At 42.0% G+C, this 288,358-nt stretch overlaps 3 protein-coding genes and 1 long non-coding RNA gene across 6 annotated transcripts in view; 3 read left to right on the top strand and 1 right to left on the bottom strand.

The window, feature by feature from the left end:
• Positions 1-85,531: 85,531 nt before the first annotated feature.
• Positions 85,532-209,104, top strand: HYCC1 (hyccin PI4KA lipid kinase complex subunit 1). 3 transcript variants are annotated; one of them, XM_063452381.1, is made up of 12 exons: positions 85,532-85,847; positions 140,315-140,397; positions 147,077-147,178; positions 154,859-155,038; positions 172,056-172,136; positions 173,254-173,369; positions 175,185-175,280; positions 189,673-189,789; positions 192,339-192,426; positions 201,406-201,565; positions 206,875-207,086; positions 207,945-208,049. In XM_063452381.1, the coding sequence occupies exons 2-12, from the start codon at positions 140,347-140,349 to the stop codon at positions 207,957-207,959; spliced, it is 1,218 nt and encodes a 405-aa protein (XP_063308451.1). In that variant the 5' UTR covers positions 85,532-85,847; positions 140,315-140,346; the 3' UTR covers positions 207,960-208,049. The 3 variants fall into 3 exon arrangements, with proteins under 3 accessions (XP_063308451.1, XP_063308450.1, XP_063308449.1); XM_063452380.1 differs by having other exon boundaries at positions 206,875-207,163; positions 207,945-208,028; XM_063452379.1 differs by lacking the exon at positions 206,875-207,086 and having other exon boundaries at positions 85,536-85,847; positions 207,945-209,104.
• Positions 209,105-229,920: 20,816 nt separating this feature from the next.
• Positions 229,921-257,864, top strand: LOC134608083 (solute carrier family 40 member 1-like). Its single transcript, XM_063450717.1, has 9 exons — positions 229,921-230,228; positions 230,893-231,001; positions 232,864-232,931; positions 233,598-233,757; positions 236,147-236,262; positions 237,651-237,777; positions 249,315-249,569; positions 250,572-251,285; positions 257,439-257,864. Exons 2-9 carry the CDS (start codon positions 230,902-230,904, stop codon positions 257,708-257,710), a joined length of 1,812 nt encoding a protein of 603 aa, XP_063306787.1. The 5' UTR covers positions 229,921-230,228; positions 230,893-230,901; the 3' UTR covers positions 257,711-257,864.
• Positions 257,865-271,136: 13,272 nt separating this feature from the next.
• On the bottom strand, positions 271,137-274,791 carry LOC134608084 (uncharacterized). Its single transcript, XR_010090713.1, has 4 exons — positions 274,596-274,791; positions 273,527-273,564; positions 272,185-272,261; positions 271,137-271,646 (listed from the first exon to the last, which is right to left on the bottom strand). It is a non-coding gene; the product is annotated as an uncharacterized LOC134608084 (long non-coding RNA).
• A 6,499-nt stretch (positions 274,792-281,290) lies between these two features.
• Positions 281,291-288,358, top strand: part of TOMM7 (translocase of outer mitochondrial membrane 7) — a 29,590-nt gene continuing 22,522 nt past the window's right edge. The window contains exon 1 of the mRNA XM_063450718.1: positions 281,291-281,460. Coding sequence (XP_063306788.1) covers positions 281,358-281,460 — 103 coding nt within the window. The 5' untranslated portion in view covers positions 281,291-281,357. The remainder of the gene's footprint in view (positions 281,461-288,358) is intronic.

Consider the following 288,358-nt stretch of genomic DNA (forward strand, 5'->3'; position numbering starts at 1 on the left):
CACCGGACTGGGGGACAGGCGCATAGGAGGCTTGGAACGCCTGGCCCTCCTACCGCCATCCGACAGAACCAACGAAGTCCCTGAAGCTGCAGCAGGCGCCGGGCGGTCGTCCACCCCGGCTATCACCTCCTCCAACGCACCGGATCCATGAGATTCAAGGTACGCCTGTAATAAGGCTACCACATCATCCTTAGACACAGCTGAAGCCATTCTCCCGATGCCAGATGAGGAAAAAGGTAGGTAAATAGAAATGCAAGCAAATTGAAGGAAAATGAATAATCAGAATTCCTCTTTTTTTTTTTTTTTATACAGTCCCAGGGGAAACTAGCAACACTACACCTCTGCCTGGGAACTGGTGAGTACCCTCCCCCTTTTCCCCATCTTAATGTCCCCCATGAGCCACAATGTATCCCCTTATGACCCAACCCCTTATCCCTGCCAGCAGTCATGTCCTCCCTTCCTTAAGATTTCCAGGGAGGTACTGGACTACCGTCTCACGTCAAAGGTTTCCTTTGCGTGTGTGTATGATTGTACATGCTTATGGTGTCAAATGCATGTACACTGGTCTGTACTCCCTGAAGTTGCTGATGTGCCCTTTTCTCATAGTGGCCATTTATATCGCTACCAAGACACATCAAAAAATATTTTTGGGGTTTTGGTTTACATTTATATTGATGTGATAACAGGAGACGGAACTGTTAAATTGAGAACATCCCTTGCACTCGGGGCCAGATTAAGAGCCCATAGGGCCTGGTGCTGACAATTATGATGTGCCTAATAATAGAATCGTATCGACAGAAAACACTAAAACAGTTATACCTCCCAAGCATCATGTATCTGGTGGAGGTGGTGCTGGAGGGAAACTCACAGGATATAGCTATCAGAAAACACATACCCTATGCTAATCTCTCTCTTTCATCTTTCAAGTGAATCCATAACCCTTAACGGAAGTGGGTGGTGAAGCAGGATTTCGGGTGGGCCACTGACGCGAATCATGTAACCAGAACCGCCCAAAGGGGCAAAAATCTGCCTGAGGAATTAGGTCAACGTGGTGTGAATGCATGTCAGGCTGCCTGTCAATCATGCAGGATGACCAACTATGGGCATACTATGCAGACAGCACCCTGAGCTTGGCATTAATGCATCTAATGATGCGCTCGCTACACGCTTTCTAAGGACTGTCCCCAAGCACTCACCTGTCCCCTCCTCTCCTAACCTTCTTACTAGCAGGCAGAAGCTGGGACAGAGAAAAGGTGTATGTAGTGAGTGTAAAAGAAAGGCACATGCCACCATGTTAGAGAGACTGAAGCAGCAAGAGCATTTGCATAGTGTGCAAAGTCAACTTTACTGTAACTAATTTCATTGTGCGCCAGTCCACACAAGTTTTGTTTCCCTACATCCACATGTGAAGAGTACACAATCCATCTACATTCACACACAGTACCCAGGCTGTCTACATTCACACACTGTGTATAGTCCACTAAATTCACACACAGTACACAATATACCTACATTCACACAGCACACAATCCATCTACATTCACAGATATGGGCACACCAGACACAGACAAAAAAGGAGCGTGAGGAAAAATAGCATTAAATATAGAAATCCTAACCTCTGTTTTTAAATCTAACCTAAAACTGGGCGCCTCATCTTAGCACCCTGTCTATCATGGTTATAAATTTAATAAAAGGTTTAACACAAGTAATGGGTGCTATTTAATGTTTTTATTAATGGTGTAATGGTTCTTGCTTTAGTGAATTATGCTGAAAATCTATGTATTAAGTATAAACTGTTTCACATAATATCAGCTGAAAGTCTTGTGAATTAGATAAGTTGTCAATCAAAATTAGTAAAGGACAGATTTACATAGAGCATCTTATTAAGGAAAATAAACCCAAGACATTTGATGTGCCAATTTACCTTATAAGGTTACAACTAAACTGTGATGTCATCATGCATCATAATAGGCTGGGAGTATGTAACAAGTGCTTGAACAATCTGAAGCCAGTCAGTGGGTAACTGGGACTATATGATAAACAGGAACTCATCAGAACAAACCAAAACCTTCTGGATAATCTGCTACATGTACCTAAACAAGATCTGAAGAGGATGGTAACATATGGGGTAATTGTAAATAAGCAAGATTCATATAAAATAAATTAAATTCAGATCCAGGGACAGATTTGTAACCGATCGCCTTATCCTCGGTGCGCGTCACTTCCGGGTGCGCCTGATGATGACGTCCGGCGGCCTGACGCACGCCGACGCTTAACCTCACTTCCGGCGTCCTCTCTCTTCCCGCCGTTGGGACCGGAAGAGACGGCGGGCTCCGAGATCTTCCCGCCACGCCGCCATCTTGTCCATCAACGATGAAGGCATCCACCGACCTCCGGCTCCCTCCTACTCTCGCCGGTGAAGACCTGGCGGTGCCGATCCGCTCACCCCGCTGGCGACATTTTCGTCTGGACACCGGACTGGGGGACAGGCGCATAGGAGGCTTGGAACGCCTGGCCCTCCTACCGCCATCCGACAGAACCAACGAAGTCCCTGAAGCTGCAGCAGGCGCCGGGCGGTCGTCCACCCCGGCTATCACCTCCTCCAACGCACCGGATCCATGAGATTCAAGGTACGCCTGTAATAAGGCTACCACATCATCCTTAGACACAGCTGAAGCCATTCTCCCGATGCCAGATGAGGAAAAAGGTAGGTAAATAGAAATGCAAGCAAATTGAAGGAAAATGAATAATCAGAATTCCTCTTTTTTTTTTTTTTTATACAGTCCCAGGGGAAACTAGCAACACTACACCTCTGCCTGGGAACTGGTGAGTACCCTCCCCCTTTTCCCCATCTTAATGTCCCCCATGAGCCACAATGTATCCCCTTATGACCCAACCCCTTATCCCTGCCAGCAGTCATGTCCTCCCTTCCTTAAGATTTCCAGGGAGGTACTGGACTACCGTCTCACGTCAAAGGTTTCCTTTGCGTGTGTGTATGATTGTACATGCTTATGGTGTCAAATGCATGTACACTGGTCTGTACTCCCTGAAGTTGCTGATGTGCCCTTTTCTCATAGTGGCCATTTATATCGCTACCAAGACACATCAAAAAATATTTTTGGGGTTTTGGTTTACATTTATATTGATGTGATAACAGGAGACGGAACTGTTAAATTGAGAACATCCCTTGCACTCGGGGCCAGATTAAGAGCCCATAGGGCCTGGTGCTGACAATTATGATGTGCCTAATAATAGAATCGTATCGACAGAAAACACTAAAACAGTTATACCTCCCAAGCATCATGTATCTGGTGGAGGTGGTGCTGGAGGGAAACTCACAGGATATAGCTATCAGAAAACACATACCCTATGCTAATCTCTCTCTTTCATCTTTCAAGTGAATCCATAACCCTTAACGGAAGTGGGTGGTGAAGCAGGATTTCGGGTGGGCCACTGACGCGAATCATGTAACCAGAACCGCCCAAAGGGGCAAAAATCTGCCTGAGGAATTAGGTCAACGTGGTGTGAATGCATGTCAGGCTGCCTGTCAATCATGCAGGATGACCAACTATGGGCATACTATGCAGACAGCACCCTGAGCTTGGCATTAATGCATCTAATGATGCGCTCGCTACACGCTTTCTAAGGACTGTCCCCAAGCACTCACCTGTCCCCTCCTCTCCTAACCTTCTTACTAGCAGGCAGAAGCTGGGACAGAGAAAAGGTGTATGTAGTGAGTGTAAAAGAAAGGCACATGCCACCATGTTAGAGAGACTGAAGCAGCAAGAGCATTTGCATAGTGTGCAAAGTCAACTTTACTGTAACTAATTTCATTGTGCGCCAGTCCACACAAGTTTTGTTTCCCTACATCCACATGTGAAGAGTACACAATCCATCTACATTCACACACAGTACACAGGCTGTCTACATTCACACACTGTGTATAGTCCATCTAAATTCACACACAGTACACAATATACCTACATTCACACAGCACACAATCCATCTACATTCACAGATATGGGCACACCAGACACAGACAAAAAAGGAGTGTGAGGAAAAATAGCATTAAATATAGAAATCCTAACCTCTGTTTTTAAATCTAACCTAAAACTGGGCGCCTCATCTTAGCACCCTGTCTATCATGGTTATAAATTTAATAAAAGGTTTAACACAAGTAATGGGTGCTATTTAATGTTTTTTTTAATGGTGTAATGGTTCTTGCTTTAGTGAATTATGCTGAAAATCTATGTATTAAGTATAAACTGTTTCACATAATATCAGCTGAAAGTCTTGTGAATTAGATAAGTTGGATTGTTAAAGCTATGTGTCTTTGAATATGTATAGCAGTGCACCCAAACCATTTAAAATAGAGTAATTTTAATTAAATTGTCACTGAAAAATAAAAATTACATCATAAAATGAAAAAAAAAAAACAATATAACAAATATTGTACAGACTTATTTTGATATACAATCTGTAGCATTAGACATCCATTAAGGATAAATAAACCCAAGACATTTGATGTGCCTATTTACCTTATAAGGTTACAACTAAACTGTGATGTCATCATGCATCATAATAGGCTGGGAGTATGTAACAAGTGCTTGAACAATCTGCTACATGTACTTAAACAAGATCTGAAGAGGATGGTAACATATGGGGTAATTGTAAATAAGCAAGATTCATATAAAATAAATGTAATTCAGATCCAGGGACAGATTTGCAACCGATCGCCTTAATATGCGGTCAGGAAGGATTTTATTACTTGGACATATTATCCATGGTATGTCCAAGTCTTTTCGCCTTCCTCTGGATCTCTAATTCACTAAATATTGAATTGTAGCAAATTACAGTCTGACCGGGTTAGTCACTAAACACCAAATTTAGGTATATTTGTACTCAAAATAAAATGTTATAAATAGTTTAAAACTTAAAATTGATATGCATGCCCAAATGGGGTGCCGCGGGGGGCTAACAAGTACAGTAACAATGAAAATCCAGCGCACTCCCCCATCTGCCAAACACCCACTCCGGTGCCGACCGACTTTGGCAGTTTTATTAAAAACACTTAATCTAGGCAAAAAAATCATGTTCGGGTGAGTGCAGCCAACCCCTTCTTTGGCTATATTTAGGAATCTAGCCAGCTCCTTGGTTCTGCACCCCTCCCTGTCACAGGTGCCTCATCTCAGGATCCTATTTAGCCTTGTACTGCAGAGAACTCAAGATGGAAGTATTTCTCCAAGTAAGTAGCTCATTTGGCTGTTAGAGTAGGACCTGCCAAAGATGGGGTACATTGACGTTTGTGGCATGCTTATGCAATGTATGATCATATAATGTAACTAAACCTACATTATTTTTTTCCTAGATTAGGTATTTTTAATAAAACTGACAAAGTCGGTCGGCACCAGAGTGGCTGTTTGGTAGATGGGGGAGTGCGCTGGATTTCATTGTTAAAATGTCTGTCTGTCTCTTACAGCTATTGTTCCTTAAACATTTATTTTAAACACCTAAAAAAGAGAAAATAAAATGTAATTAATAATTGACACTAAATATATATTCTCCTCGTTTCTTCTGTATGTAAGTAGTCACAAATACAGTGCCAATTGTAGGAGAGAAGCATATTATAATTTCTAATAGATAAAACAACTAATAATAAGTCCATTCTGACCACATCTCATCACATTGTAAACCCCAGTTTTGCACTATACCGTGTTTCTCCGAAAATAAGACCGGGTCTTATATTAATTTTAGTCACACAAAACACACTAGGGCTTATTTTCAGGGTAGGGCTTATTTATTTATGGTACCGGTATGTACATTGAACACCCCCTTTAATTAATCCACCCCCCTTTAATTAATCCACCCCCTCTAATTAATCCACCCCCCCTTTAATAAATCCACCCCCTCTAATTAATCCACCCCCCTTTAATTAATCCACCCCCCCTCTTTAATAAATCCACCCCCTCTAATTAATCCACCCCCTTTAATTAATCCACACCCCCCTCTAATTAATCCACCACCCCTTTAATGAATCCACCCTCCTTTAATGAATCCACCCCCCCTTTAATTAATTCACCCACCCTCTAATTAATCCACCCCCTCTAATTAATCCACCACCCCTTTAATTAATCCACCACCCCTTTAATTAATCCACCACCCCTTTAATTAATCCACCCTCCCTTTAATTAATCCACCCCCTTTAATTAATCCACCCCCTCTTTAATAAATCCACCCCTCTAATTAATCCACCCCATCTAATTAATCCACACAACCCCTCTAATCCACACCCCCCTCTAATTAATCCACACCCCCTCTAATTAATCCACCCCTCTAATTAATCCACACCCCCCTCTAATTAATCCACACCCCCCTCTAATTAATCCACACCCCCTCTAATTAATCCACCCCCCCTTTAATTAATCCACCCCCCCTTTAATTAATCCACCCCCTCTAATTAATCCACCCCCCTTTAATAAATCCACCCCCTCTAATTAATCCACCCCCCTTTAATTAATCCACCCCCCCTCTTTAATAAATCCACCCCTCTAATTAATCCACCCCATCTAATTAATCCACACACCCCCTCTAATCCACACCCCCTATAATTAATCCACCCCCCCTCTAATTAATCCACACACCCCCTCTAATTAATCCACACACCCCCTCTAATTAATCCACACACCCCCTCTAATTAATCCACACCCCCCTCTAATTAATCCACCCCCCTTTAATTAATCCACTACCCCTTTAATTAATCCACCCTCCCTTTAATTAATTCACCCCCCTTTAATTAATTCACCCCCCTTTAATTAATTCACCCCCCCTTTAAGTAATTCACCCCCCTTTAATTAATTCACCCCCCCCCCCCTTTAATTAATTAAGTCCCAGACATAAAATACCGGTATCTACTCACAGTTCAAAGAGTCCGACCACTGGGTGCCTCACCGCCCGGAATGGATCCTTCCGCTGAAGATCCGTGAAGGCAGACTGACGGCGCCGCGCACGTCGTCATCACGCTGCGCACGTCGTCATCACGCTGCGCGATGCCGCGGCCCGCAACGCTCCTCCCCCTCCTCATAGAAGAAGGAAGTCCCGCCAAAGGTAAAATGCCTAGGTCTTATTTTCTGGGAAGGGCTTATATTGCAGCCCACCCCGAAAATTCGGCTAGGGCTTATTTTCGGGGTAGGTCCTATTTTCGGGGAAACACGGTATAATTTTCCTGATCAAACATTGCAGCATTTACTCATGGCTTAGCTCCTCCCCTCACAGCAGGAAGAACAGGAAACAGAACTCTGTAATAGATCCACAATCTTCCCATCATGCAGTCTTTTTTTCCGGTCCTTCACAACAGTTTGGAAGGAGTCTGCTTAAGCAGCCCTATATTTTTTTTGTTTGTCCCGAGGTCATTATTTTTGTAGCCCTGCCAGGGTTCAGCCTCCAATCCCTGAAGACCCAGCAACAGCACATCTTTATAAGTTGCTAGCATGGGTGCCCTTCTTAGTGACCGTGAGTCTGACCTGACTCTCTCCTTTAGGGGATGAGAGCGGTCCATTGCATATATAAGACCCAACCTCTAAGCCCTGAAGACCCAGTAACAGCACATCTCTATGAGTCAACAGACTGGGCACCCTCTTTAATGATTGGGGGTCTGACCTGACTCTCTCCCTCCGAGAGAGTCAGCATACAGCATATCTCTGAGTCGCCAGCTGGGTACCCTCGTTAGTGAACAGGGTTCTGACCTAACTCTCTTCCTGAGGGGATGACAGTGGTCCACTGCATACATGAGGTCAAACCAGGGTTCAGCCTCTTATCATTGAAGACTCAGGAAACAGCACTTCCATAAAGTTATGCCTCTTTTATGTATTCCACCATGTCCAGGGTTTGTTTAAACCTTCCCCCACTGGTAATGACAAATGGGATATGTTCTACAGATGCAAGCCTGTAGTTTAATCTTTTTACGCTGTCAGTTGGTCAAATCCCCATTTGCTGCTGAAATTCAGGCCTACAACTGTTCCTCTGTTTCCATGGCTGTTTAGTATGTCTCACCACCTCAGGTAAATATACATTAGTAATTTAGAATAAAGACTAAATTACATTGGGCTTCCTTATAATAAATAGGTCACATTAAGGAGGTTTGTGTGGTGAGCATTTAGGTAAGTTTATACATGCAATGATGCATTTTACAAAAAGAGTGCTGATAATGCACTGATGCATTTTACAAAAAGAGTGCTGATAATGCAATGATGCATTTTACAAAAGAGTGCTTGTGTCGAACAGAACCTCGCCACGGGCTCCTGCTCGCCAGCCTCCTGCCTCAGGACTATGGGCCCTGCAATATACCTTGCCCAATGCACTTTAAAAGGCTCCGTCCATGTTATTTATGTACTTTTGTACTCCAGAAAGAGAGACCGACCATTATCCCTGATTCCCTGGAACTGTTTTGGGCATAGGACCATGTGCACGATTGATCAAACTGTGATCGGGGCTATCAGGTGATATTACTTTTGTGGGGTTTCCATGTGTTTTGGGGGTACTTTTGTTATTGTAAAATATTTGTTTTCTGTGCCTGGAGATAATTGAGTTTAGTACAGTTCCTGACTCAATTATCTCTCAGGCACAGGGGAGGGATTATCCTGTTTTGTGTGGGAGTGTCCTGGACCTGAGAGCCAATGTAATTACAGTGTGGACTTTGTCACAGTCCCCTCTCAGGTCCAGTGGGTAATGCTCCTGGAATATGTTATGGAAAACCCCTTGCATGGGTACTTACATAAAAGACCATTAAACAGTTCTCCTTCACCCTCAACATAGAGACTCGTCTCATGCTTGGAGGGAACAGCTTTATTTACTCAGGGGATTGCTATAATCACTATACTCCCTTGGATTATAATCACTAGCTCTTGTAAGAGCTATCCTGCTACACTCTCTGGAGTAGGAGAGGTTTACCCACTGGAAGCTGGATCTCGGTCTTGGTTCCAGGGTGGGTATAGGACAGTGAGACCCCAACCAAGCTGTGGTTATGGTGTCTGGTGAAGTGCTTGGAAGTACTCAGGAATACTAGGAAGCATTGATTGGCCGAAGCACCCAGTTGCTGATAATGGATGTCCTGGCTGCATAAAGTCTGCCTGAATACCATAGTCATGGAGAACAAGAAGAAGCCAATACCACGGTAATAGAAAGGTTCCCTGGGTGACTGAGCCAAATGTACCTGTACACCCAGTGCATATCAAGGGTGAGTGATTTGCATAGTGATAATATATACTGACCAGCAAGCGCTCCACTCATTTACTGCTGTTGGAGTCTAGTTATCAGGTCACACAGTATTAGATCTTGTACATTTCTGGTGTGGTGTAAGGAAAGAACCAAACAAAGTGTTGTAGCAGCTTATTATATGCATTTTTCTATTATTCATTATTTGCTTGTAAGTGCCCTTTTTATCACAGATAGGTCCTATAACCTGGTCTCCATATTTTATTTGAATATTCAAATTCAGGCAAAAACGGGCAGGTTGTGACTCATTATTTTGCCCACATTTTGACATCAGACTTTAATTCGCTACAAATCAGAATTTAATGAATAAACCTGTTCATGGAGATTTTTTTTTCCTTGTGTATAAAAGGTTTTTTTTTTTTCATTATAAATAAATAAATAAAATTAAGAAAATATTTATTGTCTCATGTTCTCCCATTGCAAAACAACTCCATTGCCCATTCACTACATATTTCAAACACCAGAGCCACTACAGCATGGTTATGTACTAGGAATCCCAATGGTTTGGCTAGCTGGTCGCTGTTCCATGGCAGTACTACACCGGACAGAATTCTGGAAGCTGTACACCTGAGCTAAGTCCGGCAAAACAGGACTTAGCTGATTGGCTGAGAACGATCAGCTGTCGAGACCTAAGGGAAGTTCCTAAGCAGACACATCAAGCTCTCTGTTGAGTGTAGTGGAAGAGGGGAGTGGTGCACAGCAAACCCCAGTAAGAAGTCAAACCAGTCTAAAATGTTACTTCCTGTCACGCCAAGGCTGCATAATTCATTGTTGCACAACAGAATATTGCCATTTAATGTAATTTGTGTAGTGCAAATATAAATTGTCCACTTGGTAAAGCTCAGGTGACAGAAGGGGTAATGTAAATTGTATAGGAATGTGAAAGGGGGCAGATGGTTTACAACATGGATTGATCCTTTGATTAATCAAAGGCTCTGCAAGGTGTGAAATGCTACACTTGAGATGCCTGGATGTCTAGTTCCAATGTAAACTACCTGACTTCAACCATAATAATTAAGCCTCATTTGTATTATATTTAGAATGGGACAAGCACAATCTTCTAATCAAGCCTAAACATGATTTGCGTAACTTAACTATATGACAAGGGATTGTGATGTCCGTTATATTGGGTCACAAGTAAGGAGTATGACATATCTATGGAATGTAAAAATGGTAACACATTCATAGATGCAATTATTATTTGTGACTTTGTTTTTGAGAAACTAATGCATCAATGTCTGGTTCGATGAAAGTGGTTGCAATTCTCAGTGAGTTTTCAAGGTGTTTGTCCGAAATTTTACTTCTAATTCTACTGTTCGTGTACTTCATCCTTGAAAATAATTGCTAACAAATGTATGTGCTGCCAAAAAGAGATGTTATGGATAAGGCGTGATTGTGAAACGAGTGATACTTTTCTTTGGGAAGATAGGCCTTATAAAAGTCCAGCAGAGAGACATGATCAAATTTTTCTTTGAGTTGAATGTCTGACTGCAACTCAATGCATTCCATTTTAAAATTCGGAGGCAATGCAGTTATGTTGACTAAAAATGGAGTCGAAAATATAGCAAAATATTGATGATGATTTTTTCTGAAATCGAAAAGCAAGGATGCATACCTCTCACTGTTCACAGGATTGTGTTTAGCAAACGTATTTATATATATATATAAAATTATTTTCCAGAACTTGAGCTTGCCATACTTTAAGTTTCATTTCAAACGCTGTTATGGTTTGAAACATTGCAGTAATAAGTTGATTTTCACCTTGAAGACGCAAGTTTAACTCATTTAAATGAGCGGTCAAATACATCAAAAATGCGAAATCTATGAGCCATTTTTCATCTTCGAGTTCTGGCACAATCATAAAATCTTTTTTAGCATTTTACCCCGACTTCAGAAAAATATATGATGTCCCCATAATCCACATCCATACTTTTAAGGAACTCTGGAATTGGCGATGATTCAATCCCTTGGCCCTTATGAAATTCACTATTTTGATGACATTTACATTACGTTATCCATTTTTAATGTAGTGATACTTCATCAAATGTGAGTTGCCCTTGGCAATCGCTTCATCTTCTATCAATTTTGTAAGTCCCTAACTTTTACCAACCATCGCTGGGGGGCCATTAGTAGATATACCGGATATGTTGACAAGGGTTACCGAAAATCGGTTTAATGTCATTTTTACCGCTTCGTACAAATCAAGAGATTTAGTTGTGTCTTTTAATGGCACCAAAGAAGCCATTTCTTCAGTGACATTATATTCGTTTTCAATATCTCTAATAAAAATGGCAAGTTGAGCTGTATCTGTAGCATCAGTACTTTCATCTTTCGCCAAAGCATAAAATTTGAACTCTGCAGCTTCAGTCTTTCAAATCTCTTTCAATAGATTTTCCTATTTCTTCAATTCGTCTGGCTATAGTCTGGTGAGACAAACTGATTTTTGAAAAATCTTTTTTTTTTTTATCAGGGCAAATAATATCTGCCACGCTTTTCATACATTGCTTAACAAACTCACCATCTGTAAATGTTTTTGATTGTTTGGCAATTAGATTTGCTACCACATAACTAGCATTTATAATAGATTAATTTTGAGTTGTAACTTTAAAAAAAACAAAAAAACTTGTTGGGATGCCAGACTTTTTAGCAATGTCGCTAATTTGTCTTTACGACACATCCCTCGATAAGCTTCAAATTTGTCAGGATGTTTTTCAGTATAATGCCACTTAAAATTGTATTCTTTGAAAACGGACACATTTTCCCTACAAATTAAAAATAGTGCCTTAGTATTTGTCTTGACAAAAAAGTATTCATCCGTCCATTTTTCGTTGAATACTCTTCGTTCATCTGCGATTTTTCTTTTTTTGTTTTCTTTTTTGGGTGTGGTTTTCTGTTGAAACGAGGTTGAAGCCATGCTGGAATCAATGTATTAAGAAATAAAGATTTTTGTTTTTTCAGAAAAGCCTTAAGCAAGCCCGTCATAAATTGTTAGGTAGGCAAATAAACAAAGCAAAGTTTAATAATAATAAAAAAAAAAAAACTTACATGGCTACTTGATAATAACAATAAACGCCTGTAATCACAGAACACGTTAGGTAGGTTCAACTATTACATATAACGGCAAGTTGCCACAAGCTGACATGTGCAGCAGGCTGCGGTGTTAGCACTGCACTGCCCTGCCCTCTACCGACGCACTACCCCCTTCCCTACACAGCATTCCATTGTTTCTACCTGTCCTATGCAGTCTGCACTCGAGCACCGCGCAGTCACAAATGCAAAATAATAATTATTGATGGGACCCAGTGGCAGAATTAATGTAGAGAGGGCCTTGGTTCAAGAATTTTCTTTGGGCCCCTTTAGCGCAAGCATGGCCAAAAGGCAGATCCCCATTTGTTATACAAATCCCACAATGCTTTTCCAGCTGGGGATCTACCATGTAGCCATCCTTGCAGAACTGTATTTATGAGCAGAGTTTGTGTTTGAGTGTAAGCATGTTCTAAGTGTTTTAATGTAGGTATGAATTTGTGTGAGGTGTTGGCATTTAAATGTAGTTTTATGTTTGAATGTACTGTTGCTATTTGAAAGCAGTGGTGTACTTGTATATAGTGTTTTTGTTGTAGATTGGATTAGTGTTGTTAGGGTTTGTGTTTTAAAATGTTTGTATGTAGAGCTGGCGTTTGCTGTGATTTATGCTCATACACTGCCCTGCACATGCACACTGAAACACACTCTGGTAACACATACTCAAATCTACACAAAGAGATCATAATTTACAATACATATTTTATCCACCCCCCTGCTACCATACCTTTTTGGTGCAGGAGGGTGGATTCCCTGGGTTTGCTGTGGCATCTGGCTTAGTCTGATAGGAGTCTCGTGTTTGCTCCTTGCTTGTCTCTCCCACGCGGCTTCTTCGTACGCTAGTAGGAAGTGACTTGTAATCACTTCCTCCCGGCACGGTAGCATCATTGAAAGCAGGGACCCAGTCTCACTATTTCAGAGCCACGGTGTCTGACCGGGTCCCTGAATCAACTTGCGGATAGTTCCACGGCTGGTGGGCCGCATTGCCCGTAGTTCCGGGCCGCATGCGGGAACATGCCCCAGAGTTAGAAAAACTGAAGCAGCAGGAGCATTTGCATAGTGTGCAAAGTCAACTTTACCGTAACTAATTTCATTGTCAGCTAGTCCATACAAGTTTTTTTCCCTACATCCACATTTGAAGAGTAGTAAAGAGTTGCGATGGGCCTATTCCATGGGCATGGGCCTGGAGCTGCAGCTCCATCAGCCCCTATGTTAATCCGGCCCTGCTTCCACTGGATGTTTGCGGTTATTTATTAAAAGGAAGTACTATAGTTGTCATCCATCATTGCTTTTATCTGAGCAATAACTGATTGTCCTGTTCAATTACACTATGTGCACAGGCAATGATAGCCAAGAATTATGTATGATGTATATGTGCATGGGAGGAGTGCACGGGAGGATGTGCTTATGCAGCTCTTAAAATAAATTTATTCAGCACACAGTATACAATCATCAATGATTTAGTAATATCTGTAAAATCATGGCAATGCAATGTAGTTGTGTTTTTGTTTTTTTACATTATTTGCTTTTATTGCACACAGTAGTTTTTTTTAAATTAATTATTTTATTTTTAATTAAATAAAAACTTTATAATAGGATTTTCTTAGCTTAACCTTAAACCACAGGGCAGCCATATTTAGATCTTTGCTCAGTTAGAAGCAGTTCTAATCCAACCAAAGACTACAGATATCAAAAAGCCAATGCTCATTCACAAATATAGATGACATTAAAGTGGTAGGCATCTCAAAAATATGTTCTGAGTGGGATCAGCCATTAAATTACATATATTCTTAGCAGGTGTGTGTTGCTTCTGACTAGAGAGGAGTTAAAGATGGCTGCCCCCACAGAGTGTTTTTTTTTTTTTTTTTAAATGCATGCCATTCAGAGAGCGCCAGCCAATGAGTGATCACTGGATTGGCTCCAGCTTCTACAACTACAGCATGTCTTCTTGGAGCAGAGGTAGCCTTTGAGCCCGGCTGGAACACAAGTAAGAGGGCAAACCGAAATAAAGCAGTATTGTAGCGGAGCCCTAGTCATAGCTGGGACTTCAGGAACAAGAAAACACCAAGTGCCAAAATATCACTCAAATTAAGTTTTGTCTGGTCAGCCACGAGGTGATGCCCCAAAACAGTTCCAGATAAAACAAGGCAACGACCGGTCATCATTCAGGGTTCTCACACGAACACTGATTACTGCTCCCCCTGTTCGGTAGTTTATGCCTCCCAAACGCCGTTCTCCTACCTGTTCGGGAAGTTGCATGGGAAGCGGTACCAGTTTCCTGGGCGTTCACAGGGTCGCGTAACCAAAATTAGTTCCACGCCATCGACGACCGTGTACCGCTGCCCTTGTTCGGGAGACAAAATGGCCGCCAATTGTTTGAACACGTGCGTTCGGTTATACAAACGGCGGCCACACAGGGATAGCACTTGAACTAATAACCAATATGTGGTTAACAGCCAGGGTTGGTTGGTGATTATGAAGGTGCGAACAAGGGGCCACACAGCGAGGAGGTTTGACAAACGAACGGGGCATACGGACAGCCGAACAAAAGTTTATTGGAGCTCTCCATTCTGCTACAAGTATGTCCCAGGCCAGCAGGCTGTAGTGGTAATGATGTTTGGACTAACCCTCTATAAAAATATTTATAGAAACAAATGGAGGACTGCACACTTAGAGCCATTGCATCAATGCCACATCACTAGGCTGTAGTGGTTATTGTTTTTGTGGTATACATTTTAGTTATAATGAAAAACTGACAAGCTTACCACATTTATTATTCTCAAGTGCTCCTATTGATTGGTCGAAAAAAAGGTTACAAAATAACACAAAAACCAAATATTAACACATATCATACGCATTCCAATATTAGGTACAGGTAATACATTCCTTGTCAATAAATCTATACATTTTATGGAAAACAGAATACTGCACATGAAATCTATTATCCAAGAAAAACATTATTTCTGAGGACATCCTTTATTGTTCTCTCAGAGGATTTCAAGCACAGTGTTATTTGAAAAAATTTTATTGCAGCATTTTTATAGGTGCATACAATAACGGTGTTATGAAACCCCCATAAAAGGAGCTTGTAAATATAGGTGTTAGCTTACTAAGACGGTCACATAGTGATATACTGAACAGAAAAAAGTAAATAGATACACATAGTACAAACAAAAGCAGTCAGCAAAATAAAATAAAACATAAATGTTATGTTTAAACATATTATAAGCATGCTGTGTGTACGTACGTGTATATAAAATAATAGGTGTATATAAAATACATTTTAGAAATAAAGATCAAATTATGCACAAATTTGTGCAGAATTTGTGCAAAGTGAGAACCATTATATCTGCACCCAAGGACAAAAAGGACAAGGTGAGGCCTGATAGAAAGCAGTTGTTGTTGGGGGATTCTATCTTAAGAGGTGTGGAGTTGAACAATAGTAGCCTTGTGAGATGTCTTCCTGGAGCTACTGCTCAGAGACAGGAGACATATTTGTAGTATTGTTAAGCAATCAAAGCAGGAGGGGGAATTGGATGTACTTGTCCATCTTGGGACAAATGATTTGGCTTGTAATGAGGTTTCTGAGGTAAAGGAAGTGTTTTGTGTTCTTGCCAATGATATACGGCAGGTTGCTTCCACACTGTCATTCTCTGAAGTTCTGGCTGTGCATAACACTCAGAACGACAGGCGGATACATATTAGGAACTTGTGGCTTGGTGAATGGTGTCGGGAGCAAGGATTTGGCTATGTTTCCTATGGTAGCTGTATTTGGAATAGAAATGAACTGTACAAGAAAGATGGTTTGCATCTTTCTCATCAGCAAGCAGTTCAGAGATTTTGCTAGGATGTATTTAAACTCGGAGGGGGGGGGGGCAAAAGGGTGATAAAACATAAATCCAACTGCCCCCCCAAAACAAGGACAGAAAGTAACTGTAACGAGTGTGTTAAAAAATGATAAGCTTAGAGTCATGTCTACAGATGCTCGCAGTTTAGGGAATAAGATCCATGAACTTGTGGCAATAATGGCAACTGAAAATGTAGATATAGTCAGTGGTGTATCCTGGTTTTGTGCTGCCCTAGGCAGGACAAAACTCAGACGCCCCCCCCCGCGCGCCACCCCCACCCAACCTTTACCCCGCCCCGCATTCTAAATACACACACACACATTCACTGACAGATACGCATACACTCGCTAACAGAAACACACACTCGCTAATAGAAACACACACACACACAGACACACTCACACTCAGTAACAGACAAACACACTCACTAACACACACACTAACAGACACACACTCACTAGCAGACACAAACTAGCAGACACACACACTCACTAACATACACACACACTCACAGGCAAACACACACACTAACAGACACACACAGTCAGACACACACACACACACACACTAACAGACACACACTCACAGGCAAACACACTAACAGAAACACACACTAACAGACACACACTAACAGACACACTCACACTCAGTAACAGACAAACACACTCACTAACAGACACACACTAACAGACACACACTCACTCACTAGCAGACACAAACTACCAGACACACACACTCACTAACATACACACACACTCACAGGCAAACACACACACTAACAGACACACACAGTCAGACACACACACACACACTCACTAACAGACACACACACTCACAGGCAAACACACTAACAGACACACACACTAACAGACACACACACTAACATACACACACACTAAAAGACACACACACTAACAGACACAGACACACACACTAACAGACACACACACACTCACTAACAGACATACACACACACACACTCACTAACAGACACACACTCACACTAACAGACACACACACTCACTAACAGACACACACTCACACTCATTAACAGACACACACACACTCACACTAACAGACACACACACACTCACTAACAGACACACACACACACACACACACACACACACACTCACTAACAGACACACACTCACTAACAGACACACACTAACAGACACACAGACACACACTCCCACTCACTAACAGACACACACTCACACTCACTAACAGACACACACACACACTCACACTCACACAAACAGACACACACACACTCACTAACAGACACACACTCACACTCACTAACAGACACACACACACTCACACTCACACTAACAGACACACACACACTCACACTCACACTAACACACACTCACTAACAGACACACACACACTCACACTAACAGACACTCACACTCACTAACAGACACACACACTCACACTCACTCACATTAACACTTTTTTTTTTACTTTAACCCCCCCAGCCTCCTTACCTTTTGGAATGCTGGGGGGGGTTCCCTCTCTCCCTGGTGATCCAGTGGCTGCTGGGTGGCGCTGGCGGGCGGCTGGCGAGGGAGCACTTCCTCTGAGCTGTCTGCTCAGCTCCCTCGCGCGCCGCACAGTGAGGCTGGGAGGCGGAGCCGGAATATGACGTCATATTCCGGCTCCCAGCCTCACTCTGCGGCGCGCGAGGGAGCTGAGCAGACAGCTCAGAGGAAGTGCTCCCTCGCCAGCCGCCCGCCAGCGCCGCCCGACCGCCCAGCATGTCTTGTTAGCCGCGAGGCTAACAAGACATTTGCCTTGGGCATTTGGGGCGGCTTTTTTTGCCGCCCCCTGGAAAATGCCGCACAAGGCAAATGCCTTGTTTGCCTCGCGGCTAATACGCCCCTGGATATAGTGGCTGTAACTGAGACATGGTATAATGAGAAAAATGACTGGGACACAGCAATACCTGGGTACTCTTTATTTAGAAAAGACAGAGAAGGCAAAAAAGGGGGATTGGTAGTCCTGTATGTGAAGGATAGCATAAAATCTAGCCTACTAGAAGTTAGTGAGGCGAACATAGAGTCTGTTTGGGTTACGTTAGAATTTGGTAATCACACAGTAACTCGTTGTAACGGATCGCCTGGCACCCCGACTGGGTACCTTTGTTGAAGGATGCTCCTAGCGTTTCCTGAGGACTCCAAGCACTCTGGCAGACACCACAAACACTGAATCTGAGAAGCATATAAATCCTCTCAAGCCTCTAAATGCTGTAAACAGTTGAATAGGAACCATACGAATAGGTTTGCACTCCTAGCAGTCAAACTGAAACAGCATACAATAAATCCTCCCCCAATAATGAGACGACACTTCACTTTGAGGGTTAGGTTGCCGCTGGGGAGAGGGGGTAACAAACTCCTCTCCCTTACACACTTCCAGCCGCTGGGGAGCAGGGCTGGCCATCTGTACTCCCTGTAGCTTGGGCGCAGTGACCACGGTCCCATCTGCGCTGGTGTGGGGCTTACTGTCTCCCCTTGGTGGGCTAGGCTGCCGCTGGGGAGGGGGATCGAGACTCTCCCCTCCCGGTAAAATATTCTGCCGCTGGGGAGCAGGGCTGACCCTCCATACTCCCTGTAGCTTGGGCGCAGAGACCACGGTCCCATCTACGCTGGTGAGGGGCTTAGTGTCTCCCCTTGGTGGGTTATGCTTCTGCTGGAGAGAGGGGGTAACCAGCTCCTCTCCCTGAACTGCAGATTGCAGCTGGGGAGAGGGGGTAACAAGCTCCTCTCTCTGAACCGCAGACTGCTGCTGGGGAGAGGGGGTAACAAGCTCCTCTCCCTGACGCTTTCTCTCTTTCGCCAGCTGGAATTCTCGGCCCAGCTTTGTGTTTCGCTCGGCCATGACCTGGTTCCAGATCACCCGGCGTGTCTCCATGGGTACATCATCCCCATACTGGGACACTCGCTGCCTTACTTCGGCCAGCCAATTATCTCCAAAACCTTCCATACTTGTCTGCTGGTGAAGAGGGGCACCAACTGTCTCCCCTTTCCATATATTGTCCTGCTGCTGGGGAGGAAGGATGGCACCTTCAGCTCCCTGTAACACACACTGCCGCTGGGGAGCAAGGACGGCACCTTCAGCTCCCTGTAACCCACACTGCCGCTGGGGAGCAAGGACGGCACCTTCAGCTCCCTGTAACACACACTGCCGCTGGGGAGCAAGGACAGCACCTTCAGCTCCCTGTAACACACACTGCAGCTGGGGAGAAAGGACGACACCTTTAGCTCCCTGGAATCCACTCTGCCGCTGGGGAGGAAGGACGGCACCTTCAGCTCCCTGGGATACACACTGCCGCTGGGGAGGAAGGACAGCACCTTCAGCTCCCTGGGATACACACTGCCGCTGTGGAGGAAGGACGACCCCTTCAGCTCCCTGGGGTACAAACTGCCGCTGGGGTGGAAGGACAACACCTTCAGCTCCCTGAGATACATACTGCCGCTGGGGAGAAAGGACGACACCTTTAGCTCCCTGGGATACACTCTGCCGCTGGTGAGGAAGGACGACACCTTCAGCTCCCTTTTTGTTCAAATCTAGGCGCTGCAGGAACTCTGCCGTTACTTTCCTCACGAACTGCACGTATTTCTCCTCGGGGTTGGGTCCAAAGTAAGCCAGCCGCATGGCAACCTCTCTGTCCAACAGCTCCTGAGTGTAGCCAGGCACCATGCTTGCTCTGCCGACATTGGTTCCTTTGAAGATAGGGGCGCTGTACGGGTACTAGCGTTACCCTCACTTTGTAAATCCACGAACGGTGTCTCTGAGCTGCTTTACCTCGCACTAGGACGCCATCCCACCGCTTGCCACCAATGTAATGGATCGCCTGGCACCCCGACTGGGTACCTCCGTTAAAGGATGCACCTAGCATTTCCTGAGGACCCCAAGCACTCTGGCAGACACCACAATCACCGAATCTGAGAAGCATATAAAACCTCTCAGCCTCTGAATGCTGTAGACAGTTGAATAGGAACCATACGAATAGGTTTGTACGCCTAGCAGTCAAACTGAAACAGCATGCAATAAATCCTCCCCCAAGAATGAGACGACACTTCACTTTGAGGGTTAAAACAGGAACTCAAGATTTATTCACACACTGTCTTATAAAGGATTCTCCCATGCAAGGGAGGGATTTACAATACACCAATCACACAATTGTTACATCCCACAGATTCCCTCCCCTTAGCCTGAGAGGTAATCCAATTATACATACAGTTTAAAACATACTTTTTACCCAACTTTCATAACTCTAAAACCATACATCCACATTTACATATTCACAATCAATCCATTCAGGGGAACAACATATTAAAAAATGGCATGAATCAGACCAGGGGTTCAAAAGTTAGTAAAGTATCTTTTTAAACCCCCTGCCAGCATGGCTTTCCGGCCCAGACCGGTTTCAGAGTCTTCTATCCTGGAGATAATTGAGAAGTAATTCAATTATCTCCCAGGACAGAGACAAGACTCCATTATGCACATGGTGAGCACAAAGCATTAAAATACTATAAAAAAAAAACCACATTTTCAGATCCTATTCACACAGTTCAATTGCCATGGAGCTGAAGTCTTTAACTACACGAATGGGCTCCATGGCATAGCTATCTGGGTTAACACATTCACATAAAGTCGGGTCCATAGTCCAAAGGCAAGAGGCGGGCAAGCAGCCCCCTCCAAGGACACGTGGCGAGGTCGGTTTCGCCACATTTGTCCTTCATCCAGGTGCAGTAACTATTTATTGTGGGTGGGCTGTACTGCTGTTTGTGCTTCATGGGTAGGTTGCTGGACTAACCAAGTCACTGACTGGCAGGAGGTCAGATACCCTGTTAGTCTAGATGGTAAAGGGGAGAAATGTGGTGAAACCGACCTTGCCACGTGTCCTTGGAGGGGGCTGCTTGTGCCAGGAGCACACATATTCTAAACTCCCTACTGGGATTGTCTCTAAAACAACTCGTAGAGGAACCAACTCGTAAGGAGGCCATACTAGATTTAGTGTTAACAAATGGAGATTTGGTATCATATATTACTATAGGTGAAAGTTTAGGATCCAGTGATCATCAGTCAGTGTGGTTTAATATAAGAACAGTGACTGAGTCACACCACACAAAAACAAAAGTTTTAGACTTTAGAAAATTAGAAAATGCGTAAAGGTGTCCTTGTCAGACTGGAGCAGTTTAAATTGAGTCCAGGAAAAATGGGATTATTTAAAAGTTGCACTGCTGAAGGCAACAGAAAATTGCATTAGGCTTGTCAGTAAAAGCAAAAAAATTAAGAAATCACTGTGGTACTCCGCAGATGTGGCCAAAATAGTAAAAAACTAAAGGTTAGCATTTAGTAATTATAAAAAAACCAGAGTGAGGAAGACAGACAGATCTATAAGATTAGGCAGAAAGAGGCTAAGCAAGGTATAAGAGCCTCCAAAGCACACACAGAAGACAAAATAACACAGTCAGTAAAAAAGGGGGATAAAACATTTTTTGGGGGGGCGGGGCCTGCAGCCAAAATGGCCGGACGCACATTCTGAGGGCTCCTGCACCAGCAGGCGTTAAAACAACCCTCATGGCTACCCAGCCTAAGCCACCTATACAGGACGCCCCAAAAAGGTACCAGGACCACACGGGGAACAAAATGATGCCCGTCCTGCGTCGAAAAACGACACCAGCGTCTGAATCGGCCACACGGCCTATACCAGAATGGAGCCTGAGGCCTGGGGGAAGCGGCCGATCTCCCGGCACAGAACCTCCTCACAAGCGGCAACTAAACACGGCCCTACCACCCCCCCCTCTGGACCGGCGGGGGATATCCCGGTCCTCGCTGGGGGCGACTACCCCCCAAAAAACGGCTGACCAAGCGACAAAGCCCAGAGCAAAGATGGCGGCTCAGAAGCAGCCCACAACGAAGCGAGCACTCACCGAACCCCCCAAGCATACACTCGAGTTCTACACATGCCTCAGAGCCAGCATATGGCTACAACTACGCACCCGGAGACTGCTCTTCAAACAGGCGATGCAGGCAATAGCGGAATGGATCCGCCCGGCAATCCGCCGCCGCATTGGAGAAAATCTCCCTCGAGTCTCCAGAATAAGCTGCAAACCAGCACGGCGGGACACAAAGCAAGGCAACCTGGACACCAAACACCGAAGCGGGATCCACCAGCACGCCCGATTCACCCGCCCTCAAATGACCCCGGCAGCTTATACCCAGGGTGAGGTGCCCCAGCACAGAACAACCCACGCTACAGGCCGCGACGCTGACCGGAAAACGGGGAAGGCAGATGCGGTAGGGGACCACAGGCGGAGAGCTACAGAAGGGGGTATCCTATACCCCACTAGGCTGCCCCACCCAGAGATACCCGTGGCGGGGGTCGGCTGAACACACAGTGAAGACCCGACTCAGTCCTCTCCCCAGTGACTCTCCAGTAAGTGCCATGACTTTCGATGCCTCCTTGAGGGACGGACTGATGCCTCATCATTAAGCATTTACAGATCCCGCAGACTCTCTCCTGTCTTAATCGACTGTGACTCTTCTGATTTGAGCATGGAGCCTGGTCTCCACAGGAGTAAAATACTTGCCTATAACAATGGGGGAAAACATGAGGACTCTCATCCGTTTAAGCTTGTGGTCAGACTTGTTTGCATGGCCTGTTTATTTAGTTAATTTAGTGTGTTAACATTATACCATAAGAGTGCAGCGTTAAGCTTTATGATGTAAATAACGTATGATGTGGCAAACTACTATTAACTGTTAGGGACCGATTGTTAATGTCTAAGCCTGCATCCACTCTCTTTTCCAATGTAATAGTATACGTTTTACCTGGTTAGCTATAGCTGAAGGTAATCTATGTTCAAGAGCAAAGTTCTGAGAGAGCGTATGTAAAAAGCTATCGCGACTGTTGTACTCACCCCATAATCTGCCTAACCTGCACTAAAACTTGTGTTTCACATTGATCCGTGACCCCATTAAGCGACTCTTCAAACGGAATTAACCACAATAGTTTACTCGTATAATTATCATAACGCTGGATACAGCATCTTACTCACTTATCCCACGAGCAGCAAGTTAAGCGTTGCCAAGTTAGCTTATTTTAGTTAATTTTATGTTATGAATATGTTTAAGTAGTGCCAATTGATATCGGATATGGCATAACTCAACTTTATAAAAAAAAAAATGTGCAAGTTTAATCCTGTACCTCTATGTCTAAATGTCATATAATGCGCTGGAGGACTGCCTTTGGGGTACCTTTCAAGCGAATGTATAAAGCTTATGCACTACAAAAATAAAGAATTAAAAAAAACAAAAACAAAAAAAAAAAACATATTTTGGATACATAAATGAGAAAAGGAAAGTAAAACAAGGATTAAAACCAAAAGAAGGAAGGTATGTAGAAGAGGATAAAGGTCTAGCTGATTGCCTCAATGAATACTTTTGTTCAGTATTTACAGATGAAAATGAAGTCAAATGAGTAATTTGTTACATGTGAGTTTACAGGGGAAGAGGTTCTATTTCAACTGTCAAAAGTAAGGACAAATAAGTCGATGGGGCCTGATGCTATATACCCAAAGTTATTAAAATAACTTTACTAGCAAAACCATTAACAGATTTATTTAACCAATCATTGTTAACAGGAGTAGTCACAGAAGATTGGAAATTAGCGAATGTTGTACCCATTCACAAGAAAGGTAGTAGGGAGGAATCGGGCAACTATAGGCCAGCAAGCCTTACTTCAGTAGTGGGGAAAGTGATGGAAACCATTTTAAAGGATAGGATTGTTGAACATCTAAAATCACATGGATTTCAAGATCAGAGACAACATGGGTTTACTTAAAGGAGATCATGCCAAACTAATCTTTTTGATTGGGTAACTAAAAGAATAGATCAGGGTGGTGCAGACATTGCTTACCTAGATTTCAGTAAGACTTTTGACACTGTTCCACATAGAAGGCTCGTCAATAAACTGCAATCTTTAAGTTTGGATTCCAATATTGTTGAATGGGTTAGGCAGAGGCTAAATGACAGGCAACAGATGGTTGTTGTCAACAGAGTATATGTGAAGCAAGGTCTAGTTACCAGTGGGGTACCTCAGGGATCTGTACTTGGACCCATTCTCCTTAATATTTTTATTAGTGATATTGCAGCAAAGGGATTTAGGAGTAATTATTTCAGATGACTTAAAGGTAGGAAGACAATGTAAAAGAGCAGCTGGAAATGCTAGCAGAACGCTTGGTTGTATAGGGAGAGGCATTAGCAATAGAAAGAGAGAAGTGCTCATGCCATTGGAAATAACACTGGTGAGACCTCACTTGGAGTATTGTACTCAGTACTTTTGCCGCCCTAGGCAAAAGTAAAGTTTGCCGCCCCCCTCCCCCCCCCCCGTGACATCACAATGCCCCACCCATATGACCTGCCATGTTAACTAACGCTAGTGCTGCAGTGCCGCCGTGTTTACATTAAAAGGCCTGCAGAGACAGACTATAGACACCAGAACCACTACATTAAGCTGCAGTGGTTCTGGGGACTATAGTGTTTCTTTAATGTGAGGTAAATTAAAGATTAGTGCCACGAATAATATCCTAGGTTGCCTACTTACAAGCAGATGAGGATGATGATGGGCTCTAGCTGCAGTCTGGCTCCACTGGTCTGGTGTAGAACAGGATCTCTGGTGGCTGTTTGTAACTGTGGTCACAAAAATCAATGTTCTGGGAGAACGGGAAGCAGCTCCATTTTTTTGGGGCCCTTTACACAGCTCAAGGTCTGGGTCCCAGGGTCCACCTTCATGTTCCACCAATGAGTTTGTTCACAGGGGGTGGAGTGTGTAGGGGATGTCCTGATATGTGTGTAAGGAATGCATTGTGTGAATCTGTGTTTGTATGTGTAAGGGCTGCAAGGTGTGTTTCTGTGTATGTAAGGGATGAAGTGTGTGAGTCTGTAAGGGGTGCTTTGAGTGTGTGTAAGGGGTGCATTGAGTGTGTGTAAGGAATGCATTGTGTGTTTCTGTGTGTGTAAGGGATGCATTGTGTGTAAGGGTTGCATTGCGTGTGTGTGTGTGTGTAATGCATTGTGTGTGTAATGTATTGTGTGTTTTTCTGTGTGCAAGGGGTTCATTGTCTTTGTGTGTAAGGGGTGCATTGTGTGTGATTGTGTGTGTGTGTGTGTGTGTGTGTGATGGATGTCAATCTCTCCCCCCTCCCTTGTCACTCTCTTCTCCCCCCCCCTCCCTTGTTACTCTCATTCCCCCTCCCTCCCCTGTCACAACCCCTCCCTGTCAATTTCTCTCTCCCCGTCAATTCCCCTCCCTGTCAATGTCTTCCCCCCTCCCTGTTAGTTTCCCCCCCAGTTAGTTTCTTCCCCCCACCTCCCTGTTAGTTTCTTCCCCCCTCCCTGTTAGTTTCCCCCCCCCCGTTAGTTTCTTTCCCCCCTCCCTGTTAGTTTCTTCCCCCTCTCCCTGTTAGTTTCTTCCCCCTCTCCCTGTTTGTTTCTTCCCCCTCTCCCTGTTTGTTTCTTCCCCCTCTCCCTGTTTGTTTCTTTCCCCCACCTCCCTGTTAGTTTCTTTCCCCCTCCCTCCCTCCCTGTTTCTTTCTTCCCCCTCCCTCCCTCCCTCCCTGTTTCTTTCTTCCCCCTCCCTCCCTCCCTCCCTGTTTCTTTCTTCCCCCTCCTTCCCCTACCTGTGTTGTAGCGTGGCCGAGCTCTGTATGGTCCGCGGGTACAGGGAGCTTTTGTTTCCTGTACCCGGCCGGACTAAAAGGAAGTGAACACTCAGTGTGCACTTCCTGTTAGTCCGGCTGGGTACCGGAGACAGATGCTCCCTGTACCCGCTGACTATACAGGGCTCGGCCACGCTACAGTGAGGGAGTGACAGGAGGGAGCGCTGAGCGCTTCCTTTCTGTCAGCCCCTCTCCTCATGCTGCGCCCGGGCGGTGCGCCCTCATGGACGCACCAGCCCGGGCAAAGCTGCAGCCGCCTGACGCTCTCTGCAGCCGCCTGAGGCTCTATAGGCTGCCCCCCCCATCCCTCAGTTACCTGATCTGTATGCTGCACCCCCCCATCCCTCACTTACCTGATCTATAGGCCTTCTCTCCCCCCCCATCCCTTACTTACCTGATCTATAGGCTGTCTCTCCCACCCCATCCCTTACTTACCTGATCTATAGGCTGTCTCTTCCCTCCCCACTCCCTCACTTACCTGATCTATAGGCTGCCCCTTCACTGATCTACTGGCCGGCGCCGGTATTGCACTGTATTTTCACTCACAGGAAAACTAGCACAACAAGCTGAAAAATCCAGGGGGGTGGCCCCCTCACCCCCTCCTGTGGACGCCCATGAACTATACCCACCCAGTACATGTCTCTGTATAATGCCCCCACTAGCTCTCTGCCTATCTTTTTAGCCCTCTCTTAGCTCTCTCTCTCATGATCTCTTCAGTAATGCTGCTATAATAAATTTAGCTTTCTATTAACCCCTTAAGGATGGAGCCAATTGTACAAGTTGTGATAAAAATAAAAATGTAAACAAAACCTGGAATTTGCGCTAAATGTGGTTCGAAAATATTTCACCTCTTTCATATTAAGTGCGCCCACACTTAGTATATATAATTTTGTTCAGGAGAAACAAGGCTTTCATTTCATATACCATATATACTCGAGTATAAGCCGAGTTTTTTAGCACAGTTTTTGTGCTAAAAAAACCCAACTCGGCTTATACTCGAGTCAATTGTCTGTATTATGGCAATTTGCATTGCCATAATACAGACTGGGGCTGGCAGAGCTGTAACTTACCTCTCCTGCAGCTCCTGTCAGCTCCCTCCTCCTCCGCGCCGTCCGTTCAGCACCTCGGTCAGCTCCCAGTGTAAATCTCGCGAGAACCGCAGCTCTTGCGAGACTTACACTGTGAGCTGACAGAGGGAGCTGCACGGACGGCGCGGAGGAGGAGAGAGCTGACAGGAGCTGCAGGACAGGTAAGTTACAGCTCTGCCAGCCCCCCCTTCCCCCCACTGAACTGCCAATGCTGGACCACCAGGGAAGGAGCCCCCCTCCCTGCCTCCCTGCCATGTACGCTGACCGGAAAACGGGGAAGGCAGATGCGGTAGGGGACCACAGGCGGAGAGCTACAGAAGGGGGTATCCTATACCCCACTAGGCTGCCCCACCCAGAGATACCCGTGGCGGGGGTCGGCTGAACACACAGTGAAGACCCGACTCAGTCCTCTCCCCAGTGACTCTCCAGTAAGTGCCATGACTTTCGATGCCTCCTTGAGGGACGGACTGATGCCTCATCATTAAGCATTTACAGATCCCGCAGACTCTCTCCTGTCTTAATCGACTGTGACTCTTCTGATTTGAGCATGGAGCCTGGTCTCCACAGGAGTAAAATACTTGCCTATAACAATGGGGGAAAACATGAGGACTCTCATCCGTTTAAGCTTGTGGTCAGACTTGTTTGCATGGCCTGTTTATTTAGTTAATTTAGTGTGTTAACATTATACCATAAGAGTGCAGCGTTAAGCTTTATGATGTAAATAACGTATGATGTGGCAAACTACTATTAACTGTTAGGGACCGATTGTTAATGTCTAAGCCTGCATCCACTCTCTTTTCCAATGTAATAGTATACGTTTTACCTGGTTAGCTATAGCTGAAGGTAATCTATGTTCAAGAGCAAAGTTCTGAGAGAGCGTATGTAAAAAGCTATCGCGACTGTTGTACTCACCCCATAATCTGCCTAACCTGCACTAAAACTTGTGTTTCACATTGATCCGTGACCCCATTAAGCGACTCTTCAAACGGAATTAACCACAATAGTTTACTCGTATAATTATCATAACGCTGGATACAGCATCTTACTCACTTATCCCACGAGCAGCAAGTTAAGCGTTGCCAAGTTAGCTTATTTTAGTTAATTTTATGTTATGAATATGTTTAAGTAGTGCCAATTGATATCGGATATGGCATAACTCAACTTTATAAAAAAAAAATGTGCAAGTTTAATCCTGTACCTCTATGTCTAAATGTCATATAATGCGCTGGAGGACTGCCTTTGGGGTACCTTTCAAGCGAATGTATAAAGCTTATGCACTACAAAAATAAAGAATTAAAAAAAAAAAAAACAAAAAAAAAAAACATATTTTGGATACATAAATGAGAAAAGGAAAGTAAAACAAGGATTAAAACCAAAAGAAGGAAGGTATGTAGAAGAGGATAAAGGTCTAGCTGATTGCCTCAATGAATACTTTTGTTCAGTATTTACAGATGAAAATGAAGTCAAATGAGTAATTTGTTACATGTGAGTTTACAGGGGAAGAGGTTCTATTTCAACTGTCAAAAGTAAGGACAAATAAGTCGATGGGGCCTGATGCTATATACCCAAAGTTATTAAAATAACTTTACTAGCAAAACCATTAACAGATTTATTTAACCAATCATTGTTAACAGGAGTAGTCACAGAAGATTGGAAATTAGCGAATGTTGTACCCATTCACAAGAAAGGTAGTAGGGAGGAATCGGGCAACTATAGGCCAGCAAGCCTTACTTCAGTAGTGGGGAAAGTGATGGAAACCATTTTAAAGGATAGGATTGTTGAACATCTAAAATCACATGGATTTCAAGATCAGAGACAACATGGGTTTACTTAAAGGAGATCATGCCAAACTAATCTTTTTGATTGGGTAACTAAAAGAATAGATCAGGGTGGTGCAGACATTGCTTACCTAGATTTCAGTAAGACTTTTGACACTGTTCCACATAGAAGGCTCGTCAATAAACTGCAATCTTTAAGTTTGGATTCCAATATTGTTGAATGGGTTAGGCAGAGGCTAAATGACAGGCAACAGATGGTTGTTGTCAACAGAGTATATGTGAAGCAAGGTCTAGTTACCAGTGGGGTACCTCAGGGATCTGTACTTGGACCCATTCTCCTTAATATTTTTATTAGTGATATTGCAGCAAAGGGATTTAGGAGTAATTATTTCAGATGACTTAAAGGTAGGAAGACAATGTAAAAGAGCAGCTGGAAATGCTAGCAGAACGCTTGGTTGTATAGGGAGAGGCATTAGCAATAGAAAGAGAGAAGTGCTCATGCCATTGGAAATAACACTGGTGAGACCTCACTTGGAGTATTGTACTCAGTACTTTTGCCGCCCTAGGCAAAAGTAAAGTTTGCCGCCCCCCTCCCCCCCCCCCCCGTGACATCACAATGCCCCACCCATATGACCTGCCATGTTAACTAACGCTAGTGCTGCAGTGCCGCCGTGTTTACATTAAAAGGCCTGCAGAGACAGACTATAGACACCAGAACCACTACATTAAGCTGCAGTGGTTCTGGGGACTATAGTGTTTCTTTAATGTGAGGTAAATTAAAGATTAGTGCCACGAATAATATCCTAGGTTGCCTACTTACAAGCAGATGAGGATGATGATGGGCTCTAGCTGCAGTCTGGCTCCACTGGTCTGGTGTAGAACAGGATCTCTGGTGGCTGTTTGTAACTGTGGTCACAAAAATCAATGTTCTGGGAGAACGGGAAGCAGCTCCATTTTTTTGGGGCCCTTTACACAGCTCAAGGTCTGGGTCCCAGGGTCCACCTTCATGTTCCACCAATGAGTTTGTTCACAGGGGGTGGAGTGTGTAGGGGATGTCCTGATATGTGTGTAAGGAATGCATTGTGTGAATCTGTGTTTGTATGTGTAAGGGCTGCAAGGTGTGTTTCTGTGTATGTAAGGGATGAAGTGTGTGAGTCTGTAAGGGGTGCTTTGAGTGTGTGTAAGGGGTGCATTGAGTGTGTGTAAGGAATGCATTGTGTGTTTCTGTGTGTGTAAGGGATGCATTGTGTGTAAGGGTTGCATTGCGTGTGTGTGTGTGTGTAATGCATTGTGTGTGTAATGTATTGTGTGTTTTTCTGTGTGCAAGGGGTTCATTGTCTTTGTGTGTAAGGGGTGCATTGTGTGTGATTGTGTGTGTGTGTGTGTGTGTGATGGATGTCAATCTCTCCCCCCTCCCTTGTCACTCTCTTCTCCCCCCCCTCCCTTGTTACTCTCATTCCCCCTCCCTCCCCTGTCACAACCCCTCCCTGTCAATTTCTCTCTCCCCGTCAATTCCCCTCCCTGTCAATGTCTTCCCCCCTCCCTGTTAGTTTCCCCCCCAGTTAGTTTCTTCCCCCCACCTCCCTGTTAGTTTCTTCCCCCCTCCCTGTTAGTTTCCCCCCCCCGTTAGTTTCTTTCCCCCCTCCCTGTTAGTTTCTTCCCCCTCTCCCTGTTAGTTTCTTCCCCCTCTCCCTGTTTGTTTCTTCCCCCTCTCCCTGTTTGTTTCTTCCCCCTCTCCCTGTTTGTTTCTTTCCCCCACCTCCCTGTTAGTTTCTTTCCCCCTCCCTCCCTCCCTGTTTCTTTCTTCCCCCTCCCTCCCTCCCTCCCTGTTTCTTTCTTCCCCCTCCCTCCCTCCCTGTTTCTTTCTTCCCCCTCCTTCCCCTACCTGTGTTGTAGCGTGGCCGAGCTCTGTATGGTCCGCGGGTACAGGGAGCTTTTGTTTCCTGTACCCGGCCGGACTAAAAGGAAGTGAACACTCAGTGTGCACTTCCTGTTAGTCCGGCTGGGTACCGGAGACAGATGCTCCCTGTACCCGCTGACTATACAGTGCTCGGCCACGCTACAGTGAGGGAGTGACAGGAGGGAGCGCTGAGCGCTTCCTTTCTGTCAGCCCCTCTCCTCATGCTGCGCCCGGGCGGTGCGCCCTCATGGACGCACCAGCCCGGGCAAAGCTGCAGCCGCCTGACGCTCTCTGCAGCCGCCTGAGGCTCTATAGGCTGCCCCCCCCATCCCTCAGTTACCTGATCTGTATGCTGCACCCCCCCATCCCTCACTTACCTGATCTATAGGCCTTCTCTCCCCCCCCATCCCTTACTTACCTGATCTATAGGCTGTCTCTCCCACCCCATCCCTTACTTACCTGATCTATAGGCTGTCTCTTCCCTCCCCACTCCCTCACTTACCTGATCTATAGGCTGCCCCTTCACTGATCTACTGGCCGGCGCCGGTATTGCACTGTATTTTCACTCACAGGAAAACTAGCACAACAAGCTGAAAAATCCAGGGGGGTGGCCCCCTCACCCCCTCCTGTGGACGCCCATGAACTATACCCACCCAGTACATTTCTCTGTATAATGCCCCAACTAGCTCTCTGCCTATCTTTTTAGCCCTCTCTTAGCTCTCTCTCTCATGATCTCTTCAGTAATGCTGCTATAATAAATTTAGCTTTCTATTAACCCCTTAAGGATGGAGCCAATTGTACAAGTTGTGATAAAAATAAAAATGTAAACAAAACCTGGAATTTGCGCTAAATGTGGTTCGAAAATATTTCACCTCTTTCATATTAAGTGCGCCCACACTTAGTATATATAATTTTGTTCAGGAGAAACAAGGCTTTCATTTCATATACCATATATACTCGAGTATAAGCCGAGTTTTTTAGCACAGTTTTTGTGCTAAAAAAACCCAACTCGGCTTATACTCGAGTCAATTGTCTGTATTATGGCAATTTGCATTGCCATAATACAGACTGGGGCTGGCAGAGCTGTAACTTACCTCTCCTGCAGCTCCTGTCAGCTCCCTCCTCCTCCGCGCCGTCCGTTCAGCACCTCGGTCAGCTCCCAGTGTAAATCTCGCGAGAACCGCAGCTCTTGCGAGACTTACACTGTGAGCTGACAGAGGGAGCTGCACGGACGGCGCGGAGGAGGAGAGAGCTGACAGGAGCTGCAGGACAGGTAAGTTACAGCTCTGCCAGCCCCCCACTGAACTGCCAATGCTGGACCACCAGGGAAGGAGCCCCCCTCCCTGCCTCCCTGCCATGTATCAAGCAGGGAGGGGGGACGACAAAAAAATAATTAGTAATAATAAAAAAATAATAATAATTAAATAATAAATAATAATACAAAAATAATAATAATTACATTAAATAAAAAAAATAAAATAATAATAATAATAAAAAAAATTAAAATAAAAAATTGCCCACCCCCCACCAAGGCTCTGCAACACACACACACACACACCTCATACACACACGCTGCACTCATACACTCACGCTGCATTCATATACACACGCTGCACTCATACACACACGCTGCACTCATACACACACGCTGCACTCATACACTCACGCTGCATTCATATACACACGCTGCATTCATACACACACGCTGCACTCATACACACACGCTGCACTCATACACACACGCTGCACTCATACACACACGCTGCATTCATACACACACGCTGCACTCATACACTCACGCTGCACTCATACACTCACGCTGCACTCATACACTCACGCTGCATTCATACACACACACTGCATTCATTATACACACACTGTAAATAAATATTCAATTAATATATTTTTTTTAGGATCTAATTTTATTTAGAAATTTACAAGTAGCTGCTGCATTTCTCACCCTAGTCTTATACTCGAGTCAATAAGTTTTCCCAGTTGTGGGGGGTAAAATTAGGGGCCTCGGCTTATATTCGGGTCGGCTTATACTCGAGTATATACGGTATATAGATTTGCATATATTCTTTTTGCTTACCACCCTTCACTGCACTAAAATCTTGGTAAGGCGCTGCCCCAAATGCCTCAAAAAAAGTTTAGATAATTAAATGTTTATGTTTGTCTGGAAAGCAATCTATACCCAAAACTGCTTTCTTATGGTATGTTTATATGCTAACTATACATCCCTTGCTTCAAATAAATGCCATGGTAATATTTTTTTTCCAATCAAAAACTGCTTGGTAGAGAAAGGGTTAAGGAGATCTGGCTATTTCTACAACTAAATGTAGAAAATGGAAAATAGAAGTAGTTTTGTAAGAATCTAAGAATTGCATTCGACCATCTGTTGATTTTAGACTTTATATACTTAGATTTTGCTATCCTACTTTTTCAAATGGCAGACAGGTCTGCAAATAAATTATATCCTATCCACTGGTGTGCGGAACATGTGATTGACAAATCTAGGCTTTGAGTAATGAATATTTAAACATGAGGGGAAAAAAATGACTTATTGTGTCTAAAACTAATGACTAGACCTGCATAATATGTTCTGATTCACAATGATTGGCAGGTATGTTTTCTGCCTTGCCACTTTGGTTGATTGCAGATGCTTTCATGCATGATGGTAAAAGCTGGAGGATAACTCTGCAGTAGTTTACATTTAGTGGACAAGAAATATGACAAGGAAATTCTCTATATAAATTATGGTCTATTGTTGCCGCAGTATGTGTCTGTTAGTCCACCCATTGTACAGCTCTACAGAATTTGTTGGCGCTATATAAATAATAAAATAATAATAATACAGTGCTTAGTGTGTCTCTAATTTTTTCTTTAACCCCTTAAGGACACATGACATGTCTGACACGTCATGATTCCCTTTTATTTTTTATCCCAGAAGTTTGGTCCTTAAGGGGTTAAAGACATTTGAACATTAGATGCAGATAATCATATTACTAATATCTATCTGTTTAGCTATCATAATAGTTAATTTTTTAATAATACATCTACAGTTTGTTAAAAAATATTCTTAGGTGGGTAAAATAAATGTTTACAATTTGAAAATCATTTTGGTCAACTTAAAAAACACTGAATTCGTGAAAAGGTAAAACAATGCCACAGAGTAACAGCCTTCAGAGGATGAAAACTAACTACGTAAAGGTGGTTAAATTGTTTCATAGAAATGTTATCTTGGTAAGGCCCTAATACGAAATGCATTAGTCCTTTTTAGTGCTTTAAAAATGTCAGCTTAAATAGTTCATACAATAACTGCTGTAGTTGGCAGCGACATTATCTGTTTTTTTATTGCTTATTAAATTGAATTGTTTTGCGCAATTTAGAATGTTTTTGTAATTCTGTCATAGTTCGTTATTCATTATAGGTGACTCAACAATTTTGATCCTTGGTATCCGCTCTTCATAGGTTCAAAAAAAATAATATATGGATGCTGTAGGGCAGGGGTAGGCAACCTTCGGCACTCTAGATTGTGTGCACTACATCTCCCCTGATGCTTTGCCAGGATTATGTTAGGAAGAGCATGATGGGAGATGCAGTCTGCAACATCTGGAGTGCAAAGATTGCCTACCCGTGTTATAGGGCATGTGTCACCAGAAATCCCTTCCTTTTTATTCTTTTTAATGTCTCAGTGCATATTAGAAAGTGTTTTGGTTTTTTTTTACAGTACATGAAATAAGGACAAAGCAGTAATTTCATTTTTAGTTTCTTGTTCTGGGACAACAAACAGCTTAAAGTGGCCCTGTCATATATGTTATTCTTTTAGTTTTCCTTTCCTTATTTCCTCAATGATTATACTCCCTTCCTTGTCAAATTATTTTATTTATATTTATTATCTTTTCCTTCCTTGCACTGGATCTCAATACCTGTGTGCACCCATTTTGCCTCAAGTCCTTTAAGAAATCAGTGAAAACACACCTTTTTAGTAAAGCTTACCATCTTATTCTTCCTTCTCCTATTACAATTGTCCTTCTCATTTTTCCTGAATCCAAAGCCTGAATCCTTTCACTGCTCACTTGCTCCACACATCACTTTTACCCGCTATTTTGACACAGGCATCTTATCCATCAAACCCTCCTTCTCTCTGACATGCGGTTTTTATTTGTGTCTTTACTCCTCCTTCATAGATTGTAAGCTTGTTAGAGCAAGCCCTTCTTCATCTTGTCTCTTTTTTTTTGTTTGTCAATTACTTGTGGTCAACTTAACTTATTTGTGTATAACTAATTAACAAGTGACAGATCTGCTTTAAATTAAAGGGTCACTGTAACCCTTTTTTCACCGTAGCTTTTTTAAACTTATAAGGTCCCACCAAGTATGTCAATAGAATAATTAAAGGAACACTATAGTGTTAAAAATGCAGTTTAGGTCCGTATCCCCCTTACAAATTGTTAAAACTCACCTGTTTTTTTGTTTTGTTCTTTATTTTGTTTTTGCTAAATATTGAAAATCATGTCTACATTGCCACAAAAGCGCATGAAGTATATCAACAGGGGTATTAGCATGGCATAGTTTAGAACTGCACATTTTTCAATATGTTACTCAGGTGTAATATGTCAGTTACCAGAAAACAAAAATGGTAAGTATATTATACTATGTAAACTGATGGCATAGTGAAGCAAATTAATAAAATATGCTGTAGGAACATGCTTGGTCTATTTATGCTTATGTAGAATGCTGACATGCTAGGAATAGAGCTTTAATACCACTGGGTTTTGAGAGGTTAGAGTAAAGAGACAAAACAAGAATATGCATTGGGAAGAATAACATGGATTGTGACTAAACAGTGAGTAGAATAGCATAAATCCCTGCAATGCTGGATAATCAGTTGCCTAGGATGTATTAGGGAGACATCAGCCAGGGTTTAATCGACACGACAAGCAGGCCAGAACAGACACCGGTCCAAAGGAGGATGCGGGGGGGATACAAGGCTGCAATATCGTCGCTTTGAGCCATGCAATCTCAGCCGGGGGATCTGCCACCTACCCCAGCCAGTAGGCAGCGCTCCTCTGGAGTTTGAAGTATCGGATGTAGAAGAAGCCTTTCAAAGCTGTTCTTGGGATCAGCCGTGTCCACTTCACATAAGGGTCACTTTGCTGTGGTTCTAGTATGCTGCCAGCTTTAGTAAGGTTAAATGATTTTATAGCTCAGATTTGCTGGAGCTGTCAGCAAACATGTCCGGCCATCTTGAGAGCCAGGCCCTGCCCCCCTAAAACTCATCTTTATTCCAATGCCGCACTAGTCTGCCAGCGCTGGCCGCCCCCCTCCCCGAATCTGCCTCCTTGGCTGGCATTAGCAGAATTGACAATCTCAGCCAATCCAATGCTTGCCCATAAAAAATTGAACCAATGCATCTCTATTGGGAAAGTTCAGCATCTCCATGCAGAGTCTGCCGGCACTTGCTCTGCCCCCAATCCACCTCTTTGGCTGAGATCATCAGAATTGATGATCTCAGCCAATCCAATGCTTTCTTATAACATTTTCAGATATCCTGCAGGCAGGTGTTTCTAGGAATTGTGACTAGTTTGTTTTAATGAAAATTCCAAAACTAGAAGAACATTGTAGAAATATAGTGATATTAGATATAAAGCCTCTACAGTCAATACAGTAACCTGGTAAAAAGCCATGCATTTATACGTCGAAGAGCAAAGGCTATTACCGCTTTCACACATGATATGTGCACAAGTCAAATGATAAAGATCTGACCAGAGCCACAGAGGGAAAGTGTGTATTGTATACTTGGTGTGAATTGGTGCTCAGAAAATCCCTACAACAAACACATTTCAACCCCTGGCAATCCTTGCTCAAAGGCAGGCCACATCCACAGATGTGCAAAACTGCTTTTTACGTTAGTGCAAAGTAGTTCTACAAGTTGAGGCCAAATGACCAGTAACACTAATTCAATGACATATTATTCCCCATTGTGGCTTGCTAGTAATTCCCAAGAGAATTCCACATCTGGTTTTGAAATAGTTTCTCGCAATCCAATCGTATTACTAAACTACTAGCCCATTTAATATTTTAAAGTGTTATGGCAGAGGTGATGCAGTGCATCGCAAGTCTGGCCTTTTAGTAAACGTAACATGCCTAAAGCTATTTTAAGATTTCCCTGATTCTAGCAAAATGAATATGTTTACAAAAGAAATGTAGAAAGCACAAAGAACAAAGTAAAATCTTTAGTCTCCAACATGAAAGAAAAATGTTGGGTCTAGAGTTCACTTAAAAGTATCATAAATATGAAAACATAATTGATTGGCAACTCCTTTGAATAGTTTAATTATTAACGTGTAATGGGTGTATAACGCACAACTTTATTGCCTGACTTCAAACAGATAAAATGTTCTCCTATTCTTGAATCACGTAAATTTAAACTTTGCACAAAACTTTAATTCTTACAGGTTTAATGTTGACAGAAACATTGCACGAGTCAATAAATCGTAAATTACTCCATGCTGTCACAATGTTTTAAAGTGGTTCAAGATCTTCAATATGTTTTAATTATACATATTTATTTTTTATTTTTTTTATTTATAAAATATTTTACCAGGATGGATACATTGAGATTTCTTTCGTTTTCAAGTATGTCCTGGGTCCACAAAACATTGCATTGTTACAATAGGATGCAATATTACAAAAATACAATATACAAACTATAAATATATATATACACACACACACATATATAAATTTAATACATAACAGGTAATAAATATAATCAACCATGACAGGTGCATTCTGTGCTAAGGTATATTGCCATAGATCTCTTAAAAGATTTTAGATTGAATGAAGATTTGACTGTGTCCCTGAGGTTATTCCATAATTGTGGTGCTCTGTAGGAAAAAAGGAGGATCGAGCCACTTTATTTTTGTATTGCGGTATGCTAAATATCGTGCTAGTACTGGATCGGAGGTTTTAGGAGGTGGGAACAGCCGGGGAGAGCATTCTACTCAGGTAGGGTGGGAGCTTCCCAGAAATGCTCTTATGCACGAGGCTGGGAAGATGAAGAGTGTGTCGGGATTCCAGCGACAGCCAGTTTAGCTCTTTTAACATGTCACAATAGTGGGCCATGTAATTACATTCTAGTACAAAGCGGCAGAACGAATTGTATAACGTATTAAGTTTATTAGGGTGGGTTTGCACTACATTCCCATAATCAATGACCGGCATTAGCATTTGTTGCACTGTTTCCTTACTGTAGGGCTTAGGCAGGATTTGTTTCTGTACAGGGCACCTAGTTTTGGGTAAAGTTTTGAAGATATATTTTTAATGTTAAGGCCAAAGGATAGATTGGGGTCTAGCAACATACCTAGATATTTAAAAGAGCAGACGGCTGTCAGTGTGCCATTTGAATTTGTTCTGATACACAGTTGTCGATTTTGTAGTTTACATAATTTAGGTACAATTCCAAAGAACATTGTAACGGTTTTGTCAGTGTTTACAAAGAGGTTGTTATCCGCTGTCCACTTTTCTACCTCTGTGAATTGGTTTTGGAGCACAGCCTCAAGCTGCGGTAGCTTGGGTTTACTAGCCTAGATTACAGTGTCGTCTGCATACATGTGTACAGCTGAGGATTTGCAGACGTTAGGCAGATCATTTATAAATAATGTGAACAGCAGGGGGCCGAGTACGGAGCCTTGGGGGACACCACACGTGGCCGGAAGAGGAAGGGAAGTGCTATCAGAAATGGCCACATATTACAATCGGTCTGAAACATACGAACAAAACCAGGTTAGCAGACGATCACCAATGCCTGAGTTTTTAAGTTTTTGCAAAAGAATGCCATGGTCTACTGTGTCAAAGGCCTTGGCAAAATCAAGGAAAATAGCTCCAGTTAAGTCTCCTTGTTCCATGCCAATTTGAATGTTATTGCAAACATTTAAGAGGGCAGTCGAAGTTGAGTGATTTGGTCATATGATGCTTTTCATCATATGTGTCATGCTTAATCCATGATATTTCAAAAAATAATATTATAATATTTCAACCATTTCATTGTCACTAGTTGTTATGGTAGTAATAGTCATAGGCTTTTATATATCATGTTCCATAACTGCCATGGAAATAAGGTAAGCGGTAGAGTGTTGGATGTGTGCCAGAAATAATAGTATAATAAATTAGATAACTGGTTATTTGTTATATTTACAGATTTATTTTGACCATACAACATATTGAATTTAATGGTTTCATGTCTGGTATATTGCAAACATTTAAAGTGGTAACTATCCCGTGTTAGGGAGTTATGTAAAAAAAAATAAGATACATATACATTTGAGATACATATATTTGGGGGGAAATTGGAAAATGTGGAATTCATAAAAGAAAAATGAAAAGTATGATTGGTGTGATTAAAAAGCATGTGGAATAAAGAAAACCGAATTACAAATGCAAAAATATGCTTTTATTATTTTTACAATAAAGAGAAGAGGAAGAATTATGGGTTGATTAACCCTGCTATTCCCAGTTCATTGAGGCAGAAAGTAAAAATATTAACAAAAGAAAAGGATAAAACCAAACACAAGGAACTACCTTGAACGAAAAGCTGCCTCCCTACAGGCACACTCCAAAAGCCTGTGAAGACAAAATATACACACAAAAAAGGTGGAAATAAATCACACCTAATGGGGGCGCTAATCGCAAGGAATAAAAAGTACCCTTGTAAAAAATAGTGAAGCAATAAAACTCTATATACAATAGAGTAATCTCTTAGAAAAAATTAGCTTTATTCTGCATCACAGTGCAGTAAAACCATATAAAAAACATAAAAACAAGATATAATAATCTCTAATGCACAAATAATACACAGTGAACAGTCCTATTATGAGACCTGGGAAAAACAAGCCCTGCATAAACCACTATATAACCAGAGTGAAGTGTAAGATAGACTAATCAGCTCCTGGTCGCGACCTCCAGGGCTGAAAATACTTGCAACTCGGTCAGTGGTAATGATGTTAAGGTCTCTGGACGTCGGCTGGATGATAGATGTGGCTCAACGCGTTTCGTCCCGCTGTATTCGGGACTTCCTCAGGAGCTGTGGATGGCCTCTGTTCTTTCCGGGGTCTCTTCTTATCTTCTGAAATTCGCGCGCAAATTAGCCCTATACGCATGCGCAAAACGGACATCAGCTTCCGTCTGAAATGTTGCCGGAACACAACATAGATGTGTCCGCCCCCAGTATCTGTCGGGAATGGCCGATGCGCATGCGTGGCTAAAATTGTGCGTCTGAAAACTTTATTAGCATCCGAAGTAGAGACACATTATAACATTAGGCTCCATTCAAAGCCGTTATATGTGTCAAAACTGTTCGTTACAATTGATGCTCACAATTACTATATGCAGCCTACAGTTTGCCACAAATAAAAGTTATATATGTAGAAAAATATTGGAAATGATTGTATTTAATAGATAGAAAAATGATCAATTAAATGTGGTGTGTACCAGTAAATTTGTGGCAAACCTTACAATCTAAAATCAGAGGTTCTAGGGGCAAAATCTTACAATCTAAGGTCAAAGAAAAAAACCTTCTCACTAGCAGGGTGTATATCATATGTTAAACTTCCATAACCATCTAGATATAATGATCAACATAGATACAAAATATATACATGCTTTCCAATAGACATATTGTGATGCAAAATGATACCTAATTTTTAAAAAATATTATTATTGAAACACAATAAGAAAAACACATGCCTAAGTAATCTATAGCACTAAAGCGTAATAAATAGAACACAGAAAAACATACCCATGTGTGATATCTAGCATCGGGGACATTGCACATACATCAAAATAGATATGCTAAAAAAACTACGGAAAAAATACATTTCAACCCATATTACATAAAAGCTAAAATATCTAGGTCTGTATTCAGACCTCGTGGAGTGGAAGATTTCATCTTATATATCCATTCTGTTTCTTTTTTGGCTAATGCTTTCGTAGTATCGCCCCCACGCCAGTGTGGAACCACTTTGTCGATACCTATACATACAAAATTATTAAAGACAAAAACAGGACATTGATTACAGTGTCGAGGAACATTATGTTTGTCACTTTTTTTATTTATACCATAAAAGTGTTCTCTTAATCTCTCGTGAAGTTTACGTATAGTGCGGCCTATATACTGCATACCGCATACGCATTCCAGCAAATATACTATATTTTTACTACTACACGTTATAAAGTGCTTAATTTCAAAAAGTTCTCCTGTAACAGAACTTTTAAAGTTGGTGGTGGATCTTTTTTGATATTTACAGGTGCTACAATTACCACATTTGAAAAAACCATTAGGTTTATTTGGTAGAAAATCTTTTTTTGAACCTTCAATTTTTAGGTCCATTTTTGGGAGGACACTTGGAGCTAGAATTGTCTTAAGACTATCGGTTTTTTTATACACAATCCTCGGTTTTTTTGGCAATATTTTTTGTAGATATGTATCATGCAATAAAATCGGCCAATGTTTCTTAAAAACTTTCTCGACTTTATTTGCCTTGTTGCTATATTTTGTTATAAAGGCTAAATTATATGAACTAGTATCTAGATTAACCTTCGTCTGTTTTTTCTGAAGGATTTCTTCCCTTTTAGTGCCCTCTACTTCTTGCAAACTTTTAACAAGTAACCTTTCTGGATAATTTCTATCTATGAATCTTTTGTTCAAAACTTTGACCTGACTGTTGAAGTCCACCTTATTTGTACAGTTTTTAAATAGCCTCATCTGCTGACTTTTAGGGATGTTTTTTAGCCATACAGGATTATGGCAACTAGAAAACTCTATATGGCTGTTGCAGTCTGTGGGCTTAAAAAAGGTTTTGCTACATATCAAGTTTTTTTCAATAAAGAGGGTTAGATCCAGAAAATTAATCTGGCTCTCTCCTATTTCCTGTGTGAAAGTTAGACCATAGTTGTTAGAGTTCACATAATTCATAAATACATCAAATCCAGACTTATCACCCTTCCAGATAATTAGAACATCGTCTATATACCGTTTCCATAGCACCAGGTTTGCCCCAAAAGGATTATTAGTCCATATACATTGTTGTTCCCAAGCGGCTACGAAGATATTAGCGTAGCTAGGGGCAAACCTGGTGCCCATGGCGGTACCGCATATTTGAAGGTAATGCGTTCCCTCAAACCAGAACGAGTTCTTATACAAAATAAAATGAATACACTTTAAAATAAATTCCATCTGTTTTTTGGACATATTGGGATCTCTATCAAGAGTTTCTCTTATAGCTATAAGCCCTTTTTTGTGGTCTATTACCGTATAGAGTGAGGCGACGTCTATGGTAACCCATAGATAGTCGTCTTTCCACTCTTTGCCCTCAAGTTCCCTAATTATTTGGGTAGAATCCTTAACATAAGAAGTAGCTGATATGACGTATTTTTGCAGAAAAAGGTCTACATACTCTGAGATATTACTAGTGAGGGAACCTATACCGCTGATTATGGGCCTTCCTGGTGGATTACTACGATCTTTGTGGATTTTTGGTAATTGGTAAAAAACAGCCAACTTAGGAAAATCAACATAAAGATATTCAAACTCTAGTTTTGTGATGATCTTTTGTTCTAAGGCCTCCAGTAGAATGCTATAAAGTTGTGTTCCGGCAACATTTCAGACGGAAGCTGATGTCCGTTTTGCGCATGCGTATAGGGCTAATTTGCGCGCGAATTTCAGAAGATAAGAAGAGACCCCGGAAAGAACAGAGGCCATCCACAGCTCCTGAGGAAGTCCCGAATACAGCGGGACGAAACGCGTTGAGCCACATCTATCATCCAGCCGACGTCCAGAGACCTTAACATCATTACCACTGACCGAGTTGCAAGTATTTTCAGCCCTGGAGGTCGCGACCAGGAGCTGATTAGTCTATCTTACACTTCACTCTGGTTATATAGTGGTTTATGCAGGGCTTGTTTTTCCCAGGTCTCATAATAGGACTGTTCACTGTGTATTATTTGTGCATTAGAGATTATTATATCTTGTTTTTATGTTTTTTATATGGTTTTACTGCACTGTGATGCAGAATAAAGCTAATTTTTTCTAAGAGATTACTCTATTGTATATAGAGTTTTATTGCTTCACTATTTTTTACAAGGGTACTTTTTATTCCTTGCGATTAGCGCCCCCATTAGGTGTGATTTATTTCCACCTTTTTTGTGTGTATATTTTGTCTTCACAGGCTTTTGGAGTGTGCCTGTAGGGAGGCAGCTTTTCGTTCAAGGTAGTTCCTTGTGTTTGGTTTTATCCTTTTCTTTTGTTGGTATTTCTGCTATTTGTCAGCAACACTCTTTTAGAACCAGACCTAGGAACTTTATTGTCCACTTTATATATTTTTTTCCCCCCCTAATATATCTAATTATGGCTTACTGCAGACTTATGACCACGTCTATGCGCGAAGCCAGAAATAAAAAAGCTGAAACTATTTTTTTGGGGAAAAATGATAACCCACGGTATAATAGTACTTTTGCTTTCAATAAATTAGAAAGATTGGCAGAAAAAGAAGTAAAAAAGTGGTGGGAGATAAAATATCTCCAACAGTATCGAAAAATGGGCATTATCCCAAGGGGATTAAGAATGAATAAACCCCCTGCCTATGGGCATGACGATAAAATATTTATGTCCAGATGGAACGAAATATTAGAAAGTTGTTCATTCCAATTGATAGAACTACTTATTGATTACCAGTCTAAATCTTTAACCGAGACTGAAAAAGAGATTTGTACATTGGAAGCAGACATTAATCACGATAATAGTGAAGAACAAGTGAAGGAGCATAATTTACAATTAAAAGTAAAAATAGAGAAACTTGAGGAAAATATAATTATAAGGAAGGATAGAAAACTTAAAAGGGACAAAGAGGATTTCGAAAAGGGACAACAATATGATTGGAATAAAGACCACAAAAAATTTCAATCTCAATACCAGAGACCAAAATGGAATAGTTCCAGAAATTCAAACCTTAATAAATCTCATTATGAAAACAGGAACTACAGTCTCAATAAATCCACACAGAATAGAAATACTTTCTCTGAAGATAGGGTAGATATTAATAAGAAAAGAAATAGTACTCAAACTACTTACAGGTCGGATAGACCTGACACCACTATGTGGAGAAACACAGGCTATAGAAACCATACCAATAGCAGTGTTTTTTTAGGCAGGAGACCGTCCAAATACAATCCAGAAAAAAACAATCCTGTAAAAAAAAGCCCGACAAAACTGAACCCCTGGATCCACAAAAACAGGTTTGCACCACTAGAAACACCAACCCTATTAAAGAGAAGGCGTTTAATGGAAAAAAGAATAGGTGTAGAGGAATACGAGGAGGGCGAAACCCCTTATTAGAAATAAAAATCCAAAATGAAAAAAGTGTAGGGATTTTTAATCTTTCTCAACACAATTTAACACAAAATGAAATTAACCTTTTAGGGAAGGGTTTAAAGTTTGCTCCCCAAAAAAACCCTAATCATTTCGAACTTTTCATGGACATTCAAAGGTTTTTTAGAAAACTAACCATCAAACGTTTTTTTGAGAAAAAGGGTGACACGAATGGTGATTTTCATTCTCCACATAGTATATCCCTTACAACCATAGAGACAGAACCAGAGGTAATAAACTCTAAACTAAAATCGAAGTCGAAGTTTTTCCCAACTTGGGATAAGGGTGAATATATTCCAGTCTTTTGTGATATGGTATTAAATGATCTTGAAGAAATAAAGAAAAAAAGAGGGAAAGTTAACCTGTCATTTAACGAAAGGAAGGCAATAAAAGATCTTAAAAAGAAATTCGATATTGTTATTAAACAAGCGGACAAGGGAGGCGGAATTGTTATTATGGATAGAGATATGTATTTAAAAGAATCATATAGAATCTTGAATGACACCGAAACGTATAAAGTTCTCAAAGAGAACCCAAATAACGTTTTCAAATCCGAACTTTATAGCATTCTACTGGAGGCCTTAGAACAAAAGATCATCACAAAACTAGAGTTTGAATATCTTTATGTTGATTTTCCTAAGTTGGCTGTTTTTTACCAATTACCAAAAATCCACAAAGATCGTAGTAATCCACCAGGAAGGCCCATAATCAGCGGTATAGGTTCCCTCACTAGTAATATCTCAGAGTATGTAGACCTTTTTCTGCAAAAATACGTCATATCAGCTACTTCTTATGTTAAGGATTCTACCCAAATAATTAGGGAACTTGAGGGCAAAGAGTGGAAAGACGACTATCTATGGGTTACCATAGACGTCGCCTCACTCTATACGGTAATAGACCACAAAAAAGGGCTTATAGCTATAAGAGAAACTCTTGATAGAGATCCCAATATGTCCAAAAAACAGATGGAATTTATTTTAAAGTGTATTCATTTTATTTTGTATAAGAACTCGTTCTGGTTTGAGGGAACGCATTACCTTCAAATATGCGGTACCGCCATGGGCACCAGGTTTGCCCCTAGCTACGCTAATATCTTCGTAGCCGCTTGGGAACAACAATGTATATGGACTAATAATCCTTTTGGGGCAAACCTGGTGCTATGGAAACGGTATATAGACGATGTTCTAATTATCTGGAAGGGTGATAAGTCTGGATTTGATGTATTTATGAATTATGTGAACTCTAACAACTATGGTCTAACTTTCACACAGGAAATAGGAGAGAGCCAGATTAATTTTCTGGATCTAACCCTCTTTATTGAAAAAAACTTGATATGTAGCAAAACCTTTTTTAAGCCCACAGACTGCAACAGCCATATAGAGTTTTCTAGTTGCCATAATCCTGTATGGCTAAAAAACATCCCTAAAAGTCAGCAGATGAGGCTATTTAAAAACTGTACAAATAAGGTGGACTTCAACAGTCAGGTCAAAGTTTTGAACAAAAGATTCATAGATAGAAATTATCCAGAAAGGTTACTTGTTAAAAGTTTGCAAGAAGTAGAGGGCACTAAAAGGGAAGAAATCCTTCAGAAAAAACAGACGAAGGTTAATCTAGATACTAGTTCATATAATTTAGCCTTTATAACAAAATATAGCAACAAGGCAAATAAAGTCGAGAAAGTTTTTAAGAAACATTGGCCGATTTTATTGCATGATACATATCTACAAAAAATATTGCCAAAAAAACCGAGGATTGTGTATAAAAAAACCGATAGTCTTAAGACAATTCTAGCTCCAAGTGTCCTCCCAAAAATGGACCTAAAAATTGAAGGTTCAAAAAAAGATTTTCTACCAAATAAACCTAATGGTTTTTTCAAATGTGGTAATTGTAGCACCTGTAAATATCAAAAAAGATCCACCACCAACTTTAAAAGTTCTGTTACAGGAGAACTTTTTGAAATTAAGCACTTTATAACGTGTAGTAGTAAAAATATAGTATATTTGCTGGAATGCGTATGCGGTATGCAGTATATAGGCCGCACTATACGTAAACTTCACGAGAGATTAAGAGAACACTTTTATGGTATAAATAAAAAAAGTGACAAACATAATGTTCCTCGACACTGTAATCAATGTCCTGTTTTTGTCTTTAATAATTTTGTATGTATAGGTATCGACAAAGTGGTTCCACACTGGCGTGGGGGCGATACTACGAAAGCATTAGCCAAAAAAGAAACAGAATGGATATATAAGATGAAATCTTCCACTCCACGAGGTCTGAATACAGACCTAGATATTTTAGCTTTTATGTAATATGGGTTGAAATGTATTTTTTCCGTAGTTTTTTTAGCATATCTATTTTGATGTATGTGCAATGTCCCCGATGCTAGATATCACACATGGGTATGTTTTTCTGTGTTCTATTTATTACGCTTTAGTGCTATAGATTACTTAGGCATGTGTTTTTCTTATTGTGTTTCAATAATAATATTTTTTAAAAATTAGGTATCATTTTGCATCACAATATGTCTATTGGAAAGCATGTATATATTTTGTATCTATGTTGATCATTATATCTAGATGGTTATGGAAGTTTAACATATGATATACACCCTGCTAGTGAGAAGGTTTTTTTCTTTGACCTTAGATTGTAAGATTTTGCCCCTAGAACCTCTGATTTTAGATTGTAAGGTTTGCCACAAATTTACTGGTACACACCACATTTAATTGATCATTTTTCTATCTATTAAATACAATCATTTCCAATATTTTTCTACATATATAACTTTTATTTGTGGCAAACTGTAGGCTGCATATAGTAATTGTGAGCATCAATTGTAACGAACAGTTTTGACACATATAACGGCTTTGAATGGAGCCTAATGTTATAATGTGTCTCTACTTCGGATGCTAATAAAGTTTTCAGACGCACAATTTTAGCCACGCATGCGCATCGGCCATTCCCGACAGATACTGGGGGCGGACACATCTATGTTGTGTTCCGGCAACATTTCAGACGGAAGCTGATGTCCGTTTTGCGCATGCGTATAGGGCTAATTTGCGCGCGAATTTCAGAAGATAAGAAGAGACCCCGGAAAGAACAGAGGCCATCCACAGCTCCTGAGGAAGTCCCGAATACAGCGGGACGAAACGCGTTGAGCCACATCTATCATCCAGCCGACGTCCAGAGACCTTAACATCATTACCACTGACCGAGTTGCAAGTATTTTCAGCCCTGGAGGTCGCGACCAGGAGCTGATTAGTCTATCTTACACTTCACTCTGGTTATATAGTGGTTTATGCAGGGCTTGTTTTTCCCAGGTCTCATAATAGGACTGTTCACTGTGTATTATTTGTGCATTAGAGATTATTATATCTTGTTTTTATGTTTTTTATATGGTTTTACTGCACTGTGATGCAGAATAAAGCTAATTTTTTCTAAGAGATTACTCTATTGTATATAGAGTTTTATTGCTTCACTATTTTTTACAAGGGTACTTTTTATTCCTTGCGATTAGCGCCCCCATTAGGTGTGATTTATTTCCACCTTTTTTGTGTGTATAAGTAAAAATATTAGATTACAAAAAAGCAAAACAAAATGTGTTTGAGATTATGTACCGTAATCAACGCTGTCAAATGTCAGGCAGGGCAGTGAAGAACATCCATGTTGTATTACAGTGAAAGGAAAAAGAAAATATGTAAAGGATCAGGAACCAGACACATGGAAAACCTGAATTATAAATCCTAAAGTGATAAACCACAATACATAATGAAATACATAGGATAAAAACATGTTAGACTAGCATGAATAGAACAACTATGAATTACAATGATACAAAATATACTTTGTCAACCATAAAACAGCAAGGTCAATAGATAAGAGCTGGCATGACAACGCAGGTCATACAAGCTAAACTAAATAAAACTTCCTTAAACCATAGATGAATAGCAGGCCCTCTTTGATGAGTCTTCAGAGGCTTTTGAGACGGACACAGAAGGGTTGGATGCCACCGGGGGGTTGGAACAACTCAGAAGAGAATAGATTGAAAGCCTTAGCTAGAGCTTCATCCACAGTAGCAATGACAGCCACATTGGTCATTGACAATATGGCTTAAGTATGAGCGGGGTCTTCCATACAGTCTTTACAGACCAAATATAGCTAGAAGAAAATATTCCAGTAAGGTAATAGTAATATGGCAGGTCTTCGCATTATAACCTGTAAATATACTGGCACTGTATTAATTTAGGTATGACTAGATAGTAATGACTCAATGTGGGGTGCCCAACAAGGTGGGAATGGTACATGACATTGTGATACACTGCACAATTATATAAAGTAATGTAGGTAGGCAAGTATGAGTCATGTTGAAAGAATAAAACAATAAATATGCAAGATATGTTAATTGACTCCACTAGGAGTAATACAACAGGATAAGACCACCAAGCAACTTATTAACCGGGCTCTATGAGCTAATAGAGTAAACTAAAGCAAGAATAGATGAAGGAACTCAGGCATAGAGAATGGAGTATAACAACAATCAGCAGCCAGATAATAACTCGGGTGTCATTAAGAAATGTGATCCTCCATGTGCCAGTAGATTAAATTAGTTTAGCGGGAACTCAGCTCTTAAAAGACTATTAGGTCGCTATTCAGAAAGAAGCTCAAGCCTGCTGCGACCGTCTGGCATGGCTTGTTTCTGAGCTTTCATAGGTGCTATGGGGGTGCAGTAAAGAAAGCCAAAGCCACGAAGCCTCCTGTCATGTGATAAAGGTCATGTGATAAAAAAGTCAACAATGTAAACTAGAAATGGTAGTAATGAAACAGGTGGAAGTGAGTACCTTGTATTTCGCTTTCAGAAATGATGGATCACTGATAGTGGTAGAACTACAGGGATTACTGAGGTTGCGAGTGCGAGTTTGTAAATGTTCTTTCATTCCACTTGCTACTCCAAATAGTGGTGGTAACAGGGGCTGTTGAGCTATACAATACACTACCAGACTCTCTGAAAAGTCATTTTATCCGTCTGTACCTTCAAGAAACTGTAGGAATCATAGGTGTGCACAGCATATTACATAAGGGTGTGAACCAAGAGAAAAATGCCATGTAACAGGGTTATTCGCTAAAGTGAGAATTCAAAGTGAATTTCAAATTTAAGGTCAAAATATCCAAAATGGAAAAATGATCTAAGACAGTCAGGCTTTCAGCTCAGCTATTCTGGCCTTAAAGGGATTATATAGACCCCCAAACAACTTTAGCTTAATAAAGCAGTTTTGGTGTATAGATCATGCCCCTGCCGTGTCACTGCTCAATTCTCTGTGTTTATAGAGTTATACCTCCCTGCATGTGACTTACGCAACTTTCCTAAACACTTCCTGTAAAAAGTGATGTAATTTGAAGTTTAAACTTCCTTTATTGCACATGCCATTTAATTTAGAATTTATCTCCTGCTCTATGAATAGGCTTCTAGGACCTGCAGGAGCCTGTGAGATTAAACTTCAATCTACAGAACAATAGCTAAAAACTTCTAAAACACGCTAACATCTGAATAAAAATGAAATATTTTTTTTTCATACTGGCTTTGTGGTCACAGCCAGGGGAGGTGTGGCTTGGGCTGCATAAACAAACAAATGTGATTTAACTTGTAGATTGCAGAGAATTGAGCAGTGAGACTGCAGAAGCATGATCTATTGTACAAAATACAATTCATTAGCACTAGTGACCTGTTGAACACTGAAATAGTCTTGGTTTTTTTACGCACAAAGTTATCCATAGAGACCTAAACAGTGATCAGGGAGGATGATTAAACCCTATAATATGCCGTATCTGGGGACACTTTGCACATCTTTGCGCTCACTTATGATTGGAAAGAATAATCATGCATTGCTATGACAACAGTTAGAAAGGTCTCCTGTTATATGAAAATGAAAAAGTGCTATTTTATTGAGTTTGATTGCTAAATTTTGCCAGCCAGATTGTTTTGTACAGTTTACTATAACAGCTTGCGGTCTGGCTATTATGAGTAACTCAACACATCTAGCATGTGGTATAAGTGCTTGGCTAGCGTGACACCAGGAAATAAATGTTGTGTAAGCATTTAATTTAGCTGCGAGCAGCAAAACACAAGTGCGGTTTATGCCATTGACCTTGAAAAGTCAAAGCATCTGATTCTCTCCCCTACTGTAAGCACAGCAGGAAGTAGATTGTGGGACCCACCCAAGGTTAACTGGGAAACTTGGCAATACTGGTCACAGGGGTGGGGAACCTTCGGCTCTCCAGATGTTTTGGACTACACCTCCCATGATGCTTTGCCAGCATTATGTGTGTAAGAGCATTATGGGGGATGTAGTCCACAACATCTGGGGAGCCGAAGGTTGCCTATCCCTGGTAGAGGACAAAGCTCTCTGTACAGACAAGTACTGCAGTAGACAAAACCCTCATAAACCAGGAAGTATAATGGTTAGTAGCCCAAACACGCAGAGTATGAAACCCAGAATAATAAGATAGATACAATATCATGTTACTGGTCCTTAGAGGTGGCAGGGCTTCACATAGGAAACAACAGCAGATACAATAGCCAATGTCAAGAGATTCCAGAAGTTAGTTAAACGAGAAAACTAAGCCAGGTAAGGGATAGCAGAAGTCAAAATGGTCAAGGAGACAGCTGTGTCAAAAACAAGTTAAGACACACTATAAACACACTATTCTGAACAAGGAACCACAACAGTGCAAGAAGCACTGGGTTGCAAGTTGTGCAAGATGATAGCAATCATACTGTGGCTACTGTCACGTGTTTGGTAGGCAATACTAATCACAATAAGAGTAAAAGTACACTCAATAATGACAGACAAATGTATTTACATTTCGAATGTAAAAAGGCTATTGTGTTTATTAAACTATTTTCTGGGGCAAATGCAATAACATCATACATTTTATAAGACCTTTACTATAAAACGTATTTAAAGTTAATAAAACACGAGTCCTCAAACTTTTCCCTCCACTTTTGAGAGTCGTGATCTTGCCTACAAATCCCAGGCTATACTAAGTCTCCTAGCAACACCCCTGCCATAGCTTCTGCTCAGCTACAGATTCTACCCTGCCTGGAAACCCCCAAGCTTCCTCAAACAAGAACAACAATAAACTGACCCCACATTTAACCCTTCTATTGCCACTGTGATGATCTGTATGCTTTATGTTATTTGTTATGTTTTACTTTCAGTAGTCATGTTAGTTTACTCTGCTTGAAAACAATGAAGCCAGCAGTCACCTGACCTTTGGGACAATAGTACTTCACAAGGATAACCCTTCTGTATAGCATCTGCTCAAGAAATATTTCAAAATAAACCACTGATTTACATGCTGTTGATGACTTGTTGGGTCTATGGGAAAGATCGTACTGGGCACGACAGAAACCGAACTGCCGTACTCAATCACTGTCATAAACATAATCTGAAACTCAATCCCAACAATTGTAAATTGCAGTGGAAGAAGTCATAAATATTTGTACAGTTACTTAAAGAGCGTTTGAAACCTGATCAAGAAAACAAAGGTAGTTGTCAACAGAGAGACTCCAGCCTCCAAAAAGGAGCTGGAGACACCAAAGTATGTCAGGGCCTCGCTCAGCAGAAAGCACCACTATGTGCCCTGCTACAAAAGGATGCTATTTGGTCTTGGGACACCAATATGGACAGAACATATGACCAAGTAACATCCTGGCCAATACCAAAACACTCTGATGTGAACTGCGCTCTAATTGAATGCATCCCAGCAGGGTTAGATTTTGTATTGACCCAGAGACATCCTGTGATGTATGCTTCACAAGCTCCGACCATGACTCAAATTGAGAAGGAGATGTTGGCCTTTGTGAACGGATGTGAAATATGCCATTAGTAAATCTATGGTCGACCAGTAGTTGTGGAAACTGACCATTAGGCATTGTAGTACATTATGCAACAATCACTATCTTATATATCTCCACGCCTGCCGAGGATGGTTATGAAAATGCAATAGTATGATCTCACAGTGAAATATAAACCAGGAGCATACATTTTGATGGCACAAACACTGTTTAGGGTGTTTTAAGAAGGACTCAAAGCCCAGGATGAACCTGAAGGGTAAGTACATACAGTACTAGTAATTATTCCAAAAGCTGATATACCGTAAGTAAAGAAAACGTACGATGATACCTAAAGGGATATAGTTCTAGAAAAACTCATTTGTGTCTCGTGCAATTGCTGGAAAGAAAACTAAAATAAACTTTTTGGTCAGCTGCAGAAGTTCTGGCCTGTGAGAAATGAACTATCCTTTCATACAGTTGACATATTTATTCTTGTTCCTAAGTCGCAGGTAGCAGAAGTACTGGAACAAATTCATCAAGGACATTTGGATATTTGGGACAGAGTTTAGTGGCCTAATTTGGACCTTGAAATTGAGATATTCATGAAGGAATGCAAAACCTGCCAGATATTTAAAAACAAAACAAAACAATGCCAGAGAACCTCTTACACCACAGAACAATCCTTCATCGGCTTGGCTGAGATTGGCCACCAATATTTTTAATTTCAAGGAGAACCACTAGCTGATTGTAGTAGACTGCTACAGCAAATACATGTTATGTTTTGAGTTCAGTAACCATGTTAGTTTATTCTGTGTGGTCAAAAAAAACAATCAATGTTTTAGGCCCCAGGGAGAGTGCAGAGCTTAGCGGACAGGGGCACATGTATGAGTGTGGGATGGATGATGCATGATTGGCTATGTGCTACGTGTGGGAGTGTGAGATGTGAGGAAGTGGGTGGTGACAAAGCACACTGATCTCAGTGCCACTTAGGAGCCGGCCCAGCAACAAGTTTCCCGCCCACCCTCCTTTTGCTGCTTTTGGCCTGGGGGGTTGTCACAGTGAGGCGGGGGCATGTCCTTGCCAAATAAGGGATGGTAGATTAGATGAAAAGGGGGATAATGGCCAGGTCTCATCCTCCCCCTGTCTCTTATGGTGAACCTGGAGGAGGTACCAGGTTGGACGTGTCCCCACTGGGTTGTAAGTCGACCGGTGGGGAGCATTATGGTTGGGCCCCACCGAGCAGAAAACCGGCTGGTGGGGAGCCCTGAAAAGTTTTATTATGCTGAGGGGGGAGGTGAGAGCCTTGGTGAAGTTAGATTGGCAAGGACGGTTTCTTGATTACTGTATGATGGTATGAAAAGTGTTTATGTTAATGTATTAATTTAATTTTTATGTTATACGTTTAAGGAGTTATACAGTATTTGGTTATGTTAATAAATGTTGTGGCCTGTTTTTGCCAAGAAGTTGTCTGTCGTTATTTGAAGGGGTAAGTTATGGTTTTATGGGGGGAATGAGGGGAATGCTATCCAATGCCCACTACGTACATACAAGTGATCTGGTCTGGAGAGACAGGACAGTTTTAAGTTGGAGACACTAATTAAAGGCTGGATTCTTGTTCAAGGTCCTTGGTGTGTGTCAATACTTGAGCTAATACATCACAGGAACCAATCAAACAAATGCTGTCATAAAGCGTAATGCTACTGAGTCACCAAAAGTGCAAGCACACAAACATTCTCTACAAATACAGGAAGTGAGGTATGTTACTCCAAGTTACATATGTGGCTATTCTGTGCAGGGAAAGTACGGCTAGTGTACTCTCTGCACCAATATATATCCAATTATTAAACCTTTGCAAAAGAACAAAAGTGAAAAATAGGCACTCAATATTTAAAGAGTCAGTGCAAAAAAATACAGTGAGATAAAACCTAGTAAACACTTGAAATAATTAGGCAAGAATCACAATTATCATAAAGTCCCAAACTTGTGTACAATATATATTAAGTATGCAGCAACCATCCAGGTTAAAGCATAAATACACTCAAAAGTAGCAAACATAAAAAATGGTGTGCAAAAATATACTTAATTTTCAGGTTTTCTTAACACATTATTCTGGAAATCACCTTTAAAACAAACAATAACATATAGTGCAGGCAATCTGTATACAATTATCAATAACATCTATAAAAAAAACATATAGTGAGCAACTCATAAAGGATGAGTGGATTATGTTCCACTCTCACTATAAGTTTTTTATGGATGCAATGAGGTCACATGCGCGAGAGTACAGCAGTAATGTCAGCGCTGAGGAGCACCATGCCAGATCAAGATGGCGGCGCCTGCGAGGGGCAAGTTCAGGCAAACTCACCTGTACCTGCCCCCCTTGGCCACTGGTCAATGTCCCTGTTGGGGCACTTTGCGAATTTGGCAAAGTCCCCAAATGGTGACAGTACCGCTGTAAGAGTTTTATTTGTGATATCTTAATCTATTCCCTTTTATCTCCCCGCCCCCCTCCCTCCCCATTTTTTTGGTAGAGGTCTATTTTAGATATACTTTTTTTTTGTCTTGACTCTTTAATTTTTCTTTTTACATTCTCCATTTATAGTTTTAGCACTGTTTTTGCTTACTTTTCCCATTTGCATTTTACCTTTTTTGTTTTGGGATAGTGGTATAATTTGTTGAATTCTTATGGTGATTCCTGTTTTAAATCACTACATTATGTATCAGTAATTGTGTTCCTTTGTTACACTTTATTAGCAACAACGTTCAATTGGTAACTGCGTGTAACACTGGCATGTCAGAATGATTTAGTTCTGCATTGAAAAAGCACAGAGAGGTGGTGTGAAGCACTTTGGACTGATCTCAAGTGGGCTGTTCAACGGTTCCGCTCATTTCTTCTTTAAAAGAAAATAATAAAAGTTGTATTGTTTCACTAAGCCAGCAGTCTGTGGATTTATGCTGATTATTGCCAGAGGACACACCGTTCACAAGGAGCCTGATCCCTCGAGAGCTGTTTAGTGAGAGTGGCACATAATCCACTCATCCTTTGTGAATTGCTATGTTGATATTATGGATAATTGTATACAGATGGCCTGCCCTGCACTATATGTTACTGTTTGTTTTAAAGATGAAAGTTAAGTATATTTTTGTGCACCATTTCTTATGTTTGCTAATTTGGAAATCTACTTTGCAATGACATCCCCTAATTAGAGTATTCATCAGGAAATTGGGGAATACGGGTTTTAGCAAAAGGTTTCTTTCAAGTTTGCAAAATGTATTTGAGATTTAAGGGGACAGGATTGACACCCTAGTGCGGAGGAGTTGTTCTTTCCAAAAGAAAAAGTACAGCTGTAAGTTTATGAGAATTTTATCTAATGAACTAAACCACGGCTGTCCAACCTGCGGCCCCCCCAGATGTTGCTGAACTACAACTCCCATGATTCTTTCAATGGAACAGATAGCCAGGGAATCATGGGAGTTGTAGTTTAGCAACATCCGGGGGGCCGCAGGTTGGACAGCCCTGAACTAAACCATGACATTTGATACATGTCATGCATATGCGTGCCCAGCACATAATATTGGATTACGTGCCCAGTGAAAATCATTCTCTAAACTTCTCTAAATCATTCTCTAAAGAAGTGCAAAATACATGTTTGCTCTAACGATCACATGGTGACTTTCTTAAAAAACACAAGAATGGAGACTTTAACAGGGCAAGGAGGAAAATGTGACCTTTCATTTGTCCTGGTACCCCTATGATGTCATGATACAGTTGATGAAAGTATGAATACAAAAAAAGCCTAAAGAGAATGACTTCCCTAATTTGTCTAACGAGTACTAATTTATGCAGGTTCTTGGTGTGTTCAAGGTTTAATTAAAAGACAATCTGTGCCTATTAAATAGTATGGAATTAAGTGGTGGTGGTTTTCAATTTCTTCCATTATTTTATCATAGTCTCAACAATGCTTGCGTATCAGTCCCTTTCTTTTTTTCATACACAAAAATAAAATAACACTGCTCGAATAGAAGAGGAGCTAAAGTGAACAATGCCTTGTGCGGGGACTTGTTCGTTAAGTGCCTTCTATTCAGGGTCAGAAAAGGATATATTGATCGCATGAGTTGATCAATAGAGCATTCATACGATTTTTGGAAGTGGAAATTCTCAGCTATGGCTGTGATAACCTCTGTTTATAGGGTTCACAACCTCAGTTAGATTTGCCAGAATGGAAAGAAAATGATTGTGCAGAAGAATTGGGTGTGTTGCAGAGTTGTGTATATTACTTACTTTTATATTATTTTCTGGTTCACTAGCGGGATAATGGGAAACTTAGTTGGGGAACAGCAGTAGCAGAGCAGCCGTGAGAAAAGACTCCCTGTTGGAGAAGACAATATTAATGTTAAATGAACATTCCAAATGTGAAAAACCAATACCTGTTTTTTACACTGGAGTGTTCCTTTAAATCCCAGTAATATAAACTGGTGACAGGATTTTTTTCCACTTGTGTCAAACAGAAATAATCAATACAGAATCATTGGTAAAATTCCCAAATGGCATGACTAATTTATTAGTTAAGTATGCTTCTCTGGTTTAATGATATTTTACTCTTGTTGTCTATTCTCTCCAGTTGTTATCCAAGGCAAATCCTTCATAACAGATGACTAACGAAGGCAAATGGCAAGGCAGAACGTCTACTATGGCAAACATTTTTCATAAACATGTTGCCTAAAATATAACTAAACTGAGCTATGCTGTGTTAAGTACAACACAGTCACATTAAAGCAGATAAAACAAAATGTTCGGTGAATGTCCGACACGATCAGAGCTGGAGAAAAAGGATATCATTCAGGCAGGATACAGGATCCTCAGCGCCCGGTGGGGAATGGTTTGCCCAAATACCAGGGACTGGAGCCAGGGTACTGTAGCAGGCTGTAGTGGTTATGAAGCTTGGAGTAACCCTTTAGGTTAATGACAACACAGCATGCTCCTTGAGGATGGGGGAACACATTTTGTATCATCCCTTTACTTTAAAAAAAGCATAAATGAGATATTGATTTTTAGGCTGGGTAACAAATTAGACTTCTCGCTGAACAGGCTGATGCCTGCAGTATGAGATGGAGAAAGAACTCATTGTTTTGACCACTGCAGATTCCCTCGTACGTAACTGGCCTTTGGCTGATGTCAAATTGATCCAATGATCAGTGCAAATCTTATGGCTGCAGTCTAATTAGGAAAACCATTGTATAAATACCCATGTGATTTGTATCAAGCTGAGTATCTAATGACTTCAATGGAGAGTCATCCCTTTAGCCGTGCTTGTTAGTTCCAGTTCTAGATATATATGTGTGCATTAGTGATTATTTCCTCAGAAACTGGACTGTGCCTTTGTGGAATATTAACTGTCAGGCCTTGTAGGGATACTGTGCCAAGTAAAATCATCAATCGGAAACAAGCCATCGAGATGAAACATAATAAAATGTGGTGGATTTGCAGCTGCCTCTGATAATAAAGTACGTTTGTGTTGAATTGCGGTTACAGTTTGCCATATCAAAATGAAACCCACTCTAGTGATAAATGAAATACAATGATTAGTGAGTAATGTGCTGATGTAGAACAGCAGCTTGATGTCTTTTCACTCCATATTTTCTGCTTCAGACAATTATTTCGCTTTTTCCACGTATCACTGAAGGTCTTACAGCTTTCAACAAAAGTCTCTCTCACAAAGTGTCTGCTTTTCAAAGAATCTAACCTGATACTCCAGCCTGAAACTATTATTTCCGTCATCTGTCCTTAAGGGGTTAAAAACAACAACAACACAAGTCATAACAAATAAACACTATGATAGCTATTCACTAAACATAGGATTAAAAATCAATTCCCGGTTTACTCAGTAACTCCATGTATGAATGACAATGTTGGGTTATAAGGTGTTATGAGTCATATTACATAATGCTGCTCCCACCTATCTATCCTCCCTAATACCCAAGTTTGTCCCGTCTAGGCCCTTACGTTCTGCTGAAGACTTACGTCTGTCCATAATCCCACCTCTGATGCTCACCTTCAAAACTTCTGGTGGGCTGCACCGTTCCTGTGGAACTCGCTTCCCTCCTCCGTTAGATGCTCACCCGGTCTCTACTCCCACTTCTTCATAGAAGCGTATCAATTAAACTGTTAATAGCTCCCAACTGATTCCTCTCTTGCAACGGTCATTAGTCTAATACTATCCTTACCCTTTGTGTCATTTTACCCCACTCCCTCTAGCATGTAAGCTCATTGAGCAGGGCCCTCAAACCCTCTGTTCCGGTGTGTCAAACTTGTCTGGTTACAACTACATGTCTGTTCGTCCACCCATTGTAAAGCGCTGGGAAATTTCTTGACGCTATATAAATAACAACATAATAATAATAATATTCTAGAAAATAGTCCTAGTTCTAAATTATTAGAACTGGGGTAGGCAAGCTTCGGCACTAGATATGTTGTGGACTTCTTCTCGAATAATATTATTACAGCCTTGATGCTGGCCAAGCAACAAGGGAGATGTTTTCCGTAACATATGGAGTGCCGAACATTGCCTACCCCTATACTAGTTACATGGAAAAATATCCTTATTTGATAGCATACTTGAAGGAAAATGTTAAAAAATAAAAAAGATGGCGGGGCCTGGCCGCCGGTCGGATCAGACACGGTTTGTCTGAGCTCCGGCCTCTGAGCTGAAATACCGGAGCCAACTGCGGGCCACAAACCAGGAACCTACCTGAAACTGGGCTCACTGTGCCAATGAGACAGCCGTGACCCAGGGGATACCCAACAGGACCATCCACGGCGCCGAAGTAACCCAGCCGAGGCCTGAGGCCCACGAGCTTGAGCCGAGAGGGACGGCCGCTCTCCCGGTTCTCTGGCCGGCGGTCTGCCGCTCCCCCCCCCTCTGGACCGGGGGGGTCATCCCGGTATCCATGGGCAGCAGCCACCGCAAACTGTACCGCCTTCACTCCGACCACACTGAACAACGTGGTCCGTACATGGACTCCCAAGATGGCCGACCACTATATCTCCTGCGCACGATATGCAGCGGCTCCCACATAAAAGCCCTGGCCCAAGAACAGCATAGCCTACTTTTACCCTCTAATGTCGCAGCTACGACATCTGCCTAGTGCTGGAGCTACATACCGGCCGCGGTGCACGTCTGAGGAGACGCGACTTGGGGATCGGATTGAGAGCTGGGAGGCGAGCCTCGAGAAGCCTGGGCCTACTGAACCCGAACAGCCCCCATCAGAGCAGTCGGCGACAAACGGGACTATCCATCTATGGGCATTGGCTGAGCGACATCCGAACCTTACCTGCTGCACTGCTGACCCCACGGAGCAAGAAGCACACTGTGCCCTCCGTCCTGTCTACATGGTACATCAATCCGTTATTAATTCGACAGGACAGAGCTCTGTACTGATGTCCCTGCTGCTCCTGTTGCTGCCTTAATTCTTAGCTGGTTAAAGATTAGAGTCTGATATGCACCACTAATGTGTATAGATTACATATATATATCTATATGAGCATAGCCAATCTAGCACTGTAAAGCGACATTTATCCTACAACTGTTTCTAGCATGTTACTGCCAATGATACGCAACTACATTACTCTGATTTTTTTTTTTATTATAGCATGGTTATAGCATCGGTCTAACTTACTCATAATTCCTTATATATGTCTAAAGCTAACTGTTTACTAACTTACTTATAACTACTTATAGATGTCTAAAGCTAACTGTTTACTAACTTACTTATAACTACTTATAGATGTCTAAAGCTAAGTGTTTAAGTCTGTTTAACAAAAAAAAAAAAATTGTGCCTGTCATTCTTGTGCCCCGCATGTCAAGCGTGGGAAAAGACAGAGGATTGCTTTTGGGGCACCTCTCGCCACTCTGTATAATTTGCGTGCACAGCAAAAATAAAGAATTAAAAAAAAATAAATAAATAAATAAAAAAGATGAAAAAAAATCATGGTCACTGATGTTAAGATCCCTGAGAAATTAAAATTTGTTTAGTTTCCTTTGTATATCCTGTGTTATTTTAATGCATACCTCCCAAGTGTTCCTTGTTTTCAGGAATAGTCCATATTTTGGCCCTAAATCCCTCTGTCCCTCTTTTCTAGGATCTCCATATTGTTGGTGTGTCTGAGCGTATAACAGAGCTCCACTGCAATTAATACTCACAGTAATGTGTCTTTAAACTACAATAAATGTGTTTAGAAATCAGTCTGTTTAAATAACATGCATTGTTCTTGTTCTAAATTACATTTTAGTTTTATAAATTGTTTTAGGAAGTCAGCTAAAATGTAACTGTCCCGCCCCTGGTCAGCCCCCTCTGCCCCCCCCCCCCCCTCACACCCCTAAAATTAAAGTGTCCTTCTTCTTTGTCCATTTGAAATGTTCGGAGGCATGGAATATGCAGTATACACTAGTTACAAGTCCTCTGAAATCATGTTTTGTGGAAAAAGGATGCACCACATGTTGCAAACTGATGGCCATAATCAGAAAATAGACACTTGTTTAAGATATACCTATATCATAGTGTTTGTTATAGAAATCACATCTGCAGAGGTAAGAGGACAACCCAAGGAGATGTTAGACGAATGCACCAGAGCAGGGAATCCCTCTAATCTATTTGCAGGGAACGTTCCCCGAACACAGATTAGAGGGATTCCGTGCTCTGGTGCGTTGGTCTATGTTCGGTGAAATTTCCCCGAACATAAAAAAGCGCACCAGAGTAGGGAATCCCTCAACTCCTCACTTACTGACCAATTTGTTCTACGACCGGTTTGTGAGAACGGAACCCGGTCGGTAAGTGAGAAATACCTGTATATCTTTTGGCAGACGGATAATATTCTTATTCATCAGAGTATATACAAAACATTAATTAGTAATGTGATTGAGGTACAATGTGTTTAGTCTGTGTAAATAGGATACATCGATCTTTTCTAAATTACATTTTAGTTGCATACATTGTTATTTATCACCTAAAATATTTCAGAGAAGTCCAGCTCTTTGCCACACCCCAACTCACACCCCTAAAATGAAAGTGTCCCTCCTTCGGCATGTGAAATATTGGGAGGCAAGCAACATACCCACTATATAAGTCAAGGTGAACAGAGTGTTAGATCATGTACCTGATAAATACTGTATTCAACAAGTAGATGCTGTGATGGACCGCCTGGCACCCGACCGGGTGCTTTTGCCAACCGATGCTCCTAGTGCTCACCGAGGACTCCAAGCAATTCACCAGATACCATAAGCACCATAGAGCCCTCTAACCGCCGCAGCTTGGTTGGGGTCTCGCCATTCTTGACCCACCCTGGACCAAGACCAGGATCCAGCTTCCAGTGGGTGAACCTCTCCTACTCCAGAGAGTCTAGCAAGAACAGCTCTTATAAGAGGTAGTGATTATACTCAGGGGAGTATTGTGATATAGCAATCCCCAGAGTGAATATAGCTGTCCCCTCCACACATGAGACGAGGCTCTATGTTGAGGGTGAAGAGGAATTGATTTTAATGGTGCCACACTTGGCCTTATATGACAATCCCCATGCAAGGGGTACGCCCACATCAATCTGATGGTGGACTGATTTACAATCTCACAGACCAATAACAATAAGGTTACAAGGCACGACACTCCCATACACAATAGAATAAACCTTTCCCTTTAGTTAGGAGATAATTGAGTCAAGTACTATACTAAACTGAATTATCTCCAAACACAAAAAACACACATATTTACAAAACCCCCAAAATACCTTAAAACACATAAAATCCACGACATTCCCTGATAGCCCTGATATGGGTGACCAACATATCCAAAAATCATCCAGATCAGTTCAGGGGTTCAGGAATTTCCTGGAAGTCATAGCTTTTACCAACCGCACACATGGTCCCAGGGCCGGCCTTAGGGGTGTGCGAGCTGTGCGGCCGCACAGGGCGCCATGGAGCAGGGGGCGCCGTGCGGCCGCACAGCCGTTTTAAAAAAAAAAAAAAAATTTTTTTTTTTTTTAATTTGCAGCGGGGGCGGGGCTTACCGTGCGGCGGGGGCGGAGCTAAAAGCGCCGGAAAACTGCTGCAGGGGAAGCAGGAAGGAGTCCCTGCTTCCCCACCAAACAGTCACCAGGAGCTGCATTGCCTCCACAATTAACTCCACAGGTAACTGTGTGATTGCCAGGTGAGTGTGACTCTCTGCCTATGTGTATGACTGTCTGGCTCTGTGTGTGTGTGTGTTACTGTCTGTGTGTGTGTGTGTGTATGACTGTCTGCCTCTGTGTGTGTGTGTGTGTGTTACTGTCTGTGTGTGTGTGTGTGTATGACTGTCTGCCTCTGTGTGTCTGTGTGTATGACTGTCTGCCTGTGTGTGTGTGTGTGTGTGTGTGTATGACTGTCTGCGTGTGTGTGTGTGTGTATGACTGTCTGCCTCTGTGTGTATGACTGTGTGTGTGTCTGTGTGTATTACTGTCTGCCTCTGTGTGTGTCTGTGTGTATTACTGTCTGTGTGTGTCTGTGTGTATGACTGACTGTCTGCCTGTGTGTGTCTGTGTGTATGACTGTCTGCCTTTGTGTGTCTGTGTGTGTGTATGACTGTCTGCCTGTGTGTGTGTGTGTGACTGTCTGCCTGTGTGTGTCTGTGTATTACTGTCTGCCTCTGTGTGTTTGTCTGTGTGTATTACTGTCTGCCTCTGTGTGTGTGACTGTGTATGACTGCCTCTGTGTGTATGACTGTCTGCCTCTGTGTGTATGACTGTCTGCCTCTGTGTGTCTGTGTGTATGACTGTCTGCCTGTGTGTGTGTGTGTGTGTGTGTATGACTGTCTGCGTGTGTGTGTGTATGACTGTCTGCCTCTGTGTGTATGACTGTGTGTGTGTCTGTGTGTATTACTGTCTGCATCTGTGTGTGTCTGTGTGTATTACTGTCTGCCTCTGTGTGTGTCTGTGTGTATTACTGTCTGTGTGTGTCTGTGTGTATGACTGACTGTCTGCCTGTGTGTGTCTGTGTGTATGACTGTCTGCCTGTGTGTGTGTATGACTGTCTGCCTGTGTGTGTGTGTATGACTGTCTGCCTGTGTGTGTGTGTGTGTATGACTGTCTGCCTGTGTGTGTGTGTATGACTGTCTGCTTGTGTGTGTGTGGATGTCTTCCTGTGTGTGTATGGCCGTCTGACTCTGTGTGTGTGTGTGTCACATACAACCAATACACGCATATCACACACTGTTAATATACCCATTACAAATATCACACATAGCATACATATCACACACAGTCATCACACGTACTATTACATACACAGACAACACAAACATAACAGCATACATGGATGACGGGGGGGGGGCGCTGTGAAGATTTTTCGCACAGGGCGTCTAAATGCCTAAGGCCGGCCCTGCATGGTCCCATGCCCAAAACAGTTCCATAGAATCATGGCTAAGTGCCGCTGGGGGACCGACCGGGAACCGCGAAGTCTTCATGACGAAAATAGTTCCAGGGCATTCGCTGCTAAGTCCCCCTGAAGTCTATCCGTGGTTTTGGTTCATGCGAACGGCCGCCAGAGAGCTAGCGGTCAGTTCTATGGAAAGTGCCGAAGCAGGGGAACCAGGGGGAATAAAATATGAGTCTTTACAGTCGTCGACTTGGCTCGTAATCTTTTGGCAAGAGGCTGGCCAGCAGGACACTCCAGATACATACGACACTTCAGCTTTTATAAACTTCTGACAGGTTATAAAAGTGCTGATCTCAATAGGAATCAGCACTTTTATATAATATGTAGTGGTGGGCTTAACATAATATGGCCATATGGTGTAACTGAATCCCCATATTTGTTTGTTAAAATAGGTGATTTTAACATATAGATCTAGAACCATGGTCGGTCCTACTGTCCAAACCCATAGACGGCCTCCCCAGAAAAGAACAACAACTCTTTAATAAAATTACACTGGCAGCTAGAAGGGCTCTAGCCCAGGCGTGGCTAGACACATATTTGATGGACAAACTCACAGCCCAAATTAGGAACACAGAGAAATCATTCCATAAAATATGTCAACCTTGGGAAGACTATCTTGACGACTAAACCCATACAACCAGGACAAAGACAGAGGCTCCTGAGGGGGCCTTGACCCGCCGTACGTCCCAACGAACAGCGTACCCCTTTTTTGCGTATCGCACTCTCATCGCACTCTCACAGTTTAATGTATTTTTTTATTATTGTGTTGTATTGTAGTGTTCTTTTTACTTTATGTACGGGCAAGAAATGCCCTCCACAGTTAAAAACGACACAGGACGGCAAACTACCAATGACATATAACTTGAAAAAACACCTCTCAATTGTTGTATGCCAAGCAAAACTTACTGGTTATCGGCCCCTGCGTGAGCCACTGTATATCGCCATGCCGCACTCAGTGTCGACTCAAAAATAAAGAAATTTTAAAAAAATATAGGTGATTTTAAGTAGTCTTGCAAAATTTAAAACTGTATTTTTATTTTTGTGTGTGCGTTGTTCCTATAACTGTATTTCATATAGATTTTAATCGTCACTGCAGCACAACTGCTTAGAAATGCATGTTCTTGAAGTGCGGGCACAGGTGCAGATTACAGGAGCCCCATTGACACCATTTTGGCTATTTAACGGAACCAGACAGGGGTGCCCACTCTCTCCCCTCCTATTTGTATTGGCATTGGAACCCTTAATGCAAGCTATAAGACAACATCCAGGGATTAGGGGAGTACGGGTGGGAGGTAGCGAATTCACCGTTTCGGCATACGCCAATGATGTCCTCCTCACCATCACGAACCCCTTGGACTCTATGGCGGCACTGCAGGACGTAATAAAGGAGTATGGAGCAGCATCTGGATATAAAGCTAATATGCAAAAGTCCAGTGCACTGCCGATTTATATGCAAGAGGCCGACATAAGTCGCATACGAGAGACCTTCCGACTTAGGGTGGAAAGAGACACCTTGAAGTACTTGGGTATCCATCTCACAGCTGATCTTCTACGCCTCTACTCCACTAACTATGGTCCCTTGATTAAGATCTTGACGGGTGATTTAGAAAAGTGGACGGATAAACCCATTTCTTGGATAGGACGGATTAACTCTGTCAAAATGAATATCCTCCCACGTATCCTGTTTTTATTCCAAGCCTTGCCTATACGCTTTACTAAAAATCAACTGACACCGTTACAAAGATCAATCAGTGACTTCATTTGGCAGAACAAGAGGCACAGAATATCTAGACAGGTTCTCTACAGACGAAAAGATAGAGGGGGATTGGACCTGCCAAACTTATACTTCTACTACCTCGCGGCCCAACTGACGCAGGTGGCGATGTGGCACTCCCCACCGGAAGAGAGAAGATGGGTTGAAATAGAATCTATGATGGTGGGATGGGACATCCCCCAATTCACTATGTGGGTCCCGAGGGAACATAGGCCTACGATACGAGTGACTTGCCCGTCCATACTCAACTCACTTCACATATGGGATGAGAACAAACTCAAATATGGATTGGCAGCATCCCCCTCCCCCCTGACCCCGATACTTCGGAACAGGGAATTTCAACCTGGAATGGCCCCTAGAGATTTTAGGAACTTGGAAAGAATAGGACTGCAACGGATCCACCAACTATACCATAATGGGCACCTCGTCCAATTTGACGAACTCCAACAAGATTCCCACTTAACCCCGACGGATTTCTTTAGATATCTTCAGATCCGGGATTTCGCTGGGAAACCACACATAAAGGTAGCTGCTCAGGAAAGGCTGACTTTCTATGAGAAATTATGCCTGGACGGAGTGGTCCCCAGGGGCATGATAACACTCATGTATGCCCACCTTAGCACAGAGAACAAAGAATGGGGGAGGTTGACTTATACCGACCAGTGGGAGATGGATCTCGGGGAAGTTTTAGGAGGAGTGGAATGGCAAGAAATTGGGGAAGCGAATAAGAATTCCTCTATCTGTGTCACACTCCAGGAACAGACGTGGAAAACCATGTTCCGGTGGTATACCACTCCCATAAAACTGTATAAGATGCGCAAGCTGGATACAGATGACTGTTGGAGGGGCTGTGGAGCCCGGGGAACGTACCTCCACATGTGGTGGGAATACCCGAAAATACGTGGATTTTGGAAGGCAGTTGAGGATTTATTGAAACAGACATTAAACAAGCCCATACTACTAGATCCATGGGTATATGTATTAAATAGGACTCTCGATGGTTGGACCAAAAGAGAACAGAAACTGGTCCATAAAATAACTCTCGGTGCGAGACGTACAATAGCCACCGCGTGGCTTTCGCCTGAAGGTCCGGAGTTTACGGGAGTGATATCCAGGATCCGAGAATGTAGGATAATGGATGACTTGACAGCACGGGTGAGGGGGACGACAGCGACGTTTCTGAAACACTGGGAGCCATGGGATAGTAGCGTAGTGGGATCCAGCGAAGACAGATAAAATAGAATACGAATAATACAGGGGCTATAACAGTTTGGTGCAGGGGGTCTCTGATTGGCCTCCGTTGAAGTGGGTCTCCCCCCGTCCCCCGGCCTTTGCTCCTCGCGTCCGGAATCTGCGCCCCATCTTTTTCTCTTCTCTTTCACTACCTTTCCTGCTTTTTCCTGCTCTGATCCCCATATTTGTTTCTTACTTCCTGATTCCTAAGGGAAGGTTACTTCTCTTACTTATTTTATTATTTTTAATTTTTTACTTAAATCTCCTCAGGCATGGTCAAAATAATAAGGGAACGAGGAGAGCTAGAGCTATCCGGTTAATTACAATTTTCGGACTCCTTAGAGACGCTCACATTGCCTGATATATGTAAAACCCTCGATGGGAGACAAACATTTCAGTTGTATTAAAAAGGTATCATAGGGGTATTTTGTAACGTATTCTGCATTCTATTGTAATACCAATGTTGGCTTCTGCGCAAGCAAAATGTTTCTGTGCACTTGTTACTCCTGTCGAGTTGAAAAAGAAAGAATTTACAAAAAAAATATGCATGTTCTGCACGTGCCCCTACTTCCCATTTTTTCAACGTAGAAAAGGAACACTCCAGACTAATAATGCACTTAAATAAACTCCTGACAGTTTATAAAAGTGCCGATCTCAATAGGAATCAGCACTCTTTAAAAAATTCTCCAAAACTGGATGTTTTCCTACACTTCTAACGGAGCTAATGAAAATGGCAGACTTGTTTGCCTGCTGTCCCCCTTCAGTACTCCAGCTCACTGAGAATTATAGGAAAGTTGTGTTTTTATGAGAAATCTCTGACTGGTGTGCTCCCGGCACATAGTGAATGCCTGTGCCTAAGAAGGGGGAGAGGCGAACTCTCACAGGCTGCAGACAGCAGATCTGCAGCTTTTGAAAGCTGTTTTTTTTTCCATAAAAGAAAACATGTTTCTAAAGATAAGGTGCCTGTTAACTACACGGTGAGTTCATAATGGATTACTACATTTAGTCCAAAATATGTTTAGGCAGAGTTGGCCGAGTTCAATTTCAGCCAGTCATCCTTCATTTTATTATTTTTTTTTATTTTGGCATTTCACCAGTTTGTTTATGACTTTTAAGTAAGATAATCTGATTAAGAGGTTTTTTGTTTTTTGGGGAATAAACATCGATTTATTTATTTAATGAGCTCCACTTTTTCCACAGGCTTGTCTACAAATACATTAATTGATGCTAGTGGAAATGTGCAGTGGGTAGTAGGCAATAGCAGTGAAAATTCACTCCCTAGACACTACCTTAATTATTGATTAGTATTTTTTTATATTCATGGTGATGTCAATAGCAATGTCCAAATATTTTATGTCACAGGCTAATAGAGTCGGTAGAATTAATTATTAATTGTAAAGATTTTAATTATAAGCCAGAAAGAATAATCTTTAACTTTAAAGCCGATGTTATTTAATGCAATTAGTGTTTGTAAAAATCTGTTTTACATGCTGCCATAATAGTACCTCAATCACATTACTAAATAATGAATTGTATATACTCTGATGAAAAAGAATATTATCCGTCTGCCAAAAGATATTTATATATATTTTATATTTTATTATTTATATTTTATCAGTGAAATGTTTTTTTTTTTCTTTTTGCTTGTTTCCCAACATGTTCTGGAGAAATGTTTTTATATCAAAAAAAGGTTGACATCCTCTCATGCAATGAGCTCATTTTTTGCAATTCTAATTTTTTATGTCTGAAAGGTTTATAATTAAAGCAATATAACAGTATCAAAGGCAATGACCTCATTTTATGAAATCTGATAGAACACAATCTTAAATCACATAAGCTACAATCCTAATGAGAAACTCTAGTTCTTACTTACTTAAAAACTAGCTAAAAAGATATTTTTTCCTGATTGATCACATATGCTGAGACAACTTTTCTAAATTCTACAAGTTTGTTCTTTGATTGTTGCCAGATTGTATAACATCTCTTTGGGGTGTTATCTTACCTCTGCAGATGTGATTTTTGTAAGAAACACTATGATATAGGTATATATTTATACATGTCTATTTTCTGATTATGACTATCAATTTGCAACATGTGGTGCATATTTTTTTTTTTATAATACATGATTTCAGAGGACTTGCAACTGGTGTATACTACATATTCCATACCTCCCAACATTTCAAACGGACAAAGAGGGACCCTTTAAATTTTAGGGGTGTGACCAGGGGCAGGGCAGTTCTGAGACATTTTAGGTGACTTACTAACAATTTATAAAACTAAAATGTAATTTAGAACAATAACAATTAATGTTATTTGTACAGACTGATTCTAAACACATTTATTGTAGTTTAAAGACACATTACGGTGAGTATTATTGCTGTGGATCTCTGTTATACACTTAGACACTCCAACAATATAGAGATCCTAGAAAAGAGGACCATTAGAATAGAAACGAGGGACAGAGGGATTTGGGCCCAAAATAGGGACTGTCCCTCCTACATAGGGACACTTGGGAGCTGTGAAATTCCGTATGATGTGCATGACATGTCATAATGTGTGTTTATATGTCTGAGGTGTGCGCACAAAGGCAGTGTGATTCCATGTTTTCACTATCTATATATCATACAAGTTCAATCATTAAAGCAGCCCTGTCACTTTGCAGGTCTTGCTTTTCAATTAATACTTTTTGATTCCTCTATTTCACTTTGGTTGACATTTTTTTTTATATTTTAATTTGAATTTCACGTTAGCTTTTTAGCTATACAAGATGTAGGAATAACTATTTCTCATTAGGGCAGGATTTTTGTCATTTTTGGCATTGGAAGGAGCTTAAGCAAAGTTCCATTTTAGTTACTGAACTGATTTACCCACAATCCATCAGTGCAAATAAATCTTCAGTAAGGCAAACTGAAGCCATTTTAGACAGAAGAGAACAAAATGGAGTCAAAAGAACACTGAAAGGAAAAAACAAAAACATCACAGTGCTGCTTTAATGATGACAATACTATTATGCAAAAATGGGTTGTGTAACGGATCCCCTATACTCCAGCTGAGTATGTCCATTATAAATCTCCAGAGTCCCAAGTGAATTACTGATTATAACTCCAAGATCCTCAAACACCAGCCAAGACAATCGGCAGAGGGGTATGCAGGGAGATTGAGTCAAGGCTCAGACTCTAGGGATCTCCCTTGAGCAGCTGGCATGGAGAGAATTGCCATGTCTGAGCGTAATATGCTCAGCAGCGGTGTTGTCAATGAATTAAAAGGACTGCATGCAGCTGATGGGTCTTAAAAATGGACCAAGCTGACAGAGGGGAGCCCCAGGTACAGATTGATTCCTCAGTCTTCCTGGTTTGACCAGGGATTTTAACCTGCTCGCACCAAGTTGTAGCCACAAGGATTTAAATGCCTATTTTAAATTTATATGCAGTGCTCAGTTTAAGCGCTGCATACAGCACATCTGTCAGCCTGGAGCCACTGAATGTTTCCCCTGCTGACAGAGGGGAGCTCCAAGTTCCAGTTGATACATGGGACTCCCTGGTGTGAGCATGGATTTAACCCTGCTCACATCAAAACGTGTCATTATGCCCTTATAGCACATGCTTTGTAGGACATAATGACACGACCTAATGCCATTAAGGGGTTAATAATCATACTAATATTGAACTTACAAGTTTAATAACTGAGTGTAGATGTTACTGTAATAAAGCTTTCTAATCACTTTGCTTTGTGGTTAATAAGAACGTAAAGCTTTATATGATGGGAGGCTTTGAATGAGGGTGTAGCCAAAAACTTAAGACAGGCCCTACTTGAAACACAAATCTGTTCCCATGTTTGTGCTTTTAAAGCTGTAGTTACAAAAGGAATGTATGTTTTCAATTGTTCTTTGTGTAATTTGAAAGCTATTAATTTAAGGAGAATAGATGTGTACAAATGTGTGCTAGATGTGCCCAGACACACCTTAACCCCTTAAGGACACATGACATGTGTGACATGTCATGATTCCCTTTTATTCCAAAAGTTTGGTCCTTAAGGGGTTAAAGAGGACCTGTCACTTCATATATCATGGAAATTGTGTTCCTCCGTCTCTTGCTAAATGTTTAACCCCTTAAGGACACATGACATGTGTGACATGTCATGATTCCCTTTTATTCCAGAAGTTTGGTCCTTAAGGGGTTAATATACCTTTAAAAGGAAAATGTAGATTAACATGAAAAAAGGTTCACTCAAATTATAGGTTATTTTTTTATGTTTTAGTCAATGGTTTAATTTCCATAATAGGAACCCTACCTGCTGCTTTAGTAGTTCGGGTGCATAGAGTGTCCCTTTAACCCCTTAAGGACCAAACTTCTGGAATAAAAGGGAATCATGACGTGTCACACACGTCATGTGTCCTTAAGGGGTTAATGTAACTCCTTTTTCATTCCTGTCCTGAGCTTTCGTACCAATCTGTAATTTTATGTTAAAACTCCCTGTAATTTCATGTCTGGCTATTATTATTTTAACAATGACAGCACTAAACACAGTTGGTCTCCAAAGTGATAGAGTACAAGAATATTTGTAACCTTTAATCATGTTTGTGAAAGTGTCAGTTTGCATTTGTATGTATTTGGATTTATACAGGGGTCTTCACTAATGTGAGAATTACAGGGATTTCAACTTGAATTTCAGATTTTAGACCAAAAACATTTTTTTCCAATTCAAGTATTTTGGCCTTACATTTGAAATTCATTTTGAACTCCCTTTGCATTCTCAATTTAGTGAATAAATCTGATAGTTAAAATGTTTTTTTTGTTTTTTTAATATGAATAATATATATGTATATATGTGTGAATGTCACTGGTGTTACTGATGTCATAATAAATGGAAAGACTCCTTAATAATAGACTTCAAACACTCTCATTTTCCATCAGACTTACTCTAGGATTTCTCTATAAATCTTGCTCAGCCGTGGTGTACCTTGATAGCTCCCATTATTACGAAGCTACTGCCTGCCCTTGAGGGATGAGCAATGCATTGGTGTGTGTCTTAATTAACAGATCACCTCTGCTCTGTCTAATCTGTTTACAGAACTGTGTAGTTTGGATATTTGCAGCTAAAGGCCATTGAATCCGAAGCAGCTCAACATAGCAAGCAATAAAGGAAGGGAAGTTAATCAACATCAATTTGTCAACGGTTGGCAGAAAATAATGACATGTGGTTTACATTTTACAAAGTTGTAAATTATGTCCACAGTATGAATCTATTGGGAAAGTGGGTCCCGACTGACTGCATGAGTCACGAAGCAAGTATAGTTTGTCTCCTGTAATGGGCTTTAGTCAGGCTAAATCTAACAGGGTTATTTACTAAAGGGATAGTTTTAGGCTATTTCAAAGTTAATTTCAAATTTAAGGTCAAAATAGCCGAAATGGAAAAAATTACTAAGTCAGCTATGCGTTCAGTTAGGCTACTCTGGGATACAATAGGTCCCTAAAAACCTTTGGCTTAATGATGCAGTTTTGGTGAATATATCATCACAATTCTCAATTGTCAGCTGTTTAGGCGTTAAATCACTTTGTTTGTATAGACCTAGTGATCATAGGCGTGCGCAGCCTATTGCATTAGGGTGTGCACCCTAAAGCACAAACACACGCCGCATGTATATGTATGTATATATATATATATATATATATATATATAAAAAAAAAAAATATATATATATATATATATATATATATATATACACACATACACACACACATACATACACTGCTGTGTGTGTGTGTGTGTGTGCTGTTAGTGTGCTGTGTGAGGGTGGTGTGTGTAAGGGTGCTGCTGTGTGTGTGTATGTGTGAGGGTGCTGGTAGTGTGCTATGTGGGTGAGGGTGTTTGTAAGGGTGCTGTTTGTGTGTGAGGGTGTTTGTGTGTGTGTTTGTTAGGGTCCTGTTAGTGTGCTGTGTGTGTGAGGGTGCTGTTTGTGTGATGTGTGTGGGTGTCGTGTATTTCTGAGGGTGTTGTTAGTGTGCTGTGTGTGAGGGTGTTGTGTGTTTGTAAAGGTGCTGTGTGTGTTTGTGAGGGTGCGGTTAGTGTACTGTGTGTGTGAGGGTGCTGTATGTGTACTGTATGTGTGTGGGTGCTGTTTTGGTGCTGTGTGTGAGGGTGCTGTGTTTGTGCTTTTTGTGTGAGAGTGCTGTATGTCTGTAGGTGCTTTTTGTGTGTGGGTGCTGTATGTGTGTGTGTGTGCTGTATGTTTGGACAGATTGTGGAGGTGGGGGCAGATTAGTAAATACCCCCCCCTCCCTTCTTACCTTATGTAGGGAGGGGGGATCCTTGCTGCCATGTGCCATCCCTGGTGGTCCAGTGGAGAGTGAACTCTAGCCTGCGGGGCTAGACTTAACTCTCGTGAGATCTGAGCGTTGCCGCGGCAATGCTCAGATCTCGCGAGAGGAACCTGGTGGAGCTGCTGTCTAGAGCTCCCGGGGTCCTCTCCTGCCTCCCTTCATGCTGCTGTGGGCCGGTGAGGTAGATCTTTGATCTCCCCGCCGGCCCATGGAGGCTTAGAGCAGAGCCGACACTCAGCGCCGGTTCTGCGTGAGCCGACAGGGGAGAATAAAGTCCTGGGGAATAAAGTGTGGGAACCAAGATTCACACACCCCCAAAAAAAATAATATACACTCCAGTGTGTGTATGTATATGTGTGTGTGTGTGTGTGTATATATATGTATATATATATATATATATATATATATATATTATATACACACACACACATATACATATATATATATTATATACACACACACACACATATATATATATATATTGTGATCCTTGTCTGTAGATAGCACGGTCCTCTAGGGCAAAAACATGCACAGTCCTTTTATTTTCTTATAATCCCGGCAACTTTATTTGTAAATTTACACATCAGGCAGCAGCAAACAAAACATAAATGCAATGATGTAACACAAATCCCTATAACAAAAAGCCTAGCTCGTCTGAGCACTAACTCACATCAGATTCCCTATCTATCAGGGGTTAAACTATAACAAAATTTATTGGTTTCACCAACCTAGTGTCTTTGTCTGCTCTCAGCACTCCTAGTGCTCCAAGCCAGCATTGACTGCTTCCTTCCGCACTCCTAGTGCTCCAAGCCAGCACTCCCAGTGCCTCAAGCCAGCACTCCCAGTGCCTGGTCTCCTTGACTCTCTTACTGTAGAGAACACCCTCTCTCCTACCTGCTTCCTGAGAGGAAGCCAGCAATCCCCCTCTACCTGCCTAGCAGGGAGTGGTTTATTCCCACTGCTACAGCTGATTATCAGCAGCTGAGCAGTGTGTTGGAGACAGTCCAAAAAACCCTGGCCTGGATCTATGTCTCCCATGAAAACCACTAAACTGTGGAGTGGAGCATTGGCCCTCCCTTCTCTCCAAATACTCCACCCCAGGGGCCCATAACTAAACAACGCTTTGTGTTGTACAAAACACAAACTACATATACTCCCCCTGGGGTTAAATGGCTTCTCTGCCTTCACTTTATCACAATATATATTATATACACACACACACACACACACACACACACTGACACGCATACTCAAACACACACACATACACTCACAGACACACGCACACTCATACATTCATAGACACACACACATTCAGACACACATATTCACATACACTGACACACATACACATTCACAGACACACATACACAGATACACTCACACACACACAGTCACAGACACATTCACAGACACACACACACACATTCACAGACACACACACACACACACACATTCACAGACACACATTCACATACACAAACACAGTCACAGACACACACACACACACACGTTCACAGACACACACACATTCACAAACACAGTCACAGACACACACACATACACATTCACACACACACACATTATTATTTTTTTTAATTAAAAAATGTCCACCCAGCCTCCCTACCTGGAGTGCTGGAGTGGACTTGTCCCTGGGGTCCAGTGGGTCGGGTGCCTGTGTCCATCTCAGACGTGGCGAGGGAGCTGTGTGCTCTCTGTTGGGGTCCATCACCTCTTGCCCCCCCTCCCCTCCATGACAGGGGGAGGAAGGGGGGCATTTGGGGCGCTGAGTGCCTGCAGGAACGGCGTTCCTGCTCAAAAAAAGTGCAGGAACTCCGTTCCTGCAGGACTCAATCCATAGGCGTGCCGCGGGGATTAGGGTGTGCCCAGGCACACCCGGCACACCCCGTGCGCACGCCTATGCTAGTGATCAGGGCGGGATTTACCTTTCTCGCTACCCCAGGAACAGTTTCCCCCCCCCTGAACCACCCCCGGATATTTAATATATATATATAAACACAACAAGGGATAATTGCACTCAAGCTATAAATATATCTTTACAGGGAGTGCAGAATTATTAGGCGAGTTGTATTTTTGAGGATTCAGTTTATTATTGAACAACAACCATGTTCTCAATGAACCCAAAAAACTCATTGATATCAAAGCTGAATATTTTTGGAAGTAGTTTTTAGTTTGTTTTTAGTTTTAGCTATTTTAGGGGGATATCTGTGTGTGCAGGTGACTATTACTGTGCATAATTATTAGGCAACTTAACAAAAAACAAATATATACCCATTTCAATTATTTTTTTTTTACCAGTGAAACCAATATAACATCTCAACATTCACAAATATACATTTCTGACATTCAAAAACAAAACAAAAACAAATCAGTGACCAATATAGCCACCTTTCTTTGCAAGGACACTCAAAAGCCTGCCATCCATGGATTCTGTCAGTGTTTTGATCTGTTCACCATCAACATTGCGTGCAGCAGCAACCACAGCCTCCCAGACACTGTTCAGAGAGGTGTACTGTTTTCCCTCCTTGTAAATCTCACATTTGATGATGGACCACAGGTTCTCAATGGGGTTCAGATCAGGTGAACAAGGAGGCCATGTCATTAGATTTTCTTCTTTTATACCCTTTCTTGCCAGCCACGCTGTGGAGTACTTGGACGCGTGTGATGGAGCATTGTCCTGCATGAAAATCATGTTTTTCTTGAAGGATGCAGACTTCTTCCTGTACCACTGCTTGAAGAAGGTGTCTTCCAGAAACTGGCAGTAGGACTGGGAGTTGAGCTTGACTCCATCCTCAACCCGAAAAGGCCCCACAAGCTCATCTTTGATGATACCAGCCCAAACCAGTACTCCACCTCCACCTTGCTGGCGTCTGAGTCGGACCGGAGCTCTCTGCCCTTTACCAATCCAGCCATGGGCCCATCCATCTGGCCCATCAAGACTCACTCTCATTTCATCAGTCCATAAAACCTTAGATAAATCAGTCTTGAGATATTTCTTGGCCCAGTCTTGACGTTTCAGCTTGTGTGTCTTGTTCAGTGGTGGTCGTCTTTCAGCCTTTCTTACCTTGGCCATGTCTCTGAGTATTGCACACCTTGTGCTTTTGGGCACTCCAGTGATGTTGCAGCTCTGAAATATGGCCAAACTGGTGGCAAGTGGCATCTTGGCAGCTGCACGCTTGACTTTTCTCAGTTCATGGGCAGTTATTTTGCGCCTTGATCTTTCCACACGCTTCTTGAGACCCTATTGACTATTTTGAATGAAACGCTTGATTGTTCGATGATCACGCTTCAGAAGCTTTGCAATTTTAAGAGTGCTGCATCCCTCTGCAAGATATCTCACTATTTTTGACTTTTCTGAGCCTGTCAAGTCCTTCTTTTGACCCATTTTGCCAAAGGAAAGGAAGTTGCCTAATAATTATGCACACCTGATATAGGGTGTTGATGTAATTAGACCACACCCCTTCTCATTACAGAGATGCACATCACCTAATATGCTTAATTGGTAGTAGGCTTTCGAGCCTATACAGCTTGGAGTAAGACAACATGCATAAAGAGGATGATGTGGTCAAAATACTAATTTGCCTAATAATTCTGCACTCCCTGTAGTTTGCTGGGTGCCAGCCCATAAGGCTTGTATTACCCAAATGAAGTAAAAGATATGGCTGCACTCATGGTCTTTCCATTAATATGTAATCCAAAAAGATCGACATCAGGATCGAGGTACTAATCTTAAAGGCTATATGTAGATAGTGGCTGTATTATGCATGTTGTTGATCATAGGGGCTTAGGGTGTGTTTGGGGGGAATAAAAGCAATAGCATTTATATGAGGGGTTAGGGGCAGTAGGGTGAAGACAATTAGGGCAACAGAGTGTATGTAGGCAAATTGGGGCTGTAGTGTATATGTTAGGGGGGGGGAATAATGACTGTAGCATATATGTGCATGGAGTAGGAGCTGTAATGTGTGTTTGCGGTAATAGTTGGTGTGTTTGTTGAAGGGGAGAAAAGTGTTGTAGTGTGGGGAATAGGGGCTATGGTGGGTTGGATAGTGAATATACTAGGGGGATAAGGGCTCTAGTGGGTGGGGGGTATGAATTATAAAAGAGTGGATAGGGGCTGTAGTGGGGGGTATGAGCTATAATAGAGTGGATAGGGGCTGTAGTGGGGGGGGTATGAACTATAATAGAGTGGATAGGGGCTGTAGTGGGGGGTATGAACTATAATAGAGTGGATAGGGGCTGTAGTGGGGGGGTATGAGCTATAATAGAGTGGATAGGGGCTGTAGTGGGGGGGTATGAACTATAATAGAGTGGATAGGGGCTGTAGTGGGGGGTATGAACTATAATAGAGTGGATAGGGGCTGTAGTAGGGATTTAGAGACGATAGTAAGGGTTTAGAGGCTGTAGAGGGGGATAGGGGCTGTAGTGGCATATAGGTTATATATTTGGAGGATGGTACAATAGTGGATGGATAGTGGCTGTAGTGGGGGGGGGGGGGAAGGAGCTATAGTATACTGTCGGATTGGCCCCACTGCTGGATAGTGGACTGGGTGGTGAGGGAGATCTTTTATCTCACCATCTGCCAGGGTGCCCCTCTCTTGCCTACCTCCTTGAGGCTGTGGCCTTGGTGGTCTTATGGCATATCCGGCTCTGTAAGTCACACCTCCTTGCATGGGGCTTACACAGTCTTCCTAAACACTTTCTGTAAAGAGAGATCTAATGTTTAAACTTCCTTTAATACACATTATGTTTAATTTAGAATGTCTTATCTCTTACCCTGTTAAAGGACCACTATAGGCACCTAGACCGCTTCAGCTCAATGAAGTGGTCTGGGTGCCAGGTCCCTCTAGTTTTAACCCTGCAGCTGAAAACATAGCAGTTTCAGAGAAACTGCTATGTTTACACTGAGGGTTAATCCAGCCTCTAGTGGCTGTCTCCCTGACAGCCACTAGAGGCCGCTTCCGCGATTCTCACTGTGAAAATCACAGTGAGAAGACGCTGACGTCCATAGGAAAGCATTGAGTAATGCTTTCCTATGGGCAGTTTGAATACGCATTTAGCGCTGACGTCGGCAGGAGGAGGAGAGTTCCCCAGCGCCGAGGGAGCCTGGCGCTGGAGAAAGGAAAGTGGCTGAAAGGGTTTTAACCCCTTCAGCCCAGCGGGAGGGGGGCCATGAGGGTGGGAGGGGAACCTAATGACCCTATACTGCCAGGAAAACGAGTTTGTCTTCTAGACCCTGCAGAGGCCTCCTGTGTGTGATAAAAGTTAAATTTACAGAGCAGTAGATAAGAAAATAATCTGTCTGAAAATTAAACCATTCTTTATTCAGACAATGTGATTCACAGGCAGGGGAACTGTAGCTAGGGCTGCATGGGTAGAAACAAAAGTGATTTAACACCTAAGTGGCAGAGAAATAAGCAGTGAGACTGCAGAGCGTAAAATAAGCAATAGATAAAAAAAATTATTAAAACAAATCTGACAGATTTAATAAACTGCACCAAAAAATGGCTGTACTGTCCTTGTGATCCCAATAACATGTTCTATAGTCTGTGAATTCTTGGTTACCTAATTTGGCTCTTTGGTTTAAGTTTGCACCCCAGGGCAACTGCACACCAAGCGGCAATGCCACCAAAATATACAAATAACCTAGAAGGTGATAAAGCCACTGTTGTGCTCTGTGCAAAGAAGTCAGACCATGTTGTTGGTCAATGGTCATATAGAATGTATGTGAGCAAAAGCAAGCAGAATCTTAACACACCACCGTCTACGATTATATGACTTCATCATAAGATCGAATTGTATCATGCTAAGGTTTACTATCTTGCCAGGACCAGCTGTAATATTAAGAACATTTCTACATTCATCAAACATGAATTCACTATGTATGTATGATTACTTAATGTAAAGACCACGATTTGCATACTGATAAGGATTTTAAAGATTGTGTTACTAAAAGCATGGTTTCCTCAAATCTGCCATTTAGTATTCAGTTGATTACAATTTGTCGTTTAGTGAAAAAACTTTACTGATAATAAGCTTGAAACCTTAAACCTAGTGAAACGTGTACGATGTACAAACACTATACATCCAGAGTACTGTCCTGATTCAAATTACACTCTGAAATCAATAAAAGGTTTACAACTAAAAACCTGATGCTCAGATTTACTGGAATACAGGACCTCTTCTATAACACTGTCATGCTTTGATGGGCACAATATGAACAAATCTATATTCTAGTAAAAAGAAAAAAGAAACAACCTTTAAAATAAATACTTTACCTTCCATTTATGATGTATCTCTTGTCAGTCCGATTTTTCTTTTCAGACAATGTCACATAAAGTCTGCTCGTTTCTAACAATTTTGTAAAGTATGACTTGACAGATATTTTGTAGCACTCTACAGATATAATGATTGTTTTTAAGGGGCCAAAAGGGGACAAGATTTCTTAAAAGAACATTGCATGCACCATAACCACTACAGTGCACTGTTGCATTTATGGAGCTAGGGGTACCCTGATGCAGCCCGATGGTACATTTTCAAAGCATTTAAGAATGCTATAACAATGACCTTTTTCTGTTGGGCGCCCATACTGCAATCTGTAATGGTATTTTGTATCAACATACCATTTCATACCAACTTGGGAAATCATTGACCGTTTATTTATATGAACCCGCACTTTGGCGGGTTTGTGATGGTATGGTGAAGTGAAAGTTTATAGTTTCTCATTATCATATCAACAATTTATTCATTGACATGTACCTTATAAATTGAATGATAAAGACAGACTCAACTGCATCCATAATGAAAAGGTTGAACTCACTAATTTCTCTTTCATACCATTCCATTTATTTTGTTTATGGAACATAATGACATTTAATCAGCTCAAACTAACATTGTTTTATGCAAACAAACTTAATTTGCAATTTGTCCCCTTTAACAGTACCAGCTCTGTTGTGAATCCCTGTATCTGCACAGGCAGATCTGTTGATGTAGCGGAGCGGCAATATTAAATCCCACGATCTCCGCTGGTATTAAAGGTAAATCCACAGTCAGCGCTGAAAAGTAAGGCAATATCCCAAATCCCCCAGTAACCGGATGAAACACAGTTCTGGGAGTCAACTGAGGTCTTTATTCACAGCTTCCAGTATTTATGCAAGTCCCCATGCAAGGGGTTTCCTTACTGACATAGCAGGGGTAATACAGTGAGGGACTACATGGGGGACTTAACATTTGGAGCAATTCTCCCAGGCACTGCTGCACGAGAGGGACACTCCCACTGAAATAGACCGTTAAGTGGATTATCCACATACATAACTTTCTCACAATTCACCTTATTTGCACGAATGGACCTTCGGTAGATAGCTGGGGTCTGGGGGTACCTTCCGTAAGAATACCGCTCAGAACCCAGCTAAAACAACCGAACGCCGCACGAAATGGACTTTGCCATCGAGTTTGTTTAAAACTACCGAACACCGATGGGGAACCTTAATAGGAAACGATTGGAACTCCCGAACGGCCTGGAAGTACAGCAGTGTTCATGCCGTCGAGTAGCCGTTTTCAGTTCCAGGCGCTCGACGACCAAACACCGCTGAGGAGACAAAGGATCCAAGATGGCCGACCGCCGCGTGGTCGGTAGTCGAACGACGGCCACCTAGGAGAGCCTTTAAGTACCAATTGCAACAATGTTGCAATCGGTTAACGAGCGCCACACGTCCCTCTATGGGTGGTCTATCCGGGGGGGCCTGCATTCGTTTCACGAACAGCCCGTACCGTCGCTGTTCGTGAAACGAACTACATGAATGCTAGTGGCTTACGGCTGCTAGCATACGAATTCTATGGGCAACACAATATACATTCAAGTTATACATACATCACAGCAATACATACAGACAACCGTTGGCTACATAAATTCTAGTATCCTAGAAGTGGCTAGGTTTGCCACAGTTGATGTCCCTGCCCAGCCCTGCTTTCAAAGCAGGTCAACACCACTGTCTGGGTGCAGATTGATACCAATGCTTTCTCCTGTTCAGAGACCGGATGGGAGCATTCAGAGGGGACTGCACCCAGCCAGATTTGCAGAACTGCAACTAATCCTACTGGACCACTAGGGAAACCACTGGACCACCTGGTAAATTAAAAATTGCCCAAAGGCCAAAATTAAATCAGGATGGAGCAAAGCAAAAGCCATGTAGTGAGTGGGTTTCCAGGAAACTAAAACATAGCCTCCCCACACACAGTCATCCTTTGCATGTATTCTTTCTGCCAATAGCACTCCATTCCCTACTCAAACCACGCCCTCCTTGGGCAAAACATTGTTCTAATGACTAGAAATGCCGCTGCCTGCCGCTCTACGTTGGACCAGCTCAGTCCTAAACAATGTATGTCGCAGTATAGCTCACCTCGAGAGGGACATAAGCATATAATCTGAAAATATTAGGAAATATTTGAAGATCTCTCTCAAGGTGCATCTAGTCGGTATGGTGGTCAAACCCCTCCCCCTCGTTTTTAACGTTTTGGTGCCTAATGTGAGTCACCAACAGCCGATCTCCTCTGGGCTGCTTGGACTAATGAGGCAGCATTAACCTCAGCAGGAATGGACATCTGTGATTGTCTGGGAGTGCCAGCTGACTGCTTTCAGCCTATCATATTGTTGGTATGAATCAGTATGGCAAGGATTTCTGCCGCCCTAGGCAAAGATCCATTTTGCCTCCTTCTCATGTCACTCTCTCACTGACAGACACACACTGGCAGACACACACACTCACTGACAGACACACACTCACTGACAGACATGCACTCACTCACTGACAGACACACACAGACAGACACTCACTGACAGACACTCACAGACAGACATACACACAGACAGACACTCACTGACACACACACAGACAGACACTCACTGACATACATACACTCACTGACACACAAAAGCACACTCACTGACATACACACATTGACAGTAAAACCCTCACTGACATACATACACTCACTCACTGACACACACACATAAACACACTCACTGACAGACAGACACACACTGACAAACACTCCCTCACTGACAGACACACACACACACACTCAGTGACATACATACACTCACTCACTGACAGACACACTCACACACACAAGCACAGTCACTGACAGACACACACACTGACATTCAAAAACACACACACTTACTGATATACATAAACTCACTCATGTACAGACAAACACACACACACACCAACATACTCACTAACAGTCAAATACTCACTCACTGACAGACACACACACACACACACACACACACAGGCAGACACTCACTGACAGACACACACACACAGGCAGACACTCACTGACAGACACACACACACTGACAGTCAAACACTCACTGACACACACACACACACAGGCAGACACTCACTGACATACATACACTCACTCACTGACAGATGCACACACACACACACAAACACTCATTGACATTCAAACACACATACAGACTCAGACATCCAGCCTCCTTACCTCCCTGGGGTCCAGTGTAGGTCAGCTCCTCACTCCTCGCGCTGTTAAGTATGCCATCCCGATTTAAGGACAGCTTTGGGGGCGCCCTGAGGTGGCCATATGGCCACCTCTTGGGCCCCCTTTGACAAGGCTCCTTCGGGTGGCTGGAGGATTGGCCCGGCGCCGGGGGGCGGCTCTAGAGCCGCTCGCCCAGTGCTGCGGCTCAGGACAGGGGTAGCCCACCAGGAAATATCCTGGTGGGCGCCCCCAGCAAGGAGGCGCCCTAGGCAAATGCCTAGGTCGCCTAACGGTGGCACCGGCCCTGTGTAAGGGACCATGGAACTGAAGAATTCAATAGCATATGGTTTCAGGTCAGCGGGGCCTATTTTCTCTGGCACCCCCTGCAGACAGAGGTTGTTCCTGTGTGAACGATCCTCCATGTTCATAATTTTTTACTCACATGCTAGGAGTCTGTCATCCAGATCCTCCATTTTCCCTGCCATGGTGTTGTGAGATGTAGCAAAATCCTCCATTCTGTCCTCCTATTTTTGAGGTGCGATTCCCCAAATCTGTAAGATCCTTTTTCACGTCTGCAATAGCTGAATACATCGTGGTTTGTATTTTGCTTGCCAGGGAATCCAGAATTTCTTGCAGCACTCCTGTTGTGACTAGTTGTGCCGTGTGAGCTTGCTGGCTGCCTGTGGGGTCTCCCTCCACATCTGAGATGGTGCCACATCTGAGGGGGATCGCCAGCGATCAGGTAAGTGGCGATTTACTATCGGATGTACCAGGTACGTCCGAGGTCATTAACAACCATTTTTTGTCGGACGAGGTCGGAAAGGGGTTAAAGGAACACTATAGTCACCAGAACAACTACAGCTTAATGTAGTTGTTCTGCTGTCTATAGCCGGTCCCTGCAGACCTTTAGCTGTAAACACTACATTGAGATACTGAATTTTCCCCATAGAGATACACTGACTCAATGCATCTTTATGAGGAAATGCTAATTGGCCAGATGGGTGTTTGGCTCTGCTCCCTGGCCCGCCTCTTTGGCTGAGATAATCAGAATTGATTATCTCAGCCAATAATGGCGCTGGAATAAAGGTATTTTTAAAATTTATTTAAAGGGGCATGGGGAAGCCTGGTGGCTAAATAGTGTCAGGAATACACGTTCAGGATCAGGAATACACGCAGGGCCGGACTGGGGATACAAAGCAGCCCTGGAAAAAAAAAATATGCCAGCCCCATAAGTCAATGCGCCATATATTGTCGCATGTAATATGTAAGGCTATGTCTTGCCACCCTAGATGATTGAGTAAATATATATATTGCTTTTTCTAATATAAAATATTGGTCCTTTCATAGTAAAACGTTTAATTATACAGTAAGCATACTCACATGCAGACACAGACAATGTCACTGACACACACACGTTCATTGATACACAGCCTCATAGACAAACAATCTCACTGATATACATAAGCTCATTGACATAAAAACACAAGCTCACTCAGTAGCAGACACACACATACATGGAGCAGCAGGCGCGTGCACACACACACACACACACACAGCTTAATGTAGTGGTTCTGGTGTCTATAGCCTGTTCCTGCAGGCTTTTCAATGTAAACACTGACTTTTCAGAGAAAAGGCAGTGTTTACATTGCTTCCAAGTGACACCTCTAGTGACAGCCACTCAGACGGTCACTAGAGGTGCTTCCTGTGTCAGTGCTGCACAGTGTGCAGCACCTACATTCAGGTCCTCCACGTTTTGGAGACGCTGAAGGTTCCCATAGAGATGCAGTGTGTGTGTTTGTGTAAGAAGGACTGTGTGAGCAGGGTGTGAGTGTGAAAGTTGCAGTGTGTACGTGAGGACGGCAGTGTGTGTTAGGGGGGCAGTGTGTGTGTGTGCGTTGCAGTGTGAGTGGGGGGCAATGTGTGTATGGGGGGGAAGTTTGTGTGTATGGGGGGAAGTTTGTGTGTATGAGGCAGTGTATGTGTGTGTGGGGTCAATGTGTGTGTAGGGTGTGTGTGTGTGTATTGGGGGCAGTGTATGTGGGCGATGTGTGTGTATGGGGGAAGTGTATGTGTGTGTATGTGGGCAGTGTATGTGTGTGGGATCAGTAGCGTATATGTATGGTGGGCAATGTGTGTATGGGGGCAGTGTATGTATGTGGGGCAATATGTGTGTATGGGGGCAGTCTATGTAGTTGGGGGACAATGTGTGTGTGGGGGGCAGTGTATGTGTGTGTTTGTAGGGTATGTGTGTGATAAGGATGTGGGGCTTTTTTTAATGTTTTTTTTTAAATTTAATAAAATGTTTTTTTTTTCCTTAAATATACATAATGCAACGCCATGGCAACGCTCCGTGCTCGCGAGAGAAGGACCTGGAGGAGCTGCAGACTGAGCTCCCCCGGGTCCACAATACCTCATATCCTGACGCAGGACCCAGCCTGGCCCCTTAACAGATTACTGTCTGTCACCCCATGATGACCCCCCTGCCAGGGAAACTTAGTTACAGGGTTAGTTACTAAAGAGAGAATTTAAGGTGAATTCAAATTTTCAGTCCAGAGTAGCTGAATGGAAAGCATAGCGGACTTAGAAAACAAAATGGTTACAGTGTCCCGTTATATGGAATTTCTCATTATTTCTTTATAAAATATTTTACCAGTATGAATACATTGAGATTTCTCTCATTTTCAAGTATGTCCTGGGTTTTGCGTTTAAAAATCCATACATTTTCTAGCTGGAAAGTAATTGTTTTAACAGCTACGTGGAGAAGATAACCAACGTCATTAAAATATGTTTTGTTTTTCTAATTTTTCATAAACAATAAAACATATGTTTTTAAAAGCGATCACTTGGAGGATGTTACCCATCTCATGCCCCCAGGGATTTTTTTTTAGGGAGATTTGTCTTACAATTATACTTTCCACACCCATGGTACCTGAGCCCCCTTGGCACCATAACTACTGCAGAGCGCTGCAGTGTAAGTGTCTCAAACAGCTGCCATTTATTACAAGAAAACCTCCACCCTGTGTATATTCACATAGACAGAGGCTAAAAAGAAAGCAGCAATGTGATCATCTTTAATATCCTCTCCTCAATATACAGCCTGAGTCTGGCGATACATTGTGGGAGCATGGCACGGGCCGCCAGTCACACACACAGCACCCGCCAGTCTGCGCTCACAGACTGCACGCTGGCTGCTGCTGGAGGAGGAAGGAGGACGAGGGGGGCGCGCCTTCGTGACGTCACGGCACCCGGCTCTTCGGGAACTCGCGTTTCGAAGAAGAAGAGTGCCTGGAGTCGGGTCACGTGACGCGGCGTTGATTGGCAGCTCCCAGACAGGAGAGACAGAGAGGGAGACGGAAAGCAAGGGCGCGGGGAGGGAGACAGTCAGTGTGAGCGGCACTCAGTGTAATGCAGTCCGGGCTGTGCCGCTCCTCCACACTCCGCTCTCACACTTTATACCGGGACAGATCTGCCAGGAGGGAGGAATCACTTCCTTTCTGCCCCCCCTCCAATGCTCACAAACTTTGTTGTTCTACATCACCACCACCACCATCATCAGTGTGTCCGGACTGGGATCTCGGTGAGTACCACTAAGCACTGCTGCACTCATTATTATTATTATTATTAGCGGTATATATATCTCAGGGACCATGGTATAATGGCTGTCTGGGAAAGGACGGGGGGGGGGGGGGGGGGGGGCTGCCATGTCGGAGGTCGCACCCAGCTTTTGGCTGATACCCAAAAAAACTCTGCCCCATCCCATGATGACTGCATGTTCCCCTCAGCCAGCCCCAACACATTATCTGTATGTTCACCCTTAACTAACCCAATCCTGCCATGTCTGAATGTCCCCCCTCAGCCAGCCCCCCATCCTGCCATGACTGTATGTTCCCCCTCAGCCAGCCCCCATCCTGCCATGACTGTATGTTCTCCCTCAGCCAGCCAGCCCATTATGTCCGAATGTCACCCCTCAGCCAGCCCCCATCCTGCCATGACTGTATGTTCCCCCTCAGCCAGCCCATTATGTCTGAATGTGCCCCCTCAGCCAGCCCCCCATTCTGCCATGACTGTATGTGCCCCCTCAGCCAGCCCCAACCCATTATGTCTTTATGTTCCCTTTCAGCCAGCCCTTGTTCCCAGACATAGCAGTGCCTATTGTGTGGCTGGCTTATCATTGATGGAGTTTTTGGGAAAGACATTATTGCAGTGTGTGGATTTTGTCATATTCATGTATTGAGTATATTTTGTCTGTGTTGTATCTTGTGTGTGTGCATCCTCAGACAGAGGAAGTTATGTGGTTGGTGCTGTAGGAGATACTGACTAACCTTTGGCAAACCAGACTAAAGCTCTTCTGATTCTCACCCAGCCACATTGAGCATCATGGGAGCTGTAGTCTACAAAAGATGAAGTGCCATAAATCTGTCCACCAGCTTTGAGCAATTACATTTTGTAAGTGGAATAAATATGAGTGCTGGTGACTCCAGAATACGTTATCTTTTATTTGAGCAGAATATACCGCTGTCCCTCACAGCTGCTGCTTAATCTTTTGTTGTGACTTTGTTTTTTAGGCAGGGATATGGGGAATCATACATATTAGATAATAAGATCAATGGTAATCTCTCCTGTCCTATACTGTCTAATGGAGTTAAATATACTAAATGTCTCACTTATATGCTGTCCTTCATCTTTTTCAATGTAAATGGGTGTAAAAAAAAAAAAAAAAAATGAATTGAAGTAGAAGCTTCGATTGCTTGGCAGTAAATGTGTTTTCATAGTCAGCCTTTCAAATGCATTATCAGGATTTCCGCTATAAATACAGACGTGGCTGGAAAACCTGATCTTCTTACTAAAGGTTTGACTTGCAGGCCTCAGCTTCCGCAGATCCTCTTGTGTTGCCAAGCTGTCAGAATATGATCAGGGTTGACGTACTTAACATAATTATTGAGTACAGTGACAATCTGCATTTTCTTCTAAAGAAAAATCTGGATTTACAGTAGGTTCCATTCACTAAATATAGTGTACTTTAGTAACATACGCTTACACTCGTTCGTTGAAATTAATTGTATATTGTTGTGTCTTTAGATAAGAGGTAAGATGCACTTTACATCGCCAATAAGAATGAGTTTAAGGAGGGGAACTGGTTTTGCAGAATCTAAGTGGATAGTCCCATTATATTTGTTACACCCATACATAATTATTTTGAGGCAGAAGTATTATTGGGATGGGTACCAACTCTTGAGAAATGTTTGACAAATATTCTGCAAGACAAATTCTAAGTCTCGGTTTTGAAATACACCATAAAAAAGTCTTATAATTCACAATTGTTATTTAGTTATCCTCAGAAAATTAATTCACAAATAGTACATAGTAGGTACTAACCTGTTTTGGAACTTTAAAAGCAATGACTTTACGTATCAGACTGTCACCTTTAACACAACAAAGGAAAATGTATGCTGAGTCCAGTATCATCTACCTGTATGTTGCAGTAACATACTTTTATATTGTCATCTGTTCGTTTTCATGAAGGTACTGGGTGGTAAAATTTTTTCCAGAAATTCGAATTAAATATTTGTTTAATAAGAATTACTGAGCTTTAACAATATTGGCTACAGTCACCGGTTAAAATAAGGAAATGGTTTGTCAGAAGCTGTAGAAAAGACTACACCTTTAGGAATTACTCACAGTGAATGGTGGTAAATTGAGAATAGAATAAAAAAAAAAAAAAAAAAAAAAAAATCTGGCTAAAAAAGTGAATTTTTGAAAATTTGTCTAACATGGTTATAGTCACAGCTTAGCTTTTTTTTTTTTTAAGCCCATTTGCATTTAATTATTTTGTTCACTATAATTTGCTGTTTAATACATAACCCCCCCTATTGTGCCCTTCTGAAATGAAAGAGGTGTGTGTGTGTGTGTGTGTGTGTGTGTAGGGAAGAAGAGGTTTAAAACTCTTGATGATAATTCCTGCATATCAATGCACCTGTCTCCTCTATTATAGAGCCATTTCGACACCTTATAAAAGAGCACTTCAATTTAATTGCTGTGAAATGTGTAAAAAGAGTAATGTATACAGAAAAACAAATTCTACTGACTTGAACACTGTGACTCATACATGTGTTTTCTTTTTTAATAAATATTTGACATAGCTGTCTCCAAGGCAATCATGCTGCTGGGAAATTGGAAACATAAATGCAAATTGAATATGATTAAATATACTAATCTTCCTGTCTGTATTTTTTAATGTCCGTATGAAACCCAACGTGCCCTAATGTAATTTGTGTAGCTCATCTGATCATTGGACTTTAGTGTCGAGTTTGATCTTTCATTTATGTCTCAATGGCGCTTTTTTTTTTTTTTTTTTTTTTTAGTACGCTGTTATAATTTTTGTGTGTGTGGATGTATATATATATATATATGTGTGTGTGTGTGTATGTATAAAATCTATCATGTTGGGTAATTTAATATGTTAATTTTACTTGATTTGCCATTGTTATAAGGTTTATGTCTCTGTGTCTTTTCATTTTAAAGACACAGTAATTCCTTATGCCGAGTATTTTTGCATTCCATAGGAACCACATTGCAAGTCATGTTAATACCAATGTATGTGCTCACACTCACCTTTTTGAAAAAATAAAAAAAGCCTGAATTTGGTGTGGAATGTAGTGCAAAGCTTTAAAAGGGTCAGGGAGATCAATCAGTTTGGAAACCTGTGGAGCCAGCAGGTGTGTTGTATTGGTGTATCGTTCCACATTTACAACTATGCCCCACTTTTTAGGCCATACATCTTTGATAAATCGATGTAGTGTTTGTTAAAAATCTCTTGTATAAATACCCAAATTTACCAAATCTGTCAACTGACCAGCCATCATTTCTCACCACAAGCCCTTCCCTCACAATTTTATTTTGTCTTAATTTTTCTGAATTATCACCTTTTGTTATCTTAACTGCCCTCTACATTAAAATTACACTTAAACAAAACTTTTATTATTATTATTATTATTTATAAAGCGCCAACAAGTTCCGTAGCGCTGTACAATGGGTGGACTAACAGACAAGTATTTGTAACCAGAGAAGTGGGACGCACAGGAACAGAGGGATTGAGAGCCCTGCTCAATGAGCTTACATGCTAGAGGGAGTGTGGTAATGTGACATAAAAGGTAAGGATAGGGTAGAGAAGTAGGTTGCCAAGATTATTAAAGCGGCTCTGACATATCTTATATAATGTTTATGCAATACTCATTAACTGCATTGAAATTTCAGTGAAATTCTTACACAAGCCAAAGATATCATACAATTGAGTATTTTGGCCTTGTGTGTAAGCATGAGGTTGACAAAATGCATTTTACTTTTATCAAATCTCATCTGCTGTGTGAATCAGGCGTGGTCTAGCTCATCTTGAGACTTGATCTATGGATGTTCTTGCGGGATCTTCCATAGACCTTAGTGTCGCATCAGGAGCTGAAGGTGGTACGGTTTCAGGTAAGTATATCTTCCTTGCACCATGCGACCACCACACCCTCTGTAGAGATGTTACTTTTGGGGTCTCGGCAAATTATACAAATATCCCTGAAAGTGACATATCCTCTTTTAGTGAAATCTATCCATCCCTGAAGGTAATAAACGGAGTGCACTTCTAGGGATTATATAGTGTTAGGAATTCAAATCTGTATTCCTAACCCTATAGAGCCTTCTGGTCCACCCCCGGCAGCAAAAGGGTTAAAAAAAAAACAACCTTTAATCATTTACCTAATTCTAGCACCGATCTCCCTCAGCGCTGGGTCAGCACCCCGTCTCCATTGGTGCTATCTGACTGGGGGGGGCAATGCTTTCCTATGGGGATTTTACTGATGCAGGGCTAGGTGGGACCGGGGCACTGCACCCAGACCACTTCAATGAGATTATGTTGTCTGGATGCCTGTTGTGTCCATTTAAAAATCTATCTTTTTTTTCTTTGTAAAGGTGGCCATTTTGGAATAGCATTGCAATTTTAAAATCCTCAGTGACAGTTACTGGAAAAAGAGCATGTTATATAATCAAATTCTTTGAATTATCTGATGCTTTGTGCCCATGATATCCAATATTCGCTAGATGTTTTAAATGAAAGAAACAAACTGCCGAACAGACTTAACATTTATCGAAATAAGGTGAAACCTGTCTTGAAAACATTATATGACGATGCATAGACTATTACCAATCACAGACATTCCTAATTTCTGGTTGAATAATGACCGAGAAATGTTTTAAACATAACTTTTGGAAAACATGATACAATATTGTCCACAAACTCTAACAGAAGTAATATTTTGTATTCCAGCAATCATTATCTGTGAATTATATGGAATTGCTCTTGAGCTTCTGTTCTCATTTTCAAAATGGAAATGGTTATATTAATATACTTAGTGTAAGTCGGTCAAAACCCAAGTAATGCAATTTTATTACAGTGGACTGAGTGCATAGTATTTGTTTACAACACAAAATCCAGTGTTTGAGAGCTATTTAAAATTTACTTTTTATTTTCTCTTCAGTATTTTCTATGATGGCAGTTTTCCTTTGTAACATTCTAGTTGGTGTCAATATGATTCTTGAATAACTTAAATGAACACCTTTTATTCTAAAAATAAATATTTTAAATACAATACAGTGCTATACAAGAGGCATTGGATGAGTTTGGTGTGAATGGTGGTGAGTGTGAAGACTTTTGAAAACCTAACGTCTTCAATGAGGAACCCCTTTTAAAGGGACAATATAGGCACCCAGAGAACCTCATATCATTTTAAGTGTTTTGGTTGCTATGTCCTTTAACCCTTAACCCTGCAATGTTAATTATTGCAGTTTCTGATAAATTGCAATAATTGCATTGCAGGGTCAAGACTGCCTCTAGTGGCTGTCAATTAGAAGGGGTGGGTGGGGGGGGGGGGAAGGAGTGTGTGTGTCTAAAGTACTCACAAAGTGGCAATGGAATAGCGTAACATTTTGTAAATTTTTATATTTTACACTGAATACACCATGTATCTTTGTGATGTATGTTGTATTCAGTGTACATGGTAGTGGTTTCAGGCAAGTTCATTTTTCCATAACAAGTTCACTTTAAGCTTTAAAATGAGTCAGTTTCTGACAGTTATGTCCCTTTAACACTAGAAATTATAATGCTGTCGTACTTGTAAATCTATTTTTTTTAATTATATATATATATATATATATATATATATATATATATATATTTTTTTTTTTTAATCAGAAGTGTGAAATTTGAACTCTTCGCCCTACATTTTAAAACTGTCTGCCTAGCTGGTATTGCATGTCCCCTCAGCTGCTGTTTCTTTTTTTTTTTTTTTTTTTTTTTTTTTTAATTCTTTATTTTAGTCGTGCATACGAGATGACATCACGCATGAGGTACCCCAAAGGCAATCCTCACGCTTTTTCATAAACATTTGAAAACAGAGTGGGGTATGATAATGCATGCACATTTTTATAGTTAATATTACATGCTGAAGTGGTATAGCATTAAGACAACGATTAGCATTTCAAAGACATGCTGTGAGCAGGATTAGGTCACGTGTGTGTTGAGAGGATCACAATTAGCGTATGACCAAGGTGTTGCAGGTTTATAATGCTGGGTACTTTGCTCATCTAGTGTGTATTGATTAAAAAGAAAAAGAAAAAAAAAGAAGAAAAAGAAAAGGCAAGAACAATTGCATAACAAATTAGTCAGTCAGAATGAAAGTATAATCGCCTATTACAGTGCTGATGGTGGAAGGCTATGGGTGGAATAGCATCTAGCAGAATGGCTTAGCTGCCTCAGAAGCGTTATGTTAGGAAAGAGGTGTTGGTATTCTAAGATGAGGCAACATTGTACATCTTTCAATACACTAATAATTATAATACAGATCTATGTAGCATTCACAAGTACATAACGATTCTTTTCAAACCTTGAGAATATAAAAAGCAAGGGTAGATTTAGAGAGGGTTATGTGTCCGCAAGTCAGTCTCATTTAGCCCATGCCCGTTCGGGGTAGGTAGACCTCAAGGGCACGCAGGCAGAGTGGGTCAAGGCATCGCCGTGGGATCAGTCCAGAGCCATTGCCCATGCTTAACCAATCCCTTCTGGGTGCTGCCCGGCATCCTGGGGAGCCCTTGGCGGTATGTCGCAGTCCCGTTTAGGATCGTCTGCCTCATTTCCACTGTTTGGGTAGAGGCTTGGTAGGTGAGCTCGGCCCTTGGGACTCTTTGAAGTAGCAGTTTCGTTCCTCTCCCGTTGTGGCCCCGGCATTGTGCTGGCGTGGCGGACCCCTGAACCTCTTATCTGGGCCGGGTGCCGGTACTTGTAGGGGGTCATAAGGCGTTGTGGTGATGGGTGGTCCCCTCTGCCCCGGGACTGTATTGGAGCTAGCGCCCTCTTGCCACTGACCTGGGATCCGTAGTGGCCCATGGTCGTCCCTGTCGGGAAATGGCGGAGAGTTGTGGTACCTTTCCGCCGGTGTGGTCGGCGCTTGCGGGGTTTACCCCTGGTTGCTCCCAGCCCGGGAGGGTCTCTTTTGTGGAGCATCGCTTTTGTCCATTCTTCTGTGCCCTGAGGTGGAGGCCCCATTTTCCTCCCGCCATATGCCTTCTCCTGTGGGGACGGTGTGGATGGAACTGACCCTGCTTGTAACCGTGGTAGCCATTTCGCCCAGAAGCGGTCGAATAGTACATCGATGGGGTCATCAGCAGTGTCATTGGTGCTTGGGGTTGGATCTGGTCGTCGTTGGTCTCGAGTATTTGGTGCTGGCAGTGCCGCCATCTTGGGGGCCCTCACCACCGCGTTGCTTGGAAGGCTGACAGGAACCAATGTTTGGTGCGGCGCGTGGGGTCTCCCTTCAGGCGGGGACCGGGATGACCCCCACCGATCCATAGGGGGGGGGGGAAGCGAATTTCGTGCGCTTGGGGGCCTTTGAGTCGGGCGGGAAGGCGGCCGTCCTTCCCCCTCACCTCCTCCGGTAGGCCCAAGCCAGCTGTAGCGTTTCCCGGGCACGTCGGGGTTCGATACGGGTATCGTTGGTTGCACCGGCATTATGTGAGTCCAATAGTTTTGGTTGCTTGCCTCTGTCATCGCTGTGTCCCGATTTGGCAACGTTATTGAGCGCTGAGAGCCGGAGCCCATGCGAAATGCGACCAGCCGGCTTGCTTGCTCGGCTCCGCCCCCCAAGAGCTGCTGTTTCTTAATTAGTTACCTGCACCTCTTCACCTTTTTCCATACACACACTGTTTCAAGTATCTAGTGTCAAAGTACCTATGCCTGTATGTCCTATTTCTGTGTTGTCCAGCATTGTGCATGGAGGGCTGTATACCGTTCAAAAACTTAGGCTAGAGGAGATGGATGACTTTAAATGTATGTAATTCTGCATATAGAGAGGGTTTCTCTGGCGTGATAGGAGTCGTGCAATGTGAACTGGGTTTCCGTCTGTAGCCTTCTGGCCCTACAGTTTCACCACCGTGCTTTCCAAGGCATGATGGGAAATCAGAGGGCTATATTGGAATAACAGTAAGCCTTGATATGTGACTAGATAGCCATTCCTCCTTTAGGTAGTGCTTAAGTTGTGTGGGACCGGCATGATGGCATACTGATGTACAATGTTATGTCATTGTAACCAATTTTCTATTTAATTTTTTTTCCGAAAAACAAGCCGGATCACAAATACACCAACAACTTAAATTTTTTTTAAATCTTTTTTTCAATAAATAATACAATATAAACTGGAAATATATGACTGCCACCCTGCAATTGTGACTGGTGTCTGTCTATTGAATTGAAAACAGTTTTATAAATGTTGACTAAATATAGACTATTGGTTGGGGAGTATTTCCATATTGGCTATTTTGGCCTTAAGTTTACATTATTTTTCATTTCCATACAAATCAATGTTTAGTGAATAAGCCTCAATGTGTTGAGTTTTGTGTAAAGTATCAGTTTCCATCTCAACACATCTGTAATATAACCTTTCCATTCAGTCTTTCCTTGTTCCGTTTTTGTTTAGCCATTGTGTTCAGTGCTGTTTTGAAACCTTTTAGCAGATACTGATTTTATTTGCATGACGCTTCAAGGCTAGTGGAATCTCGCATACAAAGTAGTAATGCAAATATTGCTATGTATCACCTGCACTCCTGGAAGTAAATTATACCGCTCCAAGGGCCATAACAAAGCATACATTTAGAGTGCATGTCCATTTCACCTGCCTGCTGATTAGAACTGCAGTGATTTTGTAAAATTGCTTCAGCTATATACCCACACCCTGACTTTAAACTTCCTTAGCATGTTTAGTGTAATTAGAGGGGAGGCTAGTCTTAAGCTATACACAAAAAAACCCATGTATTTTCAGACTCCGTTTCCTGTTCTCTGACAATCTTTGCATTGTTTTTCTCACTTATAATTGTATTGATAATGCTTTAGTCCATGTTAAAGGAACACTACAGTGTTAGGAATACAAACATGTTTTTTGTATACATTTTTGCTTACATTGTTTATCTGCCTATTTGTGTGTGTGTGTGAAGTTTTTAAATGTAGTTTTACTTACCTTTATTCTCTAGCGGTGCTGGTCTCTCCCTCTTGGAGGCCATACAGATGGATCACAGTCAATCCAATGCACCCCATGCATTATGAGTGTGCATGTGCAGAGAATTGCTTTGCTCTGCCAAACAAATGATCTCTAGGACCAGCAATTGCATGTAACTATATAGCAGGGACAGTCCATATTGTTGGCCCAAATCCCTCTATACAGTCTTTATTTTTTTTTCTTTATTTTTGTTGTGCATTGCATTACAGAGATGTATAATTGACATTTTTAGCAAAGTAAACAGTATGATATTATACGTGTTACACAAATACAGTGATCGTGATTATGCACATTTTTTGTTTGTTTATCATGGGTGGGTCCCTAGTGGGCTATTAGCGAGTATGGTACATGGTATATTGGTGTTGTCTGTTCAAGCCCCGGGAGGGTGGTGCATGAGGTGCATGTTCCTAATGCAATGTAGAGGTTTACAAGTCGGTCGTGTCCGCTCAATTGTGAGCAAGATTGGAAACATGCACGGGTCTAGGGTTAAATCATGTGGTTCCTGCACTTGGGTGCCGATATTGTGGTAGGGGTGACTACCTTTGGCTACCTTCGTGCATGGCTTAGCCGTGCGGTGGAGGTATTGCCCCTAACCAAGGGGGTAGCGGGGGGGGTGTTTGCGGTGAAGTAGCGAGTTATGCGTGGCTTTATGGAACCGGACTAGGGCCTTATGTGATACTGCTTCGAGGGTGCCTGGTCATGATATAGTGAGCCTGGTCTCTCTATTCCCAGGAGACCCAGGTCAGTGTTTGTGTCCTCGTATGAGTGAGTCTACGTTAATAAACGAAAAAGATAAGGCAACAACTGTAAACCAAAATCAAAATGTTACAACTGAACAACTTTGCAGCCTAAGGCTGCTGGATCGGTGAGTCTCTCCAATAGGTTTGGGTTGGAGCTGGTGGCTTCCCTGCCAGTCAGGTGTCAGGTGGATGGTCGGCTGCAGTCCTTGGTACAAATGGTACCACACTGGATGGGTCCCATCCGTGGGCGCGGTTTAATCCTGCTGGTGCTGTTGTCTCATTCGGTATGTCCAGTGTTGCGAGGAATGCAGGAATATCAGTCCCAGTGCTCAGTTTTTGTACAGTCCCTTTGTGTGAGACGAGGAGGGTTCGTGGCGTTCCCCACCTGTAGGATACTCCTGCTGCCCGCAGCCGGGTGGTGACCGGGTTCATGGATTTTCGCCATTGAAGTGTGGCTTTGGATAAGTCCTGGTAGAAGGACAGTTGCGCGTCTTCAAATGCAAGTGGGGTCTTATTCCTTACCGCTGTCATTATTTGCCCCTTATCTTGTGGCAGTGCACAGCGGAGTATGACGTCGCTGGGCATTGTAGAAGTGGTTGTGGTGGGCGTCGGTAGGCGGTATAGTCCAGCAATGGTGATTTTTTTTCGCGGTGGCGGGTGGCAGCACCGAGGCCAGCAGCCTTCTCACATAATGTGGTAGTTCCTCCTGGGAGACGGTGGTTGGTATGCCCCTTATCTTTATGTGGTTGCGGCGGTATCTGTCTTCCTGCGCCGCTACTTGTAGTGAGAGCGCCTGTTGGGCTGCTTGTAGGTGGAGTATAGATGCTTGCATGGTAGAGGTGTCTTGGCGGAGCTCTTTAATACCCATTTCAGTTGTCTCTATTCTGCCTGTCAGTTGTTGTATAGACGTTTTTAGAATGGGCAGGTCAGTAGTGAGAAGGCTTTGAATATCCTGCAGCATTGTGTATAGGATTTGGAGGTCCTGTTTGGTTGCAGGCTCAGTAGTACCTGCTGAAGCTGTGGGCTGTTGCTGCATGTCCTCCGGTGGGCTCTGAGTCTGAGGTGTGAGAGGTGCAGCTGTGTGGGGAGCCCCTGGAGGAGTTTGATTTTCGGCGGCCGCCATCTTGGCTGGAGTGTGCCGCTGGAGCATAGCTCCGATATCCCTCTGCTCTGGGGCATTACCTGGTGTAGGCTTCTGGTTTCTGCGTCCCATGGGAGTATAGGCAGGTGCTGTATGTGGCGACCACCACTCCGCTGCGTCTCCAGCAAGGTCCCCGTTCCAGAGGTACTCGAGGCCGTGGTCTGTGGGCCTGCAGTAGGCCCCGGTCTTGCGTTTCGCCTTAAGGTGTTTCGGGGAGTGTTGAAAGGGCATCAGGGGATTCTGTGGCAGTAGAATTTGGTGTTTGATCCCCCGGCAGTATTTGGTGTTTGCAGGGTCGGATGGTAGGTAATTGCCAAGATTAGACTTAGATTGATTTGGAAATTAACGGAGCTGGGAGAAATGGCGTCCGGTCCGGTTCAGTGCCAGGCTCCGCCCCCCCCTGTACAGTCTTTATGTCCCTCTTTTCTAGGAGCTCCATATTGTTGGTGTGACTGACTGAATAACAGTTCCACGGCAATACTACTCACAGTAATGAGTCTTTAAACTACAAATAAGATACATTTTCATTGTTCTAAATTACATTTTAGTTGCATAAATTATTAGAAAGGCATCTAAAATTTCACAGAGCAGCCCCTCCCTAGGCCACACCCTCACTGACTCCCCTAAAATGAAAGTTTCCCTACTTGTCCATTTGAAAATCTGGAAGGTATGAATTTGATTGAGAACAGAATCTGACTCAGTTATCACAGGGAAGCGCCTCTAGTGGTTGTCCGGAAGACAACTTCAAGAGCTGTGTTTAACCCTGCAATGTTTCCATTCCAAGGGCCACTGCACCCAGACCACTTAAAGGGACACTTCAGTGCCAGGAAAACAAACAGTTTTCCTGGCAATGCAGGTCTCCTCTCCCTCCCACCCCCCATCCCAAGTTGCTGAAGGGGTTAAAACCACTTCGGTGACTTGCCTGTATCCAGTGCCGATGTCCCTCGGCGCTGGGTCAGGGTCCCATCCGGCGGGGAAGACCTATTGCGCATGCGTGGCTGCCGGCGGGGGAGACCTAATGCGCATGCGCGGCAATGCCGCGCACGCGTATTAGACCTCCCCATAGAAAAGCATTTAAAAATGCTTTCCTATGGGGATTTCAGCGACGCTGGAGGTCCTCACATAGCGTGAGGACGTCCAGCAATGCTATTGCACACAAAATGTGTGCTATAAACCCGGAAGTGCCCTTTAGTGGCTGTCTACTAGACAGCCACTAGAGGAGGAGTTAACCCTGCAAGGTAAATATTGCAGTTTATAAAAACTGCAATATTTACAGTTGCAGGGTTAAGGGTAGTGGGAGTTGGCACCCAGACCACTCCAATGGGCAGAAGTGGTCTGGGTGCCTGGAGTGTCCATTTAATTGAGATGAAGTGGTCGCGCATGCGCATTTGGTCTCCCCCGCCAGCCGCCGCGCATGCACAATAGGTCTCCCCCTCTGATGAGCGTGGGTGGACCCTGACCCAGCACCTTAAGTGGTTCTCTAAATAAAATATCATATTTAGAATGAATCCATCATTTGTGTAGATGACCAGGAATTTATTTATTTTAAATATCTTCCTGGTGGTATTGGCACTAGATCTGTGGATCATATTTGCAATCTTTATCTCTTGGAATGCTAATCATTTAATGCTGCCGCTGGAAGTTAAATTTACCTGTAATTGAAGGGCAGATGGGGGATACTATAGTGGAGTACAAAGCTTTATTTCTGGCACCATAGCTCCCTCTGTCCCCTGCCTGTATCTCTTGAACTGCAATGTTTACCATTGCAGCACTAAGTGCAAAAGGGACATTGCACCCAAACCACTTCAATGAGCTGAAGTGGTCTGGGTGTCTACAGGGTCCCTTTCCGTATACCTCTCCATCACCTTCTTTCCACAGGCACCGCTAAATAAAATGCAGAGATCCTCACACTAAAGTCCCCTGCCTCAAATTAACCATTGACTTGATTCTCACATTTTTATTCTCAAGTTAGTTTTGCTACCTTTTAGTTTTTAAAGCTACTTTTGGACACATTACTACACTTTTGTAACCCCCAGATTTTCCTGATATTTGACTTGTCCATGTTAATAAAAAAATAAAATAAAAAAAACAAACATATAGAAATAAAAATAGAAAATAAAGAATTGTAAAATAATGCACAACTCCCAAAAGTGACAGGTCTACTCTAAGCTTGATACTGGCCTGTACACCCTTTTTGGAATAAAAAATGTCTGAACTATAGGCGCTTAGAATGGAGAATTTAAATTGTATAGTATCCGAGCTGCTACAAGACTAATTTGGGTCCTTAAACTCGCCGCTACACAAATCGGGGTATTCCAGGCTCAGCAAATTAAAAAAGAATATATGTAGTTCAACATTGTAAATGCAGTCTCAAAGGTGATATTGAGTTAAATATTTGTTTAGTCACATTGGGCAGAGCCCAAGATGGATGGGTTCAAAACAATACAGTGTGTCTTTAAGATGGCACACAACCTTTGAGTATACTGAGCCTGGAATACTCCCAAATTGTGCAGTGTGTGTGTGTGTGTATATATTTACCAAAGTGATGCTCAATGAATTTTTAACAAATGTTATATGCATTTTTCACTTATTATGCTGTTGTAGTATTTGGGGTTCTTCGCACCAATGCAAGGATATGGTTTGTAGCTAGTGAATCAAGTTGTATAAAGACTTAATTTTCTGTGAAGAAGAGGCCAGGTCTCTCTTAGACGGTATAATATGGAACTTAATGGGAGCAAATCTCCTGTATCCTGAAGTGATGGGAGATGTGGCTGAATTCCTTTTCATGACTCTCCATATCTCAAGTGAAGTAAAATATTGTAGCTACCGACAAAAATGCGAAACCTCAGGGTGACAGGGTGCCATACTATGTACATGGTGTTACCTTGGTGATCCATTCCATTGTAAGATTGGCTTTCAGTTGCAAGTTCTTGAAATACTAAAATGACAATTTAGATGAGTCAGTGTTGCACTGGAGAAACAGTGTTGCCACAGTAAAAAAAAAAAAATTATTGTGGTTCATTGTCTTGACTAATGCCAAGTAGCCCGCCCTTGCGTTTAAAAAAAAAAAAAAAAAATTTATATAAATTTTCAGACAAAGCTGCTATTTTGGAGGGTGTGTCAGATAACAATACTGTTAATCAGAAACTACAGAACAACCACATCACCAAAATGAAAATGAGGAACAAGCTCCAGCCTGTAAACAAAGCACAACAAGAGTGCATTTTATGTATTTAAAGGAACACTATAGTGTAAGATATTAAATAATATATTCCAGTTGCTATAGTGTCTTGAAGCAGTATAGTTTGCTGCTCCTCACCCCTAATTGCATGAAAAAAGGTAGTATACTTACCTTTTCTTCCTCAATTAGGTTCTCTGCAGCCTCCCTGCCTTCTTTGCTGAGATCATCTTGCCGTGGCATTAGGAGGCTAGTACGCATGCAGTGTAAAAAAACAACAATTGATTAAACTGATTGAAATAGTTTCACTTGACTATTTCAGCAGAAGCACCTCTAGTGGCTGTAAACTCAAGCCTCAGCACATACCGTATTTATTAGACTAATTTTTAAATAAACAATGCTTTAAGGTGGTACTTTCTCCTTTTTGAAGTGATGAGCTTTATTGAAAGCTCAGCAAACTGGCAATCAATTAAACATTAAAGGCATTTAAAAAATAAACGGTTTATAAACTGTTTGGACACTTCAACAATTTTTCTGATTTCTTGTGCTAGTTTTATTTTTCATTTTCACTTTTCCTGTCCAACTCTTTTTTTATCTGCTGAAAATGAAATTATACTTTCTCCTACTCCCATCTTCTTTAAGTAGAACTATCTGCCTTTCTGGATGTCCACCTGCAAGTGGGTAATCTACATTGATGATACTTGCTTTATTATTGTAAGGATAGATACCCTTGCTCCAAAACACTCACCTAGTACCAGTGCAGTTACACACCCTCAGACACCTTAGCCAGCGTTTCTGATGCCAGATGTAGCACTGCCCCTTTCTTACACCATTAGGCCACACCCACTTCATGACATCACACCATTGCCACTCAAATGTTGAGGGCATGACTGTCAATGAAATGCCCCACAGGCCCGTAAGAAGTTGAACCTTCATTTCAATAAAAATTATTTGAAAAGAAGTTGAACCTTCAATCTGTTTACTAGCCCTGTTGTGGTTTCTTTGTGATCCCAGTAGTGTGTTTTGAGAATTCCTGGTTTCCTAATTTGGCTGATTTGACTACTCTGTTATCTATACTCCTTTATCCGGCTCCTTGTATGTATACCTCCAAAATCTCTCACCTTGCTTTGTTTCTTGACCTTGCTATTTCGCCTACTATAACCATTGGGTTAAGCCTGGCCACTCTAAGGTACGATAATACGCGGCTTTCCTTTTGTTTTCCCATTTGAATAGCATGGGAATAAGCCCTGCATGTAGGGTTGTTATACTTGCCTTGACAATTAATAATCTCATTTATTTCATGTTTGGCCCAATCATTTGTCTGGGCATCTAGAGGAGCATGGCGGCAGTTCAAGAATGTCTGTATTGCAGAGATAAAATAGATTCAAACGAAATATATTGAAGTAATCCTTCGCTTGCACATCTGAAAACATAACTGCTTTCCTGATAGTGCCTTTAATAAATTAAATTTTCAGACTTGACAGATGTACTTTCAGTCACAAGATTGCCTAAAGGGGGGAGTTAAAAGCCATGATAGTGGAGAACAAGCTTAAACCTTAGTTTTATTTTAAGGTACCTTGATAGTATCCAGAAATGAGCATTGCATATGAGTTCTGGAGCTACCAGTGTAGATAAAGCCACATTATCCCAAGAATATCTTGCAAATTGACACACAATCAATATAAGCGCACAAATCTTTAGATGAGTCCATGGCAATACCACTTAAATATACTTTTATAGTATTAATTTAAAACCACCAAAAGCCAGTTTGCCATAAGTGAAAATAGCTATTCTGCATTATTTATAACCATCTGAATTTATTATTCATGCTAGAGATCGACCGATATTCATTTGTTTTAGAGCCGATAACCGATAATTAGTGATGTCCCGAACAGTTTGCCGGGAACTGTTCGCTGGCGATCATAGCTTGTTCGTGGCGAACGCGGCGGGCGAACATATGCGATGGTCGGTCCGCCCCCTCTTCGTCATCATTGAGTAAACTTTGACCCTGTACCTCACAGTCAGCAGACACATTCCAGCCAATCAGCAGCAGACCCACCCTCCCTCCCAGACCCTCCCACCTCCATGACGAATAGGAGGCGGACCGAACATCGCATATGTTCGCCCGCCGCGTTCGCCACGAACAAGCTATGTTCGCCGGCAAACTGTTCGGGACATCACTACCGATAATCTGTGAACTTTCAGGCCGATTTAAAAAACAAAAACAAACTATTTCTACACAAATCTACTGTTAACTAAACATGTTTATTTTTATATATATTTTTTTTTATTAAGGTAAATATACATGCCAGTCAGAATTTGTTTTCAAGAATATATGTGCATGCAGTGAGAGTATTTGATTAGTGAATGTAGTGTGTGTGTGTGTGTGTATATAATGAATGCAGTGTGTTTGTGTAGTGTGTGTATGTACAGTGAATGCAGTGAGAGTTTGTGTAGGTATGGTATAAAAGGTAGGTAATGTGTATAAAATGGGGGGCGGGGGGGGTAATTTTATTTTTTAACCGTCTCGGTTGTCATGCCCTGATGGCGGCCCTGGTCTGCAATATCCATATCTTTATAGGCCGATACTGATATTGCTGTAAATTCTGAATATCGGCCAGACGATAATCGGTCGATCCCTAATTCATGCCCTTTGAATCAACGGGATGACTGAACTTAAATAATACCAGTTAATAAAAATGATTAGGGAGGTAGGTTTGGACGAGTGACTATGGCTAGTCTGCTCAAGGACTGTCTTCCAGCAGATTCACAGTGTGTTGTGAGTTGTCAAGCCGCCCTCCACACCTATAGAGAGCTGAAATGCTTCTGTTCCACCAATCAGCTCAGAGGTTTCCCTCCAGACAAATATATTGTTTAACCCCTTAAGGACACATGACATGTGTGACATGTCATGATTCCCTTTTATTCCAGAAGTTTGGTCCTTAAGGGGTTAAAGGAACTCTCCAATCACCATAACAACTATAGTGCCCAGCTGACACTGTCGGCTAATGAATTAGCCCTGCACTATTCCTGCTACGGAGCTTCTGGCTCTCTGGCATTAGTAGTGGAAAATGGGAAACTGTGCCCAGTGGACCCAGACTACATTTTTAAACAGTTTGACTTACAATGGGAGAACCAGGGCGCTACTTGTCGTGGAGGTAATGTTGCCAGCTTTAGTGGTTATAGTGTTTGAGGTGTTCCTTTAAACTGGCGTGCTCCAGCATCCTTTCAAACAAAGGTTACTATTTACCAAAACACAGTAAAGCTGATTTTGTCTACTCATTAAACTCTTCTCCTTTTAAGGTTACGAGAAACGCAGTTTGATGATTTGGCAATTGACAAAGCTCTACTGTGTGAGGTTTCTTGGCAAGCTTAAAACACGCAGGTGAGATCCCAGCAGTTAACTTAAAACCTTTTTTAAAAATTGTGAATTGTTTAAACGCACCATACTACTGTTTATTACAACTCAACCTTCTTTCTGTCCACAAATTTTGTCTCCCTGGTTTGCTAGCAGTTGGATTGCTCGTGAGTGAGAATTCAGAATGATGTTCTATAATGGGCGAATCTGGAAATCATCAGATCTTACTGAAGTTTCTTTGCTTTTGTTAAATACATCTATGTATGTTTTGCTAATGTAAACCTCATTTCAATCAGCATTATTCCTTGCATAGAACAAGTTACGATCTCCCTATTCTTTAAAGGGATGCTATTTTCACCAAAACAACTCTAGCTTAATGAAGCCGTTTTTGTGTATAGATCTCGCCTCTGAAGTTTCACTGCTCAATTCTCTGCCATTTGAGTTAAATCACTTTTTTGTTTCTGTTTATGCAACCCTAGCCACACCTTGCTTGTGACTGACACAGGCTGCATGAAAAACATGGTTTCACTATCAACCAGATGTAACTTACTTTAAAAGTTTTTATTCCCTGCTCTGTATATTGAACTTTAATCACTCATAGCCTAGCAAGCTATTAACAGAGCAGGGGATGTGAAATTATAAATAAAACATAATTTGCAATAAAGGAAGTGTAAACATTAGATGACTCTTTACTTACAGGAAGTGTTTGGAGGTGCTGTGTAAGTCACATGCAGGGAGGTCTGACTAAGGATGTATAAACAAGAAAATTGCCAGGAAATTGAGCAGTGAGACTGCAGGGACATGGTCTATACACCAAAACTACTTCATTAAGATAGTTGTTTGGTAACTACAGTGTCATTTTATTCCTATAAATATACATTATATATGCATCCCCATCTGATCTTAGTTTGTGTAAATTAGGCTACCCAGTAATTTAATATGAAGTGGATTTCCTAATCTCAAAACTAAAATTAATTTTGATTACAGCTGTAGAAAGTGATACAAAATAACATTGTATAAAGGAGTGTGTGTGTTTAGGTGACCAGACCCCTTCTGACCCCTTCTGATGACATGGTTTTTTGTGTTTTTACTCTTCTCTCCCTCCTGCCCCACCCTAATGCCAACCCAGGCTTGCCATGGCTGACCCTGATTCCATGGCTGAGATAATAAAGCTTGATGATCTCAGGCATTCCAATGCTTTCCCATAAAAAGACATTGGGAGGCTGTTACACATGCAAAATGCTGGGCCTCTCCTATTGAGATGCATTGAATAAATGTATCTCTGTGTGCAACATTCAGACATTGGATCTAGGTGCTGTACAGAACTGAGATAGGGAGCACTTTAGTGGCCATTTGTGTGACTGCCACTAGTGGTGTTACTGAGCAACAGTGTCAACTCTGCCTTTTCTCTGAAAGGCAGTGTTTACATTAAAAAGCTTGCAGGGACAGGCTTTAGACACCACTTTCACTACAAAGCTTAGTTGGTGGTTCTGGTGACTATAGTGTCCCTTTTAGGAATTGTATTTTTGATGTTGAAAATTAAAGGCTTACTATAGTGCCAGGAAAACAAACTTGTTTTCCTGGCACTATAGCTTCCTCCTGTGTCAGAAGGTGCAGAAGGGGTTAATAACTATTTCTGTCACTTACCTCGGTCCAGCGCTGATGTCCCTCGGAGATGGCTCAGCTCCGCCATCAATGCTCTCCTATGGGGTTCCTGGTGACGCTGGAAGTCCTCATGCATAGCGTGAGGACGTCCAGCGTCGTTTAGGCGACCAAAAGTTGCTTATGCACCCGGAAGTCCCTCTAGTGACTGTCTGGATGTTTTATAAAAACTGCAATAATTACATGCTCAGGGTTAAGGGTGATGGGAGTTGGCACCTGGCCACTTCAATGAGCTGAGGTGGTCTGGGTGCCCACAGTGTCCCCTTTAAAAAAAAAAAAAAAAAATTATTTTTTTAAGCTGGATTCACAGTCCCGATCTGGGATTGTATGACCGCAAAAGGTGTTGACAGATAGATGGTAGTGTGAATGGCAAAAAAACAACACATCAGTGATATACTTGAGGCAATTACAAAAGCCTTTGATACATAATTTTTTTCAGATAATGAAGCCTTTATATTTAAAAAAAAAAACAGAATTCGACTCCTTTTTGTGTTTCTGCTGTGTGCAAAAAGTGGTTTCAGGAAAATCATATTACAGTGCTAGGATAACCAGGTAATAGAACTGATGTGTATCCCATAGATAAGATTAAGCTGATTAAAGAAATTTGTTGGTAAAAAGCTATTGGTAAAAGATTAAAAAAAAAAAAAGTTAAAAGCAATTATATACACTTGGTATCACATAATAACACCTGCTGAACAAAAACGGTTGGTTTGCGCCACGTTATGTCGTAAGACTGTAGTTGCTGTAGAAAGTTTCATAACTCAGTGGTTTTCTGTATATAAATTCTTTTCAAGTGCAGTTGCTCAGAAAGTGCAATATTTTACATAGCACGATTAAGGGGAATGGGACACTGCACCCACACTACAATGAGATGAAGTGGTCCGGGTGCATATTGCGTCCCTTTAAGTCTATTTGCAAAATTGATCTGTGTACTTAACACTGATTATTAACAGTGGTGGTCACCTTAACCGCGTGAATTAAGCAATTAATTTCCTGTCAAAACCTTCTGTGTGTATTTCTATATATTTACTTGTGACAAATGTCTGTATAATAGAATATTTAAAACCTCAATAATATTTTCAGTAAAAAATGTAAATAAATCTTACTAATAAAATGTAGTTTAACAATATGGGGGATCGTTAGAATAATTCCTATCTTAAAAGAACACTATAGTGTCCCTCTGCCCCCATTCTCCCTTCCTCCCCTGATCATGTAAAGGGTTAAAGGGACACTATAGTCACCTGAACAACTTTAGCTTAATGAAGCAGTTTTGGTGTATAGAACATGCCCCTGCAGCCTCACTGCTCAATCCTCTGACATTTAGGAGTTAAATCCCTTTGTTTATGAACCCTAGTCACACCTCCCTGCATGTGACTTGCACAGCCTTCCAAAAACACTTCCTGTAAAGAGAGCCCTATTTAGGCTTTCTTTATTGCAAGTTCTGTTTAATTAAGATTTTCTTATCCCCTGCTATGTTAATAGCTTGCTAGACCCTGCAAGAGCCTGCTGTATGTGATTAAAGTTCAATTTAGAGATTGAGATACAATTATTTAAGGTAAATTACATCTGTTTGAAAGTGAAACCAGTTTTTTTTTTTCATGCAGGCTCTGTCAATCATAGCCAGGGGAGGTGTGGCTAGGGCTGCATAAACAGAAACAAAGTGATTTAACTCCTAAATGACAGTGAATTGAGCAGTGACATTGCAGGGGAATGATCTTTACACTAAAACTGCTTTATTTAGCTAAAGTAATTTAGGTGACTACAGTGTCCCTTTAAATAACCCTTTATACACTTTACTGATTCCAGCACTGCCAACAGCACGATCTGGGAAACGAATGCGCATGTGTGTCATGAGCCACACTTTCATTACGCCATCTGCATAGGAAAGCATTTAATTAATGCATTTGGCGACACAAACCTACCCGGGGGTTTCTAGGGGAGCTACTATCAATTCTGTGCAAAATGTGTATCTGACGCCAGTACGTACAGCATACTGGCATTAGCCAGTTGTGATAGCCCCTGCCCTCCCCTCGGCATGCCATCCATCACCTTCCTCCCTCTATGTTGTGGAGGAGTGATATAAGGAGAAGAGGGCTGAATGGAAACTTCACCTCAACTTTTAGGCTAGAAAGGGCAACCAAAGCAAGTGTTTTTTTATTTTTATTTTTTTATTTTTTTACTTTTTTTTTGTCTTTGTTTCTTAAATATAACATTGATGATGTAATATTATTTTGTAAGACTCATTCCTTTCCTATAAAAATAAAAAATAAATTTATAAGTAATTTTATTTTTAAGGTCATTGATAAAGCAAATATCAAATTTAGCTAAATAACATTTATTTAATCTAAAACCAGGCTAATAGATTTACCGCTGATTTATTGTAAAATGTCCATACTGTAGCAGTGTGTTTTGAATCTGTGGAAATTCTGCTAACCACTTCCTAGTTATCTGTCAGGGTGAGTAATTGTTCCAGAATTAGCAACATATGTTAGATCTGGTAGAACATTAGACAGATATTTTGTACAGAGAGTTGTGAAGGGTATAACAATTTCCCAGAGCTATTGATCAATCCAAGATGGCAGATCTTGAACTCCTACACTCTCTCTTTAGACTCTGATAATCTCTATTGATCTCCCTCTGTGTGTTTCTTGATCTCCTCCCCCGCTGACGTCAGCTGCGCGTGGAGCTGAATGCGCATGCGTGGCCAGAGGTGTGCGCACATTCAAACCCGCCCATAGGATCCTTTTCTATGGGGATCTTATTTGATGCTGGACTCCGTGAGGTTGCGGCCTTTAGTGGCTGTCAGGGAGGCAGCCACTAGAGGCTGGATTAACCCTGCAGTGTAAACATAGCAGTTTTTCTGAAAATGCTATGTTTTCAGCAGCAGGGTTAAAACTAGAGGGACCTGGCACCCAGACCCACCCATTGAGCTGAAGTGGTATGGGTGCCTATAGTGGTCTTTTAGGTTCTTTACAAGCACCCATGAGCAGAATATGTGACAATATCTGTTTGTTTTCTACACATATTGTGTGATGGCAAAAAATAAATATTTGCTTCTATGATAACATTTTAGACCCTGTCTAAAATATTGCAAGAAGCTAGATCTAGTCTTTGAAACATTGTATCGCCTCTGCATTTTTTGTACAGGGTTAATACATTTAAATAATATGCAATTTCTGTAATGATTGGATAAAAACATCTATTGTGTGGGTGCAGTTGTCAAGATTTTTTTTTTCATTAAAAATATATACACAAACTAACTTTGCTTTGCCTTGCAAAGTATTGTAAAAGAAATTGTAAGCTCTTAAAGCGACACTCAAAACTCTCTCTCAAAGTTGTTCAATTTCAAGTGCTCTTCGGGCATTGTCCCTTTTGCACTACTTCCTCTCCCCCTAAAGCAAAATCGTTTTCTACACATACTATGTGATTGCAAAAATGACATCTCTGCTTCTATGTTAATATTTCAGACCTAGTCTCGAATATTGCAGGAAATTAGATCTAGTCTTTTGAAACATTTTATCCCCGCTATATTTTTGTACAGCGTTAACAAATTTATAAAAAATATGTAATTTCTAAAAGTTTATAAATTTGTAATAAAAAAAACAAATATTAAAAATAAATGTAAATTGTCTATCTCTGTACAACAATATTAATACAAAACCACGGTCTGTCCTATGCGAACATCAACAAAAAACAGCTTGGTTGTGAAAAGATTAATATATAAACTGTCTGTATTTATCTTGGTCAAATTTGTTGTTTTTTTGTGATGTATGAGTTATCATTTAAAGCTATTTTAAATTCTATTTGTACCTTCTTTTACTATATTGGGTTTTCTGCATAATTATTCTTCGATCAGCAGTGGGCTCTGCATCGATTTATTTATTTATTTATTTATTTTTACATTTCAGGACATATCGGGTCTAGTAATTTAGGAGGAACAGTATAATGGTGAAAATTAGCAAAGTAAATGAGGCCATGATGAATGTGTCCTTTAGGTTAAGCATTCGGACAGATGACTTACCCTTATTTCCTGGTTAATTAGCTACATCAGATTAAAAAGTCAATGCTGCTCAGAGGTTTATGGGAACAACAAAACGGCATTTCCCAATAGAGATCGTTTGTAAGTGGTAGTGAAGTGGTGAGATTTAAGATGCTGGTGGTTTTTAATTGTATGTAGAATCTTGAAACCGAAACACAAAAGTTTTTTTTTTATAATGTTAACAGATGTCTTTACACAGTTTTTGGGACATATATCAAAGTGTTGTGTTCTGCAAAGTGATTCCACTAGTTTCCATGGTGAGTTCCCCACCTTTACAGCAATGGAGGGTGTTTGGCAAGGTGTTATCAAAAGTAAAGGTTAAATCCTGTCATTATTTGATCATATTTATTAAAGGGTTCTAAAAGTGGTCTAGAAAATGACTGTTCTGGTCATAGTAAATTCCACTAGATTTTACAGAAATATTCATTTCAGAAAACCTCCAAATGTAGAGTGCTGGAAAAAAAGTTGAAACCGTACACTTTCTTTATGTTTGGGGAGGTGGAGGAGGGGGAGAAGGGGGGGGGGGCCAGGGGCAGGGGGAGGGAGAGGGAGAGGGAGAGAGTGGCGGACATGGCAGAATGATTGATCCATTTTTTAAAAAAATCTTTTATCAATGGTTAGGACATGAAATAAGCGACAAGATAAAACAAAAATCTGACCTTTAATAAATGGCACCAAGCATTCGCCCCAAATTAGATAATTACTTTATTAAATTTCTATTGTCTGGAGTATTCGTTTAATGACTTGAACTCCATTTCTTCCTCTTTAGTGCAAATCCTATGTTTGTGGTAGATGCTGAATAAATGTATGTAGTTTTATGTAAACGTTTTTCTATACCTATTGCAGTGCTCAGAGACCAACTTTCCATGGCCACGATAATTTTGAATTGACATTTGTGCATTATCAATTCTGTGGATTGATTAGCTTTGTATTCTCTGCATATACATGTCATCAAGGTTATTGCGGACGTTTTGTCAACGGGGGCATTGGGTGCCAGGAACACCCTAACTTTGTCAAACCATTCGGAAACCGTTTACTGTAAATTGGAGGACAGCACAAGTGCACTTTAGGTAGCTACAGAGACCTGCAGTGGCTAGGTTGATTAGTGTCTATTTGAATTACATACACATTTTATATCTATTTCTTTAATGCATTGTCTTTCTAGATGCCTTGTAGTCAGTGTTAATTTTGTCAACTAAAAATTTTAGTTGAAATTTTGAGATTAAGTCGACTAAAATATGACTAAAATGGCTTATTAGTCAAAAGACTATGGCTAAACTGAAATTTGCTGCCAAAATTAACACAGCACAAAAGGGCTGTGGAAGGGGCAAAATAGACAGACCAGGACTTGGGAAAGAGACACCTAGAGGGCTTGGAGGACACAAAGAGACACAGTAAACTGTAGAAGGGACAAATAAGACAGAGGCTTTTACTAAAACCATTAGATTTTAGTTGTCGACTAAAATCTACTGGAGAATTAGTCAACCAAGACAATTCAGATGACTAAAATGGCTGTTTAGTCAAAGGACTATTACTAAAACTAAATTGAAAATTTATGTCAAAATTAACACTGCTTGTAGTTTATGTTGAGCAAGTGTATTACAGTTGTGAGCAATTGGATAAATGAAGATGGTTGTTGCTAGACTTGGTGGTGATTTTAGATGCACAGTATGCCTTCTTTAGTGGCAAGGATTGAGCTGCATATTCGGAAACAGTGTGGTGGTAACCGTTCCATTTTCACTCACAGTAAGCACTAAAAGGGAACCATTTAAAAGGGTGCAGCAGAGGAAAGTATAAAATACACTAATCTTTTCTGTTTTTCTGACAATGGTACAGTCCTTTCCCCAAGATGCTCTGGGTGAATGCTGTCAGAACGCATGTAGGTTTAAAAAAAAAAAAAAAAAAAAAAATTGCATTTGTATTTGGTTGTATTTCTGACTATTGCGTTTGTCACTGTATGCCGATCTTCAGACATTGCTCTATTGCATGCTGCAGGAAACAAGTTTTTGAGTCCACCTTGCAAATGAATTGTGTATCCAGGCGACAACCTCATTGATATGCCTTCTGCAGTGCATTATTAGTCCTCATTTGCATAATCCAAGGATTAAGAACCTGTCTGAAGAGTTTTTTTTTTTTTTTTTTGTAAATATAATTTTTATTATTTTTGGAATAAGTATTGTCAAACGTAGAAATTTAACATGGAGACACGCAGGTCTCTAGCTCACATATGTATACATGGGCACGCAGGCCCGTTTATCGTCTGTTCTTAATTTTGGCTCGCAGGCCTCAAGTGATCTTCATAAGTAAAATGTTAATAGAGAGACAGACCGATCTCAGTAGGATGCTATTATATTCGACATATCTAGACGTTTCAGGTCTCTGGAACGGCAGCTCCTAGGAAAACCTTTACTACCCCTGGTTTGGTTATCACTCTGTTTCATGATGTTTGTGGAACAGCTATTTTCGCGCGGCTTGGCCGTGTCAGTCCCAGTCCCATCTGTGCTCTCTCTGAGTGTCTGGTTAGAGGTGTCGGTTAGCGTCGGCCTGCCCATGGCCACCGTTGCCTGTGCTAGCTTCTAGGTCGGTCCGCTACTCCCGTCAGGCCTGTCTGTTATTTCCAGGTCGTGGACTTGGTCCTTCTTGGTCGGGGTGAGTGGGAGAGGTCAAGGATAGAGGGTTAGGGTCATGAAATTAGGGGGGGGGTGTCGGGTGCGTCTGTAGTCCCTTATGGTTCGTTTCTGTCTATCAGTCTCAAGCGGTCCATAAAGTCTGGTTTCGAGGTCTGTAATATCCAGTGTGTCCATGTGTTAAAGTATGTCTGTTGTGTGTTTGCTGCTGTGTGTTGGAATTCCTCTAGGATTCGGAGGTCTTCCATATGGGCGAACCAGGTGGTCAGTGGTGGGGTTGTGGTTTGTTTCCAATATTTGGGGATAATGGATTTGGCCGTGTTCAGTATTCGTATGGACAGTGATTTTTTGTATGCAGATCTTGGTATCTTAGTATGGTGCAGGAGCATTTCTGCAGGTTTAAGGGGGGGTGGGTCGTCTGAGAACAGTTGCAGCATTTTGTGGATTCCCTGCCAGAATGGGATGATTCCCTTGCATTCCCACCAAATGTGCATGTGTGTGCCCCTTGCCTCTTCACATCTCCAGCATTGTGGAGAGTGTGTCGGGGAGATCGCGTGTAGAGTCGTTGGCGTGCGGTACCAGTGTGTCATGATTTTGTATGCCGTGTCCTGAGTCTTGCTATAGCTAGCGCAGTGGTGCGTGAGGTAGCAGATTTTTCCCCATGCTACTTCGTCCAGTGTGTGCCCTAGTGCCTCCTCCCATTTTCCCATGAAGCCTGGCGTGGTCGTTGGTGTGTGAGTCAGCAGTAGGTTGTATAGGAAAGAGACGCCATGTGCTAATGGTTGGGGTTCCAGGCATTCTCTTTCGAATGCTGTGGGGGTTCTCGTGAGCGATGTGCCCTGAGGGAGTGTGGCAATATAATGGCATAGCTGTCGGTATTTGAATTGTGTCAGGAATGTGATTGGTGTCTCTCCTCTAAGCTCCCTTAGGGTTTTAACGCCGTTGTGTCTAAGGATATGTCTGAGCCTGGGTATGTGGTTTGGAATTATGTCCCTGAAAGCTTTCGGGTCTTGGCCTGGGGGGAACTCAGGGTTGTATGTCAGAGGTAGCATGGGTGAGGGGTGCGTTGACAGGTTGTGTTTGCCCTTCGCCCTCTGCCATTCTTGGATGGTGGCTCTCATGTATTGTGATTGTGTGAGCGTCTTACTCCCTGATCCTGGTGGTATCCATGGTATTATCGCTGTCGGTATCCCTGCCTCCCCCTCCTCCGCCTGCTTCCATAGCTTGTGCACCCCCTCCTTGGACCATTCCAGTATCCGCTGGAGATGGCAGGCTCTGTAATATAAGTGGAAATCCGGGAGAGCGAGACCGCCTCTGTTTTTGGGAAGGGTAAGTGTGCTGTGGCTAATCCTGGGTCTTTTCCCGTCCCACACGTATCTGCCCAGAGCGGAGCGTAATGTGGTGAAGAACTTGCGAGGAATTGTTATGGGGATGGTCTGGAACAGGTACAGCAGGCGTGGCAAGAAGTTCATCTTGACCACCTGTATTCTGCCCAGCCAGGATATGTGTGGGTATGCCCATTCCCTCATGTCTGCGTGTAGTTGGGCGTGCATCGGTGTGAAATTCTCCCCGTACATGTCCCCCGCCTTTCTAGTTAGCCAGATGCCCAGATAGCGGATCTTGTGTGCTGCCCACCTGAAGGTGTAGCTTTGTCGCATGTGTGTTGTCCTGTGTTCCGGTATGCTGATGTTAAGTATGGAAGATTTTGTGTTATTGATTTTTAAATTAGATATGGCCCCGAAGTCATGTAGTGCCTTCAAGATGTTGGGAAGAGAGACCTCCGGGTTCGATACATAAAACAGCATGTCGTCTGCATATGCCGCAGTTTTGTGGTGGGTCTTTCCCACCATCACCCCTGTGATGTCTGGGTTTGTCCTGATGGCCTGTAAGAGTGGTTCCAGTGCAAGGACAAAAAGTAATGGGGATAGGGGGCATCCTTGGCGGGTGCCATTTCGAATATCGAATGCCGTAGTCAGTGCCCCGTTCACCACTACCTGTGCTGATGGTTGCGTGTATAGGGCCTCTATCCAGCCTCTGATTCTGGGGCCCATGCCAGTTCTCGCTAGTGTTTGAAACATGTATGACCATCCGACTCTGTCAAAGGCCTTCTCCGCGTCCGTGGACAGCAGGAGGAGGCCCCCGTGAGCGTGTTTCTGGCTGTGTATCAGAGTGAGGGTGCGCATAGTGTTGTCCCGTGCCTCTCTCCCTGACACGAATCCCACCTGGTCCGGGTGTACCAGGTGGGGCACGTGTGGTTGCAGTCTGTTGGCCAGGATTTTGGCCAGAAATTTAAGGTCACAGTTGATGAGAGAGATGGGTCGGTAGTTTCCGCAGTAGTCCCCATCTCTACCTTCTTTCGGGAGGATGGTGATGTGAGCTGCGAGTGATTGTTTGGGGAAGTGGTGGCCTGCCCTGATAGCGTTGTATGTGTCGACTAGTGGGGTGTAAAGTATGTCCGCAAATGTTTTGTAGTAGCTCCGGGGTAAGCCGTCGGGGCCTGGGCTTTTGCCCGGTTTCGTCTGTTTTATTGCGAGGGCCAGTTCCTCTAGCGTGATCTCCTCCTCTAGAAGGTCTGCGGTGTTTTTGTCTAGTGAGGGTAGGTCTTGTGTAGTGAGATAGTCATTTATTTTGTTCATCAGGCGTTCGTCGGCAGCCTGTGTCGGTGGGCGGGGCAGATCGTATAGGTTGGCATAGTATGTTCTGATTATGTCTTGGATCTTCATGGGTAGTCGGTGTAGTGTGCCTTTATCGTCTCTAATACGCTCTATGTATGTCTGCTGTCTGCGTTTTGCTAGCATCCTAGCGAGTAGTTTGCCACTCTTGTCGCCATGCAGTGCAAAAAACGCTTTGTGTCGTAATGCGTCCCTGAGATGTCTCTTCAGTAGGAGTTGGGTCAGTGCCCTGCGGAGTGTAAGAAGTTTGTCTTGTAGTGCGTGTGTTTGGGTGCCCTTGTTTTGTGTGTCTATCTCCTGGATTTCGGTGAGTATTGCGGATATTTCCGCTTCCCTTCGCTTTTTCAGCAAGGCTCCTTTTTGGAGGAAGTGGCCTCTCACTACACTCTTGTGTGCCTCCCATAGTATGGTCGGTGTCGTTTGTTCGGGTGTGTTTAAGGTGAAGTATTCTCTTAGTGTGGTGCCAATGTCTGCCTTAATGTCCGGTTGTGTCAGCAAGTGTTCATTCAGGCGCCATTTGGTCACTCTTGGTCTGTGCATCGGGGATGTTATCGTGATGGAGATAGGTGCATGGTCCGACCACGTCACTGTGCCTAGCTCCGCTCGCTCCACTAAGGGAAGGTGGAAGTGTGTCATAAAGAAGTAGTCAATCCTGGTGTAGGTGTTGTGGGGGTGGGAGAAGAAAGTATAATCTCTTTCATCTGGGTGGTGCGCCCTCCAGCAGTCAATTAGTTTTTGTTTAGATAGGAGAGTTTTAAGTGCTGTTAAGTGTTGGGTCGGGATGTGAGATGTCCCCGATGAGGTGTCCCATCTTGGGTCCATAGCTACGTTAAAATCACCCCCTAGGATGAGTATTCCTTCCGCAAATTTCTGAAGTTTGCGCAACATGTGGGATAGGAACCTATAGTGTCTCTGGTTGGGGGCGTAGATGTTAGCAAAAGTGTAATTTTGGTCTACAATCTTCCCTTTCACGAATAAGTACCTGCCTTCCCTGTCCGTCAGTGTCTCTTCTTCTATGAAGGGGACTCTTTTGTGCATGAGTATCGCGACCCCCCGTGCCTTTCCCCCCTGGAAGTCGCTATAAAACCCCTTCGGGAATCTGTGGTCGTGGAAGCGGGGTCGTGCCCCTTCTCTAAAGTGGGTCTCCTGTATGTATGCTATGGACGCTTTTAGAGTGTGTAGTTCGCGTAGTGTAGTCGACCTCTTTTCAGGTTTATTAAGCCCTTTGGTATTGATGGACACTAATGTGAGGTTTGCTGGTGTGAGTGACATGTTTGGTGTGTGGTAGTGTGTGTGTCTACGTCAGCAGTCGGTCAGTCTCGGGGCGTAGGATGGGAGGGGGGGTGGGGAAGGTGGGGAGGGTGTCGGGAAGTAAGGGGGTAAGTAGGTGTAGGAAATATCCGTCACCTGGGTGACGTTAGGGTTATGGCGTCGAGGTGTATGTGTGGGCCCGGGCCGTTTTGCGCGCCCAGTGCCCCACTCACCTGAATGTGGCGCCTATCCCGTCGGGGTGTGGGAGGAACACCGAGAAATGTCGTGACCACGTGGGAAACTCCTCCCCCAGGTGGTCCGGGTCTCGATCTCTTCCTAGTCTAGGTGGTCTGGGGATGTCTGCCTCCCATGCCTCCCTGTTCATTGGCTCAAGTCGTGATCGTATGTGGCTGTCTCCGCCTTTGGACGTCTCTGTGGTCGGGTCGTCACCCTGGGCATATCTTCTAATAACATAATAACAAGAAACAATAAATCATACATTAAACGATTCTATTTACCCTCAAGCTTGCAATGTCAATACAATAAATAAAACCAATGCCGCGCTATAGAATTATGTCTATACAGAGCGTTATAGTTTGGTCAGAGAGGTAGCGCGTTCTGAAATGATTGGAGAAATACAAATAACACAAGTAAACCTCCATAAACATTCAAGTTATTTCTGCGCGGCTTTATGGGCCGGCCGACCCCCCCGCTCACCCTCCCCTTCCACCTTAAGATAGTGGTGCTGTGATACCATAGTGTTGCTGCAGCAAATACCTACAAAGTTGGTTATAAATCACTCCCTGCCCCCAGTTATTCCCAGTGACCCTAGCTCGTGGTGAGAGGTGCCCCTGTGTCCTGTCAGCTCTTCCGTGCTCTGGAAGGGTATCTTGAGTGGTCTGGGCATGTGTTGGAGCCTATGTGTGAGGTGGTCCGCATGGGGTGACATGCGGTCCCCTTTCCTGTGTATCTGCTCTCTAGGCTTCATGGAATGTCCCCCCCTCCTCCCTCCTCTATCCTCCTCCTCTACGGGTCGATAGCGGCCCTGTCAGTTCCCGAGTGAGCCGGGCCCACACCTCTCCTCTCCCGCCCGCTCCTGCTGGGTTCATCACGGGTCGGTGTAGGAGAAGCGTTTGCCCAGCCCAGTCGGCCCCATCTTGTGCCCGTCTCCCTCCCGGCCCTTGCGTAGTCTGTTACTTTCGGGCTTTACCTTCCTACCCTTCAACCCTCGCTCCCTCCCCAAGTGGTTGGGCTAGTCCCTTGCCAAAAGTCCAGCATATACTTGCGAGTCCTTCGGTATGGGCGTCGTCTCGGTTGTGGCCGGGGGCGGCAGTCCTGTGATATATCGAATGGTTTGCAAAGTCCGGGCCGCACCCGGGGTTTCGTAGTTCCGAGGGCGGGTGTCTCCGGGGGAGGGGTGTCAAAGTTCTAGACAGATCATTAGGTATTATCTTCAGGTGGGTATTCCTCGTGTCCAGGTATGGGGAGTCCATGTGAGTTGTGATAGTCCGTGTCAGGTTAGAGTTCTGCTATTGTGGTAGGGGAGTCTCTACTGGTGGTGGTCGGCCGATGTCGTCCGCCATCTTGGCGCGTGGCGTCGATCCCTTCAAAGTTGGGCCCCCGAGGGCCTCAGCGCCTGTTGCCGCGTAGTTCTCCGGGTCTGCGTATTCTGTGGTTGGGGTGGAGCCCCTCGAGCAGGCGTGTATGGTGCTAACGGGTCCGGCCACTGTAAGGGTGCCGGCGTGATTTGGAGTTCCGCTGCTAGGGCATTTAGGTCTTGTCTGTCCTTCATCAGGAAGGGGCCGTTTGGTGTCTGTACTTGTAGCCCCGTGGGGAAGCACCAGCGGTAGCGCAGCTTATTTGCTTGTAATTGTTTGGTGAAGGGGCGTAATGCTCGCCTATAAGCCAGCGTGGCAGGTGCCAAGTCGGGAAAGAGTTGTACTTCGGTATCACCAAGGTGTACCGTTCCTGCGTCCCTGGCCTTTCTGAGTATGTCCTCCTTGAGTTGGTAGCTCATCAGACAGCATATGATGTCGCGTGGTGGGGTCCCTTCCGGACCTTTGGGCCGTAGAGCCCTATGTGCCCGTATAAAGTCAATGGGATCATGTTGTGTGCGGCCTAGTATGGAGTTAAAAAGACCGGTCAGCGTGGTCTGTACTGGGGTGGAGTTGTCCGCTTCCTCGGGGATCCCCCGGACTCTAATATTTTGCCTCCTGCCGCGATTGTCTAGGTCTTCCATGTGGCCCGCCATTTGCTGTAGTTGGAGGGTGTGGAGTCGTAGCGTGTCCGTGTTCGCAGATTGCGCCGCTGACATGTGGTCGCAATCCGCCTCCACTTGGGCGACTCGCTGGTGTAGGCCTCGGATTTCCTCCTTGAGCGTTTGGAGCTCCGTTGAGATGGAGGTGCGGAGTTCCGAGTTGGCCGCTTTTAAGTCGGCCTTTGTGGGCAAGTTGCGTAGCATTTCCATCCAGTCTGGGTGGTGGGCGGCTGGATCGGTAGGCAGGTTGTCCGCCATGGTCCCGTCTCCGCTTGGTGTAAGTGGGAGCGGGTCCTCTGGGGCCGTTTGGCTCGCGTAGGCCTGAGGGTCTGCGTCCGCTTGTGCGGTCAAAAAGTGCCTCATGGAGGGGTTTTGAGACCTCCTGGGGATGTCCGCTTGTTTAGGGGGTTGAGAGGGTTTATTTGTTTTGCCCATTTTCGGGGTGAAAGTGTGCTTTAGGCGGTGATTTAGCGGAGCCTTACAGGGAGCTCTAGGTCTATGCTGCCATCTTCCTCAGCGTCCAGGCCACGCCCCCCTGAAGAGTTTTTTTTTAATTTTAATTTTTTTCTTTTTTTCTTTTTTCTTCTCTCTCCCTGTTTTGCAATCTTTAGGCATCAAGAGAACTTTAAGACATTTTGTCAAATTATCACTCCAGGCTTGCATAGCTTTTCATAAATCTAAGGATGTAGTTATGAAAATGAAGAAGTTATTAAAAAAGACAGCGGGTACTACAATTTCTCCCTTTTTCAACTGTTCTGGAAATAAATTTTTGTTGTGTAAGATGGATATTGTGAGGGTTAGTGTTCTAAAGGCAGCTAGGAATGCTGTAGTGCTTAATATGTTCCAGAGTCTAGCAACAGAGTCTAGCAACACTCCTGTCAGAGTCTAGCAACACTCCTAATTTGTTTTGATGTTGTTTAACTGTAACCTTTAAATGTTTTGGGCCAGTAATGTCTCACATATCTGCGATATAAGGCCTATCCTTGCAATCACAACTCCATTGCAACACAGGCAAAAATAAACATTCATTCAGCATAAAACATATTGCTAAATTACATACTTTGACACTTGAATGGGATACACTTTTAGTTATGCCTTTATATAGACTCAACAGGGTTATTTAATCAAGTGAGATGCAAAGTAAATTTCAAATAAGAAAAAATATCCAAACTGGAAGATCAGCTGACTTGGAGGATAATATTTCCAGTTTTCCAGTCCCTTGAATATGAAATTTACTTGCGTTCACAACCATATTTTAGTATATAACCCTGCAAGTTCAATGTATGTATGTGCTCACATTTCTCAGAAATTGGTAATGTTGGAAGGGGTGAGGGCAGTGGGTAAAAGCAGATTGTTTGAGTTTGAAGGGAACTAGACTAAAACATGTAAAAGAAGTAATGGAGTTGAGCAGCCCGTTTCTGTCCTGAAATGGATGGAATATAGTTACATATGCTGGAAGGAGACGTGTCCATCAAGTTCAATCTTTCTCATATGTGTGTTGGTGTTAAACAAAAGAAGGCAAAAAAAACCCCAGTTTGAAGCACTTCCAATTTTGCAACAAACTAGGAAAAGATCCTTCTAGACCCCATAGAATAGTTTCTGAGAATGCTGTGAATCAGCCAGGGCAGACGATTTCTGCTAAACTACCTTTTGTATCCCTCTGTATGTTCCCTGGAAAAGTCCATGCAAGCAGAATAAGACCAGTGCTTCCTGGGTATGGAGTCATCAAGTTTGTTTTCCATAGCTCTTTGTTAAATGCTGTGTTAATGGATAAAGACCAAACACATCCTTTTACAGTGCCACCACCAACCTCTATTAGTGTTTAATTAATTTGTAGGGATTCCGAAGAAGTTTTGTGATCATTAGAGATTTTGCATTTTTGGTGGAAGTAGCAAGGTGAAACATGGCATAGGACTAGGTTCACCTTAATGCGGCAGCTGGGCTTACACTTGTTTGGTCATTGCTGTAGAACCAAAATAATCTGATAAATATGCATAGGGATTTGTTTTCAGCAGACGTTTCTTTTCTTTTTTTTTTTTTCGTTTTGTTTACATGTTAGAGCTGATGAATACACTTACTGCAACCCACAAGTAATGGGAATTTGAGTGCAGGGCTTATTTCAGTTTTTATTACAGACAAGACTAGTACAAAGAAGATGTGGAAATAAACAGTGACCGACAAGTGTGTCTGTTATTACTTGCATATTCAGTATGGCAAGGTCAATTGCCTTCCAATGGCTTTTTATTCATTCGTTATGATATGAATAGATGTCTGTACAGTTGGGAATTTGTTTCTTACATTGGCAATTCCATAATCAATACGGATCGATCAAACTGTTCATTTCAACTATTGATTGTGTTACTGTCTCTGGCTTTTTTTTCCTTCTTCTTCTACTCGTGTTGGCCTTCTTAAAGTAACACTCCAGACACCATACCAACTTTATTGGAATTTTACTATGGTGCCAGGAGGTCCTTGACGCTGGATTACCGTTTTTAGAGACAGTTTAAAGTAACATTAAAATATAGAGAGTTTTCTTAAAGGAACACTCCCACCTCCCTAAACAGCTTAAAGGGATGCCAAATACACCTACAGTAATTTGGCTTGCTTTAGTGTTCCATTTGTAAAGTGTGACCCCCTTGCAAAATGCTTTTTATACCTAATAAAACTTTAGGAATGACCACCTTGTAATGGCTAATAAGTGTGTAAGGATTACTAGGTAGCTGCTCTGTTGCCTATGGAGTAGTAATGGCTCTAGTTGAATGAACCTTGAGACCAGATAGCTTGAGAGGCCCACATAAATGCTGCCACAATTCAGGTTAGTAGATGTTAGTAGATGCCCCCTGTCCTTATCTGAATAAGATTGTCTCCAGAATTTTGTTCTCTGCAGATACATTAAAATACCTCATATTAGGTCTAACTGATGCCAGTTATTTAATAGTGGGGGGTTCTTGAAGAATGTAGGTTGCACAATATCCTTATTGACTTGAAATACAGTAACCACTTTTGGCCAAACTGTAGACTGGATAACAAACAGCTCCTCCAACCATGCGACTTGGAAAATCCTTTCCAAAGCGGTATTACTTGCAATCTCTGAAACAAGGCCGATCGTTGGTAAGATTTATTTACAAACCGTAAAATTCATTTTTTATGATGTTTGGTCAATCAGTTTTCCAAATGACCTTTTTGTTATGTCTGGCGAATATGAACTGGATTTCAGAACACGGTGACTTCTTACTTGCTGATCCCTTGCAGTAGAAGGATTATCATGGTTTATTTATATAGTATAGAGTTCTCTTGAAACTAGATTACTAGAAGCCCCTGTGGGCAGAATTATTTATTTTGCACACAGTCGACATTAGCCAGCCCTGGCTAATGATGCTTCCTGTGTTGGAGTTAAAGTGTTAATCTCTGTATGGCAATGTTCTAAAGCGAATGCTGCACATACAGACTACACGCATAATCACCACTTTAAATCAAAAGCAGTCGTCGTGCTGGAGCAACCTTTTAATGGAATTAAAAAAAACGGAATAAAGTTGCATATTTATCTGACTACAGCTGATACAATTTATGTAATGTGTGACATGTCCGTAATGGAATGGGTTCCAACACGCAGAATGTAGACAAAAGGTAACGTATACCGGACCTTAGAATGGCCGGACTAATGTAAAAGAACAAGGAGTAGTCAAATTCAAGCTGAGGTCAAGGAGTACAGATATCCGGATAAACGAGAATACTAAAGCCGGGTCAAAGGAGTATAGAATGAAGAGTAGTCAAAAGCTAGAATACTGAATACAGATAAAGCACTATAGGGAACAAACATGAACCACAACAGGGTAATGAACCTAGCCCTGTGAGTCCTTTTTTATACTGTGGCTTGTTGGGATGGTAGCCACGCCCCCAAAACGGCTGAATCCGAATGTTTCGGCAGGACATGACGTCATTAGCGTCATGATGTCGACGCACCCTTGCCGCGTCATAAAACGGGGCGGGGCTATCACGGCCGGTGTGAAAACCGCTGGAGAAAGAAGAGTGATGCTGGAGAGGACTTACTATGGGGGACATCCCTGGTCACCACAGAAGGAACCCTGACACATTATTGCTAGAAAAGAGTAATATGGGCAGGAACTGACCTAACCATGTGTCTATATATATATTTTTTTTAATGCAGATTAAAATAAATGAAGTGACATTAATTATCCTCTGCTTAAAAATTTAAGCTATTTTTTTAATAACTATAAATGTGTAGAATTTTACAGAGATCATGAACACATTGAAATTTCTGCCATCTCATTGTTCCTGATGTGCTACACCAGGAGTTTGTCATATGTAGTTCATTACATGTAGTTTCAGCCACAAAAGGTAGTCTTTAGAACCTGGCTTCTCTACAATTGCCAGGTCGGCCTGTTTGGACATACTCCCATGTCCATATTTAGGAGGGACAACTCCTATCACTCTTTTGTATTTTTAAAGTCCTTCTTTTCTAGAAGGTCCATATTGTTGTTGTTTGAGCATACAACAGAGCATATAACGGCAATATAACTCCCAGTAATGTGTATTTAACCTATAATGAAAATGTTTAGAAATCTGTCTGTGTAAATTAGACACACTGACTTTGTTCTAAATTACATTTAGTTAAATACATTTTTATTAACAAGTTGACCAAAATTTCTCCTTCTGCTAAACTTCAATTTGTGTATCCTTTCTATTTTATGTGAATGCTTTTTGTTATATTTTGTTCATATTAAAAAGACTTGTGCAAGGAGTGAAGCTCTAAAATATTTCTTTCAAGCAGACTTGTCACTATTTTAGAACTGCTTCTTATTTTAGATCCAGTATCCATTGACATGACTGCATAAGCAGCAAGAGTGTGATTTGAAATTTTTTTTTCTTCCTACTGTAACTTCTAAATGTAATAAGAGATAATAGATGAATCGTATGTGCGGAGTATCATGATGAGGTGTGTACTACTGATTCACATTCTACAGCAGTGTAACCAAATATGATATGAATTAGTTTCTTTTCAATCTTTTTATTTTTTATTAAGAATACTACAAACAGGATATGACAAATCTGCTGACACTAAATATTTACTCTCAAATAATAACTGTCATGCCGGACTTGCCTTTCCTCAATCTCTTCCTCTTCTCCCTCTCTCTCCGGATCTGTTATTCTTTTCTTCCTGTCTTCTTTAGTTTTTTTTTTAAATCATAAGACAAAGTAGGGACTCTTTGCCTTATGGAGGATTCCTCCGCTTGACCAGCTCTGAGCAGCGGAGGAGCAAAGTGTGCTTCATTTCCGCTGGTCAGAGAAATTTTCCCATAATTCTCACCTTTCCTCAGTGAAACTGACGAATTGCGTTCTAACTGAATGAGAACAGTATGTTCGTTTATTTTAGAACGCAATTCAGCACTATGTTCGGATCGCAATTTCATTCTAATGAATGAAACTCCAATCCTGTTCATTGCCGCGGCTGCATCTTGCAGCCGCTTATTAGATAACTCCCTAATTCCCACGGTATTAGGGAGCTATCTACTAAAAGGCTGAAAGACCTAAATTGGTCTTTCAGCAAAATTTACTAATACTAAGTAAAGATTACTTAATATTAGTAAATAATATGCCCCTACTCGCTATACCGCGAGTAGGGGCATGTCTAGTAAGCAGTGAGCAGCCTGTGGCTGCTCACTGTAAAAAAAAAAAAAAACAAACAAACAAACAAAAACTACCAATAACCTCCACTCCCCCAGCACGGCTGGTGGGGGCCCCCTAAATAACAATAAGGGGACGACGACCTACTGTCCTCCCCCCATGGCCCCCACCCCTGAGCGGTGGGTGGGGGCCCTAAATAAAGAGAGGGGGGGGACCTACTGTCCTCCCCCCGGCCCCCACCCCTGAGCGGTGGGTGGGGGCCCTAGATAAGAATGGTGGGGTGGGGGGACCTACCGTCCCCCACCCCTGAGCGGTGGGTGGGGGCCCTAAAAAAACAATAAGGGGGGGGAGACCTACTGTCCCCCCACGGCCCCCACCCCTGAGCTGTGGGTGGGGGCCCTAAATAAAGAGAGGGGGGACGACCTACTGTCCTTCCCCCGGCCCCCACCCCTGAGGGGGGGACCTACTGTCCTCCCATGGCCCCCATCCCTGAGCGGTGGGTGGGGGCCCTAAATAAAGAGGGGGGGGACACACCCACTGTCCTCCCCCCGGCTCCCACCCCTGAGCGGAGGGTGGGGGCCCTAAATAAAGAGAGGGGGTGGACACCTACCGTCATCCCCCCCCGGCCCCCCACCCCTGAGCGGCGGGTGGGGGCCCTACATGAAAATACCCCCCCCCCCCAAATCAAGGTGACTAGGGGTCCCAAGCCCCTAGTCACCCCTCCCCCCACCCAAATCAATCTATCCCATACCTACCTCCCTCACCTTAAAAATAGTGAGGGGGGAATAAAATAACCTGTAAAAAAAAAAAAAAAACCCCGAGCGCAAAAAAAATCCATCTTCACCCATGGAGGGCTCCGCGCAGACTGAGCTACGCAGGGCGGGGGAAGGCTTATAAAGCCTTGCCCCGCCCTGCAATTAGGCTAAGAACACTCTGATTGGTGGGTTTAAGCCAATCCGAGTGCTCTTTGTCATTTTACACAGCGTGGGAAAGTTCTGGAATTTTCCCACGCTGTGTAAAATGACACAGAGCACTGTGATTGGATGGATTTCAAGCCATCCAATCACAGTGCTCTGTGTCATTTTACACTCTCTTTATTTAGGGCCCTCACCCACCGCTCAGGGGTGGGGGCCAGGGGGGCAGGACAGTAGGTCCCCCCCCTCATTATCATTATGGCCCCCACCCGCCACCCGGGAGTGGGGGCCTGGGGGGGAGCACAGTCGGTCCCCCCCCCCCCTCATTATCTTCATGGCCCCCACCCGCTGCTCAGGGTGGGGGAAGGGGGGAGGACAATAGGTCCCCCCTTATTGTATTTTATGTAATTTTTTTCTACAGTGAGCAGCCATAGGCTGCTCACTGTTTAGTAGACATGCCCCTACTCGCAGTATAGCGAGTAGGGGCATTCGGGAGATTTTAATCTCCCTTGTGCTATTATGGGGGTCATATTGACCCCCATAGAGTGAGAGGGGGACATGGGGGGCTTATGAAGTGGCAGGGAGCACTGCTCCCTGCCGCTTCTATCTGTACATATAACAAGGAGGGAGCTGCGTGCCGGTAGCTCCCTCCTTGTAACAAACTGAACGAACAAGCGAACACTGATACTCAGTGTTTGTTTGTTCGTCTGATTTTTCTATTCATTCATTTGTCTGTCTGAATGAATGAATGAATAGATGAAATTCCCGTTCGCATGTCCAGGTGTTTCACTGGGCATGTGTGGGAATCTCACAGTCTGTCTAGTGTGGGCAGATGACGTGTCCCACAGGGACTTCACCTACCCACACAAAGATGGCGGCGCCCTGAATATAGATCGGGGCAGAAGATAAAGATTAAAAAAAGAGGTAATATGGGGGGCTTAGGGGTATTTGGGGGTGACTAGGGGGTCAATTGGATGTAGTGGAGGCGGGAGGGTTTTTAAAAAACGGGATTTGGCATGACAGTGCCGCTTTAAGATTGTGCTTATAATAAGCTGTCAAGCATTCCCCCCTCTCCTTGTGGTAGGATTTCTGATCTCAGAAGAAAAGGCAAATTACACAAATTTGTGTTTTATGTTGGCATGTATTTTTGATGGCATTACATTTTTGAATAAAAACTATTTTTAAGACCTACATTCAAAATAAAGATTTAAGATTTAAATAGTTTTAATATAACATTACAAAGGTAATTCATGCGCTGTGGCAGAAGAAAGTAAATGCTGGACAGATTGCATTAAAAAAAAACTCTTGGGGAAAAAAAAACAAGGTTAAAACTAGTTTCTAATAGCCATATTGTAAATACTCACTCTCGACATTACACTACGTTTTACTATTTGTATTGGGAAAATAAAAGGACTCTGAATTTAGCACCCAGCTGCCCAATTGGAGTGACAACTTACTCCTCAGTATTGCTGCTTGAGGTTTGTGTGAATGGGACTCCCAAGCATGTATTATAAGGTCTGTCTTCAACGTTGGTTTATTTTTGCCTCCTGAACCCTTTTATGCCCCTATTTCCCCATAATATACAGTTGTTCATTGTATATCCGTGATGCATAATAATCCAGGGAACAAAATTGCCACTTGCCTACTAATAAATCACAAGTGGAGTTTGAGCCTCAGCGAACTAGATTTGGCATATATGATGATAGGTGGGAAGAAGCCAACAGCGGTTTGCGGCCAACTCCACTATCAGAGCTGCACTTGGCGGCAACGAGCCACATGATAGTCCATGTAAGACTAGTCGGTGCAGATCCATGCACCTTGCACTAATTACACATGGTGTTTTCTTACAGCATCACACAGTTTGAGGGAGCTGAACTAATTAGTGCTACATGAAATACACACAGCAGCTCCACTCACCCCACAAAGCAGGAATCTCCATTAGTGTGTATATATAGGCAAATGATGGAAGCATAATATGTTAATAGGGAGAAATGGAAGGAAACCGTGAGCTATTACGGGGAGTGGCGCAGATCCAAACACTGCACTGGCCGATCAGCATCTCCTTATGGAGATGCATTGAATCAGTGCATCTGTATGGGGAAAGTTTAGCAGCAACATGCAGAGCTTGGCGACGGTGAATGTCGGTGCTGCTACTAGAGGAGTGGCCACTAGAGGTGTTCCTAAGATGTAATGTAAACACTGTCTTTTCTCTGAAATGGCAGCATTTACAGCAAAATACCTGCAGGGACATGGTATAGACACCAGAACAACTACATTCAGCTAGGTGTCCCTATATATAGTGTCCCTTTAAAAAATGTCTTGGCAAAACTTGCTGAAGCACTCTTCTGCTAGATACAAATTTAAAACGCACTGCTTGTTGTGCATTATCTACTTGTCTCAAAGTAGGTCTTGGGTACAGCAATCATAACTGATCACATTTCCACAATTTTCCCCGAAGCTTTTGCTGAATTTGTATATAGACAAAGATGGGAATCCCGTTCCATAATTTATACTGTTTAAAAACACAAAAATAGCTTTTTTTTTTTTTTTTTTTTTTAAATTCCCCTCTCATTGTTTACCTCATTTCATACTATTGGTAGCTGATGACTGTAAAGTTCAAAAGTTGAAACTGAAGGGATGTGTTACTATGATTTTGCTGTGCACATATAGCCAAATATTTGTTTTAAAGCACATAGTAACCAAAGACCAGTTTTGCATGTTTTGTTTGTGATTGAAGTAGCAACAACACCGTAAGGGTGTAATTAAGAGCCAGCTAAGAAAACGCACAGATCGCATATTAACATTAATGGAACACTCATAGTGTCACTTTAAACCAGTGTGGACATCATGGGGGGATAAATACCCTGCATGGGAAGTTCTTGCAAGCAGGATAAATTGTGTAAGAGGGGTCAGGTGGGCTGGGAGTTACACAAATACTGACCCCAGAATGAACCACTGTATGAGGTTGATAGAGGAGCTAAGTATTTATTTTTACATCTGACCTAGAGCCTGATTTCTCAATAAGTAGTTTGCGTACAAAAGGGGGTGCACACGCCAAAAGCACAGCATATGCCAAGAGCTGACTCGACAGTCCACCTTTGGGTCTCCCAGGAATTGTCAGACTGTAAGTTAAGGCACAGTAGGCACCTGCTTACCTGGACAGCAGGTGCCTACCCTGCCAAATAGTGTTCTGGGGTAGGCTGTAGCCAGGCGGTGAGAAAGCACCCTGCGGTGATGCAGGTAGACTGGTTATAAACCTGGTACCCCGAAATCGCATACGAGGGAGCAGAGGAAGAAGACAATGAAGATTACCGCAGCCACACTAGACCCCAGGGAAAGGATTCACACAGGCTCTCCCAAACGTAGAAACAAAAAAAATTGTGTGTGTGTTAGTTTCCTCTGTGTGGTTTAAAATCTAAATCCATAGAAATTACTTTCTCGAGGCAGGGGTATTTGTTTTAGACCTTCAAGGTTACTGCTCCATAAAAGGTTGACAAAAATGGCCTAGTAAAATTAAACCCATCATTCTCGGATATGCTGACTGCATAAAGCGATAATGTTGCTTAATGTGAACCTGTCATGACAGGTCTATGTTAACTGACAACCTGTTTTAGTTGTTTTATAGGAGTAAATAAAAGAGCATTTATAGGCGGCTATATAAACACTGAATAAAGTTTGGTGCCAGCTGTATAATTTTCAGAGGCAAGTCCAGCGTGTTTTATGTAATGTCAGCTCTTAGAAATTCTACTTTACTTGAACATGGTATTGCTTTGGTAAGTTCAAAAAACACTTTGCAAACCATTTTCAACCTCCCACAGCTCATGATTGTGTGGCCCTTAAACTGCAGTCATGCTTAGCATAGGGTAGTTTATGGAAAAACCGTGATTGGTTCTGAAAAGAAGGGAGATCAACTTGGACACCAGTGGAATCTACAGGTACATTCTATTACCGACTGTTCCATCTACGACTTTTCCAATCACACTAGTAGTTTCTTTTATATTTGTTTGTGTATTGACGTTTCTTTGTACTTGAGTCTCGTTTTAAAAACCTATTATCAGTTTAGACATGTTTTTGTTTTCACTGTGGCTTCAAAAACGGGTTACACATTGCTCAGGCACAACAACGAACGGCTGACCACAGCAATGTGTCAAAATTCTAGTGAAATACTGTTCAGTTACCCTGCATGTTTTTAATCCACTTCCTCAGGTTACACCATAGCTAGAAGTAAGGGACAGAAAACAATACACTACTCCTCTGTTCAGTGCAACACAATGGCAAATATACTGTCTGCCAACATACAGCACAACTAAAATCCGCCACCCCATCATCTGATCACAAGGAAATCTGTATTTAATTATGAATTCTTTTTTTTTTTTTTTTTTTATTAAGAATGACCTACTATACATGTTTTTGCAGAGTGCATGTGCAATACAAAGATACATATTCAAAAGAGGAACTATACATCTATATGTTAACCATCATTGCAGCTTTATATTGATCAAATCCGCCATGAGACAGAGATATATATTTATATATCTAATATAAAATATTTTTTATGATTCTTTATTTATGCTCCGCTCTTAAGCATGAGAGTGCATATATAGGCACGTTGCAATATAGATATCAGATAAAACAAACAATAGTGTTAACAGGCATAAAACAATGCATCTCCGTATAACATATGTCGGGAGCGGAGGATTTAAAAAAAAAAAAAAATAAAAAAAATAATAAAAAAAATTATTTTTTTTTTTAATGTGGCTAATGTGGCTAAGGGTCTATTCGGGTGTGTTCCCTCGAAATTTGGCCATGACAGGTCTACAACTGTAGATTAATGCTAGGTAGCTTTGTGCGTTTCTATAGCCAATGCTGGCACCTTCCGGGACTTCGGTACCCTGAAGCCTGTGCACAGGGTGATACTTCTGGCTTTCTTAGGTGCCAGCAACATTTTTATTAATCTTTGCATTAGGTGTGGGAGTTCCGCTGTAGGGATGTCCTCCGAGACCTCTCTGACCTTCCGATTGTTGCGGTGTCTGTGGTCCTCAAGCATCGTGAAGCGCTGCTCATGCTTAGCGTGCTGCATCTTGAGCGTCTGTATTTCAAGTCGGAGCTCCGCAATGGATTGCGAGTTTTTTCACGATGAGGTCTCCACTATTCCTATGAGACTGCACCGATCTCACTGACCTAGTCAAAGCTGGGCAACATCTGCTTGGGGTATTTTATGCTGATCCCCCAGCATGAATTTTAATGTTGCTGCGGTCACCGGTCCTGTGTCTTGGGGGCGGGTTGCGGTAAAGTCGAAGGAGGCAGTCCGCCAGTACCCTCCAACGGGATCAAGTCCTCTGAGGAGTCTGAGTATTCCTCAATGTCGGCGACAATCTTGGGCCCGCATGTGCTTGGCGGAAAAGATCGCCGATAGTAACGCCATGCTTGGGCTTTTCTGCTTCTGTCTTTTCAATTTTCAATGACTGGTTGTGCAATTAAATGGCAGAGCTATTTATTCAAGTTTACAGAAATGCTAGTATTCTATCACAATAGTTATAACTTAAAGGAACGCTTTAAGCACCATAACCATTTTAGCACACTATAGTGTGGAAGTGCCTTGGCACCCTCCAAAGGAAAGTAGTTAACCCACATGTTAACATTTTGACAACTTACATGGGGTCCACTGGGCACCACTCCCTGCTACCTCACGACATGGCCTGATCAAAACCTAACCGTTCAAGGCTTGGCTCATTGGCCAATGAGCTAGCTCCGCACTACATGTCTTCGCTCAGAATAGCTAACAGAAGTTCTTAGCAGAGTTTCCGTCTCTCTGCACCAGCAGGAGAGAGAATGAGTGGACCCTAGGTACAGTGTGTTGTAGGGATTTTGGTCCTTAGAATGGCACCCCTTGCGGGGCTGGGGCTAACGCATAAATCTGATCAGACATCATCTCTGTGAGCTCCTCACAGGCCTAGCAAAACTCGCCTAATCTCACCCTTCCAAAATACCATCAAGCTCTGAAATCCTGAAAACTGAATACAGGGCACCTCTCTGCATGGATCAATGCCTTTCAGTACACCTCGAGACAATCCAAACTGAGGCGCAAATCCGGGGCCTACCACCCTCCAACGCCACGAGGCCTAGAGGCACTCCTAGACAGCTTCATAGAGGCACACAGCCCAGGCACACGAGAGCAACCTTGGTTGTCTCCGCTGCTTGACACCCCTGTTATGAAACGTCAGAGACATCACCGCTATGCTCCAGAGGCCCACAACCTCAAAGACCAGTCCGGCTGAGGCCGGCCATACCACTGCCGCGCCAACTCCATGGCCGGGAACCTGAGCCGAAGCAAATCCAAAGCTTACAACAGGCAGATAGCTTGGCACCAACCTCTAAAGAGGACCCTAAAATGGTCCTTGCGGATCTCCATAGAATGATGGCAGTTGACCTCGTGCTTGTACGCACAGAGATCCAAGCGAACACTGACTGCATAAAGGCTACGGAGGAAGACATATTAGGCATCCAAAACATTGTGACTAACCTGAAAGATCTAGTACAACTTCTCCATACTCGCCACCAAACAATGTCACTACGACTGACATCCCTGGAAGACCAACTACGGCGCAACAACATCAAAATCCAAGGCATCTCTGCAGTGGTAGGAGCAGAAGTGGTAGGAGCTTCCATATAATATTCGGAGACTGTTAACCTCCATACTCCCACCAGCAGTGTCACTTTCCGAATTGCCTGCACAGCCAAACCCTCTGTCTCAGAACTTCACGCTGTTTCACACCATATTTAACATGAGAGAAAACGTCACAATCCAGCTGCCTTTAATGTGAGCGTTAGCAGCTTCATATGAAATTCTTGTTCTGTTTGTGACTCATCCAAATATGATGACTGGGACATATCATGTGCAGACACTTTCTAGGTACATACATTTTCCCCTACTGCTGTAGCCTTGTTTTTAACATTAGTTTTATTTAAAGGGACACTATAGTCACCAAAACAACTTTAGCGTAATGAAGTGGTTTTGGTGTATATATCATTCCACTGCAGACTTACCTCTCAACTCAGCAATTTAGGACTTAAATCACTTTGTATATACAGCCCTATCACACCTCCCTGCATGTAACATGTACAGCCTTACTTCCTGAACAATGTGCTGCATGAACGTTCAGCGATGCTTAACTTTACTCATAGAGATGCATTGATTCAATGCATCTCTATGAAGATATGCTGATTGGCCATGGTGGTAGTTGGCTCCGCCCCCTGTTCTGCCTCTTTGTCTGAGATCATCAGAATTGATGATCTCAGACAATCCAATGCTTTCCTATGTGATAGCACTGTATTGGTTAAGACTATCAATTCTGATGTCAGCCAAGGAGGTGGATCAGGGTTCGGACCACAGCCAGCAGATCCGCACAGTGTTGGCATAAAGGTGTTTTTACCTTATTTAAGGAGTAAAATAACGATATAGTGTTCCTTTTACTCCTAAATGGCAGAGAATTGAGCAGTGAGACTGCAGGGTCATGATCTATACACCCAAACTGCTTCATTAAAGGACCACTATAGGCACCCAGACCACTTCAGCTCAATGAAGTGGTCTGGGTGCCAGGTCCAGCTAGGTTTAGCCCTTTTTGCTGTAAACATAGCAGTTTCAGAGAAACTGCTATGTTTACATATGGGTTAATCTAGCCTCTAGTGGCGCTTCTCACTGTGATTTTTCACAGTGAGAAGACGCCAGCGTCCATAGGAAAGCATTGAGAATGCTTTCCTATGGACTGGCTGAATGCGCGCGCAGCTTTTGCCGCGCATGCGCACTCAGCCAGGGTTGTCAGAATAGGGAGGAGATTCCCTAGCGCCAAGGGAGCCTGGCGCTGGAAAAAGGTAAGGGATTAACCCCTTCCTCTCCCTTCAGCGCCACGGGAGTGGGACACTGAGGGTGGGGGCACCCTCAGGGCACTATAGTGCCAGGAAAATGAGTATATGTTTTCCTGGCACTATAGTGGTCCTTTAAGGTAAAGTTGTTTTGATGCCTCTAGTGTACTTTTAAGTGAAAACAAACAAACTATTCTCGCTCCAATAAAGTTTTCAGGATTATCAGGTTATCGGGATTAAGCATCCCTTTACAATTTATCACTAAAGTAGAGTTATGATTAAGAGCTGTTAATGTGCAACTATGCACAGCTGTGCAGAGCAGCAATCCCTTGGCTTTGGCTCTGTCCCCATTGGCAAATCCACATGTCTGAAATTGTAGATTTTTCCTTGGAATCATCATTTGAGTCATCCCTAATAAGTGTAAACAGGAACAATCTGGATTAGAACTCTGATGTTTCTGCACTTTGTATTAAATTTAAAGGCTATTCAGCATTGTTCCTTCCTAATGAATTATTCTTCAATAAAGCGACATGCAATTTATTTCAGAATCATTTGCTCAGTTTTGTTTTTTTAATTTATTTTTCTAATAGAATTAATTGTGGTTCCACTGTTCTCCTGAAAGACTTAAAAATAACCAATTATTACGTTGTTAAATTATCACTTCCAAATGGTTGGGTCTGCAAAGATTGGAAACTCCTTTGCGGTCTATAGACATATCCAAGCTGGTATTGTCCTTCTTGAATGGACACAGATCCTTTTTCTATCCATAACCGAAGCCTAGATCGCTAACCCTTCATTCTTATTTGTCTCAAAGCACCACAGGGGTAGCCCAAAGGGAAATGAGATTGATGAATGTGATAGTGAAAGCATGTATTTTAATTGAGGAGCTTTGGCGTCATTGTTGCTCAGTGGGGTCTCTGGAGTGCAGTGTTGATATTCCTTTGCCAATGTGCAACTGTTTGACACACAGGACATTCATATTTTTATAACCATTGGATTAGGGGATTACGTCAATTTCTTTTGGGATATCTTTCATCTGTAATAAGGCCCATAGGGCTCATATCTTAGCTTTGTTATAAAAAATATTTGTAATTGACGAAATGTTGGATACTTTTAACTTAATTGAACTAATTTGTGAATAAACCTGTGTATTTGTAGTAAACAGCCATATTGTTTTTCTTTACTGAGGCTATTTTCCTGTTACCAGTTTGATTTTTTTTTTTTTTTTAAGATTTTTATATTTTTAAATTTAATTATACTTTTTTTTTTTATTACACATTCAATTCCTGACACCCTCCACATGGAGTAAAAACTATTGATTTGATTTTAAAGAGACAGTCTGAGCACCATAACCACAACCCGCTGTAGTTGCTCCGGAGTCTCCTGGTGGTATCCCATAGTAAGTAGTCAAACTGCTTTTGAATAGTTTGACCCTTACATGGCTGCTCCTTTCTTTTGCCCGTTTTAAAGCTAAATTAAGTTTCCCATCTACATTAGATATGATATATTCTGTACCTATTTGGATTGAGTTTATTGACTGAGAGCATCCGCTGTGACACTGCATACTTCCATACTGTCCCAGATTCAGTGAGAGAGACCAGACTATGTTCTTCTGTTCCACTGTCCCAGGTTTGTTCACTGATATGATGCGTCTGTGTACACAAGGAAATTGTTCCTAATAAACACACAAACTCTAGCTCTGCACTAAATGTATACAGGGCATTGAGCCCAGGCTCAGAGCGCTTTCAAAGAACTTTGATCATGTGAGGCTATGAGTGGGGCCGGCAAGCAAAGCTGTCAGTCAACCTGACATGCATTGATGCCAGGCTGTCCCACTTTCTTATGTCACCTGCTCAGATGCATAATTTGCCTGCACCTTTTCTGCTTGCTGACCATAGTCCAGACTGCTTACTGCACATTGTTGGGAGCTTTTCACTTTCCGACAGGGAATTGTCATATGTTGGATGGAATTAATATCCTTAATGTGTAAATAAGAACTTCTACTTTAGTAATTTTGGAAGGCGTCGGACGGCAAAGGCAAGGGACTTCTGGTACCATAATAATGATATGCTGTTCTGGATCTGAGTTCCCTTTAATTAAATTCAAACATACTTTGGGAGTTATTAGAACTGATCTCACTGTCAGAATGAAGATGGCACGATCGTTAGATTCCCTATCTGCAAATTCTTTGAAAACCCTTGGTTGCATAACTGGCAGGAAAATATGATTGAGTAAAGGGGAATACAATAACTTTAATATATTTGTAACCATTTCCCAGAGTGTAATATAGGTACAAATTTGTACACACTTACATATGAAAGTAAGTAACCATGCAATGTGCAACTTTGGGTATAATAAATGTATCTGTTCTAGATTGAAGAGATTTAAAAATATAATCTTGGAACTGGAATTATGAAGTTTTGAAATATCTATACTAAATAAAGGAGCTAGTTAATTTGGAAACAAGCCATGTTACATTGCCCTGAGATGTATTGTTTCATTCATCTAGATCTTCTAGCTTAAATAGTGTAGGTATTTAAATGACCACTCCACACTAAAACGTTTTTTTTTTTTTAAATACACTATTTAGTAGATATATCCCCAATGAATACATGCATGCGTTATACCCCCAATAAATATCCTATCTGTGGCTTCTCATTGAGAAGTCTCTGACGTTATGCACCACGCGCACCTGTTTGCACGCATGTTGCACACGTTGCACAGCGTTCAGAAGTTGTCTGATTTGAGAGGATGTATGCGCCAGGCAGGCGCGTTAAAGTAAAGCGTACCTGCCACTTCCTTTCGTTCAGGGGAGATGACGGAAGCAGGAAGAATCCTCCCAGGCTGTTTTATTGACATCTAGTAGGGTATTTAATTAATAATCCTTTCTAAAGTGCCTTTTTTATTGGGAAACTCCTCACCCATAAAGCACTTAAGAAGCAAGTTAAAGTGCTTTATGGGTGTGGAGTGGTCATTTAATTGGTATTCGGAACACTGCCATATGCTTAAAATGTATATACTATACTGATTTAAGCATAGGCCAGTAAGGAAATATCATTTGTTCTGAATTTGTTTTTAGATATTTTTTAATTCTCCACAGGGAACACCGGTCTTTTCGATGTTAAACGAAAGTTACCTGAATGTGCAAAGATTTGCTGCTGATTTTTAAGCCCTCTGTTTAATATATCATATGTGCAAACTCTACATATGAAATTTCTTGCCATAAATCTCACAGAATGCTGTTTGACAGCTGTTTGTGCTTATTTGCATATACAAGATGTCATTCTGGGACATTTAAGGAAACCTGCTGGCTATGTGATGTTTTGTTTGTATTTTATTTATGTTAATAAAGCCTACCTTAGGATATGGAAATGGCACACAACCAAGTCATATCTTTTTAATTCAGTTTGATCTCACCATAACAACATTAATCATTTTTATTTCTGTAGATTTAGCTGTAACTATTTTTACGTTTACTCGTCATACAACATTCAGAATATATGATTGTTTTGCACTTAAATGGTGTGTTGGAGTTTTTTTTTTAAAAAGCTTCAACCAAGTGAAAGCGGAGATCAGCTGCTCTGAAGTATGTTTACATCTGTAACTAGTCTTTAAAATAATATGCATAATTGTTGGTAATGTGGTGAGAGAATGATGTATGTATTTAAAGTATCTCCACAGTTATGTTTGCATACAGGTGCACGTTAATATCCTGTATTTACCACGAATGCTGTAATCTCCCCGCTGCATGAGTTTTGTAGCGTTGACTTTCAGCTGGCCGCTCTTTCAGTCAGTAGTCTTAAAACGGTTCACAATTCTGTCCTGTACCTCCAAATTTCTAAGGCTTGTTTACTTTGCTTAGGCAGCATAAGTCAAGATGTCTCAACAACTTTCTTTTCATCAGTGTTGTTCTCTACATAAGTGTCTTGATTGTTATATGAAAGCTGTATTTTGTTTGTATTAGGTTTTTTATATCTGTTTATCTTCTGTAGTATCAAACATATAAATCATGAACATTGTTCTTACCTAGTGATGTCTGTGTGTAACATCCTATCTGTATATATGTCAGTATTTCTTGTTTAAGGCAATGTGCCATAATTCCATGACATATTTATATTTCCTTCTTTATATTGTAAGAGCCCATAATGCAATGCTTAGTCACACTCCTCCCTCTCCAGCTCCACTTCCATATACTTCAGTTTTGTTTTTGCCTTCAAGGAAGAAGGTGGATTTGCTGAGGTTGAGACCCAAGTGAGATTATTTATTAAAAAGATTGAAGTTGCTAAGTCCAGTATGGCAGTTGAGTGAGAAGTGCATGTTCTCTTAGTTGGTTCGTTTGACCCTTTCAGGTAATTCAGTGATGCATCAGTGATGCCCATTGTGGATGACTGGGTGATCAGCTCCAGACAAGGTATATCCATTGTTGATTCACATCATGTAAGTTCCAGATTTGGAATCTGTCTGCGTTCTATCTACCCACATTTCCTTTGAGTTCTTCATATGGGAGACATAGTTAGGTACACAATGAGTGTGGAGAAGCTTGTGATCTCTTGGCAATACTCCTCTTCCTTGTTTTCACATTTAGCCATGTGAAATTTAGAAATGTATTTTGAGTTACACCTTCTCTATCGCTTCTGTGTAAATGACTACTGATCAGGTTTCACTTTTGTCCCTTACCGAAGGTAGGGAAGAGATTTGAACCTATGGAATTCCAGATTAAATGGTATGGCTCCAGCTACTTATGCCCGCTATTGTCACTCTCTGAGAATTACTTATTGGTTCACATGTGTAGGGTGTACTGGTTGCAAAATATGGACTCCTCTACTGTAATAGCAGAACTCTGAAGAAGCCACGCACAGAGAGTCCGGAACAAGGTTAGTTCAGGAAGCAAAGATCTTCATTTTCACCGATCGGGTCTCAGCTGAACTCATGTCCAAAATGTCTGAGCCCTGAGCACATGGAGTTACAATAATTTTATAGACCATACATCCCCCATCTGTACTCTTACACTTATCAGCAAATAGGATACACAGGATTACCTTAAATGGACAGGCAGTATGGAATTTAGGAGAGAATGGAATGTGGTTTCAGTTCTTGCACATGCTCCGTACATTAATGACAGTTTGTTGACTACGTGTAACTAACAGATACATGTGCTTGTATATGCCATGTGGAGATTTTAGGTCTACTAGCTGAGATCCCCTCACAGTAACACATCTCATTACTCGAACAAGAAAATGGGTTATTTTAATACACCCTGACTGAAACTGTTCTCTGCCAGGTCAGTTACCTTACGTTTTTGCCAGATTAACCTTTTGGCTCAAGTCCAAGTTGCACCTCTTGGCAATGACCTTTTAGGACAAGATCTCTAAGGTTGACTGGTGGTTAGAGTTCCTTTCTTCCATGTCACATGAGCACTTTTTATATAGCTTTTAGAACTTTCAGCACTCTGGAGTGCCTCTGATGTCAACCATCGGCGAGAGTTGCAGAGTGCTGCTTTTACAAAGGAGGTCTCGAAGATCCTCCAGTGGGGGAAGCCTAGAATATGATACTGTTGGCTATTCACATTCCCCATTGTAGAGAAGACCTTTCGAAAGTATGAGTAGAGTCTCTATCCTGAGATCGTCATCCGGCTTAGGGTCTCCAGAGAGTGATAATGGTCTCCCGTTTGAATGCCCAGCTTTCAATGGATTGCTTTTGACAGGAAGATTTTGTGCACAATTGTTGCTTTTTCATCACTTCACACCATGTGTTTAAGGTGGCCCGTTTCCTGCTCTGCTTGTGTATAGGATTTAATTTTTTTAAAAATACATTTTCAGCGCGTATTCATTCTAGAATTATACAATTTATAACATTTGTCAACTGTAGTTTATAGATTAAGCAAGTGATTAATATGCAAGTGATGAACAAGTCTGTTTTATATAGCACCAACCTATTCTACAGCATTGTACAGTGGCTAAAACAAGGCAAACAAATCTAACAAAACACATTTGGCATACAGGAACAGTAGGTAAAGAGAGCCCAGACAAGCTTATGACCTAAAAGGATGTGGGACAAATACACAGAGGGGGAAAAAACAACGTTTTCATTTTGGAAAGATGGTAAAATTAGATTATAAATGTCTTCCAGAAGAATGATAAAATGCTCTGGTTTCTCAAATTTGATTTGATTTTTATTAAGGGATTCTATTATTTTAACAATAGATAATAGAAATCTGATTTGGCCATTTTAATTGTATAGCCTGTAGTGTTATGTGTCTTTAATATTACTTATAAATGTGCTTTATGATGTGTTCTTTCATACAAATAAACTATGGAGCAGTTTAAATTATACATGCCATGATGCCAAGGCAGAGTTTAGGCATCAGTGCTACAGGGTATACGAGGTGCAAACATTAATATTCTTGACGTGTACTTGAGCACAAAGTGTGTCATTGTTTCATATTGAGCCTCTGAGAAGAGGTCTGGAAGCTTTAAATTTGTACATTAAACCCATTCGCCTTGAGCAATAGACATCCATAAACCCCAACCCCCACTTATAAATAGAGTTCAATCAGTCTTTTAGCAGCAAAGAAAAGGGAAAACGAAAAATACTGTCATTACTTACTCCTTATGTCTGGCATGGTTGGACTTGAAGCAATTTCTAAATCCTGGCTGGCTGTCTTCTTCACTCCCACGATATGACCAGTGTTTTTAGAAAACAGTATTTTTTATAGTTTATAATCCACATAACTGCAAAATTGCTTTGGGGGGGGGGGGGGGGGTTCTTTCTTATTTTTCCAGCTGAGAATATGAGCATCCCGATGTGCATTCTCACTGGTAAATTGTCCAGTATTTTATCATTCATCAAAATCACCAAGTTTGTTAAACAAAAAACACAAAAGTGAGAAGTGAATTCCAAATGTAAGGCCAAAACATCCCAATTAGAAACTATATCCATGTAAGCTCTGCTTCTAGTTCAACTATTTTGTTCTTAAATTTGAAATCTACTTTGAATTCCCAATCGTTCCCACTTTAGTAAATGACCTTAAAGGAACACTATAGTGCCAGGAAAACAAACTTGTTTTCTGGCACTATAGTGCCCTGAGGGTGCCCCCACCTTCAGGGTCCCACTCCCGCCGGGCTGAAGTGGGAGGAAGGGGATTAAAAACTCACCTTTCTCCAGCGCTGGCCTCCCTCGGCGCTAGGGACTCTCCTCCTCCTCGGCAGCGCGCGCATTCAGCCAGTCCATAGGAATGCATTCTCAATGCTTTCCTATGGACGCTGGCGTCTTGTCACTGTGAAAATCACAGTGAGAAGCGCGGAAGCGCCTCTAGCGACTGTCAATGAGACAGTCACTAGAGGCTGGATTAATCCATTTGTAAACATAGCAGCTTCTGTGAAACTGTTATGTTTACAGCAGGCAGGGTTAACCCTAGATGGACCTGGCACCCAGACCACTTCATTAAGCTGAAGTGGTCTGGGTGCCTATAGTGGTCCTTTAACCGCTTTTAAAATTTAGTTTATAGTTCCAGACTCAAAGCTATCAAAGACTAAATAATGTATCTGCCAAACTGTGCATTGAAGCCAGAACTTCTTATTTATTTACTTTTAAAACATTTTTAGAAAAGGTTTTCAAAGTTTTCCTTTGTTTAGTCTAAATGGAATTGGTTTTACGGAGATCAGTTTTTGTTTTTGTTTTTGACCCCAGAAATGACTGTAAAACGTAACCTCTTTAGCAGCAGGGCTTTCCCCTTTTCTTGTCTTGTGTGTAAAAGTTCTGGGATCTGTAATTCACTAAACTGTTTGAAATATTTTTGTTAGTGTTAAAGGATTTTGTCTTTTAGTCTCAGGAGCTGCAAGTTGCCACAGATTGAGCTAAAATGAAAGGCTAGGTTTTATAAAATCTAAAGGTTTCACCCTTGCAGTTGACATGTGCATGGGGTTTTCCAACATAAAGGGTCGTATGTATTACTACCTTCTGTCATATTACATAAAGCAGATGTGGGTAAGATTAGTTCCGGTTGACTAACAAACTGTTCGAAACTCTTCATTGGGAATATTATCTTCTACTTTCCGTGAAATACAATGTATTAACTTTCTCCCTCCCCCTCCACCCCCCCTTTCTGCCCAGGTTAACGTATCTATAAAACCAGATGTGGGAAGATGGTGACTACGGAGAAAGGAGTTGTAGAAGAATGGCTATCAGAGTTTAAGGTAATAACACATTGCTTCAAGTATGCGTGTTGTAGAAAATAACATATTCTGTTCACATTAGACATGGATGTCTGGATTAAGCATAAGTAACAGATGGTATCAGTAAGTACTAATACAGTAATTCTAACATGAAAAACATCTCAAAGAGCAATGATTGTGCAAAAATATTATGTATTTTTTTGTTTGATTACTTATGGAAATAATTGGCATTCCAGACACAGTAACGTGCCATTTGATTAATATGTAATGAGCAGAGCAGAAATAATAAACATCCCAGATTTATTCATATGGACCTGGCAGCAGCCATAACGTCCATACTCCATACCTGATTTCACCAGATAAACTTATCCTAGCTTTATGGCAATACACAGTGACCTATGTGTCTAACCTTTTCCGATGTTAATGCATGCTGTGCTGCCTATAAAAGGAGGTCCTAAGGATCTTGTCCTCCCTACAGGACAAATACTCACCGTTTGCCGGATCTGATCAGGGTGACTACCTGACAACCCAGGCAGTCCTCCTGCAGCCAATCCATCGATCAGAGTTGTGATCGCGGTGACACCTTGATTACATGACTCGGATTGGCGTGATTGATTCAGGCAGATCCCCCAACATATAATGCCTAAAATCACATAATTATGCACAAATAATAAATAAATACACACATTATAGATTTAGAGGTGTGTGTGTGTGTGTGTGTGTGTGTGTGTATATATATATATATATATATATATATATATATATATATATATATATATATATATATATATATAGATAGATAGATATCTTAATAATATCATTATGCAAAAAAAATATCTCTCATATATATATATATATATATATATATATGAGAGATATTTATGTGTGCATAATGATGTTATTATTAAGATATATATTATTATTATTATTATTATTTTATGTTTTTTTCACTCTGTGTATATTGGTTTTATTTTTACATAATTATGTGATTTTATTAATTATATATTAGGAGTCTGATAACCCAGGCAGAAAGTCCAGAGAATTTAATTTGCAAGCAAAAACACCATAAAACCTGTACATGGGGAGTACTTTTGTACTCACAACACTTCGCTGAACACAAATACAGTTATAATCAAAATCAAAATAACAGGTTTATTGTCAAAAATGTTCACATTTTCAACTGTTTGCAATTGAAATAGTTCAACACAACACATAATTCAAGTGGTTTCAACAAATGCAACTTCATGGCAAGCATATTTAGTACTTAGTAGAACACCCTTTTGCTCTAATATCATGATGTCAACGAGATGCATAGCTCGTCCCCAGCTTCTGGCAACGTTCCTGAGAAATCGTAGCCCAATCGGTTCCTATTGCGAGCTCATGAGCGTTGCCATGGCAACACTCCGGTATCACAAGAGTTACGGTTAGCCGCGCAAGCTAGAGTTTACTCACCACTGGGACCACCAGGGATTGCAGCAATGCCCCCCCTCCCAGGCATAAGGTAACAAGGAAGGGGGGATACAATGCTTGTGTTTTTTTTTTTATTAACAAAAATACATATATATTATCTGCCTCCCCCCCAACACACAGTCCCTCCAAACATGTTCTCACACACACACTGCGCCCTTCACTCACACACACACTGCGCCCCTCTAACACACTGCACCACTCACAAACACTCTACAGCACCTAAACACACACACACACACACACTCTACAGCACCTACACACACACACACTCTACAGCACCTACACACACACACACTCTACAGCACCTACACACACACACACTCTACAGCACCTACACACACACACTCTACAGCACCTACACACACACACACTCTACAGCACCTACACACACACACTCTACAGCACCTACACACACACACTCTACAGCACCTACACACACACACTCTACAGCACCTACACACACACACTCTACAGCACCTACACACACACACACTCTACAGCATCTACGCACACACACACTCTACAGCACCTACGCACACACACACTCTACAGCACCTACGCACACACACACTCTACAGCACCTACGCACACACACACTCTACAGCACCTACGCACACACACACTCTACAGCACCTACGCACACACACACTCTACAGCACCTACGCACACACACACTCTACAGCACCTACGCACACACACACTCTACAGCACCTACACACACACACACACACTCTACAGCACCTACACACACACACACTCTACAGCACCTACACACACACACACTCTACAGCACCTACACACACACACACTCTACAGCACCTACACACACACACACTCTACAGCACCTACACACACACACTCTACAGCACCTACACACACACACACTCTACAGCACCTACACACACACACACTCTACAGCACCTACACACACACACACACTCTACAGCACCCACACACACACACACACACTCTACAGCACCTACACACACACACACTCTACAGCACCTACACACACACACACACTCTACAGCACCTACACACACACACACTCTACAGCACCTACACACACACACACTCTACAGCACCTACACACACACACTCTACAGCACCTACACACACACACACTCTACAGCACCTACACACACACACACTCTACAGCACCTACACACACACTCTACAGCACCTACACACACACACACTCTACAGCACCTACACACACACACTCTACAGCACCTACACACACACACTCTACAGCACCTACACACACACACACACTCTACAGCACCTACACACACACACACACACACACTCTACAGCACCTACGCACACACACTCTACAGCACCTACACACACACACTCTACAGCACCTACACACACACACACTCTACAGCACCTACACACACACACTCTACAGCACCTACACACACACTCTACACACACACACACACTACAGCACCTACACACACACACACACACACACTCTACAGCACCTACACACACACACACACACACACACACTCTACAGCACCTACACACACACTCTACAGCATCTATACACACACACACACACTCTACAGCACCTACGCACACACTCTACAGCACCTACGCACACACTCTACAGCACCTACGCACACACTCTACAGCACCTACGCACACACTCTACAGCACCTACGCACACACTCTACAGCACCTACGCACACACTCTACAGCACCTACGCACACACTCTACAGCACCTACGCACACACACACACACACTCACTACAGCACCTACGCACACACACACACTCTACAGCACCTACACTCTACAGCACCTACACACACACACACACTCTACAGCACCTACACTCTACAGCACCTACACACACACACACACTCTACAGCACCTACACACACTCTACAGCACCTACACACACACACACACTCTACAGCACCTACACACACTCTACAGCACCTACACACACTCTACAGCACCTACACACACTCTACAGCACCTACACACACTCTACAGCACCTACACACACTCTACAGCACCTACACACACACCAACACACACACACTCTACAGCACCTACACACACACCAACACACACACTCACTCTACAGCACCTACACACACACACACACACACCAACACACTCACTCTACAGCACCTACACACACACACACACCAACACACTCACTCTACAGCACCTACACACACACACACACCAACACACTCACTCTACAGCACCTACACACACACACACACCAACACACTCACTCTACAGCACCTACACACACACACACCAACACACTCACTCTACAGCACCTACACACACTCACTCTACAGCACCTACACACACTCACTCTACGGCACCTACACACACTCACTCTACGGCACCTACACACACTCACTCTACGGCACCTACACACACTCACTCTACGGCACCTACACACACACACTCTACGGCACCTACAGACACACGACATTAGCAGTTAACATGCCATGTTACAAAATAACATTTCTTAATTTCTCACTTATTTTTTTTTAGTTACGATTTTATTAATTATAAATTGTTTCATATATAAATATTTGATGTGAAATGAAAGCCCTATTTCTCCTAATGTATAATAAGTGTGGGTAAATAGAGGTAAATTTTTATTTTGTTTCAGAACTTGTGCAATTGCCTCCATCCTTAAAGGGACATTGTAGGCACCCAGACCATTTCAGTTCATTGGAGTGGTCTGGGTGCCAACTCCCATCACCCTTAACCCTGCAAGTGTAATTATTGCAGTTTTTATAAATTGCAATAATTACTTTGCAGAGTTAAGTCCTCCTCTAGTGGCTGTCTACAAGATAATCACTAGAGGGTCTTCAGGGTTCTTAGACTACTTTTGGTCATCTAAACGATGCTGGACGTCCACACGTTATGCATGATGACCTCCATCGTCGCCGAAATCCCCACAGGGAAAGCATTGAATAATGCTTTCCTATGGGGAGGTCTAATGCGCGTGCACGGATGTGCATTAAGTCTCCCCTGTCGACAGGGGAGGAGCGTGGGCGGAGCCTGACCCAGCGCCTAGGGTCATCGTGCTGGGTTCAGGTAAGTGTCTGAAAGGGTTTTAACCCATTCAGCGACGTGGGATGGAGGGACGGGAGGGAGGCACTGCAGGATTCTCTAGTGCCGGGAAAACAGGTTTGTTTTCCTGGCACTAGAGAATCCCTCTAAGGGGTTTAAAGCATACTCTGAACACCAGAACAGTTTTACTTTAATGAAGACGTTTTGGTGTATATATCATGTCCTGCAGGCTCACTTCTCTGTCATTTAGAAATTAAATCACTTTTGTTTGGGATTTAGAGCTTCTATGTAAAAAAATGAATTAATTTCCAATCAGGACTTGCAGTACAGTGAGCTTCATGTAGACATTCTTGGCTCCTGCTTTGTTAATATAACAGTAATCACACACATGAGGCTAATAACAGACCAGAAGATAAGACTTTCTAAATTCAATTGCTGTGCAATTAAGGATGTTTGAAAATGATATCTCTCTTAACAGGAAGTGTGTAGGGAGGCTCTGTAAGTCACAGGTAGGGATGGTGGTGTTAAATCTATATAAATAAAGTTAATTAACTATTAATTGGTAGAAAATTGGGCACTATTTATATACCAACACCACTTCATTAAGCTAAAATTGTTTTGGTGCTTACAGTGTCCCTTTACAATGGACTTGGTTGAGTCCTCCCAATGTAAAGTACACAGTTTCCCATTTTTAAACAAAATGTATGCCCCCTCTCTGGACTCACAGCACAGGGCTCTTGTGCACCAACTAATCTTCCTTATAAATTCTTTTGTGGATAATTGTTGTCTTATTTGGAACCAAGCATGATCCTTTTACGGTCAACATTGTTTCATCTGTTTGTTACAGAATTTTGAGTCATCTTCTGTATGTAAATAATTGTTAGGGTGGTTGGTAATGCAGTCCTAGCACCCTTCATGCTTTTCTGTTCTATTCGAAGTTCCATGATGTGATAGAGCAATCTGTCTATAGATCCCTAAATCAAAATAGCCAAGGATAGTGGTGCTGTAACGGAGTGCAGCAGATAATGCACATGAAGCAGAACACATCAACGTAACCTGCTCTGAGGCAGAAAATAGACATAATCAAAACATAAACCATTTAGCTAAAATAATATATTTTGTGGGGTTGATTTAGGAGATATGTAATAGTTAATTTAGGTGCTCTATGATATGCTTAACTTGATAGCAAATACTTAGGCTTGTTTTTTGTTTGTTTTTTTGGTTAGTCGGTTTTTTTTTTTTTTGGGGGGTGTTTTTTTTTTTTTGTCTTTTTCCCCCTTCACTTGCTTCCCTGTCATTATGTGCAATATAATTTCACATTCTGTTAATACTATGCAGCTAGCAGGAGAATTTGCAACGTTCTTGACCTTCAACCTCTATTTGATTAGTTTAGTGGTTGAATCATAGTTGCAGTAGAATTAACCTAGAAGGGTGGGGGCAGATCTATACTAGAGTTTATTCATTCACCGCTCTAATAATCTATTAAATTAACACATATTCATCCAAGAGCCAGTTTAAGTGCGTGGGACATTCATTGCATTCTGCTTTACAGCATGCACATTGGGTTTGGTTTGCTGTTCACTATTAAAGGCACATGCCACATATCTTGTATATGTATAGTGAGGAAATCACCTTTGTGGGTATGTTATCTTTTTAATACATGGATTTACAGCTGTTCTTGGATTTATGAATGTTTCTGTTTTTAAATATAAATCACAGATCTAATCTTATTATAAAGAGCTGTGCAACGGATAGCAGAAACACTTTAAAACTGAGAAATTATGTAGGTAAATTGGAGTAAGATTGGGTAGAGCCCTGGTTCAAAGAAGCTTGCTGTCTAAAGTGTGGCATAATTACCGCAATGATAAATGGCAATGCATCCAAAAGTAATTGGATTTTCAGATGTACATGTTTTTAATTTTCAAACAAAATATGTGACAGAGTATTTCTAGCATAAGTGTTAGATCAGAGGGGAAGGGCAAGTTCATACACTTTTTTTTTTTTTTTTTTTTTTATCGATTTTTAAGGATTCATTTGAAGGAAAGGAAATTATACTCCATTCTGATAATAGTCTGATGACAAAGTGTAACTACATTTTATGAAATAAGTGTGTAGAAAATTGTTTGATGAGGGGTTACCTTAGTGTTTAGATTTGTTTTTCTTTCTTTCAGATTCTACCAGAAGCATCCCTAACTAGCTATGCATCAAGCCTAACAGAGCGAAGTTCTTTGGTATCTGCTATCTATGAAGTCATCCAGGAGCCCCCAAGTGAGGTACACACAACCTATAGCACTACCTAATCTTCTATCCCTTCCACACCTCCTTAGCTTTTTAAGAACCAATAGACTGTGTGTGCTGGGGAGTCTTAGCTCAGTGCTTGCAACTTAACATGGACACACAAATTTGTGTGGATAATGAAAGTGAAATTCTTGAGGTACCAAGAAAAGCCTCGGCACAATGTAGAGGGGAAATTTCATGCACTTTCCAATGACCATGAGTGGTTTGCAAACCGTTTTGCTAGCAAATGTATAGATTGGGAGAATAAAACCGGTTTATAAATAGGTTTTCCACCTGTCCAGCCTTGATTCTATGCCAAACAATCGATTAAGAATTGATTGACAGTGAGACCAGAAGGGACTTCACACAGACTGACCCTTTGCTCTCCACCCATAGCAAACATCGTGCTTTTGCTATGGTAACTCACTAGCTGGTGTTGCTAGAGCTGGTTAGGGAGTATGGGAATGGAGTGATTGACGTCATTCCATTTAGACACTGGGATGCTGAGCATGAAACCAGCATGTCTTCAACAAAGAGGAGGAAGATCGCAGGAGGAGCAAGGGCCAAGCTCTGTAAGAAGATCACAGCTAGGGAGTATAGTAAGTAACTGGTGGCCGCTTCACTTTCAAAATACCTTTTCATCTCTACTAGGCCAAAGAGAATAATACAAATTCCTATGTTTTTGCTACCCATACCTATTCTAGTAAAGAAGCTGCCACCACAAAGATAATTATAAATGAGAATGTGTCCATTATTTTGGCCTAATTTAGTGTTTACCTATGTAAAAGTACAATTCTTTTTGGTAAAGTAATTCTTGTTCCAAGCAGAAATTAATGAAGGTGCATTTTATTTTGAACTAAAATTGTCACAGTGCATATATTAAAAATATATTTAAATCTGCTATTTAGCAGTGGTTAACCCAGCGGTTCCCAAACTGCGTGCCGCGGCTATGATTAGAGCACAGGGAAAACATTACTGCTGAACAGGGGCCTGGACAGGTGCCACGGCCGGACCCCTGTAGTGTCGACCGGCTGGGAGGAAATTACAGCCTGTCACTTCCTCCCACCATCCTGCAGGGAGGCAGCCGCAGCGTGAGGGAAAAGGAGCATGAAGAGCTCCAGACCCCTCACTCCCACCAGCAGCAGGACTCCAAGCCACCCTCCTGGACACATAAGATAAGCTGACAGGAGGGTGGCGGAGATATAAAAATTGTGTGTGTGTGTGTAAATAAATAAATATATATATATATATATATATATATATGTGTACGGCACATTACGAGGACGTTAGACAATGGAAAAATAAGCAGTATTAGTACTAGCAAGTCAGTTGAGGTGTGCCGAAACTGACGTGAGGTTAGGCCTGTAAAAGAGGGCCCACCTAGGAGAAATAATAAATTGAGGGTGTGGTGGGAGGGGCACTTCCGGGATCGTCGCTGACAGGTAGTTGGATTGTATTGCGTTTATATAGGGCAAGTTGTACCTCCCACAATTCACAATTCCAGGCCAAGATATATATATATATATATATATATATATATATAATAAAATGTGTGTGGTCATTGTGCTTCTGTCTCGGAGCACACATCTGTGTGTGTGTGTGTGTGTTTTTATGTCAGTGTGTGTAGCTGTGTCATGGTGTGGGCATGTATCAATGCTTGTGTGTCAGGGTGCTTGTGTGTTTATGTCAGTGTGTGTATGGGTATGGGTCGGTGTCTATATGAATTTGTGTGTATGTGTCGGTGTATTTATATGCATCTGTGTGTGAATGTGCATGCATATGTATGTACGTGCATATATCCAAGCAGTAAAATATCAGCACACCCCTGCATTCAAACTAAAATACTTCACTTTTAAATGCGGATGTACATTTGTGTGAACATTACTTTCAGACACACCCCTGCAATCAAATGTAAACATTACATACAGACCCACCCCTGTATTAAAACACAATAACTATATACAAGCACCCCTTCAAACACCAACACTGTACATTACATTATAGCGCCAGTAAATGCTGCAGCGCTGTACAGATATGCAACCTAGAAATTTTGACTTGGGGTGCCTTGGAAAATACTGAAATACTAAGGGCGCCTTGAACCTAAAGTTTGGGAACCACTGAGTTAACCCACCTTCCCAACTTCCTTGCTCTTTCCTAGTTATTATTTTTTTGTGTTCTCTGTCCGTTCGGTTAGATTTCATTTTCCTATAAAATGCCAACTTTCAGTCATAGTAACAAAACTACAGACTACAGCTCTCCAACTGAAAAGAGTTGGGAGATCTCCAAATATTGGACGCAACCACTTCTATGGAACAGCTCTCTGCAAAGGGGTTATAATGTGCTTTATTGTAACCAATCTTGCATTTTTGGCACTGTACTTGCTGGCTGTCATAAATAAAGAAATGTAAAAAAAATATTACAATTAAATTACACCAAGACTGCAGAAAACTGGAGAAATAAACTGAGAACCATAGCTCTTACTGTCCTGGTAAAGTAACAGTATTTTGTGTTCCAAGAGAGTTTTTTGGTGGAACAATATAGACAATCCATCGCAGATCTGAGTTTGCTATCAAATTGAAAAAGCAGGAAAGGTATAGAAATATAATGTATGAGGAGCAATAAATGCAGTATATACAGCAAGAATATATTTTTGTTCAAATGCTTCTGATATCAGTGTATCAGGTCTAATCAACTCTGAGAATGTAAACAAATAATTAATACCACATGTTGTCTGTATTCCATACCTATTGGTTCTGGTCATAGCTCATATTACTCCTGTCCTAAAGGATAGCCATGCTCAAGACCTGATCTCTGGGTAAAGTGAGAAGTTCCCTTAAATCATTCAACTCGCATAGTGAAATAGTTTGCCTTTGCTGTTGTCTATTTTTAGAGCATTTTACAGAAATTACCTACAAGATTCTACCAATAGCACTGCAAATACAATTGGCCTCATGAGTTATCATGACCGTAACCTCTGCAAAAAGCTGTAGTGGTTACAGGGCTTAGAGGGACACTATAGTCACCAGAACAACTGCAGATTATTGTATTTGTTCTGGTGAGTATAATCATTCATTTCCGGCTTTTTCCAGTAAACAGTCTTTTTTTCTGAGAAAATGCAGTGTTTATATTACAGCCTAGGCATAACTCCACTGGCCACTCCTCAGGTGGCTACTAGAGGTGCTTCCTGAGTCAGTGCTGCACAGTGTGTCCATCCTCTGCATGGAGACACTGAACTTTCCACATAGATATGTATTGATTCAATGCATTTTTGATGAGGAGATGTTGATTGGCCAGGGCTGTGTTTGGCTTGTACGTGTTTGTGTTCCTGACCCTATAGTGTTCATTTAAGTGTGTCCATTTAAAAAAACAAAATAAAAAAAAAACATTGTAGCAAACTGATTATACATAGTGTAAATAAATTAAAATTTATTGTCACACACACATTTTTGTAACTACAGGCCATAGACCGTTTAGAACAGGTAAGTAGACGACCGTTCATATTTGAAAGAATGTGCCTAAAGTGAACAATAATGATCAATATCTGAGTGTGTTCATTATTATTTTGAACAAGGTATGAAAGGCAAGCAATCAATTGATTCATGGACAAGCCACGTATCCGGTTAATCCACAAGCCTTAAGCCAATGATTGCTTTGCATGATACTGCAGGTTGTTGTGAATTTCAGTGAAATTCCAACACAGTCAGTATGAATATTTCATAAAGATTTTATAATTATGGAATACTTATTTTGCGGGAGAGGGTTGTGTGTGACAGTGCCGCTTTAAGCATTACTTTCCAAGTAATTGTGGCAAACCATCGTGGGGACTAGCCATTTTGTCAGGGCAAGCTACTTTTATTACCTTGAAAGTTCACTTTCTGCAACATGTAAAGCCGACAAATAATCCTGTAAATGATACAGGAAGGGGGAGGGTACAAATGTGTGATTCATAAAATGTTTACCTTCTTGAAATAGGAGTAGGTGGAGGTGGCACTTTAGATCTCCGCTGCAGCCTAGCAACCCACCAACCAGCTTTTATTGATCATTTACTTGCAAAGTGATGAAACTGTTTATGTTGAGAATCCTTTTTTTTATGGAATAAAATAAAGGATCTTTGTACCGTTTTCCTGAATAGTATAGCAATACACTGGTTCCTCACCTTGTGTCGAGGCCCCCCCCATTCCGCCCCCCCGCCCCCGACGTGATTCTGCTAGTGCTTTGTGAATGCATGTGGATGACCTTGAGCATTACTCTTTGTGTGTGTTTTATTGAATACCACATCAATAAGGTTTATTAATTAAATGTGCCATTCTTTTCTCTCAAAGGGACCGGGCTAGTGTGTGCTGAATGGTTTGCCGAATATTTATTAGAATAATGAAGGTTGTTATGAATGACTTTTTTAAAAAAAAAATAATAATTTTTTAAAAGCAAACATAAATATGCATTATATTTCTTTAAAGAAGAATGGCCTTTTTTCATATTATGTCAGGCCCGTGGCTGTCTGTCTTTGACTAAATGCTCCAAGTATGAATGGCTGATGGGGGTCTTCTGTGTCTGCTATAGCAATTTGACATGTCTCTATTTTGCAATGATAGAATAAAGCTGTAATTTACATTATTGTACAGGAGCTTAAATAGGTCATGATGTTGTCTATTCAAACTTGCAAAGACATTCAGCCAGGACACATTAGTATGAAAAGGTGTTAAATCCTGGCACTGACAATGCCCCTTGTATACACACTCATTTCCGTTTGAGGAAGGATGTCTGTGACAGTTAAAAGCACACTTCATATTCTATCTGTTTAAATTATACTTTTTAATTATTTTTTTTACGTGCTTAATTTAACGATTGAAGATCGGATGCTTATATAACAAAATGTTCTCCTTTAAGAAGTATATGAGACCACATTGCATATCTGAAAATCTGCTTTGCCTTCTTGCACTTTTTCTTGTGTTTTTTTTTTTTTTCTTCTTTTTTCCTTTTTCCTGAGAACAATGGATAATTGTTCACTCATCTATGCTGAACGTAGCTGTTCTGGGTCTAGCAGGGTATATGTTCTGCCAAAAGGTGAAATAAATTACTTTGGCAATTACTGTGCCAATTATGCCAAGATCATTGTACCTTTGGAGGTAGGCAGTTCAAACGTTTTCCAACTGTAACAGTCTAATTTCGGATTTCCAGTTTAGAGTACTAATGAAATTCTACAAATTTCTCGTAATCTACAACAATATCAGGTTCCCACACTAAGATCAACCATGTCTTACATTTGTGCATCATTATATATGCCTATGCACTGACCACTTTATAAATTGCACATACCGGGCGCTGGTCCTTTTTGTCTTATTGGAAATTACACCCTTGAATTAAACACTGAAAATAACCTATAACTTGTATTACGCTTTTTCATGTGATGCTCTGTGTTCTTTTAAATGCGCACTACAAATTTAGCAGTTGATATCATTATCCAGTTCAGTCCAGACATGGTTAACACACATCGAACTGAAATTGTGTAATTGCCATGACGACCAGTAGGACTGGCATCACATTCCAGTGGTGATTAGTCCATACTACAACTTTGTATCAGATATATATATATATATATATAACTATATCCATCCCTTGCACCAATCATGTCAAACTCAAGGCTAACACGGGCCACATAAACAAGGTTTAAGTTTATGTGGGCCACAAAAAAATAAAAAAAGAGTTCAACCCAGACCAACATAAACTAAAATTACGGTACTTGCATCATTCTCATGCAAACAATATGTAATCCTGGGTACATATATATAATTAACTCAAAAGTTTAACTTCAGGCTACTTACTATGCCCCCTCCAATCTAATACACTGTCCCCCCCAATCTGATACACTGCCCCCTCCACGCTAATTTAATACATTTCCTCTCTTCCTTTCCCCCAATTTAATACACTGAACCCACTCCCACCACTCTGTTATACACTGCCTCCCCTCCCTCCGCCCAATCTAATATACCACCTGCCCTTCCACCACTCTAATTTAATACACTGACTCCCCTCCACTCTAGTTTAATACAATGCCTGCTCCCTCCCACCACTCTTATACACTGCTCACTCCCTCAGTTTAATACACTGCCCTCCATCCCCCAATTTAACACACTCTAATACACTGCCCCACCTCCTTTCCCCTAATTTAATACACTACCTTTAATACACTACCTCACTCTGACACACTGCTCCATCTCCCTCACCCAATTTAATACACTATCCCTCACCCCCCAATTTAATACACTACAGAAAGGTTCCCCAAGCCCCTTTTCCCCTACCTTAAGCCATCTTCCAGTCCATCCCTTCTTTGCTCAAGCAGGCCAAACTCTCCTCTGGCACTGAGAGCAGCAGGGAAGGGGGAATGGCTGGCCAAGCTCTGCATGCAGCCAGCAACTCTGCGCACTACAGTGCCGCAGTGCAGCCGCCAGATATGACTCCATACTATGGAGTGCTCGATAGGCCGAGGCCCGCGGGAGGGCCACATCACAAAGTGGCCCCAGGGCAGACTGCCTACTGGGAAACTTCCCGGCATCCCAGTAAGCCATTCCACCCCTGGGCTGCAAAGATACCCATTGTAGGCCTCATGTCTGGCAAGTGTGGTAACATGAATTACAACCTTTTCTTTACGAGTTGTGAAGTCGTATATTGGTGCTCAGTCAAATTAGATTGATATTAATCTTTAATATTTTAATAACGAGAAGACAAATGGTACACATTGCCAACATTACATAAAACAAAAAAGAGAAATGTATGAATCAATTTGAAAAATAAAATGGGACTTACGCAAAACACAGGACTTATACTACTGCAGAAATCTGAGTATCTTCCAGTAGGCCAGCGGGAACTCCTAATTGAGTCAGATATTGATATTAATGTACGGCAAAATGTGCATCTCCTCCTAGGAAATGCTTTCCTATGAGACCGGCTGAATGCGCGCGCAGCTCCTGCCGCGCATGCGCATTCAGCTGAAAGGGAGGATCGGAGGCGGAGAGGAGGAGGAGAGCTCCCCGCCCGGCGCTGGAATAAAGGTACGTTTTAACCCTTTCCTCTCCCCAGAGCCCGGCGGGAGGGGGTCCTTGAGGGTGGGGGCACCCTCAGGGCACTATAGTGCCAGGAAAACGAGTATGTCCTTTAAGAAATATGAAAAGATTGATAAGGGAACAGGTCTAAAGTTCCATGATAGTGTTGAGATATACAGCAACTTCGCCACGCACGTCGAAAAGCTGGTTTTTGCTCAACAAATTACAGATTGTGATTTTTTTTTTTTAATAAGTTTCAATTCTTTTAATCCATTGTCTCTCAATTTTATGTGATTCCAAGAAAGCTACTTCTTGAAAAACATATGTAAAGATATGTAAACGATAATTACGTTTACAATTTACCATTGCTTGGTTAAAGGACTACATGACGAGATTATTATTTTAAAGTGATTTACAGATGGGTTTACATGGTGGCACCATCTGAGACATGCACAGTTGAAATCTGTTGCCTTCTAAACGTGTTACTCCCCAATCCTCTTTCACCCGCTGCTTCGTTGTCAAAAGGTTCTAAAACTGAAGTGTTGAAATGAATGTTTTATGGAAATGTAATGTTTTATGAAAATTGAATTCTCTTCATACATAACTCTCGCATAATTTTGTTTTCTGTTCTTGCAGTTACTGGAACCAGTTTGCCACCAGCTCTTTGAATTCTATCGGGGCAGAGAGAAGCACCTTAGGACTTTCACGCTTCAGTTCCTGCCAGAGCTCATATGGTGCTACCTTTCAGTCTCCTCCAGCAGAGACTTGCAGAGCAGTGGATGCATCGAGGCGCTCCTTCTGAGTGTCTACAATTTGGTCAGTTTTTTTGGCGTTGTTATTCTGGTCACATAATCCTTCTTGCCAGTTTTATTTGAGGTCGGGTGGGCATCCATAACATATTCCATAAGAGATTTTTTTATTTATTTTTTATCCTCTAGTTTACTGTTGATGGGGTTAAACATTGTTAGTGTGCAAAAGAGTAGAACATGAAATGCTTTGCTTAATATGGCTTTAATTTAATTTAAACAAAAGTGACATTGCTCATGTCCTCCCTTAGAGGACATTTATTCTCTTTGATCTGCCTGGGGATGACATTCCTCCGTTTCACTGGAGATCTGATGTCTCACACAGTGAAAGTTCTTTTTAGACTCAAAGCTTGCTGGATGAAATCCTGTTCATAGATGATGCCCCTGGTCTTAATTTATTCCATAATGTCTGCTCAGACAAACAGACTGAAATTCACCCTGATATGCTGTCCAAACATTTTCACCATCTTCCTTCTGTTATTGACTGATTTAGGTTTGTGTTTAACAGTGACTGAAAAATATAAAGAAGTCTAGCTTGGTAGATAAAGAACTTTGTGTGGTGTATGTGCATATGTCTATATTCACACCTTTTTCTCTACACAATGTGAGTATAGCTTCATCTGTACGTAGTTCGCAATATAAATAATTTTTGAGGTATTTATTTATGCAATATTAGTATTTACACACGCTGCACTCATACACACACGCTGCACTCATACACACACGCTGCACTCATACACACACGCTGCACTCATACACACACGCTGCACTCATACACACACACACACACACTGCATTCATTATACACACACTGTAAATAAATATTCAATTAATATATTTTTTTTAGGATCTAATTTTATTTAGAAATTTACCAGTAGCTGCTGCATTTCTCACCCTAGTCTTATACTTGAGTCAATAAGTTTTCCCAGTTTTTTGGGGTAAAATTAGGGGCCTCGGCTTATATTCGGGTCGGCTTATACTCGAGTATATACGGTAGATTGTTTTATGAATGTGATTTTCTCTTTTAATGTGTATGCTGGCTGGTGTATTCTGTTCTTCTAATTTTAAGGATTGTTTGAAACCTGGAGTTCTGTAGACATCATTTTATTTAATTCTATGGTTATAATAAACAGCAAATCTACAGATTGAATTGCGGACTGTCCCCCCCTGCTGCCCCGACTCTAAGCCTGCGGGTGGGGGTTATTTAATTATTTAAATGGGGTATTAAAATTAGGAGCCATAATTATAATATTTAGGTGGGAGGTCCTAGTGTCCACGCCACAAGTCCCCTATCATGACGAAAGGGAGACTGCACACTCCATAACTATTACAGCATGCTGTATTGGTTATGGTACCAGAAGTGCCCTGACAACCTCCATTGTAAGAAGTCAAACTGTTTTAAATCTGAATGCTGACCTTTGGCTGAACTCTCACCTTTCTACAACCTTTAGTTTATTTCCAAGTAAAATTGTGCTCTCCAATAGAGGAGGATATGTGAGCGTGACTGATTCTCGCGCTTCACTTATTCCGTATGTCATATTGAAGAGTTTTTCATCTCAGTCATGCACCCGTCATAAGATTACAGCAGACATCGGCAGGAATTGATTTGATCCTCACCCTTTTCCCATGCATCAGTGCCTTTTAGCGTCTCCCCCTTCCCCCCCCCCCCTTTTTTTTTATACTACTGGCGGGTCTGGTGTTTAAAATGGATGTGGAAATGTGTGCAATTCGTGTTGCAGTGTGTCACGGAGTAGAAACATATCGACTTTGACTGCGGTTAACCCACAGGCCATCTTTTTGTTTTCACTTTGTGTCTCCTTTTGGGATTTGGTTAATATTTGTACTTGTGTGGATAATTATCGGTAATGACAGGATGCATGCTCAAACTATAAAATTTGTGGCTTTATTTAGGTAAATATTTAATATTTTATGCTTGGCTAGCCATTTGGAGTTCCAAGTTAAGTCATCACTGCTACAGAGAGTAGGTTAGTAGGGGAAATGTGTAGGAAAAGTGCTTTCATTTTGATTTGTTTACTAGCTTCCAGGGAAGCTTTCTCCATATTGATCACACTACGGCTCATTAAAAATTAGAACATCAATTTTTTTATGGCTGGCAGGCAGAGCTTCTTATATTATGTCCATTTTCAGATTTTATGCATGGGTTATGTATTTTGTCTTTCTTATGGCATAAGTATAGTCTAACAGTTAACATGCCCTGCTTTCTTACTTTGATGTGAGATTAAAAGGACAATCCACTGCCCAAATACAAAACAAATCACAATTTAGGAGATATACCCCAAATGAAAATATGCTTGGGTGTAATTATGCATTTTATTTTATTTATTTATTTTTTTATAGGGGGCATAATCCCTCGGAGCTCCCCTCCCCTTCAGCCACTTACCTTAAACCAGCGCCGGGCTCCCTCGGCGCTGGTGACTTCTCTCTCTCTCTCCTTACCCCCCCCTGCCGACGTCGGCTCCGAATGCGCATGCGCTGCTAGAGCCGTGCACGTATTAAAACCACCCATAGGAAAGCATTACTCAATGCTTTCCTATGGACGTCCAGCGTGAGTTAAATGCGATTTTTCGCATTGAGGATCGCGGAAGTGGCCTCTAGTGGCTGTCAGGGAGACAGCCACTAGAGGCTGGATTAACCCTGCAGTGTAAACATAGCAGTTTTTCTGAAACTGTTTTCAGCTGCATGGTTAAAACTAGGGGGACCTATTACCCAGACCACTTCATTGAGCTGAAGTGGTCTGGGTGCCTATAGTGGTTCTTTAATGTGGATGTCCAATCATATATTATTATTGCCATTTATATAGCACCAGCAGATTCCGTAGAGCTTTACAATATTATGAGAGGGGGGATTTAACTATAAATATATGTTCCAATGCAGCTCAATGAGAAGGTTTTGCAAAGCAGGTGCTCTGGGCAATTGCTGCCTTTATGAGTTTAGCCCACTGAGCTAACCAAACCAGGCAGTAACAGTTGTTGTAGCAAGGTTAATTTACAAAAGTTTGTATTCTATTAAAATCGTCTCTTATTGTAAAATGAAAAAAAGACCACACACTCTTCACACATAAAGCATGTCATCAAGTCAAAGGGCTTTAACTGTGATGTAATTCCAGTAAAATACAAGTTTAGCAGGCTAAGATTGCCACAAGGCATATGTATGTATATGTGTTTGTAGTATCAGTTAGTTAATTACACGTAGCTAAGATACTGTCATCACTGTACTGACCAGGTGCAGGAATGTAAGAACTGGAATTACGCGTCCCTCTCCTTTGTATCAGATGAGCCACGTGGTTAGACCGGATGGATGAGTTTAGACTCTATTCATTAAATAGGTTAAGGGTATGTGTGGGTGTAGTTAATTGTGGGAGGAGCTACAGTGCTATATAAGGAATGTACTCTATGTATTCAGTACTCAGACTTTGCTGTATTTTGGTGACGCTAGTCCCTCTGAGTCCCGATCGGTGATCCAATAAAGAATCTCTTCCTTCCTGAAGAAACCTGTGTCCATCTCTCTGTGCTTGGCTTCCGTCAGTTTCTCCGGTATCATTTGGTGCATTGGCCGGGAAGCTCATCGTTCAACGGTAGCTGAGAGGCAGAGGCGTGAGACGGTCTATCTTTGCCCACGTTCTCTACGGCTGCACCCCTGAACTTCTGCGTGGACCTCCCTTCGTCTCGGCGCCACTGGTCTGTTGTCCAGGAGATCATCGGCCTCTACGTAAGAAGTGCTGGGGTGTCCCCGTCGATGAGTGTGAACTCAGGTTCAGGAACGAGGAGGTAAGATAACTGCTGTTTTAGACGGCAGGACCCGCTAGGGGTATACCGATTGTGCGGTAGGCCCAAAGGGGTTTTTGAATCTGTATCTGCCCCCTCTGTCGGAGGGAAGGAGCGAAGGCGCACCGCTCGATCGAACGCTCTTTAGTCAGACCGTTTGATTTGGTTAGTCAGGCGGGGTCCAGGTGTAAGATAGCCCTAGCCGGACACCGGTGTCTTGTCTAGACTAGCGTTCTAGGGTGTATATTACGTTCGCTAGGTCGGAGGGACCGGGAGACTAAGCGGCGCCTGTGTAAATTCGGTTCGCTAGTTCTCATCCTATCTGGGCTAAGTGGGAAGGCGTGTAAATTTGGAACCCACTAGACTTTTGATAGTGCGACTAAGAGGCGCCTGTGTAAATTCGGTTCTCTAGCTCGCTATATATGTGGTGATTGGGCAGTGTGGCTAACCAAAACGGGTGTATATAGTTTTAGGTAGTCCATTCAAGGTACTGGCCAATAGTTTAGTTGGGAATTGTAAATGTGTTAACGATTGTTTAGTAAAGTGTATATCTTGTTAGATAGCGCGAGCTCAGCCGTCTAGCGAGAGTGTTAATAGTGTGTTGCTGTATTATAGTGCACGGTACCATAACCCTGTATATTTACTGACATTGTATAATAAGTACTAATCATTGTCGTCCATTGCATGTTTAACACCATAACCACTAATAATTGTATTGTGACCTTAACTTGTGCTTTGACCTATGCTAACCGTACTGTAACCGCTATTTGTAAAAGACGATGTTACTGGGGTGTGTTATAGACGGGTAATTCGTATATAGAGAATTATAGCGTGGGTGACTGTATAGTTACGCCAAAGGGCATAATATTGATTATATAGTGACTGGTGTAACAGCTGTGTGTGTACGGGAATTCCCTGAGTGTTTATTGTTATTGTGTACGTTTCACTTGGTAACCGTACCACGTGGTGCTGTTGCCAGAGGAAACGGGTGTGACTGTTGAATAGTACGCGTGTATAGTATTCGTTGTCGACGACGTTCCATTGTTAAGTATGGGTGCGTCGCAGTCAACGATTCCGGATCCCTTAGGATGTATGGTTAAGAATTTTAAAAAGGGATTCAAAGTTTGTGATTTTGGGGTAAAGATGTCTCCTGTACGTTTGGTCACTTTGTGTACTAGGGAGTGGCCTACTTTGGTTGCGGCATGGCCGCCACGTGGCAGTTTGGATCCAACTCTGGTACAGCGCTTACACGTGGCTGTATCGGGTAGGCCTGAACTTTACGGCCAGTTTCCTTATATTGACTGTTGGAGACAGGCCGTAAATGACTCGCCAAAATGGCTCCAGACATGCCACGAGGAGCAGTGTCGCCTCATGGTAGCTAGGACTTGCTCGTCCACTAGGACTGGTGTTAGGCCCATTTTGGACACGCCCCCTGAGTCCGAGATCCCTTTGCCGCCCCCTTACTTTCCGTTAAGAAGAAGTGACGCAAACGCAGGAAGTCCTGCACCCCTCCCCTCATTACCCTCATCCACTTCCGCTTCCTCCTCCAGTACAGGATCCACCCCCCCTCGTACTAAATCTCCCCTTCCGGAACCAGAACCCACCCCCATTAGAAACGAATATCCTGATTTGGCGCCACTTCAGACTTCCGGTCAAGCTTCATCTAGCTCGGCTCGAAGTGTTTTATTTACGACCTTTTCCCAAAACCGACCTCCCACATCCCCATACCCTATCTCTCCCCGACCGGAACCCATGACTGACGCCTCTCTACGTAGCCCCATCCAAACCCGACAGTTGACTGGTGCCCAACAATTAAAGCATTATCAGATGCCTCTTCGCCTAAATCCCGGGTCAGCTTATATCGATGCCGCAGGTCAAATGGCACACGCTGACCCAGTCTTCGTATATGTCCCATTTACCACTACCGACCTTTTAAACTGGAAGACCCATAATTCCTCGTATACTGAGAAACCACAAGCCATGACTGATCTGTTCACCTCAATAGTACAGACGCATAATCCGACATGGGCTGATTGCCAGCAGTTACTAATGACTTTATTTAACAATGAGGAAAGGACAAGAATAAATCAAGCAGCCATTAAAGCATTAGAAGATAGAGCCCGTGCTTTGAACCAAGCTAATCCAGCAGCATGGGCCGCGACACACTATCCCAACACCGATCCCGATTGGAACGTAAATGGTGCTGATATGGTTCAACTCAGAGCCTATAGAGACGCTATAATTGCTGGCATGAAAGCCGGAGGAAAGAAGGCTATTAATATGTCAAAGACAGTTGAGGTGATCCAGAAAAGCGATGAAGCGCCCAGTGTCTTTTATGACCGATTATTGGAGGCATACCGCTTGTATACCCCCTTTAATCCGGAAGACGCAGACAATTCCCGAATGGTTAACTCCGCCTTTGTCAGCCAAGCTTACGGAGATATTAAGCGCAAGCTACAAAAGCTAGAAGGGTTTGCAGGTATGTCCATCACCCAACTAATGGAGGTAGCAAATAAGGTCTATATGAACAGGGATACAGAAAGTAAGAAAGAGGAAGAGCGCAAGATGCGTAAAAAGGCTGATATGCTAGCGGTAGCGATCGCAGGCGTAGATAAACGGGGCCCAGATAGAGGCAATAATAGATGGAGTAGGGAGCCTTTGAGTAGGGATCAATGCGCGTATTGCAAGGAAGAAGGGCATTGGAGGAACGAATGTCCGCAAAGAGAGCAGTACGAGAGAGACCAACCCAGGGCAGGCTACGGAAACTTTAGAGGTAGAGCGAGAGGTAGAGGAGGCCCCGGAGGGAGTAATGGTTATAGAGGGAGTAATGGGAACAGAGGAAGTGTTAGGGAAGACAGGTATATTCCAGCAGCGCAAAGGTCCCGCGATAGAGAAGGTAGGGACTTTGTAGGATTGGCTGACACTGTCATGGAGGACTATTGATACCGACCGGGCTCCATCCCCCTTGGTCGAGCGGAGCCTATGGTCGATGTATCAATAGGGGGAAAAAGGAGTGCGTTCATGATCGACACTGGTGCTGAACATTCAGTGGTGACTAATCTAGTTGCTCCTCCATCTGGAAGGACTATTACTGTGATAGGAGCAACTGGAAGAAGTGCTGAAAAACCGGTTCTTAAAAGTCGACTCTGTACATTGGGAGGCCACGTAGTAAAACACCAATTCCTTTATATGCCTGAATGTCCAGTCCAATTGCTGGGACGTGATATGCTATCAAAATTACAAGCGCAGATTACGTTCCTACCAAATGGAACAACATCCTTAAAGTTTAATGGACCTTCAGGTATTATGACTTTATCCGTACCAAAGGAAGAAGAGTGGCGACTTTATACAGTGTTGACTAGCCAAAACCCTAGGAGTGATGAGACATTGTTTAACATACCAGGAGTTTGGGCAGAGAACAACCCACCAGGACTGGCCCGCAATATTCCACCAATAAAAATTGAACTGAAACATGGGGTTTATCCAGTGAGCCTAAGACAATATCACATTCCGCAGAAGGCTAAGAAGAACATCCAATCCTATCTGGATAAGTTCATACGGTATGGTATCCTAAAATTCTGTACTTCCCCCTGGAACACCCCATTGCTGCCTGTTCAAAAGCCCGGTACAGATGAGTATCGACCTGTACAGGACTTAAGAGCAGTCAATGATGCGGTTGTTAGCATACATCCAGTTGTACCCAATCCATATAACCTGCTTGCTTTAATTCCGGGCGGGGCTACTTACTTCACAGTCTTAGATCTCAAAGATGCCTTCTTTTGCCTCCAAATTGCCGCAGAAAGCCAATGTATTTTCGCTTTCCAATGGGAGAACGCTGTAACGGGCTCAAAACGCCAAATGACTTGGACAAGACTGCCCCAAGGGTTTAAAAATTCACCTACCCTATTTGGTTCAGCTCTAAGTCAAGATCTACTGGATTTCGAGTCTATCCCAGGAGAATGTGTATTGTTACAATATGTAGATGACTTGTTGATAGCAGCAGTTACAAAAGAAAAATGTCAGCAAGCAACGCACGATCTACTACATATTCTCTGGAAGGCAGGATACAAGGTGTCCAGGAAGAAGGCTCAGTTGTGTTTGCCAACTGTCAAGTATCTGGGATTCCATATCTCTGAAGGTCAAAGGATTATGGGGCCAGAGAGAAAAGAAGCTGTCTGCCAAATACCAATACCCAAGAATAGAAGACAAGTGCGAGAATTCTTGGGGGCAGCAGGCTTCTGTAGGATATGGATTCCCAGCTATGCGATACTGGCAAAACCTCTGTACGCAGCCATCAAAGGTACAGAGCACGACCCCTTCTTATGGACCCAAGAACAGCAAACGGCATTTGAAGATGTGAAGAAGGCTTTGATGAGTGCCCCAGCATTAGGTCTACCTGATCACACACGACCATTCTACTTATATGTACACGAGCAAAGAAGAATGGCTGTGGGAGTATTGACACAGTACTTGGGATCATGGCAAAGACCTGTTGCCTACATGTCTAAGCAACTGGATGCAGTGGCCAGCGGACTTCCACCTTGTCTAAGAGCCGTAGCTGCAGCCGCCCTGCTAGTAGCTGAAGCCGATAAACTCACTCTGGGTCAAGAACTTTATGTACGAGTCCCACATGCAGTACAGACGTTGTTGGATTACAAAGGAAATCATTGGTTTAGTAACAGCCGTATGACCAAGTATCAAGCAATGTTGTGTGAAAACCCAAGAGTGCATTTAGAGACTGTAAACACCTTAAATCCAGCTACCCTTTTGCCGCAACCTACTGAAAGTCAACATGATTGTTTGGAAGTAATGGATGAAGTATTTTCAAGTAGACCAGATCTTCGTGATTTTCCCATCCAGAACCCCGATGTTCAATATTACACCGACGGCAGTAGTTATGTGAAAGAAGGGATCCGCTATGCAGGATATGCAGTGACAACAATAGACAAGGTGATAGAAGCTCGGCCACTGGCGAAAGGAACATCAGCACAAAAGGCAGAATTAATAGCACTAACACGAGCGTTACAATTGGCTGAAGGTTTAAGAGTAAATATCTATACGGACTCTAAGTATGCGTTTTTAACCACTCATGCCCACGGAGCTTTGTATAAAGAAAGAGGACTACTGAATTCAGAAGGCAAAGAAATCAAATACGCAGCTGAAATCCTACAACTATTGGAAGCAGTGTGGGAGCCGAAAGAAGTCGGTATCATACATTGTCGAGCGCATCTGAGAGGAGATGGTGATGTAACCAAGGGAAATCGGATGGCAGATAGTGCAGCTAAGCGTGCTGCTGAATCAGGAAGACAGGAGTATGTGGGGCATATAGCTGCTCTTATACCAACTCCACTGTCCCAATGGACTCCAGTTTATACAGCTCAAGAAGAGGAGTGGTTAAAGACTGAACCGGGAAAGTATTTGGAGAACAAGTGGTATCAGCTAGAAGATGGAAGAATAGTCATACCAGCATCACTAGCGGTAGAAATTGTCCAAAATTATCACAACGGGACACATTCTGGGAGAGACAGTACTGAAGAATCTCTCAGGAAACATTTCTACATACCAAGATTGTCCAACTTGACTCAGGCCATTGTACGTAGATGTGTAACGTGTGCTAAAAATAATGCAAGACAAGGACCAGTAAAGCCACCAGGAGTCCAGTTTATGGGGGGACTCCCCATGTCCGATCTACAAATAGACTTTACAGTGATGCCTAAATCGGGTGGACATCGTTACCTGTTGGTAATTGTGTGCACCTATTCAGGTTGGGTAGAAGCATGTCCTACTCGTACAGAGAAAGCAGGAGAAGTTGTGAGATTCCTGCTACGAGAAATAATACCCCGATATGGACTACCCTGTTCTATAGGATCGGACAATGGTCCAGCTTTTGTTCATCAGTGCCTACAACAACTGACTCATATGCTTGGTATAAAGTGGAGGCTTCATACTGCATATAGACCCCAGAGTTCTGGTAAGGTAGAGAGAATGAATAGAACTATAAAGAACCAGTTGGCTAAAATGTGTCAGGAAACCCAACTTAAGTGGAACGTTCTCTTACCCATAGCTTTATTGCGAATCCGCAGTACCCCTACCAGAAGGATGGGCCTCTCTCCTTTTGAAATCATGTATGGGCGACCACCTCCCGTACTTGGTAACTTAAGGGGGGACTTGAGTCAGTTGGGAGAAGGAATTACCCGGCAGCAGGTTGTAGAGTTGGGTAAGACTATGGAGGAGGTACAGAAATGGGTACAAGATTACCTGTGAATATTTATCCCCCTGTTCATAGTTATCATCCAGGAGATCAAGTGTGGATTAAAGAGTGGAATAATGTACCGTTAGGGCCCAAGTGGAGAGGTCCTTATGTTGTTCTTTTGTCTACCCCTACAGCGATAAAAGTAGCCGAAGTGACTCCGTGGATACATCACTCCAGGGTTAAGCCAGCAGCAGTTGATTCTTGGCAAGTTACAGCAGATCCAGAGAATCCCTGCAGGATCCGGTTGAAACGCACTACTCAGTCGGAGTAACGAGGAATTATTGTGGATTACAAATTTTATTGTTACAGGTGTGAGTGAGAAGGCCATAATAAAGCCTGTCCGCTTACCATCACATAGTGTATAAGCCAGGAAAGTCTCGAAGGGACACCTGTGAAGACGAGCAGAACTCCATTCCCTGCAGCCCTCACATCCTGGAAGCTGAGGTTCCATCGCACGGACGAAGACTGAGGATGACGGCGAAAGATGTGCTTTTGATTGTGTTTATTTACATGTGTTTTTATATTCAGGAAGGTAGAGGTACCGACACTCCTAGCTGTGAGGTATGCATTAAGACTACGAGAACAGGTAACCATATTTCCCAAACCCTAATTTGGCATTCACAATACGAATGTAAAGGAGAGGTATCAAAATGTAGATACCTAAATATAGACTATAGTGTGTGCCATTTAGGAGTAGGAGAACCTAAGTGCTTCAGTCCAGAGTATCAACCTCGTACAATTTGGTTGACTCTCAGGAATGGAGATCCTCAGGGGACCCTAATTAATAAGACGGTGTTAGAATCCGTATATTCTTCGGGTGTTCTGCTATTTGATGCATGTAAGGCGATATCAAGTGGTAGAAAACCGTGGAATGTATGTGGGGATCTTAGATGGGAGAGGACGTATGGGTCTAACGATAAATACATTTGTCCCAGTAGCAAAAATAAATATGTGAGTCCTAGATGCCCAAATAAAGACTATAACTTTTGTCCATATTGGTCTTGTGTGGGGTGGGCGACTTGGGGACAGACAGTAGATAAAGACATGATAGTGACTAAGTTGCCTACTAGCCCTTATTGTAAGTCTATGGAATGCAACCCAGTCCATATACTTATTAATAACCCCGACAAGTTCCTAGATAAGTATGGAAATTTATTTGGGTTTCAGATATACGGGACGGGTTTAGATCCTGGGACATTATTGTTTATAGGAATAGAGACTGATACGGTATCCTCCCAGACTCATCAAGTATACCATTCCTTTTATGAAGAGATGAGTATAGATAATAAGATCCCCCATAACGCTAAAAACCTGTTCATTGACCTAGCTGAAAGTATTGCCGGTAGTCTTAATGTTACCAACTGCTATGTGTGTGGAGGTACTAACATGGGAGACCAATGGCCTTGGGAAGCAAAGGAGGTAATGTCCGGTTCTGAGGCAGTTGACCAACTAATATCTACACAAGCCGATTATCATTTGAGTGTTAGAGGTAAATCTGAGTGGAGATTAAAGACCTCCATCATAGGTTATGTTTGCATAGCAAGGAAAGGAATAATGTATAATACTTCTGTAGGAGAATTAACTTGTCTAGGGCAAAAAGCTTATGATGATGATACTAAAAATACAACTTGGTGGTCGGCTTCAAATGTCTCAGAACCATCTAACCCGTTTGCTAGATATGCCAGTTTAAAGGATGTGTGGTTTGATTTATCCATCACATCTACCTGGAGAGCCCCAGCAAATTTGTACTGGATCTGTGGTAAGAAAGCCTATTCGGAGTTGCCACAGGACTGGGAAGGGGCATGTGTGTTGGGTATGCTCAAACCATCCTTCTTCTTGTTACCGATTGAAACAGGTGAGACTTTAGGTGTTAAAGTGTATGATGTGAATCATAGGAAGAAAAGGGGACCCTTAGAGATAGGTACCTGGGAAGATAATGAATGGCCTCCCCAGCGTATCATAGATTATTATGGGCCAGCCACGTGGGCAGAAGATGGTACCTTTGGTTATAGAACCCCAATTTATATGCTCAACCGTATTATAAGATTACAGGCGGTGGTTGAGATTATTACTAATGAGACCTCACAAGCACTCAATCTTCTAGCGAAGCATAATACCAGGATGAGGACAGCAGTGTACCAAAATAGATTAGCCTTGGATTACCTTTTGGCAGTAGAGGGAGGTGTATGTGGGAAGTTTAACCTGAGCAATTGCTGTCTTCAAATAGATGACGAAGGGCAAGCAATAGCTGAGCTTACTAGCCATATGGTTAAACTAGCGCATGTGCCTACTCAGGTATGGAAAGGGTACAATCCAAGTAGTTGGTTTGGTAACTGGTATGAGTGGTTTGGAGGGCTTAAGGCAGTGGTAGGTGGAGTCCTACTGATTTTACTGTTGTGTCTACTCCTACCGTGTCTTATACCCTTAGTAGTTAGGTCTGTGCAAAGCCTGATAGGAAGTATAGCAGAGAGGAAGGCTGCTGCACAGATAATGGCGATATATAAGTATAAGGCTCTAGATCAAGGAGAACCAATGCAGGAAGATGAGTGTTAAAAGATTCACATCATAAGATAAGTCTGGTCTGGTTCATGGTAACCTGAGGTATATGCAAACCAAGGTTAAGTGATGCCTCAAGTAATTGTGAAATATCAGAGGCATCAAAGGGGGGAATGTGATGTAATTCCAGTAAAATACAAGTTTAGCAGGCTAAGATTGCCACAAGGCATATGTATGTATATGTGTTTGTAGTATCAGTTAGTTAATTACACGTAGCTAAGATACTGTCATCACTGTACTGACCAGGTGCAGGAATGTAAGAACTGGAATTACGCGTCCCTCTCCTTTGTATCAGATGAGCCACGTGGTTAGACCGGATGGATGAGTTTAGACTCTATTCATTAAATAGGTTAAGGGTATGTGTGGGTGTAGTTAATTGTGGGAGGAGCTACAGTGCTATATAAGGAATGTACTCTATGTATTCAGTACTCAGACTTTGCTGTATTTTGGTGACGCTAGTCCCTCTGAGTCCCGATCGGTGATCCAATAAAGAATCTCTTCCTTCCTGAAGAAACCTGTGTCCATCTCTCTGTGCTTGGCTTCCGTCAGTTTCTCCGGTATCATAACCCCTTAAGGACCAAACTTCTGGAATAAAAGGGAATCATGACATGTCACACATGTCATGTGTCCTTAAGGGGTTAAGAGTCCCTTTAAGGTCCTTTCTCTGCTGTCACATTATTTTGGGAGGTTTTCAAGTAATATAGGAATCTCCATATGCTTTTTAAATGCTGAAGACTTTTTTGCCTATTGAAAGCTACTAAGCAAGAAACTTTCTTTCTGAAGTAGTAGAGGTGGGGAGTGGCTTCTGGCTAATCCGAGGTAAAAAGTCAAACTGCTCTTAAGCACTTTCGCTACTTACTATGTGAGGCTGGAACCATAACCACAGCAGTGCACTTTAGTGGCTATGGTTCTTGGAGTGTTCTTTTAAGCTGCCCCACATTCTATGCCTATCATTGCAGTGTAGGTTGGACTGAATCATCTGTAGAAATAGAGCACAATATACCAAAACCCTACATAATGGCAAACACAGCGGCCCCTGGCTGGTCCAGGGCCAAACTACAAGGGACAGGTGACACAATCCCCACCCGAATACTATTCGCTACTTCAGACACCAAAAACTACTTATCTTAGAAGGTTCTGTTTGTTGCATACTGCTGGATTTATATTCAAGTTATATATAAGGAAAAAAGTGAATTGTCTTTGTTGTATATAGTAATAGACATACTTAACTGAAAGACCGAGAAATGGAGATGTAAAATGGGCAATGTGGATACCTATCCCATATATTTTATGTACGTCAAATACTGTATGTTATACTTCTGACAAGACTATCACACAAAAATAAGGTTTATAAAAAAAAAAAAAAAAATAGAGCACAATAATCCCTGCAATAAGCAGCAGTGGTTAAGTTGTTTTGGGTGCTCTTTTTAAATTAAATGTCTATTTTCATGAAAATGGTGGAAGCGATAGACACTGAGAAAAGAGGTCATTAGGTGATTTTTCATCTTTAAGAAGTTGTTATTCTCCTAAGTCGTAGTATTGGCATTTTATAGCGACATGTTCTTTAGCGCATTATAGTTATAAAAAGGGGATGTTTAAGAGGTAAACCAAAAGATCTTTCAAAAAAAGAAATCTGCAATGTACGTGCAGCAAAGTTGTCTGCTTTTTTAAAATTAAATATTCTATATTTATTACTGAAAATATAGTATTATGATTGAGATAAAGTAAAACAAAATCTGTATTTCTTTATTAAACCGTGTAGTGATGGTGGTCAAAGATAGTTTACACATGAAATGGAGGACATCAGAGGCAGTGCTGCAACATTTTCCATTTTTTTACATAAATCACATTTCAATAACAGGACAACGGCTCTCATTTTACTGACACTCAAAGCTCCGTGAATAAACACCGGAGGTACAAACAGAACTTGTACACTCTAAAGCACCGTCTCTGTTGTGTAAACGGTGCTCAGACTATTATTTGTTGAATCTTCTTCATTCTGTTAAAGGTCTTCAGCATTCATCAGCATAATATAATCTATTTTAGATCTATGACTGCAATTGGTAATGGTAATCAAAAAAGAAAAACTATAATGTGGTGATTATCAAATTACACTAGTGAATTTGCTTAATACATACCCGCAGATGCTCTGATCTGAAAGAGGCACTCTACCGCTGGTTGAGAAAGGTTAGGGTTTTGCTATAAGTCAACCAGAGACACCCTTTTAGAAGGGAATGCTAAAATTGCATTTTATGGCCATTGTTATATCACCAGATCCTCACAGTATTATTTCAGTAAACACAGTACATCAAGCATCAGCTAATTGTAGTATAATGTGGGAATCCCAGTATTCCTGATACATTTTCTATAAAGTAAGAGTGAAGAATACAGGCATGCCTATTAAGTCAATGTGAAGACACAAGTATTCTTTCATTGCCTATTTCAAACAGAAATTGCTAGTCAAGTATGCAATTATCCATATTATTGCTTTTCCTGGGGTTAGATTGTTGTGAGATGAAGTGCTCACAGCAGGGTGCGATAAGTATATGTTGGGATTTAATGATTGGGTTGTCCTTTTGATGCTCCTCATTATGTCAGGTTTGTCCAGAATCTGTCCATGAGTAAGCTCCCAGTCTATATGTTGTCCGGCTTCTGTGACCTCTTCATATTTAATATAAATATTTAATTATAATTTAATGGTTGACTTTCTCTTCCAGGACATGTTGAGTTTGTGTTTTGGAATTTTCTTTTCTTCTTTATACCCTCATGTAGCAAAAGTAGAAAGAGAGCAAGTCTAGTAAACAACACAATTCAAAATGAAAAGGCAGGAATGGTGTTTAGTGTGATATATTGATGACATATCCATAATGGACCATAAAAAGAGTAACAGCTGGGATATTGGCTGGATAAGGTTCATACTACACATAGCAAGCAAAATAGAGATATGTGCATTGTAATCCAAAAACTTTCGTTCGAGTTTTACGAAAGAAACAGACACATCATTTTGTGCACAAATAGCAGCATTATTCCCCTCCAGTGTGTACTGTAACCCACTGAATTTGCATTTTCTTTAAGGCAAAGATATAATCCCTAGAGACAAGAATAGCTTTGCAAATTTAAGTCAATACTACATGCAATACATTAGCTTTGTGAGATGATTAAGGTATGTTAGAGTATGCTTATAGACTATCAATTTTAAGATCTCTCCGATCAGTGATTACTCTCAAAGGTCTTTATGAAAAATAGATATCCAAAGGTTTACTGATAAGTGAAAAACATGAATGCAGATCAATCAAGCTTGTTGTTCTAGTTGTACATCTTACTGTATTGTACGTGGCACTACATCACCATAAAAGTGCTCAACCCTGTAAAAAGCACACTGCTAGGGGATTTCGCTGCCTGTGTTCCTGTTGATTTATTTATGTATGTATTTATTTATTTTTAGCTCTATCATTAACTACTCCTATACATCCTTCACGTCTTGATGCTGGTGTTCCTTTTCTTTACCCTCCTAACACAAGACATATCTAGATATGAAATGCCTTTTGCCAATGAAAGATGGGGGCTTCACAATTAAATGGTGCAAAGTATAACGAAAACATGATTTTCTTTTTGAAATGTTTCTTCTATGGACATGGACATGGATATAGACGAATAATGAATACCTTAAAATGACCATTTCACACAAAGCATAATATGGATGGACTTATAAAACATATAACTATGAGTTTTGGTGTATGATTTAAATTATCAGTAATATTATTTATCTATAGCACCAACATATTTTACAGCAATTTATAAATTGGTAATCTATAGCTGCAAACTATTGAAAAATAAAATGAAGTTGACAGAGTCCACATGGAAAGGGGGTGGGGGGAGGGAGGTCGTACAAACTTACTGTCTATGAATTTAAATGTAGGAAATGGTGTGAATTCTAACGCTATACCCAAATCATTGTTTCCCCAACAATCCCTGCAACTCTGTGTAACGTGCTCCTGGGTAAATACGATCTGTAAATGGGGCAGGTGGGAAAGCCAATATCAAAAAAATATAAATGGGCACATATTTATTCACATCCTGTCCCTTATTTCATCTGGAGCAAGTCCAGCATACCGAACACATGAATCTTACATCTCTGTTAACCCGTGGAAGGCATCAGATGATAATCTTAAAACTAGCTAATTTTTAAAATAATATAATAATGACTAAGGGTAGAGTCTGCTTTCAGCTTTGTACATTAAAATGATAATACAACTATTCTTTGTTTCCACCACATCCATACCTGGTTAAGATGTTATATGTAAACATGTGTTTTGAAAACTTGGAAAAAAACACCCATTACATTTGTGTTTTGCCAACTCAAATGGCAATGCAGCCTTGAAATAGCAAACCATGAAAGTGTAATTAAAATGCATTAAAATCTTCCTTTCTAGGAGATAATGGATGAAGAAGGACGCAGCAAGGTATTGGCCTTCACAATCCCATCATTATCTAAGCCATCAGTCTACCACGAGGTGGGTATATGTTCTAGAGCTGGCACAGTTGTTGAGATTGCATCTAGTTTCTATTTTCTGCACACCCCAATACTGCACATTTTCTCCAATTTCGAGTTAGGTTTGTTGAGAGCAGAGCATATTGGTTATTGTGTATATATGGATGTATTGTGTAAAAGGCATGGACATGAAATCCATACTAAGGAAACAATTTGCTTGTTCTCATGGAACAAGGATGATGTCGGATGATTTAAAAAAAAAAAAAAAAAAGTGAAATTTCATGCTCTCCTTTTTCATCCTTTCAGTTCCTCCCACCCTTATTTATATATTATTATCTGCATATTCTAGATACAAGACAAATCGAAGTAATATCAGTCTGCTAAAGCATTTAATAGCTGAACCTTTTGCTATATTCTGTGGAAAAACTTGCTCTGCAAGTGATTTTGATGAACTTGTCAAAATAGGTGCATTAATTCAACTCCAGATATATCTACAGTTGAATATGAAACCGGTTTAAATACAACAGCTCTAGTACACTTGTCTGTAATGTGAACACGGCAAAACTATAGCATAGAAACTTGGTTTTAAAGGTCATTTTAGCATAGTCACCTTTATTTCTCCCCGATGCCCGATCCTCCTCCCGTGATGTTGTTCCATCTTACTGGAGGGAATGGGACATCCAGAACAATGCAATGAGGGGGACGACTTGAGGTGGCACAGAGCTGTAGCATCATTGGTCATCTGTCGCCAGCATGGAATTCCAGAACTCCTTGCTAAGGGCAGGCTAAGGATGCTGCTGGAGGTGGAGCTACACCTCTGGCAGCCATGCACTTTATGTTTATGTGGACTCTAGACTAGTGTTCCCCAACCCAGTCCTGGTGGACAATCAACAGTCCAGGTTTTATTCCAATGGAGATACTGACAAAACCTGGACTGTTGGCTGTCCATGAGGAGTCAGTTGGGGAGCACTGTTCTAGATACCATGGCTACTTCAAATCACTGAAGTGGTCTTGTTGCTTGGACTAAACACTTTAAATGTAAATTTTGCAATTACATAATTTAAATATATCCAGAATGTATTTATTAATTTTTTTGTTATGCCAATTGTTTAAAATATACATGCACCTTATGTCTGCAGCCTTCCAGCATTGGTTCCATGGCACTTACAGAAGGTGCTTTGTCTCAGCATGGTTTGAGCAGGGTTATCTACAGTGGGCCTCACCCTCAGAGGGAGATGTTGACCGCTCAAAACAGGTAATGTTTTGTTAATTATGCAATGTATAGTTTCTTTGTGTAATTGACATGTTACTCAAAATCAATAGTGCCTTATATATTTTTTATTTGGGTTTTATTGGTGCAATGTCCCCATTGCGTAGTTACTTCTGCCGCCATTTAATTTTATTGTTTAGGACTGCTATCATGCCATCTGAATTTTAGAAGAAAGACATATCTGTCACCTTCCAATAAGCTTTTCTAGCGAAATCCTTCATTAGTCACATAGGGATCGTAAAGGAGGCCAAGCAAATTTAAGTTCCCAAGGCACCTGTTCAATCCCTAGGCGCATTATAAAGGTTTCATTATGCTTAATTCTGTTACACTTGCATTCACCCCAACGCTGTAGTTGCATACATTTTAACTAAATCACTAGAATGTTTTTTTAACTAAATCACTAGAAGGTTTTCGGCTTTAACCCCTTAAGGACCAAACTTCTGGAATAAAAGGGAATCATGACATGTCACACATGTCATGTGTCCTTAAGGGGTTAAATGCAACTAAATTTGTTCTCAACTCGAAACGTAGAAAATAATTGTTACAAATATATAACAAGAACATCTTTAGGCTAATTCTTGCAGACAGGTTTTTCAAAATGACATCATTATGTCACTTTGAAGTCTTGACAGATAAATTCTACATGTTTAAACTTTAAAGGAAAACGTTCCTTTATGTATTTTTTTTTTTAGAAAATAAGGTTGCATGTTTTTTAGTCTCTGCGTTATTGTTAGTGCATACATTAGATTTAATGGATGGCAGCCATCTTTAAGTCTAGTTTGAAAGTCCTTCTTTCTCCAAGACCATGTGCAATGTGAACACCTGAAAAAAAGCACATAAGATGTCTCACCTCACCCTATGCTCCTTTGCAACATTGTCCTTACAGAGGTGGATGTTACACTTAAGTAACACGCACCTCTGGTTCGCCCCCCACTCCTCAACCAGTCTTCATTGTTTCGCCCTCCTTGGGGACATGTCTTCGGTGACACCAACACATTTGCTTCATTGTTATGTTAGTTGATGAGTGGAGTGACCTCAGTCACTCGATTCCTATACTTCCTAGTATCCGCTATCCGTGTCGCCTAGGGAGTATAATAGCAACCACAGTGTCTGCACTATGGTTGCTATGAGTGTATAGCAGAATGACCAAAAATCTCTCTCTTTAAATAGGTTTTACTCACAATCTATACATTTTACTACCAAAACTGCTAGTAGAATGTAGATATGACATTTGTTAGTCGTTAAAAAGAGGAAAAAGTAGTTTTGTGCACGTTAAACCATTTAAAAACGGAATGGAAGGACCAGGGAACTCCAGACACTACAATCACTCGAACTATGTTAAGCAGTTAGTGTCTAGTGTCCCTTTTAAGATAGCTGACCCCATGGAGAAACATGATACAGGCACTGAAAATATGTATTTACTTACATTATCATTACACAATTTGGAATGCATGCTGTTTATTTTCCCCCTTTTAAATAATACTAAAAAACAAACACTGTTTTCCTCTAAGGAAATTACTTGTTTATCTACTGATTTTGCTGCTAAGAAGGATAAACATTTCTTTTAACCCCTTAAGGACACATGACGTGTGTGACACGTCATAATTCCCTTTTATTCCAGAAGTTTGGTCCTTAAGGGGTTAAATAAAGTTCTAATTTATATAAAAGAAAATTATTTTCTGAATGAATAAAATCACCAAATTTTGGTTTTAATTATTTTCTTCTACTTTAGTCCAACTTAAATATATGGTGCATCTGTTACATTTTTTCTTGTTTTTTTAAATTGTTTCTTTCTTTTAGGTTTGAAGTGTTGACATTTCTCTTACTTTGTTATAACTCTGCGTTGAACTTCATGCCAACAGTATCCCTTCGATCACTGTGTCATATGTGCTCAAGGTAAATTGTCATACACACTGTTCTTTCAGATCTTTGGCTAGAGTAATAATCATTTTTAGGTATTTTATCATTTTATATGAAATGTAAGGTTTATAAATTTCTTCATATCAACCTAGAACAGGGGTTGGCAACCTTCAGCACCCCACACGTTGTGGACTACTCCCCTGATGCTTTGGGTTAATATATTTGGTCAAACGTTAATTTCACCAGGAACCATTTCCCTTTTCTCATGTGAACCTAGGGAGTATTTTAACTTTACCGTGAAAGTATTTTCTCTCCAGTTCTGGCAAAATAAAGTTACACTCCATAACCTTAAAGACATGGTTTATGTGTGAAGAGTGTGTCCACTTTTACAATTTAATATTCTTACACCCCTCTGGCTGTCAATCAGACAATAGGTCATTTTACTTCCTGATAATTTTTTTTTAGGATTGGAGCCTAGCTCAAGAGGCAGCAATTGCCCAGAGCACCTGCTTTGGAAAGGCTTCTCATTGAGCTGCATTGGGTAGTTAGAGATTGGACAGTCGCAGAAAGTCTGGGCGGGGTTAGAAGGGGAGGGCTTGCAAAGAATGCAGACAAGAGACGTGCAGCTTTTGCAAGCTGTTTTATATATACCCCAATACAAAATGCATAATAATTGCATGTATGTTTTCGTTGGGGATATATCTACACATTTTTTTTTTTTTTTTTTTTGGAGCAATGGAGTGCCCCTTTAATATATATATTGCATTGGTCATATTTCATGCAACAAAGGAAGACAAATAGTGTGGGAGGATTTGTCCAAGACTTCACTGTTAAATAAAGGCCAAGAACAAATGCAAATACAGGAACATACTGTCATCGATCTGTTCAAGGATGTTCCTGCATTTGTGTACACAGTCATTTTTCACTTTCTATTGTATGTAAATCAGGTTTGCCCTGCTTCACACAATGCAAACACCTGTGTGTTAGAACTCAAGTATCTATTCCGTGTAGCCATTTCTGTTTAGTTTATCAAATATGTTTGTTACAAAGCAAGTCTTTGTGGAGATCGAGCGTTTAAATATGTTAATGTGTGTATTGGATTTACTTTGGTTTTACAGTGTGTCAATATATTTACTACTGGGGGGTACTTTAATAATGTGATGTCCTACTGCTTGGTTTTACAGCACTGTAGGCAAACCGATCTGCTGCAGAGCTTGAAGCACTTCTTCTGAAGGCAGACTAAGCATTATGGGAAATGTAGTTTCCTAGCAGTGCCAAGATTAGTGATATTTGAGGCACACAAAATAATAGCATATTAACAAAGAAATGTTAATGGAGCCTTACATCTACTGACTCATCAGCACTCCTACCATCATTTAGTATGGAGACACATTCCTGGTTGTCTGATTAAAGTAGGGACATCTCTGTTTTGTCTTACTTACTTTCAATGCTCTCAGGGAGAAATCAAATGCACCAGGTGTGACTTTGTATCTGGCTGCACGTCTCTTGTCTGCAGTCTTTGCAAGCCTACCTTCTAACCCCTGTCCAACCACTAACTACCCAATGAGAAACCTTTCCAAAGCAGGTGCTCTGGGCAATTGCTTCTTCTTGAGCTAGGCTCCAATGAGCTAAACAATCAGGAAGTAACAGGACCTATTGTCTGATTGACTCCGTATCTGTTCACTTCCATAGCACATCTGGTGATATCAGAAACACAGAGAAGTCTGATACCTTACCCTCTAACAGGCAGGGTTAGTTTACCACAGGCTACTAGAATACATAGATTTTGGTTCCCCATTCACATCACCATTCCACTCCTGATTTAAAAAGGAAATGTCTATGTGCATATTTGTAATTGCAATATAAATTTTTTTTTTTTTTTTTTTTAAATAAATAAAATGTGTAAGTTTCCTAAAAGATTTTCTCTTCTGCAATCCACCCATTTTTGTTCAGCATAAGTTTCCATGTTTAGGCTGGCCAGTGTCTTCTCAAATGCTTCTCATTGAGAAGCATTGTGGACACAATGAGCAAATGTGAAAGTTATGAAAGCATTAATGAAAATAGATATTGGGAAAAAATGAAATAATATAGCATTAACATTAGGAACACTCCAAGCACCATAACCAGTTTGGCGCGCTGTATTAGTTATGACGCTATTAGTGTAGTTTTAGAACGGTTTGACTTTTTACCAGTTGTCTGTCCCCACCTCCATCACTAGCAACCATGATAGTGGGAGCTCCTATGCATGATCTTTATTCCAGGGCTAGCCTCATGACAGAGTGTCAGCTGAATGAGTTTTAGTCTGTGAGCTAAGCACTGCAGGGCGTCACTCAGACAGAGAACTTCTTTCTCTCTGCCTTTGGTAGTGGAGGACAGTGATACCTGGCAGACCCATGGTAACAATGGTGTGATTACCAACAACAAGGGTGTCTTAGAATTCCTTGCACCATAACCACTACACCATAGCCACTGCAGTTAAGTGTGGTTGTTATATTGTTTGGTGTATTCCTTTAAATAATTAATTGATCTTTTCAAAGTTGTATGAATTAATGGAATGTTCGCATTGTACTTCTTTGTTTCTGGTATCTTTCTGAAGCTTTGATTTATTTACCTAATCGCACACAACTGGCTCTAGAAAGCAATTAACAGTGCAGGAGATTATAACTATAAAAAAAAATAAAAAAAATGCATTCGGTACTGATTGAAGAAAGGGACCAAATAAAATAATTTTTTTCGTCTTTAAAGTCTGGCTGTGGTTCACAGACTGCGGTGGTGTGGTTAGAGCTGCATACATACAGTGGTTTAACTCCTAACTGGCAGAGAAGTGACCATAGCTCTTGGCACGGGGTGTGCCTAGGCACATGCTAATGTGGCCCTACATTTGCAGCAGTGAGATCAAAAGATCTCCTTAACTGGCCCTGGGCCCCCTCAGTGTTGCGAGGGGGCTTCTGGTCTACGCCTTTTGTCGGTGCAGATCAATGTGTTTAATTCCTCGTGGTCCCAGACTGGAAGTAGCCTTTACAGTTACCTTGTGGTGCAGATCACAAGTTGCTCCCACTGCATCACATGCCCCGCTGGGTCAAAGGGGTTCAGGGCCATGAACATTACCCCATTTGGCCACCAGGGGTCAGAACTATGGCAACTAGGCAATCGAGGTCATAGCCACAGCTACACATAAATAATTTACTGCCAGACAAATAACTCACAGCTACCACACTTCCAGCCACCTGCAGTCATTCCATACACACATTGTTCACACACCTCACTGTTTTTGGTTTGTTGGATAAAAAAAAAAAAAAAAAAACCTGATACATGTGAGTATTTAAAGGTCCACTCCTAGCACCATGACCTCTACAGCCCTCAAGCAACCCAGGCCGGAGTCTCTCTTATCCAGGGAAAGTATGTAGTAGAGGTATTAGAAGGAGACCGTTCAGAGTAGCACCTTGATATATCCTCCGATGGTATATGCCACAAAAACAAAAGAACAGGGTAGTGTAGCATGTAATACAACTGAAAATGAAGGAGAAAAAAAAGAGATGCACTTACAGGAAATGGAGCTAAAGAGCCCCTTCTTTGCACAGTGTAGAGTGGTATGATATGTAGGTGATGTGGTGTTGGTTTAGGAACAAAATATGGTTTTGCTTACTCCATAGCGTTCTGGTGGTACACTCCCCACCTAGGAGAACTAAATACAGGGAATTCATGTTCCAAAAGTTAAACAGGTTTGTCCAGGGTAGAAAATTACTGTATTAAATGTATTAACGTTAAAGGTGTCTTTAGTCCTGTATTTGAGGTGGTTGTGTTTCCTTTTTGACAGTTTAGTGGTGCAGATATTTCTGTTGTTGGTGTAATACTCTGAGCAGAGCCCTTGTTCTTGATGTGACTACATAAGAAGGTAGGCTCACTGTAATCTCTTTAGCTCCATTTCCTGTAAGTGCATCTTTGTCCCCTTCACTTCCAGTTGTATTACATACTACACTATATACCTTCTCCCCCCCTGTCTTCGTCCTCCTTTTTTGTTGCATATAGCATGGGATGATATATCAAGGTGCTGCTCCCAACTCCTTCCTTCTACGTCCTTTAATAAATATTCCCCTTATCCCTCGCCTTGGGTGCAAATAGAAGCTTCATACACTGAGGGATATGAAATCACAGCAATAGCAGGGATAAACAAACAATATCGGAGAAAATTCAAACATATGTGCCCCACAACATCTCTAACACTGAAAGAATGGGACAAATATGTGCAAACCATCAACCTAAAGGATAAGATACTCTCATTCATGTTGCTCCGCTCCTTCAAACTACTAATACCACATATAAACATCAGAGGATGGACCGACAAGGGTCTGCTTTATATTCACCAACTGGTGGAAGGTAATGAACCCATCCACTTTCAGATACTACAGCAGACATATAACCTTCCAATCACAGCAGTATTCACATACAGACAGATAAGTTCATGGATCAGGAAACATAGAGAGACAATACACACACCAAACACAACTGACAACATGCGGACACTAGAACAAATGTGCAAAACCACGAAGATAACATCGGGCATTATGTCCAAAATATACCATAGCTACCAACATCCCATAGAGTTACGCCAAATGAACTTCATAAGGAAGTGGGAAAAAGACCTAGGCAGACAACTACCGGATGTAGAGTGGCACCGAAACTTTGTTGCAAATAAACAATTCTCTCTATGCACATCCCAGATAGAGATGTCTAGAAAAATAATGTATAGATGGCACTTAGTCCCTACTAAACTGAAGCTCGTAGACCCAAAACAATCAGGCGCATGCTGGAGATGCGGGTATGTCATGGGAGACATCTGGCACATGTGGTGGAGATGTCCTGACATCATAACATTATGGGAATCTACTAAAAAACTTATACAAAATGTAGGACACATAGATATCCCACTCTCACCAGAAATATTCCTATTACAACATGTCCCAACGAAGCTGCCAAAAGCCCACAAGTACCTTATATTCCATATAGTTCTAACAGTTATCACAGTCATAGCCAAGGCATGGCTCCAAAAAGAAGCACCATCGATAGAAACATGTATAGAACAACTAGATACAATTCAAATTTATGAATGCAAAACCAAGGCATATCGAGCTCCACAAAAATTATAGGTGGAGGCATAGAAAATGTGGGATAGAAAATGTGGCAGAACCACCCAGAAGAAAAGAATATAGACAAAGATATAGATTTGTCAAACCATACCAATCTAGGGCATTACACATAGATGAAAGAGGCTACGCTATTATAAGTAAACATAAGTAAAAGTAGTCAAAGGCAACCCGGTAACCAAGTAAAAAAATAAATAAATAAATATTCCCCTTATACTTGGTAAAGAAAATTAAATCCTAAACTAGAAAGAACTCCCAGGTGCACACGGTAATGAAATATGATCTGCATTCCTTTGGCAGTGCACTGGAAGGAAGTGAACTATGCATCAATACTAGGTGGTTTTGGTGCTTAGACTGCATCTTTAAAGCAACAGCTGACTAGCATTCTAAGCAATGAGTATATATGGTGCCCCTGGTGATGTTTGCAAGTGGTTGTAAGGTGCTCAGAATGTTCTGTTGGCATTGGTGGAAATAGAGTAGTTGGGTATTGAGTCTGTGTATAGAAGGCTTGAGTTGCACAGGTCTTGCGGTTGGAGGTTACAAGGATTTATGTTGCACCATGACTCAATCTATTGCAGGATCATCTACACAGAAACATGTAAGTTTTTTTTATGTGCAAAAATCAGATCCAGTGCTCTTCGTCCTTTGTTGTCACCCATTGTAAAGCTTGCAAGGCACTCTAGGCACTTGCCTGCCTCTTCTGTCGATCTCCACTGAACATCCAGGAAGTAACAGGAACAGTTGTGTGATTGACACACCTTTTATATATTATATTTAGTTGTATTCAGATATAGTCTACTTTTGATGAACATTTGAAATGGTTCAGGTTGGATAAGCACAGCTATAAGTACAAACCTATAGAGATACAGCAAACCTATAGCAAGGGGTATGTGGATAAGCACGATGTTTTAAAAAAACAAAAACAAACTCGTCAGCTTGTTTACATTTATATGTGTTTTAAAATCTGTTTTTGCACATACAAGCTGCAAGTTTTGCTTTACTTTCTAAATGCCATCTAAGTGGCAGTGAGCGCTGTGCTTTAACAATTGCTGACCAGGGAATATTGATCATCTAACTAATTAAATGCCAAGTTGGTCGATGATTCCAGCTGTACGAGAAATCCCATCCAAATCCCTATCGAGTAGCTCTTTGCAGTGAGTTCATCACTACCAGCTACATCTTTATAAAAAGGTAAACAAACAGTAGATAATAAGGAACTGTGGAAAGTCAGAAATAGTGTTTACTTTACTCTGTCTGTATGTACAGCTTGTACTGAGATTTGTCCTACACTGAACTAGTCCACTTCTGTTGGCCTTTTATAGGCATTCAGGCCACAATGAGGGTAATTGCTGTTTAGCAGTATTACCACTGAAATAAGAACTACTTTTAATCTTAATGAGTGGAGCCGAACTCTGTAGTAAAGAAATTGTGTCCTGTGTATTTCTTGGAAGCTATGGTCTAATCCAGGTCTGTCCAAAATAGAACATCATGTTCATCCAACCTCAAACATTTTAAGTGTTTATACAAAAAGCCAGGCGTTTGATTCTAGAATGCGTGTTCCGTGCTGTTAATGGGTTGTTGTTTTTTAAATGTCTCAGCAATATATTTTGAAGCTCTGACATTATTACAGCTGATACATATTTTATGGAAGAGCTACATTCTAAATGGCATACAACAAAAGGCATTTTTAAATCCATTTTATGTGGGTATGCGTTGCAAGTGCAATTATTTCCGAAATGTATGATCATATTTTTGAAAATGGTTTTACTGCAACAACAATAATTCTGTGGAAGTCCACAGTGTGTAGGAAAAACAAAATATGTTGGAAAATAGATATAAAAGTAGATTCATAGTATTAAAGGGTAGTGAAATACAATAAACAGAACAATGATCGGTAGTGGTTATGGTGCCAGCAGCCACCTCGCAGCTCCCACCGAATAGTCAAACTGTGTTTGGACATTTCTTGCCCCTTGTTCAAATATCACTAAAGTGAATTTGGCCACTAACTTGTTAGTGACATCATTTCTGACTGACTTTGGATGGATTTCATTGGTTGGAGATCAGTAATGGCAAAAGATTACCATTCAAGCTGTTGTGAACTCTGCATCCGAAAATGATCCCCCAGCCATTTAACGTATGGGAAGCCTAGTCCACCACAGTTGCAATGGTGTTGGTTTACAGAGTTACATATCTTATTTACAGAAGCAGTAACCCTATTTAAACCATATTAGACTGCTAAGCTGAGCAAGCACATGTAGCAGCAGCACAGGAAACTGTTATTTCACAGTTTCAGAAGTTAATGCTTTACATCTGTGTCATGTCTGATGTCTCTACAGTAAATGCAGTTACTGGACTGGGGCTTTGTATGGATAGTTTAAGGCAGTGTTCCGTGACATAAACTGGAAAACAAGAGTGGTTTTGTATCCTTAATAAATAAAGACTCATTACTAAAGACACTACACAGTGTTGTGGTAATAATCGTGTACACGGTAAAACGCAGTGTGCACCTGCTCAAAGCAACCTTGCGTCAGAAAATGAAAGGATTAAGTGCCATAACTATTTTACCTTACTGAGAACACTGTCAATACTTGAGATATATACTCTCTGTTCTTTTTGTGTATGTGGGGATGCGCCCCCTCACCCCCAGCTCTTCCTAGATTGCAATATCAATTTTGTCCAACTTGTACAGCAGGTGCCAGCAAACGCAACATGCTAACTGTGCCCACAATGGACAGGCTGCACAGATTACCCCGTAGCTCAGTGCTAATGGCAGCATCGTAGATTTATAAAACTGTGGCAGATGTATGCATGTCCCCTTTCTATAGAAACCAAATAAATATTTCAGGATTATGAACAGACCAGATAGGCAGCCAGATATCTCTGAAAGCTGTCTATCCATCTGGATTGCAGGCTGGATGTGAAGATCATCAAAACCTGTTGTTTAATGCTGCTCGTGGCTGGGTGAGTTAATCACACAGTGTGCTGCTGACCAGCTCTCAGCAATTCAACTCACTCCCTGATAATTTAGAAAGAAAAAACGGTTCTGGATTTAAGCTCTGTTGAGAATTTGTCTCATCAAATTACATGCCAGAAGTTGCTTGCCCTGCTAGACTAAAACGCGGTCAGATATACATGGGATATAATAGGATAGTGAAGTAGCAACTTGCTTAACGGCTTATGTGGATAGAACTAGGGATCGACCGATTATCGGTTTTACCAATATTATCGGCCGATATTCAGTTTTTTTGCCAATATAGATACCGATATAGCCGATAATACATACCATGACCGCCGGGCTCATTACAAGCCCGGCAGTCCTGTGGGGGCCGGCAGCAAGCTGTTACTTACCTTTCCTGCAGCTCCCCAATGTAAATCTCGCGAGTCCCGCGGCCGTCAGAACGTTGCCACGGGCTACCATGGCTGGAGGAGCTGCAGGAAAAGTAAGTAACAGCTTGCTGCTGGCCCCCACAGGACTGCCGGGCTTGTAATGAGCCCGGCGGTCATGGTATGTATTATCGGCAATATCGGTATCTATATTGGCAAAAATACTGAATATCGGGCGATAATATTGGTAAAACCGATAATCCCCCCCGTTGCTCAGCCAATGCCACTGGGCCACCAGGGATTAACATATCCCCCCTAACAAGCAGGGAGGGGGGAATAAAAAAAAAATATATATATATATATATAAAACATCAAAAATTAAATAAAAATAAAAAGTGCCCCCTTCCCATTTTACACAAATTACATCCCTTCACAAACACACACTCTGCATTCATTATATATACACACTACATACACACTGCACTTTACGCACACTACACACACTGCATTCACTTTACGCACACTACACACACTGCATTCACTATACGCACACTACACGCACACTGCATTCACTTTACGCACACTGCATTCACTATACGCACACTACACGCACACTGCATTCACTTTACGCACACTGCACGCACTTTACGCACACTACACGCACTTTACGCACACTACACGCACACTGCATTCACTTTACGCACACTGCATTCACTATACGCACACTACACGCACACTGCATTCACTATACGCACACTACACGCACACTGCATTCACTATACGCACACTACACGCACACTGCATTCACTATACGCACACTGCATTCACTTTACGCACACTGCATTCACTTTACGCACACTGCATTCACTTTACGCACACTGCATTCACTTTACGCACACTGCATTCACTTTACGCACACTGCATTCACTTTACGCACACTGCATTCACTTTACGCACACTGCATTCACTTTACGCACACTGCATTCACTTTACGCACACTGCATTCACTTTACGCACACTGCACGCACACTGCATTCACTTTACGCACTCTACATTCACTATATATACACACTCACTGCATTCACTATATACACACACACACACACACAGCTCCCCTGTCTAAACAGACTGCATCCACTACATGTGGCATGTATATTTTGTGCACTGACCTTTAGAAATAGTTTATTTTTTCAAAATGTTAAATGTACAGAATATCGGCAAGTTATCGGCTATCTGCCTTAAAGTTCACAGAGTATCGGTATCGGTATTTGCTCTAAAAAAAACAATATCGGTCGATCCCTAGATAGAACTCCAGTCAACCGCATCCAGGTATTTGCTGAGCTTGATAAACATTTTAGTCCATAATAACTTTATATAGCAAAGCACCATAATAATGGATACATAAATTGTAATGCTTAAAAACTGTACTTGAACTATTACATCTATAATTCTTTGTAATGCAATCACTTACACCTACCTACTGTAAATGGTGGACGTAATGGCATTTCAGAAGATGTGTAATATAGTAGCCGGTAAAGTGAGGTAATTTTCAAGTTTTAAGACTGGCAGGTTTACTACTTATAGGTTAAACTGTAAGCAGCAGAACCACTTCATCTTAACAAAGATTGTGAATAAACCATGCCCATTTTTTGAATAGCACTAGAGCAGTGATGGCGAACCTATGGCACGCGTGCCACAGGTGGCACGCCGGGCCCTCTCTGTGGGCACGCGGCCATAGGGTTGCCATCACTGCAGAGTAGGCGCCTGCCTGCCCGAAACTGCAGGCGCCTACTCTGCTTCCGTGTCGGCAGGACCGGAAGCAGGGGGGGAGGGATCGAGGAAGCAGCTCTCCTGTCCTCCCTCGAGCTGTGTGGAGCGTTGCCGCGCGTTACCATGGCAACGCTCCACACAGCATCGCGCGGGAGGACAGGAGAGCTGCAGGACCTGTCCTGTCCTGCATAACACCACCGGACCACCAGGGATGGCTGTGTTCCCCCCCTCCCCTTCACCAAAGGTAACAAGAAGGGAAGGGGGGATACTGATTTAATTACCTACCCCCCTTACCTACAGCACCCCCTACTCCCCTTACCAACAGACCCCTACCATAGCACCCCTACCCCCAGCACCCCTACTCCCACTACCCCCAGCACCCCTACTTCCACTACCCACAGCACCCATACCCCCCTTACCCACAGCATCCCTACTCCCAGCACCCCTACTCCCAGCACCCCTACTCCCAGCACCCCTACTCCCAGCACCCCTACTCCCACTACCCACAGCACCCCTACCCCAGCACCCCTACTCCCACTACCCACAGCACCCATACCCCCCTTACCCAGAGCATCCCTACCCCCAGCACCCCTACTCCCACTACCCCCAGCACCCCTACCCCCTTACCCCCAGCACCCCTACTTCCACTACCCACAGCACCCATACCCCCCTTACCCACAGCATCCCTACCCCCAGCACCCCTACTTCCACTACCCACAGCACCCCTACTCTCAGCACCCCTACTCCCAGCACCCCTACCCCAGCACCCCTACTCCCAGCACCCCTACTCCCACTACCCACAGCACCCATACCCCCCTTACCCACAGCATTCCTACCCCCAGCACCCCTACTCCCACTACCCACAGCACCCCTACTCCCCCTACACACAGCACCCCTACCCCCTTACCCACAGCACCCCTACCCACAGCACCCCTACCCCCTTACCCACAGCACCCCTACCCCCTTACCCCCAGCACCCCTACTTCCACTACCCACAGCACCCATACCCCCCTTACCCACAGCATCCCTACCCCCAGCACCCCTACTTCCCCTACTCTCAGCACCCCTACTCTCAGCACCCCTACCCCAGCACCCCTACTCCCACTACCCCCAGCACCCCTACTCCCACTACCCCCAGCACCCCTACTCCCACTACCCACAGCACCCATACCCCCCTTACCCACAGCATCCCTACCCCCAGCACCCCTACTCCCACTACCCACAGCACCCCTACTCCCACTACCCACAGCACCCCTACCTCCCTTACCCCCAGCACCCCTACTCCCCCTACACACAGCACCCCTACCCCCCTTACCCCCAGCACCCCTACCCCCTTACCCCCAGCACCCCTACCCCCTTACCCACAGCACCACTACCCCCAGCACCCCTACCCCACTTACCCCCAGCACCCCTACCCCACTTACCCACAGCACCCCTACCCCCCCTACCCCCCCACCCCTACACACAGCACCCCTACCCCCCCACCCCTACACACAGCACCCCCACCCCCTACACACAGCACCCCTACCCACAGCAGCCCCACAAACACAGCACCCTTTCCTCCCCCCACACACAGCACCCTTTCCTCCCCCCACACACAGCACCCTTTCCTCCCCCCACACACAGCACCCTTTCCTCCCCCCACACACAGCACCCTTTCCTCCCCCCACACACAGCACCCTTTCCTCCCCCCACACACAGCACCCTTTCCTCCCCCCACACACAGCACCCTTTCCTCCCCCCACACACAGCACCCTTTCCTCCCCCCACACACAGCACCCTTTCCTCCCCCCACACACAGCACCCTTTCCTCCCCCCACACACAGCACCCTTTCCTCCCCCCACACACAGCACCCTTTCCTCCCCCCACACACAGCACCCTTTCCTCCCCCCACACACAGCACCCTTTCCTCCCCCCACACACAGCACCCTTTCCTCCCCCCACACACAGCACCCTTTCCTCCCCCCACACACAGCACCCTTTCCTCCCCCCACACACAGCACCCTTTCCTCCCCCCACACACAGCACCCCTCCCCCCACACACACACAGCACCCCACCCCCACCCCCACACACAGCACCCCCACCCCCCACACACACAGCACCCCACCCCCCCCCCACACACAGCACCCCACCCCCCCCCACACACAACATTACACACAGACACATATACTGCATTGAGGGGTGCAGTGTATGTGTGTGTTCAGCAGTCTTTATGTATTCAGCAGTGTGTGTGTGTGTGTGTGTGTATTCAGCAGACTGCGTGCGTGTATTCAGCAGACTGCGTACTCAGCAGTGTGCGTGTATTTAGCGGACTGTGTGTGTATTTAGCAGTCTGTCTATGTCTCGGTGTGTGAATGTGTTCAGCAGTCTGTGTGTATGTATTGCATTTGTTGGAGATACTAATATAAGCTTAATTTATATCATTATTTAAAATTTGTATAATTTAACTCTATGTTGTGTTCTTCTTTTAAAACAAAAGTTGTTAACTGTACGAGTAGTTTTTTCTAAACGTAAACCTCAGTATTCAGGTTTAATTGTCGTGTTGGCACTTTGAGGGAAAAAAAGTTGGCATGTATTGCAGTTTGGGCACTCGGGCTCAAAAAGGTTCGCCATCACTGCACTAGAGGCTCTTCCTCATGAGATCATTGTAAATAAAGTGTTCACATTCGGCATCATCATAGCCAACATAATGCTGAATGCTCTCAATGCTTCTTATGGAAAAGTGCTGGATTCTGTTTTGGTGGATTCACTTGATTGATGGAGTACCCACACATGCACCATACACACCCAATGCTGGTCTGTGGGAAATTAATGGATTAGACCACAATTATCATTATTAATGATGACCTCACTGGGGGAGGAAGTGGTTACACCAAGAAGACTGACTGAACACATGAATATAGGTCAGTTTGTATAGCTTTTCTTTTTTTATTATTATTTTGGGGGAGGAGGGGGCTCTGCCTATTCGTACAGATAAAGGAGCTATAAAGGAGTTTGTCTTGAAATGTATTACTTGCTTAAAGTGGTTCATAATCCCCTTTAGTTACCGTTATTTTTGCCTCGCTTCGTCCCACTAATAAAGTGATTTTTTTTGGGGGGGGGGGGGACATTTTCCAGGTCAACTTGAAGGACATATAAACCCTTCCTGTAGGTAGGATGCCTGCTCTGTTTTGTTACTCTGGGACCATGTAGTACCCTATAGGTAGATTGTAGGTCATAATGCCTACAGTGTCTCAAATCTAGCACAGTCCAGGAGCTGAGCACTTACCCGTAATCAGGCTGTGTTTCTTGTTTTGTGTGTTTTATTTTCTATTTACAAATATTGATAAGTACACAATGGAATCGTACAATGAGATGACTCGCTGATGGGAGGGGGAGGGGGGGGGGGGGAAATCCCTTGAAAGAACACCCCAGCGATACCCTGCATACTAACCTGTCTTAAAATCACGAGAGTTGGATTTGGTTCTCAACACGGAATTGCCTCTGGTGGCTGGTCAGGAAGACGGTCACTAAAGGTGTGTTAACCTTGCTATGGAAACATTGTAATTTCATTGTAAAAAAAAAAAAAAATCAATGTTCTATACTGCATGTTTAAACCTACTGCCCTCACACTATTTTATTTAGATAATGTGGTTGGGGTACATTTAGTGGTCCTAAAAGCATTTGATAGATTTTGGCTAATTTATGTTTTTCTTCACATTCATCTCTCTCCTTTGGTTTCCATGCATATTGAATATAAGAATAGTATATCGGTTTATAGTTGAAATACATTTCTTTTTTTTATGAATTATATCTTGTATACACATAATTGGCATTAGTGAATGTACATCCAGTCTAAGATATCCTATTTGTTAACAAAAGGCTTCCAACCCTATCCATAATTTTACAATGACCATTTCCTTCCTGTGTTATCTTGTACCCTCTTGCCTCTACTGATTTACTGAGTAGTAAAATAAATGTCCAAGTTCTATGATCCTGCAAATTTAAACTTATATACCTCACTAGTTTCCAGCCATAATGTAGTGCAGTGTGCATCCAAAACCACTTTTGTTCTCTGCATGAAATGATTGCTTGACTGCTGACTGTAGACTGTCAAAAATTACATGTGTAGCAGATGAGCAAATATTTGACTAGTGTCGATGTGTTGATACTTTCTTACACTTCTGTTGTCTTTGTGTGTTTTTGCAGGCTCTGTGTCTGTGGATACCCTCGTCAACATGCAAGGAAATACCTGGGTATAAAGAACAGGATTCCTGTGTCCTCAGAGTTCATGGTGCAACTTTTAACTGGAATTTATTATGCATTGTAAGGCTTTTCTGGAGGAACCTCTTTTACTGTTATTTACATTGTTACTTTTGTATTCATTGTGTGTACATAATGTAATAATCTGTAAAGTAAACTTTTTTCTATCTTTTTAATGACCCTTTAATTCATAGTTGATATAATGGTACAGAGTTACTGTTTACTTACACGGTCTGTTCTTATCCTTTGCTTGCACTTTGTAATCTGTGTTTATCCCTAGCAATCTGTCTTGCATAGTTTTCTTTATCACTGTGATACAAAATGATTCCATCATTGTTAATCTACCATTATTTCTGTTATCTTTTATAAGAGTCAAGATCATCCTAAAATTTAACAGGCCATCTATAAATAACATGTGTAACTAGTCAGCATATTCACATTACTATGATATTCTAAGCACCAAACCCATCTTGCCCTGCCTTTTTTTATTTTTATTTTTGTTTTCTCGGACAATGTAAAATTGTGTTGTTTCGTAGAAACAGCATGATTTACATTTATCTAAAACTGTTTCTGTAGTGGCTGTTGTCAGACTGCTCTTCCTCTTGTAAATATTTGAATATTGAAAGTCTTCATGTTTGATGTCATCATGCCCAGCATAAAGATGTTGAACACTCCTAAACTGAATTAATGGTTTCTCTTTGAGATGCATTTATTTGTCGAATGATGCAGTTGCTGCATTTGTGCCCTCTCCCCTCAATGCTTCTCTTAAGAAACATTGGATTGGACAAAAGTCCTCATTGCAGGTAACTACACCAAAGACCGGGATACTTAACCAAGGAGACTGACCTGGCACTGGAATAAAACTGGATTTTAAGCAGCACAATAACATTATAAACTTCTGCATTACCTGTACAAATGCATCCAAATCTGCGCAGAAAATGCTGGATTTTTATGCTAGTTGCATTTGTACATTAACTCAGTGGCAGCAGACGGACTTTTTTTTTTTTTTTTTTAACACTGCTCAGATTGATGAATAATGGAAGGACTACGTCCTTGGATCTCCCTGCACAATAACCACTATGGTTGCTGTAGTTTGTTTTAGTGCTTAAAGTATCTCTTTTAAGAGCAGGATCTGTAATGCGGTGTAAGCTCTCTCGCCATTACATATCAACATTCAGATGTCCCCAAGTAACCGTAATTTTTACAGGGATATTTATTTTCTTCAGAGTCCTTGCTTCAGAGGTTCTTTGGACATTACTAGTTCACTCAATTAACCTGACCAGTGTACATACATGCAGTAGGGCTTACTATAGTTCTTTATAGTACTAATGTGTTCTTTTTTTGCGTAGATGGTATTTAACTGCCCCCCAAAAAAATGAAAACACATGTCGCTGGGCTTTTTGGAGTAATCAGATGTTGGGTGGTTAGAAATAAGCAGCTATATATAGGCACACAGACCACTTCATCTCATTGTAAAACATTGTAGGATTAATGTCACTTCTAGTGGCTGTCTTCACAAAAACAGCCACTAGAGGCTTTACATGAGGCTGTCTAACATCTTCTACGTTTGGATGTGCATGAGGCTCTTGCCGTGCATGTGCATTACTACTATCACTGTGAAAGAGGTAAGTAAAAAAGGGTGTTTAATTGTCTAATGATGGGGACCTAGAAACTAGGACAATATAGCGTAAGGAATATAGGTTTATATTCCTAATTCTATAATGTTCCTTTAATTGTTTTAATGCAGCTGCATGTCTTAATGTCGATTTTAAAGGTTTATTAGATCAGAATGCACTTAAATCAGGGCTGCCCAACAGGTAGATCCCCAGATATTGTAGAACTACAACTCCCATGATGTTTTGTCATTCTAAATGCATTCTAAATTTCTAAAGGCGTGCATGCAATGCATCATGGGAGCTGTAGTTCTACAACATCTGGGAATCTACCTGTTGGGCAGTCCTAACAGTCACTCATCTGGATTTTTAATATTTATGTTTAATATTAAAAATCCTGAGAAGTGACTGTTACCCTTTAAGTGCATTCTGATCTAATAAACCTTTAATCAACATTAATATGTGCTGCTGCATTAAAGGTGTGTGTTGTTGTTGTTGTTGTTGTGTTTTTTTTTTTGTTTTTTTAATCTTCATAAAAATGTAATTAAACTTCGACTTCCACACGGATCCTTGCTGGAATGGAGTGCCTCTTTCTTGGGTATCTGTCAGCCATTTGTATATGCCCTCTTATTTGCCCCTGATCATCCTCATAAAAGAAACATACAGAAAAAAGGAGACATTAAACAATGTTTTTATTTCTTGTCTTCATTTGCAACGTTACTCTATCCGGATTGTAAGATTGTTTGCAAAACCTTTAATACATTTTAAAGAAAGTGAAGCATCACATGGACATAAGTTATTGGTGGTTATCACAGTTTTATTTAGTGGTGTAATTTATAAATTAAAAGATGTTTCCCCTTTAATCTGCCCTAATTATCATTGGTATGTTAGAAAGGTGAAGAGAAACTGTCCATTTCTCACTTTTAGCACAAACTAAAATTTTATGGCACAACCATTTTATAGTGACTGATGACATGCTGTTCCTTTATGTTTTTATAGTTACAACGGGGAGTGGGATGCAGCTCGCAGAGCTTTGGATGATGTTCTGTACCGGGCGCAACTAGAACTTTTCCCAGAGCCATTGCTGGTAGGTATTATCTCTTTCAGTTTGTTGAAAAAACTGAATCTGTCAACTGCCATCTTTAACCCTTGTAAGACAGAGGTAACTGTCTAACTTCTGAACCAAAACAAAACCTAGAATTTGTGCTATGCGTTTATACCACCGTAATTTCATGCACGTGTCTTTCCCACCAACCTCTTTTGGGTGCCTCTCCCACCCCCCTCTTCAGTTTTCCCCCCACTCCCCTTCCTCCTTTATTGTTCTCTTCCACTTACTTCCTTATACTTAACATGAAGTATAAATAAAATGGGGGGGAAAAAAATTACACTTTAAGTCCAAGTTGTATCCATCCTTATTGTTAAATGCCATATGACTATGATATAAATACATTTGCCGTAGTTAACGCCTACTCTAGACACCACTCAAAACTTATACCAGCCCTACCCCTAAACCTATGCTTAGACGAACTCTAACCATACACCTGCCCTAACATTCACCCTAAAACATCACTAAACATACCTCTAACTCCTGCTCACATCAGCTGAGGGACTTCCCAGCTAAAACGGTAGAGCAATGATCGCCATCTACTGGCCGTTTGCTGCATGAGAGGAAGATGTCTCTCATGCTGCAGCCTGGCATGCTGTCCCTGACAATTACTGTGTGATCATTGGGGGGAAAAAAAACAAATGGGGAAAAGGCGCTCAAAATATAATTTCTTTACACAGTTATAACAATAGCAAACATAAAATAGATGCGCTTTCAAAAAATCTAATACTCATCATTGGTGTCCACAATCTTCCAACAAGGGGAAAATGTATTTTTTTTATAAAATGTGGGGCTGAAACGTCAATTATCTTCTTAATGTATACTCAATAAAAGTTTTGGATTTTAATGAAGATGGTGGAGTGCAGCCTTCATTGTAGATACTCTGTGAACCATCCAGCAGGCTTTGGCACCAGGCATTTATCAGGAAAGCGTGAGTGCAAGGAATTTATTTTTTTTGTGTGTATGTGTGTGTATGTATGTATGTATGTATATATATATATATATATATATATATATATATATATATATATATATATATATATATATAATATATATTGTGTTCGGGGCTACATCGGTTTGTGATTCAGGTAAGATTGTTTTCTTAAACCTTGATATGAAAAGTCAGTTGAGGTGTGCCGAAACAGATGTATGCTGTAGCCCAGTAAATAAAGTGGGCAAAAAGGAACACATCTCATACTTAAACACATTTATGGAGAAAGAACATAATACAGCGTAAGTACTTTAAGAGGACATTTTTTTCAAAGGCTTAACGCATCTCCTGTACCGGTTGAGGTATGTATGTTGTATATGCTGATGACTTCTAGCAATTTTAATCACCTGGACTGGAACCTCCTGGCTTGATGCCGTAGATGCGGACCCTATCTTAAATTAGTGTCCTGAATAATTGCTAGGGTTAATGCCGAGCCTTGTTAACAATAAGCGGACGTAAAACATGAATTTGGATGTAGTGAGGCTAGCCTCGTTGTAACTTATTCATCCTCACCTTGCGGTATCTGCAGTAATTGCCTTCCTGACAAATGCGGAAGTGCCGTTCAGCGGCCATGCGGCAATGTATCTGACTCCTGCAGCATGTTGGTGGACGACGCCGGCCACTGTGAATCCACACTAATTCATAACTCCACGTCCACCCATGGTATTGACTACGTTGGCGTGCGTGTGACATCACGTAAAGGACGCGCACACACACACACACATTGTGGGTTTAAAGGCCTGGTATGGCTAATCGGATCTGAAGGAGGCTTATTTAAACTCCTTTTTTTACCTTTTCCTCATTGCCCTGTCGTGGATTCCCTTAGTGGTTGTCAGAGAGTGTGTTCTTGAGCGTTTATTTCTGGTTATTGACCTTGGCTTTGTTTTGACTTCCCTGTATTCTGGTATCCTTGACTTTTGGCTTTCCCTCATCATTGTGTCTCATTCAGTGTCCCTGACCTCGGCAAATATTCTGACTATTCTCTGGTACGTTAAGTCCGGTCATTCTAAGGCCCGGTAAGATGTTACCTTTAGTCCTAGGCGTGATACAGTTTTGCGTGCTGGATCAACTATTAATCCTGACACTTGTGCAGTGACAGAAGCGTAAGTGAGGAGTGATTTTGTACGGTGAGATAATAGGAATCGAAAACCTTTACTGGGCACCAGGAATTGTTCGTGGGATAATAAAGAATGTGGACAGGTTGACCTAGTTGGCTCGTTTTGGTCACGGGTATAGGGAGTATGTAATGATCTAGATGTTTCCTTAAGTGGGAGACACGGAGGCAGAGTTGTGCGTTATGTTGTCCACTTATGTTGAATTCCCATGGCCTCCGGAAGCCGTAAAAGGTCAGGTACATGGCTGTTTTAATGACTGAGTTAGTCTGAGGTTCGAACGGGGCTGAATCTAGTACATCCGACATGTACTAGACCCACTGTTTGTGGATGGGTATCCTTTGTTGTGGGTTTGGACTGTTAACCTTGGATATGCCCTGAAGTATGGCCCTGATGGCATATGAGGAGAGTTGTTGGGGTAGGCGGAGTACATATGGTGCTGGATGCCTGTCAGGTACAACTTAATTGTGTTGGGTGATAACCTTAACTTGAGGTGGTAAAAAGTGGTAAATGCCACCAAGGAGGTTATTTCAAACATGCTATCTAGTTGATGATCTGCCATAAATTTCCTGTATAAGGAAAATGCCCTGTCATAGGCAGTATGAGTGTTGGCGGATAGGGACAGTTTTGTTAGGATCTGGCTATGGTGCAGTAACTCGTCTAGTCCATAATTAGTTATTGGAACAGAAGGGCTGCCGTGGCCAGATGTGAGGCTGTGGGTAGGGACTCTCGGAAAGCCTGAAATTGAAAGCGAGACAATCGATCAGATGCAGTGTTTAAAACTCCTGGGACATGGCAGCACACCAAGTAAAACTGTTTGCATTCTGCCAGCCACGTCAGTCTCCTAATGAACCTCATTATCACCAAAGAAGCTGAGCGGCCTTTGTTAATAACGTGGCAAATCGCCTGATTGTCTGAAAAGCACTGTACTGTTTTGCCTGACTACAAATGCCCCCACTCCACTGCTGTGGCTACAATAGGGTATACCTCGAAAAGAGTTGAGTTGTTGTAGAACCCCTCTATATCTTGTACCTCCTCAGGACAACTACCCCAGAGCCATTCGTCACCAAATATGGCTGCGAAACCTGTGGTAGCTGCTGCATCTGTCCAACTGACATGGGAGTGTATAGATACCTGCGGGAGAAACCCATTCCAGTTCGAGAGAAAAAATGTTCCACATAAGTAGATCTGCTGTGGCTTGGGCGTTAAGGGAGATGCAGCTTTGGTAATCCGGAAATGTGGGGAGTAGGCTCAGGAGTCTGGAGATGAATGCTCTACCCTGTGGGATGATTCTCATTGCGAAGTTTAGGGATTCGTGGAAAGGAACACTATGGGGGAGGGAGGGGGGTGGAAAGGAACACTATGGGGGAGGGAGGGGGTGGAAAGGAACACTATGGGGGAGGGAGGGGGGTGGAAAGGAACACTATGGGGGAGGGAGGGGGTGGAAAGGAACACTATGGGGGAGGGAGGGGGTGGAAAGGAACACTATGGGGGAGGGAGGGGGGTGGAAAGGAACACTATGGGGGAGGGAGGGGGGTGGAAAGGAACACTGGGGGAGGGAGGGGGGTGGAAAGGAACACTATGGGGGAGGGAGGGGGGTGGAAAGGAACACTATGGGGGAGGGAGGGGGTGGAAAGGAACACTATGAGGGAGGGGGGTGGAAAGGAACACTATGGGGGAGGGAGGGGGTGGAAAGGAACACTATGGGGGAGGGAGGGGGGTGGAAAGGAACACTATGGGGGAGGGAGGGGGGTGGAAAGGAACACTATGGGGGAGGGAGGGGGGTGGAAAGGAACACTATGGGGGAGGGAGGGGGGTGGAAAGGAACACTATGGGGGAGGGAGGGGGGTGGAAAGGAACACTATGGGGGAGGGAGGGGGGTGGAAAGGAACACTATGGGGGAGGGAGGGGGGTGGAAAGGAACACTATGGGGGAGGGAGGGGGTGGAAAGGAACACTATGAGGGAGGGGGGTGGAAAGGAACACTATGGGGGAGGGAGGGGGTGGAAAGGAACACTATGGGGGAGGGAGGGGGGTGGAAAGGAACACTATGGGGGAGGGAGGGGGGTGGAAAGGAACACTATGGGGGAGGGAGGGGGGTGGAAAGGAACACTATGGGGGAGGGAGGGGGGTGGAAAGGAACACTATGGGGGAGGGAGGGGGGTGGAAAGGAACACTATGGGGGAGGGAGGGGGTGGAAAGGAACACTATGGGGGAGGGAGGGGGTGGAAAGGAACACTATGGGGGAGGGAGGGGGTGGAAAGGAACACTATGGGGGAGGGAGGGGGGTGGAAAGGAACACTATGGGGGAGGGAGGGGGGTGGAAAGGAACACTATGGGGGAGGGAGGGGGGTGGAAAGGAACACTATGGGGGAGGGAGGGGGTGGAAAGGAACACTATGGGGGAGGGGCGGTGGAAAGTCCTACCGCACATATTTACATACAATCCACTAATCAAATACTCTCACTGCATCCACTACACACACACACACATAAATATTCTTGAAAACATAAAAATACCTGACTGGCATGTATATTTTGTGCATTTACGACTTAATAAAAAAAAAAAGGTAAATGTACTGAATATCGGTAAGCTATCAGTCTGAAAGTTCACAGATTATCGGTATCTGCTCTAAAAAAAAAAAAATATCGGTCGATCCCTAGACCACACTGCACTTATAGATGAACGGCACAACTATATAAAGGGAATACTTAAACAACACAATGTAACTCCAAGTCAATCACACTTCTGTGAAATCAAACTGTCCACTTAGGAAGCAACACTGAGTGACAATCAATTTCACATGCTGTTGTGCAAATGGGATAGACAACTGGTGGAAATTATAGGCAATTGGCAAGACACCCCCAATAAAGGAGTGGTTCTGCAGGTGGTGACCACAGACCACTTCTCAGTTCCTATGCTTCCTGGCTGATGTTTTGGTCACTTTTGAATGCTGGCGGTGCTTTCACTCTAGTGGTAGCATGAGACGGAGTCTACAACCCACACAAGTGGCTCAGGTAGTGCAGCTCATCCAGGATGGCACATCAATGCGAGCTGTGGCAAGAAGGTTTGCTGTGTCTGTCAGCGTAGTGTCCATAGCATGGAGGCGCTACAAAGAAACAGGCCATTAAATCAGGAGACCTGGAGGAGGCCGTAGGAGGGCAACAACCCAGTAGCAGGACCGCTACCTCCGCCTTTGTGCAAGGAAGAACAGGAGGAGCACTGCCAGAGCCCTGCAAAATTACCTCCATCAGGCCATAAATGTACATGTGTCTGCTCAAACGGTCAGAAACAGACTCCATGAGGGTGTTATGAGGGCCTGACGTCCACAGGTCGGGGTTGTGCTTACAGCCCAACACCGTGCAGGATGTTTGGCATTTGCCAGAGAACACCCAGATTGGCAAATTCGCCACTGGCACCCTGTGCTCTTCACAGTCGAAAGCAGGTTCACACTGAGCACATGTGACAGACGTGACAGTCTGGAGATGCCGTGGAGAATGTTCTGCTGCCACATCCTCCAGCATGACCGGTTTGGCAGTCAGTCAGTAATTGTGTGGGGTGGCATTTCTTTGGGGGCCACACAGCCCTCCATGTGCTCGCCAGAGGTAGCCTGACTGCCATTAGGTACCGAGATGAGATCATCAGACCCCTTGTGAGACCATATGCTGGTGCGGTTGGCCCTGGGTTCCTCCTAATGCAAGACAATGCTAGACCTCATGTGGCTGGAGTGTGTCAGCAGTTCCTGCAAGACGAAGGCATTGATGCTATTGACTGGTCCTTCCGTTCCCCAGACCTGAATCCAATTGAGCACATCTGGGACATCATGTCTCGCTCCATCCACCGTCACGTTGCACTACAGACTGTCCAGGAGTTGGCAGATGCTTTAGTCCAGGTCTGGGAGGAGATCCCTCAGGAGACCATCCGCCACCTCATCAGGAGCATGCACAGGCGTTGTAGGGAGGTCATACAGGCACGTGGAGGCCAAACACACTACTGAGCCTCATTTTGACTTGTTTTAAGGACATTACATCAAAGTTGGATCAGCCTGTAGTGTGTTTTTCCACTTTAATTTTGAGTGTGACTCCAAATCCAGACCTCCATGGGTTGAAAAATGTATTTCCATTTTTTTATTTTTGTATGATTTTGTTGTCCGCACATTCAACTATGTAAAGAACAAAGTATTTCAGAAGAATATTTAATTAATTCAGTTCTAGGATGTGTTGTTTTTGTGTTCCCTTTATTTTTTTGATATATATAAAATTTAAAAGTACAATAGTGCATAAAGGGATATGTTAATCTAATATAATACTTTAAGTGGGGGAAACATTGCAATATATGCAGTGTAAAAAGTCATCAATACATGTAGAGAAAAAAATAAGAAATAAAAAATTTTTTTAACCCCTTAAGGACACATGACATGTGTGACATGTCATGATTACCTTTTATTCCAGAAGTTTGGTCCTTAAGGGGTTAATACATACATATATATATATATATATATATATATATATATATATATATATATATATATATATATATATAAATAATAATTATTGCAGTGGCATGATGAAAAAGTGATTAATGGACAGGATGGAATTATAGTCCTCAAAGAATCACATGATATAATGTGTCAGTGTTTTTAAATTTAATTGTGGACTTAATAGCACCACTGTTATCTGAAAGATTAAAAATTACAGGATGATGTCAAAAGTACCCTGTTTACTAACTTTGTAACCAGGTAACAATTCTCTATCTAATTCTTTGACTCCTGCAACCTCTTCCTTTGGGTAGCTTTTGGCTATAAAATAGATTTTCATATTTTTAGCTTGCTCCACAAAGTCCATTTTATAGGTACAATTTTCTTTATGCCTTTGGAACTGGCCTTTTGGGATATTAGAAAGTGATTGAAAACCCCTTCCACCTGAAGTCATTGGATAGTCAATACATTGTTAAACATACATCTTCACTCACCGAACAAGCCATAGTAGTGTGAAGCAAGTCTTATAGCTTGTTTGGTGTGTGCAGACATGCACTATCTGGTATATTTTATTTTACATGTTTTACCACTTATTTGAAGATTTTGGACACTAACAATAAGTATATTTTTGGAAGTGCACCCTTATTTTGTGTAGTTTGACATTGTGATCACTGCTGGGCTGCTACTTCAGTTAACCAATTCATTAAAGTGACACTATAGTCACTAAAACAATCCCTGATGTCTCACTGCTCAATTCCCTGTCATTTAGAAGTTAAATCGCTTTAGTTTCCATTTCTGCAGCCCTAGCCAAACCTCCCCTGGCTGTGACCGACATTGCCTGCATGACAACGAGATGGTTTCATTTTCAATCAGATGTTAACTTACTTGTTCTTAATTTTATCTCCTGCTCTGTAATTTGAACTTTAATTACTCACAGGATGCTTCTGCAGGGTCTAGCAAGCTATTAACAGTGCAGAAGATAATACATTCTAAATTAAACCAAATTTGCAATAAAGGCAATCTTTAGCTGTCTCTTTACAGGAAGTGTTTAGGAAGGCTGTGTAAGTCACATGCAGGGAGATGTAACTAGGGCTGCATAAACACAGTGATTTAACTCCTAAATGGCAGATAATCGAGCAGGGAGACTGCAGGGGCATGATCTATACACCAAAACCAATGCATTAAGCTAAAGTTCTTTTGGTGACTATAGTGTTCCTTTAAGCCAGCATTGATTTGGTGCTTAGATTGTCCTTTTAGAGAACATGTGTATCTATTTTCTCATGTACTATAAAGTTTCTTTAGCCCTTTGATGAACAATGTGGCTTGTAATTTTTCTGGGTACCAACCTCATGAATTTTAATGTTCTTGTTGACAGAAAATATCTTGCTCTTCACTTGCATAGTTGAAATGTGATTCCTGGATTTCACACAATTCCTTAGCAGTTCTATTATCACATCCTGTCTACCATCTGTTTTCCAAGCTGCACATATATAAAACACACATCGGAGTGATTGAAATTATTTTACACATTATCATTCTGTTGATCTCTCTACCTAAAATACATACACATCAGCAAAGAGCCTAGTCATTGCCCAGGCAACAGATACTTTGTGTGAATATATTTAGTATTTGTGAGCATCTTTTTTGCCAGTCTTCTTTTTCCCAAGCAATTTGTTTTAACAAGTTTCTCTCATTCTATTAGTGTGACAAACCAGAGTTTTGCCTGAAGTAGATTTGACTCTTATGCGAAGCTTGGGAGAAATGACAGATTTTGGATTTTAAAGGAAGCCAGCTGATGAAATGACACTGGCAGGGTTATTAATTTATTTATAAAGCGCAAACAAGTTCCGTAGCGCTGTACAATGGGTGGACTAACAGACACGTAATTGTAACCAGACGAGTTGGACACACAGGAACAGAGGGATTGAGAGGGAGTGGGGTATAGTGACACAAAAGAGAAGAGTAGGGTAGAAAAGTAGGTTGCTAGGATAGTGTTCATTGAGGGCTTAGTGTTTTGTTTTGATGACCGTTTCAGGAGAGGAATCTGGGTGCGAGGAGGGAAAGCTGTTCACAGTTTAATTGATATGCTTTCCTAAAGAAGTAGGTTTTCAAAGATTTTTTTTTTTGAACGAGTGGAGATTGGGTTTAAAGAGAATTTTAAATATAAGGTAAAAGTAGCCAAAACTGAAACATTATCTGCTATGTTTCTAGTTCTGCTATTTTGGCCTTAAATTTGAAATTGACTTTGAATTCTCGCCCCAAGTGTATAGCCCTGTAAATGTTAAGGTTCATATTTTACTGTAGTTAGTTACACATTTGAATTTTGTTATTGTATTTTATTTTTTATTTTTTTTTATACTTTCCTATTTTGCCTTTTTTAAGGTTGCAAATGCCATTAAAGCTTCGTTACCCCAAGGAGCTATTAAGGGAATTAAAGAAGGAACCAGATGTATACAAGTGGAAATCACACCAACATCATCTAGGATATCAAGAAATGCAGTCACTAGCATGTCTATCAGAGGCCATCGATGGAAGCGACACGGTGAGAAAAAAATTTTTTTCTATGTATTCTGCATGTTTCCAGAGTGCACGTCAGGCGTAAATGTCTGCTGTCTTAACATGCAGCTTAAACCATTCATTTTTGGATATACAATTTCAAAGCTTCCAAATGACACAGGACTTCTGTGTAGGAGATAACTTAACCCCACATAAATTAAACAAAACTGTAAAGTAGGAGATTTATGCAGATGACTGTGGAACTACTATTGAGTTTCCTTCATAGGCAGGTTTTAATTACCCATGCAATCCCTGGACATGTCCCAGCCCCAACACTGTTTCCTGGCATCTGTTGTTGATGCTCTTTTTGACACACTCTGTTGTGACCGTATTGTCCAGTGATGTGCAGTGAATCAGAATGGGGTATGAAATCCAGTATAACTGGTAGGTTGAACCTACCGTCTGTAATTTTGAGAGGGTAAGTTAAGAGACATGGAAAGAAATAACATGGGTTGGTGTGGAGGGTAAGATATTAGGAATAGGCATCTGAAAGTACTAGGGTAAGTTGCCTGTGTGACTAAAGAAAGGGACAGGACAGGTGCTGTATTTTAGAGACCGTGCTGTAAGAGGGGCTGAAGTAGACAAGAGCACTTAAACAAGCGTAAACCCTGTAAAGGGGGGTGGGAGGGTTAACAGAATTGTATAGGAGGTGTTAGAAATGTATTGTACATACAGAATAAGCGGCACATGGTCTTCGTATGTGAATGCATGGGGTGCAGCACCTGAAATAAACACTACCTTGGTCTACACAAGGCGCAATACTGCTTGATTTTCTGGGTATGTGGTAGTGATCTGCACAGTGCTCACTCAATAGAAAACATAGAATGTGACGGCAGATAAGAGCCATTCAGCCCATCTACACTGCCCAGTTTTCTGAATACAATTTTCTTAATACTTGCAATATTCATATTAATCCTTGCTAAATTCTGTCAATTTTGTTTCCTAGGTTAATACTGGATATTCTTTGAAAAATCACGGGCTACACGTTTTGCCCAATGAAAATAAATAAGATACTCATCAGATATTTTTTTCCCAATACCAGGTCTCCCTTTATTTTCACAAGATGTGCTTTGATTATCCTCCAAAAACACAGTCTGCTCACTATTTTAATGAAATGACATGGCTGAAACTACTAGGAAAGCTAGGAGAAGCTGCAGTTTGGCTTTATTCCTGTTTCCTTTCCAGTGATGGGACTGAAATAAGGGATAGATCCAGTGTGTGGCAGAATTATTTATCATGGGTTGGGGAGTCACTGCATCTCTTACAGGGGTTCTTATGCCAATATTTACATTTGGTAAAGTCAAAAAGAGCGTAAACCTGCATACTGACCTCTCGTTCCTAGATCAATTCACCAGTATGATACCCCTTAACCTTTGAACTCCTTCCCTCGTGCCCCCTCTCACAGTTGTCACAGTTGTTACACTTACAGGGTTTTTCAGTAAAGTGTGAACTGTGGAAAAGTTAAATTTTTGGTTACAATAGTATGTTTCACAATATAGTTCCCATTTAATAACAATTCCTGATTGATTGCAAACGTTTGTACTGGGTGACTGGGTTCTTTTTCAAGAGATGCCTTCTGTCCTCTAGTAAACTAATAATAATAATAATAATAATAATAATAATAATAATAATAATAATAATAATAATAAAAAACTACCTTTGAATCATTCTGTTTTTTTTTTTGTTTTTTTTTTAAACTTTAGTAAAAGTATTATTGGTGGGTGGTTAATGGGTAACTCCCAGACTCTTGTGTTACTAACCACTGACCTGTAATGCTTTGCCAGCCAGTAGTAAAAACAAATGAGTTGGAGAACATGATCTAGACTGAGTCAATGTAAAGCATAAATCAGTTTGGCCTACAGCATTTTGAGACATTCAGGATTGTTAGAAATACTACGAAAATCAGCAGTTGACCTCTATGACCAATTTACTCAAATTGCCAAAAACATTATAGGACAAGTGCTTTTTGCAATACTCACAAAAAAAACCGCTTTGTAAGCATCTTCCTGTATAATCATTGAATGCTGCACATCTCGTAGAAAGCCACTAAAGCTACACATGACCTTTTTAGAATCCAGATTTGTTTTACGTCTGTACAAAAATCCCCTGTTAATATCAATCTGTGGAGAGATCTGATACATTATCAGTGCCAGGATGGAGGGAAAGCTGTTTGGTGAAAAATCCTGTATAAAAGGAGCTTGGCTAGAGTGGAGAGGATTAGTAAGTGATTGCAGACTAGATAAAGATTAAACACCCGAGGCAGTTTGGCTTCACTTGCCCTGTACATTAAATTGCAGTGATTTAGTACCTTTTATTGTGAAGTCTAGGATGCCGCATTAGCAAGTCTTCGTTGTGAAGGCATACTGTAATTGTGCCTCTGAATATCCAGTTTGTGTATATTTCTTATTCTTATTCTAAGATAAGAACAAACTATGTAAAAAGATTTTCAGCCATTTGGTCTCTGTTTTAAAACGAATACCATAGCCCCAAATTGTCAAATGTCCCAACTTCACATACTGAATAGCGTCCAGATCTAAGCATCCAGTGATCACTGCCTGGTCTGCATTTTGCAGGCAAAATGAAATTAAAATGTGTTCACTAGATGTTTTAGGGAAATGTGTATTTATTATAAAATTAATCTCCTGTCCATCTGGCTGTTACATCCAGCCAGCAGTAGGTTTAACATTTTGTTTTCCAGGAATAATTAAACAATTATTTTGGATGTCCTATACAATTTCTCAGCCAGTCAGCCTCCTATAAGAGCTATGTGTGGATATTCTCAGCCAGGTTGAGCCAATTTTATTGACCGTGTTAAGAATTTTATAGAGATGGCATTTTTTTTGTGTTTTTTATTTTTATTGAGACACTCATAAAAACACAGTGAAGATAGGCATTTGTGTGACAATATTGTGTTTTAACATCATATCTTATCACTGACACATATATATACTCTGGGAGAGTAACTGCAAAAAATGGTCACTGCAACATGGTATAGAGTTAGCATTTGTTCGCAGTTCAGATCATGGAACATTGTCACTTACTTTTAGATATGTCGTAAATTGCCTCAAATTATCCACAAGTTTAATGAATTACCATATAAGGGAGCAATTTAGAAAGATTATTAAAGGAACATTGTAACATTAGTAATACATATCTGCATTTCTAACACTACAGCCATGATGCCCCTTAAAAATAGATAAACAAATTACTAACCTTCTCTCCAGCACAGTCTCCCATGGTGCTGCCACGACCACCTCCTCTGGTTGTGTCATCATGGAAGCTTGGCTCGGGCCAATCAAATGCTCCTCATAAAGGAGAACTGAGGAATGCGTGCTCGTCACAATGCGCCTACAATATCATCATAGAAAATCATTGTATTCAGTGATTCACTATGGCCGACCATGACGGCACTGCACATGCACACGTAATGTTACAGTATGAGAGCCAATAAGTAAGATTTCTGGCTCTCATACACAGTGGGCTTGAAGGAGTGGCTTGAAGCTGCGCTTCCAAGCCTACTATTAGTGAAGGAGAGTTAAGGGGGGGAGACTGTAGGCACTATAACAATTTCATTTAGATGAACTTATAAAAGTGGTATTATTTGATGTGTAGTTTATGCTCCTGCTATCTCACTGCTCAACTTTCTGTTCAGTGTGTTTAATTTAGAATTTATAATCCCTCTGCTCTGTTGATAGACTGCTAGAACCTTTTGTGTGTAATTTAAATTCAATTAACTAAGCCGGAGGTAAGAACTTCTAATGTAAGCACGCAGTGTAACCGCAGGAGTGAAGCTACACACCAAAATCACTTAAGCTAAAGTTGTTTTGGTACTTGGAGTGTGGGTAAAATCGGATTGAAAATAAACTTTAAAAAAAATTTAAAAAATTAATGGAAGCCATTTTAGTCACAGGCAGGCGAGATGTGGCTAGGATTGCAGAAACAGAAAAACATTTATTTTTGAAAAATCTTTTTTTTGTGAGTTTTGCACATAAGGCAATACAAAAAAAAGGATGTTAGCCAATAAAAAAATCATAGTCATAACACAGAACTAGTAACTATGATCAATAGCAAATAGATCATATGTTTGTGTCTTAAAAGAACCTCTTGGTAACCTTCCTGTTGAATGTCACGAGAGCTAGTGGAGTACAGGATAATGAGCTGCTCAGCAAGACTCCAACAAAGGTCCCAGATCACTCTCCCAAGCCACATTATAGGATAGGACAGGGGGAGTTAACAGAAATGTTTTAACTCCTAAATGGCAGATAATTGAGCAGTCAGCCTGAAGGTGCATGATCTGTACACTAAAACTACTTCATTAAGCTAAAATAGTTTTGGTGCTTAGTATGTCCCTTTCAGCACAATAACACATTCAAGAGTGTTTAACTATACACTCCTTATCTCGGTAATCTCTTTAATAGTGTTTCACAGTAAAAGAACTGTCCCAGACAAAATGTTACCCTAATCCCAATACATTTGGTTTCCTATCCTATCCTGATACTGATACAAACATTCTAGTCATGTGCCAGTTTTAACATGAGAGTTCTAGTTAGAGGCAAAAAGGTTTCAGCAGTGCCGTTGGAAGGACTGCCAGTAGGCCTCATCAATCTACATTTCTCACATCATCTTTGTTCTCAGCCATATTTATTTTTTTCCATTTTCTTTATTTGATGCTTTTGGCCTCTCAACTTTCACAAAGTTTTCCATTGTGGACTATTTCCCCTTCTATCTTACATTTATTTGAAATATTGTATAATAGATTTTCTTTAAAAGGCCACTATACTCGCCCAAACTACTTCATCTCAATGAGGTGGTCCGGTTGCAGTGTCCCTGTCATTTTGCTACTGCAGTGTAAAACATTACTTTTGGTAATGTGGCAATGTTTACACACCTCTACCAGCTATCTTCCTGACAGACACATAGTAGTGTTTCTGCACCCACGATTTGGCATATAGTTTGCCATTTAAAATGTACCTTGAATGATATTTAATATCTAATAGACTACATTGTATCCCAGGAATATGTTTTATGTTTAGGTACGTTTTCATGTAAAAATTAACTTTGGACTGCCATTTTCTTTTATGATTGTGAGAATAAATAATATTTTAAAAACAAAAACCTTTTCATAGTCCAAAACTCCTTTAGGGATCTTGTCATATTTCACTTTTTAAAGATTCATTTCACATTATAATTTTATGGGGGTTTCTTTTGTGGTTTTAGTTTTTCGGTCCATTTTGTTTCCATTCTGTTTTTCTTTTCAGCCATCCTATTTGTTTTTGTCTCATTTTCCCATTTTAGAACAACCTGAAACTAGTATTGACACAGATCTGGGCAACATTGTCATACCTGAGATTAGTGTCACATGTGTGCCTGGAGAGAAAACCATGAATGGGGAGAGAGGCAGATCACTAACAGAGAATGATGTTCAGCATATACAGGCAGTGCAGGACAACTGCGCAGACCCTAGAACTGAGGGCAAGCCAATGGCAGATATCAGAAGGCAAAAATCTGTAAGGAGATTCATGGAAGACGGCTTAACCTCACCTGGCAGAGTGCAGTGTTAATCACTTGGTAGATGGGCTACAAGGTACCTGCAAGTGAAAGGGTCACACTGCATGGGTCAAAAGATACAAGTACACTTCTACTTGATTTCATAGTACATGCATGTTGGCATGTTGCCCCTATCAAGTCTTGCCATTCCTGGTCGCATGAGGGTACTACCTCTTGTATTTACATGGAAAGAACAATGGCTGAAGTATGCATGAATGTATGCTAGTTTTACAACCAAAGCAATAAAAATTTTGGAGTTTTTTACGTCTATTTTCCTTTTTTTTTTTTTACTTGGTAATATAGTAATGACTACTTGAAAGACGTAGTTAATTTAACAGCGGCAAGCATGCATGACCAGCCATTGGGGTGGAGTTGCAAGTAGATGTCTAATCTTTCAGAAGTGCACCTTGTGACCTTTCCATTTGTTAGCCTTTACATTCTGCAGTCTATCAATTTGCAGCAATAATCCGTTTTGAGATTCTCTTTTTCCACGCTGTTTTGGTCCTTGCTTGAATAAAGAACAAAATTCTCTAGCTTTCTATGAACTGATTTGGTGGGGATCTTAATCTACTCTCTACTTGCATGAATAACTACTGGCCTCTCCTCACGATCTATAAATTATGGGCATGCTTTTGCGGGTATTCTGCCTGTTTCTTTATTCACACTGCTGGTGTGAAGTATTGTGTTCTCTCCTTTTCAAATGGTGGTAAGTATCTAATGATTTAGCTTGCAATGATTTTGCTTCAGGTGATATAAAAACAAAAAAAAATTACTTTTCAGCTCAGAATTCTGATGTGAACCTTATCTCTGGTTTGTAGACGCTGCAGAACTAACACTACAGGAAGAGCTGACGGAAATATCGGAGGTGGACGAAGGGTTTTGCTCCAGGGCTGCATCTAGCTCAAGTCAGTCTGCCATGTCCCACAGCAGTAGCAGCGGCAGTTTTAGCAGGCCTCCCTTGGGAAAGGCCCAGAGAAGATCCGCTGGAGGCAGAACTGGGGGAAAAGAACGTGACTCCATTGGAGAGTCTTGCCGTGAGCATCTTAGCAGAAAGCAGAACCAGAGGGCTATGAGTGAAAACCTGGAGCTAGTATCTTTGAAGAGGTTAACATTGACAACCAGTCAGTCTCTCCCCAAGCCTGGAAGCCATAGCCTGGCAAGAACTGCCACTTCTGTATTCAGTAAATCCTTTGAGCAAATGAGTGGCGCAACGTCCTCACATAATCCCATGAGCACGAGTGTTGCCAGTACAGGCACTGGTAAGGAAAAGAATAGATTTAGTGCATGTAGCCTACAGGAGGAAAAACTGATGTACATTTCGGAAAGGACAGAACTTGCAGTGCCCAATAAACACCAGCAAAGTCACCCAAGGTCCCCAAGCATCTGCATCACTCTGTCTACAGACTAGAATTATCAAGGAAATTAAATGAAGTGCGCAAACTGGAATTCATTTATTTTATTGTTAGTTTGTTTGGGGTTTTTGTTCTTTTTTTCATATATGAAATGCAATTGCTGACATTTCAGTACTTGGTTACCTATTGAGGTTTTTCAGTTATAAGTTACTGACTTCCCACTGTCATTTTGTACACAGTTGACATTTTGGTCAATGAACAAGTTCCGCTTGTATTGGATTCAATACCCGGTGAAATAACTTCTGTGTGATTTTATTGCTTCTACTTTTTAATTGTCTGAGTTGGTTTATTATGTCTTTATGGACCTTTTTGGTAATACAAAATTGATTGACTAAACATTTTCGGGGTACTGTGCCATCTTTTCAAATTTATTTTTATTGTTTTTATTTATTTTTGGAAAAGCCATACCCATATCCCTCGATCTCAAATCGGAAACCAGAAATCAATCAATCAGACATAAAATGAAGCTTCTTGAGAGTGGCTGCAAAAAATCAGATTCTGGTCATTTGCTCAAGGCTCTTGGCTACCTGAGCACATGAGGGTAACTTAATAAATGTTTGTGTTTATACCTGTTTCCTCTTCATTTTAGCCACATCAATATTGCAAACATGTCTTAGAGCTTTTATTATGTAAGATGTCAAACGCATTTAAAATTTCAGTTTATTATTAATAGTCACAACTCTGTCACTCTCGTACTTTATAATTAAACTAGCAGATGGCGATGTATGGTAAGCAGTACAGGTATATTCAGGATTGCAGCTTGCATATGTGAATTTTTTTTTATATAAATACAAAATTGTGCACACCATGAATGTTGCTTTCTTATGTCTGGAGTATTTTATGTGTGTGTGTGTGTTTGTACCTTTTTTCTTTTTGAAGAAAAACTTTATATATTCTGAAATGTTATGAAATGTGTTTGAACAATCCATTTTGTTTTAATAAATGTTGACATTCACTGGACACTTCAGGCACTGGAACCATTTAATCTCACTAAAGTTGTTATAGTGCCTGGAGTGTTTAATACAGAATGAGATGGTCTCGGCGCCCAAACTCAGGCTCATCTGTGTTATTTGGGTTTGTGTCTCCTGAGCTGCAATGGGCACCAGTGATAGGTTTAATGTCGGTTGTCCACTCTCAGCCTATCAAAGCTCCCAATAAAGCTTCAGCGTACCCTCCCCTTCTTTGAAGGTAACAGTTTAACACTGAATGGAGGAATAGAACCAGGAGACTCCAGGCACTATATCCACTTAAGTTAGATGAAATGATTACATTGCCTAGCGAGTCCCTTTAATTAATGCTTTAACAATATATGTCCAAAATGTAACATTTCCACTCAATAACATAATTTATTGTATGGATTCCATGTATCCACTTGTACTACAGGTGGATACATTAGAATGTGTAATGTTACATTTCTGTAGAAGGAAGCACTTTTTTAAAATGTATTTTTTATATCTGGTAGGTGTACAGAAACTTGCATAAGAAAACCGTTTTGATAGCCAAAATTGTAGAGCACATTGGATTTATACGTGTAAAGCACAAAGTTGGACATAAAAATTTACACATTTGTTAGGTAGCAGCTAAACAAAGCATGGTACACCTTTTAAGGAAACCACTTAAGGGTACTCATGCCCCATAAAATTACAGCCGGACTCCAGGTGATAGTACCAGGTGGCACGGTCTCCTGTTAATGACTCCCAGACCAGCGGTCCTTCCACTTGTTTGATACTGGTAAATTGCAGGTTAAACGTTTTGCTTCCTTTCTAGACGAAGGCTCAGGGGAGACCTGACAACATAACTTATGGCTCTTGTGGTTATGATATGTTGAAGGTCGCTTTAAGTATTTAATTTTAAGCAACAAGTGAGAGGCACATCTACAAATTTACATAAAAAATAACTGATACCAACAATAAGTGCTTGTTAAGTTCTAATCGCACATGTTAGCTAGTTTCCTGATATGTGCATGCTTTTATCCAAGTGACTTAAAGGGACACTCCGCACCCCAAAGCACTTTAGCTTGCTGAAAAGCTATTTTTTTTCATTTTGCAAATAGTACAGATTTAAATAGAAATTGACCGTTTTAAAAATTAACCTGGTTACACCCCCTTGGTTTTCAAGCAGACTACAGGTCCCGTTACTTCCGTGTTTCGTTAGCTCATTGGAACTAAACTCAAGAGGCATGAATTGCTCAGAGTACCTGTCTTGCAAAGACTTCTCATTGAGCTGTATTGGGAAGCCTGTGATTGGACAGCTGGGGAAGTCTGTGCGGGCTTAGAAGGTGAGTGCTTGCTAACCATAAGAGAAATGCATGTTCTACAAACTGTTTTTAGATATAACCCCCTAATGAAAAAAATTGAATTAACCCCTTAAGGACACATAACATGTGTGACATGTCATGATTCCCTTTTATTCCAGAAGTTTGGTCCTTAAGGGGTTAAACGCATGGATGTTTTTTATTGGGGGTATATCTACTAAACCGTGATTTTTATTTATTTTGTGTTTGGGCAGTGGAGTGTCCCTTTAACCTTGAGCTGTTAACAATATACACAGTGTGTGGATGTCTAGCTTGACCTAGCGTAGATTTAAAAATATAATCAATATGTTGTGCTACCAAGATCTCAGTGGCAATAATCCAATTGGTGGCTGCTGTAGCACAAGAACGTTTGCTCACCTTAGGATTGAGTGAGAAAGGGCTGTTGCTGGTATTTGTAATTAATACAGAACTGTGCAATGACAATAACATTTCATTTGTGCACTAGCAGCTATTTGCCTGATTCAATATACAGGTATGTTTTGGTTATTCTTCCGTGACACTCCCTCCATATTGGCACGACTGGTGCACTTCTGTGGAAGGCTTTATAATGTGATTCCCTTGTCACCTAAAAGCAGCTGAACTCTAGAGTGATGTCTGCCTATTTGATGGATCACTGATTAGATTTTCACATTTAACCCATGAAATTGAGGCTATGGGTTCTTGAACTGAATTTATGCTTATGGTTAAAGTAAGTGATTTCTGAACATACAGTTCAGTGAAAGGATTAGCATGTGTATTTAATTGAACTAACTTACCTGTTAGAGGAGTTAACACACATCATATTGCTGTTTGTGGCAAGGTAGAGGTATATGCACAATCATTCTTACCTCAAGTGAACACACACATTTTGAATTAATTTTCCTCCCCTTTAACACACTTGCTTATTTTTTCTTACGATCCTTTCTCTTGTTCCTGCAACTAGTGCAGAATTTGCCAAGCAGTTTGTTGGTGATATTGGTGAAGTTAATTTGTTTTTGATAAGTCCTTACTCACATAAATAGTTCTCATTTTTAATGTTAATCAGATCCTTTGAAGTTTGTAAAATGTTTCTGAACCTATATGTACACAAATCCCATGGATATGACTTTTTTTGCACTAGATTAAGAAGTGTTCATATCTCAAATATTCTACTATTCTTTAAAGTCAGGCAAAGTCATTTAGCGAGAGATTTCAAAGAATTTCAGTATAATACAATTGAGGCACTGACGCTTATAGCAAATGGATGCAGTTACAGAAAAATTATCTGCATCTTTTGATCACAAATGTAATCACTTTTCCATCGGAAATCAGCAGAGCAACACTTAGACCATATCTTAAAAAGCACAAATCTTGGTTGATGCATGAGATTTGTGTTTTAAATCAAACCTTTTTTTTGATGAGAGAGGGCAGGATTGGTCTACAAATTGGTCTGCCTCTTTTTCTATGGCCAGCATACTGGCTGGGTTTTTATGAGTTCTCAAATTTTTAACCACTTTTTTCAGCTTGTTTCTGAACAGAGTTTTAGGTAACACTGTGTTCAGGTAGCAACAGCTGCCATTGGCACTGCATATGTTTGTGTATTCTTGGAGGCACTGAATGCTTTAAAACATGGACCACAAACATCTACAGTGCACAAAAAAGCTTACACTACAATAGATCACTGATAACGTAACCGCACATCACAAAGCCACGGCGTACTATAATGTGGAAATCTGTCTTGTTTTCTGTTTTTCTTATTTTCATGTTTTGTATTAAAGCTGCTAAGTTTTAATGTTGATTTCAGTGAAATACATTGCACTTTTTGTCATCTAAAATTGCTGTCCATTTTAAATTCCTAACACAAGGTCAAATTGTAATGCGTTGAATTCTGAACCTGTGTTAATTTTTCTACAAACTACAGTTACCATGTTTTTGTAAACACATTTCATATACAAGTCTAAGTAAAACCTTGCATCAGAATAGTTGTTGTTTTGTATGCACTTCTTGTATCTTGTAATTCACAAGATTTGAAGAACAATAAAGTTCAAATGGGTTTCCCAAGACAAAAGAAATAAAAAAAAAATTTGAATGGTTTTGTTTATTATATTTGTGTTGCTTAATGCAAACTATATATATATATATATATTTTTTTTTTTTTTCTTTTGTAATTTAGAGGTTTTAGTAGAGAAAGCTGAAAATTGTTTACATCACTTGTTTTACATCTTTTCTGTTTTATAAATGGGCGTTTTTTTTTTGTTTTGTTTTTTTCAGTGTAGGGAGACAGCATACAGCGTTCTTCTTTCGCCTCCTAATGCTATCATTTATCAAAAATGTGCACTGCAATCTGTGCAATCAAACTTGCTCCCCTGTGGAATCTATTTTACAGGCGCAATCACCGTTAACAAGGAAGTGATGTCATCTTACCATTGTAGGACTTGTATGCAGAGGGATTAATCTTAAATACTAATTAAAACACTGTGAGCATGAACTGTAATGGACTTAGAAATGCTTTCATTAAAGGGTTAATACTGTGCAAGTATGGTAACATATACCCTATAGCAGGGTTAGGCAACCCACGGCACTCCAGATATTGTGGACTAAATCTCCCACAATGTAGTCCACAACATGTGGAGTACCGTAGGTGGCATGCACCTGCCCTACAGTGTCATTGATGGAGAGAAAGCACAAATAAAGAAGTCTACTTTGAAGTCTCTCGACTGTTTGATATGAACATGCTTTATAGCTGAATGTCTTACCACACTAGGATGACCCGTTTTCTGATAAATGCGTATACAAGGTATTACTTGAATATATATGTGCCGAAGTTTTAGAATGACACCTTTCTGGGGTTAATACAGGACTGCTGTGGAGTGACATGTAAGAAGCACGAAAATACTCAAATTTTCATTGCAGTGCACTCGTTGCTGCGGGGATCTTCCCAACATCAGAAGAATTATTTTGGGAAGCCTCTAGTACTTTTTAAAATGGTATGCAAGTGTACCAGAGGGGTTGTTCCCCGGTACAAGAGAGTACTGAAAGCTTTTCTACCCAAATAAAGTATTAGTTAAATATATACTGTTTAGAGGTTAAAATGTCATTGTGCTTTATATTTTTAGCTTGTGGATTCTTCTTTCCACAAAAAAAAAAAAACCCTTATACTGATTTGATGTGGCACAAATTTTTAATTACATATGTCCTCTCCACCTTGTGTTATGTGTGTATATATTTGTGTTTTTTTCTTTTTTTTAAAAAAATCTATAGAGTGTCGTATGTTCTGTAAATGGTTTTGTTCTTATTGTAAGAGTATCATTACATACATTTAATTTTTAGTATTCTATGCCCTCTATTGGTGTATTTGGAGAACTGCACAATTATATTGCTTTTTGAAATAAATATTTGCAAAATCAGACCTGTTTTGTTTTTTGTTTCTTTTTATTTGCTTTAAAAGTAAATAAAGTGCCAACATATTCTACAGCACTGTACAACAGATGGAGTAATAAAAACATAGTTGCAACAAACATAGAACTACAGGAATAGAAAATAAGGCCCCTCCTCACATGAGCTTACATGGTCGCAATGTATTTAATGGATGTCAAAATCCACTTAAAAGGCTTGGCATTTCAGGATAACCTTTGACGTGCCTCTCCAAAATATGCAGTGTTCGTTAGTATGCTACATACAAATTAAATTTATGGTGCTATTTTCACAAATCTGTATTCCTAACACTATAGTCCCTTTTGGTCCTCCCCGCACCCTTCCACTGGCAGCTAAATGGTTAAACACTTTATCAACTTATCCAACTCCAGCGCCGATGTCCATCTGCACTCTGCTTCTTGCAGTTTCATCCGATACGGGGTGTGGGGAGATGTGTGCATTAGGCCCTCCCCATTGGAAACCATTGATTTAATGCTTTCAAATGGGGATTTCATGCAGAGTCCGCTTGCATTCAGGAAGTGCCGCCTTAGTCCTGCAAGGTAATTATTTGTTTCTCAAAAACTACAATGATTTACATTGCAGGACTAAGTGGGACAGGGACATTGCACCCAGACCACTTCAATGAGATGAAGTGGTCTGGGTAACTATAATGTCCCTTTAATAGTTTGCCAATGGTCTGCACTTGGGGAGCCCTATTATGCATGTTGGTGGTTATTTAATATCAATAATACTACTGTAACACACTTTACCCTTTTTTTTTTTTTGTCAATCTTTCTTTTATTAGAGGCATGTAAGATGGGGTACAGAAGAGAGATTGGAGGAAACGTTAAGTGATTTACAGTATAGGGTTGGTATAACAATACGCAAACTTTAGATTACATTTCCAGAACTGCAATGCCTCATTTTTTAAATTTTTATTGTTAAACTTTCGTTTGGTAATACAAGCTAAGGACCTTAAGGTCCGAATGGTAACTCACTAAATCATGCTAGACAGGCATCTGGTAACACATGGGTAAGTAGTAAGCTCACCGTTTAAAGAAACAGAAAATTCAAGACACATGCAAGCATAAGACGAGTAACAGTACTGAGCTCTTAGGATCGTGTTAGTGTGGCATCAAGATGTACCTATGTTAGGTGGCTAGAGTCATATCGGTGGTTGTAGCAAGTTTCTATTCTCTCCTAAAGCAGATTATTATAGTGGGATTATCCAACATATGAATTGGCATTTAGTTATCTGTTTTGGCTTCTCCGTGCTGTTGTTGCCCTAATGCATAATCACGGTTTGCAGTATAGCGGTAGCTAGGTGAGATGACACATAGAGAGGCTAGACTAGCATAGAAATAGAAATAGAGGGCCTAACAAACTTGATTTAAACACAGTCACCTTGCTAGAAAGAGGCATCAATAAAAATTAAAACAAACTAAAATAGCAATACATGTAGGAGACTGCTGAAGTGGTTCAGCGATTAGACTAAAATGCTTGTAAATAGCTTGTCAAGTCCGTTATGGGTGTATCTGGAGCTGTCTGCTAGGGACGAGAAAGTTCTCTGTTTATCAGTAAAGTCAGCCGATTCCCCGTTGGGGCCAGACTGAAGTTTGCCATGTGAGTCCCGCATTGGCGTCCCTTGTCCTCCTCTTGCTGGCCTGACACTTTACCCTTTTATCTGAGATTTCTAAATTAGAAACCTGTTTATGTTGCAGGAGTGAGGATTCCTAAGATCTCTGCTGGTTAACGTGGGATCCTGTGTGGACCTGCTGTATTTGTGTGTTTATTTCAGTATTCAGTTAAATTGCTAATCCGCCGTGATTTAAAGACCTATGTGCAGTGCATGCAGCTCATGTTGTCTGGGGCCACCAACTGTGGCCCCGGCTAACAGATGAGCTCCTCCGGTATCAAATGATACCTGGTGCTTCCTGGTAACAGCTGGGAATGTATCCCTGCTGGCATTTAAAACCCTTTTGTTAAGGAGGAAATAACCAACTCATTATCCTTCCAATTTCTCATACAGAGGACCTGCTTTGCAGATCCACTTTTTTGATTTGGTAGCATCATAATGATTTTAATTATTGTACTCCCTCAAATTACCATGTATCCCAATGGTCTGACATGCTCAGTGCTTAACGCAAGAGCTTGGCAGGATAATGTCCTCCTTAATACATATTAAGTAGTAGGGATGCTTATGGGTGCTGGATAATTTTCTTGTTAAATCTGTTGTTAAGCAAATACCTGGGGGAGTCAGTGTAGTTTCCTAGCGCAATGACCACACTAATAAGTTGGGCTGCATAAAGATAAATCAGTCCTTTTTACTGTGAAGAGTTTGTTTGACACATCTGCTAAGTTCTTTTTACCCTGCCTCTCTTTAACCAATAGCATACACATACCCTCATCTATGCTAAACAATCTCACTTACTGGTCAAAGTAAAAAAAAAATGTATTAAACAATTGACCAGTTAAGCTGCAGGCATGTGGATGGATATCCAGGCCTTTTTACTTTAAAAGTCATATATTTTTTTTACTGTCTGATGACCGGACATGGAGTTTGCAGCAAAATCCATGTAAACTGGAGGAAAGGAGAGACCTCAGAGATGAGTGCAACTGAAAGGGGTGAGAGCTGGACTTGAGTACGTGTGCTGCTAAAGGGAGGCAGAACATTTTTCTTCAGTGGAAACTTAAGACAGGAACCTGGCACAAGTAGTAATTTGGGCTGAGAGAGCAGCCATATTTACATGTCTCTTTTACAGTATAGACATGGGGTATGGTTAAAAAAAACTTTTAAAAGGACAATGTATATTATTCTATGTGCTCAGAGATGGACAGGACACACTGACAAAATAAGGTCTGGGTCCCTTGAAGGTCAGCATATAGGCCTACCTTTGACTCTACCTTTCAATGTGACTTAATTGAAGAGACCGTTATATAAAGTATAGATTATTATAAAGGTCAGAGCTTCAAGCAAGTAACTGGCTAGCCTGACATGTACTACTGGATGTGACTTTGAGTGTTTGATGTACAAATGATTAAAAACCATGAGCTGGGAGGTGGTAACTTAAAAAAAATTAAATGAGTGTGTGTGTGTATCTAAAGTGATTTCGACCTTTAAAACTCTAGTCTTCTAAAGCCAATGCGCGCAAAGGTCAAAATACACTTGGCTTCAAAATCGATCTTTGGCAGCATTGACAACCGTCCCCAAAAAAGACCACAGTACCTGCTCTCTACTCAGTCTCCGTTCCACTTTGCAGGAAAGTTCCTCTGCTTCCTAGAATAAAGTCCAGCAATCCAATTTCAGCACATTGTTCCTAATTCAGTCTCTCTCCATCAGTCTGTTTGATTACATCTGGGCACAGACTGCATTCCTTTTGAGCAGCTTTACCAGCTGTTAAAATATTGAAATAACCTGCACTACATGTTCTCAGCCCCACTGACTCCAAACATAATTTGCCGATTACACAATAAAATGACTAGGCAACTACTACTGTTTTGATACTTTCCGTAGTGTAATTCCTCCCCCTTAGCCAAGCTTCCAAAACCTCTTCCTGGTGGTATGGTAAACTGTATAGCTCAGCCAATGAGAGATTAGTGTGGGCTGAGCTGCTGACTCCTCCGCACAGCCAGTTCACTGGCTTATTCTTATATGCATAGTATACCGGTGCAAGTATTTTTGCCACCCTAGGCAAAATATAGTTAATTTGTGCTGCTAGGCGTTCATACAGTGTTGTTAATTCTTTATCAAGTAGGTAGGGATCATGTCAGATACTAATATGCATGTATCAACATTAAATTATATCTTCCATTTAAGTGCCCAGTCCCCCAATCTATTTAAATCCCTCTGCAGCAAAGTTATATCTTGCTTACATGGTATTACTTTACAGAGTTTTGTATCATTTGCAAACACTGAAACATGGCTTTCAATTAATTTATAAATATGTTAAATAGAGAACAGAACCCTGAGCGACACTACTCACCACATTTGTCCAGCTTAAAAATTTACAATTAATAGAAACTCTCTCTACTCTTTACGCCAATGTTCTACCCAACAACAAGAATTCTCATCTAGGCCATTTTTTGTTTGTTTGAATACTAACCTATTGTGTGGAACCATATTGAATACCTTGGCAAAATCCAAGTAGATCACATCCACTGTAACAACCTGATCGATAAGTCTACTTCTTTGTAGAATGCAATTGTTAGACTATGTTTGGCTATGACTATGTTTTATACAACCATGCTGATTATTGACAATAACATTGTTCTTCTCAATTAATTCCTAAATATTATCCCTTAATATTCCTTCAAATACTTTCCCAGCCACAGAAGTTGAGCTCACATGTCTATCATTTCCAGGTAAACATGTTGAACCCTTATTGAATATAGCTAACACATCTGCCTTCCTCCAATCCTTTGATAACATTCCTGAAAAGAATCCTGAAAGATTAAAAACATATCTACTAATAATAGAGTCCCTTGCACCTGTGTAGCCTTTCTCAGCCCCACCCTACTAAAGGGGTTGTTTCCTCGGATGCTAGGAGCGGCTTCCTTCAGTACAGCTACTTCTGTGCTGATCCTCCCAACATCTTCACTCAAACGTCTTAGGATTCGTTTAACATTTCCTCTTCCCTCCTTCCTGCTACAACATAAAACTGGTATGTAGCTAATATTGATTCTTCCAAATTTATCCATCCCTACTTTCTCCTGTCCCTCACTGGCTATCTCCTCATATAACACTACCTTCACCTCTGCCCTGGAAGCTGCAGCCCCACTCCAAACATGCACCTTGAGGAGAACACAGCCCCAACTGTGGCATACTGAATCAACACGCTACATGCAGAGATGCTCCAGTTCTGCTGGAGGAAGTCAATCACCCAGTGTGACTTCCTCCACTACAAATTCATGTTGCATTCATACAGCACAGCCTTTGCCAAACAGTCATACTTTTCCTCCCTCATTAGCTCATGCTCCTGAATTCCCACGCCTCTTTTTAATACCTTTAACTCTCTTCTTTGCCCTGCTGTGGCCACCCCCCAAACTACCCTTACAGCCGATAGCCTTGCATGCTACTTTACCAACAAGATTGAACAGCTAAGGAAATCATTTTCACCACCTTGCCCCTCTCTTTCTCAACCACATCTAGGTTATGCCTTTCCTACCCTTCAGACTTTCTCCCAGGCTACTGAATAAGAGGTGGCTCTGCTTCTCCTTTCCTCTTGCCCCACCAATTGCCCGCTTGATCCTGTCCCATCTCACCTTGTCAGATCTCTCTCCTCTTGTTTTGTGCCTTCCTTAACAAACATCTTCGACTGCTCTCTCTCGTTAAAAAAACATCTCTTGAACTGTCCTCCCTGCTCCTTTTTTCCCCTCAAAGCTTCTGGAAAGACTTGTCTTTACCTGTCTGACTTGCTTCCTCAATTCCAACTCTCTCCTTGACCCTCTTCAGTCTGGCTTCCGCCCCCTCCACTCTAGTAAGACTGTTCTTATTAAAGTCACTAACAACCTAATTGCAGCTAAATCCAAAGGGCACTACTCTAAACTAATTCTTCTTGATTTTCCTCCTATCTCTCCCAACGCTCATTCCATGTCTCCTTTTCTAATGATACCTCCTCCCTTTGTCCTGTCTCAGTTGGAGTCCCCCAAGGCTCTGTACTTGGTCCCCTTCTAGTTTCTCTTTATACTGCCTCTCTTGGCAAACTTATTACCCCATTTGGATTCCACTACCACCTGTACGCTAATGACACTCCCCTGCCGTCCTTCCCCGGACCTCTCCCCTGCCGTCCTGCAACGTGTAACGTTTGCCTTTCCTCCATCTCTGATTAGATGTCCTCCCGCTTTCTGTAACTCAATCTCTCTAAAACTGAACTCCTTGTCTTTCCTCCTCCTAATACTTAGCCCCCTCTTTCACTTTCCCTTCAAGTGAGTGGTACCCACATCAGTCCATCCTTGCAAGCGCACTGTATTGGCATTCTACTTGATTCTGGCTTCACATTTGGGCCTCACATCCAGTCTGTTACCAAATCCTGTAGATTCCACCTTAAAAAGATAGCCCGTGAGTCGGAGGGCAGAGCTAGCGGAGGAGCAGAGCGGACGCGTTTTCCAGGAGCTCCGTGCCAGATACCACACAAACTGCTTTTCGGGGCTACCTGGCGAAGTTACCCGGGCACTCCAACCCTCACCCGACACGGGAAACAAAGGGTCGGAAGCACAAAAAAACAAAAGCTGACATGGACCCTACCACCCACGATATCGGGGAACTTCTCCGGCACTCGCAAAAGACCGCATGGGACAAAATGGCGGCAGGTGAGGAAGCTTACTCCTATTCCTCAGATGACTTCTCCATAGACCCCGGGGAAGGTGCAGCATATGTCCCACCACACACTTCAAAGCCCCAGCGCACCCCTACAGAAGAGCCAGTTACTGCCTCTGTACTTAAAAGCATGCTGGCAGAACAAATATAGCGGCCGACATGGCCTGCATTAAAGTGGCAATAGAGGGGGTCACCATCAGGGTCACACAGCTGGAAACCACATCAAACACACAGGAATCCAGGATAAAGACCCTGGAACAAGCACTAACAGAGATAAAACAGCAGCAACAGGTGTCCAACGACCGAATAAATACATTAGAAGACCAGCGAAGACGTTACAATGTAAAGATCCACGGTATCCCGGACTCTATAAACCCCACAGACCTACCGCACTTTATCAGACGCCTGCTGGCGGACCTATTGCCACCAAAACAGGCAAAAGCAGTACGACTAGATGGCATGTTCCGCCTACCAAAGCCTGCAACAGCGCCGACCACGGCACACACCGACCTAATACTCCGCTTTTAGACCTTACATGACAGAGCCCTCCTAATGGAGGCTGCACGTGGGAGAACACCTCTATCATTTGAGGGAGCCACGCTGTCCATATTCCTGGACCTCACCAAAAGCACTATGGGGTGGGTAAGGCCCTGCAACCTCTGCTACAACACCTCAGAAATAAGAATATCCAGTACAAATATATCCAGTACACAATGTACCGAGCCAGGAGCTACTCCGAACTGGACTTACACCTACGCCATGCAGGTCTGCTGCCGCCCGCTCACATGGAGGGGTCAGACCTCACCCGAGTGGACCCAGCTACCGTGGCCGAATTCATCCCAGGAGCTCCCACTCGTCTAACGCACCAACGAAAGACCCCCTGAGGGACTACCACGAAGGAAAAATACAGCCACAACCCTCAGAGACTGCTGATACAGCAAATCTCCAAGAAGTGACATCCAAACCAAGATGGTTCCGCTCTACTGGAGGGTATCCAACGTTGATACCCTCCAAGCTTCACCCCAATCTATTATTTGGTTAACCTAAGTTGACTAGTTTTCTGTTTTATTATTAATGTGTTACACCACATCTGTGAAGACCCCATCGACCTCCATACACCAACACACCGGCTAGAAAGGTTCCCGACGCCGAGGCACACAACCACTCATGGCAGGAATCACCAAAGACCGGTCACCCATCAACGCACCCCCCCCCCCAGCCCAAACTATATAAACACAAACAGACGTACTCACACAAGGGGTTGGGGGTAGTCACCAATAGGGGATGCGTACCAGCCAGAGGCAACCCACATCTGCAGTGACAGCTCTCCCTCCCATACTGGGGACTCGACAGACAGACAAAATAGGGAGACACAACAGACCTCATACCATACACCCAAAACCTCGCCTTGTAGGTCAATACCCTAGAACACACACAACATTACACATGCCTGATCTGCACTCCAGGACAACACATTCACTGGCTCCCTCTGGGCCAGTCATGCCCGGCTTAATAGCTGACACCACGACGATAAAATAATTAAAATATGCAATGTTTACTAATGCCAACTTACTTAAATATGCCTATGTTTTCTGTTGTGGCACTGTGGGCACTTGTGTTAATTCCACACAATAAAATAAAGAATAAAAAAAAAAAAAGCCTGCATCCGCCCCTTTCTTACACAAGATGCTACTAAGGAGCTTGTCCATGCTCTAGTAATCTCTTACATGGATTATTGTAACTCTCTCCTATTAGGTTTTCCCTCAAGTCGTATTGCCCTGCTATAGTGTGTAATGAATGCTGCAGCTAGACTGATTTTCCTCTCCTCTCGCTCCTCTCCCCCCTGTCAGTCCTTAGATTGGCTTCCTGTATCCTATAGGAGTCAATTCAAGGTCCTAATCCACACCTATAAAGCGCTGACCAATTCTAACCCCTCCTATATCTCTAAACTGATCTACAGGTATGCACCTTCTCGGTCTCTCCGCTCTGCCCCATGACCTTCTCCTGTCTGCTGCTCGCACCCGTACAGCCAACTCACGCTTGCAGGACTTCTCGCGGGTGCCTCCTTTCCTATGGAATAGCCTGCCTAAAACCATCAGGCTCTCCCCAAGTCTGCAATTATTTAATGAGTGCCTCAAACCCCATCTCTTTAGGAAAGCTTATGGCCTCCCAGAGTAACCTCTACCTCACATACCTATCCCCTGCTCTCTCCTAAAGGGCAGCACTCTATTCTCTCCTCCAGCTCTGCTTAAAGGACCACTCTAGTGCCAGGAAAGCATACTCATTTTCCTGGCACTAGAGTGCCCTGAGGGTGCCCCCACCCTCAGGGACCCCCTCCCGCCCGGCTCTGGAAAGGGGAAAGGGGTAAAAACTTACCTTTTTCCAGCGCTGGGCGGAGAGATCTCCTCCTCCGATCCTCCTCTTCTCCTCCCCGTCGGCTGAATGCGCACGCGTGGCAAGAGCTGCGCGTGCGTTCAGCCGGTCACATAGGAAAGCATTCACAATGCTTTCCTATGGACGCTGGCGTGCTCTCACTGTGAAAATCACAGTGAGAAGCACGCAAGCGCCTCTAGCGGCTGTCAATGAGACAGCCACTAGAGGACATAGGGGGAAGGCTTAACCCATTCATAAACATAGCAGTTTCTCTGAAACTGCTATGTTTATGAAAAAATGGGTTAACCCTAGAAGGACCTGGCACCCAGACCACTTCATTAAGCTGAAGTGGTCTGGGTGCCTAGAGTGGTCCTTTAACTCCACCTTGTTTGATTGCTACCTCCTGTCCTGTTTTTTTTTTTACGCCCCACCTCCTACAGACTGAAACTCGTTTAAGCAGGGCCCTCTTCAACCTATTGTTCCTGTGTTTTTGTTATTGTCTCATTTATTGTTAAATCTCCCCCCTTGATAATATTGTAAAGTGCTACGGAATATGCTGGCGCTATATAAATACCAGTAATAATAATAATGTGACTGTTCCCCAGCTGTCTTACTTATTCCCACTCCACTAGAAGCCCCCACTAAACTCTGCTCAGTGAGCAACAGACCACTTTCAAGATTGTCAGTCTGTCTCAATGGTGCAATTCTCCAGATCTCCAACATGAACTTCCAGACATGACCACTTCCAACATGAGCTTCCAGTGGTATGGACCTTCGACAGGTTCATCCAGACATGCATACATGTAGCACTGAGTCAAACCTTCAATCTATCTAATCTAACGCCCAGTTCCACAGTTACAAAAAACAACAAATACAGTACAGTAAAACAATAATTACCTTGTTGGTTTTGAACTCCTACTTAAAAATAGCTTGAAAAAAAGAAAAATACTGTTTTTTTTTGTTAGTTTTTTTTTTTTTAAACCTTTCAAGTTATGCAGCTTTACTGAATTCGTAAATTTCTTTGCTTAGCCCCTCTTTAGTGTGTTTGTATGCATGACGTTCATAGCTGTAAAACAAAGATAGTGGGGGTGAGAAATCTCAGTAAATGGATTGTACGAGAACATGGGCTGTATAGATGGTAAGGAAAGATAGCAGACATGGGAAGGAGAGACATGGCAGGCTTGACAGGAAGAGTCTCGTAATATGGCAAGGAGATAGACCGACATGGCAGCGAATGGGATGAATGCAGGCTTCGGACCAAGGAAGTGCAAACATGGGAAGGAGAAGAACTATAATGCACATATAGGAGGGAAAGGAGAAGAAGAATGTTAAATAAGAAGAAGGGGCCAGGTGGGTTTTGTAGGGGGCAGACAAGGAGCGGACGGCACATGGAAAACACTAGACCTGTTATATGAGCTGCAGGAAAAGAGGACCCCCAGTGTCCTATTATCCCTAGACGCAGAGAAGGCCTTTGATAGGCTCCACTGGCTTTTCCCACTGGCAGTCCTCCGAAAATTCAAATTCCCGCCCAAGTTCCTATCACTCATTAATGCACTATACTCCTCACCAACAGCCTGCGTAGTAAATGGGGGATTTGTATCGAAACCATTTCACATCTCTAATGGCTCCAGACAGGGCTGCCCACTCTCCCCACTACTTTATATCCTAGCGCTAGAACCCCTCACCCAACTCGCAATGACCCAAACATACATGGGATTAGGGCCCAAGGACGGGAATACAAACTGTCCTTATTTGCCGATGACATCTTTCTAACTCTTGAACAGCCACATATCTCTCTGCCCAACTTCCATAAAATCCTCTCCCAATACAGTACCTGCTCATACTACAAATTGAACATAACAAAAACCCTCGCCCTAGGAATTAACATCCCAGCTTCAGACCTGTCGACCCTTAGGACTTACTTTAACTATGACTGGAGACAGGACCACATAAAATTCTTTGAGGTCAACTTCACACCTACAACAAACACACTATTCAAGGCAAACTATATCAAGTTACTCACTGATATTAAAACTCTCCTACAGGGTTGAAAGGGAAAATACATTTCATGGACTGGCCGGATAGCTTTGGTGAAAATGGTGATCCTACCAAAAATACAGTACCTATTTGGCACACTCCCACTTAAACTCCCAAAAAGATACTTACTGGAAATGCAAAACATCTTAAACCAATACGTATGGGATTATAAGAAACCAAGAATGGCAAAACCCACGATGTATAAACCACATGCACAGGGGGGGATGGGTCTGCCCGAGGTGCTGGGATACTACCGAGCAACTCACACCGCTCCACTTCTAGCAACATCACATCGTCGAGACCCCATGGCGTGGGCTGAACTGGAGAAGCACCACACACGGGGACTCCCCCTTCCCACTCTGGCATGGCTGCCGAAACTCACAGACCAAAGACATCTGAACTACTACCAAACACGGTGTTGACCCTTTCCATATGGGGCAGCTACAGAAAAAAGATGGAAGCAACAGCATTGATCTCCTCAGCACTACCACTGGAGGCACTCCAACAGTTCATACCAGACTTCAACCACAAACTCTGGCAAAGGCACGGTGTAACCACCATGTCACAAATAATGCAGGGCAACTGTCTCAAGCAACTCGCAGACCTTCGCACAGAATTCACGCTACTGCACACGGCGACCTTCTCATACATGCAACTGAAATCCTGGATAAACCTCCAAATGGCCCAGCAAACAGCAACGGCACCTGACCCACATTGGCTTAAAATAATAAATATATGTACAAGGGCCAAACCAGCAACGAAACTCATCTCAACAATCTACGCCTTGGAACACACTGAGTCTCCAACAAGCCCACCTTCTTTTAAATCGGCATGGAAACAAGATATTAGACACACACTCACAGACGACCAATGGCAAGAAATATACCAAGCTCATAAAAATCAAACCCTCTGTACGACTCACATAGAACTCTCATGCAAGTTACTCTACAGATGCTATCTGGTCCCCACAAGCACAGCTACCCCAATACATCTGAGGCATGCTGGAGATGCCAAGCGAATGGAGGAACCCTAATACACAAATGGTGGCAGTACCCACTACTTACACAATACTGGTCACAAGTCTCCGCTCTAGCGATACAATGCACTGGTGTGCACCTGCCTCCCTCGCCAGAAACATTTCTGTTACTCCTGCTCCCGCATGAACCACACACACACCTCAGGTATCTACTATACCACATCTTCATCGCGGCTCTCACCGTTATCAGCAGGAAGTGGAAACAGACAATCGCTTCAACGATCAACCAGTGTATCGAGGCGATTGAAACCTCCAAAGCTTATGAAACTATGGCACAGAAATCACGGCAGAAAATCTCCTATTGGACCGAAGCGTGGGAACGGTGGGACAAACACAAACCCAAACCTAAACCCAACCCAACCTGACACATGAGCATACTCCTTAGGCTGGAATGAGAACCTCCCCGACCGAAGGCAGAACACACACACCCATATTCACACAGATCAATATAACTCTACACCCGGCCACCATAAGACCCAACCTGCACTCACCCCGATCCACCCTAGACCCTCCCTCGCCCCCCCCCCCATGTGACAACACTACTAGCACAAGCAGTAAACAGATCCCTGTGCCAAGCCCGGTTAGGTTCCACCCACACCACCCAAGGCCATGATAAGCCTTTGCCAAACCACTAGTTGGTGAAACACCACCCACAAGCCAAGATCTAAGGTTGATGATTAAACTGAACAAATGTGGGAAATGCGAATTGTATACCTTAAAAATGTTATTGTACCAGTACTGCATTGACTCTTGCTATGACACCCTACCCCTACCCCATTTGCCTTCTGTACCCCCCATTCTCTTGCAAAATAAAAACTGTCAAATTAAAAAATAAAATAAAAAGGGGAATAGAATACTCCAATGACAGAAAAGAGGGAAGGTGGTCTGAAATATGAAGCATAGCTTGTATACCAATGCATAATTATATTATAATGTACGAGACAGGTTACCTGTAGTAGGATAGTAAGTAAACTACACAATGCAATACATCTTAAGATGTGATAAAATTGCTAGTTGTCAGGGGTTTGATACAATCATACATGAATCTCAATTCTCATGAAGCAGAAAGATGCAGAAGCATGTTGGATGCTCACCTATTGCATCAAAACCCAACGAGACGTTCTTCAATAGTAGTAATCTGTTGGTTGTTAGACTTACTCTTTAGAAACTTATGGTGTTAAAAATCCCTGTTGTGGCTGCCTCTAAGCCCAGGAGCTGGTAAATGCTAAATATGTGATAAAACACACACACACAAAAACTATGGTAATGAAAGTAGGACTGACTGGACAGGGATAACCTATTCCTGGACTAGTATGTGATTCCAGGTATCTCACCCCATGACTCTAGTCTACATAGGGAAGAGTGTATGAACTGGAACAAAGCCGTGTCCCTTAATGTTTTGCCCCATTGAAATAGATAACCCACCACAGGATAGGAGGAAGCATGTATTAGTTAGGGAGACTAAGGAAAGGGGAGAAAGAATAGTGAAAGCGAGAGCAGGAAAGAACCGATATGTGTGACAGAACCAAGACTTGTGAAGGAAGAAAGCAGGTGTAAAAAGGACAAGACATGGTAAAAACGGTGTAAAACGTTATTTTAACATCTCACCACACCATACACGGGTGAGCACTTAATGGGATTCCATCGTTATTGAAGGGTCATTCTTGTTTAAGAGCGGATAAATCCTGGAACTCCCGAAGCATCCGTCAAGGACACACAAATTCAATGTATTTTGTATATGTGAAAAATACATTATAAATAACAAAAGGTGGGGGCGGGGCCTGTCCGTCATGGTGGATAGATACACATGGTGAGAGCTCCTCACATAAAGCTTCGATTTCACTACTTAGAGGGGGGATCATACCTACAGCGAACACTCATACAAGTACCTACCTGACCCTGAATGCTGGGGTAACCTCCTGACCAAGTTTGGAGCTCCGCCACATAGCCTCGTGGCCTGAAAGGCTTTTGCGGCCTAGACGCATGGGTTACTCCAAGGAGGGGAGAAACGGCTGATCTGGCCTGGACATGCCGGTGTCCACAGAACCGACCCTAACGCCTTGTCCCCCCCCCCCCCCTTTGGACCGGTGTGGGATATCCCGGTCCCCACTGGTGTAATTTTGGAGCTTACCCTACACAACACAGAGAAACTACAGCTCTAAAAGAAGGCAGCCTGCTACTTAAAAGGGCGGCACCACCAGGGCCTACAGCAACAGAAGCCTGCTCACAGCCACCCGCCACTGTGGACCCACTCCTGCAAGCTTTTGTCAGAATATGCACAGAATTCTGGAAGAAACTCAACGACCGCTGCGCTCCCGGATAGGGAGCCACGGCGCAAAACAACGACCAAATCCTGAGCCTTCATGCCGCCCCCAGAGGGCGAAGACACTCATCACAGAGACTGCTCATGTCCCGTGAGCAGCTCGTATGAGCACCTGGAGAGGGACACAATGGCGGACCAAGTATGCAGACATGGACAGAGACTTACCGTGTGACACTCTGCCCTTGACGCTCAGGGGAATAGGCTGAACCTGGTTTTAGACCTAACGCCTGCACAACGCAGTCACCTGTACAGGCGGTTGCCACATTGCACACTACACATTACACCCTTCTCTTACCTATTAGGAAATCGTTATTGTTATTGATAGCAATGTTGCACCCCACAAATCAGCGACACACTGCAATGCTAGACTATAATGTCTAGTCTTATCACCAGTGGATTACTTTTACTTTTTCGAGTAACGTCTCAGCAAGAATTACAGAAATATAACCCTTACACTCGCCTATAACTTGCCTATTGAATGTTTCATGATTTAACTCACATGTCTAGCTATTTAACTATTTGCTATTACTGTACATGCCTGTTACTCATTACTGTTATTTTCGTGACTACAAAAATAAAAGGGCAGCAAAAACAGAAAAATACACATTCCTACTGTTTTACTGTTAAAATTTTTTTTTTTTTTTTTAAATAACAAAAGGTAATTTAAAACGTGTCCATTTTAGATGCACTCGTTATGTTTTGCTGCAGGAAAAGGCCTCCTCTTTCCTTGGTTTAGTTTACCAGAAATCATTTTACAAGAGTCTTCCCTTGGTTTAATTTTTTTTTTTTAAATTTAATTAATTTAAAAAAAAGCAAAACATTAAAGTTATTCTGTGCCAGAGAAAAGGTCAGAGCAATTCCAACAGTGTTGTTCATTAAAGTATGAATTTAATTCAAAATTAATTTCAAATTTTAGGCCACAATACCCAAACTGGAAAACAATTCTGAAAGTCAGCTATTTTTTTATTCTTTTATTAATTTTTTTTAGTTTAGCTTTTTTTTGTCTAAAATGTTAAATTCTTTGAATTAATTTTGAGTTTGCTACAATTCACCCTTTTTTAAATACTATAATAATTACATTTTCATATTTAAAGGATTACATAAAAAGTTGTCGTTCATAATGATTCATTGTTTAAGTTAAAAAAAAAAAAAATATATATATATATATATAAAAAATCATTATTTATTTGTATAAGTGCATAACATGATTCATTTCAAAGTACTTTAAAACCAGTTATTGAAATATATATTTTTTTCTATTAACTATGTTCAGGTAGACAGACAAAAAGATGAAAACAAATATATGGAAATTTAAATTTCTACAAATTTCAGTTATCTTTCAGCATGGCTAAAATTTGCAATTCCCTTTTCAACTATCCACAGTTCCTTATTAAGTGAAATTACACTTTTATTCATTATTTTTTTACCCAATTGAAAGACTATAATCCATTTAATTCACTGATGGCGTGCATCGATAAATAGTTTTTCTCCCCTCCATTGTGTTCTAAAAACGAAATTGACTGTGAATAGATGGTGTATTCCCAGGGCTTCCTAATGCATAGCTTGTCTCCAACGACTGCATTCCCATAGCTCAGATTGACCCTAGATAGAGCACATTGTACTAGGCTTGTCACGTGTGACAGAAAGTGCTGGCTTTCCTTTTCACAACAAACATGAAACATTTGCACTTGCAGCATTTTTATACAATGGGTACATGTTAGCAAGTGTACATGTAAGTTTCATAAAGTGAAGTCATCCATTTTCGTTTTCTTCCAGGTTTTTTGTTGTTTTTTTTGGTCGTTGTAAATTTCATCTTTCTATGCATGGGAGGGCCTTTGCCCACTTAATAAACTGTTTTCAGCAAAGCGTTTGGAAAAACACACTAGAACACATGAGAGGTTTGATTCTGCTCGCGTATGGTAAGTACTGAATTTTATCTTCACCACAATGTAATGTGTACTTTGGAACCTGGGTGAATGTATAGTGGAGTAAGTGAAACGATGCAGTATAGGCATAGAATGTGCCAGAAAGTATTGTTCAGAGTTTTGTTTGTATTGTCAAACAATACATTGAATTATGTTTTCGTAAATCTGTTGGTCGAGCTAAGATAATGTTTTTGAATGTGCAGTATGTTGCGGATTGTGTATATGTAATAAATAACGCATCATATTGATTGGGGTAATTATGTAGCCCAGAGTGATTATATTATTTTACTTTTTCAAATTATTTTTGCATTATTCAGTTTGTTGTTTTTTTGTTTTTTTTTACAATATATCCTGAATTCCAAATCTCATCATTTAAGCTAATTGGATACAATTAGATAAGGATATATACACCAACTGAATTGTGAGGGCTTGAATGATGAATAATGGAAAAAACAAATAAATTATAAAAAGAAATGTAAATATGTTTTTTTTTTTGTTTTTTTTAAGTAAAAAAAAAATGTAAATCACAGAAATGCACTAAAACCTTTAGGTTAAGTGTTTTATTTTAATATTATAAGTAGTTACGCAATGTTGTTTGTTAGTTTGTTTGAAACTGTTACATTGAATGCTGATAATCACATTTTTGCTTTTAAAACAGTAAACAGCAATGCTGGAAGAATTAGATGATTTTGAGGGTCCTGGAAATCAAAGGGCAGATGCACAGCCCCCTGGTGTCAAGAAACCAAGGGAAAAGAAGAAAGTTCTCGGTAATTACTGCTTCACGTGATGAGGTCAATGCATTATATAGCTTTATGAAACTAACTGTCTCTGATTATCCAAACGAAGCCTGCAATTCAGTATTTTATTGTAATTTTGCCTACATTGGGTGCTTGTTGTTCTGTTTATTGCATAATTTGTCTTTGGTTCATAAACCTTTGCTTTTAGATAGGGATATTATGGATGCAGCACAGGATCCATTTGATACTAAATATGTTTTTAAGTAGGCATAACATCATTAACCCTCTCCGCATTTTACAGCAACACATCAGGAAGCAGATAGGTCCCCTGTAAAAAGCAACATTTCATCTGCAAGATTGACATGAAAAACACAATCACATCGTGGCACTTTATAGACTGTTTGGGGGCAACATATGGGGCTGACCAGCTGATAAAATCTGCAATAGCCATCAAAAGATGTAAAACAACAATAGATGGAAGTGGTTCATAGGCATTGTAGTGCAAGATTACCATATACCTGTTGCAGAATATAATATTTTGTCTAACCATACCATAACTAAATTCCATTGACATTCCAGTATGAATTGCCTTAATGCAAGTTAGCAAAACTAATTGGGATATGGCGATGCATGTGTCAAATTCCGAGAATGCTATGTCTGCTGCTGTGAGAACAGCATTCTGGGAATGAGCTGTGTGCATTGTGGGATCTGTGTGTGTGATTGTGCACGTCCACCAGATTGTGCACAAACCATGATACAAACTAAAGACAAGTATATATTTTTCTCTGAACATTTTCTAGAAAACTGAAATTTGAAATTGAAAAACATTTTCTTGAACTGTATTGTTTATCTGAACAGCTTCCGAGTATCCAAACATATAGGGATGATTTTAAATAAAAAGGTGTATCTATATAAAGTACATTCAAGAGCATTTCTCCCTGCATGCAAAGACCTTTTGTTTTCATGATACTCTTTGAATTATATCTAAAATTGAACTTGAATAAGCAGATATTCGAAATGTACTGATTAGATTCCATCAGATTTTTATATTTGACTTTTATATATGAACCAAATAGAAAATTGCTGCGTGGCTGAATGCAGGCTAAATGTACAGAGCCGAATGGAAACAGTAGTGTAGCCGAAAGTACTAAACCAAAAATGAGTAAATGCATTTCTATGAGGAGATGTTGATTAGTGCTGTGATTCGTTTTGCTGTGCATGCTCAATAGCCTCCCAATGCTTTCCTACGGGAAAGCATTGGATTGGCTGCAATCATCAAGACCGATTATCTCTGCCATGGAGGCAGGGCTAGCCGTGGCAAGACCAGCACTGCATGGGAAAAAAGTAAGTAAAAATACCATTCTCATGTGACTTGAGTGGGCCGGTTAACTAAACTGGGGTGGGGGGGAGCGGGGCCCACTGTCAAATTAGATATCATCTGTCGAAATGTAAGTGTAGAGCGTGCATTGGAGCTCACTCTAATCTCCCTCAAAAGGCCTCCAGCCTGTGGTAGACAGCCAAGTCGCATGTAAGTTATAGGCCCTTATGATGAGTAAGTTTCAATGTGGCCGAGAGGATGTAAACATCTCAGGGCAAAAATGGACACAACAGGCAAGCACAGGTAAGGTTACTTGGTGACTCCACTCCTTTTTAGGGATGGATGCTGCTTGAAAATACTGGTATATTTGGTGGATTTGGTGGATTTGGTGGATTCAGTTAGAGTAGGATAAAGCTGACTAGCCATAATGGCCTCTAGGCCCCATCCCCAGAGCCTTTACGGCTGCTGGTTTTATAAAGAGATTGCTCCATTGGGTAATTTCTAATTGTTTGCCTGTATTCACTAAACAGATGTTGAAATTCACAATCACCCCTTCTTTTTGTTTACTTGTCAGGCCCTGCTGTCAACTACCTCATGGGTCCAAGATTTTTAGTCTACGTCAGCTGTGCACTTTCAATATGGGTATGACATTTAGAACAATTAACTTGTGAAAGGACTTTCATACAATTACCATCTTTGTAGTCCTCTATGTCTGTCATCTTTATATATTTATATATTTTACTTTAATGTTTGGGCTTTATTTATTCATTTAGACATTATTAGGGTTGTTCACTAAAGACCAAATGTTCCCAGTCCAGATAAGAAAAAAATAATCCGGGCTAATAATCCGGGCTATGTGTAGATATTTGAACTGCAAAATCCATATTTACCATGGCTCTGGATTGTGCAAAACAGGTTTTCATATTACAAAAAAGAGAGACTGGATTTTTACCTGCCAGCTGCAACTGAATGGCTTAAATCCAGAACTGATTGATAGATGCGCAAGAAAATGCTCAAATACAGTTCTAATTAGGCAATAGTGACAGCTGTGTCCCATAAAATCCCATTGGACCAAATTTGCATGTAGGACGTTCTAGTTCCCATACTAGCTATCATTACAAATACCTGTCTTTGGCACCAGTTTAATAGATAACTCCATAGGAGAAAATGTTAATTTCCTATAAAACAACCCTATTAGGCTTAAACTTGTTTTGTTTTTCTTATTCTAACACTTGTAAAACTAAAAATCCTGGATATATTTTGTTGAGCTTGTTCTAGGAATTTACCCTTTATTTTATATTTATCTAGGGGGATCGCATGTGGCATTTTGCCATCTCTGTATTCCTGATCGAATTATATGGACATAATTTACTCCTAACAGCTGTTTTTGGTTTAGTGGTGGCAAGTTCTGTGCTAGTGTTTGGGGCTTTAATTGGCGACTGGATTGACAGGAAACCAAGAAATAAAGGTATAATAATTTGTAATATCAATAAAGTAGCAATTATCTTTGCTGTGCTCAACACTTTGCTGTCTAATCTGTCACATGCTGTCTAATCAGCATCTTGATATGCCACACCTGTGAGGTGGATGGATTATCTCGACAAAGGAGAAGTGCTCACTAAAACAGATTTAGACAGATTTGTGAACAATTTTTGAGAGAAATAGGCCTTTCTCTCAAAAAAAGTAAAAGTCTTAGAAAAAAGTAAAAGTAAAAGTCTTAGATCTTTGAGTTCAGCTCATGAAAAATAGGTGCAAAAACAAAAGTGTTGCGTTAATAATTTTGTTCAGTGTATATTGTCTTGCTCCTTCTCTGACAACTTTTAAGAAATGTTAAATTTAAATATGCTCTATTTTCTCCTTGTTTATCTTAAAGAAACACTCTGGGTACCATAACAACTTCATATTAATGAAAATGTTATGGTGCCTGAGGTCCTAGCCTTACCTCAAAGGATTAAACTGTTTACAAACCATTGAATGACAAAATGGTCCAGGAAGTGCCGGTCAATATATATCTTTGTGTTGCCTCCTCTAACCTTTGCTGCAATGAGGAGGCTTTAGACTAGGATCAACCCAAAGGTCTAGTCCTAAGGGAAAAAAAGTGTTGGAACTTACCAAAAATTCGACCACCCCAACCAGCATCTAATGTGCAGAGCCCTGCTGAAGTGCTCTCAGATTGGGAAAATGCTCTGTTTGTTTTACGCAGCGAAAGTGAATTTAATGACTGCATTTGCTGGTGTCTTGTCTCTGGGAAATCATAGAAAAAAATAGCGTGATTGTAGAAGGGGCTGTTTGTGGTGTAGTGTGGATGTAAAGGGGTCTGCTGTTGTGTGCTATCGTGTGTATGCATGTGCGCATATAGGGCTGTAGAGATTGTGTGTGTGTGTATTGGCAGGGGCTGGTGTGTGTGAGTGTATATTTATTGGGGTTGCATTGTGTGTGTATTTTGGAGATATAGTGTCTATAACTAGGGTTGGCATTGTCTGTGTATGTGTATTGGGTTTGCACTGAGTGTATCTAGGAGATGTAGTGTGTATGTGTATAGAGGGTGTAGTGTGTGTGTATATATAGGGGTTGTGTGTAGGTGGAATACTGTGTGTATTAAAGGGTTTAGTGTGTGTATAAGGGGAGAGGTGTGTGGGAGATAGTATACTGTGTGTGTAAGAAAGTACTTTGTGTAGGGGCGCACTGTTTGTTGATTGTGGAGTTTACTGTGTGAGAGGGTGCATTGTGTGAGGGGGTGTACTGTGTGGGGGAATGCACTTAATGTGTTGGTGGTGTACTCAGTGTGGAGGGGTGTACTATGTGCGTGGCTGCGTGTACTGTGCATGTGGGGTGTACTGTGTGTTGATCCACTGAGTGTTGTATGGGGGGTTGTACTGTGTGTGGGGATGCAGTCTGTGTGTGTGGGGGTGTACTGTGTGTGTTTGGGGAGTAGGATAGGGGATTTAAATGTTATTTTAAAAATTATTACCCCCTTCCTATTCTTACCTTTCAGGGAGGGGGTATTCAGGTCCCTGGTAGTCCAGCGGGCTGCCTATCCACCAGGTGCAGGGAGGGAAACTGGAAGTCTATGTCTGCGCGGCACCTGTCTTTGAGAACCAACACTTATTGTTAGAGCGTTGCCGTAGATTACCATGGCACCACTTGGACTATAAGTGTCAGAGCACGCAAGGGCAGACATAGATCTCCCAGTTCCCCTCTCCTCCGGCATTACTACCACTCTGCCTGACATAAAAATGTACTGGGCTGCTCAGGGACATCTTTGATCCTCCCACTAGTCTATTAAGGGTCCATTAACAGTTCCAACACGTTCTTGCTGGACTTGAGCCCTGGTGTAACCTAGCATTGGCTTCCCATTGAGGAAACACAGGGACCTGGAAGTCCATGGGACAACTGAGCAACTTTGGAGTTAAACTGTTCATAATTTATTTAACCCCTTAAGGTAAGACCGTGCCCAGGACCTCCTGGTACCTTAACAACTTAATTGACAATAAGCCGTTATGGTGCTCGGAGTGTTCCTTTAATCAGAAATAATCCAATGCATGCTGATGCACATCAAACCCATAACCAACCTTATTACACTGAAGTTATATAACTCTGTGGAATCATATGATTTGCGTAAAATGTAATAAATATTGTACACATGACATTTTATACCAATATTCCTCTTTAGTTTATTCTCCTTTGAACAAAGCATTTATTGCCTTGTCTTCTTTGTAATATTACCAGCTGTGGTTATTGTCTATGCCCATTGTACAGATCTGTAGGATGTGTTGGCTCTTTCTTATTGTATATCATATAATGTTGTAATTACAAAGTTCTCACAGGATCCCTTTAATCTATGTTTTCCTCTCCAGTTGCTCATGCATCGCTATTTATTCAGAACTCATCTGTTACGGCCTGCTGTATAGTCCTAATGCTGGTCTTCTCCTATAAAAGTGAGATAGAACAGATATGGCATGGTTGGCTCACAGTAGGTCTTTACTATTTACTCTTGTGGTTATTCTTAAAGACCATACATGCTAACTACTTACAACACTAAACTCTGTCCCCGTGTCTATGTTCATGTTCTGTGGTTTTTGTGTTTTAAAGTGCTAGTTTGGGTTTGAATTGTTTTAAATATTTTTTTGTGTAATTTTATTGAAAACTAATTGACTGTAATTGTTTTACTGAGACAAGTTCATCTGAATTCTTGTGGAGTATCAATCAATCAATCAACCACTTCATATGAGCTAAGAGGCATCGAGGACTGCGGGAGTCCTGCTGTGGGGTATTCTTCTCTGCTAGCACATTGGGAACACATTAGGAATGCATGTAACCGACTCTTCCCAACCTTAACCTTAAAACGGCTCTCTAAGAAACAAAACCACAACTGTTCATTGTAGCGGTTATGGTGCCAATAATCATTGCCTGCACCCCATTTTTTTCTCATGTTATTTAAGATTAACCCTGTGGTGCCCCTTGTTGGCTTGTTGGTAAGGTCTATTCATAAAACTGTTTGATAAAAAAAAAGGTAGCGACAACACCCAAAAAAGCACTTTAAAAGCACTACAATGAAGTGGGGTGAATATGATGCTTTAGAGTGCCAATAACTCCTCCTAACATCAAACTGCAACTTTAACTCGCCATCCTATCCCCTAACCACCTCTTCTATTTCCATGCGTGGCAGTGGTTTGGTCCTGGTAAACTGGGCTATGCTTAGACTTCCATGGTCAGATGTTTTGTGTCACATTTTCTGTTGCTTAGCTTTGTCAAGTTTCCATAGATTGTAGTGACAACTCACTTTTCACGTTGATGGAGACTCTACTATGGCAACTCAAAACATTTTGGGGAAAAAAATGAATAGGTATATATAGACAAGCGGTTTCTTTGTTGCACAAGAGAATATCTGCGATTGCTCCATTCACTAGTCCCTTACGTCCAGATTTTGAAGATGTTGGCTTTCCAGTAGTGATAAATCACCAAGGCACAATAACACTAATAACTTGTTCAAATTAAGCATTGGTGCAAGGCTCCAAATATAGGTAAATGCTGACAGCATGTAATGATTATAGAGAGGCATTGGTAGAGGAGAAAGAGAAAGACGACAGGAAATAAAATGGAGAGGAGTGCAAAAACTAATAATATAGTGGGAATTGGTAGGGATGGTGGGAATCAGGGAGCGAGAATAAAAATGGGTTGTTGATAAGGGAAATGAGGGGAGGAGAAGGTAGTGGGTAGACTTCATAGTACGAAGAAGGGGCAAGGGGAAGGTCAAACAAAGTGATTGCAGATAGACCCAGATGAAGGGAGATGGTTTCTATTTACAGAGCCAATATTCCATATTTTTTATTACTCACTAATTTGTGTGGAACCCAACAGGTATTCTGTTATGGAGTGGTAATTATCCTGGCTGATTTAGCCAACCTTGCAAGCACGGCTCTGACCATAACAATTCAGAAAGACTGGATAGTGGTTATCACGGGAGATAACAGAAGTCAACTGGCTGGTAAGATTTTATCTATTATTATTTTTTTTTTTTAATTCTTAAAGGAACTTATGAACATAAAATCAATGTGCAGTGATATAGAGATAATATAATCAAGATATCTCTATGTATTTTTCCTATTTGAACCCCTTACAAAAGAAAAAAGAAAAAATTAGAAAAGCAGAATATTATGTACTAAATTCCTGATCAGGGGTCAAGTCCTGAAGAAAAAAGTGTGGGAAGTCACCCAAGATTTCCGTCACCAAAAGATGGGTGAAATGCCCTGTCTTTATTTTCCACAGCCCAAGCAAATTTAATGATACGCATGCACTGTATTTATTGGTGTCTTCTCTCTGATATCCTCATAAATGGAATAATGTGGAATACCAGAGAACAAAGTTGGACACAACTGGTATGTGTGTAGAAGGGGTTGTTTGTGGTGAAGTGTGCATATAAAGGGTTCTGTTTGTGGTGTACTATGTGTAGCTAGGGGCTTTAGAGTATGTGCACAAACACGTGGTTGTAGAGATTATGCGTGTTTCCAGGGGCTGTAGTGTGCGTGTGTGTGTGTGTGTGTGTAGGCCTGAAAAGTGTATCTAAGAGCTGCAGTGTGTGTGTGTGTGTGTCAAGGAGCTGTAGTGTGTATTTTTTTTTTAAATTCTTTATTTTTGGTGCAAAGGTAATACGGTACAATTGCTCACAGTGCCCCAACAACAACTGTCAGCGTTCCGAGTGACATATTAAGACAGTGTTAAGGCATGATATACAATGCACATTTTTATATTTTTATAGTTTTAGTAAAAGACGATGAACAAAATAGTGTTGATAGTCAGTGTGTAGGTTAGTGCGGTCATTAGGTTTGTCAACTGACTGTGTTATTGAAGAGGGATATGTCGCTTAATAGCCGTTTCATGCGGCTGGGAGAGGTACACAGTGTCACTATGTCTTACAGCTATGTGTGTTGATTGGGGTGCCAAAGCCGTTGTGGTGGGTCGGTGGTAGTAATGATGTATGACTACAACTGGTGCAGTGTGTGTGTGGTTCCTAGAGTGTAGTCAGGCATGCTGTGCTCTGTGTCTAAGTGCAGTCGAGTTGTACGTGAGACATATAAGGGAGTAAATCATAAAGGCAGTAAGATAACATAGATTGGCAGTTCAAAGAGTTAGGTATGACTGGGGGGAAGCTCCTGTCATGCCGTCGGCTCCTTCAGCCAATGCCCCTCACCGGAGGCTCAGCAACCTGTGGTTGTGTACGTTCTCCTTGCCCTGTGTTTAGCTTGGGAAGAATTTGAGCATAAATGTCCAGATGTGTGGCTGTGGCCTCTCGCCGGTTCCGTGCCCTATACCAGACCCTGGATTCCGTCTGGGTGTGTGCCTCCATTCTGTGGGTTACAGGTTGATTAAGGGTCGGGTCCTCTGTCTTTCCGGGACTGGCTCTGAGGTGTATTTTCCCATGCTGTGTCGATTTTTGGCCCTCTTGTTTAAGCGGTGTTAATTTAGTGCTTTTCCGGGCCCCCCGACCGCAAGTTCGGTCCTGTAGGGTTAGGTGTTTGGCGCCTGTGCGCGGGCGGGGATCCTGGGGAGTCTGCTCGGGGTACTTGTGTGTGTGGGTTGTCTGTGCGGCTAGCTGGTGCTTGGGACGCCTTGTAATAGGTATCGCGGGTCACGGCTCACTTACATGTTGCCGTTTCGTCTCCCACTGCTTCCAGGGAGCCTCTGGAGCTCCTTTGTGCTCGTGACTCCGCTCGCCCTTGAGTAGTTGGGTTTGCGGCTTTGAAAGGGGTATTTGCATCTTTTCTCTGAGGCTGGTCCAAAATTGGGCAAAGGTTGCGTTTATGTGCTGCTGTATGTCGCTGCCTTCCTCCAGTTCAGGTCTGTGAGGATGTTCACTTGATAGGCTTGACGCCGCCATTTTGGGAGCGCCATGTGCTTGGCCGCCCCGTTGCTGTTGTTCCCCAGGCAGCCGAACCGGTACCGAACCCCATCGGTACAGAGAAGGGGAGGGGGGTAGGAGGAGGGAGCCCCATTTGTTTCTGGTATCAGAAGGTTCACTGGGGTGTCCCCGTCTCGCTGGCTCCACTTTAGTGTGCTTTGTGCCAGTTCTTTTGGGGTTTTTCCCCTCATTTGTGTCATTTTGTGCAGGAGCTGAGGCTTAGCACAACCATTCAGCTTAGCTGCTAGGCTCCGCCCCCCGTAGTGTGTATTTATGTAAAGATTGTAGTGCACCTGTATAGAGGTGAAGTGTGTGTGCATGTGTGTGATGAATCGTGTGTGGGGGAGTATACTGCATTTGAGGGGGAGGTGTATTTTGTCTGTTTGGGGAGGAGTACTCTGTGTGGGGGCGTATGTACTGTTCGGGGGACTGTACTGTATGTGGCGGTGTATTGTGTGTGGGGTATACTGTCTTTGAGAGTGTGCTGTAGGGATTGTACTGTATGTTGGGGTGTGTAGGGAGTGAGATAGGGAGGGGTTTCTTATTTTTATTTGAATAATTATTATAAAAATAATAATTCTTCCCCTTCCCTGTTCTTGCCTTGCATTGAGGGGAAGCACTCACATCTCTGGTGGATTAGAGGGCTGCCTAACACACACTGCCCCATCCCTAGACACATGTACTGACCTATACAAACACAGACTTACCCATACAAACACACACACAGACTGACGCGTACAAACGCACACACTGACCCATACAAACACACACACAGACAGATCCATACAAATACAGAGTGACTCACACATACTGACCCATACAGAGTGCACACTCACCAGCAGGTACCTAGCTGCCTCACTTTCCCCATGCTATGCCTGGGTGCAGACCTGAGCCTCCTCCTCTCTTTCTTCTCTCCTCTATGTGGCTCTCTGTGACCCAGGAGGAAGTGAAATGTAATCACTTCCTCCCGGCACAGTGCTCCCTTAGGCTGCATGGGGTAACAGCCATCTACTTGCCAGAGAGCCCTGTGCTTGCATTAAGGCTACCTTCCCGCCCAACATTACATTTTTGCTGGGCCGGCCCATTATGTTACAGAGAGCCCTCTCTGGGCAGTAACTGCCCTGCCGACTTGTTGGGAAAAAGTACAGGAACACCAAGCACATTCTGCATGACTCGATCCCTGGTCCTGACTTGTATTTATTATCTTAGTTATTATGACTTATAGGGGAGAGCAAAAAACAAGGTACAAGAGAATACCGAGTACGGACAACAGCTCAAGTAGACTGTACTTTGTTGGGTTCCCGCTGAGATCTCAAGCCTTCTGAGGCTTCATCAGTGAGGTATAGCCAATACCTCTCAAGGCACAGTGAGCATGATTTTTTGATCATGCTAAAGATTCTATTTCTTATGTATATTGGAATGTTTAAAATACATTGATCTTGATTTAAATCAAATGTTAACTCTATATATATATATAAATATAAGGACAAGTTGTAAATTAAAATATGAGGATTTCTATCTGGGGCAGCCTAGTTGATTTTATTTGGAGGTTATCTAAAGAACTCCTGTTGGAATAGTTATTTTAAGTTAGAATAATATTTTATGAAGGGAATTAGTAACCCTTTTTATGAATGAAAGAACGTTATTGGCCTTTTCAATAGAAGACTGTCTAGCTTGTCTAGATTAGACACTACATCTGCTTTTTCCAATCCTCTGGTACAATTCCTGAAAAAAACAATCATGGAAGATGAACAACTGTGGTTTGGCTATTCCCACACCAATTTTCCTAAGCATATGTGGATGAATACCATCTGGTCCTTTTCATTAACTTTATTTAATGCACTATATGCTGTGTAATCTTTGATCTTTGACATTTACGTGTAGAGTGCATATAGTTTGTAGATGTGAAAAAAGAACATTGTCTTATTTTATTTATGGATTGTAGTAGTTATCATTTTTGAAGGTGGCTACCCACTGGGATCTACTAGCCTATAACCTATAGAAATAAACTAAAAACAATCAGAGATTAATGAACAAACTGATAGCATAAGCATCCTTGAACCATTATAGGTTGAATCCATCCAGCACCCATCCAGCTTCACAAATATAACACTATGCACGATTCTGTCAACAAGAATTATGTGAGAATATCCTAACTGATTCAGTGTTGCAATAGTGACATCATGTGCTGTTTCAATATCAAGAATGATAGCTCTTTGTATAGCCAAAATGATGCAGTCGTGGCGTCATTCCAGCTATGACGTTTTGACATCATTCTGATGACTCTTAGGCGTCTCTTCTAAATTTTCTCTCAAAGTCCCATGAGCATCCATGAGAGAGAATATTCCTTATTTATAAGAGAACAATTCTAGATATACCATCTCTAACTCAAGTCTCTACAGATCTTAAAAGTAAAAAATAATAGCCCATATTTTAAATAATATGTAATAAAATGTTAGTAAAAGTATATTAAAAAGCAAATGTTTAATGCATTATTTGAACAAAGATATTGTGTTATAATGTCTTAATATGATTTGAACTATTGTTTTTTTTTTTTTATAATTCTTTATTTTGTTCGTGCAAGTGAGTAACAAGCGTGTTTGCTCTGCCACAATAGCTGAGGCAAACTGGGTGGTCCACAATAAAAACAAACAACATTATGGCAGTATAGACAATGCAAATTTTTTAAGGTTAGGTATTCAGGTTAAACATGTATGGCGCTACATTGAGAGATGTGAGGTTAATTGCTTGGTTCAGTCAGTGGTTTCATCCTGCATAGCATGCTGTGTTCAACAGCACGTCTTAGCTAATGACTATGATTTTTGCAGATAACTGTGGTGAGGGCTAGAGCAGTATAGCACCTTACGTGGTGGTAACCACAAGGTGAGAGAGTAAAGGCGGTAGAGCTTTGCAACACATGCTTGCTATGAGTATGGCGGACAACTAGTGCTACTCTTAAAGATGAAAAACAATAAAGTAAAAAATTTTAAGGACCAATTATGCCCGTGTGCTAGGAGTATGGCTGTCAGCAGGCTCAACTCTTATTTGGTAGTGTCACAGAGTAAGCCATGGGTGTATGAAAGACGAGGTGTCTGGACAATAGGGTGGTAGTCTGTGGAGCGGATGCTAGGAGATTAGTGGACATTTGCCTAGTACTCCGTTGTGTATCCTGGTGTTAGCTGCACTAGTGGGGGAGGCGAACTGCCTTGTCCATGAGGAGTATTCTACGTGTCCCCCAGCCTCACCCTTCGGGGTTCGGCCGTGGGAACCAGTATCGGTAGGTGATGGTGTTGAGTGAGGGCCACTATCCTGGCCTCTTGGAAGGTCATGGGTGCGGTAGGGCTATGTGTGGCTAAGTGCTATATGGCTGTAGGGGTGTCCCTGAGGGTGTGTGGGTGCCTCAGTGGAAAAGGTGCGAACAAAACAGATTAACAACAAAATATGTACTGTCCTCCAGCAGCCCCAGGGTTGCAGTTGGGGTGGTTGGCGTGGCTCTGCTGGCCCGCAAGGGGTAGTCAGGCCGGGGCCGTCGTCTGTGTCGCGTGGTTGGATCCCCTTGGGACAAATGTCTCTGAGGTTGCCGGGTTCCATTGGTGGGGGTGAGAAGTTGAGCGGGGTTGCTGCGTCAGGTCTGCTGGAAGGCCCAGTGTAGAGAGGTGTGTCTTCGCTTCTTGCAGGTCTGTTATCGAGATAGTAGCTGTTCCGTGGGTCACCTGGGGCTTGTGGGTCGAGCGCCACCGGTAAGTGATGTTATGCGTGTGTAGCAGGGAAGTAAAAGGCCTAAGGGATGCTCGCCAGGCCATGGTTCCCCTGGATAAGTTTGCATAAAAAGTGAGGGCCATGCCCTCGAAAACATATGGTGTGCGTTGTCCTTAATGGCGGTCATGACAGCCATTTTATCTTGTTGCTTCTGGAACCTAACAATTAGGTCCCTTGGAGCCGCTGCTGGGGCCGTTGCCGGTTTGGGGATTCTGAATATCCCATCTAGGCACAGTCCTTTGGCCTGCCTCGGTGGGAGCAGTGCGGTCATCAGGCGCCTCATGTAGTGTGGAAGTTCTGCGTCCAGTATTGAGTCTGCTATGCCCCTTATTTTAATATTTTGAGCGCGGCGTGCGTCCTCCATTGCCGCCATCTTTAGGTCCAAGACCATGTGCTGTTGTCGCAGTGATTTTATTTCCTGCTGCAGCCTGGTTATTTGCTGCGTGTGGTTTCGGGTATCCTGCTCCAGGGAGACCATGTGGTCCAGGGAGACATACGAAGGCCCTGTATGTCCCTTTTATATGTCCGCCACGTCCGTCTGTATGTGTCGACGGAGTTCCGCCAGCAGTTCTTGCATTACTGCTTTCGTTACCGGGGTTGAGTCCGGCTGCTGTTTGGGCTGCGGTGGCGTCTGCTTAGTGGGTGAGCATGGTTCCTCAGGGTCCGATATTTGTTCATCTGACTCCTCGAAGTAGTCGGTGTATGATACTGCACTCAAAAAAATAGAATATAATGTTATATTTAATAATTAATGGATTTCATAGGTATTTAAATATATACAAAAAAATTTGAAAAGGGGGCGGAGCCTGACTGCAGGAGCGGACGGTCGCATGCTACCCGAGCTCTGGGCCCAAGACCGGGAAATCGCCTGACTACCCAGCCAAAACTAACTGTGTACCACCCCACTCACCTACTGGGCACTCGCAAACAGCTCGGGGACACAGTGCGTGCGGTAAAATCCGCTGACGGTCAGCAACTCCACGATGACGCAACCATGCGGCCTACGGGAGGCCAAGGCAGGGGGAGACGGCCGCTCTCCTTGCACTCCGGCCGACTGTGGAGCCCGTAATTGCTCCCCTCCCCCCATGGACCAGAGGGGGTTATCCTGGTCCACCATAAGGCGCAGAAATACTCACCCCGTCCTAGCCGGAGAGGCCCTGCAGAGTTACACTTCCACGCGGGGGAAGCCAAGATGGCCGCCGAACCAAGGCCCATCTCACTCCAAACCCCCAAAACGAGGGCTACCCGGGGAGGACGGCATCGTCAAAGCCTTTGATGCATTCTGGGCTAAATATAGAGAACTGACCCAACAGAAAGAGGTACAGTGTGCCATGACAAAACCAACCCAAAGCAACTTACGGACTTACAAGAAGTTAAGCCAGACAGGCCTTAAACAAGTCACACAGAGGCTGGATGGCAAGCGGAGGCAACACAGCCAGCAGGGAGCCACTCGGAGCCTAACCTGGTCTCACTCACTGGACCAACCTCAGCCCACCACTCCTTATAGCACCCTGAGAAATACACCTAAAGCTCAGAGGCCTATCACCAAGCATGCAAGCCGCAGCGCAACGCCACGAGACCACCTGGCCGGTCAGCACCACCGTCTACCCAAATACTCACCACGAGACTCAGGAAAAACGCCATGGAGGAACAGACACAAGAAGCAATTTAAGCCTACACCTCATCACAATGGCCCTCTCGTGCGTTGCAGATCACGCCAAAACAGTCCAGCCAAGCACATCGTGCCCCAATGTAGCCCTCCGGCCCAAGTGGCCTGCTACTCTAGCCGTGGCTGGCACAAGACCAGCGACAGGCACACCCAAGACTCTGTTACGGGACAATCCTCCTGTTCGCGGACCCCCCTGCGTACCAGCCTGAGCACTTGGCCTGGAGGGTGGGATCCTGGCGGGGATGCTGTGGATGGCAGAGAAGGACCCTACCCGACAAGAGGAATAGGCTGATGGGCCCGCACTCCGTGCCCGCCGCCAGGCTACTACACACACATCCGAACTCAGCACACTGTCTGCAACACATATGGAACTTTACTAACCACTTAACCTGAACAGCAGACTTAACACAGTATAATATATGATAAGCTCCTAATCTAATTAAGCACCAACTTATGTTTTCCCTCTTTGTTAATGCCTCTGATTTTTATTACACCCAACCATGATGTAGTGTGTACGCTCCATACCACACATACCACACTTTAGACGACGCATGCTTTCACCAACCAGCACCTCCGCTGTCAGCTTGGGCGACACTAATCTTAGCATGCCTAGTTTGATCAGACACCCAAACTCACTATTTAGTTGAGTTTCATGTTCCTTTGGTCACTTGTACTTCTCTTTTAGTGTCACTCTTACACTCTCATTGCATGTAGCAGTCCCATGACAAGGATAATGACACTAGCTTGTTTAAATACTAGTTATCAAGCGCTGTTTTATTTTATTTTTGATTATTTTCTTTTTCTTTCTTCTTCATGATATATCCTATGTGCTAGCATTGTTTAGCAATTTAAAGCATAATAGCTAACTGTATCCTACTGCTAATCGATGCATGCTTAATGCCTACTCATAATGCGTTGCTCTACTCATACAAAATACGTGTAACGGATTTGTTCACTAATAGCACTAAAGCGATGTTACTAACGTTTAGATATCAAAAGCATAGTCACCACATTGATTTAACTTGAATTAACTACCTAGCTACCTACACAAGCGACTGTCTCTACTGGTTAATATTATATTATAAAATGTGCCTGTTCATCTTGTGCCCCGCATGTTGAGCGTGGGATATGTTGGAGGACTGCTTTTGGGGCACCTCTTACCTGCCTGTGATATATATGTGCACAACAAAAATAAAGAATTAAAAAAAAAAAAAAAAAAAAAAAAAAATTTGAAAAATAGATCATTTAAAGTGAATAAATCATATAGTGACCAATATGATTTCATGTGTAAAAAGATCCTTACAAGAGCTGACTCACTAATATACAATAAATGTTGAACTCTATAGTATCATGAAAAATTCCAAATTTGGAATATTGACAGATGCTAACAAGGAGATACATACAATAATGGAAAAAAAGTAGAAAAAATATAAACATAAAAAATTGAAAAATAAAAAAAAAAATGCAGAAAAAAGAAAAAAGTAAAAAGAAAAAATGTATATACAGTCCCAGTGTGTACACACTATTGTATTTAGGTGGATCTCACCAATATGTCCTGTTGGAAAAAAGTCCAATTCCAAGTGAAGCTTCCATACTTTGCTGTCCAAATTATCAGAACTGTTCCTTCTTGTTTGATGAAAAACTGCACGTCCTTGGCAGGTCCTGGTCAGATGTATAAAGAGAGCAGACTCTTGAGAAGTCGGGCTACGCGCTCGGGACCCTTCAGTCCCTTCAGTGGCCCTGTGCAGGTAAAGAGAAGAGTAATGTGTCCGCATTTATGTAGAAATTGGGCGCGCCCGCTTGTTCGCGCCCGAATGACGTCATGACGCACATAACGTGCTGCTCCCAGTATGCGCATGCGTGTAACTATTTCACTTGCGCATGCGTCTCCCATTGAGTGCGCTCATATGCGCTATACTGGAGGCCAATGTGGCAAATTCTGATTCTTATGTGTCCAATTGTTTGAAGTTGCACCATCCATATTCTATGCGGTGTGCAACCACACATATCAATGTAAACAATTACCACATTGCCAGTTTCACCCTAATTTATACAGAAGGGTGTAGAAAATGCAAAACAAGAATACAAATAAATATAAAAAACACATAAATGCTAACTGCTAGTACTCTTTACATCCTATATATGTGTATAAAAACAGTAATACATGAAATGACCTGCAAATTATTGCAGGATATACAGAAGGGTATTATGAAATATCTGAATACTATCTCCTGTACCTTCCCAAATATATCTAAGGTACAGAAATGCTTCAAAGATTAAATCTAAGGTCACCAATTTGATGATTTTTTTGTGGGAGAACACTATCTCAGGGAAAAAATAATTTAGAGAGATTTTTTTTTTAAAATTTTTTTATATATATAAGGTAATAGTTAGTATTCAAGAAGGGTATCTATTTCTATTCGATACCTTTTCTCATAGTTATAGGGCTCAAGTTGTTTTATATTTAAAGGAGTAGTATTGCAACAGATAATCAGAAGTTAGTGGTTCACTCTTCCAAAAGTTTGACGATATAGTGAAAAGATTCCTTGTACCAATAGGGTTAAGCACCTTATCTCTATCCATATTTAATACCTTACTTTTATGTTGTTCCACTAATTCCAGTGGGTAGCCCCTATGTATAAACTTGTTACACATAAATTCCATCCCAGAGTTAACTTGATCTTCCTGTGAGATGATTCTTTTTACTCCAAGAGATTATTTCTATCCGTGGGCTTAGTATAAATGTTCGTGTGTAGTTTGTCCGCAATCAAATGTACTTGAGTATCAAGAAATGGAACAGTTTCCCTGTCACATGTCATGGTGAATTTAATGTTGGGGTCTAGAGAGTTCAGTTGGTCAAAAAAAAGTATCCAACTGAACTCTCGTACCCCCCCAGCATACGAATATATCAATAAATCTCTTCCACATAAGACATTTCTCAAATAATGGGGCGGTATATATGTGTATTTCTTCTAATCTGTTCATGTAGATATTGGCATATGTAGGAGCTACATTTGAGACCATCGCGGTCCCTTTTACTTGTTTATAATATTTATCTTCAAAGAGAAAATAATTCTCAGTCATTGCGATTTGTCTTGATACTTTTTCATGATACTATAGAGTTCAACATTTATTGTATATTAGTCAGCTCTTGTAAGGATCTTTTTACACATGAAATCATATTGGTCACTACAGGATTTATTCGCTTTAAATTATCTATTTTTCACATTTTTTTTATATATTTAAATACCTATGAAATCCATTAATTATTAAATATAACATTATATTCTACTTTTTTGAGTGCAGTATAATTTATTGGTTTTTGATTATTAGGAGGTTAATGGGCTACCTGGATACTTTGCACCAATACGGATAAAAGAGTGCCTGTATATTTGATTTTTTAGTCGGTGTATGAGGCCATATCATGCTCCGGGGCGCCATGTGCGCGCCGCCACAGATCCCCGATGCTCGTGCCGGGGCTGCTCAAGTTTCTGTTTTTTGTTTTTTCTGCCAATCGGACCCGGTGAGCACGGCTTGTTTAAGTGAGTAGGAGTTAAATATAGTCGGTTTTTAGTAGTTTGTGCTGAAAACTTGTGGAGCTCACGGTGAGTGCGACCAGTCGGTTCGGCTGTCAGCTCCGCCCCCCTTGAACTATTGTTTATAACACATTTATTACAAGAAAACTCCAAGCACCATAAAAAAACTGCTTTATTTGCATACTCAGCATGTATGTAGTAGTTACATAATTGGAAATATAATTTTATGTTCCTCCCAAGGATATAGAATATATTCTACAGAAATATCTTTGAACTGCAAAGTGACGTATTAGGCAGTGTATCCTGTATGGATAAAGATCTTGTTGCAAGTTTCGTATTGTAGGCGCAGTTATTCTAGATCAGTTAATGTAATTGTATCTCATAGACGAGTCGTGTTTTATAAAGATACCAATTTTATCTATCCCTCTACAGAAGCATTTTCCTTTTTGTCCTCCCATCTTAATTTTTCCTCACTTTTCCCTATCCCTTTTATCGTATTTAGCATACATTTCTAGTAGTGTTGTATGGTAAAGGTAATGTTTTATGGTATACTATATAAATTTAATATTTAAATGTCCAAAAAAAATCTCCATCATATGTTGTGTTAATGTGATCAGTTTTGATTTCCATTAATGTATTACTTTTTTTTTTTTTTTAACTAGGAATGAATGCAACCGTAAGACGGATGGATCAAGTCATTAATATCTTTGCCCCTTTGTCAGTGGGCCAGGTCATGACTTGGGCTTCTAATGTGGTTGGATGTGGCTTCATTCTTGGTTGGAACTTGGTCTCATTGCTTGTAGAATTTATATTTCTTTCCCGAGTCTATAAAATGGTACCTCAGCTGGCTGTAAAAGCACAACAATCTATAGGAGAGCATTATATAGAGCATCAGCTGGAGCTTCTTAATGTACAAGGTATATAAAAATAAAATATTGTACATTTTCAGAAGGGAAAAACATATGCGTGACTCACAAATTATATTTGGCTGCACATGCTCACTTAAGTAAAATAAATCAAATATACATGTGGTGATATATAAAATAACTATAAAAAAAATGAACTACATGCATTAACAAACCCTCATGTGACAATGTCTAACAAAAGCTTAAGTGACAACTTCTGGTTTTAGTGTAGACATCCTTTCTCATAAAAGGTAAGGTGAATAATGTGACATGGCTATGAGCATCTGCAACATAGGGCGATAGCGGCAAGTCCAGAATTTGCCTCTTCTTTGATTTAAAGCCAGGATGGGGAACCTTTGGCCCTCCAGATGTTTTGGACTACATCTCCCTTGATGCTTTGCGAGCATTATGGCTGTAAGACCATTATGAGGGATGTAGTCCAAAACATCTGGTGGGCCGCAGGTTCCCCACCCCTAATTTAGGAATACGGTCATCAACATTTTTTTATTTGTTATTCCATTCCATTTTTATCTGAATATAACCTTATGCTATAACATGCTATATCATTATTTATTTATTTTTTAATTCATGTATATTACATTTTTAAATGAAATTCCATGCCTATTTTCCCTAAGGGAAGCCATTTCTGGCAGCCATCTTTCTTGTACTTTGTAAGTTATCTGACCCTATGTCACCCAAAATTGTGATTTTGAAAAGGTCAGATAACTAATCATTTGACCAAAGGTACATAAAAATATACAAACGATCTTCGAATTATTGTTCGCTTTTGTTTCAACCACCATTATCCCTTTTTGATTGTAATCTCATTGCTTACATGCTTACCACTTTGTGTAAACCTACTTTAGTGGTGTAAATAGGAAATGTTGTTTTTAATGACACTTTGTCTAAATACATTGTTTTGTTTTGTCTTGTAGCCCCTTTATAACATGTCAATAAAAATTCGTTTGTACATAATAGATAATAGTAATAATATTTATTTTGTATCTGCTTTAGGTGACCTACCTATTTGCTCGCCCTTAGGTGACTTCATTAGTACACCAGCCATACCTGATGAATCAAATGAAGACAAGCCACAGAATCCAGAGCCACCAGCACAGCAGAGTTCAACAATCCCTGCTTGCTTCCAGAAGATCCGACGCATTCTGCATACATGTACAGATGGCTGGAAATCATACTATAGACAGTCTGTTTTTTTAGCCGGTTTGGGGTTAGCTTTTTTGTATACCACAGTCCTCGGCTTTGACTGTATCACTACAGGTTATGCCTATACTCAGGGGATAAGTGGATCTTTGCTTAGCATACTCATGGCCGTGTCAGCCATCTCAGGATTAATGGGCACATTTCTGTTTACTAAGCTAAGGAGACGTTATGGCTTAGTGGTCACTGGAATCATATCCAGTTGCCTTCATGTTGGCTGTTTAATGCTTTGTGTATTTTCAGTCTTTGCTGCGGGTAGTCCCTTTGACTTGGGTATTTTTTCTATTCTCGTGGGCATGAACTCATCTTTAAATACTGAAAAGCATCAACAGAACCAGCTTCATATTTATCCTTCTCAAGGGAATATCAACCAACCCATCCTCCCAGACCGTTCTTCCATTCACTGGACTAATAACACTGTGCTGTTTGAGAGTGTACATGCAGGCGAAAACCCAGATTCCTATATCTCAATCATACTGCTGTTCTCAGGAGTAATATTAGCAAGAGTTGGTAAGTGAGATACCTTTTGTATTTCTAGCTAATTCATTATTCAACCAGTTTTTCACAGTTGCTTAATTTGTTCTGTTACCCTTTTTAGTCCATTTACCTGTATCAGGGGGAATGCAACCTTCGGCATTACAGATGTTGTGGACTACCTATCCCTTGATGCATTTCCAACATCATGGCTGTAGTCCAGAACATCTAAGTCACAAAGCTTTCCTACCCCTGAACTATGTATTTCTTTTCTTTTTTCACCCCCTTTTGAAATCCATTTTATGTTTTATTTATTTTTTGTTCATCCCTTCTTCAATCCATTTACATACTTTTTTGTCCCTTAACCCCTTAAGGACCAAACCTCTGGAATAAAAAGGAATCATGACATGTTACACATGTCATGTGTCCTTAAGGGGTTAAACAAATTCTCTTATCTCACAACTATAGAACACTAAAAACATAAACAACGTTTTGCAGAATACACAATGGGAAAATGATAATATATTTTTGGTAATTATCAACACATTCCGCTACTTTTTGACAACTCTTTTACCATGATTGGTTCTGTGAAAAGGGCACTTTATGTTGATCAGTCAAGCTTAAGTGACCATAATTCTACCAAAGAAGAGTTATCAATTGCCGGGACCATCAATTACAATTTATCATGAACATTATAATGTGTTAAATAATGTGCATAAGCAGATATAACACCACATCCATCTCCCCTGAGTTGATGACATGTGAAGCAATGTAACCAAACTTATATTAACGATTCATCATTAAAGGAACACTCTAACATTAAAAATAAATCTCTTTATTTCTAAAAGGAACACTATAGTAATTGAAATACAAACCGGTTAGTCAAATATATTGCCATAAAATGTACGTGTTATCCAGTGCTGTGACAGACTCCTCTCTAGAGCCATTCTGCCTCTGGTGAAATCATCAGTTATGACGACTTTTGTGCAATCAGATGCTTCTCATGAAGAAACATTGCGGACATACGGTGCATGTGTTGCAATCACTGTACTTGACTGATCTTTCATATAGAGAACAAAGCTTGATAATGCCAAATGAGAAGACCTTCGAAACATTAAGGTCTACACTGAAAAAGCGCCTCCAGTGGCTGTCTGTTTGACAACTACTAAATGTGTGTTTAGTAGCAAATGTAAACATTGCTGTTTCTCAGAAATGACAGTGTTTTACATTGGCAGATAAAAAGGGTCAGCATCAATGCACTTAAATCACTTCATTAGGATAAAGTGGCTTTGGGGCATACACAGTCCTTTGAATTGATCAAAGCAAATAAACAACAAATAAGCATTCTTAAACAGAAAGCATTGCAACAACAAAATAATATGGCAAATTTGATAATGCACGTCGGGGCTCAACATTTCCACTACATATTGGCAAGAGAAAATGTCACCTTTTTGGCCACGTAGAGTCATTTTGTTTGTAGTTTACCTTGTAATATTAATTGTATAATTCATGATGACGACTGTTTTTAACTTCGACTTAATTACAAGCAGAAAATGGTTGTGCTGTTTTTAGTGTGATCATGTTGAAAACATTATAATGATGCTGGCCGATCAGATACCATCACCGGATAGTAATTTACCCAATACATGAAGGCGTGACAAGGGAGAAGATTTATACATAAGTTTTCTCAATAATTCTGATAGCCACAATTTATGTGAATCTGTCATGACGGGTTCACTATAATATAAGTTCTTCCCCTTAAGTGCATGTAAATTTTTTAGATATAAATTCACTTCTTTTTTTTTTTATGATTCAGCACCGTCATGTTCTCAGCTTTATGGGTTTGGGAATTACAACAGCAAACACATGTGCTGTGGTTGCCATGTGTAGAAAGCAGAAGGGCCGTATGAGTTCTTTTCTGCTCTCCTTTATCAGTCAATCCCAATCAATACATTTGCTAGCAAATCTGCAATCATAAAGTGCTTGTGCTCTCAAAATAGTATAAAATGTAGTATATAATAATGTGGGACAGGTACCTTTTAAGATGTACTTAAGAACATTTTAAATGTTGAAGGACCTTGGCTGGTGAGATGTTTCAATAGTCTTGGTGTAACACAGGGGTCAGCCACCTATGGCACGAGTGCCATCCATGACACTCAGGGTTGTCAGAGATAAACAGGCTCTGGCCTATCAGGAGTCGCAGTGGCACTTCAGATATCTGCTAGTGCAAACTGAGCAGTGACTGCAGGTGGTGAGGAACAATCCTCAATTCATGCATTGCATCAAGTAGAGGAAGTGATCTCAGATCAATTCCTCCCAGCACTTGTGAATGAGAATCCACACCGGAGAAGAACAGCCCACATTGGCTATCACAGCTAGTGCCCTTGGTCTGTACTTGGCCATCCTGATCCCCACTAAACCCCAGGAAAACCATAGTTACATAGCTGATAAGAGACTTGCGTCCATCAAGTTCAGCCTTCCTCACATATGTTTTTAATCCAAAAGAAGGCAAAAAACCTAGTCTGTAGTGCTTCCAATTTTGCAACAAACTAGGAAAAGATTCCTTCTTGACCCCAAAATAGCAGTCAGATGTCTCCTTGGATCAAGCAGCTATTACCCCACTAATTAGAAATTATATCCCACCCACACTGCTAAATATACACAGAGCTTCAAAAGAATACCACCCCCATACAAATAATACAAACAGCTCACACACAATCCCCACAAACACAACACCACTGGAAATCAAAATACATGCACACAATCACACAAGCACTCCCACACATACTCACACCACCAAACAAACTATGTGCCCTATCATCCAGACCCAACATTCATAGGTATTACACAAAATACCACAAACTATTCATGAACATATACAATATTACAGCCCACATACACACAAATACAACACAACAAAGCAACGGAGGTACCCATAAATAACACAAGCAGAATACAGCAACATACACATATACAACAGATCAATTTATAAAAATAGAACCGGAACGGTGAGGGACTTCAAGATCTCTTTTTGGCACAGTCAGGGCCGGCGCTACCATTAAGGCGGACTAGGCAGCCGCCTAGGGCGCCCCTTGGGAAGGGGCGCCGCCAGGAGCGCCGGCCCTCCTAATGCTGCAGCCGCCCGAGCGCTCTGTAGAGCGCCTCAGGCGGCTGCAGCTTCGCCTGGGCTGGTGCGTCCATGAGGCCGCACCGCCCGGGCGCAGCATGAGGAGAGGGGCTGACAGGAGGGAAGCGCTCAGCGCTCCCTCCTGTCACTCCCTCACTGTAGCGTGGCCGAGCCCTGTATGATTCGCCGGGACAGGGAGCATCTGTCTCCTGTACACGGACGGACTAACGGCCGGGTACAGGAAACAAAAGCTCCCTGTACCCGCGGACAGTACAGAGCTCGGCCACGCTACAACATAGGTAGGGGAGGGTGGGGGGAATAAGGGGAGGGTGGGGGAATAAGGAGAGGGGGGGAGAAATAAATGGAGAGGAAGGGGGGGGGGAGAAATAAATGGAGAGGAAGGGAGGGGGGGAGAAATAAATGGAGAGGGAGGGGGGGATAAATGGAGAGGGAGGGGGGGCAGGAGAAATAAATGGAGAGGGAGGGGGGGCAGGAGAAATAAATGGAGAGGGAGGGAGGGGGGAGAAATAAATGGAGAGAGAGGGGGAGGAGAAATAAATGGAGAGGGGGGGAGGAGAAATAAATGGAGAGAGGGGGGAGGAGAAATAAATGGAGAGAGAGGGGGGAGGAGAAATAAATGGAGAGGGAGGGGAGGGAGAAATAAATGGAGAGGGAGGGAGGGGGAGAAATAAATGGAGAGGGAGGGGAGAAGAAATAAATGGACAGGGAGGGGGGGAATAAGTGGACAGGGAGGGTGGGGGGATAAATGGACAGGGAGGGTGGGGGGAATAAATGGACAGGCAGGGTGGGGGGAATAAATGGACAGGCAGGGTGGGGGGAATAAATTGAAAGGGGGGGAAATAAATTGACCAGGTGGGGGGAAGGAATTGACAGGGAGTGGAATTGACGGGGTTAGGAGGGGGAATGAGAGTGGGGAGGGGAGAAGAGAGTGACAAGGGAGGGGGGAGAAGAGAGGGACACGCAGGGGAGAAGAGAGTGACTAGGGAGGGGGGAGAAGAGAGTGACTAGGGAGGGGGGAAAAGAGAGGGACACGCAGGGGAGAAGAGAGTGACAAGGGAGGGGGAGAAGAGAGGGACAAGAGGGCCGAGAAGAGAGGGACCAGGGGGGGGGGGAGAAGAGAGGGACAAGGGGGGGGAGAAGAGAGGGACAAGGGGGGAGAAGAGAGGGACAAGGGGGGAAGAAGAGAGGGACAAGGGGGGAAGAAGAGAGGGACAAGGGGGGAGAAGAGAGGGACAAGGGGGGAGAGAAGAGAGGGACAAGGGGGGGAGAGAAGAGAGGGACAAGGGGGGGAGAGAAGAGAGGGACAAGGGGGGGAGAGAAGAGAGGGACAAGGGGGGGAGAGAAGAGAGGGACAAGGGGGGGAGAGAAGACAGTGACGAGGGAGGGAGAGGGGGAGAAGAGAGTGACAAGGGAGGGGGGGAGAGATTGACATCCATCACACATACACACAATGCACCCCTTGCACACAGAAAAGCACAATGCATTACACACACAGACACAATGCACACCTTACAGACGCACACACTGCATCCCGTACATACACACATTGCAGCCCTTACACATACAAACACAGATTCACACAATGCATTCCTTACACACATATCAGGACATCCCCTACTCCTGTGAACAAACTATTTGGTGGAACATGAAGGTGGACCCTGGGGCCCAGACCATGAGCTGTGTAAAGGGCCTTTAAAAAAATGGAGCTGCTTTCCGTTCTCCCAGAACACAAACAGCCTCCAGAGAGCCTGTTCTACACCAGACGAGTGGAGCCAGACTGCAGCTAGAGCCCATCACCATCCTCATCTGATTGTAAGTAGGCAATCTAGTATATTATTCGTGGCACTAATCTCTAATTTACCTCACATTAAAGGGACATTTTAGTCCCCAGAACCACTGCAGCTTAATGTAGTGGTTCTGGTGTCTATAGCCTGTACCTGCAGGCCTTTTAATGTAAACACGGCGGCACTGCAGCACTTGCGTTAGTTAACATGGGGCATTGTGATGTCATATGGGGGGGGGCGGCAAACTTTACTTTTGCCTAGGGCGGCAAAAATCCTTGCACCGGCCCTGGGTACAGTGCTACTAAAAGGTTGCTTACCCTGGGTGTAACATGTTTAATTTAAACTATAGCCAGGCAGAGAGACTGCCAAGCAGACAGAGATGAATAGAGAGATAGAAAGATAATTAGAGATTGATCTCCACAGACTACCTACTCCGACAAGATTACCTAAGAGATGTACTGTGTGTGGCTGGGATCAACCTGCAGGATAGTATTCAGCATCTAATGTAGTGACCTCCATGTTTATAGACAATTTGGTAAGCTAAAGGGCATACTGTATACCTTTCACTTGTGCCCCTTTCGGCGTGAAGAAGTGATACACATCCACACATACCTAGCAACTTTTGGTGCACTGTTTTTGGGCACAAACACTAACAAAAAACTTGCATAGATTAGGCTTTTTTTTTTCTTCAATACTGTGTTTTTAGCCTCAATGTTTTTAGCTTCAAATAAATCAATAGAATTAGCACTGGTAATAACTGCTAATTATCTTTGTGTTCTTTTTTCCTTTCCGTTTCATTTCGTTATTGTATTTGCTGTTATTTATTTAAGGAAGATTGCCACCCCGTGGTTTAAAATGAAATTGCTTCTTGTTTTTTCCCCCTCAAATTGATTCACACTGTTCCGATCGATTTTTTATTATTAAGTCACTTTTAGCTCTTTGTGAAACAATTAACGGTAGCTAACTTTATCTCATACCTTAACATTCAATCCTAGATGTGACCTGTGCAACAGGCAATATTACAGAATAATGCTGCCTTAAATAATTACTCTACTCAGCAAATCTCCCAGCATATCAACAATGGGAAACTAACTGAATCGATAGCGTCAGTTTGAAATATAGCTAGGCCGATATAAACATATTCATTTTTTATACTAATCATTTTCCTAAATATTTAGTATTGAAATAATTACTTGTGGTTTACAACGTGCAGCTTGGTGTCGTACTAATTATGTATCGTGCTCTTTCTATACATAGGTTTATGGTCTTTTGATCTGACAGTGACTCAGCTACTCCAGGAGAATATACCAGAATCTGAACGTGGGGTCGTTAATGGTGTGCAAAGCTCAATGAATTATCTGATGGATTTAGTCCATTTCATCATGGTCATTTTAGCTCCACAACCTCAACAGTTTGGACTCTTGGTCATCATTTCTATCCTGTTTGTTATCGCTGGACACACAATGTTTTTTTTCTATACCAAAAAATATAAAACAAAACAGAGGGAATCGGTGAATACTCCTGCCTGACAGTCTTGTGATAATCTATTTTTAATTAGTTAGCTCTCTTTGTAGTTATAATCTTTGTAGTATGAGTTTTAGCATGAAGTGTTGGATAACTTAAGCCTAACTGTCCAATGTTCACCTAATCTGTTAAATTTATTTTTTATTATTATTTTATACATGATCCACCCTATTCCATATACACTTCCTTTTAACTTCACTGGAAATAAATACATTTTAAAAAAGCAAAAAAAAAAAAAAAAAAAACAATATTTAAACTATCATCTATATCTCATGCCTTTTTATTATGCTTAATGTGTCAAATAAAACGGGATAGTCTCACACAAACCCCTTTATGCCATATGCTTCATTCCTTCTATTTCCATCAAAATTATCCAATTTGCCAATTGTTCTTTCAAATATAATTGAATATCACCCATTTTCTACATTTCACAACATTACGATCTCTATATGCTATAGTGCACCCCCTCCCAACAAATGCCTGTATTTTCCAATGTGAATGTGGTCTGGGTGCTTGCGAAACTGTGTAGTGTGTGGTGTCCCACTGCTCTGAAATGGCCCAGTATTACACCGCAATTTAAAAATGATATCCCTTTATATTATTTTGCAATTATTCATCCAATTGCTGTTTAAACATATCTATAGACTTTGATAAAACCAGCTCTTCTGGCAGAGAATTCCACATCCTTATTGTTCTTACTGTAAAAAACACTTTCCTTTGCCTTAGACTAAATCTCCTTTGTTTCAGTCTAAATGTGTTACCTCATGCCTTGTATATAGTCCTGTTTATGTATAGATTTCCAAACAATGGTTTGTATCAGCCCCAAATATTTTTGTATAATGCCATCATATCCCCTCTGAGACGCCATTTTTCTTTTTAAATTGAGATTTAAATTTGTTACCCTTTCTTCTTAACTAAATGTTGCATTCCTTTTATTGATATTATGGCACTATTTCAGCGCCATAATATCCTTCTTTGGAATAGATGCCCAAAATTGCATAGCATATTCAAGGTGTGGTCTTACCAGTGATTTATGAAGAGGCAAAATTATATTTTAATCGCGAGAATTAATGCCCCTTTTATACACGACAATATCTTACTGGCCTTAGCTACTGCTGATTGACATTGCACATTGTTGCCTAGTTTGTTGTCTATAACACTTCCCAAATCCTTCTCATTTGTTGTTATCCCTAATTCACTAACATTTTAGGTATCGCTTGTGCATTCTTTACCCTGGAGTGTATAACTTAACTTTGCATTTTTGAAACATTAAATTTCATCTGCCATTTGAGTGCCCAGTCCCCCAATCTATCTAAATCCCTCTGCAGCAAAGTAATATCCTGCTTACATTGTATAACTCTACAGAGTTTTGTGTCATAATCATACACTAAAATATTACTTTCAATGCCTGTCTCCAAATCATTTATACATATGTTAAATAGAAGTGGTCCCATACCAGAACACTAAAGGACACCACATCACTTTTGTCTAGCTTTAAAATTTCCCATTTATGACATCTCTCTGTGTACTCTATCTTTAAGCCAGTGTTCTAACAAAGAACAAGGATTTTCATCTAGACCAATTTCTTTTATTTTGAATAGCCTATTGTGTTGAACCGTATCAAAGGCCTTGGCAAAATCCAAGTAGATCACATACACTGCAACACCCTCTACTTCTACTTAGTTCTTCATAGAATGCAATCAGGTTAGTTTGACATGCCCTATATTGCATAAAACCTGCAGATTATTGCTAATAACGTTGTTCTTACTAATGAATTCCTGAATATTATCCCTTAACACTTTAAATACATTCCCAGCTACAAAAGTTAGGCACCCAGGTCTATAATGTCCAGGCAAAGATTTTGAACCCTTTTTGAATATAGGAAGGACATCTGGTTTTCTCCAATCCTCCGGTGCAATTCCTGAAAGAATAGAATGATTAAAAACAGAGGTTCTCTTATTTCCACCCTTAGCTCCTTAATTACTCGTGGCTGAATACCGTCAGGCCCCAGAGCTTTGTTTACATTAACTTTCTTTAGCATCTGCAGCATTTTGTCTTGAATCATCCAATCACAAAATTTCTACATGTTTTTGCAGCAATCATTTGCATATCTCTTGTTATAGGTTCCTCCTTGATATATACTGAGAAAAATAGTTATTTTAAATGTCTGCCTTTTCCTGGTCTTTATTAATTAGCACACCCATCTGTTTTCAGTGTACCTATGCTTTAATTTTTTTAATGTTTTTAGAATTTATGTACTTTTTTTTTTAATTGTGTTGGTTTGTTCTCCTTGGCTATCACTTCCTCATTTTCTAGTTTAGCCAGTCTAATTGCCTTTTTGCATACATTATTGGCTTCCTTATATCTTAAATAGGATACCTCTGTTTTGTCCCATTTAAATGCCCTTTTCTCATTTTTAATTGGTTTACTTCCCCACTAAGCCACATCGTTTTCACTGTGTTTCTTTTATATTTATTACCCAATGGTACATACTGAGAAATGTACCTAATATTTGTATATGTTGTAACGCTGGCCTTATCTAATTGAAATTGGCCATTTTAAAATGTTATGTTTTCGTATACCACATGTGCTTTTGCAAGTTTCATTCAAAATACATATTGTGGTCACTATTACCCAGATGCTCCCCTACTTGAATGTTGGTCAAAAGATCAACATTGTTGGTCATAACTCCTTGCATTAGTAAGCATATATTTATGAGTCTCTTGTACTTTATGTGAATTTTTATTTCTATTACATACCTCCTCTGTTCTGAGATGTCATAAGTTCTATCCTAATCTCAAGGTTCATTTACACCAGTTATAGCTGGTATTTTCAGCTTCCATCATTTTCAACTGCATCCTGGAGGGACAAAGGGGCACTTGTTTGATCTGGCTCTTTCCCCTCTCTGTGGTGTTGGAATAAAAATATGGGCAGAGGATTAAGTGACTCTGCATTGATGAAATGCCAGTGTCCCTAAGAGCTTATTCATTGTGTGATGTCATATGGTGGCATGAAACTCTTAAGTAGAATGAGGAATCGTCTGATCCTTCCTAATTATGTTAAAAGGAAGCTAGAAATAAGGACAACAATGGCAGGGTCATTTACTAAGGTGAATTTCAAATTTAAGGTCATAATAGCTGAACTGGAAGAATTATTTAAGTCAGTCTACTCGGTTTGATATTAATTCCAAAAAACATTTGTATTATATTTTTATAAAAGTGCTTTTTCCCCTTCTAGACCGCATGACTAGATTTTGGAAATTTGCATATTCACTCTACCAATTCTGATGTGTTCTGATCTTTCTCCCCCTGCCTTGTGCCCTTCTTAACACACATCTTCAACTGCTCTCTCTCTTCTGGCGTTGTCCCTGCTGACCTTAAACATGCCTTTGTAGTACCCATCCTGAAAAAAACAACATCTTGACCTGTCCTACCCTTCTAAATATCATCCCATATCCCTGCTCCCCTTTTCCTCAAAGCTTCTGGAAAGACTTGTCTCACTTTCTCAATTCCAACTCTCTCCTTGACCCTCTTCAATCTGGCTTCTGCCCCCTCCACTCTACTGAGACTGTAATCAAATTTACTAACTACCTTATTGCAGCTAAAGCCAAAGGCCACTACTCCATACTAATACATACATACTTCTTGACCTCTCTGCTACCTTTGACACGGTTGATCATGCTGTCCTTCTTCAAACTTTTCAATAACTCGGTCTCTATGACTCAGTCGTGGTTTTCCTCCTATCTCTCCCAATGCTCATCCAGTGTCTCCTTTTCTAATGATACCTCCTCCCTTCATCCTGTCTCTGTTGGAGTCCCCCAAGACTCTGTCTTTGGTCCCCTTCTATTTTCTCTTTATACTGCCTCTCTTGGAAAACTTGTTACCTTATATCGATTCCACTTCCACCTGTACGCTGATGACACCCAGATATATCTTTCCTCCCCGGACCTATCCCCTGCCATCCTGCAACATGTCACTGCTTCCCTTTCTTTCATCTCTGACTGGATATCTTCCCGCTTTCTGAAACTCAGTCTCTCTAAAACTGAGCTTGTTGTCTTTCCTCCTCCTAATACTGATCCTCCTCTTTCGTTCTTCCTTCAAGTTAGTGGTATCCACATCAGTCCATCCTTGCAAGCGTGTTGTCTCGGCGTTATACTTGATTCTGCCCTCACTTTTGAGCCTCTCATCCAGTATGTTACCAAATCCTGCAGATTCCATCTTAGAAAAATAGCCCGCATCCACACCTTTCTTACGCAAGATGCTACTAAGGGGCTTGTCCGTGCTCTAGTAATTTCTCGCAATGATTATTGTAACCCTCTCCCAATTGGTCCTCCCGAAGGCCGTATTGTCCCACTAGAGTCTGTAATGAATGCTGCCACCAGATCGATTTTCCTCTCTTCGATTCTCTCACACTTCACCCCTCTGTCAGTCCTTACATTGGCTTTCTGTATCCTATAGGAGTGAATTCAAAGTACTAACCCATACTTATAAAAAAATTGAACAATTCTAGCTCCTCATATCTCTTCACAAATCCGTAGGTTTGCCCCTTCTCTGTCTCTCTGCTCTGCCTGTGACCTTCTCTTGTCCGCTACTCGCACACGTACGGCCAACTCACGCTTGCAGGATGTAGCGGTACTTACCCTTTCCAGGGGCCGGCCGGGGTCCTCTGTTCAAGCTACGCGCGGTCCTGTTGCTGCACGAGCCGTGTGCGGCTCATCCGACGGCTGTAACAGGAGGGTGGGCAGTGACCGCGAGAAGCGTTCACGTGTCCCGCCTGACTCTAAGAGCGCGCCGCGGGTCTCGGGCGCGCTCTTAAAGGGACAGTGGGCGCCTAAATTGGCAAAGGCCTCCCATTGGTCCCTGTCCCTGCCCCACACTCCCCATACACTTATCTTTTGGGGGCGTGGATATGACAGGGGCCAATCAAAATAGATGTTAAGGTATATATACTCACCTTTTTCCCTTAGTTCCTTGCCCTATCGTGGTTTCTGTTTCAGTTCCCTTTAACGCTTGTTGTGTTCCTTCGTACTTGACCTTGGCTTTGTTTCTGACTACGTTTTCTCTTTATCCTTATCTTTTCTGTTTGCCGGCTTGCTGTTTACTGTGTACCAGACCCCAGCTAGTCCTAGTTTATGCTGTCTCTTTGTGCCCTTGACCTCGGATCGCCCCTGACTCTGTACTCCTCTCATATACGTCGAGTCCGGCCACTCTAAGGTCCGGTAGACGTATCTCCCCTCTGTGTTGTCTTCTGTTTAGTTGAATCCTGCGTGTTGGGGTATATTTTCGTTACACAGGACTTCTCGCGGGCAGGGGCGTACCTAGAGCATTTGGCAACCGGGGCGGATCCTCCTTATGTGTTTGTTTGTAGTGTTGTTTGAATGCAGTGGTGTGCTTGTGTGTAGTGTTGGCAAAATGCTAAGATGTATGCACATATACACATACACAAATATATACACACAGACAACACATTTGTATAGAATTCATACTAGCCACCCAGATTTCCTGTTCTGCGCTGGCTGACACCTATAAACTTCGATCTTTGTTTAGCAGATAACTCCTCTATTTGATATCCCTATGTGAGATTGCCATATTTAGATCTAAAGAGCACCCTAATTTGGCATATTTAAATATGGAAATCTCACATAAGAGCATTAATTTAGGGAATTGTCTACTAAACTGCTAAAATATCAAAATTTTAAAAAGCCTTTTACTTAATTTTAATCTTTCAGTTGTTTAGTAGATAACTCCCTTATTTGTTATCCTTATGTGGGATCCTTATGTGGGAAGGACACCAAATAAGGGAGCTATCTACTAAACACATTTATAAGCACACACAACCACAGATATATGCACACAGACTTGTACATCTGTGGTTGTGTGTGTATATAAATACACACACAATCACAGACATACACTTAATCACAGACACACAATCACAATAAGCACACACTTAACGACAGAGATACACACAATCACAGACACACACAAAAATCACATTCTTACACACATTTAGTAATTAAGAGGTCAACCCAGCTTCTCTACCTTGCTCTTGGATCTTCCCCATGGTGATTAGCGGTTGCTGCTGGGCGCTCTTCCTGCACAGCTCACTTGTGCTCCCAGTAGTGATGCCGATGCCATCTTATCCCAGCTGCCGGTTCACTTCAGGGTGCGCACTAACCTCACTGCCTCCCAGAATATATCTGTCCTTGTCCCTTGTGTAAAAAAATTTGTTTGTGACAGCGTATGCATGTGCATTGTGTGTGACTGCACATGTAATTTGTGAATGTGAGCCTGTGTGCAATGTGTCTATGTGACAGTAGGGGAACAGTTGTATGTGCCTGGGTGGGTCGGAGTAGATTGGGGTCTGGGACTTAGTGTGTGATATTGCGTGGGGGAATAGGGCAGGGGGGTGGGGTTATAATGGCAGGGGGGTTATAATGGCAGTGAGGTGGGGGTATAGGGCAGGGGGTGTGGGGTGGGAGTATAATGGTAGGGGGGATGGGGGGTTTAGGGCAGGGGGTGTTATAATGGCAGGGAAGTGGGGGTATAGGGCAGGGTTGATTATAATGGCAGGGGGTGGGGGTATAATGGCAGTGGAATGTGGGGTATAGGGCAGGGAGGGTGGTGGTATAGGGCAGGGGGTGGTGGTATAATGGCAGAGGGGTTATAATGGCAGTGGGGGTGGTGTAAAATGACGGGGGGGTGGGGTATAGGGCGGGGGGTGGGGTATAGGGCAGGAAGGGTGGTGGTATAATGGCAGTGGGGGTGGGGTAGAGGGCAGTGGTATAATGGCATGTGGGTTATAGGGCAGGGAGGGTGGTGGTATAATGTCAGGGAGGGTATAGTACGGGGGGGTATAATAGTTACTTACCATTTGGCATTTAGGAGGGTTCAAGGGCAGCAGCTCCTTCCCAGGCAGACAGCAGGTGCAGGGGATCTAGAGAGCTGATCCCCTGCATGTACAGAGTGACTGAGGGGGAGCAACCTGGCTCTGCGCCTCCTGCTGGTACACTCCGAAATAGCCTCCCTGCAGCTCAGTGTGTAAGTCAGAACACAGGCTGGGAATCCCCTCCTTGTGCTCTGACTCACAAACGCCGGTGAGAGCAGGAGGTACAGAGCCTGCAGCCTGGCACCCCCCTACTGAGTGGCACCTGGGGTGCTCCCTCCCCTCCCCCCATCAGACTCTCCCTTAGTCTTCAATCATTTAAGAAGTGCCTTAGAGCCCATCTCTTTAGGAAAGCTTATGGCCTCCCAGAGTACCTCACATACCTGTCCCCTGCTCTCTCCTAAAGCGCAGCACTCTACTCTCTCCTCCAGCTCTGCTTCACTCCCACCTTATTTGATTGCTATCTCCTATTCTATCGTGTTTTATACCCCACCTCCCATAGACTATAAGCTCGTTAGAGCAGGCTCCTCTTTAACCTATCGTTCCTGTAAGTTATCTTTTGGTGCTATATAAATGCCAATAATAATTCTACACACTTCTGATAAAACTACTTCCCACCTTATTGTTTAAATGAAAGATTCCTAGTTGCCCAAAATGTTTCTTCTGTGATATAATTCCTAATCTGAGCAATTGTAGAAATCCAATGAGTACTTTTTTCCTCAAATTTGTTTCTGATCATGTGTGGGATTAGGGTCCCTTGAAATGTAGGGACATTTAAATCAGACAGTTGTAATGGGAACTGAGGTGACCCATTATTATTATTATTGGTGTTTATATAGCGTCAGCATATTCTGTAGCACTTTACAATATCAGAGCGGGGGATTTAGCAATAAACTAGACCAGGGCTTCCCAAACTTTTATGGCCCAAGACTCACTTTTGACAATTTTAATTTTTCGAGACCCACTTGCTTTAACCCCTTAAGGACACATGACGTGTGTGACATGTCATGATTCCCTTTTATTCCAGAAGTTTGGTCCTTAAGGGGTTAAATGCATATACTAAAAATTAACACTATGGCAATCTGCTTTAGAGGCATACAATCGGCACACCACAGCAATCATCTTTAGACATACATTCGGCACACCATGGCAATCAGCTTTAGAGGCATACAATTGGCACATCATGTCAACTTTAGGTCCATAAAATTGGCACACCATGGCAACCAGCTTTAGATGCATATAATTGGCACACCAGGGCAATCAGCTATAAATGCATGAACTTGACACATCATGGCAATCAGCTTTAGAGGCCTACAATTGGCACATGATGGCAATCCGCTTTAGATGCATACAATTGGCACATGATGGCAATCCGCTTTAGAGGCATACAATTGCAACGCCAGGGCAATCCGCTTTACATGCATACAATTGGCACTCCGCTTTACATGCATACAATTGGCACACCATGGCAATCACTTTTAGATGCATACAATTGGTGTATCATGGCAGTTTTTGAGGCATAATTCTGGGAAATCATGGCAGTTTTCGAGGCATAATTTTGGTACATCATGGCAGTTTTAGAGGCAGAAACTTGGCACATCATCGTAATCTGTTTTAGAGGCATACAACCGCTTACTCACAGACTCAGAAGTTCTGTGTCCCGCTCTTTCATCCAGGCACCTCCCGTTGATTATCCCAGTGGTGGAACTAATGTAGAGAGGGTACTGGTGCAAGTATGTTTTCTGGGCGGGGAGGGGGGTCAGGGAGACGAGGGGGTTAAAGTGCGGGGAGGGGGGTCAGGTAGACGAGGGGGTTAGAGTGCGGGGAGGGGGGGTCAGGGAAACTAGGGGGTGGGTCAGGGAGATGAGGGGGTTAGAGTGCGGGGAGGGGGGGGACAGGGAGACGAGGGGGTTAGAGTGCGGGGAGGGTGGGGTCAGGGAGACGAGGGGGTTAGAGTGCGGGGAGGGTGGGGTTAGAGAGCGGGGAGGGTCAGGGAGACGAGGGGGTTAGAGTGTGGGGGCTGTGTCCTACCTTTATTAAATTCCATGGTGTTCCATCGGGCCCAACTAATCAGCCTGCCTCCAAAGTACCTGGGGGCGTGGGTCAGCACAACCCACTGGGACTTATCCTGCAACCAACACTTTGGGAAACCCTGAACTAGACAATTACAAAAACTTACAGGAATAGGTTGAAGGACGGTGCTCAAGCATCCCTTTTCTGCTACCTAAACCTCCCACAGTACTTGTTTATGCTATGGGATTGCTCTATAATCACTTAACTGGCAGCTATTGTTCCAAGCTCCATCTTTACAAAATTCTTAAAGGTTCAGTTGATTAAAGAAGCACTGCAACTGGCTATTTTATCCCTTTTAACCCCAAATGAAAATAATTTGTATACACTCAAAGACAAACTTTTCTTTGGAGAGTGTAAGGACTTAAGTTTAGAGAGAGAAAAAAAAAAAGTGTTCCTTTAAATTCTAAAAGGCTAATAAATACTGTTGCCATAATAACCTCCACTAAACTTTGAATGGCTTGAAAAGTTAAAACCGCCAGAGGGGACACATACTTAGTAGTACTAGGACATGAACACTAATAATGTAGACAGTGGTATATTTTGGATTTGTGCTGCCCTAAGCATGATCAAACTCTATATCCTCTCCCCTACCTAAGACTAACACACCCCAACATTTACTGACTCACATTCTGGTGAATATTTTTTCTTTTTCCTGGGGTCCATGGCTCCTGGCATCAGTGCAGGGCATGCAAGGAAGCTGAGCAGGAAGCACTCCCTTACTGCCCACCCCAGGGGCCCCCATAAAACAAGGCATATCGGGGAAACTTTTTGCCATCTCCTGGAAAGTGTTGTCTAAGGCAAATGTCTTGTTAGCATTGCAGTAAATACATTACTAAATATGTGTGTTCCTTTAACATTTGAGCCTAGAGAACAAAGGAATCAGCTATGCACTGCCTCAGTTGGCTTTGCTGCTGCAGTTTGTAAATGTAATTGGAGTAGATGTTGCTGTGAAAGTTAAAGAAAACCACACAAAATATGGTTTATTCAGAAGTTGTTTATTGTTAAAGGGACTCTATAGTCTACATATAAAAGCAAGAAAGACAGGTCCCCCAGCCTTCCTTCTTGCTTTTATATGAACTTACATTTAATTAAAAAAATTCGAGGTGTTTTTATATTAAAAACTTACCTCCGTTCCAGCGCCGAGCTCCCAGCCAGGACACGCCCCCTTTTTTGTCAAAATGACGAAATCGCGGGGCCCAATAGGACGCTTCTCTGAGAGAAGCGTCAGGGCGATGTGGTGCGCATGCGCGGCTTCGCGCTGCACCAATCGCGTTCTTCATAGAGCGGCATTGACAGCCGCCCTATGAAGAACCTGAGCGCTTTACCGCGCATGTGCGCGGAATGCGCGTTCGCGAGCTGAGCTGTCTGACTGACAGCTCAGCTCGCTTTCTAAAACTATATCAATAAGGGGGGACCTACTGTCCCCCCCCGGCCCCCACCCCTGAGCGGTGGGTGGGGGCCCTAAAATTCACAATAGGGGGGGACCTATTGTCCCCCGGCCCCCACCCCTGTGCGGCAGGTGGGGGCCCTAAAATAAATAAGGGGGGACCTACTGCCCCCCCCCGGCCCCCACCCCTGAGCGGTGGGTGGGGGCCCTAAAATTCACAATAGGGAGGGGACCTACTGTCCCCCCCCGGCCCCCACCCCTGTGCGGCGGGTGGGGGCCCTAAAATTCACAATAAGGGGGGGACCTACTGCCCCCCCCCCTGAGCGGTGGGTGGGGGCCCTAAAATCATCAATAAGGGGGGACCTATTGTCCCCCCCGGGCCCCCACCCCTGAGCGGTGGGTGGGGGCCCTAAAATTCACAATAGGGAGGGGACCTACTGTCCCCCGGCCCCCACCCCTGTGTGGCGGGTGGGGGCCCTAAAATTCACAATAAGGGGGGGGGGACCTACTGCCCCCCCCGGGCCCCCACCCCTGAGCGGTGGGTGGGGGCCCTAAAATTCACAATAGGGAGGGGACCTACTGTCCCCCCCCGGCCCCCACCCCTGTGTGGCGGGTGGGGGCCCTAAAATTCACAATAAGGGGGGGGACCTACTGCCCCCCCCCCCGGCCCCCACCCCTGAGCGGTGGGTGGGGGCCCTAAAATTCACAATAGGGTGGGGACCTACTGTCCCCCCCCGGCCCCCACCCCTGTGCGGCGGGTGGGGGCCCTAAAATTCACAATAAGGGGGGGGGACCTACTGTCCCCCCCGGCCCCCACCCCTGTGCGGCGGGTGGGGGCCCTAAAATTCACAATAAGGGGGGGGGACCTACTGCCCCCCCCCCTGAGCGGTGGGTGGGGGCCCTAAAATTCACAATAGGGAGGGGACCTACTGTCCCCCCCCGGCCCCCACCCCTGTGCGGCGGGTGGGGGCCATAAAATTCACAATAGGGGGGGGCCTACTGCCCCCCCCCCCCGGCCCCCACCCCTGTGCGGCGGGTGGGGGCCATAAAATTCACAATAGGGGGGGCCTACTGCCCCCCCCCCCCGAGCGGTGGGTGGGGGCCCTAAAATTCACAATAGGGTGGGGACCTACTGTCCCCCCCTGGCCCCCACCCCTGAGCGGTGGGTGGGGGCCCTAAAATTCACAATAGGGTGGGGACCTACTGTCCCCCCCGGCCCCCACCCCTGTGCGGCGGGTGGGGGCCCTAAAATTCACAATAAGAGGGGGGGGACCTACTGCCCCCCCCCGGCCCCCACCCCTGAGCGGTGGGGGCCCTAAAATTCACAATAGGGAGGGGACCTACTGTCCCCCCCCGGCCCCCACCCCTGTGCGGCGGGTGGGGGCCCTAAAATTCACAATAGGGGGGAGGCCTACTGTCCCCCCCCCCCACCCCTGAGCGGTGGGTGGGGGCCCTAAAATTCACAATAGGGTGGGGACCTACTGTCCCCCCCCCGGCCCCCACCCCTGTGCAGCGGGTGGGGGCCCTAAAATTCACAATAAGGGGGGGACCTACTGCCCCCCACCCCTGAGCGGTGGGTGGGGGCCCTAAATACAAAGGGGGTGGGGACCCTAGTTAACCCTCTCTCCCCCCCAAAAAAAAAAATCTCCCTACCCCCCTCACCCTAAAAATAATGAGGGGGGACCCTTTAACTAAAAACCTGTAAAGAAAAAATAAATAAGATAAAAACAACTTGCCATTCGATGTTTTCTTTCTTCTAAAATCTTCTTTCTTCAGCCCCAAAAAAGGCCAAATAAAAATCCATAATAACCGACGCAATAAAAAATAAAAAAACCAGAGCGCAAAAAAAATAATCCATCTTCACCCATGGAGGGCTCCGCGCAGACTGAGCTCCGCAGGGCGGGGAAGGCTTATAAAGCCTTGCCCCGCCCTGCAATTAGGCTAAGAACACTCTGATTGGTGGGTTTAAGCCAATCAGAGTGCTCTTTGTCATTTTACAAGCGTGGGAAAATTCCAAAGAACTTTCCCACGCTTGTAAAATGACAAAGAGCACTCTGATTGGCTTAAACCCACCAATCAGAGTGTTCTTAGCCTAATTGCAGGGCGGGGCAAGGCTTTATAAGCCTTCCCCGCCCTGCGGAGCTCAGTCTGCGCGGAGCCCTCCATGGGTGAAGATGGATTATTTTTTTTGCGCTCTGGTTTTTTTATTTTTTATTGCGTCGGTTATTATGGATTTTTATTTGCCCTTTTTTGGGGCTGAAGAAAGAAGATTTTAGAAGAAAGAAAACATCGAATGGTAAGTTGTTTTTATCTTATTTATTTTTTCTGTACAGGTTTTTAGTTAAAGGGTCCCCCCTCATTATTTTTAGGGTGAGGGGGGTAGGTAGGGAGATTTTTTTGGGGGGGGAGAGAGGGTTAACTAGGGTCCCCACCCCCTTTGTATTTAGGGCCCCCACCCACCGCTCAGGGGTGGGGGCCGGGGGGGACAATAGGTCCCCCTATTGATAATTTTAGGGCCCCCACCCGCCGCACAGGGGTGGGGGCCGCAATAGGTCCCCCCCGATTGTGAATTTTAGGGCCCCCACCCGCCGCACAGGGGTGGGGAGGAGAGTAGGTCTCCCCCCCCCCCCCCCCTTCAACCACTATTGTGGCCAGACAGCATCCCTGTGGGTTCGGGCTTCAGCTGTCAGCTGAAGCCACGCCCACAGCAGTGCTGACAGGCTGTCCGCACACAAAGCGCGTTCACAGTGCTGTGTGCTGATAGCCCGTCTGATGCATTCACCCAGAATGCATCGGACGAGAGGCCTTTTTAGGGCCTCTGAACTCGGAAGTCCCTCTGGTGGCCGTCTGACTGCAACAAGAGGTGTTCCAAGCTTCCAATGTAAACACTGCATTTTCTCAGAAAATACAGTGCTTACAAGAAAAAGGCTCCGGGTAGCTGTAGCACTCACCTAAACAACCTCATTAAGCTGAAGTTGTTCAGGTGACTATAGTGTCCCTTTAAACGTGTATTTCCCCCCCACCCCAACACAGTGAAACTCAGTCATAATTGGGAATACAAGAGAAAAAAGTAAACAGTCAGGTAGGGGTTGGCACAAATTCTTTATTCAGAGTATACTTTTGCACGCCCCTCGCATTTGTTAAATTCAAGTAATGAGGTTAGAAAATACATTTACAAGTAATGCAACTTTTTGCGAAGTAACCAACTTAAAGCTTTACTCCAAACACCATAACCACTTCTGTTATTTGAGTCTATGTACACTGGCCAGCAGTGTTCCAGGCTGTCCAATATCAGTTCTGTACATATTCATGCACAGGAGGGTCATTTATTGGCCGAGAACCAGCATCTGGCTTCTATAGCTCGCAACAGGCGGCTGGACTCCTGTGAGGATCCAGGTAAAAGGGGTTATGATGATTAGAGTAACCCATCAAGCACCCGTTTAATCTCCAGTGACTGTTTCAAGAATAAATTTTACATCTTACATGTCTAACATTCAGTATGCTGAACAGAGCTCAGGACTTTAAGTGGTTTTGCAGCAGCTTTAGTAGAACTTTGATCAAGTCGTCAAGTCTTTAACGCAGAGCTTCACCAAATCCTAAAATAAAAAAAAATATATATAATTTTAGATTCCAGAAGACCAATCCTAGCTTATTTGAATTGGCTTCTCTATGAAAGGCTTTTATTGTGAATAAGAGCAGCACTGTCACCTTCATGAAAAGGTGAGCATTTCATAAATATAGAATCTTTATGAAATACTTATTTTGACTGTTGGAATTTCATTAAACTCACATCCTGTATATTTTCTCAACCCATGTGTTATGGAATGAGTTGACAAGATAGCTGGCAAATTTGTTATTTAGTAAATGTTGACTTTAGCCCCTGTTTAAGTAAAAATGACATGTGCAGAGTGTAATATATAGAGTTTAATAAGATGGTTAAGACTGATTCAAACAAACAAACTTATTAATTCCTTTAAATCTAAAGGTCAATACAGTATTTATGTAACTGGTAATACAGCATAGCCTCAGGTAAATCCTTTTAGACATCAATTTGATATATTCAGGAGTACACAAATCATCATTGGCTATTTCCATATTAGTGTACGTCTATTATTTTGGATATTTAGGCCTTACCATTACAGGGTTTCTCCTGGCAGTGACTTTCTCAGACCAAGACCAGCGTGGTATTACAGTGTGCATTCCATGGCCTGCTAGAAAATGAAAAGAACTCAGATTAACAACAGCATCGCATAAAAAAATTTAAAGCGTGTTCCTAAGAGATGTAAGGCATGCAAGATAGCAATGTTTCTATTGTTCCTCTGCTATAGACATGTGAGCACAATTTAGTATTTTTTTATTTTTTAAATTCAATATAAAGATCAGAAGGCACAGCTCTTTAAAACCTAGAGAAAGCACTGTCATAGTCAGCTATTCACGTAATTGCAATTTAGCCCCTGAGAAAATTAGATAGAAATATATTTGCTTGAGGAAGAAAGGTGTTGCTCAGTAAACATACAAGGAATATGCTGAACGTGTGCACAGATAGCAAGGTTGGTTTGTCAGAAAATATAAAATGATTAGGGAAAGCCAAAATTTTGTACATGAGGTGGTTCAGTTTGGCCAATTTTTGTTTTTATATTTCATTTCAAATGAAATCTGGACAGATTTTATTTTTAACCTCACTCACTGCACACGAGGGTTGGTTTAAAAAAAAACAAAAAAAAACCACGAAGCAGAGCTCCCCTTTCCAACACTTCATATGCAATCACCCCCCAAAGTTCTAGGATAATCCCTCATGCTATCCTCATCCAATGCCGTGGGGTCAAATAATTCTGCATGCTTACTTAACCCATTAAGGACCAAACTTCTGGAATAAAAAGGACTATGGGGTAGATGTTTTGAATCTCCCTCATGCCCCTACCCACCAATAACTGGTGGATGCAGGGACAGCACTATGCCTCCTTGTTTATTTTATCATTAAACAGTTATTAGAGACCCCAACAGTTGCTCGTGGATGGGGAAGAGACACCAGGCATAACAGGTTTAATTTTAACATGAATCCTGTATCTCCCCCCAACTAAGCTAATTTACCCACAACCTATAAAATAGAGCGCAAACTGCAGACAGAATTGCTGCCCATCAAAATGAAGAAAATAAATCTAACGTGGTGTGGAGTGTAATCAGCATACACTAGACATAATCGGAGGGGGAAAAAAATAAAAAATGATCACACCATTAAAATGATATTTTAAGCAAGTAGCCTCAGGTAAATCCTTTAGTACATCAAATAGAGGACTTAACTCCCCATTCAGGTGTACAATTCTCATCAAGGGCTGCATGCTTAAAATTTCACAAGGAATCCAACAAGCACCATAACCACTTCATTTGCCCAGGAACAGGCAATAATCACCACAGTACTCTAGCCATTATGGTGCTTTGAGGTTTCAAAAAAAACAACAACAAAAAAAAACTTTACCTTCTTGCCTATGAGAGCACTTGATCTTCAGTCAACACCTGCAGGTACAAAAGACAAAGGACGATATTAAAACACAAGACCAGTTTCCATTGCCAACAGTATCCCAATGGCAATGTGTTTTATAGACATTGATTGTGACCATAGCAGGACTTTCCTATCCTCTGATCAATTAGTGGCATGAGTAGGCCATTTTCCCCTAACCGTTGCAATGTGCGTCCGAGTTACCATCAAATCAGGTTACTACTATTAATGCAGGAGTTCAAATTTGTGCCCACTTTAGGCAAGAGGACTGCCCTTAATATGAGCTATTTTTATACTTTTAGCCCTGCATCAGGCAAGCTGTAAGGCTGCCACTGTGATGACAGGGAAAGGGTTGTTAACGTGAGGTTTACACCTCAGCAATTACTCCCCTATTGATTGGCATTAACCAACAAATTACAGTGCAACTGGCCAGTATTCCTGCTGGATCTGCCTTGTCTAACTAAGCTCTGCAACCAACGGCGGTACAGACAAGCTTGCCTACTGAACCAGCAGGAAATTAACCCAGACAGACCTCCAGTGATCATAGCACTCATCCCTACAGAAAGCCAAGCAGGACAAGTCATAGATAACGTTACACAATCCTCACTCTCTTACCCAATACGGGGTAGCAAGACACTCATGCACTTATCCCAAAATCTTCGACACCATATTTGATCCATGAAAGATGCAAGATACTTTCCTTCTCACTATATAGCTCATTGGATTGGTGATAACTAGTTTCATATCTGTGACTAGCAGCTCTGATGTCCACTTTGGTGGAAGCCAAATTTTTATATCAAAATAAATGTCTATACTCGTGTAAGCTCCGAATACACGGCTTTTAAAAAGTACGTGATGAAGTGCCAACGCATTTGCTTTCTGTGCTAATCTTATCTCTACTGAGCATTTACTGGATAAAGTAGCCTCAGGTAAATCCTTTAATGACATCAGTTACAGAAATTAATTCTCATTTCAGGAGTACACAGCTCATCACAGGCTACATGCATCACATTAACCATGTTATAGAGGGAATAGTAAACTTACATACACCTCCATTTCTAGGGCTGTTGTACTCCGGAGGAAAGTCCAGAATTCATTTACCCAACATTTTATGTGTCATTGTTGTGCTTGGGGTCCAGGAAAACATCTCAGGATTTAAAAAGGCCAAAAACTTAAAATGGGTCCTTAACGGCCACTGGATTGCTGTAGACATGCTGGAGATCATTCCAGGTCTCTTTACACATGACACCTGCAAAAAAAAAAAAAAAAAAAAAAAAGGTATATATATATATATATATATATATATATATATATATACTTAAATAGCAATACCAATGCATAGATTTTGTGATGGAGGGGGGGACGGACAGACGCAACTCAATTCTGTTTCTCTCACTTCCAACAGGACTTATTAAAGATAACCATTTTGCCAGCTTAATTTCAGGTTTAACCCCAAAGTCTGCAATCAGGAAGCCTTGGATAAGAGAGCTGCTGATAGGCCAAGTGTATCTGCTGACAGTCTATCAGTAACTCCCTATTCATAGAACAGTCAATTATGTAGACAGCCAACGCACCGGATTGAATACTGGAGTTAAGTTAACCGTTTACCCCTGATGGTATACTAGCACCTCCTCACATAATTCTCAGGAGGTGCCCAGAATGTTCCTTTAATCCCTAAATCACTTTAGAGCGTTTCACGCTGGTAGAACCTCTATGAAAAGCCAATTTTGAACATGTCTGAAGTTATTTACATAAAGTGTAAAAACCCAAAGAGAAAGAAGGAACCTGAACTCTAGCAACATTGATGTTCTACCATTTCCCGTTCACGGTCTATTACAGTAATAAATGGCAAGCAACAGTTGCCTATAGTAACTCATTGCATAAGTGTAAGATCGGGTGTCTAAGGACCTTCCACAGACCACCATTCTATGATATCAAGCAAGTACAAAGCCCATCACTACTATGCCACCACACTTTGAGGAGAGAGAGCGATGTGGACTGAAGCATTGGCTATTTTGGATAAAAGCACCTGGAGTGCTAGTGGAATTATATAATAAATTATTGGGTCATACATTTTAAATAGAGGAGTACAAGGCATAACGTACAGTGTGTTTATGTATACACATACAGTCTCACACTAATCCAGTCAGACATGAAAAAGTCTATACTAACAGGCTGGTGTGTCCGATCTGGTAGACATTTACACCAAGAAGTCAAAATGGCGCTTAACTTTTTGAGTGGGTGAGAAAAAAAAAAAAGGGATCACAGTAAGCAATAATGCAAGGGAGTTTTATTTAATGAAGAGTCCACTTTGATTACACTGTATATCGATTTTGGAGGTTTGTAGCGTGGACTCTTCGTTTTCCTTAGCAGTTCTGATAGTGTAAACACGTGGAACGCACTGGGACTCACTCTGTCCCTTTAACACGCGATCGGTAACATTCTGCTAGACAACGTTCGATCCTTTACTACTCGTCCCGCCAGCCCCATTTACTCATACTGCACTAGGTCTGTCCTATCCGGGGATTTAACCAAAACGGATTACATTGTAACCGGCTTTAAGGGAGTCTCTGCACCCAATCATTGGCAGGGCCAATTCATACAAACGGATAATTGTGCAACCGGTTTATTCCCAGCAATAAAGCGATATAACAGTGACAGGATACATACCCGAACTTCCCCGCACAGACTGAGACTGGGTCACTCCCTGCGCCGCTTATTTATAGTGCTGACATGGACCCACCCACGGCACAGGGTTCAGAGGTCATTAAATAAACGCATTTGTAGTTTTGCATATAAACCTGGTTAACACGACGTTCTAAACAGAATATATCATACATTAGCATAAATAAAACTTTTTTTTTCAACTTTGAAAAAAAGAAAATCACGAGAGAAATGCATATGCAGTTCTATGAGCAGACAGTTGGTGTCGCTGCATGCTGACCGAACGTTTCCTATAAAAGCATTTAAAGGTGCAATCTAAGCACCATAACCACTACATCCTGTTGCACTGGTTAAATGGGTAGTATTTTGCAGCCCCCATACTTGTGTTCTGAATTACACCATTTATGGGTATTTTGAATGAAAATGTGTGTCCCTGATGCATCAGCGTCCTAAGCTCCCCAAATCATATTGCTAATGTGAAGGTTCCATCAGCTTCAGCAGTATACCTATCTCTTATGCACCCCCTGCCCATACGCTTTGTCCTTGGTGTGAAACCACACAGATCACAACCCCACTTCGCCTACAGTGCGATATCACAATGTCCCACCCATATAATCCGTCTATGCCATGACATCATATATGCCTCTTTTATTAGGCCAACAAGCAAAGAAGGCCTATGACCAGGGTTACTCACCAGTTATTTCCAGGGTTATTCACTAAATTCAAAGTGAATTTCAGATTTAAGGTCAAACTAGTCAAACAAGAAACATAGTTGAAGTGGAGAATGTTTCCCATTTGGCTAGTTTGGCCTTAAATTTTAAATGAATTTTGTATTCCAAACAATTTTTTTTGTTTTTGTTTTGTGAATTACCATGTAAAAGCATAGTTCAAATTGCACATTTCATTAAAGGAACACTCCAAGTACCATAACCACTTAAGCAGTGGCGTACATACCATGGTCACAGGGGTCGCAGCTGCGACTGGGCCCGTCACTCCAGGGGTCCGGGCCGCCATGCGGACCACCGCGACCGGGTACCAGCTGCATGTTAAGGGGTCCTTCGGGTGGCCCAGGCTGTGAGGGCCACCCGATGGATATGGATTATGGATATGGATTATCAGGGGGACCGGTCAGCGCTGGGCACTTTAACAGCGCGACCGGGACCCCTGTGATGACATCACACGCTGGGAGAAAGCCCTGGTCATTCCTCCCAGAATACAGAGAGCCGCTTGGGAGGAAGGAGGATGGAGTCAGAGTGGGAACTCTGACTCCCATCAGGCTGAGCCACCACTGGACCCCAGGGAAAGTCACAAAAGGTAGGAAACATTTTGTGTGTGTGTGTCTGTGTCTCTGTATGTGTGTGTGTGTCTCTGTCTCTGTATGTGTGTGTGTGTATCTGTATGTGTGTATGTATTATTATTATTATTATTATTGCAATTTATATAGTGCCAACAGATTCCGTAGCGCTTTACAATATTATGAGAAGGGATTTAACTATAGATAGGACAATTACAAATAAACTTACAGGAACAATAGGTTGAAGAGAACCCTGCTCGATCGAGCTTACATTCTATAGGAGGTGGGTGTAAAACACATTAGGACAGGAATTTGCAATCAAATAAGGTGGACTGCCCTTTAGGAGAGGGCAAGAGACAGGTATGTGAGGTAAGGGTTAGTCTTGGAGGCCATATGCTTTCCTAAAGAGATGAGTTTTAAGGCACTTCTTAAAAGATGCAAGACTAGGGGAGAGTCTGATGGCGGTAGGCAGGCTATTCCATAGGAAGGGAGCCGCCCGCGAGAAGTCCTGCAAGCGCGAGTTGGCCGTACGAGTGCGGACAACGGACAGGAGGTGGTCACGGGCAGAACGGAGAGACCGAGAAGGGACATACCTATGGATCTGTGAGGAGATATAAGAGGGGCTAGAGTTGTTCAGTGCTTTATAGGTGTGAGTTAGTACCTTGAATTGACTCCTATAGCATACAGGAAGCCAATGTAAGGACTGGCAGAGGGGTGAGGTGTGAGAGAAACGACTAGAGAGGAAAATCAGTCTAGCAGCAGCGTTCATTACGGACTGTAGGGGTGCAGTACGGCTTTTGGGAAGACCAATCAGGAGAGGGTTACAGTAATCCATGCGGGAGATTACCAGAGCATGGACAAGCTCCTTGGTAGTATCTGGTGCAAGAAAGGGGCGGATGCGGGCTATGTTTTTAAGATGGAATCTACAGGATTTGGCAACATGCTGGATGTGAGGCTCAAAGGTGAGACCAGAGTCAAGTATGACGCCAAGACAGTGCGCTTGCAAGGATGGACTGATGTTGGTACCACAAACTTGAAGGGAGAGTGAAAGAGGAGGATCAGTATTAGGAGGAGGAAAGACAAGGAGCTCAGTTTTTGAGAGATTGAGTTTCAGACAGCGGGAGGACATCCAGTCAGAGATGGAAGAAAGGCAAGCAGTGACACGTTGCAGGACGGCAGGGGAGAGGTCCGGGGAGGAGAGATATAGCTGGGTGTCATCAGCATACAGGTGGTAGTGGAATCCAAAAGAGGTAATAAGTTTGCCAAGAGAGGCAGTATAAAGAGAAAATAGAAGTGGACCAAGGACGGAGCCTTGGGGAACTCCAACCGAGACAGGGCGAGGGGAGGAGGTATCATTAGAAAAGGAGACACTGAATGAGCGTTGGGAGAGATAAGAGGAAAACCACGAGAGGACAGAGTCACAGAGACCAAGTGATTGAAGAGTTTGAAGAAGGAGAGCATGATCAACGGTGTCAAAGGCCGCTGAGAGGATGTGTGTGTGTGTATGTATGTATGTGTGTATGTATGTGTGTGTATGTATGTTTGTGTGTCTCTGTATGTGTGTATGTGTGTGTGTGTATCTGTATGTGTGTACGCATGTGTGTGTATGTGTGTGTCTGTGTCTCTGTAGGTGTGTGTCTGTCTCTGTATGTGTGTGTCTCTTTATGTATATGTCTGCATGTGTGTAGGTATGTGTCTGTGTGTGTGTATGTACCGGTATGTTTGTGTCTGTCAGGGGGGTCTGTCTGTGTGTATGTGTTTGTATCTGTATATATGTGTTCGGGGGGGGGGGCAGGGTCAGGGGGAAGAGGGTCAGGGTCGAGGGGGGAGGGCCCTTGGATCAGTTTTAACTGGGAGGCCCCATGGATTGTGTGTACACCACTGCACTAAAGCATACTGCAGACTGTAGTGTCACCCTCACACCCTAAATGGACCCAACAGTCAAACAGTTTAGAACATTTTTACTTATTGAGTCCCCTGTGCACCATTCCCTGGGCCAGATAATGAGTAGTAAATCCACAGCGCAGCATCAATATGGAGCTCCTAGAAATGAGGGGCTTTAGGAAGGAAAAGAGGCACAGAGGGATTTGGGCCCAAAATAGGGACTATCCCTTCTAAATAGGGACAGTTGGGAGGTATGCCATTGTATATCTACATCTTAATTATTCATAAAATTGTGGTTGGTTTTCTGAACATTATTATATCTCTTTAATATAACCTGATCTAAGAGACATGCTAGTCTTGGATGCTATGATTAATATCTGACATTCCCATTCCATCTACCATATATATTTACACTGACCCCAAAGGTCAGAAAGAAGTCATACAGGCAAGGGCAATGTTACTCCTAACTGCACAAGCATGCCTCTTGGGAGAGGAGTGATAAAGGAGATTGCTAAAGATGTAATTCAAGACTTGCCATTTTGGAGATCCACTGACCAAGTTATCCAGCCATCACTATCCAGCCCTTATTAAAGTCTCTTGGGTCTTTTTTCTTGCCCATATTTCCTGCTTCCAACACATGAAATTCAAGAACAGACTGCTCACTTGCTGCCTAATATATCTTACCCCTTAAGGTGCTATTGTAGCAATATAATAGTTTTTCGCCTGTCAGTGGTTTTAAAACTTAATGAAAGAATCATTATATCACAAAATAGTTTTAAGGGGACAGTTCTACTTTAAATCCTAAGACTGTCAATGACAGTCCTCTTCACATTTCTATATGAAACCAAGCGGGCCACATCACCTGAACATGCATACATTATAAGGGTGCTGCTGGGGCCAATTCATACAACATACAACATCCAGCGTACTCGCTCACTCACTAAACAGCAACTTCAAAGCTCACAAAATGTAATGTGTTTAAAATGTATGACTTGGGCAAACATAATAGGGACTTAGTTACAGCATGTGATCATACATTGCATAAGCCATTTTTTTTCTGCTTAATAGAAAGAGAGTCCACTATGTCGTCCATTTTTTGTTCAAGTGTGCTCGTCCAATCGCCTAAGTCATTAATAGTTTGGATCAATGCCGAGGTGAGACTTGATACGCCAGATTGTACATCTTTGCGAAGGTCATGCAGTAGATTTTTCATTTTACATGTAAAGGCTGCGTAATTTTGAATGTAAAGTTTAATAAGGCTGCTTCTGTTAGTGCTTACTCTGCGTCATTTTAAATGTAAAGTTTTATAAGGCTGCCTATGTTAGTGGTTTCTCTGCGGCCTGTTCTTTTTGCCGGGCCAGTGTTGATGCTGGTGAATCTGCCACTAATGATGGCGATCTGATCTGGGAGTAAATACTGGTTTAATTTAGCCTGGGTCTTTTTTGGCTTTGTTCCCGTCGTGTTGGGTGTTTGGTGTGCTCGAGATAGCTGGGTTTAAGCCATTTTTCTGCTTTGGTTAGTGAGCACTCCAAGCTCACACGTCCATTTCAAACTCTAGCCAAAGTATGCACCCAACAGCTTTATTTTCTAAGCATTTGATTTCTGATAAAAACTTAATATTATATATAATGTAATATTTGCATTCAATTTCTTAAAAAAAAACAAAAACAGTATTTCATAACCCTTTAAAGCGAATATCTTATAGTTCTAAGACAATGAAAAAAAAAGCATTCAAACATTGTTTTCACTCTGGGAAACACTAAATAGAACATGCCCTCAAAAAAGATGGCCGTCCTCCCTTCTAAATTAACCGAGTAAAGGGAAGCACTAGGTGGCGCTGTGTAGCGTGCATTTTTTTTTTTTTTTTTTTTTTGTTAGTTTCTTTCCAGCAGCTCGGGCTCGGTTTACGGCGTTTCCTGTGTGAAAGGCACGTTGCTTTCCGGCCTCCCTTCTGATGCCCTTGTAGCCATGCATGAGATGAGCAAGGAAAGTAAGCAGCGTTTGCAGCAGCTGTTCAAATGCGGCCAGTTCACCATCCGCTGGGGATTTATCCCCATGGTCCTTTACTTAGGTTAGTGCTGTTTACACAACCTGTATTCTGGTTAAATTTTAAAATGATGAAACTCACAGCATTGTATAACTCTGAAAGACACTGCTGGACCATAAGGATCATGGTGTTAGCCTTGTGGCCTGCTGGAGATCACCTGTGTACATGCAGGGGTGTTATTTTTTGATTTAGAGTATTACATTGAGGTAGCCAGGTCCACCCTGTTTCTAAGGAGACCTGTAATGTATTCATGTTGTTGCCGCCCCTTCAATATGTATAATAATATCATATAATATGTATATAATAATGAGTTGCTGGACTAAAATTGGGTTTATTTACTGCTGGCAGCATATTAAATATCTATACTGCAGGTAACACTTTATTTGTTGTCCCACACCATGAAGATCAGGCAAGCCAAGGTGCAGTAAATGTGTCTCCTCGCCCATCATATTGTATAAGTGACAAGCTGGTCTAACGTGTAGAATTCGGTTGGTTGGTTGGTCAGCAATAAATTGCTGTTGGCCCATTTGTGTCATTAAATCTACACACTGAACAGGGTTTATGTGATTCAGAAAACCGCAATGATTCTATTCATTGCTACACTGTGGATGGTATTTGCTTACTGAATAGCGTCATTCATGGATGGCTTTCGTGAGTGGCTCTGTTGATAGAGCAAAGTCTCCTCACCAAGCTTTGCACTTAAAGGAACATCGGGATGAGAAAGTAAAATCACATTGCTTTGGCTTATATGTGTTAGTGTTTGAAGGGCTGTTGAATCTGTATGGGAGGTGTACCCTGCTTAGGGAAGTGTTTCCAAACAGAGCCAGCAGACATTAGTCTTACACCCACAAACGCTGTGAAGAGGCTGACACCAAGGGATCTTGGTAATGAGGTTAAAGGAACACTGTAGGCACCCAGACCACTTCAGCCCATTGAAGTGGTCTGGGTGCCAACTATCATCACCCTTAACCCTGCAAGTGTAATTATTGTAGTTTCTATAAACTGCAATAATTACCTTGCAGGGTTAAGTCTTCCTCTAGTGGTTGTCTACCACAGTGTTCCCCAACCCCTGGGCCGCGGACCGGTACCGGTCCGTGGATCAAACGGTACCGGGCCGCCCGGGGGTGTGCGAGCCTGCCGGCTAATGCAGGGCTGGCATTGCCCAAGTGCCAGCCCTGCAATGTGCCTGCGGACCGGAGGGGAGATCAGAGATCTCCCTCTCCGGTCCGCAGGCACTGTGCTGACAGCCGGCAGCGGAGGGAGTGAGAGAGGACCCGGGAGCTCTTACCTGCAGCTCCTCTAGGTCCTCCTCTCGCGAGATTTGGAGCGTTGCCGCGGTAACCACGGCAACGCTCCAAATCTCGCGAGAGTGAACTCTAGCCCTGTAACTGGGCTAGAGTTCATCTCACCACCACCGGACCACCAGGGAATCCCCACCGGACCACCAGGGACTAAGAAATGTCCCCTCTCCTCACAGTAAAGGTAAGAGGAGGGAGGGGGGACATGAATATATTAAGTTTAATTAAATAAATATAAAAAAAGCCTCCTTACCCCCCATACACACACTGCCCCACAAACACTGCCCCATACACACACTACACACACTGCCCCATACACACACTGCCCCATACACACACTGCCCCATACACACACTGCCCCATACACACACTGCCCCATACACACACTGCCCCACAAACACTGCCCCATACACACACTACACACACTGCCCCGCAAACACTGCCCCCATAGACACACTGCCCCACAAGCACTGCCCCATACACACATTGCCCCACAAGCACTGCCCCATACACACATTGCCCCATACACACACTGCCCCACAAACACTGCCCCCATACACACACTGCCCCACAAACACTGCCCCCCATACACACACTGCCCCACAAACACTGCCCCCCATACACACACCGCCCCAAACATACACACACTGCAACTCTCACACACACTGCCACCCTCACATACACACTGCACCGCTCACACACACACACACACAATTTTGAGTCTGTCTTTATGTGACTGTGTTTGTGATTTTCTGACTATGTATGTGTCTGCGTGTTTTTTTAATATATGTGATATGTTTTTTTTTTTTGTCTTATTAAATCAAAACAAGCGGGCCACGGAAAAAATTATCAAACGTTTACCGGTCCGCGGCGATAAAAAGGTTGGGGAGCACTGGTCTACCAGACAGCCACTAGAGGGACTTCCGGCTTATTAGACGGCTTTTGGTCACCTAAACGATGCTAGACGTCCTCACGCTGTGCATGAGGACCTCCAGCGTTGCTGGAATCCCCATAGGAAAGCATTGAGTAATGCTTTCCTATAGGGAGGTCTAATGTGCCGCGCATGCGCATTAGGTCTTCCCCGCAAGGGGAGGAGCGTGGGCGGAGCCTGAACCCGTGCCGTGGGACATCGACGCCGGATTCAGGTAAGTGTCTGAAAGGATTTTAACCTCCTCAGCAATGTGGGGCGGGGGGGGCGACTCCAGTATTCTCCAGTGCCAGGAAAACGGGTTTGTTTTCCTGGCACTGGAAAATGCCTTTAATCTTCTAAAGCATAAATACTTTAGATTAAAGAATTGGTTACAGTGCCTGGTGTAAATTGGCGCTGCCATGCCTTCAACTGTTAAACTGTTTTCTAATGGTTCTGCACCGAAGACGTGTCCCCAGGCTCAACTCTGCCTCTTCTCCTCCTCCTTCTTTGGGTAATGTGGCAACATTGGCTCACGCAGTGAATGGGTGGGAATTATAGGTTGACCATCAGCTTATCACTGGCCACCAATTACCAGTAAACAAACTTAAATTTTCACCCCTTACTCATGATGAGCAGCTAGCTGATGCTCTCTGCATACTGCTGGCTGAAAAAAACTAATGCAGGGGTGTCAACCTCATTTGTTTTGGAGGGCCAAATTGTCCACTGACATAGGTATGGAGGTCTAAACGTGTAACATTTAAATGCAAATGCGTGCAAACAAGGGGGGAGCGACACCAATGCTTTGACAGAGGCCAGTCTGGTGTGCTATTAAAGAGCTGTGGGGCATCTGATCTAAGATCCTTCAGGAGTCCCACAACCACTCAGTGGGCCTTAACTGGAGGCCAAATTCATGAGCTCCGGGGGCCGTATGGTTGACAGCCATAGGCTAATGCTTCCATAGTGGTCAAATTGTAGAGGAGGCGGGATAATGGATGCCTCCAGAACTTCGCTGTTCACCTGTCTGAGAGCTGTTGAACTCTGTAAGGTATGGTGCCAAACAGGGACTCAAAGCCCCTTAACATCTTCATTGAGAGGAAGTTGTTATGGTGCCGGGAGTGTTTAACTCTTTTCAATACATTATATATTTATTCACTAAAGTGGGACTTGTTAGAAACTCAAATTGAATTTCAAATCGCAGCACTGGGAAGCATTGCTAACTTGGAGAATTTTTTCGAGTTTGGCTATTTTGCTTAATATTAGCTTTAAAACCATAAGTCACTCCTTACAATATTTGTTTTATAACTTGAATTTATTAAACCATTAAGGACGGCGGGCGTTCAATGCCGTTCTTTTTTGGGCGCTCCTAAACGCCGGAGGGCGGCTTAAAACATGCCTGCCGTCCTAGGGACTTACCGGGTCCCCGCCAAACCCACATCAGCGGTCGCAATCCGGGGGGCTGACTGGGAGCACAGGCAGCCCCCTTCTGCACGATCCGGTCCTCCAGGGCCATGTGATCACGGGGTCCTTGCGATCACATGGCCGGAATAGCCGGCTCATGCAGTGCCAGCAGGGGGACTGCCTGAACTCTCAGGCTGTCCCCCTGCTGCCTGTAAAAAAAAAAAAAAAAAGTTAGTAAAAGTTTAATTAAGTGAATACAAATACAAAAAAAGTCCTCCACTCACTCCCATCACTCCTGGGTGACCGCAACGACCACAGTACACATCAGCTCGAATACATACATTAAATAAAGTTTTTAATAAAGTAAATTAAAGTACTTAGATCATTTGTGTGTGTGTGTGTATATATATATATATATATATATATATATATATATATATATATATATAAATATATGTATATGATATGTATGATCTAAGTACTTTTTTATGCGCACACACACTATTATTCAAAGTGTATGTTATTCAAAGTTACATATATATATATATATATATATATATATATATATATATATATATTATAATTATAAATATATATAGTAATAATAAAATTTAATTTAAAAAAAAAAATTGTATACCTGTATACTTTCGCTCTAACTGTATTTTGATATTAATATACATATATATTTAAATCAAAATACATTTTAGCATGGTGTATGTGTGTGTGTATATGTATGTATGTATGTATGTGTGTGTGTGTGTGTGTGTATATATATATATATATATATATATATATATATATATATATATATATATATATAATTAGTAATTCATGAAATGACTTATTTGAGGGATTTGCCTGACAACCCAGGCAGAAAGTTCAGAGAATATGGTTTGCAAGCCCTTTATTTAACCCCGTAACTTTCCAAGACATCATAAAACCTGTACATAGGGGGGTACTGTTTTACTCGGATGACTTTGCTGAACACAAATAATAGTGTTTCAAAACCGTAAAACATATCACGGCAATAATATTGTCTGTGAAAGTGCAGTTTATTGCATTTTTCACACAAACGGCACTTTCATGGCCGATATTTTTGTGATAAGTTGTAATGTTTGAAAACACTAATATTTGTGTTCAGCGAAGTCTCTCGAGTATAACAGTACCCACCATGTACAGGTTTCATGGTGCTTACAAAAAGTTACACAGTGTAAAATAAGAGGGAAAGACTATGTGTGGGTCAGAGAGGGAAGTAATATTTTGCTTGGATATGCCTAATGATTGGCATTCTCCACATTGTAAATTTAAAAACTGAGGTCAGTGAGAAATTGAGAGGAAATTGATGTTTGCCTTTAAAGGAGCGATCTGTAATGATTATGGTTCCTGGAGTGACCTTCTGGCCCCCATCTTAAGACGTTAAATTGTTTTAGAACAGTTTTACTTTTTAATTGGCGTCCTCCAGGTGCCACTCGACTACGTCAGCCAGAGAGATGGCACTAATAAAGGCTCCTAGCTGGAGCGTCTGGCTCCCCATACCAGAAGTGACTGGTGCCTGGGATACCCCAGGTATGAAGTTGCCAAGAAACATTCAAAATCAGATTCCAAAGGCTTGACAGAGTAGTGCAAATAGAAAAGAGTTTTATTCAGGATCAGAAGAACAAACATTTTATATGATGTTTTGGTGACAAGCTGTAATCATGTATACATGATTAAGGATTGACGTCTAAACTTTGTATGATATTTATCATATCTTGAAAGGAACCTATAGTCCAGAAAATAATTTTTTTTTTGGGTGGCAATAGATTCTCTTTGTCCACTCCCCTTTAATAAATAAATGTACTACATCGGGACTCCTCCCCTGCAGTCGCCTGCTCCTCCTTCAAAGACATTGACATGCCTGTTGATGTCTTCTGCATTCTCCTCCAGTCCAATACTTCATATAGAAAATAGATTTTAGATACACAGGATTGACCAAAGGTTTAATTTCTCCAATCACAGGCTGCTATCCGCGACATTTGATTACAAGACTGAGTTTCACTCCTGTCATGGAGGAGGAAGTGCTTCTAGACATCAACTAATGCTGTATTTTACTCAGCAATTTAAACATTGATGTTTCCACAAAACTGGATTGTTTTATTTTGCAGGGTTAAAATGACGAAGGTTCACTTATGAAAGTGCCAATTTCTATTGAAATCTGCACTTTTGGAAAATGCGACACATAAAGCACTTCACTACGCTGAACTTCTTAATCTGTTTGGAGAGTCCCTTTAATGGGAAACTCACAGTAATAGTTATTATCCCTAGTTAGTTATGTGCCAGAAAAATCATTTTTTTTTTTTTTTTTTTTTTTTTTTTTTTTACTTTTTCCTGCTCCAACTCTCCTTTGTGCTGTTTAACTCTCTCCGCTTCCCGCGACGTCATGGTGGAGGTAGGCATGACCTCCTCCAGGATGGTCCACTCTAATGCTCTTCAATGGGGACCTGATGAGGTTTCAGGCTTTCCCCATAGGAAAATATTTAATTAATGCCCAATAACCGTTTATTTGGAAATTTGGTAGGGAAATAAAAAGGGCTTGTGTAAGTTTACAAAAAAAAGATAGGTTCTCTTTCAATCTGGTCCAATTGAGGCAAAAATAATCTGAAAATATTCCCTAAATCTGATTTAGTCAAAACTTGGCTCTTTTTTTGCCTAAATTCTACAATTCAGATTTAATTTCATAGTTTTGTACAATACTGATAGTAGGACGTATAGACAACAGCAGCTTTCACAGTTGTGCCAATGAGGAAGTTACATTACTACTAATGTTCTCTGGTATCTTATTTTTAACTGTTTATTTTTAACTGGTTGTCCTCATCGTACAGCTTGAAATTACTACCCACACATTTCTGGTAATGTTGTAATGGTCTTTACCCACTCTCAGGGGATTCTCCGCTAAATTACATTAAATTCTGTCCTCTGGATAAACCCATCTTCATAATCAAACTTTCCAATTGGGTCCAGTGACCACATGTAATTTCCTAGATGGACCCTGCATAGTGGCTTTGTTTTGCATATGTGGAGCTAACTTATTCACAGAAGAAAGTGAAAGGAGTCCTATTCATGAAACTTGGTCCACCACCAGACCATGTGGCTTTGGCCCTCGAAATTAGGCAGTGGTTCCCAAACCAGTACTGATGCCCTCAACCACCTACCCCGCCTATCTACTAATCCAGGATTTAGGGATTACCCAGTTGTGTTTAAGGTGTTTTTATAAAGGAAACAAAAAAAAACTTGGACACCACTGGGTAATACATAAATCCTGGGAAATTAAACTGTT

This window comes from Pelobates fuscus, chromosome 4 (assembly GCF_036172605.1).
Source record: "Pelobates fuscus isolate aPelFus1 chromosome 4, aPelFus1.pri, whole genome shotgun sequence".
Lineage (NCBI taxonomy): Eukaryota > Metazoa > Chordata > Amphibia > Anura > Pelobatidae > Pelobates > Pelobates fuscus.

Excerpts from the sequence above, each read along its gene's own strand:
- LOC134608083 (XM_063450717.1), top strand. The coding sequence starts at position 230,902 with ATGCTGGAAGAATTAGATGATTTTGAGGGTCCTGGAAATCAAAGGGCA. Across the intron at positions 249,570-250,571 it reads GGAGCTTCTTAATGTACAAG|GTGACCTACCTATTTGCTCG; the intron begins GTATATAAAAAT and ends TATCTGCTTTAG. Across the intron at positions 251,286-257,438 it reads AGTAATATTAGCAAGAGTTG|GTTTATGGTCTTTTGATCTG; the intron begins GTAAGTGAGATA and ends TTCTATACATAG.
- HYCC1 (XM_063452379.1), top strand. The coding sequence starts at position 140,347 with ATGGTGACTACGGAGAAAGGAGTTGTAGAAGAATGGCTATCAGAGTTT. Across the intron at positions 147,179-154,858 it reads TCCAGGAGCCCCCAAGTGAG|TTACTGGAACCAGTTTGCCA; the intron begins GTACACACAACC and ends CTGTTCTTGCAG. Across the intron at positions 173,370-175,184 it reads ATGTTGACCGCTCAAAACAG|GTTTGAAGTGTTGACATTTC; the intron begins GTAATGTTTTGT and ends TCTTTCTTTTAG.